Source organism: Caloenas nicobarica, chromosome 5 (genome assembly GCF_036013445.1).
Source record: "Caloenas nicobarica isolate bCalNic1 chromosome 5, bCalNic1.hap1, whole genome shotgun sequence".
Lineage (NCBI taxonomy): Eukaryota > Metazoa > Chordata > Aves > Columbiformes > Columbidae > Caloenas > Caloenas nicobarica.
Window position 1 is genome coordinate 68,436,233 of NC_088249.1, and position 263,071 is coordinate 68,699,303.

Genomic DNA, 263,071 nt, shown 5'->3' on the forward strand with positions numbered 1-263,071 from the left:
TCAAGAATTCTTGTCACCTTTTGTTATTCTGATTCCTTTTCCTGCAGTTAGAAAAGTCTGGACAGTTCAAGCAAAGTCTAAATGTTGCTGTTCTTTTCTTTCCTAATGGAACGATGAAGCCCAGGCTCGGTTCTCAGTCCTGTTTTTAGGAGGTTTAGGGCACAGCCTGGTTTGGGCGGGAGGCAGATTTGTCTGGCAGTTGTGGCTTGGGAGGGGTGAGCAGTGAACTGATTTCCTCTGTGTTTGTGTCACCAGCTGTGCCCTCCCTGCCTGTGGTCCCTGCTGGTGGTGTGGGGACAGAAGCCCCTCACTCCCCTTGTCCATCCTTGTCCATCTCTGGTGTTGTCATCTCAGGACATCATTCTGCTGACCAATCTTTGCAAAGTGTCCAGGATGTCCTCCAAGCGGTTATAAAACTGTTATAAATCAGCTCAAAATGTGACCAGAGTTTGAGCTTCTCATCCTTGCAGCATCTTGTGTATTTCTTCGGTCGACTTGTTCTCAAGGCCTAAGAGAAACTTCACAGTTATCTCAAGTCTTAGCAGCTGCTCTGCACTTAGGATCAGAGTAGAGACAATTAGACAAACCATCTACAGGTGGAGGCATTTACAACACACACTGCCCCAGGTGTTACCAATTTGCCTGGCCAGGGGTGCAAGAGGCCACGCTGGGGGTCAGGGATGGTGTGGGGAACATGAACCAGGTGTCCTGCCGTGAACATGAGCCGTGTGTCCTGCTGTGAAGGGGACCGCGTGTCCTGCCGCCATCCCAGGCTGCACACAGAGCCGTGCCGGGGGGCGCCTGGTTGTGACCAGCAGCTCTGACCATCCCTCCGAAGAAGAGATGTGACCTCTCCTCTCCTCCTGCTCTCCAAACGCACACAGATTAAACAAAGGAGTTATCAGGTGCTGCCCTGGAACAGATAAGGCCCTGAGTCCAAGGCAGGTTTGGGGAGCAGGGGGAGCCGGGCTGGGGCTGGGGGGGGGGCTGCCTCACCGCGAACACCTCCCCGAAAAGGGGAGGGGGGAGAAAAATTGAAAAGCGTGTCTGGAAGGAGGCTCGAAGCAATCCTCCAAAAGCCAGCCCCTCCTGCCCATGCTTGTGTCCTAGCAACGCTGTTGGATGGGGCAGGGGGGCTTGGGGGTCCCCGCAGAGCGGGTGGCAGCTCCCACTGTGCATCTGTGTCCCCGTGGCTGTGACCAGGGGGCTGGCGAGGGGCCGCAACCCAGCCCTGCTTGCCGCTTGGCCCCCAGGGCCGTTGCAAACAAGCCCTGGTCAGGGAAATTTGCAAATTTATTTGCTGTCAATGTAGCCCAACAGGCTGGGAGGGCTGGAACACAACCCGCTGATAGCTGCTGGGAAGGATCCGCAGCCAGGCCCGGCGCTTATCTGTAATTACGTGTCTGTCTGAGTGCAGCTGGCTCCGCACGGCGGGTGAGCTCGGCTCCTGGAGCCCAGGGAGCAGCAAAATTAATCCCCGGCATCAGCAGCGCCAATTAATGCCCACCCGGGAGAGGAGCAGCAGCATCCGCCGGGACGGGGGAGCAAACAGCCCCGGGCTGCCGAGAGAGCAGGGTTTCAGCTGGGAAAAGGAGCAACTCCATGAAAACAGCAGGAGAAAAAACCAAGGAAACCCCCCCACCCCCAGTGTGGGCAGCTGGGTTTTCTAAGTGCCTCCTTTCCAAAGATTCCGTAGCTGTGATGTTACTGTGTTTCCAGAGCAAAACGTGGGCATCCTTCTGATCCAAAAAGGCCATTTTCATGGTAAAAAGCCTGCTGTGGGGAGGAGGGCAGCTCGCTAAACCCACTTCATCCTCTCCTCATCCAAAAGGAGAAGGGAAAGATAATTTTTCAGCTTGCACGGAGCAAAACAATCAGTGTCAACCTGAGGCGTTTTCCAGGTCTGCGAGCAGGGAAAAGAAAAACACCACACGTCTTGGCTGCGTCAGGCCGCAGGGCTCTCTGCCGCTCAGGCGGGCTCTTCGGTGGCCCCGTGGCTGTCCCGGCTGCCACCGCTGCCACCACCGCTGCCGCCCCGGGCGACGGCTCCCGGCGGCCGGGGTGCGCTGGGGTGCCAACGGCCGGGAACGTCACCCCCGCTTTGTGCCGGGCTGCTGCATTTTTCCCGCTCTGCCGATACGTAATTGGTTTCTGTTTTCAGAGGCCGGGAAAGCCTGATTCACCCCGTCCCACGGGGGGTGCTCCCGGGAGGGCCGGGGGCCAGCGGGGAGACACCCCCCGTCCCGCTCCAGCCCCCCGATACCTCGGCCATCTGGGTGCGGGTCCCCCCACCCTGGCCGGGGTGTCCCCGGGCGGGGGCATCTCCGCCCGCCGCCATCTCCACCGCATCCCGCTCTCCTGTTGCTCAGAGATGTGGAGGCAGTTGCTAAGAGACACCGACACGTCAGTATCTGGCCCTCAAGGAAAAAAAAAATATTAAAAAAAAAAAAGAGACAGAGAAAGAGAGAGACAAGGGAGGCCGAGGAGGAGGAGGGGAGGAAGGAGGTGGGGAAAGACCCGCTCCATCGCCAGGCTCGGCAGCACCGCGGCCGCTCGCCCAGCGCGGGGGTCCCGGGCGACCCGACCCCCCCGCGTCCCGCCGTGAGTCCGGGAGCGGCCCCGCCGGGGAGGGGGCGGCGGGGGGAGCTGCCGGGGGCGGTGTGAGCCCCGGGATGGGCGCTGGGGAGGGATGGGCCGGGGCGGGAGGAGGGAGCGGAGCGGCGGCGGGGGGAGCGGGCCGGGGGGGGATGCCGGGCGGGGGCCGGGCCGGGGTGTCCCCGCAGGCGGGGTGGGGAGCGGCACCCCCGGCTCCGGCCACAGCCGGCCGGGCTGCGCTGGCCAAGGTCAGCAGGGCTGGGGGCTCTTTTTTCGCCTGAAATGCCCGGGGGGCGCTCCCGGCCCGGGGGGCGCTCCCGGCCCGGGGGGGCGCTCCCGGCCCGGGGGGCACGGGGTGCGGGTGCCCCGCACGGCCACCGCGGGCCGCACAAGCCGTGCCCCCCCGCGGGGCGCGTGGCCAGCGTGGCTCTCCCGCTGCTCTTCCTCGCAGGCAGCTGAGAACGGCCCGGCGCCGCAGCCCCGGGGCTCGCAGAGCGCCGTGCCCCCGGGGGCGATGTAGCGCGGCCCCGGGCGCCGCCGGGATGCCGGGAGCACCGCAGTGACAGCTCGGAGCGCGGCCGCGCTCCCCACGGCTGCGGCGGCCGCCGGCGTGCGCGGGCAGCGGCCCCTTCCCGCGGCGGGATGGCCCCCGCCGCCCCGTGAGGGGCCGGGCCCGCCCCGGGCGGGGGCTCCCCGCCGCCCCGCCATGCTGCTGGGCCCCTGGCTGCTGGCGGCGGCGGCGGCGGTGGCGGCGGGCGGCGGGGCGGCCTGCCCGGTGCTGTGCTCGTGCCGCGGGCAGGCGGTGGACTGCAGCGGGCAGCGGCTGTTCTCCGTGCCCCCCGAGCTGCCGCTGGACACCGGCAACCTCAGCCTGGCCCACAACCGCATCGCCAGCATCCCGCCCGGCTACCTGGCCTGCTACGGGCAGCTGCGCGCCCTGGACCTGCGCAACAACTCGCTGGCGGCGCTGCCCGCCGGGCTGTTCCTGGGCGCTCCCCGCCTGGCGCAGCTGGACCTGAGCTACAACAACTTCAGCCTGGTGCCCGCAGACATGTTCCGCGAGGCGCGGGGGCTGCAGCGCCTGGACCTCAGCCACAACCCCGGGCTGCGGCGGGTGCACCCGCAGGCGTTCCGCGGGCTGGCGCAGCTGCGGGAGCTGGACCTCAGCTACGGGGGGCTGTCGGCCCTCAGCCTGGACGCGCTGGAGGGGCTGCCGGGGCTGGTGGGGCTGCGCCTGGGGGGCAACCCCTGGGTGTGCGGCTGCGCCATGGAGCCCTTCCTCAAGTGGCTGCGGGGACGCATCCAGCGCTGCGCCTCAGGTGGGTGCCGCCTGTCCCCGAGCCCCCCGCCCTGCGCCCCTTGGGGCCCTGACACCCCCCTCCCGTCAGATTCCCAGCTGGCCGAGTGCCGGGCCCCCCCCGAGGTGGCGGGAGCCCCCCTGCTGTCCCTGACGGAGGAGAGCTTCCAGGCCTGCCACCTCACCCTGACGCTGGACGACTATCTCTTCATCGCCTTCGTCGGCTTCGTCGTCTCCATCGCCTCGGTGGCCACCAACTTCCTGCTGGGCATCACCGCCAACTGCTGCCACCGCTGGAGCAAGGCCAGCGAGGACGAGGACGTTTAGGCACCGCCGCCACCGCCGACGTCCCCCCGCCCCGGACACCCCAGCTGGGACGCCTGACTGTGCCTTGTCCTCGTCCCCTCCCGCTGCCCCCGTGCCGGGGTGGCCCTCGAGGCACTGGCCGGGCTGTGGCAGGGGAGACTGGGGAATGGAGTCTCTTCCTTTTGCCCCCAAACAAGGAGCTTTTGTCCCAGCGAGCACCCTCCAGAATTGCCCCCCCCCAGCACCATGAGCTCTGGACCCCCCCATTCCCGCCACCCAGAGCCGGTGGAGGCAGCGGCACAGGGTTCTGTGGGGGTCCCGTGGGGGCTGCAGCTGCAGAGCAACCCCCTGCTTGCCAGAGAGACCCCCAAAAGCGGCGTGTGCCTTGGGGGACGCCAGCCACCCTCCCTGGGGAAAACCACGGAAATCCTCATGTTCAGCCCAAAAGCAGCGCTGGTGGAGGCCCCCGAATCCTGCCCACACTCTCCAGCCTCCCCAAAAAGCTGGGGGGGCCAAGCCCAGGACCCAGTGCCGACACCCAGCTCGGCACCGCCGCCCCCGTGAGAGGGACCCGGGGACACCTGCGCCTTGCCGGTGACACCAGGACAGCACCAGGGCCGCCGTGCCTGGCGGTGGCCGAGCTGCCAGCACCTCCCGGCCACGTCCCGGTCCCCACCTGTCCCTTCCAAATTCTCACGCAGGTTTGGGACCAAACCGGGCTCTGAGCGGCTGCAGGACATCCCTGCTTGCTGGTGTGGGAAGGCTGGGAAGTGAAAAGAACACCAAAAAAAAGAGAAAAAAGAAAAAAAAGAAAAAAAAGAGCCAGTGACCCATCTGTCCAGCCGCCGTCCCCTGTGCGTGTTTTCTAGTGGCTTCGTGGCCGGTTGTGTGGCCCGTGGCGAGGGGCAGGGGAGCGGGGCTGGGGCGCTCGGTGCCTCCCGGGAAGGCTCTGCCTGTCAGGTTTTTTATTTCCTCACCGCGTCCCCCTGCGTGGAGGTGGAGCGTAGGTGTGCAGTTTAAAACCACAAAAAACGGTGAACTCGTCCCCACGCGGAGGCTGCGCCCCGAGCCCTGTGCCCACAGGAGGGCAGCAGCCCCCGGCACTGCGTCCGGGAAGGGGCACCTGGGCTCTTTCTTCTTTATTTTCTTTTATTTTTTCCTTTTTGGTAAGTCTGAGACACCCCTCTGGACACAGCGGACACACCATGTCCCTGCACCGGCAGCTCCTGGTTCTGGGCACTGCAGGAAGAGCCAACTCTCCTCCCCGCCAGACCCGTTTTCTGTGTTTCCGAGGCAGAACGGCGCCGGCACTGCGCTCTGCCCCGGAGGGACGGGGACCCCTTGGGTGCTGGATGCTGCCAGCGGCGCTGGCACAGGGGACACGACGCAGGGTGCAGGACACGGGGTGCCGGGCCCCGTCAGGGGTATCCCTGTGGCACGGCCACCTCCTGTCTGCTATGTCACTTTGCCTCACCCTCATCTTTTTGCTCTTTTTGTTTCTTTTTCCTTTTCTTCTTTTATTGTTTCTCCAATTCTTTATCCCTCCCTTTCCTTTCCTTTCCTTTCCTTTCCTTTCCTTTCCTTTCCTTTCCTTTCCTTTCCTTTCCTTTCCTTTCCTTCCTTCCCTTTCCTTCCCTTTCCATTTCCTTTCTCTCCTTTCCTCTCCTCTCCTCTCCTCTCCTCTCCTCTCCTCTCCTCTCCTCTCCTCTCCTCTCCTTTCCTCCTCTCCCCACTGCACCCAGCCGTGGGTGGTTGGGGAAAAGCTGACTTTGTACAGAGCACACTTTATAACCACGGACTTTTGTAAAACTGTGAGCGCTTTCTCAGAGCTGAACCTCAACAACAAGAGCATCGGCGCAGCCCGGCTCAGGGCCAGGGACACGCGTGTGCGGCGGGGACACATGTGTCCAGCGGGGACACGCGTGTGCGGCGGGGACACGTGTCCGGCGGGGACACGCGTGTGCGGCGGGGACACGTGTCCAGCGGGGGCACGCGTGTGCGGTGGGGACACATGTGTCCAGCGGGGGCACGCGTGTGCGGCCGGGGCCCCGCACTGCCCCACACCCGCTGAAGGCATCAGCCGTGTTTTTCCTCCCGGCTCTTCCTGTTATTCCTCCGGCAGCATCTCCAGTCCCAGCTGCCGGCAGCCGGGTCACCTCCGTGTCACCTCGCTCCCCGGGACCCGGGGCAGGGGGGACGCGGGGACTATCCCGACTCTCCGGAGCCGAGGGGCCGGGCGGCAGCTGGGCTGTGTCACTTCACCGTCTCGATGTCCACCCACTCTCCCTCCAGCCGCCCAACCACCTGGAGCCTTTTCTTCTCCCGAAGAGGGAGAATCAGCCCCACGAGGTGGCAGGGACCAAATTTTGGATGAGTGTCCAGGGCCTGGTGTGGTGGGGGACACACTGGAACAGGGACCCCCCAGAACACCCCCCCAATCGCCTTCTCTCTCACCCCACGGTTACGTTCTCGGCTATTTCTGAGCCACCAGGTCTCTCCAAAGCTCCTCTGCGCAGCTTTGGCACGGCGGCTTCGGCACCACCACGTTATCCCGGCACAAATCTGAGCCAGACCCCCCTCCAGCACAGCACGGGGGTGCGGGTCCCCGCTCTGGCCCCCTCCCAGCACGGTGCAGGGGTGCTGGTCCCCCCGCTTGCTTTGGGGTAGGATGTGTGAAGGCAGTGCAGAGCTGGGTGTAAACCAGGAGGTCACTTCAAAGGGGACACCTGGGGACATCACCTGGCTTAGCACAACACCAAATTACTTCGGCACCCCCGGGGCGGAATGGGGGCGTTGAACCTCCTGCTCGGCCGTTTGGCAACTTGAAAGAGCAGCTCGGGGCTGGGGGAGCTGGCTGCTGTCCCTGTCCCCATCCTTGTCCCCGTGCCCACCAGCCGTGTCTCCCCGTCAGAGCCCACAGACACTGTTAGCTGCAACCAAAGGTCCCTGCGCAGAGTAACCCCTTTTTTTTCCAGCACCTCGTCCCCGGGGCACACGATTTGGGGACATCTGGCTGTGCTCTGCAGACCCCAGCTGAGCTCAAACCTGCATCGGGCTGCAGCGTCACTTTTTTGGGATTCAGGGTCCCCAAACTTGCCAGGTCCCCCCCAGCTCCCCGGCCCTCCCAGGGTTTTCTGAGGATGCTCCGGGTCTCGGCAGCGTCCCCATCCCCCCGTCCCGGTCCCCAGCTGTCCCCCCTCTATCTTCGCTCCTCATCTGCGCTGCTGCAGGAAGGCAACACCTTCCTTATCTCCTTCCGACGGGTGGTCCGGGCCCCGCTTCCCCCGCTGCCCCCCGGCCCTGGCGTCCCTGCATGTCCCCCCAGAGACTCCTCGGCCAAACATTTCCCTCCTGGAAGGGAAAGGGAAATCTCCAAGAGGCGGATAGAAAGTCGGCGGCTCCGTCTCCGCTGGCAGGGAGCCCTGCAGTCATTTCCGTGCCCGGACACCCATCGGGAGGAAATCGCCCTCACCGGCTCCCCCCTGAAAAACGGGGTCCCCGCCACCCGCTTTAGCGCCAGGGTATTTGAGGTGGAGGGAGGGATAAAGGGGATAAGGGATGGAGGGATGGAAGGATAGATGGATAGAGGGAGGCATGGACTGATGGATGGACAGGCGGACTGACAGACAGACCGACAGATGAGCGGTATCAGGGGGCCTCTCCAGGGCAAGCGAGCCTGGAAGGCACCTTGAATATAAACATGTTTCTCTCTCAAATGTCCCTTTGGGCCATGGCCCCGGATGCAGCCTTTCCACTCCCTGAGCTCCCCCGGCTCTTACACCAAACCAGAGCCACGGGGAACCCCCAAAACCCCCAGCTGGGGTGCCAAGAGCCCCTTCTGCCAGGGGTGGTTTATCCAAACCACAGCCCCCCCCCGGCCACCCCCTCGATTTACGTGGTGAAGACAAAGGACACAAAGGACCGTCCGGGGAGGGACGGCTCTGGCCGGGCTGGCTCCCAAAACTCGGTGGTGGCAACCGGGAGGGTGAAGCGGCCCCCCCGACGGGAAGCGGCCCGAGGAACCCAGTAATGATCCCGCATCCTTTCAAAGCAGGAACAAAGGCCGAGGAGACAGGACAGTTCATCACCAGTAAATGAAGGATGTAAATAACTAATAGGGGCAAGATTTATTTAGAGCAAAGCCTCAGGAAGCAGCGGGGGCCAGGGAGGAAAGCGGCAGAGGAGCCATTTGGTGGCTCATCAAAATCCCAGGTCGGCGTGGGCCGCTGTCCTGCGGCGCCCAAAATCCCCCCGTCCAAAATCCAGCGGTCCCTTGTCCCCGTCCCTCGGGTTCGGGTGTTTACCAGCATCACTGTTCGGTTTTCACGCTGCGGGGCGAGTCACCCAGGGCTGCTCTGGCCACAGATAAGGAGGAGAAAAGCCCGAAAATGGGATTTGGTGGGACAGGGCGGCTGCCTGATGCAATCAGGGCTGCGGGGGGGCTGGGGCAGGCGGGACACTCAGCGGGGGCTTTTTTGGTGTTAAAACATCCACATCCAGGCGCATTTCAATGGATGCGTTGGGATGGGAATTTTTGTGTTTCCCGAAGTCTGTGCTGGGGCAGAGACCGCGGAGAGTTTGCCCTGGCTGGGGGAGTCGGGGGGTGCCCAGGAGGGGACACGGGGACACCCCATCGTACACACCCCCCGACCCTGCTCACACACCCCTAAACCCAGCCATACCCCCCCCCACAGTGTACCCCCCAACCCTTCCCGTCTCCCCAGACAGAGCTGCACACTCCTTTTCTAACCAAAATTCCTTTATTTGTCACGAAATACAAAGCCCTGCGGGTGCCGGGGCACCCACCTCTGCCCAAGCCCCCCAGGGGCTCCTCCCAGGGTCTGCCCAGCCCCTGCCTCAGTTTCCCCTTCCCGCGAGCAGGGGCTCCCAAAGCAAGCCAGGCTCTGGGGTGCGGAGGAGGCGGCGGGGTCCCCCCAAGGAGACCAGCTCGGGGGGCAGCCGGGGCGGGCGGTCAGGCGCGGAACAGCGTCTCCTGGGTGGCGGGGTCCAGCTTGCCCGCCGGGAGCGGCCCCCCCTTGCCGCCGGGGGGGTGGCTGTGCCCCGAGGAGTAGCTGGCCGAGCGCTCGGTGCCCGCGCCGGGGGCCCGGCAGCACAGCAGGGTGGCACAGGCGTGGCGGAACCGTGGGTCGAAGAAGGCGTAGAGGAAGGGGTTGAGGCAGCTGTTGACGTAGGCGATGGCCGTGCAGTAGGGGTGCAGGTTGTTGAGGAAGGCGTGGAGGCCGCAGGACCAGGGCAGCACATCCAGGTCCATCAGGACGTAGAGGGTCTTGACCAGGTGGAAGGGCAGCCAGCAGCCCCCGAAGGCGGCCACCAGCACCGTGATGATGGTCAGGAGCCGCTTGCGCTTGCGGGGCCCCTCGGGCCGCTCCCGGCGGAAGTGGGTGGCCACGGTGCGGGCGATGAAGAAGTAGCAGGTCAGCATGACGGCGAACGGGGCCACGAAGCCCAGGGCGGTGGACGAGAGCCCCAGCCCCACCTCCCAGGTGACCTCCGTGCCCGGTGCCGCCAGGCCCCCGTAGTCCATGTAGCAGGTGACCTTGGTGTCCCCCCCCAGCGCGGCCGCCCGCCGCAGCACCAGGGCCGGCAGCGCCAGCAGAGCCGCCAGCGCCCACAGGGCCACCGTGGCCACCAGCCCGCTGACCCGCGAGCGCAGCTTGGCGGTGGCCAGCGGCCGCACGATGGCCAGGTAGCGGTCGAAGCTCAGCCCCGTCAGGCAGAAGACACTGGCGTACATGTTGACAAAGACCAGGTAGCTGCTGACCTTGCAGGCGGCCGTGCCGAAGGGCCAGTGGTAGCCCAGCCAGGCGTAGGCAGCCCACAGCGGCAGGGTGGCCACGAAGGTGAGGTCGGCAGCAGCCAGGTTGGCGATGAAGGTGTCGGCCGAGCGCCGGCGGTCCCGGCCGCCCTTGAAGACGGTCCAGAGGACCAGCCCGTTGCCTGCCGTGCCCAGCAGGAACACCAGCAGGTAGAGGGCGGGCAGCAGCGCCAGCGACGGGCCCCACTCCGCGTACTCGCACTCCGTCTCGTTGTCCCCGTAGGCGTAGGCGTCCGTCACCTCCTCCATGGCGCTGGGCTCAGCTCAGCTCATCCCGGGCTCACCGAGCTCCTCCGGCCCTCTGAGCCCAGCCCCACGAATCCCACCGGTTACCTCCCCTTCCTCCTCCTCCTCCTCCTCCGCCCTCCTCCTGGACGGGGCGGGATGGGTGGACGGGAAGGCCCCGTGGGAAATTTCACAGCTCCCCCCCCACCCTCCATCTGGCTCCTTCCTGGGGGGTTTGCCGAGCTCTCACCCAAGTGTCAAAGCGTCAACCCCTGAGATAACCCCCCGCGCAGGGCGCTGCCCCCGGGGACTGCGCTCGCCCCCCAGCACCGGCTCGGTGCCGCGGCTCCAGGAGCAGCCCTGGCAGGTCCCCCCGTCAGTCAAATTGGCGCTTGGGGGTCTCGCCTTTGGGGTGCTGTGTCCGGCATTCGCATCGGGGTGTTACACTTTGGGTTTTGCATTTCGCGTTTGGCGGGCTGTGTTGGGCGTTCTGCAGCAGGGTGTTGGCGGAGGGGGCTGCATGTGGCATTTTACATTTGAGACTCTGCATTTGCCATTTGGGATGTTCCACCTGGAATTTTACATTTCGCTTCCAGGGTTTTGCATTTCTCAAACGGTTGTGGCACCAGGAGGGTCCTGAACTGCTGCGGCCCTGTTTCGAGCATGACAAGCTGGGGAGACCTTTATGCATTTACCAAAAATCTGGGGAGCAGGAGCTCCGGGATTCCCCCAGCTCACAAAAAGACCATTTTAAGGCATCGGCTGCTGAGGGACCGGACGGCGATGGGAGCCCTCACTGCATCCTGTGCAGGCTGCGCTGTCCATGAAGGAGCTGGATGCTGCAACGCCTTCAGCTGAGCCAGGAGAGAAGGAAAATCACTCCCACCCCAAAAATAACACACGCGGAGGCAGCAGGAAGAGGGAAGCTCCTCAGCGCAGCAGGGCACGGACGGGGCTGTCCCAGCGGGGCCGAGCTCTCACGGTTACAGCTTTGTGGAAAAGCACCGGAGAAGCCAAGCGGGACTTTGCAAAAAGCCTGAAAAGCCCTGAGTCCCCCAGGAGGGGGGAAGCGCGGGGGGAGTGGGGGTGCCCAGGCAGAGCGGAGGTGCCTTTGGCTACCGGAGCAGGTAAATGTGAGAGGAACGGGTGGCTGAACAGCAGAGCTGGAACCCACGGGATGGAGATGGGGGGACGCAGCCACCATGAGAGCAGGTCCCTTGTCCCGGCAAAGCGCTGTGAGGAAGGGGGTGGTGGGTCATTCAGTGGCTGAAATGGGGGCAGCTCGATAGGGGTCTCCAAGATTAAAACAAATGAAGGGAGAGGGGCTGGGCTGTGAGTCGGGGGCAGCAGAGCTGGGGGAGGCACTGTGGCCACCAAACCTGCCGCCCAAAGGGACCCAAAGCCATGGCCTGGGAGAGCAAACCCAGCTGGAGATAATGAATAATGAAATATTGTAATGACCCGGGACAGTCCCCTTGGGAAGGCACACGCCAACCCAGGCTGCAGTGCTGAGGCCAGGGGGGCTTCAGAGAATCAAAATAAAAAGCTGCTAAAAATTGACGCATAAATGTGGGGGCTGCTGATTCCAGTTAAAAGGCAAAGTTGTTTAAAGAAGGGACAGACCCCCACACAGACCGAGCCTAAGGTATTACTTAACCGTATTAGCTAATAAATGGAACAAAACAGAGAAATAAAGGAAATGCTAATGAGCCTCTCGGCATTGCCGGGAGCTGCTGCACAGGAGCTGTTCGATCACTATTAATAACACTCGGGGTTATTTCTGTCTCCCGTGGGCAGCGCAGGAGCACAGGTAACCCCGGCCAGCCCTGCCGCGGTGACACCAAACAGCCATCAGCACTGCCCGAGGGCCAAGGGTGCCCGGTCACCCCGCGTCCCCACAGCAGGGACAGCTCTGCTCCTGCACAGGCCCCAGTATCCCCCGGGGTCCCGGTGTGGCCCCCAGCTCCAGGCTGGTGAAGGCCCCGCAGGCACTGGGAGGGGGTGGTATCCGCGGGGGGCTGATAACCAACACCTTACCCATACCACCAGCATGGGACAGGCAGCGTTTGGCTGTGCCACAGGCTGGGATTGGGTCGCTTCCTGGGGGCGGCTGGAGTCACCCACATCCTCCTCCTTGGCCATGTCTCCCATGAGTCCCCCCCAGGTGCCCCCCAGCCCAGCTGTGGGGACACAGGTGTCCCTCCCAACACCCAGCCTGCGGTTGTGCCACGGCCACAGTCATCCCTGGGGGGGTCAGGGCACTCCTCTGCTTTGGGAAGAGAGAGTGGGGCTCAGCGCCCCATGGTCTGGGGACAGCTGGGACCTGTCCCTGCTCCTCCCGGTGACACCGGCCCCGGCAGGCAGGGCTCCGGGCAGAGAGCTCCTCCTGGTGGCTGTCCCCACCCCATGGGGACACCCCATCCAGGGGACATACAGGAGGCTGAGGGAAGAGCCAGGGCCACCACAAACGAACCAACGAAGTTTTATTGTCCTGTCAAAGTGACACCAAAATCCTGACCTGTTGCTCTTTGAATGTGATACAAGATGGGGGGAAGGAGGGCGGGGGTCACTGCCCACCGCCAGCCCCTGGGGACACAGGGACTGCGGGGCAGAGGAGTGCTGGCGGGGGGAAATGGGCTGAGGAGGGGGAGGAAGTGTCAGGGGGGACGGGGACCCTGCGAGCATCATACAAAGTGCATAGATGTGTGTGTGTCCCACCACGGGCAGGGGACAGGCCTGGTCCTGGCGACAGCAGCAGTCAGCCCTGGGGATGCGCAGGCAGGAGAGTGACCCTGGAAGAGACACAGCAGAGGGGGTGAGGTCCAGCCCCATATCCCCCCAGGTCCAGCCCCACGCCCCCCCAGGTCTGTCCCCACTCACCCCGCTCAAGGTTTCTTCTTCTTCAGCTTCAGTGCCTGCAGCCAGTGGGGTGGGGAGGCGTCAGACCTGGGAGGGGTTGGCACCATGTCAGCCCCCCCAAAAGCCCCCAGGACCCAGCGGAACCCTGGGGCACGGCCAAGGGGTCCCGGCTGCTGGGGCAGAAGGGCAGGCAGGCAGGGCAGGGACAGGCAGCTGCCGCTGGAGCTTTAAGGGCTCGGTCCCAAGGACTGTTTAGGGTGGAGCAGCCCTGCTCTCCAGGCAACCGGGCCTGGGAAAGCCAGGCCCAGGAAAGCCTCCTCCCACGCCCAGCTCCGGCCGGGGAGGGCCCAGCCCAGTGCCTGCAAACACCAGGGGGACCAGCCCAGAGACCCCCACTCCCACACCCCTCAGTGTCCTTCTGCACCTCTGAAGCACCGCAGAACCCTCCGCCTCTGGAACTCCTCCTCAGTGCTGGTTCCATGGGGCACAGGACAGTGACAGCCCCGCAGCACCTCCCCAAGGTCCCCCGGGGGTCCCGCGCCCCCCCACTCACCCTGAGGACTTGTCCGGCTTGGGGGGCAGCGCCAGGGGCTTCCCGCTCAGGCCGGGGATCTTGCAGGACTTGGAGCGCTGGACGTGGGGGTCCCTGGGCGGGGTGGCCTTGCCATCCCCCGGCACAGCCCCCTCCTCGGCTGAGCGATTCCGGCCCCTCAGCTTGGCCTGGGCACAGGGAGTGTGGTCAGGATGGCACACGGGGCCATGTCCCCTCCCCTGCCTCAGCCAACGCCCTCCAGCCTTCCTCAGTTTCCACTCCCCTGGTTAAACCCCCCCCTGCCTGGCCAGGAGGTGCCCCCCCAGCCCTGGGGGTCCCACCTTGAGTGCGGAGGCACTGAGGCTGGGGAACAGCGGCACCTTCACCCCCCTGCCCAGCGGGGACGCGCGCACCCGCCGGCTCCGGGGTTCTTCCACCGCCTCCTCGTCAGAGGACGCGTCCGGCCGGGCTGGACGGGGCTCTGCAGGAGGACACGGGGACAGAGTCACCGTCAGACCCCCCTGCCGAGGACAGACACCCCCGCACAGCCCCTGTGCTGCTCTCACCGGTGGAGTCGCGGAAGATCCAGCTGTCCCCCTCGGCGGTGGCGGCGGGGCGCAGGGCGGGCGCACGGTGCGGGCGCTTGCGGCCCAGGCTGGCCTTGCTGCGGTACACGCTGCTGTCCAGCACCGCCGTGTCCTGCGGGACAGGCACCGTCACAGACAACACTGGGAGCCCCAGAACCCTCCCAGCCAGCACACCCACAGACTCCACAGCAGCACTGGGGTCCCTGAACCCACAGGCTGCCCCTCCAGGGAGGGCCAGTGTGACACCCCCGTCCCCAGAGCAGGACACAACAGGGTCCTCAGATGAGTCTCCGACAGCCGGATGCCCCAGGGCCACACTGGGGGGCTGGACACCGCCCCCTCCCTGCTCACCTCCAGGAAAGAGAAATCCTGCCCAGCGCAGTCCAGCGGTCCCTCAGGGCAGAGCTGCTTCTCCTGCCTGCTTGGGGGGCTCCCCCCATCCGGGTGCTCTGTGGGGGAACCCTCGCTCTCAGTGTTGGGTAGGGTTCCCCCGGCAGCCCCCAGCGAGGCTGAAGGGCTGTGCCGGGGATCAGCTGGTGCAGGGATGTCCTGTTCCTCCTCAGTGGGGCTGGGTGGCCCGCTGCGGGGACACTCCTCAGCAGGGGGGACAGCCAGAGTGTCACCCACCGGCGGGCTGGAGGCCGAGAGACGGAGGGTCCTGTTCGGGGAGACAAGACGAGAGCCAGAGTTCCTCCAGCTCCAGCCAACACAGCCCTTCCCCTGCCCTGATTTGGGAATCCCCAGCTCAGTAAATTTGGCTGAAATCAGGGTTCTCACATCCTGGGGAAACGATAAGGGCACAGGAGCAATTCTGCCACTTTTTGGGAGGCCAGGGGAAGACCAGCACCCTCAAACTGTGTACACAGCTCCCCATGTCAGTGGGAGACTGGCACGAGAAGCCCTGGAGGCATCATCCCCTCCTGGATCAGCTCAAGATGGCTGGTCCCGCCGGGACAAGCTGAAACACCATCCCTCGAACAGTTCCAGCTGCGGGGCCAGGGGCTGCAGGGAGATGTGGGGCTGGGAAGGGGCAGCCTTGGCAGGGCAGGACCCCAGCAGTGACTGGGCCTGGCAGGACACGAGGCCATGGCGTTGCAAGTCCCCACCGTGGGCACCCAAGGGGGACAGTTCCCTCCCAGGGCCGCAATGCCATCGCCACCATCCTCCTTACCCGTCCACAGAGCTGGTGCCCCCTCTCGGGCTCTGCTCCCTGGCGCCGAAGTCCCGGCTCCGCATGGCACAGCGGGCGCCGAACGCGCTGGCCCACTCCTGGCGCATGGCCTCGGTGTCATGCAGCCCCCCAGTCCAGCCCGGCTCCTCCAGCCCCGCGCTGCCCGGTGTGGGCAGGGTGCTTGGTGCAGGCAGGGTATTTGGCACAGCCAGGCTGCCCAGCCCCGCGCCCCAGGCCTGCTGGCCCAGTCCCACTGCGCTGGCATCACCAGTGCCGGAGCTGCCGAAGTCGAGAGCCCCGTGCCAGGCTCCCAGGGGCTCCCCCAGCCCCCCGGCCCAGGACATGGAGCCATCCGATGGCACTCCGGCACTGCAGGGCTCCGGCACCCGCTCTGTGCCAATGACACCAAACTGGTTGTGGCGCTCGGCCCCTCCAAGCTCTCCAGCCCAGTCCCTGCTGCCGGTGACACCGTGCTCCTGCCGCCTGGTGCTGCCCCAGCCGGGCTCTGGTGCTCCAGGGCCACTGCAGCCAGATGCATTGTCCTTCCCAACGCCAAAGGCATTGACCAGCTCGGTTTGGCCAAGGCTGCACTCACCAGCCCAGCTCAGCCGCTCAGGACTAAACTCTCCTTCCTTTGTGGTGTTCGCAGAGCCACGCTCTCTGACCCAGGCCGATTGGCTGGGACTGAACTCTCTGTCCTGGCTCCCCACATCCCCGGTGCTGTATCCACCATCCCAGGTAGGTCTGCCGGGTTTGCACCCACTGTCCCTGCTCTCCATCTCTCTGCTGCCACCCTCGCTGGCCCAGGACACTCTGCTGGGGCTGAACTCTTCATCCTGCATCTCCATATCCCTGGTGCGGTACTCATCATCCCACGCCGGTTGGCTGGGGCTGAACTCCCGGTCCTGGCTCTCCATGTCCCTGGTGCTGGTGTCACCAGTCCATGCTGGTCGGCTGGGGCTGAACTCCCGGTCCTGGCTCTCCATGTCCCTGGTGCTGGTGTCACCAGTCCACGCTGGTCGGCTGGGGCTGAACTCCCGGTCCTGGCTCTCCATGTCCCTGGTGCTGGTGTCACCAGTCCACGCTGGTCGGCTGGGGCTGAACTCCCTGTCCTGGCTCTCCATGTCCCTGGTGCTGGTGTCACCAGTCCATGCTGGTCGGTTGGGGCTGAACTCCCGGTCCTGGCTCTCCATGTCCCTGGTGCTGGTGTCACCAGTCCACGCTGGTCGGCTGGGGCTGAACTCCCGGTCCTGGCTCTCCATGTCCCTGGTGCTGGTGTCACCAGTCCATGCTGGTCGGTTGGGGCTGAACTCCTGGTCCTGGCTCTCCATGTCCCTGGTGCTGGTGTCACCAGTCCACACTGGTCGGTTGGGGCTGAACTCCTGGTCCTGGCTCTCCATGTCCCTGGTGCTGCTGTCACCAGTCCATGCTGGTCGGCTGGGGCTGAACTCCCGGTCCTGGCTCTCCATGTCCTGGGCACCGTACTTGCTGTCCCAAGCTGCTCGGCTGGGGCTGAACTCTTTCTCTGGGGTCCCAGTGTCACCAGTGCTGGATCTACCAGCCCAGCCCAGTGTCAAATCCTGATCCTTGGTCTCAGTATCCCTGCTGCTGTATTTCCTGGTCCAGCCCAGGGTGAGATCTCTGTCCTTCATCTCCACATTGCCAGTGCCATATTCACCAGCCCAGGCAGATGTGATGTCCCCATCCTGGCTCTCCGGGTCCCCAGAGCCGTACATGCCAGCCCAGCTGCGCTGCTGGGAGCTGGGCTGCCTGTCCCGCTGCTGCCCATGTCCCAGGCTGTGTTCCAGGCCGCAGCCGCTGCTCCAGTCAGCTCTCCCAGAGCCGTTCTCCTCCCCACTGCCCCACTGGGGTTTGCCAGCACCAAAGTCCTGGTCCTGCTGGCAGCCTTCACCTGTGCCATGGGACTCGGGCCAGTCACTGCAGCCCTGGCTTGTTTCCCCCGTCAGCTCCGTCCCTTGGTAAGCACTGCCCCAGCTCCTGCTGGTGGAGCCAAAGGGCCCATCCTGCCGGTCCCTGTCCCCAGTGCTGCGGGTGCTGTCCCAGTCTGATTTGGTCTCAGGGTCCCGGTCCCGTTTGGTCTCACCAGGCCAGTCTCTCTCCCTGACCACAGCCTCACAGCTCCAGTTGAAGGTGCTGTGGTGAGGGCTGCCAGCACCAAATTCACTGCACAGGTCCTCTGGTGACCAGCTGAGCGGGTCCTGGGGGGAGAGAGGATTAAAGCAGTCATACTCCTGGCTCACACGCCTGCCGAGCCCCCGCATCCTGCAGCTTCAGGCTGGTCGGCAGCGCCAAAGAGTGGCTGCTGTCCCCAACATGCTGGTCATGGCTCCCCAGCGGGCCCCACACATGGCCATACCCCGGCTCTCCCTGCCGGCATGGCACAATCCGCTCACCTCCCCTCAACCCAGCATGATCCGCTCACGTCCTCCCAACCCATCCCACCACCCTACACACACCCAGTGATGCCTGGCCGTGCCAAGGAGCACAGTGCCACACCGACACCCGCACCACCGCCCGCACCGCGGCCCAGCACCAACCCCTGCTGCTGCGGAGCTGCCCGGCCCCCCACACCCCCTTACCTCCAGCCCCTCAGCGTCCGGAGAGCTGAGCCCCGTCCTGTGGGCCCTGGGCGATGCCAACAGCTCCGTCAGCCAGCCTGGGTCAGCGTGGGGGTCAGCACCCTTCGAGGGTCCTTCGGCCCGGTCCGGCCCACCGGGGCCCTGCAGGCTCACAGGGCAGTCACCTGCTGGTGCCCAGGCCAACTCGGCTGTGGGGGAGGGATCTGTCGGGTCCAGATCTGGTGGGGCTGGATCTGGATCCATGGGAGCAGCCGTGATGGGGCAGCTGGGCTGGGCAGGGGGCTCGGCGGGATCCCGGCCAGGTTCTGTCACGCAGAGCGGGGAGCAGGGCACAGCGGCATCCTGCTCTGCCTCCCCTTCCTCCTCCTCCTCCGTCGAGCCCTCAGCCTCTCGCCAGGCCACGGGGCCCCCCGGGCACGAAGCCCCCTCCACTGCCTGGCTGCTGGCCATGGCAGGGCCGGGCCCCTCAGACCTGCTGTTCCCCCGGGAGCACGAGGGGCAGGGGCCTTGGTCCCCCTCATCCAACTCATCCTCTACAGACAGCCTCAAGTCAGGGGTCTCCCGGATGGGGGAGCAGGGGGGTGACATTGGCTGCTGTGACCCCCGCCCAGGGAACGTCCACTTGAAGGATTGAGACAGGCTCCAGCCGCCCAGGGACAGCTCCGGTGGAGGATCCCCGGGACAGGGCAGGGTACTCAGTGAGCCCCCCAGCTCCCCCGGGCCCTGCCCCACCGGCGGGGGCTGCAACACCCCCTCTGAGGAGCGTTGGAGCCCTGAGTCCCTGGAAGGGGGAGGGAAGCTGGAATCAGGACCCTTGGGGGACTGCGGGGACACTGAGGAGTCATCAGGTCCCTCCGGGGAGCCTGGAGGACAAGAGACTTCACCAGGGGGTTCAGGGGTGGGGCTGGGGGGGGCCCAGCACTCGGCAGCAGCCTCGGGAGAGCCAGGGGGACAGGTGACTCTGGGGGGCAGCTCGGGAGTACTGGGGGGGCTGTCAGTATCAGGGGATTCCTCTCCAGGAGTGTGGGGGGAGCCAGGGGAGCGGGAGGCACCAGGCCGGGGTTTGGCTGTGGAGCAGGGAGCGCCCGGGGCCTGGCTGGAGGTGGCCGGGACCTCGGCTGGAGACCAAGCAGGGGATTCGTGAGAGCTGGGGGCTGGTGTGGGGGAGCCAGGGGCTGGGAGCTCAGGGGGAACATCAGGAGAGCCGGGAACCGAGACAGGGGACTGGGTGGGCTGGAAAGGGGCCCCCGGGGCCAGGCTGGCGGGGGGTCTTGGGGAGCCGGGGGCTCCGAGGGCACCTGGCTGCTGAGAAGAGAGCTGTGGAAAGAGTCGTGGGGTCACATCACTCAAGAGGAACTTCCCAAGAGTCACCCACCCCCAAATCACAGCCCTTCCAAATTGCAGCCCCAATCTCCAGCGGGGGTCCCTCCTGCCAGCACCCCCTCCCCAGAACCAAGAAGGAGGTGCCCCCATGTCCCCGCAGCGCAGGGCTGCTCCCGTGCGACCTGGATCCCTGCTGCTGCCCCCGTCGCCCCCCGAGCGCCCACCCTGCAGCAGCGCAGAGCGAGGTGGGGAAGCAGAACTGCAGCAAGAGGGAGTACAAACACGCCTGGCCCAGACTCCCACCCACCGTGAGGCTGGGCACCCCCTGCCAGTGCCCTCGGGGTCTGTCCCCTCACCAGGCTGACCCAGTGCCGCCCAGCGTCCCGGTCACCGCCCCGAGAACCGGGAGCAGAGAGGGGTTGGCGGGGAGCCCGGAAGGGCCTGCCCTGCCACATACCTGCTGGGTCACCAGCGGTGACTCACGGCTGCTCCCTGCCCACACCTCGGCAGCGGGGGCACACACTCCCCCCGAAAGCCTGGCCCCGCGCCCAGCACCCCGAGGAGAAAGGAGAGACACGCACCCCGCAGAGAGGGAGCCCCGGAGGAGACAGGAGAGCCCCGAAGGAGAGAGCCCAGGAGCGGAGCCGCCGCGGCGCGGGAGGGCGAGGCGAGAACTCACGTCAGGGGGGGACAGCAGCCTCTGGCATCCGCGGGGGTCCCCGGCACAGCTCGGGCCGGCGGGGGGGGAGCTGCTGCTGGAGAGAAACGGGGACAGAGGATGAATTCCCCCGACGCACCTCTGCTCTCCCACCAGCTGCCCAGGCACCTCCTGGCCCCAAACCACCCGCTCTGCCCGCAGGATGGGGTTGGGGGAACCACGAGAGGCCCCTCAACCACCACATGCCATACCCAAACCGGCACCAAACCGCCTGCGAGGGTTTGGCTGCGGAGGAGAGAGCGGCAAATCAGCCGCAATCCATCTTCCGGAAAGTTTTCAGTCCTTTGGAGAATAAGTTTCTCACACTCGGGTTTAAAATAGCCCCCATCTCACTGTCCCGGAGGTGCCCAGCTCCCGGAGCGCGGCCAAGTGCTGGCTCTCACCCAGGATGTCCTGCAGTCAGGAGTCCCGCGGGTCCCTGGCTCCCCCCACCTCGGCACGGCCCGCAGGAACGAACAGCCAGAGTAGGGAAAAAGAGAGCATTTCCCAGGGGAACGACCCCCTCCCTGTTGTTCCTGGCCCTGGGGCGCCTGGCCGGGTAGCAGGACAGCAGCTGGCTCGTTTCCCAGCCCCGGGGCTGCCAGTGGAGTGGCTTCTCAGCCGAGACAGCCCGTTCCTGCGGTCTGAGCAAACCGCCGCTGCTGTGGCTGCCCCGGCCTTCCCACAGCAGCAGCTCCAGGCGCTGCCGGCTCGGCAGGAACACCAGCGGCCTGGCCTCAGTGCCGTTACTCCTGTCCCCAGGATGGCTCCAAGTTATGGCCCCTGTCCCTGCAGCCTCTGGCCCCTGGGCATCAGACCCGGCCCCTCACCTTGTCTCGGCAACCGGGTGTCTGTCGTGCTCCCTCCCCAGCTCGCCCGCCGCGGGTTGGGATGTCTGGTGGGGTTCAGCGGGGGGGGCTCCATCCACCACCCCGCTGGGGCGTCTCCGGAAGGCAGAGAAGGTCTTGGAGCCGAAGCGAGGGGAGGGATCGGGGCAAAAGGGGGAGAGCCGGGCTCGGTCTGGGCTGCCCAGGCCCTCCCTGCTGTCCATCTTGGCCAGGATCTCCTCCACTGTGGTGCCAGGGAATCGCTCCAGTTTGGTCGCCACGGGCACTGGCGTCACCTTGAAAGGAGGCGGGCTTTTGCGAGGAGGGGTCAGCAGGGTGGGGGGCACCTCCTCACCGGGGATTGAACCTGGGTCCTCAGCGGCTGCAGCTGGAGGGGACAGGAGCCCCTTCCCGTTGGGGGTCTCCGGTGACTTGATGGTGAAGGAGGGGCGCCGGAGGGGCCCCCCCACGCCGCCCGCGCTGTAGGGCTGTGGCCCTGCCAGGCGGTTCAGTTTCTCGGCCGATGGCAGCTCCGGGCGCAGGTGACGTGGGCCCGGCGGGGGCTGCAGCAGGGAGGGCTTGGCGGGCACGGCCGGCTTGGGCAGCACCCGGGGCTTGGGCCGCACCGGCGGCTTGGAGCGAGCGGTGCCTGCAGGAGATGCAAGGAGAGGAGAGATGCACGTTGGCGAGCGCCAGCGGGGCGCACTGGGCCCAGGACAGACCTCGGGCACCGGCCTGGAATCCTCAGGGGGGCTTTCCCAGCACAGACCACACCAGCACCCCCACTCCTGATTCCTCCCCCGCCATGGGCACAGACCTTTCTCGGGGCTGCCGGCTGCCAGCCCAGCCCCCCCGGCCCCTGTCGGGGAGGCGCAGGGCAAGGTGGGGGGCAGGGGCTGTGGCTGGGAGGCCATGGCGAATCCGGGGCTCAGCAGATGCGGTGCAGGGTCAGCCCCTGGGGAGAGAGAAAGAAGGAAGAAGCGTTTTGGGGAGCGTCCCTTCATCCCAGCCACGGTGGGACCCGGCGGCAGGAAGCCATGCTGCGCTGTGAGACCAGCCCCCAGCGCTGTGCCAAACCCGCATGTCCACCTGTGCCAGCAGCCGGCCAGCGTGCCAAACCACTATCGCACCACCAGCACCACCCTTTGTACACCGGCCCCGGCTCACATGTGCCAACCGGGTACAGCACACGCACCTCGAACAGCGCCTCAGCTCCCCCTGCCTGAAACCCCCGTACACATGGTCACCATGTGCACCCCGAGTGGGCTCCCGCACACTGCGAACCCCCAAACACTGTGCAGTTCTCCATTTACCTGTCCCAGCCCTGTGCTGGCCTGTCCCCACACCCCAACACACACACATCAGCCCCACCAACCTGAATCAACCCCACAAACCCCAGGCCGGTGCCCAGTTCGCCCCAGTACCCACCCCAGCCCCCGTTCACCCGTGCCAGCCTCCGGTACCGCCCGGAGCCCCGCGGGGGTGCAGCCCCGGCAGCCACAGAGGGGCCGGACCGCCCCGCACACCCCCGCATGGGCCCCAGGCTGCCCCGCTCACCTTCCCCACGGCCGCCGCATGTCCGGGTGGGCCGGGGACACGAGTAGGGGCGCAGAGCGGGCGGGGAGAGGGCTCCGTCCCCGCGGGTCTCACGCTGCCGCCGCTCCCGTGACTCACCGGGGCTGCGGGGACAGGAAAAACCCGCTCGGTGCCTCCTCCCGGCCCTGCCCTCTCCTCCTCTCCCCGCCTCGCTCCCTCCTGCCCCGCCGGGGTCCACCCACCCCTGGAGCCCCCTCCTCCTCCCACAGGGAACCGGCGTCACGGCTGCCCCAGCCCACATCTGGAAGTCATCGGGCCCGTTTCCCAACCCCTTGGCAGCCCCGGGACGGTGACGAGGCCCCGGGATGCGGGTCCATCCCGTCCCCCACTCCGCCCCAAGTCCTCCTCCGGCGGGGCCTACTCCCGTTGCCGCGGCAACGAAGCCCCCGCTCGAGTAGCTGGGTAGGCCGCAGCCAGCGGGCCCAGGCCCGTCGCCGTGGTAACGGAGCCCCCCACTCGCTTTTGGGGGAAGGGGGAGGTACGGGCCCAGTGTGCCCGCCGGAGCCGCGAGGCCCTCTGTCTTGGGCCCCGACGGACACAAGGCGCCCGGGAAGATCCCGGTTCCCCGCAGGCCCGGCCCGGCCCGGCGAAGCGACCCCCGCTCACCCGCCGCTGCCGCCGCCGCTGCTGCTGCTGCATATTCATGAGCGCGCGGCCGCCCCCCGCTGGCCACGCCCACTCTGCCCCACCCCTCCACCAACCAGAGAGAGCGCCGGTCCCGGCGCCGCGTGGCCGGGCGGACCGCGGAGAGGAGGGGCTAGAGAGGCGCCGTGCCCCGCCCCTGCCACCCCTATGTTTACCATTGAGAGGGCGCTAGAGAGGCTCCCACCACTGCTCGCCTCCTGGGATGCTGGCGGTGCACCGCCCCCAGGACGGGGGGACCCGCCGCTGCAACGGGGCCCTGCCCGCCCCACAGCAGAGCCCGGGACCCCCGCAGCCCGCCGCGGCCCCCGGGACCCCCGCAGCCCGCCGCAGCCCCCGCAGCCCCCCAGCACCCCCCGAGACCCCGCAGCCCCCGGCAGTGCCGGTAAGCGGGGCGGCACCGCGGCCTCGCCCCGTCCCGCGGGGCCGGTCCCGCACCCGGCCGGGAAGCGCCGCTGACCGGACCCGGCCCCTCCCGCCGCCCGCTCCCTCCGGGAGGTGAGAAAACCCCGATCGCATCAGCATCGACCCGGGGCCGCCATTAGCAGCCGGCGGCGCCTGGGCGGGAGGGGGAGCCGGTAATGGAGGCGGGGGAGCCGGTAATGGCCGGGGGGAGCTGGGGCCGGTAATGGCCGGGGGGGCGCAGGCACTGCTGCAGCAGGGAGGGAGGGGGGAGCCGGCCCCGCACCCACTCACACCCTCGGGGGGGGCGCTTTTTATTCAATTCGAGTTGCCACGTGAACGGACGCAAAATACAAAAATAAAGAAAACAACAAACAAGGAAGGAAAAAAGGAAAGAAACCCGAGTATTTAAAAAAAATAAATTGATGCGAAAGAGGGCTGAGGTGGGAGCAAGGCCCCCCTGGGGTCTCACCCCCACAGGCACTGGGGGCCGGGCACGGGGGGCCCCCACCCCACCCCGAACCCCGGGGTCCCGCGGGGACCGTCTGGTCCTTCCCCGGCCGGAACCAGCCTGGGACGGGGACAGGCTAATCCGAGCCGGACGCTGAGTCCTCTGAGCTGGGGGGCGCGCTGGCTGCCCCCTCCTCCTCCGAGTCCTGCGGGAGGGAATGAGGTCAGGGCAGCAGGGGACAAGGTCACAGGGACAGGGGACGAGGTCAGGGTGGCAGCTCCCATTCCCCCACGCCCCACAGCAGGGATGGGGCGACAGTGGTGACGTGTAGGACACAGACCGGCCACCCACACCCAGAGGTACCAGACCGTCGGTACAGGGACAGCAGGAGGAGGTCGCATGGCAGAGCCCCCCAGGATGGGCCGGGACCCCCAGCCCCCCAGGCCCCACCTCCTTCTTGCTCTCTGCAGAGGAGCTCTCGTCGCTGGACACGAACTCCTTGCTCTTGAAGCTCTCGTTGGTGCTCTTGGCGGGGGACTTGCTGGAGGACGAGGACTTGGTGGCCCCTTTCTTCTCTGCCTTCCCCTTCGGCTGCTTCTCCTGCTTCTTCTTCTTCTTTTTCAACCTCTCCCTGCGTGTGTTGGAGGGAAGGGAGAGGAGACGTGTCACCCTGGGGCTGGCCCCGCAGAGCCAGGACACCCTGCCCGCTGCAGAGGCCCAGGCACCGCCGCAGCTGGGTATCCCCCTCGATTTTCGGCCAGCCCCTGCCCCCTCTCTGCCCAGCACACTCACCGGGAGCTCTCAGCCCTGCTGCCCGCGCTGTACTCCTTCATGGCCTTCTCGTAGTCCCGCCGGGCATCCTCCGCCTTGCGGTCCCACTCCTGCAGCCAGAGCAGGGTTAGCAGGACCTTCCCGCCTCCCCATCCACCCCTGCAGCCCAGTCCAGCCCCCCCAGACCAGGCTCTGCTCCCCCTGCAGCGCAGGGACCACGCCACCCCCTCCCTCACCTCCTTCTTCTCCTTGGACATGGCTTTCCAGAGCTCCCCCGCCTTCTTGGACAGGTCGGTGATGCTGATGCCAGGGTGGTCTGACTTGATCCTCTCGCGGCTGGCGTTGAGCCACAGCATGTACGCAGACATGGGCCGCTTGGGCGCGTTGGGGTCCTTCCCCTTTTTGCTCTGGAGCGGAGAGAACAGGGTGGGAGCCAAGGGGCAGCACTGGCTGCAGACCCCAGAGCTGGGGCTCAGCGTGTCCCCCACCCATGATCCAGCCACTCCAAGAGCTGAACGGGCAGGTTGTTGGGGACAAGTCCCTCAGCACCCAAAGGGACTGGCTCTGCACAGGGACAACGCGCCCTTTGTACAGACCCCACCACGACTCAGCCTCTGGCGGCAGCAGGGTCAGGACACCTGCCCCGGTTGGGCAGTGCACAGCAAGGTGGTGGCACCTGAGGGGACGTGGCAGGAGCCGCAGGGCTGTGACCTGCACCTCCCTGGTGTCACTGCCACCAGGAACAGTGGCCCAGCAGCAGGAGCAGGTCCTGCTTCCACAGCCCCAGCAGCCTCTCACCTCCGGCTGCCTCTTGCGGGGCTTGCGGTCTTTGACGAGCTTGGCCTTCTTGGCTGGCTTCTTCTCGTCCCGGTCGCTGTCCCCGTCACCGCTGGAGGAGCTGGCTGAGGCGTTGCTGTCAAACCTATTCACACGTACCGGGCTTCAGCAACAGCTCGAGACCCCCACCCCAAACAAAGCAGGAGGTGGGGGAGACGCAGCAGCATGACCTGCCCCGAACCCTCCCAGCCCCCCAGCCCACAGCCCCGAGACTTCCTGAGCTGGAGATGTTGTGTTTGTGCTTAATAGCTCTCGGAGGATTTGCCTTCCACGAACACAGCTCATCATTTGCTGACTTCCTGTAAGTTTTAGGCACTCACAGCACCACACGGCTCAGCCGCACTGAGACCCAGCTCCCGCTGTTGGGCCCAATGCAGCTGCAGCAGCACAGACCATGCAGACCATGGGCCTTTGGGCTGGTGCGGGCACCACGGTTCCCCCCGCCTGCTCCCGCCTGGGGAGTTCACAGAGCTGCGTCCCCCCCTTCCAGCCGCTCCCCACTCCAGCCCAGCAGCCACGGCCCCATCCCGGAGCCGTCTGGTCCCAAGTGCCCATCTCAGCACTTGAGATGCATAATGTCATTACGATAGATCCAGCCCTGAACTGCACCTGCTTCTCCAGATCCCTGAGTCCAGGGGTTACAAAGCAATCCTGGCTGTGCCTGGGGCGTTCCCCAGTGCTCACCCAGCCCCACGCAACACCCCACCACTCACCCAGCCCCACGTGACACCCCAAACTGCACCTCCCAAAAGCCCCCCAGACAGACCCAGCCCAGCCTCACTCACTCTTCGGCCACGTCATCATCCTCCTCTCCAGGGTTGAAGGACTCGTCTGGCAGGAGAGAGCGTGGGGTCAGCTAACAGCCAGATGAGGGGGGACGGGAAGTCCAAAAACCAGCCCAAAACAGACCCCGGGCCACAGCCCTCACCCGTCTCCTCCCCGGAGCCGTCGCTGCTGTCGTTGGCGTTCTCCTCCCGGATCTTGCCTTCCTCCTTCATCCTCTCCAGGTAGGCGTCGTGCTGGTCCTCGTCCGAGTCGGCGTACTCATCGTAGCTCTGCTTCATGCCCTGCGGGAGAGCCGGCGTGAGAGCCGCTCCCTGCGCCCCGCTTCTGCGCACCCCCCGACTCTGCCACCCTGGCACACTGCTGGGGGGCACGGCCACGATACACGTGCAGGGCAGGGGGACAGGATGGCCACCACGTCCCCTCTTTGTCCCCATCAGGGCTCCAGAGAGCGGGGCAGAGCAGTTAACCCAGTTAGGGGAGGCCCCTCTCGCACACCATGCTGAGGTTACTGGGGTTAGTCAGGGGCCACCACAGCCATGCAGAGGAAACCTGCACCAGGAGGAGGAAGAGGAGTAAGAGGAAGGGATATCGCACGGACCTTTTTTCTCTACAAGGGCAAGGAGAGAAAAGAGAGGTGAAAAAAAAGGGAAAAGCGGCAAAATTCTGGAGAGCAGACAGCCCCCAGCCCTCTCCCCCAGCCGGCGGAGCAGCGCTTCCAGCGGGAACCCCCAACGCAGCAGGTACCTCCTTGAGGCCGCGGTTCTTGATATTCAGCTTCTTGGCATTGACGAAGTCAAAGAGCTTTCCGTACTCCTCCCTAGGGAAGGGGGACAGTCAAGGCTGGGCAGCCATCAGGGAGCCCCCCTGCAGCGTGGAGCCCCGCGCCCACCTCTCGATGCTGCTGAAGGTGTACTGCGTGCCCTGCTTCGTCTCAATCTCGAAGTCAAAGGAGCGGGTGGTGGTGGTGCCACGGGCGAAGTTGACGAAGGAGATCTCATCGAAGCGGATGTGCACGGGCGGCTTGTGCACGTAGATGAAGCCGCGCTCCAGCGGGTACAGCAGCCCCGAGCTGGCCTTGTAGGAGCAGGTGATGCACTGGGCTCCCGAGTGCCTGCGGGAACACGCAGCGTCGGACACCGCGGAGGCCAACACCGGCCCCACGGCCTCGGCTACCGAACCAGGCAGCTCCTCCTGCCCTGGGGAACCCAGCTTTGCCTCTCCCATCCCCATGTCCCTTCCCACAGCAGGGATCCCCCATTCCGCCGCAGCCTCCTTACCCCTGGAAGTTGCCAGGCACAGTGATCTTGCGATTCACCAGCGCCTTCATCACCCGGCTGACCATCTCATAGAGGGAGCCCGACATGTTCTTCGTGAGCCGCCCCTCGAAGCGCTTCTCCACCTCCTCCCTGCGCAGCCAAAGAGTGGGCAGCAGTGAGAATGAGAACCGGGGGGGTCGTCACCTCCCACCTGGTTCCCCGCAGCCCCCTGAGCCAGGGAGCAGGTCAGGGACACAGCCTGGCAGGAGAGGAACTCACTCGTTCATGTTGAGGGTCAGTGAGATGTCCTCGTCCTTGGAGAAGAGCAGAATCAGGAAGTGGTAGCGGGTCTGGCCCTGCTTTATCGGGGGGTCCAGGCTGATCTGAAAATAAAAGAGCATGTGAGGACCTGAGACGCCCCGAACCCATCACGTGTGACCCTTCCCTGGGGGAGGGCAGGTGCCGTGTCCCCCTCACCACAAAGAACATCTGCCGCTGGTCCTTGTGCGGGAGCAGGAAGAGGCGCAGCACGGTGGTGTAGGGGATCTTGTAGTCGAAGGTCTTGCCGTGCAGGTGCAGGAAGGTGGGGTAGATGCGGATGTCGTAGCGCCCACGCGGCGTCAGGCACTGCAGCTCCCGGAAGATGCAGATGGCGTCTCCGGTGGCCTGGATCACGTCCGCCTTAGAGAGGACGTTCTGGGCGAAGGCCTGAAAGGGAAGGGAGTCACGGCAGGCAGGGGCTCCCTGCCGCCCCCCTGCCCAACCTGCCGGCCCCGCTCACCTCCACAGGGTCCACGCCGTCCTCCTGGGTGGGCGGCACATAGAATCGGACCTCCATGAGCGAGACCTCAGCGTCGTCGTTCTGGTGGAACTCCAGCGTCACCTCGTTCTTGCCCGTCGTGCACTGTGAGACGTTGCTGAGGGGGATCTCAAACACCGGCTGCTCCCCAATGTCAAAGGAAAGGAGCTGCCCTGTGGGAGGGGATGCGGCTGGTCACAGCGGGACCAGAGGCACCACGCTACACGGAGGGGACACGTCCACCCTGTGGTGCAGAGCCACAGTGTCCCCCCAGCCCCACTGCTCTCCCGAAGCCCAGCAACGCCTCTGCTCCTCCTGCACTCCTGAGCCCCCTCCCACATCTCCGGGATTTCTCCTCCTGGCCACAGCCCCAGAGACCGACCCTGAGCAAAAACAAGCAGGAGGGAACCGTCTGTTCCCTGGGCCTCAGACCAGGGAGCAGCGTCCACCCACTCCCTGGAAATGGGCAGCTCTGCCAGACGCTCGCAGCTCCCGCAGCAACCTCTGTTTTACACTGAGATTCCTTGCCTGAAAAACCCTCCCCGGATCTGGGGCCTGCAGGTATCTCCTGCTCTCCTGGGGTGGCCGATGTCCCCAAGGACACTGCAGGAAATGGGGCTGATGCTGCGGAACAGCCACACCGTGGGAAGCTGTCCCAGCAGCCAGAGCAGCTCCTGGCACCAGGATTCCCTGTCCCCAGTGACGGTGTCACCACAACTCACCTCCGAACCGCACCGTGCCCCAGTTCCAGCCCTTCACGCACAGGTCCTTCTCCGCCAGCTCCAGGCGATAGTGCGCCTTAAAGAAATCCGAGAGCTTATCGAACTCCTGGGCGGGGTGAGAGGGAGGGAATGGCCGTTAGAAACCACTGCCCAGAGCCCGTAACTGGGACACAGCCCCCGGCACACTGGAAGCAGCAACAAAAACCGGGGTCGGAGCTGTGACACTCACAGCAAGTGCAGCTGGACACAGGACAAGCACAGGGCAGTGACAGCAAAGTCACCAGCAGGGACAAGGCAGGTGGGGGACTCACCGACTCCCGGAATCCATCGTACTTGTAGACATGGCCGTTCTTGGTGAGCAGCTTGAGGCCGTGGCCCAGTGCCACACGCCGCCACACGCCCTCAGCCAGCTCCGAGGCCTGGATGTTGTCCACCTTCCCTGTCTTGCTGTTCTTGAAGATGACGCCTTGGCGGCTCAGCCGCAGCCGCCCGTCGTTCTGCAGGAGAGGGGACGTGAGGGGACACGGCCCAGTGACACCTGGGCCCCGGCACGGGGAACCGCCGCTGCAATGGGCGGCTGCACAACCCCCGCAGGAGAAACGGGGCAACTTCCCCAAATCCCCGCCAGCCTCCATCCTCACCACTTCTCAGCACCCGAACTGGGGGGGGCTGAAACAGCAGAATCCGTGGGGCTTTGGGGATAATCTCCCAAAACCCAGAGGGCAAAAGGTGACCCAGAAACACTCAGCACCACGGCAAGATCCCCTCCCCCCGCCCGGCCGAGGGGGCAGGAGGAACATCGGCTGTGGGGGGAAGCACCCTGTGGTGTTTTGGCTGGCAGAGCGGGGCTCATCACCACGTGCCACCCGCTGGGTGTCCCTGGGGACCGTCCCCCACTCACCATGGAGCCCTTCACCTCCTGGTAGATCTCGTTGAACTCCAGCGTGTCGGCCATGGCGGCGGGGGGAGGCACCGGGGCTTTGGGAGGGGCGGGAGGCCGAGTGCAGCGAGTGGTTCAGTGCCCCCCCCGGCCCCACATGTCCCAGACCCGACACAGCAGCTGCGGGGGGAGTGCGGGGGGAGCAGCTCCAGGGGAAGGTGGCGCCTGGCCCTGCACCGAGGGGGATCTGTCAGCACAGCCATGCTGACCCCGAACCCCTGTGCCCCCGAACCCCTGTGCCCCGAACCAAACCCCTGATGCCCCCACCCAAATCCCCGCCCGCAGGGGGTGACCCAGACACCCCGGCCCCTCGCTCCTCCTTCCCCAAACGTGCCGCGGCCCCAGGGCCTCCCCTGCGCGCCCCCCGCCGGTGCCCCCCCCGCCGCCGGTGCCCCCGCACCCCGAGCCGCCCCCGCCCCCGGCCCAGCCCCCGCCCGCTCCCCCCCCGCACCGCCGACACTTTTCCCGCCTGCGCAACACGAACCTCGCGCGGAGCCTCCCCCGCGCCGCCGCTGCCGCCGCCGGAACTCGCCCCCACTTCCGCCATAGAGACGAGCCGCTCTGGGCGGTGCCATGGGAGGACCGCACGGCCGCGACGCGGAGGGACCATAGAGCGCCCGGAGGACCACGGCTAGAGTGGAGGCGGCGACCCGCCCCGCCATAGAGCTGAGGTGGCGTCTAGAGCGGCCGCTCGCCGGCCGCGCTGCCTCGCCTGGCACCATAGAGCGACGGGAGACCTCCAGCCCGAGGGGCGCCGTGGCGCGGCCCCCGTTGGTCAGTGGCGGGCGGCCCCTGTGATGTCGCCGCAACGACAGGGGGTCCCGACCCGGGGTGGGGGCCCCCCAAAACCCGGCACCCCCATACAGAGCACCCAGAGAGCGCGAGCACCGCAAAAACGGGAAACCCCCGAAATGGGGGCGCCCCGGAGAGGCGGCACCCCCGGGATGGGGCACCCGAAAACGGGGCACCCAAACAGGGGGGACCCCGAACCTGGGGCCGCGCACAGGAGCACCCCCGAAACCGGGACCCTGCGCACGGGGCACCCAAAAATGCCCGCTCGTGCCCCCGCCCCCCGTGCGCACAGCGCGGGCTCCGGGACTCCCGGGGAAACCCCCCGCAGGGCACCGGGAGCGGGACCCGCCACGGCCCCGCCCGCCCCTGCACCCCCAGAACGGGCTGCGACCCCCGCCCCGCCCGGCCCCGCCCCGCGCTGCCCGCCCCTGCCCGTCCCTGCCCGCTCCTGCCCGCCCCGCCCCGCGCTGCCCGCTCCTGCCCGTCCCTGCCCGTCCCTGCCCGTCCCTGCCCGCTCCTGCCCGTCCCTGCCCGCCCCTGCCCGCGCTGCCGGTGCTGCCGGTGCTGCCGGTCCCTGCCTGTCCCTGCCGGTCCCTGCCGGCCCCTGCCCGCCCATGTCCCCCCCGCGCTGGGTGACCGGATTCCTCTCGTACGAGACGGCCAAGGCGGTGGTGGTGCGGAGCTGGGCGGTGGGCGCGGTGAACCGCGCCGTGCAGCTCCTCATCCTCGCCTACTTCATCGGGTGAGACCCCCCGGGACCCCCCGCCGCCCTCCTCCCCGGGGCTGCTGCGAGTGACACCGGGAGTGACAGCGAGGGGACAGCGGGACGGCCGTGCGGGGAGGGGGGGTCGCTGACCCGGCAGCGGCGGGTGACGGCGGGTGACGGTGGGGTGACAGGGCAGAGGAGGGACAGGCGAGAGGGGGACACGTGTGTCAGCGCCGGGAACATCAAGTGTGCGGGTGACACGATGGCGACAGGCAGGAGAGGGTGCGGGTGACCGGAGGGAACAGCGACGAGAGCATCCTCGTGCGGGCGACACGCGGGGGACAGTGTCAGTGCGGGTGACACGATGGGGACAGCGAGGAGAGCATCCTCGTGCGGGGGACAGTGTCAGTGCGGGTGACACGATGGGGACAGCGAGGAGAGCATCCTCGTGCGGGGGACAGTGTCAGTGCGGGTGACAAGGCGGGCGGGAGCCGCAGCACGGCCCGAGCGGGTGACAGAGGCGGGTGTGTGGCCCCGGGTGCTCCCCGGGGGTGACAGCGGCCACCGGCGGCGCGCGGGCGGGTGACAAGCGCCTGTCGCAGGTACAGCAGCCACTCGGGTGGCGGGGGGGGCGGGCAGGTCCCGCGGGTGGCGGGGGCGGCTGTCCCCCCTGTCACCCCGCGGGTGCTGTCCCAGCTGGGTGTTCCTCCATGAGAAAGCCTACCAGGTGCGGGACACGGTCATCGAGTCCTCGGTGGTCACCAAGGTCAAGGGCATCGGGCGCTATGCCGGCCGCGTGCTGGACACGGCCGACTACGTCACCCCCCCCCAGGTGAGGGGGCGCCGGGCCCCGCCCTGCCTCAGTTTCCCCTCTCGGCGGGGGTCAGGGTGACGGTGGCGTCCCCTCCAGGGCACCTCGGTGTTCGTGGTGGTCACCAAGCAGATCCTGACGGAGAACCAGGCGCAGGGCGTCTGCCCCGAGGTACGGGGTGGGGACACGGCGGGGGCACAGGGGGTGTCCCCGCGTCCCCGCGCCGGCTCATGCCCCCCTCGCCCCCGCGCAGAGCGAAGCGGAGTACCGCTGCGCGGCCGACCGGGACTGCCGCGGGAGGGGCCCCGCCACCGGCAGCGGTGAGGGACCCCGGGCGGGCTGAGGGACCCCGGGCGGGCTGAGGGACCCCGGGCCGGGCTGAGGGACCCCGGGCGGGCTGAGGGACCCCGGGCCGGGCTGAGGGACCCCGGGCCGGGCTGTGGGACCCCCGGGCCGGGCTGAGGGACCCCGGGCCGGGCTGAGGGACCCCCGGGCCGGGCTGTGGGACCCCGGGCGGGCTGAGGGACCCCGGGCCGGGCTGAGGGACCCCGGGCGGGCTGAGGGACCCCGGGCCGGGCTGAGGGACCCCGGGCCGGGCTGAGGGAACCCCGGGGCGGTGTAGGGGCTGAGGGACCCCGGGCCGGGCTGAGGGACCCCGGGGCGGTGTAGGGGCTGAGGGACCCCGGGCCGGGCTGAGGGACCCCGGGCCGGGCTGTGGGACCCCCGGGCCGGGCTGAGGGAACCCCGGGGCGGTGTAGGGGCTGAGGGACCCCGTGCCGGGCTGAGGGACCCCCGGGCCGGGCTGAGGCCGGCCGGCTCAGCGCACCGGTGGGCTCGCAGGGGTGCTGACCGGGCGCTGCGTTCCCTACAACCGGACCCTGCGCACCTGCGAGATCCGCGGCTGGTGCCCCCCCGAGGTGGACACGGTAGACGTGTGAGTGCGGCCGGGGGGACACGGGGGATGGGGCAGCGGGGTCCTTGTCCCCCGTGTCCCCAGGGACACCGCTGTCCCCGCAGCCCCGTCATGCTGGAGGCGGAAAACTTCACCCTCTTCATCAAGAACAGCATCCGCTTCCCGCTCTTCGGCTTCGAGAAGTGAGCGGCACCGGGGACAGGGGGACACGGGGAGGGGGGGGGCCGGGTCCCCTCAGCCCGGCTGGCTGATGGCCGTGTCCCCGCGTGGCCCTCGTGTCCCCAGGGCCAACCTGCCGCCCCCCGGCAGCGGCGCGGAGCTGGGCCGGTGCCGGTTCCACCCCGAGCTGCAGCCGCTCTGCCCCATCCTGCGCCTGGGGGACGTGGTGCGCCTGGCCGGGCAGGACTTCCCCGCGCTGGCCGCCACCGTGAGCGGGGACAGGGGACACGGCGGGGGGCAGGGGGACACGGGACGTGAGGTGGAACGTGGGGGCACAGGGACGTGGGATGTGGGGACACAGGGACCTGGGAGAGTGCACTTGGGGAATGGGGATATGGGACATGGGGACACAGGGATGTGGGATATGGGGCCATGAGGACACAGGGACACCGAGACATGGGACAGGGGACATGGGGACATAAGGCTGTGGGTGCACAGAGACATGGAGCTTGGGGACACAGGGATATGGGACATGGGGACGTGGGGGCATGAGACGTGGGATGTGACGATATGTGGGATGTGGTGACACGGGGACAGGAGGATGCAGGTGATGGGGACAGGGATGTGGGAACACAGGAGGGTGGATGTGATGGCAGGGGCTTCGAATGTACAGACAGGAGGACGTGGGACATGGGGTGTGGGGACATGGGGCCGTGGGGACAGGGGCCGTGTCCCCCCTGACGGCCAGGGCAGGGGGGGGTGCTGGGCATCAAGATCGGGTGGGTGTGTGACCTGGACCGCGCCTGGGAGCGCTGCCTGCCCCGCTACTCCTTCACCCGCCTGGACGGCCGCGCGCCCGCCGCGGGCTACAACTTCAGGTATGGCACAGCCACGGCGGGGACACGCGTGTCACTCATGTGGGCACGGCCCAGCACGGCCCCGCTGTCCCCGTGTCCCCACGCAGGCACGCCCAGTACTACCGCTGGCAGGACGGCACCGAGCGCCGCACCCTCACCAAGGCGTTCGGCATCCGCTTCGACGTCCTGGTGTACGGCAACGTACGTGGGGGGCTCGGGGGACCCTGTGGGGGGCCACAGCGGGGGGAACCCCCCACCAACGGGGGTCTCTGCAACCCCAGGCTGGGAAGTTTGGGATCGTCCCCACCCTCATCAACACCGTGGCAGCTTTCACCTCCATCGGCGTGGTGAGTTGTGGCCGTTCTCAGCCCCTGGGTGGTGGCATCTCCCAGAGGGTCTCTGTGCCCCCCACCCCAATGCTCCGCCCCCAGGGCACGGTGCTGTGCGACATCATCCTGCTCAACTTCCTGAAGGGAGCCGAGCACTACAAGGCCCGCAAGTTCGAGGAGGTCAGCTACGGGGCTGGGGCTGCCGTGGGGCTGGGACCGCTGTGGGGCTGGGGCCATGCCAGAGTCACCTCCGGGGGGGCTGGACCGGGCCCCTCTGGGGTTGTGTGGGGCTGGCTGGTGGGGGGATGTGCAGGCAGCACCCCTGAGCCCCCTTGAGTGCCCTGGCTATGAGGCAGAGACTAACCCAGCGCCCGTCCCGTCCCTGCCCCACAGGTGCCGGAGGCCACTGTGCCCGTGCCCTCCACCAGCCCCACGTTGTGTCCCCCCGGTGCGCTGGGGGGCTGCAGCCGGGACAAGCAGTCCACCGACTCGGGCACCTTCTCCCTCGGCCTCTAGCCCTGGGCGCCGTGGGGCAGCCCCCGCGTGTCCCCCACACCCTGCCCCCAGTCCCCCCCATGGCTGCCACCCCCTTGCCGTCGGTGGGACAGAACACAGGGGACATACAGGGCGGTGGGGGTGACACCCCCTCAGTGCCCCCACCTCTGCCGCCCCCCAGCACCTCCCTGCTCCCAGCACCCCCACCGCAATAAACCTTGGGCTCACAGCATCCACCTGTCCCAGCCTGTGTGGGGGGGTGAGGGCTGGTTATGGGGAGTCTGATGGAAGGGCTGGGGTGCAGGGGCAGGGGAGGTCATGGCGGTGCCACCGATTTGGGGGTGGCCATGGGCTCCGGTGTTGGGGTGTCACCACAGTCCCTGGGGAGGGGACCCTATGCCTCCCATTGCCCGTGCAGGGGCCGTGCAGGACACAAGGGACACCCCTGTCCCCAAACCTTCCCTCTGTGTACCCCAGGGTGTCCCAGCACCCCTGTTACAGCCCCAGCACCCTCGCTGGGGCTCCCCAGGACCCCCCACCTGCCCAGCACCCGAGCACAGAGATGGGTGCTGACAGCTGAGACTTTATTGAGGTCCGGGGGTGTAGGGGGTGCCCGAGGGGGCCGCAGGGCACTGCAGGGGCTGAGCCCCTCAGTACTGGCAGATGAAGGGCAGCTTCACCCGGCAGCGCACACTCCTCCAGCGCCCGTCTGTGGAGGAGAAAGGGGTCAGCCCTGGCACCCAACAGCACCCGCTACCCCAGACCAGCCCCGAACCCCGGGGTGCCAGACCCAGACCCCAGCCTCCAGGACCACCCCCGCTAGGACCCGACCCCAGCCCCTGGCACCACCTCCCCGTCCCCAGGCTCCCCAGCATCCCCCCAGCATCGCCCCACACCCTCCCCTCTCCACCACGGGCACAGGTTCCCAGCACAGCCCCCCAGGCCCTGAGTGGCCCCCGCACGCCCCTGTGCCCTCCACTGACTGTTGGTGCAGAGGGCGGTGCAGAAGCGGCCGGAGCACAGCGGGTACCCCCGCGACCAGCACGAGTAGTTCCAGCGGCTCCCGTCGGCCCAGCGGCACCTCACAGTCCGTCCCTGCACAAGGGGACAAGGGCATGGGGACACCCCGGCACCGCGTGTGGGGGGCCCGGGGCATGGCGCGGTGGGGGACAGGGCTGGAACACCCAGGGTGCGCACTGGGACAGGGCTGGGACACCCAGGGTAGGCACTGGAACAAGGCTGGGGCACCCAGGATGGGCACTGGGGACACGGGACAGGGCTGGGGCACCCAGGGTGGGCACTGGGGACACGGGACAGGGCTGGGGCAGCCAGGGTGGGCACTGGGGACACGGGACAGGGCTGGGGCACCCAGGATGGGCACTGGAACAGGGCTGGGGCACCCAGGGTGGGCACTGGGGACACGGGACAGGGCTGGGACACCCAGGGGGGCACTGGGGGCACTGGGACAGGGCTGGGACACCCAGGGGGGCACTGGGGACAGGTGACAGGGCAGGTGAGCGGGCCGGGCAGGGCGCGGCGGGGCCGGGGCGGTGTCGCGGGTCCCCTCCCGCGGGTCCCTTACCGCAGGACGGGTGACGGCCCCGATCCAGACCTGGCCGCGGTTGGTGCAGAGCCGCGCTCGGCGGCGCAGGAGCGCGTTGGCGCGGAGGCTGTGGATGGACGCCAGCTGCCCGCGGTAGCACCGGCGGCACACCCGCTGCGAGACACGCCGGTTACCGGGACACGGGCTGGCACACCCGACCCCCCGCCCGTCCCCTGCCCACCTGGGCGCCGCGGAAGGTGCGGCAGCGGGTGACAATGATGTAGCGGTAGGTGGTGGCAGCCAGCGGGTCCGGGACGCTGAGCGCCTGCGTCTCACTCGCCAGCGGGCACCGGGCGTCGTCCCCGTCGTCCCCGTCGTCCCCATCGTCCTCCGGCAGCGCCAGCGCCGCCGCCGCCGCCTCGGGGCTGGCAGGGGCTGGGGACAGCGGCGCGTCACCCCGGGCACACGGGGTGCGGGGAGCAGGGGTGTCCCCGGGGCGTCCCCGGGGCGTCCCAGGGGTGTCCCCACGGGGCGGGCACTCACCGGGGGGACTGGCGGAGGCCGCGCTCAGCAGGGCCAGGACGAGGAGCAGGCAGGGCTGCATGGCGGGGCTGGGGACAGCGGCGCGCTCGGGAGATGCCATGTCCCCAGTCACCCTCTGCCACCCTGGGGGCCACCCTCACCTGCCTTGTGCCCCTCTGCCACCCCCAGTGCCACCCCGCCCCCCCCAACCTGTGCCACCGCTGTGCCCCAGTGTCCCTCTGCCACCCCCAGTGCCACCCCCACGGCCCCCCGCCTGCCTGTGCCCCCCACATCCCTGGTTCCCTACTGCCATCCCCACGGCCACCCCTTCCCCTGAACACCCTGTGCCACCCTGTACCCCCATGTCCCTCTGCCACCGCAGAGCCACTGGTGCCAGCCTCAGGGACACCCACCCTGGTCCTCAGCCCCAGCAGCTTTGGGCTGAGCCCGCCCTGCTGTCCCCGCCATCCCCGTCCCTGCTCCTCACCTGGCACTTGCGGGGCTCTTCCCGCTGCGGGCTGGGGGCTCTGCCCGCTGTCACTCTTATAGTGGTGACAGGGCCACGTGTCCCCAACCGCAGTCTTGCACCACACCACCCCCAGCCCCCCTGTGGCCCACACACGCCAACTGCTGGGTACAGGGGGGCCGTCCGGGGGGGCCCTGACTGCACCCTGCCTGGGGAGGGGGCTGCGGGGCTTTGGGGTGCAGGGGGCACCGTGTGGGGGCTGCTGGCATGTGGAGAGTGCATGGGGGTGGGAGATGCTGGGTTGTTGGGAGCACATGGCCCCGGAGAGGGGGCTGCTGGGGTGGGGGGTGCACAGGCCATGGGATGGGGACTTTGGGGTTGCCCAGGGGAGAGGCTGTGGGGTGCTGAGTCGTGAGTCCCTGCGTGGCCAGGGGTCTGGGACAGGGGAAGGGTGCACCCCTGGAGAACAGGCCAGGAGGGGACAGGCCGAGGGGGACAGGCTGGGGGGAGAGAGGCCGGGGGGGCTGTGGGCCAACGGCCGAGCCAGACCCTGGGGGCCACAGCCGTTGAGGAGGAAACGGCCCTTGGGCAAGTGCTGCCCGGCGGGAGATGGTATCAGCACCCAACCCCCCCGCGCCCCAGCACCCCAACCCCTCCGCACCCCCACACTCCCACATCCCCCACCCCTGTGCAAGGTCCCCCTACCCACAGCCCCCTGTCCCCATCCTCCCGGTGTCCGGTGGGTGCCCTCTGTCCCGAGCAGGGCCAGGCAGGACCCCCAGGGTGTCCCCCGGTGTCCGCAGCAGGGGGGCCACAGTGGGGGTGGCTCAAGGCTGCAGTGGGGACATATGGCCCCATCATCTCTATAAGGGTGACAGTGGGCAGAGCCCCCCAGCTCCCAGGTGAGGAGTGGTGATGAGGACAGCAGGGCGGGCTCATCCCCCAGCTGCCGGGGCTGGGGACGGGAGTGGGTGTCCCTGATGCTGGCACGGGTGGCTCTGGGGCAGCAGGGGGACATGAGGGGAATGGGGTGACACAGGGTATTCGGGGAAGGAGTGGCCGTGGGAAACCAGGGACATGGGGTACACAGGTGCCACGGTACCGTGGGAGTGGCAGCAGGGGCAGAGGGCATGGGGCACTGTGTGGCACTGGGGATGGCAGAGGGACAGCGGGAACATGGGGGGCATAGGAGGAGAATGATGGTCACCAGGGTGGCCCCAGGGTCGCAGAGGGTGACTGGGGACATGGCACCTCCCAAGGGTGGCCGAGCGTGCCGGTGTCCCCAGCCTCGCCGTGCAGCCCCGGCTGCTCCTCGCCCTGGCGCGACCCCGCGGGGACTCCCTGGGGACACCCCTGCTCCCCCGTGTCTCCCGGGCACCGAGGGGAGGTGCCGTGTCCCCCGCCGGGCCGGTGCCCCGGGGCTGGCAGAGGGACCCCGGTGCCAGCCCTCGCCCTGTCCCCCGCGCCAGCCCCCCGCCGCCCCCCGGAGGTCCCCGCGGGCCCGGCCCAGGGCGGGCACAAGTTCCGCCACGCGGTGGTGATCGCGCTCCGCACCGGCGCGGGCGCCCAGGTGAGGGGGCGTGGGGGCGGTGGGTGCGCAGGTGCCGGTCGGTGCGGTGGGAGCGGTGGGTGTAGTTCGGAGCCGTGTCCCCCCGCAGCGGCACGGCCGGGGTGCCGGGGGGGCAGCTGGCCTCTCTGCACAGCGCCGCCCGCAACCGGGAGCTGCTGCGCCTGGCCCGGACCTGCACCCGCCCCCCGCTCTGGATCGGCGCCGTCACCGAGCCCGCGGTGAGGGGGGGCTGGAAGCGGGGCTGGGCTCGGGGGGTGCTGGGGCTGGTTTTTGGGGGCAATGGGCTGGACGCGGGGTGCTGAGTGCTGAGTGTGGGGCGCTGGGGCTGGTATTTGGGCTGGCAAATGGGGGGGGCTGTGTGCTTGGGTGTGGGGACTGGTAAGGGGAATGGGTGTTGGGGTTGGGTCTGAACTGGGTCGGGGCTGCTGGGGATGGCATTTGGGGGTGAGGGACTGGGCATGGGGTGCTGGGGCTGGTTTTTGGGTGTGAGGGGTTGGGTATGGGGTACTGGGGCTGGCTTTCGGGGAGGAGGGTCTGGGCTGCTGGGGCTGGTTTTGGGGGTGAGGGTCTGGGGTGCTGGGGCTGGTTTGAGGGTGAGAGGCTGGGTGCTGAGCCGGTCCTGTGGCAGGGAGCATCGCAGTGAGTGGATGGCAGCCCCTGGAAGTACAGCAACTGGGCGCCCACCCACCCGCACTATGTCTTCGCCACCTGCACCACCCTCAGCACCTTTGGTGAGACACCTGCACCCCCACCCACCACACTGGGGTCCGTGGGTGCTGGGAGGGTACTGGGAGGGGGCACAGGAGACTGGGGACAATGGCAGGGGCACATGGCACTGGGGACAAAGGGAGGGGGCACAGGGCTATGGGGATAATGGCACTGGGCTCTGGGATGGGTCACAGGGCACTGGGGGCACCCCAGCTGCACCCCTTCATCTGCCAGTACTGAGGCGCCCGGGCGCTGCTGCAGCCCCCCCGCTCCCCACGGCCCCGTGGTGGCCCCTGCCCCTGACCCGGTAAAGCAGAAGTGTCCCGAGGCCGTGTCCGTGTGTGCTAGGAGTGTCTGTGCCCCCCAGCTCTGGGAGGCATTGGGGTGCCCGCCCCACAGCAGACCCTGGGGAAGCCCCTTGAGAGGGCACAGGGAGGGGGCAGCACAGTGAGGTCACCAATATTTATTCCCTGCACACACCCCCCATCCCACCAGCACAGCACTCCCACCCAGTCCAACAGAAAATGGGGTGCTGGGTGCTGGGTGCTGGGCTGGCAGCTGGGGGGTGCGGGACTCAATGGGGCGGCTCGGTGGGGGTCTCGGTGCCAGGGGGGGCTGTGAGGGGGGTGCCAGCCGCCCCCAGATCCTTGGCTCGCCGCCGGCACTCGCGGGCCACCACCACGGGACTGACGAAGGCCACCAGCACCACGGCAATCAGGCCCACGTTCACCTGGGGGGGTGTCAGGGTGTGAGGCTGGGGGCTGGCCCCCCCAATGGGGTGCCCTGGGTCAGCCCCCCGGCTCCCTGGGCTGCGTGCAGGACCCCCATTCCCCGTGGGGCAGGACCCCCGCCCTCCCGGGGCCCAGCACCCTGATCCCACCACGGGGCAGGAACCCCATCCCTCCCCAGAGCGGGACCCCGTTCCCCCGTGGGGCAGGACCCCGTCCCTCCCGGGGGCAGCCGTGGGGCAGACACTCACGTAGAAGGGGTCCCTGCCGAGTGGCCCGCTCACCAGCGTGACACACGGGTACTGCAGCAGGGCCACCAGTGCCGACAGCGCCATGGCCAGCCCGTACAGCTTCCCAAAGTGCTGTGGGGGGAACCTGCCCGGCCCCCTGGTGTCACCACCGTGCCCCGCACCCCCCTGACATCCCCTCAACCCTGCCACCCTGTCCCCTGTCACCCCCCAATCCTGTTCCGTGACTCCCCTCCCAAACTTGCCACCATCCCCTGCCCAGCCACCCCACGTCACCAGCGTGCCCTGCCACCCCGCTAAGAACCTGTCCCCTGACACCCCCCAACCCTGCCACCATCCTCTGCCCCTCACCCCACCACCGTCTCCCCAGCACCCTGACCCCCAGCACCCTGTCCCAACACCACCATGATGACCCTGCCACCATCCCCTGCAACCACCACCTCATCCTCCGCTGCCCTGTCCCCTGCCACCCTGTCCACCGCCACCCTGCCACCAGCACCCTGTCCCCGCACGCGGTGGCCGCAGGACTCACGCGATGGCCAGGAAGGCGGCGTTGCCCCCGTAGAGGAAGGAGCGGCTCAGCACCTGCAGCACGAAGGTGCCGAACTGGATGGGCAGCACCGGCACGGCCGCGCAGACCGAGAACAGCACACACTGCGTCACTGTCACCACCAGCGACAGCACGGACGCGCGCAGGTCAGCCAGCGTCCCCAGGGCTCCTGCGGGCACGGCGGGGTCAGGGCAGGCGGTGGCACCAGCCACAAGCCCCGCTGTGGGCCCGGGGGGGACGGTGGCAGCACGGCTGCTGCCGGGGGACCTGTGGGGTGGGGGGGCCGGTGGGTTACCCTCGGGGCGGGCGGTCTTGCCGCGCTTGTGCCGGTCGAGGATGAGGCCGTTCCATGGGGCGCAGAGCACCCCGCAGAGCTGGGTGACAGCGAAGGCGTTGGTGTAGGTGCTGACTGTGGGGAGAGGGCGTCAGGGCATCCCCCCGGGTGTCCCTGCCATGTCCCCCAGCCCCTGGCTGTCTCCCCCCGAGCCGTGTGTACCCAGATGGGTGTTCCCATGGCCATGTCCCCCACCACCTGACCATATTCCCCCCCACCGTGTGTACCCAGGCGGGTGTCCCCGCAGCCATGTCCCACCCCCCTGCTCTGTCTTCCCAGGGTCACGAATACCCAGGCAGGTGTCCCCATGGCCGTGTCCCCCATGCGCGTACCCAGGCGGGTGTCCCCGCGCGCCAGGTGCTGCAGCAGCGGGTTCAGGGTGCCGATGAAGAGGTAGTGCCGCAGCTGCATGACCGAGAGCCAGACCACGTGCCAGGCGAACAGCGCCGAGCACACACAGGCCCTGAAGGTCACCCTGGGGACGTCCCCAGCACCTGTGCGGGGGTCAGTGGTGGCACCGCCCTGGACACGCCTGCCCAGGCCCCGCCCACTGCCACGCCCCAGCCCCACCCACTGCTGCCCTGGTCACTCCCACCCACTGGGGGCCCCCCATGTCCACCTGCATGGCCACGCCCGTTCATCTGCATAGCCACACCCATCACCTGACCACACCCGTGCGTAGCCACGCCCACCCCCTTCACACCCCCTTTACCTGCATAGCCACACCCATCACCTGACCACACCCCTGTATGGCCACGCCCAGCCCCGGGTCACACCCCCTTCATCTGCATAACCCGGCCCACAGCCCCCCCTGCAGCCACGCCCACCTCTTCCACGTGCCAGTCACCATGGCCACGCCCACTCAAGATGAGCCCCGCCCCCAGATGAGCCCCGCCCCCAGGCGAGCCCCGCCCCGGGGGAAGCCCCGCCCCCAGGCGAGCCCCGCCCTGGCACCTGTGGGGGCACTGGGCTCCAGGGGGGTCTCCTCAGGGCCGGTTTCCTCCGATGGATGCTTCTCCTCGTAGGTGCGGTACACCTGGGACCACCCTGGGCACCGCAGCCTGCAGCACCGCCCGCCCCGTCAGCCCACACCCCATGGGACGGGACCCACAACCACCACAGGGTGGAATCCACCAATCACCGCAGGATGGAGCCCACCGCCACAGGACAGGACCCACCAATCACCATGGGATGGAACCAACCATTGCTGGACGGGACCCACCAGCCACTGCTGGATAGGACCCACCAACCACCGCAGGATGGGACCCACCAACCACCACTGGACAGGACCCACCAATCACCATGGGATGGAACCAACCATTGCTGGACGAGACCCACCAACCACCGCAGGATGGGACCCACCAACCACCGCAGGATGGGACCCACCAACCACCACAGGATGGGACCCACCAACCACCACTGGACGGGACCCACCAACCACCGCAGGATGGGACCCACCAACCACCACAGGATGGGACCCACCAACCACCACTGGACGGGACCCACCAACCACTGCTGGATAGGACCCACCAACCACCGCAGGATGGGACCCACCAACCACCACAGGATGGGACCCACCAACCACCACTGGACGGGACCCACCAACCACTGCTGGATAGGACCCACCAACCACTGCAGGATGGGACCCACCAACCACCACTGGACGGGACCCACCAACCACCGCAGGATGGGACCCACCAACCACCACTGGACAGGACCCACCAACCACCACAGGACGGGACCCACCAACCACTGCTGGATAGGACCCACCAACCACTGCAGGATGGGACCCACCAACCACCACAGGATGGGACCCACCAACCACCACTGGACGGGACCCACCAACCACCACAGGATGGGACCCACCAACCACCGCTGGACGGGACCCACCAACCACCACAGGATGGGACCCACCAACCACCGCTGGACGGGACCCACCAACCACCACAGGATGGGACCCACCAACCACTGCTGGATGGGACCCACCAACCACCACTGGACGGGACCCACCAACCACTGCTGGATGGGACCCACCACCCATGGGAGCGGACCCACCACCACCCATGGCATGGGACCACCAGCCACCACAGGATGGGCACCACTGCCACCCCATGGGACAGACCCCACCCCATGGGACAGACGCCACCCCCTGGGGTGCAGGCAGTGCCCCCTACCCGTAGTCATAGGCGGGGGGCAGCGGGTTGGGGATGCGGGTGCGGGGCATGAGGAACAGGGTGCGCAGCAGGTGCCAGGCACTGCAGGCTGCCATGAAGAAGAACATGGTCCGCAGGGACAGCCCGCGCTCGTACAGCACCTGGGGACGGGGACAGGGACCGACTGCCACCGCGCCACACCGGCCACCCGCCACCACCCCAGACGGGGACACAGCCCTGCCCAGGCCTGGCTGTGTCCCCACGTGTGCCACAGCAGTAACCTAGCTGTGTCCCCAGATGTGCCCCTGCTGTGACCCATCTGTGTCTTCTGGCTGTGTCCCCCACTGTCCCCAGCTCTGTCCCCAGCCCTGCCGGTGGTGCCTGTGCTGGGACAAGGGACACCCAGGACCCTCTCACACACCCACCTTGATGATGAGGAAGACGGCGGACGAGGAGTCGAAGGCCCCGTTGTAGAGGGTGATGATGATGGAGCGGTACTTCCCAAAGAGGTTTCCCACCTGGCACAGAGAGACCCCCCCATGCGCTCAGGGACCCCCAGCAGCGGGCAGGGTGCCCCGGCCACCGGGGGCTCAGGGTGCGGGAAACCCACCTGCGTGTTGGTGAGGATGAGGAGCATGCCGCCCACCGACAGCATGGACATGGCCGGGAAGAGCAGCACCGCCAGCGCTGGGGACACGGGGTTGAGTAGGGACAAGGGTGTCCCCACTGGGTCCCCACAGGGCCGGGGCAGCCGGTGCCCCTGGGGTCTCACCTGGGGTGGAGAAGGCGACGAGCAGGGTCCCACCAGTGTAGAGAGAGCTGGGGACAGTGGTGACACATGGGGATGGGATCCTGGGGTCCGTGGGCACCCCTGCACCCCAGCACTGATGTGGCATCGGCACCCAGCACCCCAATATCTCATGGGTGTCTCACTACCGCCTGGCACCCCTGGGGCCAAGGAACACGGGGACATGGGGGGCCTCTGCGGTGATGGGGTGTCCTGGGGACACTGGGGAGACCTGAGGGCGTAAGAGGGCTGTGGGGGGCTGGATGGGGACACTTGGTGGCACTGGGGGACAGGTGCCAGGGTGGGCTGTGTCCCCCAGTGCCCACAGCCAGCACCCTGGGCTCCATGGGTGCCCCCCTGGCGCAGGCCCTGCCTGCCCCACCCTGCCTCGCTGCCCCGATAACCCCCCTGCTCTCGATGACGTCCCACCCTGTCCCAGCACCCTGACGAACAGCCCTCACCCCCTGCACCCATGGGTGCCCCAGCCCCCTGCCAGCACCGGCCCCCACTTACATGGCGACGAGGCGGGCAACGGTGGTGCCGAAGCGGTCGAAGATGAAGCCGGTGGGGAAGGTCATGAAGTTGTTCATGAAGGAGCCGATGGTGAAGACCAGAGAGAACTCCTCATCCTGCCTGCCGCAGCCTGCAGACACATGGGGACAGCGGGGACACGGGGCAGCACAGGGCGTCAGCACAGTGGGGACACAGGCACAGGGACAGCAGGGACACGGGGCACCGCATGGTATCAGGACAGTGGAGACAGAGGGTGCTGCAGGGGATGGGGAAAAATCGTGACCTGGAGCACTGGGACAGCAGGAACGTGGGGCACCGCAAAAGCTGGGACTGGGGGCACCACAGGTCACCAGGACTGTGGGACATGGGGCACTTCAGGGCATGGGGACGGCAGGGACGCAGGGACTAGGACAGTGGGAATCTGGGCCACGAGAGGCCACCAGCACCATAGGGATACGGGGCACCTCAGGCCACCAGCACCAATCGACACAAGCATGCAGGGGACACAAGGCAGGGTGACGGTGCTGCCAGGGCCACCGCAGGGCTGGGGACAGCAGAGGACGGTGGCCGGGGACAGGGACCGTACTGGGCAGCTGGGTGAGGTTGGAGCCGGGGTTGGTGCGGGTCTGGCACAGCTCTTGGAAGTAGCCCAGGTCCTTGAGGACGAAGACGAGGGAGGCCCAGCCGAAGATGATGCCGCAGAAGCCGCCGCACTCCAGCAGCCCTGAGAGGAGCGTCCCCAGGCGCTTGGCCAACCCCGCGCCCCCCTGTGCCATGTCACCGGCCAGGGGCATCCCTGCCGCGCCTGCAGGGTGACAAATGCCAGGACGTCACACTCCACTTGGCACCCACATGGTGACACCCCCTGCACCCACCTGGCACCCAGAGCGAGGGGTCTGGGGGCACGTGGGTGCACGTGGCTACCCGGGCAAAGGCCACCAAGGTCCCAGCTCTGCCCCTTGTCCCCATCTGCCAGCAGCTGGCACCAGTCCCCTGCGTGCATGGGGGCACAGCAAGGACCCTGCTCGCAGCTGAGCCTGTGCACACGTGAGCATGTGTGCTCACACACGTACACACGTGCACACGTGCTGGCACCCCCCTGCACCCCGACCCCCCCACCCACCTGCACGAGGCCAGGCTCTCCCTGTCACTGTCACTGTCACTGCTGCTGCTGCCGCCGAGTTGGGGCCCTGGCACGGGGTGCACGGGGCGCACACCTGCACTGCACACAGCCGTAGCCCCCGGCACGGCCCCCTCGTTCTCCCCCACCTCCTGGGAGCACCTGTGCCCCCCCAGGGCTGCCGGCAGCTGACAGTGGCTCGGTCCCCCCCGCAACCTCCCTACCTCCCCACGCCAGCCTGTCCCAGGGACCTGCCACCGCCCCCGGCGCCCAGCACGTCCTCCGGGGACCTGGCACGGTCCCTGGAAATGTGGTGTGTCCCGCCGGGGGCCCTGGCACACCCCTTGGGAACCTGGCACGCTCCCTGGGGACACTGGCGGGCTGCCGGACACGCTGACACACCCCCTGGGGACGCTGACACACCCCCTGGGGACACTGATAAGTCTCTCGGGGACCCTTGCATGACTCCTGGGGACGCTGTCACATCTTTGGGACCCTGCACACCCCCCAGGGACCTCATCATGTGCCAGGGGCCCTGTCACACTGCTGGGGACCGTGACATGTCCCCTCGCAACACTCACTCCCTGGGGATCCCACCACTACACTGGGGACTCTGCCACCCTGTTGGGCAGCTGCTGCATCCAGGGGACATCTGGGCACCCCCTCTGTCCCTGTGAACCCCTGACCCACGTGGCTGGGCCCTCCTGTCCCTCAGTGTCACCAGCGCAGCCTGCAGCTGGGCGCCACACATGCCAAGGCCATGTCCCCTGTCACCATCACCCGTGTCCCCCCGTCCCACTCACCCGCAGGCTCTCTGTGCCTGCCCGAGGTCCCCTGTCCCTGTGTCACCGTCCCAGGGCTGTCCCTCTCAGGCTGGTGTAATGGCCGCTAATGAGACCTCATTATAGCAGCAGGCGGGTGAAGATTAACCCGGACGGACCGGGGCCAGGGTGGGGGCTGCGTTATCTTTAGCCGCCCCACGGCGGGGGCACCGGGTCCGCTGGGCAGCCAGGGGACAGCCCTGCCCGGTGCTGCCGGTGACAGCCCACTGCAGTACCCAGGGCACCTCGAGACACCCCACCATGGGTGTCACTGCCCGGGGCACCCGCTGTGGGTGACATTTGCCACCAACCACACTGGTGCGCCCCAGCCACTGCTGGTCTCTCCTGGCCGGACTGGTGACCCCCATGGGGCACAGGAGGGTCCAGGGTGACTCCAGCCCCTCCGGCCGCGCTGGCCCTGCCGTGTCCCCCAGCTCACACAAGCCAGGACCCGGGGGGCAAGTGGGGACAGGAGATGACACCCCGGCCCCGGCAGTGTCCAGCAGGCGTGGGCTGGCTCGGGCCTCGCTCCAGCTCCTCCGGCCTCGTTTGTTTTAATAATTAATGGTCACGAAGGCCAGCTCGATCCTGCCCGGGCTGCCCGGTTCCCAGCCCGGCTGCATGTGGCTTCTCCAGCGGGGCTGGGCGGGGCTGCGGGTCCCTTCCTGTCCCCGTGTCCCCCACGTGGGGTGTGGGTGCCCCACGGGTTCCTTCCTGTCCCCGTGTTCCCGCGTGGGGCGGGGGCGTCCCGTGGGGCAGGGCTGCGGGGCAGGCGGGCAGCGGTGGCACGGGGACTTTGCCCGCGCACGTGTGGCGGGGGACACGTGTGGGGCGGACACACGTGCCCCTGGGGGTGGGCAGCCGTGGGGCGCGGGCGTGGGGGCACCGGGGCACCCTGCAAGGCCCTGGGGTGCTCGGGGGGTGCGGGGAGGAGCCCGCCAGGCAGAGCCCTGCCCCACAGCCCCGGGGCTGACACAGCCCCACGGCCCACCCGCGCCCCCCCCCCCCCATCAGCCCCACGGCCCCGCAGCCCCCGCCCTGCCCGGGACCGCCCGCTGCGCCCCCGGGGCAGCCGGAAGCAGCCGGGCCGCTCCGCGCCGCTCCCGCTCGCTCCTCCCGCCGCATCCCGCCGCATCCCGCCGCATCCCGCCGCCGCTCACCCGCGGCCCCGCCCGGTGCAGCGGGGAGGGACCGGCGTGGCTCCGCGGCCCCGGCTGGGCCCGGCCCGGTGCTGCCGGTGGTCCCGGTGCGGCCGGTGGTCCCGATGCCGCCGGTGCTGCCGTTGCTGCCCGCCCGTCCTCGCGGCGGGCGGGGCGGAGCGGAGCGGCCCGGCTCCGCCTCCCGTGGCGGCGTGGGGGGACGCGGGAGGCGGCTCCGGTGGAGCGGTCCCGGGGGTCACCCCGAGGGTCCGCCCCGGGGGGGCTGTCCCGACTGACGCGCTTCCCCTGGCGTGCCACGGCACTGCCCCCCGTGTGCCCCCCTGTGCCATCCCTGTGCCACCCGTGGGTGTGTCACCCCGCTGCCACCCCGTCCCTGTGGCCCCGTGCGTGTGCCCCCGTGTCACCCCTGTGCCCCCCACGCCTTCTCAAGGTGTTCCAGCTTCTTACCTGATGCCCCAAGAGGTTCTCCAGCTGTGGCCACCCTTGTGCCACCTTTGGGTCAACCTTGGGCCACCCACCGCTGTGTCACCCCAGAGTCATCCCCTGGCCAGGCCTCCCCCTGCCACCCCACGTTGCCCATCTGCCTGTGCTCTGCCAGGCCCTGCCCACATCTCTGCCCGCTCATGCCGGGCCCTGGGCACGTTGTCACCTGCCTGTCCCTGGCACCCGCCTCCCAGCCTGCCCGGCCCGGTGCCCCCCTGCCTCCACCCCACCCGGGGCAACCCCGTCCCTCCCATCGTCCTGCCCTCAGCCGCTCACGTCATGTCCGCTCCTCCATCCTGTCTGTCCTCCCACCACCCCATCCGCCCGTCTGCCTGTCCATCCGTTGGTGCTCGCAGCCACCAATCCCGTCCCCACCCCTCCAGCCAGCTGCTCATCTGCTCAGCCAGCCACCCATCTGTCTGTCCATCACCCATCCATCTGTCCATCATCCATCCATCTGTCCATCACCCATCCACCCCATCTGTCCATCACCCATCCATCTGTCCATCACCCATCTGTCTGTCCGTCATCCATCCATCTGGCCCCCTCCAACCACAACTCCATCCATCCTCGCACTTGTTCAGCCATCTGTCTGTCCCACCACCTATCCAGCTGCCCATCACCTGCACTGCCTGTGTCCTGCCAGCCCTCCTACCCTCACTTGCCCTGCCCTCTGCCCAGCTGTCCATCTGTCCTTCTCTCCAGTTGTCCTTCACCCAGCCATCTGTCCGTCTGTCCTTCTCTCCAGTTGTCACCCACCTGGCCTTCCTTCCACCCATCCCTTCACAGACCCCTCCACCTGTGCCTGCCCACCCTGGGCCCAGCTGGTGGCATCAGGGCCCGTCCCACTGCCTCCCTCCATCCCTGGGTCCCCCCAGGGCAGGTGAGCACAGGCACCCACTGGTGGGTGCATCCCCCCAGGACCCCCAGCAGACCCTACACCCCCCTCCCTCCCCTGGCACAGCTCCCAGGGGGTCCCTGGCCAGGGTAGCCGTGGACCCGGGCTGGGGACGCTTGGGGCACCGGTGCGGGGGGAGCGGATGGCAGCCCCTGAGTCAGCCCCGCGCCACCCACGTCCCCACCCACGACTGCCCGCCGCACCAGCTTGTGGTATTTCGCTTGCCGGGAGCTGCGCCGGAGACGGCGCCGCAAACATGCTGCCGGTGCCAGCTTGTGCCGCCGCAGCCTGGCGCAGCCACGCGTGTCCCCCTCCCCACCTGGGCACCCGCATGGGGCTGCTGCCAGGCTTGTACACCTCCCGTCCCGGCAGCACGGCCCCACGCGAGGGACTTGCTGCTGTCCCGGGTGGGAGCAGCGCAAACGGCACCATGGACAGCGCCGGCGGCCGGAGCACGGACCGCGCTGCGGTCCCGCGTGGGTGTGGGGGCATCCGCTGCGTCCCGCGCCACCGCCTCCCCCCGCGGCCCCAGCCCCGCGGCACCCACCCGTGGGCAGCCCCCGTCGGGGTCCGTGCGGGCCCCACAGCCCCGGCGAGTACCGAGACCGTGGCGGGGAGGGGGAGGTCACAGGTCACCTCCCGCGTGTCCCGCGCTCACGGCAGCCGCCACCGAGCCCCTCGTCCTCAGTGCGGGTCCCCCCGTGGGTCCCGCAGCGCGTCCCCAGCCGGCATCTGCAGCGCATCCCCCTCGCCCCGCCGAGGGTCCTCCGTGGACCCCCCCCCGCGTGGAGCGGGGCGGGCCGGCCCGGGAAGGGTTAAGCGGCGGGGCCGGCGGCGGGGGGCGGAGCGCGGCCGCCCCGGGATAAGGCGCGGCGCGGGGCAGGGCTCAGCCCCACCGGAGCCGCGGGCAGAGCCGTGCCGAGCCCACCCGTGCCCGCAGCCCACCCGTGCCATGCCCCGGGGCGGCTGCTGCTCCCGGCGGCGCGGCGGGGGGGAAGGGGGTGAGCAGCCCCCCCGACACCGGCCATGAGCCCCCGTGCAGCGGGCAGCGCCTGAGCGGCGGCCCCGCCATGCGGCCCCCCACGGCTCGGGACCTGCCCCAAGGTAGGCGTGGGGACGGGCGGGGGCCGGCTGAACCCCGGGGGGCGGAGGGACCCAGGGTGCCAGCCTGGAGAGCACGGTCCCGGCGCGGGGTGCCCCGGGGCTCTCGGGGTGCCCGCGGCAGCGCGGGGTGTGGGTGCCCGCGGGTGCGTGGGTCGCCGGTGCCGCCCCACGGCGCACAGCCCGTCGTGTGAGTGCAGCCCCGGGGCGCCCCAGAGTGCATCCCCCGCGACCAACGGGCTGCCCGGTGCAGCTCAGGGGCGCGCAGCCCGGTGTGGGGGCGCCCCGGGCCCCGCGGGGTGCCTGGTGCCAGCCCAGCCCGACGTGGGGGTGCCCCGCGACCCGTGGGGTGCTCGTTTCAGCTCAGGGACTTGCCGCCCGGCGTGAGGGTGCCCCGGGACGCACAGAGTGCCCGATGCCCCCCTGGGGCGCAGGGCCCGGGGTGTGGGTGCAGCGCCGGCGGACCCAGCGGTGGCCACGGCGTCCTCAGTGCCACCCCAGGACGCACCGCCCGCCGTGGGGGTGCCCCGGGACCGACGGGCTGCCCGGTGCCACCCCAGGCCACACAGCGCGGGGTGTGGGTGCCCCACGACCCACGGGGTACCCGGTGCCACCTCAGGACCCCAGCCCGGCGTGGGGGTGCCCCACGCCACACCCGGTGCACAGTGCGGGCACCGCCGGGCTGCAGCGAGTGCCCGGGTCACCCCGCGGGTGGATGCCGCGTCTTCCGTGGGGTACCCACGAGCAGCGCGCCCGTTCCGTACCAGGACTTTGGGGGGGGGGGAAGGAGAGATGGGTGGGGGGGATGCTGGCATAGGAGGAAAAAAAAAAAGATGCCCGGGAACCGGTGACTTCAGCTCCCAACTGAGTCAGCCCGCGGCGAGGGGGAGTGACAGATGGGACGCGGGTGGAGGGCGCACGCCGGCACGGGGCGCCGGGGGAGGGGGGCGGCGCTGAGCAGCTGCGCCGGACGCCTTCGTGGGTGGGTGGGGGTGTGTCCCCCCCTTCCGTGGCGAACCAGGGGAGGGGAGGGGGCGGAGGCCCCCCCGGTGCACGTCCGGGGGGGCGTACCCCCCCCCTCCCCTCCCCCGGTACCGGCGGCTGGGAGCATCCACGCATCCCCGGGCGTGGGGCCAGGCCGCCGGGCTGAATTATGGATGAAGCTCTCGGGTTGCAGCCGGGGTGGGGGGAGCGGATTGGACACGGCGGGGTGGGGGATGGGTGAAGTAGCGGCGCTGAAACACCCGGAGCGGCGGCGGCGCGTGCCACCGGGAGAGCGTCAGCCCGCGCCCACGCGTGCCCCGCCCCGCACGTGGCCGCGGCACGCGCGCACGTGGCACCGCCCCGAACGGGGGGGGTACGGCACCCCCCGGGTGTGGGAAGGGGTCCCGGGGGAGCGTGGCCCCGTGGGGTGGCCAAGGGACTTGTGGGGGTCCCAGGGGACCGTGACCCCAGGGGCTGAGCACAGATCCGGAACAGCACAGTCCCACGGGGCAGGTACTTTTTGGGGTACCCAGCCCTGTGAGGTGGGCATGGTGCTGTGGGGCAGCATGGCCCTGGGGGGGTCTTTAGGGAGCAAAGCCCTGTGGGGCTGCTATGGGCCTGGGGGGCTCCCAGGGGACCGTGGCCACATGGTGGGTCATCGTCCTGAGGGGCTCCTGAGGAACCATGGCCCCTTGGGTGCTCATGGCCTTGGGGTTCTCCTGAGGCGCTGTGGCCACGTGGGTGGGCACAGCCCTGGGGGCTCCTTGGGGTGCAGTTCCCAGGGCTCCCCGGGAGCTGCCGGGGAGGACCCTGTGGGCGGTGGGCGCGCAGGGCGGGCCGGGGCGGCGCCCCAGATGACGCCCCACGCTGACGCCCCACTGTGCCCGCAGGCGGGCGCCTGGCGGCCCTGCTGCTGGCGGCGCTGGTGTGGGTGCCCGGCGGGACGCCTGCCTGCCCCGCACTCTGCACCTGCTACGTCTCGCCGCCCACCGTCAGCTGCCAGGCCAACAACTTCTCCTCGGTGCCCGCGGGGCTCCCGCCCGGCGCCCGCCGCCTCTTCCTGCAGAACAACGTCATCGGGGCGCTGCGGGCGGGCACCTTCGGGCCCAGTACCGTCACCCTCTGGCTCTACTCCAACAACATCTCCTCCATCCAGCCGGGCACCTTCCGACACCTGCCCGCCCTGGAGGAGCTCGACCTGGGTGACAACCCCCACCTGCGCGTCCTGGCCCCCGACACCTTCCACGGCCTCCGGCGCCTCCAGGCCCTGCACCTGTACCGGTGCCAGCTGGCCAGCCTGCCCAGCGCCATCTTCCGCGGCCTCCACAGCCTCCAGTACCTCTACCTGCAGGAGAACGGGCTGCTCTACCTACAGGTCTGCCATGGCCAGGGGCTGCCCTGGCCCTGTGGGACGTGGGACAGAGTGATGGCCATGGGGCAGGGACATGGGTGCCACCAGCAGGGCAGGGGCACAGGACGGGGCTCTTGGTGATAGGCATGGGACAGGGTGTCGGGTGATGTCCGTGGAGCAGGGACATGGGTGATTCCTGTGGGACAGGGTGGTGGGTGACACCCAAGGAGCACAGGCACAGGACAGGGGGGTGGTGGTGACACCCAGGGAGCACGGACACAGGACAGGGCGATGCTCGCAGAACAGGGTCCCAGGGAAGGGTGACGTGTGGCGCCTGCAATACAAGGACGCGGGGCAGAGCTCCAGGTGACATCCACCGTGCAGGGACACAGGGCAGGGCTGGGGGCTCCCCAGGGGGCTGCACACCCCATACCCACTCCCTTCTCCCCCGCGCTGCAGGACGATCTCTTTGCCGACCTGGCCAACCTGAGCCACCTCTTCCTGCACGGGAACCGCGTGCGGGCGCTGTCGGAGGGCGTCTTCCGCGGGCTGCCCAGCCTGGACCGCCTGCTGCTGCACGCCAACCGCCTGGTTGCCATCCACCGCCGCGCCTTCCGCGGGCTGGCGCGCCTCACCATCCTCTACCTGTTCAACAACAGCCTGGTGGCCCTGCCCGGGGACCCGCTGGCCGCGCTGCCCGCGCTGCAGTTCCTGCGCCTCAACGCCAACCCCTGGGCCTGCGACTGCCGCGCGCGCCCGCTCTGGGGCTGGTTCCGCCGCACCCGTGTCTCCAGCTCCCCCGTGCCCTGCGCCAGCCCCCCGCACCGCCGCGGCACCGACCTGCGCCACCTGCGCCCCCGCGACTTCGATGCCTGCCCTGAGGAGGATGAAGAGGAGGAGGAGGGTGGCGATGGCGGGGTGGTGGCGGTGATGGGCACCCCTGGGCGAGCGCTGGGCCGCCCCGGCACCCTCCCGGCCGCGCCGCCCTCCGCCTTCTACCGCGACGGGCTCCCCCCCCACGACCTGCGGGGACCCCAGCCCCGGCCGCCCCCCCCGTCCCGCGACTCCCGCGGCCCGCCTGGGGATGCCCGCTGCCCCCGGGCACCCTGCGCCCCCACGGCTGCTGCCGCCCCCCACCGGCCCCACATCCTCCTGCCCCTCCTGGGTCTGCTCCTGCCCCAGCTCTGAGCCCTCCCGGCACCCCAGGGGGGTCCGGGCTCCTGGGGTGCCTCTGCCCCCTTCTCCCCAGGGGGAGCCCCTGGAACTGTGGGGGGCGGCTGGGGTGCAGCAGCAGGATGCAGAGGGGTCCCCCCCATCCTAAGCAGGAAAAACCCCCAACAGGAACTGAACGGTGGGAAATTATTTATTAAAAATTGTCTTATTTTGGGAGAGCGGGGCCTGGCTACTGCAGGTGGGGGTGGGGAGGGCAGCCGCCTTTCCAGGTCAGCGCCTACTCCTGCTGAAATATTGATGGCGCCGGCACGGCCGCTGCACCAGCAGCTGGAGGGCAGTGATGCGTGCACAGCCGCTGCAGGACGGACGGATGGGGGATGGACAGACAACCCCACGGCACTGCGCCCTGAGCCTTCGTGGGGTGCTGGCCCCGCGGGCGGATGGTGGATGTCATGGGAGCCGTGGGACCACAGAGCCACCACTCACACTGTCACCCGCACCCTGCGCAGCCTGACCCACTTCCCAGCAGGCGCAGATGCACACACAGAGCCTGCACTGCCGGCTGCAGACAGACGGATGCTGCCAACCCATGGCCTGGGTCCCTTTGGGTGGGTGTCACCCCAGGGGTGTCCTTCACCCCTCCTGTGCTGGTGCAGCTCTCTGGGTGTCCCCAGCCCTCCACTGTCCCTCCCCAGGTGTCTCAGGGTGTCCCTGCATGGTCCTTGTCCAGGCGTGGGTGTCCATCCCCAGGAGTTCCTCCCCAGCTGTCCCTCTGTGAGTGTCCCTGTCTGTGTGTCCCCAACCAGGGCTGGGTGTCTCAGAGTGTCCCTGTCCCTCTCTGTCTGCTCCAGGGCTATGTCCCTGTGCGGGGTCTCCCCCGGCTGCCCCCCTGGCTGGCAGACAGGGAGGGGCAGAGCCCCGTCCCCACCCTGCAGGGGATTACGAGGGGCTCAGCCCAGCTCTGCCTAATCCGGGGATTACAAGGGCTGGGCCTGGCCAGAGGACAGGGGGGCCACCCAGGGGTGCCCCCCTCAAGGACACAGCATGTGGCAGGTGGGGACATCAAGGGGGGGGCTCCCCAACAGCATCCACCAGCACCGCTGGGTTCGATGTGTCCCCCAACATGTCACCACGGGGTGGCTTTGGGGGTCGAGGGAAGCAAACCAGCTAGCCCAAGGGCTCCAGTTTATTGGGGTGACGGGAGGGGGGCCGGGGGCTCAGGCAGTGCCCGTGCCCTGCTGCATGCGCTTGAGCAGCTCCTCGTCCTGCAGCGACAGCTCCGTCAGCTTCTTGCCCATCCTCTCGTGCACCTCCAGGTACTTGGCCACGCAGCGGTCCAGGCACACGCTCTCCCCCTTCGACAGCTCCGCGTCCTTGTAGTGGGGGGGGACGCACTTTCGGTGACACGCCTGCGTCATCCTGCATGGCACCCGCACCGTCAGCCCCTCGCTGGCCCTGGCGCACAACTCCAGCACCCCAACGCCGCCTGGACCCCGGTGTCACCAGCACGCCCAGAACCCCCCAATGTCCCCCACCCTCAGGCACCCCCAGTGGCCCCCATTTTCCAGGCACCTCCTGGAAACCCCAAGCACCCCCCAACACCCCTCCAGCCCCAGCACCCCCGGGTCCTCCCGCGCCCCAGACACCCCCAGTGCCCCCCCAGCCACGGGCACCCCCAGTGCCTGCAGCACCCCAACACTCCGCCATCCCCGGGCACTCCCAGCGTCACCCCAGTGCCCCCAGCACCCCCAGGTCCGAGCACCTCCCCAGTGCCCCCAGCACCCCCGTGTCCCCACTCCCCCCGCCACCCCCCGCGCCGCCGCCCCCGCTGCTCCCCGGCCGGCCGCACCGGTTGTACATGTCGGCCATCATGTCAACCTCCAGCTCGGCCGCCAGCTGCTGTGCCCGCAGCGGGTCCATGGCTGCCGGGCCCGGCCCGGCCCGGCCCCGTTCGGTTCGGCTCGGCCCGGGACCCCGCGGCGGCTCCCGGCAGGAAGCACGTGGGCGCCGCGCTTCCGCCCACCCGCAGAACCGCCCCACCCCGCCGTCGGCTTCGGCCAATAGAAGCCAGGAGAGTGAGCGAGCAGGAGAGCGTCCCCAAAGCTGATAGGGCGTTGCGGGAGGGGGCGTGGCAACGCCAGCAGCCAAAGAGAAGAGAGGCGGCGGTGAGGGGGAAAGGCGCGCGCTTTGCCAGTCCTTTGCCAGGTAGGGGGCGGGGCCAATGCCGGTCACCGCTCCCGGGCCGGTTCGGGGGCACCGCGGGCTCCGTGTCCCCCCGTCCCCGCCCGGCCTGTCACCGTGTGACCCACGTCCCCGTGTGTCTGTGCTCCCATGTCCCCTGATGTCCCCTGATGTCCCTTGATGTCCCTTGATGTCCCCCGTGTGTCGGTGTCCCCCATGTGACTGTGACCCCCTGTATCACCCCGATGTCCCCCGCGTGTCTGTGTTCCCCACACCCCCCGTGTGTCTGTGACCCCTCCATGTCCCCTAATGTTCCCAGTGTGTCTGTGTCCCCCACGTGTCTGTGCCCCCAAGTGTCCCTCTCCGGGATACTCGCGTCCCCGTGTGGCCCTGTGGGCTGCTTTGGGGTGTCCCCGCTGTCCGGGTGGGAGTGTCGGTGTGCCCCCCTCCCCAACTGTGTCCGTGTGTCCGTTCCCGACCGGCCCCGTGTCCCCCCCGCCTGCCCGCCCCGGCCCCTCCCCGTGCCCCACGCGTGCCCCCGGCCCCGCGGGTGGGCGGTGAGTGAAGGCGGCACCTGCCCCCCGGTAAAAATAGCCCCGGGGCGGGCGGGGCCGGTGAGCTCAGCGGGCGGCGGGAGCGGGAGCGGCCCGGAGGGTACGGGGCGAGGGGAACCGGGGGATCGGGGACAGGAGGGGGAATGTGGGGGGGTGGGGAGGGGGGCTTGGAGGGCCGGGAGGGGACAAGGGGGGCGGGAGGCGGTATGGGAGGCGGTGTGCGGGTGGGGGGGTGTGGAGGGAGTATGGGAGGGTCGGGAGGGGAGTGGGGGCGTTGGGATAGGACACGTGGGGTCGGGAGGGGGAATGGGGGGGTCGGGAGGAGGAATTGGAGGGGTAGGAATGGGGAATAAGGGATCGGGATGGGACACGGGGGTTGGAAGGGGGACATGGCGGGGCCGGAGTGGGACAAGGTGGGTTGAGAGGCAGAATGGAGGGTGGAATGGGGTAAGGGGAGGACTGGGACTGGGGTTGGGCATGAGGCACCGGGGGCAGGAATGGGGGTGCAGAGATGGGACACGGGGGGTTGGGATGGGGCATGGGGGTACTGGGAATGGGGGAGCAAGAGGGGAATGAGGGGACTGGTATGAGGCATGGGAAGGCTGGAGGACGTGGCGGGGGGGTGGGCTGAGTTATCGGGGTGTCGGGATGTCGCATGGGGGAGTCCGGATGTGGAATGGGGCCTGAGCAGGGTCAACGAGGCTGCCCAGGGTGGGGGAATGGGGGGGGCAGTGCTCGGGGGGCATGGGGACAGGGGCGGAGTGGGGGAAGCCGGGCTGGGGAGCTATGGGGGGCACAGGCATGCGGAGGGGGCACGAGGGGGCGCCCAGTGACAGCCCTGACACCCTGCAGCAGTGACCGCAGCAGCATGGAGCCCCAGGGAGAGGCTGACACCCCCACCCTGGAGACCCCCACCCCTGACAGCCCGAGCTCGGAGACCCCCACCCTGGACACCCCCACTCCGGACATCCCCAGCTCGGAGACCCACACCCCCGACACCCCCACCCCGGACACCGCCACCTCGGAGACCCCTACCCCGGGCAGCCCGACCCCCGGCACCCCCACCTCGGACACCCCTCCTCCCTCCGCCGCGGGGCCAGGGGCCGGAGGGCCGGGGGGGCGCAGCCAGGAGGCGGCAGCTCCACATGGCGGGAGGGACCCCCGGGCAGCGGGGGATGATGGGGGTGACGGGCAGGGGACAGGGGCAGCAGAGGACACAGGGGGTGACACTGGGGCAGCAGGGGACTTGAGGGGTGACAGCAGGGAAGCAGGGGACGTGGGGGGTGACAGTGGAGTAGCAGGGGACACAAGGGGTGACACTGAGGGAGTGGGGGACGTGGGGGGTGACACTGGGGCAGCAGGAGATAAAGGGGGTGACACTGGGGGAGCGGAGGATGTGGGGGGTGACACTGGGGCAGCAGGAGATAAAGGGGGTGACACTGGGGGAGCGGAGGATGTGGGGGGTGACACTGGGGCAGCAGGAGATAAAGGGGGTGACACTGGGGGAGCGGAGGATGGGGGTGACACTGGGGCAGCAGGAGATAAAGGGGGTGACTCTGGGGGAGCGGGGGAGGCAAAGGATGACACCGGCGAAGGGGCTGCAGGGGATGCCAGGCACGATGCAGGGGCAGAAGCACCGAAGGGGGCCGGGGATGACACCGGCGGCACAGGTGGTGACACCGGCGGCACAGGTGGTGCCGGGCGTGCTGCCGGGGGCGATGCCGGGGCAGAGGCAGCCGGGGGGGTCGGGGGGCCGGCGGCGGGGGGGGCGCGGGAGGCGGCTGGGCCGGGGCCGGCAGCAGCGGGAACAACCCGGGGCCGGCAGGTGAGAGGGGGCACGGGGGGGACAGGGAGCGGCAGGGTGGGGGACAGGTGTGGTAGGGTTGGGGACAGGGGTGACAGCGCCAGGGGCCGGGTGACAGTGCCAGGGATAGGGTGACAGTACAAGGGACAGGGGTGCCATTGCCCATGCGGGCAGTGCCAGGGAGCAGGTGACAGTGCCAGGGACAGGGGTGACATTGTCAGGGCCTGTGGCGGCACCCGTGCCGGCCGTGCCACCCCGGCTGTGCCCGCAGGAGCCCGCCTGGCTGCAGGACGAGGAGGATGAGCTGTGGCCCGAGTTCCCCTCCTGCTCGTCCCCCGGGGAGGCCACCAGCCCCACGTCTCCGCTGTCTCCCACGTCCCCCGTGTCCCCCACATCCCCGGCGTCCCCCACGTCCCCCACAGGTAAGGGCTGTGCTGGGCAGGGTGGGCAAGTGGGGCCCTGGGATGGTGCCCCAGGGATGCCTCCCATTTGGGATCCCATGGGTGCCCGGAGAGGACGTGGGTGGCCCCACCCCGGGGCTGCCCTTCCCACCCTGCTGACCCCTCCTCTCCCTTGCAGCCGACACCACCGAGGGGCCGGGGGGCGGTGAGAGGTGAGTATGAGCAGGGAGGCACAGCCCCCCGGCTGCCCCACGGCCACCGGCACCGGGGCTGCCCCATAGCTCTGCTCCACTGCGGGCACCCACGGCCCCCTGTCCCAGGCTGGCACCCCACAGCCCCCTGCCCCAGCCTGGCACCCCACAGCCTGTGTCCCCCCGCGGGCACCCCCGTACCCCACAGCCCCAAGCCCCACGGGTGGCCACAGCACTGCCCTCACCCCTACCCACGGGGCCACCCCTGTGCCCGCAGGGGTGCACCGCCGGGGGGGGCGCGGGGCCGGGCGCCCCCCGGGACGGCAGGGCCGAGGCCGAGGCTGGAGGGGGCCAGGGAGCGGCCACGGGTGAGCGCCCGGGCACAGGGGCGCAGCGCCATCCTGGAGAAGTTCGGAGGGTGAGAGGGGCCGGGGCCGGTGGGGTACGGGGCGGCAATGGGGGTATTGGGGGGACTGGGGGCACGGGGGGACTGAGGGGCCATGGGACAGTAGGGTATCGGGGGGCAGTGGGGGGCACTGGGGGACTCGGGGGCAGTGGGGGGGCACTGGGGTGCTGTGGGGTACACGGGGCAGTGGGGGTGTTGGGGGGACTCAGGGCAGTGGGGTCACTGCGGGGCTGTGGGGCCACTGCGGGGCTGTGGGGCACTGGGGACCCCGGGGCGGCCGCCACGGGTAAATGGGCTAACGGGGGACACCTGGGCAAGGATGAGCCAATGGGGCGGTGCCTGGGGGCACAGATGGACCAATGGGGATGGTCCCGGCGCAGGGACTGGCTAATGGGAAGTCGTCTTGGGGAGGGTGGGGCCGAGGGGGAGCCACCTGGCGGGTAGTGAGGGCCGGGGGTGCGGGGTGTCCCACGGCACCCGGCACCGCCCGCAGCGCAGCCACGGGCCCGGCCCCGCACCTGAAGCGGGCGGGGGGCACGGCCGCGGTGAAGGCGATGCTGCTGGAGTGGTGCCGCGCCCGGACCCGCGGGTACCAGGTGAGAGCCGGGCTGGGGGCCGTGGGGCGGCCGGGGGCGCCGTGGGGCAGCCTGACCCCGTCCCTCGTCCCCCACGGCAGCACGTGGACGTGCAGAACTTCTCGGGGAGCTGGGGCAGCGGCCTGGCCTTCTGCGCGCTGCTGCACAGCTTCTTCCCCGACGCCTTCGAGTACAGCAGCCTGGAGCCTGGCGCCCGCCGGCACAACTTCGCCCTGGCCTTCGCCACTGCCGAGTGAGAGCAGCCCCGGCCCCCGCCCCTGGCCCCGGCCGGGTGGCCCCGGGTGACATCGCTGTCCCTGCAGGGAGCGGGCGGGCTGCGCCCCGCTGCTGGAGGTGGAGGACATGGTGCGGCTGCCGGTGCCCGATGCCAAGTGCGTGTACACGTACCTGCAGGAGCTGTACCGCTGCCTGGTGGCCAAGGGGCTGGTGAAGACCAAGAAGCGCTGAGGGGGGTCGCCCATGGCCCCCACCTGTGCCACCCCCCCTTTCACTCCCCAGCAGTAAAGGCTTGTGGTGCCAGGCTGCAGTGGCCACATCTGTCATGGGAGACACGTGGGCAGGGGGATGTTTGCACCAAACAAGTGTTGGGGGGGTCGCACAAGCTGGCACTGGGGTGGGCACAGCCCCGCTGCCACCGCAGAGGGGACAAGCAGGCAGGGCAGCCCCCCCCAGGGCCGGCACACAGCGGGCAGCACCTCCCCAGTGCCCCCACCATCCCAATGAGGCATCATGGTACCAAAGCAAGAGTAGATTTTTTTAATTTATGTACAGGGTGGGGTGGCCCCTGTAGGGTGCCAGGACCCCCGCACTGTGCCAGGCTGAGCCCCCATGCCCCAGCGCCAACGTGGGGGTGATGCCAGGGCCAGCCCAGCTGGCGCAGAGAGGGAGGGTGAAGCCAGGGTGCCCCTGGGCACCCTCAGGTTTGGGGGGCTCAGGGGTCCGGTCGCTGCTCAGCATGGCGGCGGGTGTGTTCCTCTGCCCGGCGCCGGAAAACCTCGGGCTGCTCCTGGAGCTCACGGGCCAGATCCGGCCGCAGCACCCGCTGGGGGTCCGGGCTGTCCAGCAGCAGCAGCAGGTCCTGCAGCACTGCGGGCATGGGGGGGTCAGGGCGGGCAGCCCCTCCTGCCGTGCCCCTTCCCCATCCCCCAGGTGCCACCTTGGACGGCGCGGGTGGAGGGCACCCAGTGCTGGCTGGAGGTGAGGGGCTGGCAGACGTGGCCGTTGGTATCCACGCTGGGATGGTAGATGCGGGTGCAGAGGGTGGTGTGGGGAGGCTCCAGCGGATGGTGGGGGGAAAAGGTCAGCTCGAAGCGGAAGGCGCCTGCGTTGTACGGGGGGTTGTTCTGCCGCGGGAAGGGGGACATCTCAGTCCCCCCTGCTGCAGCGTCCATGGGTGGACCCTGTCCCAGCCCTGATACCCAGTGCCCCCCATGGAGACTCCCCCGCAGCCTGAGCCCCCAGGAGGGGAATCCCCACCCAGTGCTCCCAGCAGAGGATTCCAGGTTCCCCACGCAGTGTCCCAAGGGGGACCCTCCCCAATGTTGCTCTGATAGCGACACTCACTCAATGCCCCCAGGAAACCCCCTTAGTCCCCCACTGCTCTTAGCGGACGCCCTGTGCCCCAAGGGGCCCATCTTCCCTCCAGGTCCCCCGTGCCCCATAGTGCTCCCAAGCCCTCAAAGGACGGGCCCGCCCCGGGTCCCCCGTGTTCCCCCACGGGAACCCCGCACCCCGGCCCCTCGCCCGCCGGAGGAGCCCCACCCCATACCCCCAGCCCAGGGACGCCCCGTGCCCCGGGTGCCCCGGTCCCCACGCACGGGCAGCAGGAGCCCCGTCCAGCGCAGCACGTCCCCGTCCCGCCGCCGCAGGTCGCGGGCCCCGCCCCAGCGCCGCACCTCGTCCAGCTCCTGCAGGGGGCGGCGAGTGGGCGGGGGCGCCCGGGACACGCCCTCGTGGGCGGGGTTACCCACCCGAAGACACGCCTCCGTGGGCGGAGCCCCGCCGGGAACACGCCCCTGGGCGGGCCCATCGCCAAGCCACGCCCCATCACGGCGCCATCCGCGCCGGGGAAACGAAACCGGAGCGAGGCGACCGGCGGGGGCGGCGGCACCCCGCGCACCGGCGCACCCGCACCGGCACCCCGCGCACCGGCACCCCCTGCACCGGCACCCCCGCACCCGCAGCGGCACCCCGCGCACCGGCACCGGCACCCCCTGCACCGGCACCCCCTGCACCGGCACCCCGCGCACCGGCATCCCCACACCCGCACCGGCACCCCCTGCACCGGCACCCCGCGCACCGGCACCCCCGCACCCGCACCGGCACCCCCTGCACCGGCACCCCCTGCACCCGCACCCCGCGCACCGGCATCCCCACACCGATAGCCCCGCACCGGTACCCCCCATGCCCCAGCACACCGGTACCGGCACTACTCGCACTCGCAACCCCAGCACCCCTGCACCGGTACCATGCGCACCTCGGTACCGGCTCCCCCGCCACCCCGATACCAACGCCTCCCGCACGCCGGTAGCGGGACCCCGGACCCTGTGACCGCCGCCCCTCGGCCACCCCCCGCCCCGGTGCTGGCACTTCTCGGCGCTGACACCAGGATCTCCCGGCACCGCCACGGCCCCGCACCCCCGGTCCGGCCCCCGGGTGCCGATACGGGGGTACGGCCGCTGCCGGCCCCGGTACCCCCCGGTGTCCCCCGGTGCCACTGCCCACCTTGACGATCCTCGCGGCCATGGCTGTCGGTGCCCAGTGCCGCTGGGCGGGGCAAGATGCTGGAGCCCCGCCCCGAGCACGGAGTGGGCAGCGGGGGCAGGCGGAGCCCCCCCGGCTGATTTACGGGAAGCGCTGGCAGCCGCCCGCCGCTGTCCTTAATCGTTAACCAGGCAGGGCCGGGTCCCGCCAGCTCCCTCTGCCCGCCCGGACACACGGGGACCCGACCCGCCGGCACCCAGGTGGGCCTGGGCTGCTGCCCCCCAGCCCACCCCGGGGTGTCAGACCGGCGGTGCGGGGTGCCGGGAGTGGGGCGGGTGGTGGGCGCCTGTCAAGCCCTTGACCCGCTTGCCCACCAGGATGCCCACTGTGACGCACTGGCTGCCCCTGGTGTGGCTGGTGGCCACAGCCACGGCCACCGTCACCCTGGTAAGTGTGTCCCAGAGACCTGGGCTCCCTACACCCGGCTGCCCCCATGTCCACTCTCCCCTGGGTCCCCCGCCTGGGTGCCTCTGTCCCTGCTCACCCTGGTCCCGTGCTCAGGTGCCCACTCCAGAGGCCCCTCGCCGTGAGGTGAAGCTGCTCAGACAGCACCCGACGCTGCCGGTGCCTCCCCATCCTGCCCCAGAGCCGGCATGGGATGCAGGGGCACCTGTCCTGCCTCTGCCCAGCCCCCCTGCCCACCCCGAGGACCTGCCTGCCTTGGACGCCCCTCTGAACACCACGGACCCCCCCGGCCCCACGGCACCTGAGGAAGCAGCTGAGGAGTCGGGCACCAGGGTCAACGGGACCATGGCAGCACCTGCACCCCCCACCACCCAGGGCCCCCCAGGCACCAGCGTCCCGCCGTGCCCCGAGGATGAGGAGCCGGACGAGGCCTGTGGGACACCCACGGGGGAGCAGCGGGCGGCCGTGGCTGAGGCGCTGGGCACCTTCGCCCTCCGCTTCTACCAGCACATGGCAGAGGCTGCTCAGCCCGATGCCAACCTGCTCTTCTCCCCCATCAATGTGGCCATGGGGCTCTCACACCTGCTGCTGGGTGAGGGGCTGCCGGTGGCACCAGCACCGCCATGGGCTCTGCCATGGGCTCTGCCCTCACCCCTGGCCCCTTGGCCGTGCCAGCCGGAGCAGCGGCTGCACCACAGGACTCGCTGAACTCCCCTGTGCCCACAGGCACCCGTGGTGAGACCCGTGAGCGCCTGGCTGCCGTGCTGGCGTACCCACCGGGGCTGTCCTGCGTGCACGGCGCCCTGCGGCAGCTTGCCAACGCGCCCGGCTTCTTCTCTGCTGCGCAGATCTTCCACAACCCAGGTGAGGCAGCGGCCCAGGTATGGCGGGGCTGGCAGTGCCAGTGGGGCTGATGCCGGCTGTGCCACCGGGCAGAGCTGCACCTCCGGCCCCGCTTCCTCAACGCTTCGTGGCACCTGTACGGCGCCCGCCCGAGTGCCCTGAGTGGCAACGAGAGCCTGGACCTGCTGCACGTCAACGAGTGGGTGCGAAGGGCCAGCCGGGGGCTGCTGCCCGGACTCCTGCCCGTGCTGCCCCCCCAGCCCCAGCTGCTGCTGCTCAGCGCCGTCCACCTGCACGGTACGGCCCCGCCGTGGGACCTGCCCCGGGACCCGCTCGGGGGACATGGCTCAGGGATCTGTTCTCGAGCTTGGCCTCAAGATCTGCCCCAGGATCCATCATGGGGCCGAGCCCACAGCCCCTCGTCCCCCGTGTCCCCCTGTCCCCCGCAGCCGGTGTTGTGTCCCCGCAGCCACCTGGCGCACGCCGCTGGAGGCCAAGCAGACGGTGCCGCTGCCCTTCCTGCGCCCCGGGCACCCGCCCCGCCTGGTGCCCACCATGACCAGCAAGAAGTACCCAGTGGGCTCCTTCACTGACCCCCGCCTGCAGGTCCAGGTACCCAGTGGGACCCGCTGCTGGCGCAGGGGACAGGCTGTGATGTCACTGCGGTGGCACTGGGGGGGGTGCTGGGCTGTGACATCATTCCTCTGGCCCTGAGGGGGCTGTGGGTCTGTGAGGTCACTGCGGCGGCGCTGAGGAGGTGTTGGGCTGTGATGTCACTCCCATGGAACTCGGGAAGGATGCCAGGCTGTGACCTCACCGGGGGATGCCAAGGCTGTGATGTCACTCTCCTGGCACTGAAGGGGATGCCAGGCTGTGACGTGATTCCCCTGGCGCTGGGGGGGATGCCAGGCTGTGGGGTCACCGCGGTGGTACTGGGGAGTGCCAGGCTGTGGGGTCACCGCGGTGGCACTAAGGGTCCATCTGGTAGGTGGGGCGGCTGGAGCTGAGTGGGGGGCTGAGCCTGGTGGTGCTGGTGCCGCGGGGGCCCCTGGGGACGCTGGGGACCCTGGAGCAGGCGCTGGACCCCACCACCTTCCTGGGGCTGCTGCGGCGGGCAGCCCAGACCCCACCCCGGGCCACCGCCCTGGCCCTGCCCCGCCTGCGCCTTGACCTGGCCCTGGACGTGGTGGCCCTGGTCCATGACATGGGTAAGGCCACCGACCCCCCGTGTCACTCCTGGGGCTGGGTGGGCTGAGTCATGTCACATCCCGTGCAAGTGACGTGCAATGATGTCACTCCCTGCGGGATGTCACTGTCCCCTCCCCAGTCCCTGTGCAGGTCCCTTTCCCCAGTGTCCCCTATGTCGCCGGTGTTCACTGGTGTCCTCGTGCCTTTGTTGTCCCCAGGGTCCCCCAGTGCCCCCGTGTCCCTGGTGTCCCCCATGTCCCCAGTGCCCCTGACATACCCCACTGCCCTCAGTGCCCATAATGTCCCCAGTGTCTCCTAGGGTCCCCACATTACCCTGCTGTCTCTGGTGCCCCCAGTGGCCCCGATATCCCCCATCTCCCCGGTGTCCCCCATGTCCCTTTGTGTCCCCCAGTGCCCCACATTGCCCCCTTGTTCCTGTTGTCCCCAGTGTCCCTGGTGTGCCCCTACTGCCCTCCATGTCCCCAGTGTCCCCAAAGCCCCTCGTGCCTCCTCTGCACTCATATCCCTGTTGTCCCTCTGTCCATCCCCGTGTCCCTGTGTCCTGGGTGCCGCAGACTTTGGGCTATTTCTGGACGCGGAGCTGTGCGGGCTGGTGCGGGGACCGGCGGTGGTGGTGGATGCCGCGCGGCACCGCGCGGTGCTGTCGCTGGACGAGGCCGGCGTGGAGGCGGCAGGTGCCATGGCCACCTCGGTGGCCCGCACGGTGTTGCTGCTGGAGGCCCTGCGCCCCTTCCTCTTCGTCCTCTGGCACGACGCCAGTGACGTCCCCCTCTTCATGGGCCGCCTGAGCGACCCTCAGCCCTGAGCCTGAGCCCCAAACCCTGCCTGTGCCCCAAACCCTGCCTGTGCCCCAAACTCTGCCTGCCCTCCCCCCTCTTCCCCTCTCCCTCCTTCCCTCCCTGTCTCTCCCTGCCTTGTCCCTTCTTCCCTTCCTCTCTCCCTCCCTCCCTCTTCCCATCCCTCCTCTCTCCTGCCCTCATCCATCCTTCGTTTCCCTCCCTCCATCCCTTGTCCCTCTCTCCTTCCTCTCCTCCCTCCCTCCCTCTCTCCTTTCCCTCCGTCCCACTCTCCTTCCACCCCCCTCCAGCCCCCACCCTTCCCTCTCTCCACACTCCCTCACCCATCCTTCCCCTCTTCCTCTTCTCCCTCCTTCTTTCCTTCCCTCCTCCCATCCCTCCCTGTCCCTCCTTCCCTCCCTCCACTTCTCCATCTCTCCCTCCCTCCTTCCCCACCTCCCCCATCTCTCCACCCCTCCCTTCACCACCCACCTCCATTCCCTCCCCATCTCCCGCCCGTCACTCCCCCCGCCCCACAGGTCCCCGCCTCCCCACTCCCCCCGTGCCTCAGTTTCCCTCTCAGCTAAGGCCTCAATAAATGCCCTGACCACTGCGCGGCTCTGGCGTGTGGGGAGGGGACAGCCCGGGTGCTGGGGACACGTTGGGGCCCCGGCTGTGTGCCAGGCGTCACCCCAGGGTGCCAGGGCTGAGCCGGGGAGGTGGCGGCGTCGCAGGCAGGTGACACTCAGCACCTTCCTAAAAAGAAGCCTTTATTGCCCTGGAAAACCACCGCAGCCCCCACATGCTGGTGACGGGCACCGCACTCCTAGGGGGGCACCGCGCAGGTGCGCGGGGGGGGGTCCCCACTGCCAGCACCCCGGGGCGGTGCCGCCGGGGCGGGGGCGCTGCCGGGGGGTGTCCCCGCTGTGCCCCTCAGTCCCAGCCGTTCTCCTTCACCATGTGCGACATCTCGATGATGAACTTCCCCTCCTTGTACTTCTGGCTGCTCTCGAACGCCTGTTCCTGGGGAGACGGATCAGACCCCCCCCGGGCACCATGGGCTTGGGGTGCCCAGGGGCTGCTTCACCGCGGCTTTGGGGTGCCTCAGCAAAGGGGTGCCCGGGGCAAGGGTTTAGGGTGCCCGGGAGTGCTCATGTTACAGGTTTGGGGTGGCCGGCGCGGTGTCCGCAGGGTGGGCTCGGGGTGCCCTCGGCAGGGTCGGGGTGCGGGTAGAGGTGGGGGTACCCTCGGCAGGGCTGGGGTGCGGGGGGGTTGCGGACGCGGGGGCACTCACGTATTTCCAGCCCAGGGTGGTCTTGCAGCTCTGGCAGAAGATGTCAGCCACCGAGTGCAGCCCCGTCAGCAGCAGCCGCTGCTCCGCCGGGCCGCAGCCCACGTTCACCCTGCGTCGGGACGGGGTCTGAGCCGGCACCGGCACCGCGGGACAGCGGCACCGCACAGCCCGGCACCGCACAGCCTGGCACCGCACAGCCCGGCACGGCACAGCCGGCACCGCACAGCCGGCACGGCACAGCCGGCACCGCACAGCCCGGCACCGCACAGCCCGGCACCGCACAGCCGGCACCGCGCAGCCGGCACCGCGCAGCCCGGCACCGCACAGCCGGTACCGCACAGCCCGGCACCGCACAGCCCGGCACGGCACAGCCCGGCACCGCGGGACAGCGGCACCGCACAGCCGGCACCGCACAGCCCGGCACCGCACAGCCCGGCACGGCACAGCCCGGCACCGCGGGACAGCGGCACCGCACAGCCGGCACCGCACAGCCCGGCACCGCACAGCCCGGCACCGCACAGCCCGGCACGGCACAGCCGGCACCGCACAGCCCGGCACCGCACAGCCCGGCACGGCACAGCCCGGCACGGCACAGCCCGGCACGGCCGGCACCGGCGGGACAGCAGCCCGGGGTGACTCCCCGGTGCCCACAGGGCAGCCCACCCCGCCCGCGGCCGCCGCCCCCGGGTACTCACACGGAGTTGAACAGGTAGGCACGGCCATGGCTGCCCTGGAAGGACTGTGGGGACACGGCACGAGTCACCGGCCGGGCCCCGCGTCCCCTGGGCCACTCGTGTCCCCTGCCCCGCTGCATCACCCCCATGGGCTGCAACACGCGAGCCCGGGGACACCGTGAGGGGACACTCACCACCCTGGGGACACCGAGGGGGAGATGGTCACCTCCACGGGAGCACCACGGGGGACACCTGCCACCCCCAGGACATCGCGGGGGGACACTCACCGCCCTGGGGACACTGTGGCAATGTTTACCATCGTGGGGAGTGTCCTCACCCCGGGGACTACACGGAGGGAACACTCACCACCCTGGGGACACCACGGGGGGACACTTGCCACACCAGAGGCACCACGGGGGTCCCCGGCTGTCCCAGCCCCCCCACGGGCAGAAGCTCACCCCCCGGGGACACCGCGGGTACCCGGCTGTCGCAGCCCCCACCTTCGAGATGAGCTCGTCGTGCCGGGCCAGGTGCGCCCGGCAGTGCACGCAGCTGTAGGTGCGGTGGCAGCGCGGCAGGTAGCTGCGGAACGTGCGGGGGGGCAGGCGGCGGCGGGGGGGCGGCGCGGCGGGCGGCAGGGCCCCGGGGGGGCGCGGGGGCACCGGGGGCACCGCGCAGCCCCCGCAGAGCCGCTCGCAGGGGAAGCAGCGCAGCAGAGCGCCCAGCGCCGTCGTTCCTCCCGCGGGGAGGTGGGGGGGGCACGGCCGCCCCGGGCCCCCCCAGGAGAGCAGGAGGCGGAAAAGGGGGGCGGCCTGCGAGGGGGTAACGGGAGGCGGTGGGGGGGTCACTGCCTCGGCCCCCTCTCCCCAACACCCCCACGTCTCAGCCGCCCCCCAACCCCGCTGCCAGCCGAGAGCGGGCCAGCTTGTCGCAGCAATGAGGGACAGCGCGGGGGGACACCGCCCCGTCCCTGCTGTCCCCAGGGAGACCCGGGTGGGGCTGAGAGAGGGGGGAGCAGAGCGGGTCAGCGGGAGGCGATGGGGGGGTCCCCTAAGAGGGGTCTGGGGCTCCTGCTGAAACAGTCTGGGGATCCTGGGCGGACGATGGGGGTCCTGAGGTGGGAGGATGGGGGTGCCGGATGGGACAATGTTTGCGGGCCCGGAGGGGGCTCGGGGAGGGCAGCCGGGGGGGGGTTGATGGGGGTCCCAGGGGTGACAGGATGGGGGTCCCGAGGGGGAGACGAGGGTCCCCGGGGCTGCCGGGAGTGCGGGAGCCGCTCACCGCCTGCCGCTGTCCCCGCTGTCCCCGCTGCCGCCGCTGTCCCCGCTGCCGCCGCTGCCGCCGCTGTCTCCGCTGCCGCCGCTGCCGCCGCTGTCCCCGGGGCAGTCGCGGGGGGGGCGGGGGGGACGCTGCGTGCCCGGGGCTGCATCACGGCACCGTGACTCATCCCCCGCCGCCGTGACGTCACCGCCCGCATCTCCGACGTCAGCCCCGCCGCCGGGATGCGCTGCGGGCGCCGCCGGCCCCTCGGTGCCCCCCATGTCCCCCTTTTCCCCCGTGTCCCCCGGTCGCCCGTGTCCCCCGCGTCCCCAGCGCTCTCCCCGCGCCGGGAAGCACGCAGATGGCCGCGGGGGTGCTGCGTGCAGACGGGATGCGGCCGGGATGCGGCCGGGATGCGGCCGGGATGCGGCCGGGATGCGGACGGGATGCGGCCGGGATGCAGCCGGGATGCGGCCGGGATGCGGACGGGATGCAGCCGGGATGCGGCCGGGATGCGGCCGGGATGCGGCCGGGATGCGGACGGGATGCGGCCGGGATGCAGCCGGGATGCGGCCGGGATGCGGACGGGATGCAGCCGGGATGCGGCCGGGATGCGGCCGGGATGCGGCCGGGATGCGGCCGGGATGCAGCCGGGATGCGGACGGGATGCGGCCGGGATGCGGCCGGGATGCGGCCGGGATGCGGACGGGATGCAGCCGGGATGCAGCCGGGATGCGGACGGGATGCGGCCGGGATGCGGCCGGGATGCAGCCGGGATGCAGCCGGGATGCGGACGGGATGCGGCCGGGATGCGGACGGGATGCGGCCGGGATGCGGCCGGGATGCAGCCGGGATGCAGCCGCCCCGGGGCCGCGGTCCAGCGGGACACAAACGCGCGGCCGGGGCGCGGCGCGCGCTGTATGCAAATGATATGCAAATGACCCAGCGGGGCCGCGGACTCCGCTTCCCGGGATGCACCGCGCGGCGCCCCCTGCGTCATTACGTCACCCGGCGGCCCCGCGCGGCTGCCATGGCAATTCCCGCGCGGCTCCCCCCGCCCGGCGGCCCGGGCGCGCCTCTCTGATGTCACTTCCGGCACAGCCCCGCTGGCCCGGAAGCGCAGCCGTCCCGGTAAGTAGGGGCGGCGGGGGCACCGGCGGGCGCTGTGACCGTGGCCCGGGGGGCGGGGGCGAGCGGGGGCGAGCGGGGGCGAGCGGGGGCGAGCGGGGGCGAGCGGGGGCGGCTTCGGCGGCCTCGGGGCGGCGGCCCGGGGCCTAGGCCCGGCCCCGCCGCCCACCCGCCGCCCCCGCAGGGCAGCCCGGGCCCGCCATGGCGGACGACGGCGGCGAGGAGAAGAAGCAGGTGGCCAAGTTCGAGCTGGAGCGGGAGACGGAGCTGCGCTTCGAGGTGGAGGCGTCGCAGACGGTGCAGCTGGAGCTGCTGAGCGGCATGGCCGAGGTGTTCGGCACCGAGCTCACGCGCAACAAGAAGTTCAGCTTCGACGCGGGCGCCAAGGTGGCCGTGTTCACCTGGCACGGCTGCACCGTGCAGCTCAGCGGCCGCACCGAGGTGGCCTACGTGTCCAAGGACACCCCCATGCTGCTGTACCTCAACACGCACACGGCCCTGGAGCAGATGCGGCGGCAGGCAGAGCGGGAGGACGAGCGCGGGCCCCGGGTCATGGTGGTGGGACCCACCGACGTGGGCAAGTCGACCGTGTGCCGCCTGCTGCTGAACTATGCGGTGCGGCTGGGGCGCCGGCCCACGTTCGTGGAGCTGGACGTGGGCCAGGGCTCCGTGTCCATCCCCGGCACCATGGGTGCGCTCTACATCGAGCGCCCGGCCGACGTGGAGGAGGGATTCTCGCTCCAGGCCCCGCTCGTCTACCACTTCGGCTCCACCACGCCTGGCACTAACATCAAGCTGTACAACAAGGTGGGTACAGGGCCTTGGGGGTTCTCGCTGGGGCAGGGCCGGGTTTGGAGCCGGCTCCAGAGCTCCCTGCCCAGGCAGGATTGTCCTGTTTCTTTTGCCACTGTATGAGGCTGCGGCCCCGAGCACTGTCCCTGTTCCATGGCACTGCAGCTCCACAGGGACTTGGGGAGGGTCGGGGCAGTGAGGGGGGAGGCATAACAGGGATGGTGGAGGAGCTGCAGGAACCCCAGGGGAAGCTCTTCAGCCCTGAACAGAGGAGCTGAGGGGCCACGACTGAGCCCTCACTGCCCACCAGCCCCTAGGCGGGCCCTTCGCAGACTGTGAGTCGTGGTTGCCGCGGGGACGGAGCCAGAGCCGCAGCTCACAGCAAGCAGCCCGGCCCGCAGGCTCCTCGGGCGAGAGCGGAGCAGAGCGCGGCTGCAGGCACGTCCGATCTCTCTCACACGGAAACAGTGTCAGCTAGAGCGTAGTGACCGTCACCATACAGCATCCCCCCCACAGGGACCTCCTGCACCCTGTTCTTGGAAACCCAGGTGGAAAGATGTCCAAGAAAAACCTGAAGATGCCCAAAAAGCTGATTGCGGCTGTTTGGTGGCAGAGGCCCCTGCCTGGCTGGAGGCCACCACAGCCCTCTGGACAGAACAGCACTGGCCACAGTCTGTCACTCTTGTAACGTTTGGGGAACAGCTTCAGCCTCCTGCTCGGCACATCCCTCTTTGTGGCTAGGGGTGGGGAGGATCTCACCCCCGTGGCTGCTCAGGGGCTGGGCGTTGTGCTGGGGCCTCAGTGGTAAATAACCGAGTGTGTTGGGACAGCGCAGGGGTCACTATGTCCCTGAGGGGAAGACCAGGCTGTCACCTTGGGACCGCCCGCTCCTCCCTGAGCTCCTTGCCCGGTCGCAGCCAGCTCAGTTCTGCCACAGGGATTGAGCTCTGGGGTGTTGAAGGAGGCAGGGATGGTGCTGGAGAGAGCAGCCGCAGTTTGGGGACGCAAGTGCCCCCGAAAGGTCTCTCCGTCCTGACGCCTGCGCCCGCTCTCCCCGTAGATCACATCCCGCCTGGCTGATGTCTTCAACCAGCGCTGCGAGGTGAACCGCCGTGCCTCGGTCAGCGGCTGCGTCATCAACACCTGCGGCTGGGTGAAGGGCTCGGGCTACCAGGCACTGGTGCATGCCGCCTCCGCCTTCGAGGTGGACGTGGTGGTGGTGCTGGACCAGGAGCGGCTCTACAATGAGCTGAAGCGGGACCTGCCGCACTTTGTGCGCACCGTCCTGCTGCCCAAGTCTGGCGGCGTGGTGGAGCGCTCCAAGGACTTCCGCCGCGAGTGCCGCGATGACCGCATCCGCGAGTACTTCTATGGTTTCCGCGGCTGCTTCTACCCGCACGCCTTCGACGTCAAGTTCTCCGACGTCAAGATCTACAAGGTGGGGGCTCCCACGATCCCGGACTCGTGCCTGCCGCTGGGCATGTCGCAGGAGGACAACCAGCTGAAGCTGGTGCCGGTGACGCCGGGGCGGGACATGGTACACCACCTGCTCAGCGTCAGCACGGCCGACAGCCCCGACGACAACATCTCGGAGACCAGCGTGGCCGGGTTCATCGTGGTGACCGGCGTGGACGTGGAGCGGCAGGTGTTCACCGTGCTGTCCCCTGCCCCGCGCCCGCTGCCCAAGAGCTTCCTGCTCATCATGGACATCCGCTTCATGGACCTCAAGTAGCGTGGGCGGCTCCCCCCTGCTCCGGTGGGCTCCTGGCTCCCCGCTGCTCCGGTGGGCTCCCGGGGCCCCCTGGCTCCCCCTGCTCCTGTGGGCTCCCAGGATCCCTCCCTGCGCCTGCCCCGTGGTTTCAGATCCTTTTGTAACGTTTCTTATTAACGTTTGTTATTAAACCTCGAAACCTTTTGCTCTGGGGAGTGTCTGCCCGGGCACAGCCGGGCGTGGGTGCCCGGGGGCGCTGAGGGAGCAGCCGGGTCCCGAGCCGGGTCCCGAGCCGGGTCCCGAGCCGGGTCCCGAACCGGGTCCCGAACCGGGCTCCCGCGGGCACACGGGCGTCCCGCCCCGCGCAGTGCGCAGCGCCGGCTCCCCCCGCCCCACGTGGTACGTTCCGCGCACGCGCCGTCCGCGGCCTCTGCCCCGGCCCCCATGACGTGCTCGCGCCCCGGGCAGCCCCGCCCCTGTCCCGCTCACGCGCCCCGCCCCTTCCGGGCTGCTCACCGCGCGGCGGCCAATGAGGAGCGGCGGCGGGGGCGCGCGAGGGCGGTGCGCCGTGCGCAGGCGCGGCCGTGACGTCGTGCCCGGCCGCCCAGCGCGGCGCCGGATCGTGCCCGGGAGCGTCCGTCGCGCGCTCGCGGCCTCCCGCCGCCGTCGGTGAGTCACGTGGCCGCGGGCCCTCCCCGCTCGCCGCCCCGCGCCTCCCGCGCGGCACCGGCTCCGCCGCGCAGGCCCGGCTGTTCCCCCGCTCCACCGGCCGGGCTCCCGCGCCCCTCCCCGGGCCCGGCTCCCGGCCGCCCCCTCCCGCCGCAGTCCCGCCGGCCTGGGCCGCCCCTGCGGCTCCTCCCGGCTGCCGCCGCCCCGGGCGCGGCTCGGGCCGGGCCCCGCTTCCCCGCGCCGTGCTCACCTGGAGACCCCGGCGGCGAACGTCCTGCTCGGCCCCGCCTCACGGAGCGGGGCCCGGCCCCGAGCAGCCCCGCCGGCCCGGCCCTCGGGCGTTCCCGGTGCCCGCGCCCCGCGGCGCCGTTCCGCCCTGGCGCCATCGCCCGGGCCGGGCCCTGCTCCGGGTTACCGCCCGGCCGGGCGGGACGTTGCCCCGGACCGGGCCGGGGGGCGCCGAACGCGACCTTGGGCAGCGGCGGGAGCGCCGGTGCGGGGCCGGGAGGGGACGTGTCCGGGGCCGCCGTGCGGCGGGGGATGATCACCGGGACACGTCAGCTGCCGGTGCCCGGGGCTGCCCCGGTGCCCCTGAGAAATAACTCCCGTTTACAAGGCCCCGTGCCGCGGTGGCCGCGCGCCCGCCTGCCCGGGCGGCGGAGGCAGAACCTCCCGCGCGCGGTCCAGCGCGCCTAGAGCTCGTTTAGCGCCGTGTTCGCGGCTTTGGCGCTGGGCTGGGTTGTGTTGGCAGCTGTTCAGCCGCCCTTCCCGGAGTCCCAAATTCTGGACACGAGGTGTGCGAATCCCAAACGATTGTGTCTGTCCTGGTCCCCTCTCCCCGAGATGAGAAAAAACCCAGCTCTGGTTCGGGAGGGGATCGGCTGCTGCCGCGTCCCCTGTGCCGCAGTTTTCCGGGGATCTGAATTGGGGTACACAGGAAAACGGGCTGTTCCATGAGGGGTGTTGCTGAGTTTTTTGGGGCATATAAAGAACAAGTCAAACTTTGTCTAGATCAAAATGAGGAGAGCTGATCTTGGGTCGTCTTAGTGGGCTTAATGTAATTACCACTTTGGTGCCCATGGTTGAGGCAGCGATTGTTCTGCAGCAGAGCGTTTGTTCCTGTTGACTTCTGGGGTATGAGCCCCAACTGGAGATGGAGAAACTGATGATGAGGTGGAGCTGAGGGGTCCAACAGGGCCACTGTGACCCCTGTTTGGGGACAGTCACATCTCGCCATGCCCATTGTTTCCATCACTGACTGTTGTCTCATAATGCAGTGGAGAGGCCGGGTTGTCCCTTACCGCGGTGCACAGTGAGAGGCGGCTGTGGTGGATGAGACGTTCTCCTGCCCCCTCTGCCCGTAAAACGGGGCTAATCCCGTGTAAAGCAGCGGGGAGGCGGAGGAAGGAGGGTGGGATGCTGTAAGCCCGGCCAGGAGATCAGCACGGAGTGGGTGCTGGCCTTTGAGCAGCTGTCTGCAACAGAATATTTGTCTGTTTTCTGTATCTTATTCTGCTGTGAACCCCGTACGTCTCCCTGCGGAGAGGCGCGGTTCTGTGAGGCACAGGCCATTCGCCCAGAGCCACAACAGCTGGAACCCGTCTTTTGAATTAAAGCAGGAAAGTGTCACCAAATCGTCTCTTTGAGGCAGGGACTCCCATTCACGTACAGTGCTCAGCACAATACGCCTGAGTTCCGTGTCACCGCTGCGCGGGTGATCAGAAAACCGTGTCCACGGGGAGAGCCCGCGGGTTCCAGCGGCGCTGGGGCTCTCGGTGGCAGTCTCGGTGTTTGCCCACCCGACCTCTGGCGCCAAGGGCTTTGCCTTCGATTGTGCAGCCCGTGGCTCCACAGCCCGTGTCCAGCCCTGTTGTCTGGGCTCAATAAACCCCACGTTGGCTCTCGCTGCTGGGTTCTGTGATCACGGCAAGCCCCTGCGGCAGTGGGTGCCAGCTGGAGCCCCTGGCCCATCTCGTGGGGGTGGTGGCAGAGAGGCGATGTTCCCGTGTCCTGCGGCCTGGGACGTTTGCTCCGGTCCAGTTGTGTCACTGGCCAGCAGGTCTGAGAACACTTTTGCTCTCTCTGCTTATTTTGAGTGTTAAACCTCAGTGGCAGATGGGAGCTGATTGCGCAACACTGGAATGAGCAAGGGGAGCCTTGCGGGGGGGAACAGGGTCCCCGCTCTCGGGCTGCCCGTCTGCCTTGGGCTGGGGTACCGAGCTGAGCACAGCAGCGAGCTCGGAACGGGCTTCCCCGCCTAACCCCCGCTGCAGCTGATCAAAACAAGGTGGGAGCAGGTAGAGCACATCGTGTCTGTGCCAGGCCGGGTCTGCCCTGGCTGGGCGCAGCCTCACGTGGCAGGAGCTGTTTGTCTGGCCTGTGCCGTGGGAACGCGCTGCGATCGCGGGGACGTGACGCACGGTGAGGAACCAGCAGCTGAGAGTGAACTCTTTCCTCCCTGGGCGCTGCGGAACGCGGCGTGTCCAGGGAATCTTGCAGTGACGGGTGACGATGGCGTGTTCCTCCTGCCAGGACAGGAGCGCCGAGCAGCTGCGGTGGTTATCAACAGCGACTGAAATAAGGAAGGGAATGTCGTGAGCTGGTTACACGTGTTTTTCCTCACCCAGCAGAGGTGGGGAGGGCCCGGTGCAGCGTGTTTTCCTGTCCTGTCTGATGCTGCAGGAAGATTAAGCCACAAAGCACCAACTCTCCAGGCTACGTCTGGGTAGTTCGCTGGAGAAGCCGGTGAGCGGAGGGTTTGCAGCAGCGCGGGAGGCGCAGGAGGGGTGCGGGGCTTCGAGAAATGGGTGCTGGAACAATTGGAGATTGGAGTGAGACTTTACAGGACCTCAACCAAAGGAAAGGAGGCTGGGACTGAAGGAAATGGAAGGTGGCAGCAGTTGCGCTCGCAGATGTCCTGAGGGAAGGAATTGAAAGTTTGGTGAAGTCCCCAGGAATGGAGATGAGGGGAGATGGCAGCAGCCCCTCTGCTGGGGAGCTCTGGAGGCGGCTGAGATGAGCAGGGCCGGGAAAGTGCCCTGGATAGGGGGTGCTAGGGTTGGAAAAACGGGTGGAGAGAGAAAGGGAAGTCGCCGGTGACATGTGCCCGGCAGAGTCGGGCTGGGGAGGCAGGAGCGGGGCTGCGCTGAGGACAGGTCAGGGGCTGGAAGGGGCAGAGGGAGAGGGACCGGGGCAGAGCCCGTGTGCCGCTGGGGACAGTCTGAGTGGCTTTTGTGGATGGGGACAAAGGGTTTGGAAAGAAGGGAGAGGGAGTGGTAGACTGGGGGTAGGTAGGTTGCAGGGCTGCAGGGGGAAGGAAGTGCCTGTTTGGAGAATCAGTGTGAACACGGTATGAATTGGCACCATCGGTGGGAAGTCAGGTGGGTTTTGCTGGTGTTTCTCCTGGATATCGGAGTGAATGACGAGGATGGTCAGGGTGACGTGGTTTAGCCCAAAGAGAAGAAGGTACGTTGAAGGTTGCCCAGCAGAGAACCCGCCGTGCTGCACCGCGGTGGCTTCAGCAGCCGGACGTTCCAACCATGGGGGGTCGGGACCTGCTCCCCCCGGTCAGGGCCGGTGTCTCGGCCTTGGCTCCGGGTGCAGGCGGTGCCGGGGCTCAGGGGGCTCAGCAGCCCTGCGCAGGTTTGGCGAACTGTGGAGTCGTTCTCGGGTGAAGGCGGCGGGGAGCTGGGGGTTATATTTGTGTCACGTCTCGCTGGGTGTCACCAGTGACAGTGCTTGGGGCTCCCCCAACATGTGGTGCTTGCTCAGGCAGACTGTCCCGTCAGCAATTATCTCGACTCGCACGTTGTTTCTTTGGTGAGGGGCTGGCTCCTCGCTCCTGGCGTTCCTGCTGCGCTGTGCCGGGTGCACAGACCTCGGGAGGTCAGGGCGCTGGAGTTCCTGCCCCATTGCCACGGGGAGCAGCTGGGGCAGGACCCGCTCTGGGGCCGCCGGGACTCAGGGGACAAGGTTTGGGAGCCCCTGGACGCTGGAGCACAGTGTGCTGTATGGGGAGGGCTGGGGACCGCGCTGCGGAGAAGGCTCCACCTGGGCAGGATCTGTTTGAGTTCCAGGTGTGGTTGGTGTTCACGCTGGAGCCTTTCAAAGGGCCGGGGCGTTCTGTTGCAGCAGACGAGCGCGTTAGCAGATTGCTGCTGCTAAAGTAATTAGCAGTGATGTCATGTTTAACTTCCCGGTAACCCATCCCTGGGATGGCTGCCCACCCGTGCCATGGACACCGGGTGCTTGGCTGGGTGCTGTGGGCGTCGGGCTGTTCCCCCCGTGTGCCGGGTCCGTGCTGTGGGCATCGGGCTGTTCCCCCCGTGTGCCGGGTCCGTGCTGTGGGCGTCGGGCTGTTCCCCCCGTGTGCCGGGTCCCGCTCGCCTCTCGTCCCAGCCCAGCTCCGTGTTGCGCTGCTGCAGAAAGCGACTGTTCTCTGCTGGTAAACTTGTCGCGGTTGAGAGCTGCTGCCAGGTGACACCGGAGCTTTCCCGGCGGCTCGTGAGCGTCACCCCATGTTGTGCCGGGTGTCCCTTTGGTCACACGGGCCAGAAAAAGGGGTTTGAGAAGTTGAGCTTCGTTCCTGCAAAGGAAGAGCAGCTCGGCAGGAGCGGGTTCTTTGTTAGTCAGCCCAGGTGACTGACGCCCTGATTGTGACTGAACCGATCTAATTGTAATATGTTCCTGTCATTAAATGCGCCTTTAATTTTGTGCTGCAGTTCTCTCAACCTTCACCAGTGTTTAGTCAGCACCAGATACTTTCCCGTCCACCCTGAAGAAAAACACTTTGAGAGGCAGGAGAGGAGAACGCGGGGAGGAGAGAGCAGTGGTGGATCCAGGCGGGTTGTCGTACAGTTACAGTCGGTGGTGGATCCAGGCGGGTTGTCGTACAGTTACAGTCGGTGGTGGATCCAGGCGGGTTGTCGTACAGTTACAGTCGGTGGTGGATCCAGGCGGGTTGTTGTACAGTTACAGTCGGTGGTGGATCCAGGCGGGTTGCTGTACAGTTACAATCAGTGCAGTACAGTCCGTGTCTGGCTCGTCCCCGAGCTGTGACGGGCTCTCGGTGTCTGGGCTTTGGGGCAGGCTGGTGCCTCCTGTGTCCATTTCCAAGCAGTTTTTCTGTATTTTCTGTTGTGCTCCCTCCTGTGTCCTCAGGCTCGGCCCAGGCTGGCACGTTCCCCAGGGCTCCCTGGGAGACCCCGGCTCTCTCAGTCCGCAGCTGCGGGTCCCCGTGTCCGAGTGGCCGGTGTCCCCGCTCCCTGCGCCCCAGGGAGGGACTGGATTCCTGCCTGTCCCTCCTGCCACCCCCACCCCCGTGGAGCCTCCAGCCCTCTGACCAGGCCCTTGCCCCCGTATCGGCCGTTCTCTGGCGCTGAACCTGCAGGAGGGCGCTGGGCAAGAGGCCGTCGGGTCCCTGGTCTCAGCTGGGGCTCAGCCGGGATGTGTCGGGCCATGGCAGCCCCCGGGTTGTCCCCGCTCGGTGCTGCAGCCGCGGGCAGGGCCAGCCGTGCCGGGTGACAGGCCCAGGGCTGCGGTGTCGCTGTCAGAGCCGGGATCGGCGTCTTGCGGGCTGGGACTTGCCATCGGGGTTTTACATCTACCAGATGCTGTTTCCATCTCCCAGAAAGCGCCTATTCTGTGTCCTGGGGAGCTCGGCGTTATTTTGTTGACTGTTTTTACATGGCTGTATCTCTTCTTTTGCCTTATTAATTTTTTTTTTTTTCCCTAGGTGAGGTGTGGCGTACCAGATGTCAAGTTTTAATGATTTTATGTAGTTGGTTTTTTTAAAAGACTAATGGATTAATGAAGAAGAATTTTACTGGCGGAGAAAACAAAGCAGTTTGGAACAGAGATCTTCCCCCACACCGCTCAGACCATGGGTGAGCCAGACCTGCTCAGCACCGTTTCCACTGCCAGTCGTCTCCTGGGGCTGTAAGAAGCGCTCCCCCCAGATCTCCCCGCCAACCTGCCCTGCGCTGCTTGGAAATGGTTGTAGCAGAAAAGATTTAATGAAATTCCTGCCGATTCCCACCCACCGAGTGGATACTGAGCCCGCAGAAGGGCCGGGGGGGTCAGGAGAAAGCAACGAGTAGGAAGAGGAACAAACGCACAATCAGCTGGACCTTCCCCTCCCGCCCCCCTGGCAAGGAAAGGATTTACAGCTCAACCTTGCACCAGCTGTTCCTCAGCTTTAACAGTCAAGAGAGAATAAATAAAATTAAACGGCCACCACCAGCCAGCCCCGGATCCTGGGGAGATCAGGGAGAGTGTTTCTGTGCCCCCAGCGAGGAGGAGGAGCAGCGGTGAGGAAGCCAGGCGGATCGCTTGCCAGACACCCTCTCTGTGTGGCAGCCGAGGGGCTGTGGGTGTTCGAGCAGATTAGAAAGGAGAAGTGGCTTCCCGGAGACTCACGGAGTGGCTTTTTTGCCAGAAGTGACCGATATCGTGCTGTCTCCTGGGTGCTGGCTGGGCAGGACCGTGGCCCATCCCGCACATCGCTGGTCTCGTCCCGGTGAGCCCAGCGGCCACCTCGGCCCCTGGGACCGGCGTCAGCGGGCTGGTGCGCAGCTGAGGGCAGCTCCAGGGACTCTGGGTGTTCCTGCCCCAACGGTTTTAAATCCAAATTCAGTTTTCTGCTCTGAGTTTTTAATGTTTTTAACCCTCCTTCCCCGTGCCCGCGAGCTCCGGCGGGGCAGCGCGTAGCCGGGCTCCTCTGCGGGGACTGGGCTGTCGGCCCTGGGTGCAGGGCCGGGTGCGTCCCCCTGCCCTCCCCTTCTCGCCCGGCTCTGGCTCCGCGGGCCTGGGCTATGCTGCGGGGCGGACCCCCCGCCACAGCTCCAACATGCCAGCAGCGTCGGGAAAGAGGTTCAAACCCAGCAAGTATGTCCCGGTCTCGGCTGCCGCCATCTTCCTAGTGGGAGCCACCACCCTCTTCTTTGCCTTCACGTGAGTCCCGGCGGCTGCACCCAAGTGGGGGCGGGCGGGGGGGACGCGGGGACCGGCACCCTGTGCGTGGGGCGGGGACCGCTGAGGTAGCGGGGGGAGAGCTGGGGCTTCTCGATGGGCTAAAGGGGACGTGGTGCTCAGGGTGCAGGAGGAGGGTTGGTGCAGGAGCTCTGGGTGTGGGAGAAGGGTGGGTGCGGGAGCCCTGCAGCCCGTGGAGCGGCTGGACCCATCTCACCGGGTTTCCCATGGGGTGAGCCCGAGGAAGGGCACGCAGTGGGTCCTGGCGAGGCACCGTGCTCAGCTTAGCTCCTGGCAGCTGCTCCTCCTGTCGCCGAGTGTTCACACAACTCTGGCAGCCCTCACACCGTCCGCGCTGGGCATCGGTGCGTGACCCGCAGCTGGATAATGGTGTAGGGAACGGTCACCTTTGGAGCTCCACGAAGGGGTTCGGTGGACTGCAGCGGGCTCCTGGTTATTTTTAGTGTTTCATAACTGATTTGTGAGCCACAAAGGAAAGTTCAAGGAGAAGGACTCTGACCCCTGTGTGGATCTCCTGCTGCTGCTGTGGATGTTGGCCATGCCTCAAGGAAACGAGGGTTTGGTGTCTCTGGAGGGGGCCCGGAGGAGGTGACCTGCCCGGGGCAGGTGCCTGTGTGGCCTCGGAGCCAGTGGGGAAGAGCAGCGTGTAAACTGGTGCTAGTTGCTGGAGAGGGCCAGGCGGTACCACAGGGACCTCCCTGCTGGGGAGAGGACAGGGCTGCTGCTCACGTTGGCGATTTCCCTTTCCAGCTGACAAACAGCTCATTAACGGGTCTGGGCTGGTGGTGGGTGGGAGGCAGGACCACAGGGCTGCGGTTGGAGAGGTGCTGGGGGCACGGCACGGAGCTGCCTGCAGCAGCCGCGGCCACGCTGCTGTGTGCCGGGCAGGAGCGACGGGACACGGTCACCGGGATGGGGCACGGACACCGGGACAGTGGCCACCGGGACAGTGGCCACCAGGATGAGCTGCCACATCCTGAGCGTAACCCTGGGTCAGGGTCTGAGGGGAGGGGTGTTCCGGGGGCACAGCAGAGAGAAATGGAGCCAAGACAGGAGTTTCTGTGTGCTCACACCTCGGATGGCTTGCGTCGGCTCTGCGCGAAGGGTTTGGGTGGTTCCGGCAGCCAGAGATGTGCCGCTGCTGTCCGGGGTGCCGGCTCTGTTTCCCTCCCTGCCCGATTGTTTCCTTGGCGGGAGGGCCCTGGCTGGCGCAGAGTGGGGTGACCCCCGCCCTGTCCCTTGCTCTTGTGGGGCACCTTTCCCTGCACCCCAGCCGGAGCTGTCCCTGCCGAGGGGTTTTGCCATGGGAGGCAGCTCCTCCTCGGCTGCGGTGGCTGCTGTGCTGCAAGGTCACCGCGGCTGTAATGCCTGGCAACAGCCGGGCAGCACCACGGTAACCTGAGGACCGGGGCCGGGCGGTTCCGCTCGCCCTGTGAGGACGGAGCAGCTGGCGGTGTCACTCAGCAGCGCGGCTGTCCCGTCCCGCCGGGACACGGTGTCTGTGGCAGCGCTGGCAGCACCGGTGGGGGTTTGGCTGCTCCGGTGGGGGTTTGGCTGCTCCGGGCTGTCAGACGCTCACAGGGAGTCTCTGGGTCTGTGTGGCCACTCCAGGGGCTGCAGCGGGCAGTGTCTGAGCAGCTGTGTCACAGCTCAGGGACTCTGCGTTGTCACACGGGCTGTGTGTTGGGGACAGCCCTGTCCCCGGAGCCCTGTCCTCACTGCGGCCGAACTGGTGGCACCAGCTCTGAGCTGCCGCGGTGGCCGATGGCAGCCGCGTGTCAGTGCCGTGGCGCAGCATCGCCAGGGCCGGTGCTGCCGAGCAGGTTTGTTCAGAGCAGGGACACCTGGGCAGGGTCGTGTTAATTGTAGGTCAGTGGATGTTATTTAACCTACTTTAAAACATCAAATTAACTCTCAAGCAGAGCAGCAAGGCGCTGTGCACTTTCACACGGGCTGTTTGGCCGGGGGATTGCGTTACTCCCAGCGTTACGGTGCTTGGGACACTTTCCCCCGGCTGCTGGGATGTGGGGACACAGAACGAGGTTTCCTCCCGCGCCAGAGCCAGCCCTCAGTCAGCCTGCGGGAGTTCTGGGGCTGTGCAAGAGTAGAAACTCTTCATTGCAATTAGGTGAATCTGTAAAACCTCTGAGCCCAGCTATTCCTGCCGACCCGCGGCTGGGATAGCTCAGGGGATCGGCGCCCGTTTGGGGCAGGAGCTCCGGCCTCTCCCAGCACTGGGACCAGGAGGGGACACCGCAGCAGGACGTGGCTGTCCCCGGATCCGGCGGTGGCTCCGGTGCACAGTGGCACAGATGCCCCTGGTGGAACCTGGCCTGGTGTGACCGTGGCGTGAGCAGGGCTGTGTGTGCAGCCAGGCCGTCAGCACCGCGGCGAGGGCAGAGTCCGCGCTCCGGCCATGGGGCAGCACGGGGAGCCCGGCACAGTGGGGTGGGGTCCATGGGGCAGGTGGGGGACAGCTCCCCTGGGGACAGCTCCCCTGGGGACAGTCCCTGGGGACGGGGCAGGGGCCAAGGGGCCGCTCGGCCTGCGGAGGAGAGGGGGCGCCGGGCTGGCGGTGACGGGCTCTCCTGGCGTGGCTGGTGGCAAAAAGCCCGTCTCGGATCCAGATATGACTCAGTTTGCCCGAGATCCCTGGGTTCTCTTATGTGCTGCCAGAGACAAGTCTGGACAGCTCTCCCAGCAATGGGTGTGCTGCACGTCCCCATCTGCAGAGGGATCTGGGTGAGTTCTGTGAGACCTGTGGCCGCGATGGCGGGCTCCTTCTCCTCCTCCTCCTCCTCCTCCTCCTCCTCCCTGGGCCCGGGCAGGGTCTGCAGCCCCTGTGCTTCCCGGGGAGCGAGAGACAGGAGCAGCCGATGCTGATAACGACAATCCCCGGGGATCGGCAGCACCTTTGCTCCCTGCGCTGCAGGAACCATGTTCCCTCCCATGGGTGGGGTGCATGGAGTCACCGAAGGGTTTGGGTTGGGAGGGGCCTTAGAGCTCCCCCCGTGCCCCCCCTGCCATGAGCATCTTCACCAGCTCAGGTTGCTCAGAGCCCCGTCCAGCCTGGCCTGGGATGTCCCCAGGGTTGGGGCAAATGGTGAGACCCCCCTGCAGTGCTGGTCCTGCTCGGGGTCCTCAGCACAGACACACATGGAGCTGCTGGAGAGGGGCCAGAGGAGCCCCAGAAATGACCCGAGGCTGGAACAGCTCTGCTGGGAGGACAGGCTGAGAGAGCTGGGGGGTTCAGCTGGAGAAGAGAAGCTCCGGGGAGGCCTTGGAGCAGCCTCCAGTACCCAAAGGAGGCTCATAGGGAAGATGGGGACAGACTTTTTAGAAGGGTGTGTAGTGACAGGATGAGGGGTGATGGATTTAAACTGAAAGAGGGGAGATTTAGATGAGAGAGAAGGAAGACATTCTTCCCCATGGGGGTGGTGAGACCCTGGCACAGGCTGCCCAGAGAGGTGTTGGATGCGCAGCCCGTGGGGGCACAGGGGCTGGGCTGGGTGCGAGCCCCTCGCTGCTGGTGCGGCTCCCAGTCCTGCAGCTCCCAGCGATGCTGGTTGTACTGGGTGAGCTGGGCTGGGCACGGCTGGCGTGTTCATCCCTCGCTCAGGTCCCGGCCCCGCAGTGTCGTTCCCCGCGGTGTCGTTCCCCTGTGGTTCCACGGAGCCCTCTCTGAGGGTTTGGGGTGCAGGCTGGAGCTGCTGCCCTCACCAGCCCATTCCACGGTGCAGCTGGAGTCCCTGACGGGCTCCGAGGGACGCGGGGAGGGGACACAGGCGGCTGAGCTGGCTGGGCCAGTGCCCTGGGCTGTGCTGGAGCCTTCCCTGCCCTGGGGCACAGCTCCGGGGAGGCCCCGCAGACATGTCCCAGGTACATGGGGCTGGTGGCACCACCCAAGGTGCCCCAGGGGATGAGGCTCCTGCCCCACAAGGTGCCCGGGGAGGGACGGGGTGCAGGGTTTGGAGAGGTGAGCTGCGGGTGCAGCCCTGCTCCGGGGTGCTGGAGGCAGAGCAGGGCTCGGTCCTGGTGCGGTGTCACTGCCCGGTGTCCCCTAAAGCCCAGCGGGTTTGCCCTCCCGCTGTCCCTGGCGCTGCCTTGTCCCTGTCCCGCTGCCGCTCACACCCTCTGGGGCCGGGGCTGGTGCCACGCGTGGTGCCCGGTACCCGGTGTGCCTGTCCCACTCTGTCTCCTGCCCAGGCAGGTGCAGGGCAGCTCTGCTCACTCCTCCAGCCCCCTCACTTGGGCTCCCAGCTCTGCGGTGACAAGGACAGGAGCTGCCTGGCGGGTGGTGGCACCGTCCCCGGCTGAGTCACAGTGGGTGGCGGTGGAGGAGGGGACGGGAGCGGCGCTTGCCCCTTCACCCCTGCCCACTCGGGGCTGCAGGATTACAGCGCTGGCACCATATGTCCCCTGCCCGCCGGGCCCCGTAGTCCCGCTGCCCAAATCCACCTGCGCTTATCGCTGCGGGGGGACGGAGGGACAGATGCTGCCCTAGATCTGCCGGATTAAACTCCCGTGGCAAAGCAGATTAGGGAATTACGGTGGCGCCTCGCGGGGAAGCCCACTGTCCCCAGCCGAGCAGGGGGACGGTGACAATTCCCTTGCTGTGCTCCCTGCAGCAGCGGGGCCAAGGGTGATGATGGTGATGGGTGATGATGATGATGTGTGATGGTTTCCCGGAGCATGTCCCACCTCAGGCTTCGCTGTGAGGGTGGCTGAGCACAGCCGGGGTCAGGCTGGTGCAGGTGCAGCTCAGGTTTGGGTCTGGAGGGCACTGGCTGAGGGCGAGGGGACGATTTGGTGGCAGGGAATGGCCACAGCCCCTGGGCAGGAGCCTGTACTGTCCAGGAGTGGGGGCTCCCCGGCCAGGCCACCCCGGTGTGCTGGGCTGGCTCAGGGAGACACTGCGGGGCTCAGTGACACTGCCCGGGCTGTGCGGGAGCAGGGACCGTGCCAGGGTGTCCCATGGGACCGGTGTCCCACTGCCCCTGTGCCCGCAGGTGCCCCGGGCTCAGCCTGTACGTCTCCCCGGTCATTCCCGCCTACAATGCCATCGTCTTCCTCTTCGTGCTGGCCAACTTCAGCATGGCCACCTTCATGGACCCCGGCATATTCCCGCGAGGTGAGTGCGGCTCTGCTTGGGACACGACTTGGGTGGAGCCACCTCCTTCCTCCGGGGCACAGGGGATCCCCAGGGCTGGAGGACCCTCCCTGCCCTGCCCAGGGGATCGGGTGGGGACACGGTGTGGGGACAGTCGCTCTGGGTCAGCACCCAGCCCATGGGACCGGTGGGTGGAAGCAGTGTAAGTCCTGGCACCCAAATCAGGTCCCTGGGGCTCAGGTGGTTGTTGGTTTGGGGGCAGGGCCTGGCAGAGCCTCCCCTCCTCTGCCTGTGTTTGGGGGTCCCTGGCTGGTCGCTGGGCCTGGTGACAGAAGTGGACGGGAGGGCAGGAGGTGGCGGGGCCCCGTGTCTGACACGTGGCTGCGCTGGCGTTTCCCGTCAGCCGAGGAGGACGAGGACAAGGAGGACGACTTCCGAGCCCCGCTCTACAAGACGGTGGAGATCAAGGGCATCCAGGTGCGCATGAAGTGGTGCGCGACCTGCCGCTTCTACCGGCCGCCGCGCTGCTCCCACTGCAGCGTCTGCGACAACTGCGTGGAGGTGAGGACCCGCCGGCGCCCGCGGAGCCGCGCGTGGCAGAGCCCAGCAGAGCCCGGCAGAGCCCGGCAGCCCCTCACCGTGTCCTCTCACCGCAGGAGTTCGATCATCACTGCCCCTGGGTCAACAACTGCATTGGGCGGCGCAACTACCGCTACTTCTTCCTCTTCTTGCTGTCACTCACCACGCACATCATGGGCGTCTTCGGCTTTGGGCTGCTCTACGTGCTGTACCAGGTGGAGGAGCTCTCCGGTGTCCGCATGGCCGTCACGTATCCTCTGCGAGCGGGCGAGGGTTTGGGGCCGGGGGGTTTGGGGACAGTGTGCATACCGCGGGGCTGCGGCTCATCCTTAGCTGGCGCTGGCAGTATGGTGGTGATGTGCGTGGCTGGGCTGTTCTTCATTCCTGTCGCTGGCCTTACGGGGTTCCACGTGGTGCTGGTGGCGAGGGGCCGCACCACCAACGAGCAGGTACAGCTGCGGGGCGGCTGGGGCTCCCCGGGGCCGGGCAACTGTGGGTGGGTGGGATCAGGGCAGGGGATGGTCACTGAGCTGGTTGGGGACCAGAGCAGGAGGTGTCTGCGGGAGGCTGAGTGCAGCTTGGGCATGGGGGTCCCTGCTGCTGCTCCCAGGGGGGCCTGTGGGGACACAGAGCCGGGCGGGCACTTCTGAGGGGACGAGCGGCAACGGGCGCAGCGTGGGACAAGGCAACGTCCAGTCAGACATCGGGGAAGGACTTGTGCCCATTGCTGAACCTTGGGACAGGGACCTGGAAAGGGGAGGGGGTATCTCTGGGTGTCTCCATCCTTGGAGACTGTCCTGAGAGAGCTGAGCAAACCTGGCCTGGCAGCAGGACCAGAGCCCCCCAGGTCCCCATCCCCCCCGGGGTCCCTATCCCCCCGTGTGCTGCGATGCTCCTTGTCCTGCAGGTGACGGGCAAGTTCCGCGGTGGCGTCAACCCCTTCACCAACGGTTGCTGTAAGAACGTCAGCCGGGTGCTCTGCAGCTCCCCGGCCCCCAGGTGAGCTGTCCCCGTGCGGCCGTGCCCCCCACAGCCCCGGGAACTGCCTGTCCCCAGCGGCAGCTCCTGACTGCCTCCCCCAGGTACCTCAGGCGCCCCAAGGCTGAGCAGACGGTGCTGGTGAGACCCCCCTTCCTGCGGCCAGACGTGTCGGACGGTCAGGTCACTGTCAAGGTCATGGACAACGGTATCCAGACTGAGCTGAAGAGGACGAAGGTGAGAACGGGGAGGATCGGTGCTCCCCACCTTGGGACCCTCCACGGAGCCCAGGGTTGCAAGTCTGCATCCGTGAGTAAAGAACCGAGTGAGCCTTGTCACCTTCCTGTCCCTCTGTGTCATCTCGTTCTGTGACCCCATGGGACGGAAACCACGTCCCCCACGTGGCAGCAGCCACATGAGGCTTTGCCCCCTCCGTCCCCTTCCCCGTCGGTCCTTCGCCCTCGCAGCGTCCTGTGGGTGTCCCCTCCCCAGCATGTCCCAGCACTGGAGGCACGTGCCGCCTGCAAGCGCTCAGAGTGGTGGATGCCGGGGGGCAGCGAGAGCCCCTGCAGCGCCGCTGCCGCTCCCTGCCCGTGGGGGCGAGACCCCGGCACCCCCTGATTTCCTCTGCGCTTTGTCTCCGCAGTCCAAGGGGAGCCTGGAGGTGACGGAGAGCCAGTCTGCCGACGCCGAGCCGCCACCCCCACCTAAGCCAGACCTCAGCCGCTACACCGGCCTGAGGACACACTTAACCCTGGCCACCACCGAGGGTAAGGAGGGCACGCAGGGCCAGGCAGCGCTGGGAGGGGAGCCCAGGGCTGCACCAGGCGGAGCAGGAGCCAGGGCTGCAGGAACAGGCTGCAGGGCAGACCCGGAGCACATCGGCACCGCCGCGGTGCGGAGCACCACATGCTGCCTTTCTGGGCTGGTACACGTGGCCCCTTGCGTTGGGGCTGTGCACAGACAGTGCGGCTCCCTGCAAGAGGGCAAGAGGCCGTGCCAAGCTGGCATAGGCCGCGGTGGCTGCGACGGGCAGGCTGCCATGCCGCGGTGGCTGCGACGGGCAGGCTGCCGTGCCGCAGCGGGCAGAGGAGCATCACCTTGGTGAAGGGGGCGAAGTGGTGGCGGGCTGTGCTCAGCGGCAGAGCATGTTTGTGGCAGCTGCGGACTCGCGTTCCCACTTCCCTGAGCACCGGCGAAGCAGTGCTGGGAGCTCCTGCGTGGGCTTGGCGAGAGGTGGGATGCAAAGGGCTGAGCTGGAAGCAGCCGGGGTCTCTGCAGCTCTCCCGTCCCCCTGGAAAGGGGCTGCGGCACCTGCGGCTGAGCAGCCAGTGGCTCTGGAGTACCCGGGCACCCACCGGCACCTCCAGGCAGTGCCCACCCCGCGAGGCTGTGGCACAGAACAGCAGTGCCAGCCCCACACTGCGCCATGGGGACACGTTTTCCATCCCACTGTGTTTCACCCACCCTGCTGCACCTCCCCTCCTGCCATCCCGTATCCGTTCCCCATGTGTGCACCCCAGGCTCAGAGCCGGTTCTTGGGCAGGGAGAGGGCTCTGCACGGCGTTCCCAGGGAGCCGCCGCAGTCTGAGTGTCTCTCTCCCCCCACAGACAGCAGCTTGCTAGGGAAGGACAGCCCCCCCACGCCCACCATGTACAGGTACCGGCCCGGCTACAGCAGCAGCAGCAGCTCAGCGGCCCTGCCCCACTCCACCAGCGCCAAGGTACGGCTGCGCTGCGGCGGGGCCAGGGAACCAGCACATTCCTGACTGGGGGAGGGTTTGGGTGGGTGTTGGGGCTTCGCAGGGACCCCGTCTTTCTGCGGGTGACCCCTGTGCCTCTGCCCCTCAGCTGAGCCGAGTGAACAGCCTGAAGGAGCCCAACTCCATGTGCGAGAGCGGCCACAAGCCCAGCTACCGCTCAGAGCCCAGCCTGGAGCCCGAGAGCTTCCGCTCGCCCACCTTTGGCAAGAGCTTCCCCTTCGACCCGCTCTCCAGCGGCTCCCGATCCTCCAGCCTCAAGTCGGCGCAGGGCACGGGCTTTGAGCTGGGGCAGCTGCAGTCCATCCGCTCCGAGGGCACCACCTCCACCTCCTACAAGAGCCTGGTGAACCAGACGCGCAATGGCAGCCTGTCCTACGACAGCCTGCTCACGCCCTCCGACAGCCCCGACTTCGAGTCGGTGCAGGCGGCACCGGAGCCCGAGGCGCCCGTGGGCTACACCTCGCCCTTCCTCTCGGCGCGCATTGCCCAGCAGCGAGAGACCGACCTGCACGGCCGCTTCGCTGGCCCCCCCAAGCCTGTGCCGCCGCGTGAGCCCTCGCCCGTACGCTATGACAATCTCTCCCGCCACATCGTGGCCTCCATCCAGGAGCGGGAGAAGCTGCTGCAGCAGCCGCCGGCCACGGGCAGGGACGAGGAGGCAGCGCAGCCGGATTCGGGCATCCAGTCGACGCCGGGCTCCAGCAACGCGCCGCGCACCAGCTCCTCCTCGGACGATTCCAAGCGCTCGCCCCTGGGCAAGAACCCGCTGACGCGCCCGGCCCCACCGCGCTTCGGGAAGCCTGAGACCCCCGCGGCGCTGCGGGTGCGGTCCCTGGGCTCCCCCGACCCGCCCGCCGCCCCCCACCTCGGAAAGTCCCTGTCCTACGGCAGCCAAAAACCCGCAGCCCAGCCCGGCGGCCCCGAGCCAGAGGAGGTGGCCTTGCAGCCCTTGCTGCCACCAAAGTAAGTACCGGCACCAGCTGCCGCACGTGCGGGGGTCTGCAGTGGCATGGAGGGGGGATCCTCACGCTGAGACACCCCGGGACTGCCCCCCTGCCCAGCAGCCCCTCCAGCCCCCCTTCCCTGCACCAGCACCCGTGGCAGTGACCCCCCCCTCACCGGGGAGCGGTGCTGCTGGGAGAGGGGAAAGTAAAACCCTCCTCTTGTTCCTTTTTCTCCTCCCTCTTGTCCCAGAACAGAGCTGGTGTCCCCCGGGGAGCTGGAGGGTCCCGGGGGGGCACGGCTGTGGCCATGCGGGGGTCCCTTGGGGTGTGACAGCAGCCCCCAGTCCCTCCTGACCCTGTGTCCATCTGTCCTTCCCCGCAGGGATGAGCTGCAGCTGCGAGCCGCCTACAGCAAGTCCAATGGGCAGCCCAAGAGCCTGGGGGCTGCCCCAGGCACAGGGCAGGCGCCTCTGGGCAGCCCCACCCGCGGAGGGGTCAAGAAGGTCTCTGGAGTGGGGGGCACCACCTACGAGATCTCGGTATGAGGCAGAGCCCCCCGCGCCCCCAGGGACGTTCTGCGCCGGACTGTGGCTCCAGCAGCCAGACGGGGGGCTGTGGCTGTTCCCGCCCCCCCAAAACCGGGGGTGATGCCCGAGCGGGGCCGCTCGTCCCCCCACCAAGGACTCCGGGGGGGCTGCGTCCTGCAGCCCCCGCCCTGCGGCTGGGCCACCGCCCGTGGGCCTCGTGCAATCGCTCGCTCGCCTGGCGGGGTAGGAATGGATTGTTTTTAAACCAGAATACTTTTTTTTATTATTATTGTTACGGATTCTATTTTTTTTCTCTTTCTGAGTTACCAGGTGTGTGTATATATAAATATCTATATATATAAATATAAATATTAAAAAAAAAAAACAAACCACCAGAAATTATATATCTTGCCCAGAGAGAGGAAGAAATTACCCGTCCCCTGCCCCCGCCTCGTCCCTGTCCCTACGGGGGCTACGGGGCGGGGGCCGCGTTGGTGGGATGTGCCGGGCGCTGCTGTCCCGGCTCCCCCGAGGTGCTTTTGGCTGAGGAGGCTCCTCCCGGTTCTTTACTTGTGAAGCTACATCCCCCCCGGGGCCACCCCCTCCCCGCGCACCCCCGGCAACAGGCGTGGGCTCTGGTCCCTCCTCACCCGTGGTTTTTGGGCTTTTAACGTTTCCCCAGGGTTTGTGTTGGTTGGGATCTTTTTCCTCGGTTTTGTTCCTTTTTTTGTTGTTTAAGTGGGGCTGATAGGTTTTCTCACTGTCACGTGGTTGTTTTTATTTCCGTTGGGGAAGAGGAAGGCCAGTGGGGCACATCCCCGTAAAGCAATATTTTTCTCATCACATGCCAAAAAAGGAGCCCAGCGCTCCCTGTCCCCCCAGGCACCCTGCACAGGGGCCTGCAAAACACCTGGCACTACACGACTCCTTGTGGCAATATCTCTCCGGTGGCCTCCGCAATGCCACGCCATTGGTTTTTTTTATTCCTTATTAGCCATTTTAAAAGCGAGGAATAAAAGGATATTTAATGAGCCACGCCGGCAGGCATGTGTGTGCTTTGTTTGGTGTCCAGGAAGGAGCAGCCCCTGATCGTCGGGAGGAGGCACCTTCTGGGCACACTCTGCTCCCACACAAGGTGAGTTTTCCTCAGGGCGAGTGAAGGGCAGGATCTGGCGCGGCTCAGCAGGACCCTGGCGCTGGGCTGCAGCTGCTGTGTCCTGGGTGCTCTGCCAGCAGCCACCGCCGCCCGGGGACATGGTCCCTCTCCTGGGTACCCTTGTCCTCGCCAGAGGACGAGGAACACAGAACCCCTCGCCCCAGCCCAGCAGCCGAAGCCAAGGCAGGAGCCTCTGCCCCAGGCTCTGCCCGCTTGGGCAGGAGCTTGGCCGTGGTCCCTGTCCCTGGGCACAGCGTGTCGGGGCAGCACTGGTCCCATGGCCCGTGGACTCGCCCAGTTGCGGCTCCTCGCCGTGATGGCCGCGGTTGCAGCAGCCACTGCCACCAGCCCCTCCTCAAAGCAGAGACTTTAATTAAAAGGTGACTAAAAAAGAGAGGCCCCGATGCACCGGGTTGTTCTGGTATAAAAGGCCAAGGTCGGCAGCTCTAGTGCCAGCAGAGTCCATGTTCCCTGGTCCCGCTGGCTGCACGTGGGGGCTGCAGGGGTGTCCGCTCTGCTGGAGGGGACACAGGCCAGCCCAAGCCCCCCACCGAGCGCCGCAGGAGAGCCGAGTCCCTCCCGGGTCAGTCGGGGCCGTTCCCAGGGGCTGGAGGATCCCCGGGCGGCCTCACCGCAGGCTGCTGCTGCTGCTGGCCTGGGAGCCGCCCACCCCCGGGTGCTCGGGGCTGTGCCGGTTCTGTGGAGGAAGGACAGACACGGATCCCGTGAGACCTGCTCAACAGCAGCGCCCAGGGAACGGCTGCTCACCCGACAGACCTGAGGGCGGGCACAGGCTGGGAATCGAACCGTGGCTTTCCCCACCCACCTTCTTCTTTTTCTTCTCCTTCTTTTTCCTCTTTCGTTCTGGATCCTCCTCTTTTTTCTTCTTCTTCTTCTTGTGGTCAGAGTCTGAAGGGGTTTCTGGAGAAAGGAGAGCGCTGGAGGAGCCGGGCGTCCCCTGGGGCTGGATGGGAGAGGGGGTGGCTGCGGCAGCGAGGCACAGCCCCTTACCTGGGGGGACAGGATCCTGCGTGCGGCTCTGCTTGTGCTTGTGCTTATTCTTCTTCTTAGGCGGCTGGATGTGCATCAGCCGGCACTGCTCGGGCAGCTGGGGAGAGGGGACGGGGCTGCTCAGACCAGGCCGGGCACCTCCCGTCCCGCTGCCCCTGGCCCCAGCAGCCGCCTTCCCACTCCCTGCCCGCGCTCACCGGGCCGGCGTGCAGGCGGAAGCCGGTCAGCATGGTGCCCGTGAGGGGGGTGAAGGAGCTGCTGCAGATCGGGGGCTTCTCGATGAGGGAGCGCAGGCTGCTGTTGTCGTGGGAGCCGGGCAGGTCAATCATGCCGGGCAGGTCAGGGAGGAAATTGCTGAGCTTCTCCTTCACCTTCTTGCCGCAGAACTTGTTGTAGGCGTGCTCCAGGTTGTAGTGCGTGATCAGGTTGGTGCTGCCCGTCAGCTCCGTGGTGCCTGCGCGGGACGGGATGGGGGAGCTGCCGCCGCGCCGGGCCCAGGACCCGGGCCCAGGACCCCGGCCCCGCTCCCTCCCCACCCGGCCGGCCCCGGCCCCGGCCCCGGCCCCGCTCCCGGCCACCCCCGGCCCCGCTCCCTCCCCACCCGGCCGGCCCCGGCCCCGGCCCCGGCCCCGGCCCCGCTCCCTCCCCACCCGCCCCGGCCCGAGCCCCGCAGGCCCCATTTCCCCGCTCCCCCGCGAGCCGCTTGGCCCCGCCCCCTGCATGCTCATTGGCCTGGCGCGCTGTCAGTTCACGCCTCCCCGCCCACCACCCTCCCTCCTCATTGGCCCGTCGCGCCGCCAGTTTCAGCCGCGCCACGGCTCCGCCGCGCCGATTGGCCGAGCGCGCCCCCCGCCCCCCGCCCCGCACCTGGCAGCTCCCGCAGCAGGTAGAACGGGCCGGCGGCGGCCTTGCGGGCCGCGTCCTCGCCCGGCGGCGGCGCGGCGGCGATGGGGGGCGGTGCGGCCCCGGCGGCAGGCGGCTTAGCGGGCCCGAAGCCCAGGGCAGCGGCGGCGGCAGCGGGCGGCGGCTCGGCCCCGCCGAACAGCGCCGAGAAGTTCTCCATCTTCCCGGCGTGCCCCGCGCGGGGCCAGCGCCCCGCCCCGCCCCGCCGCGATTGGCCGAGCACCGCCCGGGCCCCGCCCGCTGCCCCGGTTGCTGCGGGAGGCTCAGTCCTAGCCTTCTGATTGGCCGCTTTTCTCTTTCACCCTCATTGGTCTGCCGGGGTGTGAGGCGTGCTTGACAGCGACGCTCGCCATTGGCCAGCGTGAGAAAAGCCCCGCCTCCCGCAGACGAGCAGGTGGGCGGCCCAATAGGAGGGGGGCGGTGGTGCGCGCGGAGGCCAAGATGGCGGTGCTGGCGCCGCTGCTGGCGCTGCTGTACTCGGTGCCCGGGCTGTGCCGCTGGCTGGCGCGGCCCTACTACCCGCTGTCCGCGCTGCTGGCCACCGCCTTCCTGCTCGTGCGCAAGGTCCCGCCGCTCTGCCAGGGGCTGCCCTCGCAGCGGGAGGATGGCAACCCCTGCGACTTCGACTGGGTGAGCCGGCCCGGCCTGCCGCTGCCGCGGCCCCTCCCCGGCCCGCCCCCGCCTCCCAGGCCTGGCTCCCTCTGGGCCTGCACTGTCCGGGCCTGGTGTCCCTCTCGCCCCCACCTGCCGGGCCTGGCCCCCTGGGCCTGGCCCCAGTCCCCGAGCCCCTGGCTGGACCCTCCTCCGGGCCCACGTCCCCGGCCCGGCTGGGGGAAGCCCGGTGGCCCCTGGCACTGCTCTGTCACTGCTGTCCCACTGCTGAGGGGTTGGGAGGCCGTGCCCCTCATTGCAGGGCAGTCCCCTCTCCTTGCTGTCTTCCCCTCAGGGCTCGGGAGGGAAAGTAGCTCCAGGAGGAGGCACGGAACCGGCAGGATTTGGGGCCAGCAGGGCCTGGCACGGCCACTCGTCCCGGTGCCAGGCTGGGCCAGGAGCAGCCTGGCTGTGGGAGGGCGGTACGGCTGCAGTTGGCGCTGGCGGCCGGTCCCAGTTCTGCAGGTCCCGCAGTGCCTCCTGCTCACGCTGTCTTTCCTGTCCCAGCGGGAGGTGGAGATCCTCATGTTCCTCAGTGCCATCGTGATGATGAAGAACCGACGCTCCAGTGAGTTGGGGCCTGTGCTGGGGGTGGGAGAGGCTGTGGGGCTGCTTACGGGTCCTCCCACAAGGAGCTGGATGGGTTGGGATCTGGAGGACCAGCTCTGGCCCACCCTCAGGATCGTCCCTGGTCTTCTGTGAGGATCTGGCACTGTCTTCTCTCCCTCTCTCCCTACTCCAGTCACCGTGGAGCAGCACATTGGGAACATCTTCATGTTCAGCAAAGTGGCAAATGCCATCCTCTTCTTCCGCCTGGACGTCCGCATGGGCTTGCTCTACCTCACGCTCTGCATAGGTGAGACCTGCTGGGGGGAGCCCACGGCACCAGGGCACCCCTGGGCACGGCTCGGTGTGCCCCCAGCACCTGCTGCCCTGGCCCATCCTCCCCCCGCCCGGCTGCAGGGCCAGAGCTCCCTCTCAGCGGGGGTTGACCTGTGTCCTTCACTGCCAAGGAGGCTGCAGCTGTGAGGAGCCTCCATGGGTGAGGGGCAGCTCAGGGAGCGCCTCGAGGGGAAGGAAGCCTGTCCGTCTCAGGGCTCGCTCTGCCGTGGCTCCCCGGGGAAGGGGGAGCCTCATCCCAAACCCATCCTGGGCGTGCTGGGGGGGCTCAGGGGCGCTGTTGTTGCAGTGTTCCTGATGACCTGCAAGCCCCCCCTCTACATGGGCCCTGAGTACATCAAGTATTTCAGCGACAAGACCATAGACGTGAGTATCCCCTCCCAGGGGGCTGGGACTCTGCTGGCTGCCCCCGCTGAGCCCCGTGCCCCCGCGGCAGGAGGAGCTGGAGCGGGACAAGCGGGTGACCTGGATCGTGGAGTTCTTTGCCAACTGGTCCAGCGAGTGCCAGTCCTTCGCCCCCATCTTCGCCGACCTCTCACTCAAGTGAGTGGTGACCATAGAGGCCTGGGCAAGGCACGGGGCTCCCAGTTCACCCATGGCACTCACAGCCCCTCCCTGTCCCACCCAGGTACAACTGCTCGGGGCTGCACTTCGGGAAGGTGGATGTTGGCCGGTACACGGACGTCAGCACTAGGTCTGGGGGGACAGGCTTGGCAGTGGGGCCTGGGCTGGGGTCTCTGGGAGCCCCCGGCCCCCTCAGCTGCCCGGGGTTCCCGCCAGCCTCTGCCGTCCTGCCGCAGGTACAAGGTCAGCACTTCCCCCCTCACCAAGCAGCTGCCCACCCTCATCCTCTTCCAGGGCGGGACGGAGACCATGCGCCGGCCGCAGATCGACAAGAAGGGCCGGGCCGTGTCCTGGACCTTCTCTGAGGTGGGTGGGACGGGGCCGGGAGGGCCCGTGGGGGTCCCGGGGCGCTGAGGCTGCCTCTGTGCCGCAGGAGAACGTGATCCGGGAGTTCAACCTCAACGAGCTCTACCAGAGGGCCAAGAAGCAGCCGAAGCCGCGGGAGGAGGGGCCTGAGGAGCCTCCTGCAGCACAGGCACCATTGCCGGGGGAGACCAAGAAGGACAAGTAGAAGCTGCCCCGTGCTCTCACCCATCACATGTCACCGTCACCGGTGGCACCAGCCCCCGGGGCCCCCCTGACCAGGGCTCTCTGCGGGGGCAGGTCCGGGCTGAGCCCCGGGGGTGCCATGTGTGCCAGGCCCCCGTGTAGGCGGGGCCATAGCACAGAGCCGCCCTCGGTTAACGCTCATCCTCATCGCTGACAATAAACGATGCGTGTCCGTGTTCCCGTGTCCGCGTGTCTGTGTCCAGTGGGGGGGCCGGGGACCCCCCGGGACCGTGGTGGGCGTGGCTTGCTGCCGGGGGCGGGGCCCCGCGGAGGCCCCGCGCTCTGATTGGCTGTCGCCGCAGCGCCGGTTGTACGGCGCCGAGGGGGAGCGGCGGGCGCGCGGGCGGCACCACTGAGCCCGCCCGGAGGGGTGTCCGGTATGTGCGCGTGTTACCGCGGCCCGGTTCGCCCGCCGCCGCTGACCGGGAAGGGCGAGGCATCTCCGCGGAGGCGTCTGGCAGCGAGGAGCGGGGGCGGCCCCGTTCCCCGGCACGCGGGCTCCGGAGCGCCGTTCGGCCCCGCCCCCTGCCCACCCCGGAGGCTCGCCCGAGTGGCGGAGGCCGGCGCGGTGCGCCGCGGTCCCGGCACGTGGTCAGCGCGGCGCTGCAGGTAGGAGGCGGCGCGGCCGCTCCGGGCCCCCGCGTACCGGCCCTTCCCGTGCCCGCTCCCCGCAGCAGCGTCCCCGGGACCCCCTTCACACCCACGGCCCCAAAGCAGCGTCCTCGGACCCCCTCTCCCCCCACACACCGCGGCGGCATCTCCGCCGCCTCCCCTCCCCCATGGTAGGATCCCCGTGGGGACCCCCCTTTCACCCCCCAGGGTGGATCCCCGGGGATCCCCCCTTCCTGACCCCTCCTAAAGCGGTCCTTCTGCTCCCCCCCACGCGGGATCCCTGGGGTCCCACCCTTCCCGGCCCACGGCGGGATCCCTGTCCCCGCACCGCGAGACCCCGGGGTAGCCCCGCCGGGGTCGCCCCGGCCCCACCACCCGGCGCTCTCCCCAGGATGGCTCCCCGCGGGAGGAAGCGCGGGGCCCGGCCGGCGGCGCCCGAGGCAGCGGAGCAGGCGGATGCCCCGCAGAAGCGGCCGCGCACCCAGGGCCAGGACAGCGCGGAGGGCACCGGCCCCCGCGTCGTCATCGAGCACTGGTGAGCGGACCTCTCTTGCCCCAGCGCCCCTCGGGTGTCAATGGGGGTCCTTGGGGTGCCCCCCAGGCGCTGACCCCCCCGTGTCCCCCCAGCAAGAGCTGACGGGTGTTCGGGCGTAACGCGGCGGCGGTGAGCGAGGCCCTGCGCGGGGCCGTGGCCCATCTCCCCGTGGACATCAACCCCCAGCAGCCGCGCAGGAACAGCTTCGAGGTGTCCTTGGTGAAGGAGGACGGCAGCAGTGAGTGCAGGGGCCGGGGGGGTGGGGGGGCTCCCTGGCACCCCTGACCCGTCCCGCCTTGTTCTCCGCAGCCGTGGAGCTGTGGAGTGGCATTGGGAAGGGGCCCCCTCGCAAACTGAAGTTCCCCCAGCCAGAGGCCATGGTGGAAGCGCTGAAGAGCAACTTGGCATAGAGGTGGCGGCCAGGTGAGTGGGGATGGGGATGGGGTGGCATGGAGACAGGGCCACACACCAACCACCCTCTCCCCACAGCCAAGCTGGGACCAGCACCCGCGGCATGAGCACCCATGAAGAGGCGAGACGAAGTGGGGGGCACTGCCAGCCCCAGTCCCGTCTCCGATGCTGCAGCTCCGCTGTGGGCAGCCCCCCCGGCTCCCCCCCCATCCTCCTTGTCCCCCTACTGTTCCCCAATAAAGCTCAGCAGCCCCACAAGCTCAGCTCTAATGCTTTATTTCCAGGTCCAGCAGCCTGGGGCTGGTACAGCCCTTTGGCCGGGGGCGAGGGCAGCCCTGCCGGCATTGCCCGGGGGGCAGAGCCGCCCCTCTAGGTGAGCACATCCACATCCTCGTCCTCCTCAGACGAGGGGCAGGGCCAGACACAGACAGTGCCGGGGGGCAGGCACGGTTCCAGCATCCCCACATCCACCTCCTCCTCCTCAGGGTCACCCAGGGGGTCCCCCAGTGCCACCACCTGCCCGTGGCCCTGTGGGAGTGCGGGAGGCACCTGCTCCTGCTTCCTCCAGGCTGCCGGTGGGGGCCGCCGGTGGGGGGAGCGCCTGCCCGCCTGCCCCAGTGCATCCACGTCTGACAGGGGCTGAGGTTCTGTCACCCCACCATCGCCTGCTGCCACCGCATGGGGCTGCCACTCCTGCACCACCTCCCAGCACCCCCCGCTCTCCACCTTCCGCAGCTTCACCCGCCCCACGGGGCCGGGGCTGGGGTGCGCGGTCACTGGAGAGCACGGCCGCTCCCGTGGGGGGACAGCAGTGCTCCCCGGGGGGACAGCGGCACCGCCGGGCTCAGCCCTGCCACCCGCTGCGGGGCAGCCGTGCCGGGCCGGGCGCAGGCAGGAGCGGTCGAGCTGCCGCTGGGGTCCCGGCCGCACCAGGCGTCCCCCCCGCAGCTGCAGCGACTCGAGCTCGGTGACGCGGAGGCGGCGGGCGGCTGCCAGCACCTCCTGCGCCTCCTCCCACGTGGCCTCCAGCTCGGCCGTGTAGAGGAAACGCACCAGCTTGCGCAGCGCCCCGATGCTCAGCCCCCCCAGCTCCAGCACCACCCTGCGACCCTGGGGGGGCAGCTCCCGACCCAGCTGCTCCATGAAGAAGGGGCTGCAGACAGAGAGGACGCAGCAGTGGGCCACCACCGCCTCGCCTGCAATGCAACAGCTGCTGTCACTGCTCTGCAGTCCTCCCCGCTCTCCCCCACCCTCCCTGGGGGCTGTGGGGACCCTGCCCACACGTCCTCCCCAGCACCAGCAGCCCCATGGCCGTGCTGCCCACTCACCTTCAGCCTGCAGCACCACATCGCAGAAGACGTCCGCTCGCTGCTGCTGCTGGTGGAGGTGCTGGAAGGCCGTGCGGAGCAGGCGGGTGCTGCGGTACAGCAGCCTCGGGGTGGCTGACGGAGAGCCCATGGACACCCTGTGGAGACAGCACGGCCCTGGGGACACGGGGGCCGGCCCTGGGGACACGGGGATTAGCACCTGCCTCCCTTGCTTCGGACTGGCCTGAATGGTTTGGGATGGGGATGTCGCGGGGCCTGCAGGGGTGCAGGTGCGTTTTGCATCACCCGCACAGCCGTGCCGCGGTCTGCACAGCTGCGCAGACGCTGCTGAGCCCCGTGTGCCTGTGCGGTGCCCACGCAGGGCCTCGCCCCCCCGAGCGGTGCCCACGCAGGGCCTCGCCCGCCCGTGCGGTGCCCACGCGGCCCAGCCGTCCCCTGAGGCTCCGCTCGGCCAGCAGAGGGCGCCGGCCCCCGCGATTTTGGGGGAAAACAGGCCGGTTCGGAGCCTGCCGCCCGGGCGGGCAGCCCCGCGCTCCCCGCGTACCTGCCGGCGGGGAGGGGGCCGCGCCTCGCGCCCGCCGCCTCGCGTGGCCAGGGGCTCGTCCCGCCCGGCAGCTGCCCCGCCATTGGCCCGCCCAGCCAGCCAATCGCACCCTGCCAGCCAATGGCGGCGCGGCAGGGGCTGTGGCGGGGAAGGGCGCGAGGGCGGGGGGTGGCCGAGGCGCTGCCGGTCTCGATGAGCGCTGCCGGTCTAGGTAAGTGCTGCAGGTCCGGCTGAGCGCTGCCGCAGGCCCCGCCATGGCCGTCCCGGGCGACGCTGGCGTCCCGCAGGCGGTGGGGCCGCTGCACCGGCCCCGGAGGCCAAAGCTGGTGGTTCGTTGCAGGGCAGCGTTCCTCCCGGGGTTCTGGGGAGCACAGCGCCGGGGTGTGGGTCGTGCAAGGGACGGGCTGCGGGACCAGACCCGCTGTGCTGGCCGGTGTCCTGCAGGGACGGGGAGCAGGGATGGGGAGCAGGGACGGGGAGCAGGTACAAGGAGCAGGGATGGGGAGCAGGGATGGGGAGCAGGGACGGGGAGCAGGGATGGGGAGCAGGGATGGGGAGCAGGGATGGGGAGCAGGGACGGGGAGCAGGTACAAGGAGCAGGGATGGGGAGCAGGGGACAGCCACCCTGTCCTCGGACAAGACGGCCAAGCCATAACTTGAGAGAGCTCTGTGCTGCTCGCGGTCACCGTCGCCATGGCAGTGAAGCACAAGATGAATAACCGGGGCAGTGTCTGCAGAGCAGCTCCTGCAGGCTGGCACTGGAGCTCCACGGTTCACAGCCCTGTGCTGGGCCTTGTTTTGGATTTTCAAGATCTGTTGTGGCCTGGTGTGTGAGAAATGGCGTTTTGGCGGCTCGCTGATGCCTCTTGGGAGGAGCGGGCACGCACAGACAGTGGCAGAAAGGGAGGATTGATGGTGGGTATTTTGGAAGCTGTCCTTCATGCAGACGATGCTGCCTACTTAGTTTGGAAGTATTCTGTCATTTTATAAAGCATCCATTGTAAAAACATCTGCACCAGTCGCTCCACACACATGAACAACAATTATAACAATCCCAGCCCAACTGCCTGGAGATATTAGCTGTTCTTACAAACAACCAAAGTGGGTGGAAATTTCAAGAGCTGCAGAAGAGCAGGAGTCTGAATGACGCCGTAGATTTTAAGCCTACAAAGTTTTCAGATGCGGTATCATCCCTTGATATTTCCCGTGGCTTTGCAGATGGATTTTCATCTGGTTGGACATGTGAGGGTGTTTTTTTACCCGTTTTTGCTGCATGCAAAATGGACACACACCAAGAAGGAAAGCGCCTGGCGATGGGTCTGGGCGGTGGAGCTGCGGTCGGTGGCAGCTTTTGCGCTGACCTCGGGCGGCTTGGACCCTGGCCCTAAATACCGAGGGATACAGCAAAACACATAATTTTGTATCAAAGTGCTATCATATGCTTCTAAAAAGAGAAGAAAAATAGCGATGTTTCCTCCCCCACCCCTTGCAATCTTTTGGAATTACAATGATCAGAGCCATCACTTGGAAAGCTTGGATTCCCTGGCAGTGGATGGATCCAGATGCTGACTGAGGGGCCAGCTCGCTGGTTTCAGAGCCCAACTGCCGCTGCTTCGTGTTTTAAATCTCTCCCCAGCCTGGTTATCTATCCCTGGGTCCACATCAGCCCCACACCCTCGGTCCCAGCCCTGGAAATGTCCCTGTGGGCAGCACCTTCAGCTCCAGAGACCCTGCAGCCCCACAGGGGAGACATAACTGGCATAACCTGGGGGTTGGGGTGAGCCCTGGGGGTTGGGGTGAGCCTGCACCTGGCACAGAGCACAGGGGGCTGGAGGCCCCGTGGGCTCTTGAGCTGGCAGGTGACAGGAGAAGCAAAGTCCCTCAGCTCCAGAGGCGTTAGTGGCGCTCAGGCCGCGCGGAACGGTGCCCACGCACCCCATGAAAGGGCAGACCCCGCGCCAGCCTCCCCGGTCCACAGAAATTGTTTTTTGGGTGGGACGAGGCACAGAGAGTCCTGACAATGGGCCCTTGTGTCCTGCAGAGACGGCCCCGCAGCCTGACCAGGGCTGTCCGTGTGTCCAGCGGCAGCGAGTGGGACGGGGCCGCGGGACAGGGGGATGGTGACAGTCACGTCTGTGGCCGGGGCAGAGCAGGCAGCGGGGACGAGCCCGTGGCGGGACGGCGGCCCGGCCAGGCCCAGCACTGCAGGGACACAGCCGGGAGGCAGTTCAGTGGTTCAGTGTCTGACAGAGGGGACAGCACTGGTCCCGTCTCACAAAGCCCACTGCCCGTGGTGCTGCCTGCCCTGCTGGCCAACAGCCTTGGCTGCCCGTAAATTTACTGGTGCATGATCTGGCAATACCAGTGAACACTCCCACTGTTGATACACAGAAGAGGCCTTTTATAACTTTTACTAGCACCCAAAGCCAAATGATCTATGCTGGAAAAAGCACCGGCAGCCTTTTGTCCCCTTGACTGCTCTCTGAACACCAACACCCATGTTTGCTGCTGGAATTTGCTGGCTAAAAATGCGCGAGTGCAGCTCTCACTGCTGTGCCAGCACAGGGTGTGAGGCCGCGAATCCCTGTGCACGTTCAGGTCTTGGCAGGTGGGGGACCCGAGGAACAGCCCCAGCTCTGCTGAGCTGGGACACTGTGCCTGGAGGGAAAGGAAGGGAAGGGAAGGGAAGGGAAGGGAAGGGAAGGGAAGGGAAGGGAAGGGAAGGGAAGGGAAGGGAAGGGAAGGGAAGGGAAGGGAAGGGAAGGGAAGGGAAGGGAAGGGTGCTTGGTCTGGAGGTGGCCTCAGCACGTGCTGGGTGTCCAGGCTCTGCAGCTGGCAGCAGAGCCCTCCCCACAGCACAGGTCAAGGCTTCTCCGTGGCTCCCAAGCTCTCAGATCAGCAGATTCTGAGCTGGTTTCTTTAAGAGAAAGGAAAGTCTCATCTTGAGTCTCACAGCCGTGTTTCTTTTCCAGGAACATCCCTTTTTGCTTTTTTTGCTAGACTGCGGTACAGGAGCTGCCTGTTTGCCCATTCTCAGGAGGTACCTTGTACTTTGCTGGCACTGCCACAGAGGGGACGGACGAGGGCAGGATCCATGGCTGGGGAAAGAGCTGGAGAGAGCAAGAACAGACTGTAAGCAGTGACAGATCATGGTGGGGCTGGGAGGGAGATTTCCATGCACGCTTCTGTCACTTGCACATTTGAGCAAAAGATGTAACAGGAATTTGACAGTCCAAGCACAGCTGGGTCAGACACCAAAGGTTAATACTGGCCGGGTGTGCGGGACGGGAGAGCCCAGGCACAGCAGGAGGTGGGTACCGCGCTCCGTTCCGACTCAGTGCCGCACCAAGCGTGTGGAGCCGCCAGACGCCGCTCCAGGAAACGCTGGGGTGGACTGTGAACTTGCTTTATTGCTTGGCATCACTGAATTAGGGCTGAAAGGCTCCAGCAGCCCCAGCTGCCCTCCTCCTGTTTAGCGCTGGCATCCAACAGATGAGTTGTTCCCCCTGGTGCCACACTTCCCCTGCACACGGGGAGACAACAACCTGTTGGGATTCCCATAGGAAAGGGGCTGTGGAAGCGCCTTGTTATCCTGATGGAGAACAATGCAGGACATCTCTGACCCGCCCGCGCAGCCTCCCCTTCCTCCAGCCCTGCACCGCCAAGCAGTGCTGCTCTGTCTTGTAAACAAGTTGTCGTGCTCCGTTCCGGCAGTAGCTGTGTTTTCTGGGTGTCTCATCTGGACAAGGCATCAGCAGCACTGCAGGATGAAAGGGGACATGCAGGATCCACGGCTGGATCGGGAGCTGGAGTTGGCAACGCACTGATAGACCCCGCGCAGCTCCATCCCGCAGCCCTCAGGACAAGAGGCGATCGCCGGCTTCAGAGACCTGACTCCAGCTCCTGCTCGGAGCCAGCAGAGGTGTGTTTGCAACAGTGCATTTAATCTTTGAAGGCACTAAGGACTTTAAAGGCTGTTAAATTTCTGGGCCAACGGAAGCAGCAACAAGGCGGGTGCGCACCAGGCACAGAAGAAGGCTCCTCAGATCTGCACCTGCAGCTGCTTCCCTGTGTCCTGTGTCGGGGCCACCCCCTGCCCTGCCGTGTTCCCGCTGTGCATTGGGATGTGCTGCCTGTCTGACACGCTTTTGTGCAGCCCTAGCACGACGTGCACACCCTGCTCGGGGTGGGGCAGGGGCGAGGGGGGCAACAGGCGCCGCACTTGGAACCCGCACGTGGGCTGGAGCGGTCTGTGAGCCACTGTGCTTGTCTGGTGATTCCCCGTACCAGTGCGCGGGGTTTCGTGCTGGTTTTGTGCTGCCAAGGCAGAGGCTGCGTGTGAGCACGCCAGGCCCACGCGTGTGCCCCCAACAGCCCGTTGTCCCAGTGTCCCTCAGGGACGTGGTGGCAGCTGGGGCTGGGACGGAGCAGCAAGGTGTCCCCGATACTTTCTCCCTGCGGGAAAGCTGTCCCTTCAGAGGTGTTGGGAGTCCCTGGGACAAGCAGGTGAGGACTCTGCTTCCCAGAATGAACTGCAAGAGCACCTCTTGTCCCCAGGGCGCAGGTACGCAGTCGCCTTCCTCCTTGTGTGGGCAAGAGGAGGGAAGGGCAGCCAAGGACTATTTGTGACCTCGGAGCAGCTCTCACTCAGGCACAGGGCAAGAGGGGCTGACTCGCTCGGTTTGGGTGACAGCGAGGGTGAGGGGGCGCAGGGAGAAGGTCTCGGTTCTCCGCTGTGGGATGGAGAAACCTCCCTGTCGCTGTCAGGGCGGAGATCAGCTCTCCCTGCCCTTTACAGCCTGCATGTCGGGTGATTTTACAAATCAAACATCAGGGAGGGTTTGGGGGTCCCATGCCCCGATAAACTCCCAAAAAATGCCCTTCACATGCGCGAATCCCATTTCTCCTCGTCATACCTTTTTGCCCCACCCTTAGCAAACCCCACCCTCGGCTGGGGGATTACCTTCTTCAAACATTTGCAGGCTGTTATCGCATCTCCCTCACCTCCTCCTTGCCTCATGGAGCAATGCATATTTACCCCAAGAATCAGCTGTCCCCACCCAAAACCTTCCTCAACTCTTTTCCTCTTGTCATTGTCTTACTAATAGTTTGGCAATCAGGAGCCCACAGGATTCTCCCCAGCGCCTGGATCCCACCAGCCCAGGGCCAGAGACGAGGCAGAAAACTGTCACCTTCAGGGGACCCGGACTTCTCCCAGGTGAGCGGCACTGAACGCGGGACGGGGCAGGTTCAGCATCGCTTCCTCACCCGCCGAAGGGGAAATCCTCCAGCACCGAGCTGCGGGTGCACGGGCGCTCGCAGCCGCCTCCCGCCCGACTCGGCTCCGTCCTGGCCATGGAGCGGCTGGGCCAGGCCCTGGGATGTGACGCTGCTCCCGTGTAGAGTACTGCTCATTCTGGAGTTGCAGTTCTCTGGCTGGATTAGTTGCCACTATTAAACCTCACGTTTAAATTTCCTGTCCCAGGCCACTGTACCTCCCCAGGTCCCCTTCTGCTATTTCTCGGTGCCAGCGGGGACGGCAGCACCGTTTGGTTTGGTGCCGTGGTAGCTGGGCAGAGCGGGATGGTTTTGGCTGGGTGGTGCTGGCGTCTTTCCCCATCTGCTGCAAAAGGCACCACTAACACGGTGCCGAGCCCCCCGTCCTCCCCACCACCCGTCTCCCCCAGCTTATTGGATCTGTGCTTTCGTGCCGCTTGCGCCAGCCTTCCCGTTCGCACTGTCCCTGCAGCCTTGGCCACATGAGGGGCCCCCCAAAACCGGCCATGCTGCCCTCGGCGGGGCCTTTGCGTCCCCCCCAGCTAGACTCGCTGGCAGAGCGTTTGTCCGCAGCCACTGGCTCTGTCCCTCCGCCCGCAGTCTCAGGTGAAGGAGCCCGTGGGACATTGGAGGGGACAGGGGGACAGAATCCACTGGGGATGAGCTCCTGGATTCAAGGGCTGGCTGGGGGGCTCCAGCCAGCAGCGCCTCCCTGGAGCCAGGCTGACCCCCGGGTGGTCTGCAGCCCGTCCCCCCCGAGTTCTGCTTCTGGGCAGATTCCACCCCGGATGGGGTCACACGTCTCCCCCTGCTCTGGCAGGCCAGGCTGGGGGGGGGCTCTACTGTGCAGGGGCTGCGAGGGGCTGGGCTGTCCCCGAGGAGACCCTCACCCACCCCAGGGCCACAGCCCGCGCCCCGGAGATCCACTGCCTGGAGGTGGATCCCGCTTGGGGAACATGCACCGCCGGGACAGATCCCTCGGGGACAGACCCCACGGGGACAGATCCCTCGGGGACTGACCCCACCGGCACGGAACGCTCCCGGGACTGACCCCACCGGACACGCCGCTCCGCCGCTGCCCCTCCCGCCCAATAGGCGGCGCGGGCGCGCTGACGCCAGGGGGCGGAGCCCGCCCCGGCCCCGCCCCGGCCCCGCCCCGGCCCCGCCCCGGCCCCGCCCCGGCCCCGCCCCGGCCCGCCGGAGCAACTTCCATTTTAGGTGCGGGAGCGGCGCGGGGAGCACGGCGCGGCCAGGCCCGGCCCGACCCTCCGCTCCGACCGCACCGCTCCGCCCGCCGGGGACCCGGCCGCCGCCCGCAGCTGCCGCCCGTTTCCGGGCGCCTCGCCTCCCGCCTCGGATCCCCGCGAAGCGGGCCGGGCGGCCGAGCCGCCGCGGGGCGGAACCGCCACCCCCGCCCGTCGCCGAGGAGCCCGGCCACGGTGAGTCCCGCTCTCGGCGTTCCCGCCGCCGCCTGCCCGGGGCAGGGGGGCCGGTGCCTGCCGGGCGCCGCGTGCCCCCGCGGCGGGAGCGGGGCGGGGGGGCGGCCCTCGTCCTCCCCTTCCCCGGCCCCCCCCCACCCCCGCCCCGGGCCGTGCTCTCCTGCCGGGGCCGGTGGGTGCAGGGCCCCCGGAGGCCCCTCGCTGCCGGGTGCCAGGCGGGGCCGCGCCCCGCGGGACCGGCCGGGTGGCGGGGCCCGGCCCTGGCGGGGGCGCTGGCGGGGCCCGGCCCGGCGCAGCCCGCGGGGAGCGACACAAAGGCGGCTGGGCCGGTGGCCGCCCCGCTCCCCGCCCGGTGCCGCCTCCGCCGTTCTCCCTGCCCGGAACAAAGGCCGCCCGTGTGCCAGCTTCCCGCGGCCGGCACCGGCACGGCCCCCCCGCCCCCCGCCGCCTTTGTGCGGGCTCTGGCGCCCGGTCCCTCCGCGGGGCTCGGCCCGGCTCTGCCTCGCGCCGCGGCCCCGGCCCGGCCGCGTCTGCCTGGGGACGCGCGTACCCCCGGGATCTCGGTCCCTGCGCCTTTGTTCGGCGGGGCAGGGGCTGGCGTGCCCGGGGATGGTCAAGAGTGTGGGGGGAGCGGGCAGGTCCCCCCTCCATGGAACAGCTCTGGGTTTAAAAACAACCCGACGGACCCGTCTGCCGGAGTCGCAGCTGCCAGGTGACATGGAAACGCTTCCAGGGGAGGCATGACCCCGCTGTGCTCACTGCGCTCAGCCGGCTGCTTTTTCTGTATTTCCCCTTGTCCGCACTGTCATTGAGCAGCAGCTCAGCTGCCCAGCACCTTTTGTGCAAGGAGCTGGTGGCCTTCTGTGGCATCACCTTCTCCTGCAACGTGGGTGCTCCCGTTCCTGGGAGCACTGCACAGGAGAGACTTAGCTTGGGGAAAGCACGCAGAAGTTTGGACGGCTCTGTGTCAGGAGGGCTCCTGGCCTCTGAGAGGCACAGGTAGGCCCGCCTGCCTTGCAGAGGGACGTGGGGCACCTCCACTGTGCCCCTGGGCTTTGAGTGCGTGAGCATGGACAGCAAAGCTTCCTCTGATGGTTAGAGAGGAGGCTGGACCTGCTGGAGGTGCCTCCCTCCCCAGCAAGGGCTTGGTGCCCAGGCTCTTCCACGGAGCTCGTGGTGATGGGGGTAACAGGGTGTTACTTGGGAGACCTGGGCTGTCCTTCCCCTGCGGGGAACGCTTGGCAGGGCTCAAGGCTCCTGTCCTGGACTGTAGCACCCGGCCTTGTGCAGGCTGCTGGTGGGCTGGACGGGAGCGCCTGGGGCTGCCTGGGTGTGGGATCTGTCACGGTATCAACTACAGCTGCTGGCAGTTCCACCCTGTGTCCCCCTGCGCTGTGCGGGTGCTTTTGGACTCAGCTGCCCAGGTCTTGGTGTGGAATTTAGAAGAGGCTTGTGCTTTGCGGGGAGCAGGGAAAGCTCAGCACCTCCAGGACCCAGGTAGGCTGAGAGTCCTGTGGTTGGTGGTCGCAGGTTGTGGTTGGTGGTCGCAGGTTGCGTTTGGAGCCTCCCTTCCCGCACCTCACCTTTCCTCTGAGGAGCTCTCCTGGGCGCGGTGGATGGGGCCAAGCGGCTGGCTGGTGGCTCGGGGGCTCCTGTCTGTGGTGCCCGCAGCACGTTCCGAGTGTGCCGATCCGCAAAGCGGCTGGGGCTGTGGGAAGAGCCCGAGCAGGGACAAACTCAGTCCTCCCTGCGGTTCCCTCACCTGCTCCGTCCTGCTTCCAGGGCTTTCTCGAGACAGATTATCTTACCTGCTGGTGTTCACTTGTGCACTTCAAAGCAAAAAAAAAGGTGGTTTTTAAAATCTGTTCTCTTTCCACTTGAGCGAACTTGGCTGGGGCTCTGTTGCATGCAAACGACTGTCCTTCGTGATGTGCAGCATTTGTTGGAATCTCGCGCGGAGCCTTCCTGGAAGGCGTGGGAGGATGAAAGCGCTCGCTCTGTGGAGCATGCTGGGCTTGCCTGGGCTGCCACGGAGGGGGAACCTCCTCCCTTCCCACTCGGAGGTCAGGCCCCATCGCTGTGGCTGAGGAGCCCTCAGTGCCATCCCTTCCTAAGGCTGGGCTGGGAGTCAGAGCAGTGGTCCAGCCCAGATCACGAGCCAGCAGTCCCTGTCCCTGGGTTGCCTCTCATCTCCTCCCTCCTCCAGCCTCTGGCATGGAGATAAGACCTTGGTCCATTGTGTCTGTGCTGGGAATGGCTTCAGGACAACCAGAAAATAATAGGATAGCTTGGACCGTGCCTGGAAGGCTCCGCATCTCAAAATAGCTTACCAGTGTCTGTGACCTTGGTAGGGGAGAGTACTGGTTAAGTCTCTTGGTTTCTCTTCCCAACAACCCCTTGTAACCATGTCTCATTTACTGCTGGCGAGGACGGATCCCTTTCCCAAGACTGTGGCCGTACTGTGTTTGGGGAAGTACAGAGTTCTCCTGGCTCTGACAGCCCAGGTCTCCGCAGCGTGGGTGTTTTCCGCTGTCCCTGCCTCGCTGACAACAGGCAGAACCGTGGGGCTGGTTTGGTCCATAAAAGGCAACAGGTGTTGCCTGGATGCGGTGACAAAACCCAAACCTGTTGGTGATTCAGACGGCTCCTCTGCCGTGACACAGGGCTTGGCTGCCAGAGGAGGCTGTCCTCTGGCACGGAGGGCAGGAAGGCATCTCGGTCTGAGCCTGTCGGAAAGGGGCTGGATTTACGGGCTCTTGACCGAAGTCCTCGACTTCCCCAAGGTGACTACAACCTTCTTTTTGCTTCTTACCATCCCAGGAGGCTGTCTCGGGGGGAAACTGTTTCTTAGAGCCAGTTCTTGTACTGGAAACTCCCAGCAGCAGGGCAGTGAGTCTGTCCGGCTTCTGCCTGTCTTGTGCTTTTTACTAATCTGCCTTCCTCCCCACACGGGAGCCGCTGCTGCCGCTGGCTCAGCGTCGCTGTGCGCAGTCACTGCTGCACGCGGGGCTGACCTGGTTCATCTGCTCTGTCACGTTCCTGTGCGACCTCAGCCCGTTGAGTGAGCTTTGGGGTGGCAGCGGTGCCGTCTGACCCCACTGCCATGCTGCCCCCGTCCCCATTTGTTTCCCCGGGGGCAAGCTGGAGTTGTCCCCACAGGTGACGCTGCTTCTCTTGTGGCCCACGTGGAACCCGCGGTGCAGGGGGTTGGGATGAGGTGGCTTCTGAGTGTGGGGCAAACCAGTGACTAAGGAGCACAAGCTGCTGGGCATGGTGCCAGGATGGGTGAACCCGTACCTGGGGTGCCTGTCACCCCCGCCTCATCTGCTTTGTCCAGCCCAGAGCAGCTGCAGGTCGGAGGTTGGCAGTGGGATGCCCGGTGTGCCCGAGCCTCAGACCAAGGTGGCAGTGAACAGTCCCAGCTGCCGCGCAGGGGAGACGAGCTTCCCCGCAAGGGGACAGCGACTGAGGAGCAGCGGCTGCCCGGGAGCTTGTCCCCATGTCCCTAACCTTGTGCTGCAGAGCTCTTACCTGCTGCGAAAACGCTTGTGCCAGCATGGGCCTGGGCACGTGATCCAGGCTGAGCGTGTCTCCTGTAAGTTTAGTTTGAACGGCTCATTGCTCTGATGTTGTGCTGATGGGAGAGCAGAGTTTCCTTTGTGAAACCGCAGCCCTGGCCTTTCAGTGTGGCAGAAGGTGGGGGTGGCTCTGAGATGTGGGATGTGCGGGCAGCCCGGCTGGATGCAGCGCTCGGCCAGCACCTTGCTGGGCCGGGAGCCGCTGGCTTTCCAGCACGAGCAGGGGGCTCTGGGCAAGTTCGGGTGCGGGGCTGAGCCCTGGGAGCAACCCTCCTGCAGCCTGGCTGGGGTAGGCCTGCAGTCCTGGGAGCACTTTTTGAACATGTGCAGCTCTGGGGCTGGTTCGAGGGTGTCCCCGGGCTGGCAGCAGCGCTGGGCTCAGGTGCGTGAGGCAGAGCTGCCGTGGCTCCAGCCCCGGTGCTCCCGCTCCCCTGGGCGTTGGCCCCGCTCGCACGAACGCTGCTCAAAGTTCAGCAGCTTCCTGCTGCGGCCCCGGGCGCCGGACCCGGCGTGGCCTCACCTGCCTCTGCCGCGGCCCTGGGGACAGCAGGGCGAGGGGACAGCGGCGGGACAAGGCGGGGGCGGGCAGCAAGAGGAGTTCTCTCCCCTCGTCTCACCAGGCTGGTGCAGCAGCACCTCCTGGGCAGGAGGGCGATTACCTGGGGCCAGGTGGCCCAGCCTGGGAGCTGTGTGGCCTTGGAGCAGGTGAACGTGAAGAACCGATCCCCACCCTGGCCAGGAGGAGGAAGGCCTCTTGCCGTCCTCAGCTGACACTTGTTCCTCTCGCCCCCATCTCGTGAGACGGTCAGGCTTGTCTTTCCCGACAAGAGCTCCCAGATCCCGGCTGCTTCCCCGTGGTGCTCCTGGCGCAGGGGAGCTGGGGGTGCTGGGCAGCGCGTGGGCAGCTGCGACGGGTGGGAGAGAGGGAGGGTGTCGAACTGCAAAGACGAGTTTTTCCGACCTGGAAGGGTGGGTCACCGGTCGTGTTTGCATGCCGCTGGCAGGCCCCTTGCCCAGTGGAGTAACACATTCTTTAGCGTGTTGCTGCACGCAGCGCTGGCTGCCATGCCGGGCTCAGGCTGCCTCGCACCGGGGAGGGGGCTGTCAGCCCCGGCCAGGGGGAGCGGGGGCAGCCTGGGGGTGCTTCTGGGAGAAATCTGCTCTGATGTGGGGAGGCTGCCTGCTCCAGGCTGACTTTGGAGCCCTCTTTCCCCTCTGCTTTTTTTTACCCCCCGCCCCCCCCACTCTGCTTTTACCTGCAGGAGGGAGCTCCCAGGGCCCTGCAGCTCCCCACTGGAGCACACCGGTGTGGCAAATGGGGAAACCTGCTCTCCCTTGATCTCTGCCCAGTGTCTGTCTGCAGGCAGCAGCTTGGGTGGAAAACCGCTTCCCTTCCACTTCCCTTCTCTGTTCCCCTTCCCTGGGTGGCGAGAGGAGCCGCCCTGGGCAGGTGGACGGTCGGGAGCGCAGCCGTGGCGGCAGCCACACTGTGAGGGGGGCTCAGCTTCCCAGGGCTGTCCCCGTCCTGCCTCCGGGAGCCTTGGGGACTCCACAGAGCGTCAGGTGGCCCTGCGTGTGTGTGCTGTTGGCTGGGGGAGCTGTGCAAACAAGCAGACGAGGTGTGCGAGGGGAGGCTGGAGAGCGGCAGTGCACGCTCGCTGTGGTCTCGGGGAGCAGATGTGCTGGAGTGATGATGTGCAGATATCAAACCCATGTGTAGGGCACGGATGTGTGCTCGTGGCTTCAGAAAATAGCATCTTCCCCTCTCCGCTTGTAGGATGATCCAGGCCAGACAGGAATGTGATACCACCATAGACAAGGAGCAATAATGTGTTCCCAGGGGCAGGAGGCCTCCAGGAAGCCAGTCGGTGCCTGGTCTTCTGGGGACCATGGTGACCCCTTGCTGGGCTGCCGGTGCCCGTGCCCGGCATCCCCGGTTGGTTCCAGGGTGTCTGCAGGCAGGCTGGGGGCAGTGGGGAGCGGCCCTTGGCAGGACGTTGTGTTTAGAAGCTGACGGGAAAGGGAAGTCACGATGTCATCTCCCGTCTGACCAGGAAACACAGGTTTCCTTCCCCTCGGCTCGCGCACGAGCCTGGGCCGCTCCTCAGTGAGCAGGCTGGGGAGCAGCAGCCAGATGTGGCACCAGGAAACAATTTGGGCTGGGGCAGATCGAAGTCCTGCTGCCTTGTTTGTCCCCTGCTGCGGTGTGTGAGCCCTGGCTCGTGCCAGCCCCTGTGCGCGCCTCGCCCGGCCGTGGGACCCGCTGTTCCCACAGCCCATCCGCAGCCAGCAGCCCCTTCGCCACCCCCAGCGCGGTTCAGTCCCTGGCCCTTGCTGGTGCTTCTCCGGTGGCTTTCCTTCACCCGTTCGCTACTGTTTGGCGGGACCCTCGGAGCTGTGTCTGCATGTGGCCGCACGCTATTAGAGAGCAGAGCACCTGATGAGGTCATGCGGGATGGAGCTTTCAGCCTGGCCCCGGTGATCATGCGGTGACTCAGGCTGCTGGCTGCCCTACCTGAGCCTGGGCTGGCGAGGGGGGGCCGGGGTCCCGCTGCTCCTGCCAGGGTGGCTGGGCTTAATCTCAGCAGTTCCCTCCTGGCCGCTCTTGCACCGAACATGACTTCACCGGCCGCCTGTTTACTCAGCCTGGGGAGGGGACAGGCGTGTGGCCCGTCTGGCAGAGGGAAGGGCGCCCTGTCTGCTCTGGGCTCCCCTGGGCAGGGAGACCCCGCGGGGGGTTGCTGGGGTGGGGGGCCCCTGGGCTCCTGCCCTTCTCCAGATTCCTGGTAATGGTTCCTTGGTGGCTCGGGTGCTCCCCGTAGGGACAGTGGATGAGGCAGGCTGGCCTGTGCTGGCCATGCTCTGGCCGAGCCCAGTGCTGTGGATCCCACCGCTTCCAGGCCCCGTGCCCTCCTGTGCTGGTCGGAGCAGGGTACCCGGAGCTGAGTGGGGCCGGGCCCTGGGCCAGCCTGGTGCAGGTGTTGGGAGAGGAAATTATCTCAAATGGCTTCCCTGGGAAAAGGGATGTGGGGCTGCACTGAGGGCTCCATGTTTGGGAAGGGGGTCCAAACCCGTGTCTTGGTGCTGGGCTGGCACCGCATCGTCCTGCTGCGCTGCACCCTGTGCTGGCAGGGCTGTCCAGGGCAGCGGGTGCTTGTGCCCATGGCCCAGTGGAGGGAGGGTCCCTTCATCCTCCCGGGACGCTGCCCACCGGGCTGCAGCCCCTGTGCTGGGGCAGCCAGCAGCAACGTAAGCCCTTGAGGAGGTGAATCTGCCCTGGGACGGGGTGCTAGAGCACCTTCACCCCATCTCCATGTCCTCCTCACCCGGGCTGGCGGGGGGGCAGCTCCCGTGGTGCTGCAGCCTTGGGTTTAATTGAGGGGGACTTTGCTCCCTGGGCTCTGCCAGCACAGTCCTTATCTCTGCAGAGCCGGGCTGGTGTTTGTTTTAGCTGTGGGAGAGAGGCAGCTGAATGGGCGGTGGGTGGGGGCAGAGACGGGGTGAAGGGCGGGGGTGTAGTGCCTGGGGCCGGGGGGCAGCCCTGACCTTCAGCGCAACACCAGCGCTCCAGCGAGCCCTGTGTGCACAGGGACATCTCGCGTCCCCTATCAAGGTGGTTGCCCTTCCTGGGGCGCAGAGAGGAGGCAGGGAGCTGCCCTACAATCCCCCCAGCTCACCTGCTGCTCCTGGGGCCGGAGGGCTGAAGCCGGGGGCTGCAGGGGTGAAGCCGGAGCCCGCTGGCTGTCGGAGCGCGGCCAGCCCCGGGAATGCTCTGGCCCCATTCCCGGAATCCGGCGCTGGGTGTTTGTTTGCTGCTGCGCCCCGAGGTCTGGTGCTACTGTGACAGGAAGCGGGAACGCCGGGGGGGGCGGCCGGGATGTGCCTGTGAAATCCCTTTGTCCCCGCCGAGCGCTCAGCTGCACATTCCCACCGAGAGGAGAGAGCCGCCTTTGTGCTGCTGGCGGGCTCCCGACATGTGAACCTCCCGGGGCCTGGGGCTGCGAACGCGGGGCTGGTGCCCGCTGGGTGCGGAGGGGTGGCAGGCACCCCGCCTCGCTGCCGCCCCTGGGCTGGGGGACGCACACCCGGTACCTGGGCGAGCGTTGGGGCATCCCGGGGAGGCTGGACGCGGTGGGATGTTGCTGGCAGGAAGGCTCCGGGCCCGTGGCTCTGTTGCTCTGGGACTGTGGGTGGATGGTGTCTGCCTGGAGCCTGGTGGCTTGGCTGCTGTCTTGCTGGGAGGGATGCTTGTCCTCCCCAAAAGCACTGAGGGAAACTGTGTCTCCCGCTCGCTGTGCTCTTGCTGTGGTGCTGGCTGTTCCCTGCAGCCAGCGCGGAGGGTCGGCACCTCCGCCGGCCTGCCGGGAGGTCTCAGCCCAGGCGGGAGGGAAGGAGCCTCTCCGTGCGTGTCCTGGCCCTGCTCAGACGGGTGGCCCCCTCGCGTGCCGGGGACAGCTGCCCCGCGGCCGGATTGCTGGCATACCAGCAGAACCAGCCCTGCTCTGCGGCCGACCCCGCGCTGCTCCTCACTGGCTGCTCCGCTGCCTCCCTCTCCATCCCGCTGGGGCGGCCGTGGACCCATCTGGTGACCTCAGCTGGGCCGGGGCAGATCCCTTCCCCAGGGAATCGCCCACCGTGTTTCACAACCCCAGCTCTGTCCAGACCCCTCCTGTAGACGTGGACCTGGTGGGCGTTGTGCATTCTCAGCCCCCTGCCCTTGCTGGGGGCTGACCAGCAGCCTCCTGCTTCCCCCCCGCAGGGCACTGCGGCCCCGCCCTGCACCTTATCTCCCTCCTTATCTCCTGCTCGATGCTGTCCCACTCCCTTATAAGGTGCTGTGTGCGTCCCTGCTTGCACCTCCAGGTAACTCCCCTCTGGGCGGGGGGGGGGCGGCTTTCCCAACTCGCCTACGTGCCCTGTCCCTGGCCACTGGGGTAGACCAGGCGGCCGTCCCACTGCCGGTCTGACCAGTTGGGTGTGACGGGTGGCGAGTGGCTCCTTCCCGCTGCCACCCGTGGCGGCCGCCCCGGTGCTTCACCCACCTCCTTGCTGGGGCCGGGTGCCCTGGGCACGGCTCCCGGGGAGGAGGGGACAGGTAGGCACCCGAGGCGGTGTCTGACCCGCCTGCGGGAGCAGCCCGTTCCTGCCCGGGGAGTCCAAAGTCCGGTGTGCCCGTGCTCTGTAACCTGCCCTGGGAGAGCCCTTCCCGGCAGGGCTGGGCTGATGAGGCAGCCGAAGGCCCGGGCAGGAGGCGGGAGAGCCGCTCCCAGAGCAGGGTCTGGCAGGGCCGGGCAGCATCAGCGAGATGTCTTGCACAACCCACGGGCAGGGACGTGTCTGCTCGGGCAGGCGGGTCCCTCGCGGTGTGCCGGGCTGTGGTGGGAGCTGGTAGCGCCGGGCACGGGCCTGTTCCTGCCGTGAGGCTGCCAGGAGAGAAACAGCCATGGCCAGACCTCCGTCACCCGCACAGGGACGTGGGAGCTGCTGCCCACCATCACCTGTCCTGCTTCCCCAGGGGCTGTTGTGCTCTCCTGGACTGCACACAGATGGGGATGAGCTTCATCTCATGGGCTCTGTGCCTGCTTGCTGTGCCTTGGCTAGCGTTAGTGCTTGCTGCTTCAGGCAGGCTGAGGGCTGGGGACTGATCTGTGAGCCTGGACCCTGTCCTCAGGGGGGTGGAAAGATGCCAAAGATGTTGGCTCATTTATTTTTTAGCTAATTGAGACTGACCAGAAGCCTGTGGTGAATTAGCAGGGCTGTGAACCTGTGCAGAGCAAGCAAGTGTAATGCACTGCAAGCGCTTGGACAATTGCAGGCTTGAATTATTGATGGGGTTTCTGTTTTTCCTAAGTGCATCATGATAGGCAACTGGAACCAGGAGAATTTGTTGCTTCCTCCCTCTGCCGAGGATGGGGGTCTGGTGCCGAGAGCTGTCGATGTTCGCTTTCGAAGGGCGGGCAGCCAGCTGGCTCTCCTCAGAGTCCCTCAAATTGATAGGGAAAGGCAAATTCTCTGAGCGATGTTGCCATTTTTCTTGTCTTGTCGGTGCTGGGAACTGTGGTGGGGCAGGAGCAAGCTCCTGGGGCAGCGCGTCCCTCCTGCCCACTGGGTGTGGGGGGCTGGTCCCCAGTGCTGGTCACGGCCAGCGGTGGCAGCCGGGGAAGGGCTGCTTCGCTGTGCCTCCCTGCAGCAGGGTGTCCGCTGTGGTGACAAACGTTGCCGCTTGCTTCACAGGTGCCCGGGGACACAAACAAGCAGCAGAGCTGTGGGACGGCTGGGGCTCGGCGGCCGGGCCCGTGTGGCTCTGCCCCCAGGGGCTGTGGCAGCGAGCGCCTGGTGTCTGTCAGCAGGGAGCTGCGGCAGGGCTGGCCTGGCCGAGGTGGTTTCTGGCTTTGTAGGTGCTTGGGTTGAACTCTGTCCAAAATCCTCTCTGCTGAGGGAGTGGCTGTGGCTCCTGGGATCCCAGGACCACGGGTGACAGGTCTCTGGGGACACGGAGCAGGGCTGGCGCGGGTGGGCTGTGTGCTGCCGCGGGCACTGGCTGTCGGTTCTCCTGCCCGCGCCGTGTCTGCCGCATCGTGCCCGCTGTCCTGGCCTGTGCTGTGCAGTTCCCCACCCGCGCTGGGCCCCGGGGTTGATCTTCCTGTGGCCCACAGGGAAGTGTTCCTGGTGGGGCGCCTGCGAGACCTGAACTCCATCCTTGGGCAGAGGAGGTGCGGGTGAACTCAAGGTGGATATGGCCGTGGTTCGGCCCTGGAAATTATTTTTCCAGGCAAAGGATTTGTTCTGGGAGAAAGCAATTCCCCCGAGAAGCAGGGTCAAGGGGTTTTGGAAAAATGTGCCCTGTCAAGGCTGCCCCCAGCAGCAGAGCTCTGGAGGGCTCGGCTGGGACGTAGGTGTCTGCCAAGCCTTCGTCCAGCCAGGAGGATGATAGTGGCACCCGTGGGGAAGCTCTGTGCGTGCGGGGGGCTCGTGGCTGCCCCCCCGCCAGCAAAGGGTCTGTTCTTCAGAGACCCCGCGTGCTGGACGTCCCTCTGGACCCGCGCTGGCTGCGGGACCTCGGCACAGCACAGGGTTGTGCTGCTGGGGCGCTGGGAGATGAGACATGGCCGGAGGGGTTGGACATGGAGCTCTCTGGGTGGCTGGTTCCTGGGTCCCCTTGTGCTGACAGACACCAAGGAAGTGGCTCTGGTGCTTCTGCCTGGGCTGTTTCATCTCTACGCTTTTTTGTTTTGCCCTGAACTGAGCCAACTGAAATATTTTTGGCTTGCTGGGGTTTTTAAGTAACGGGTGTGTCAGCAAGTGCCTCTCTCATGATGAAAAGGCTTTCATGCGGCTGTCCTCAAGGATGGCCGGGGTCTGGCTTTGGAAGAATGCTCTGTAGTTGTATCTTCAGAGGCTGGGGAGGAGGAGGGGGAACGGGTGCGAAGCAATCCCTGGAATTCCACCCTTGAGGGATCCAGTGTACTTGGATTCGAGCTGTCACGAGCAGCTCGCTGGCCGGCGTGACCCGGCTGCGGAGCCAGGCTGTCCCCGTCCCTCCCTGTCACCTTGCAGGTGACCATGCCTGGGCTGGTGTCAGGCAGTGGCGAGGGGCTGTGCTGTGCCCAGGCAGCCCCTCTCCCCAAAACACTGGTGTGTGAGCCGCCACCGGATGGATTTGGGGCAGATTCTGCACAGCTGGAGGGTGCGAGGCTGAGCGGCTGTTTGGGGTTTGTGTGTCAGCTGCACGGGAGCACGGTGCCCAGGATGGCGCTGGCCGTGTCTGCGGGGAGCGCCGGGGACCGCGCTCGCTGGCACCGCTGCTCGGCAATTATGTCTTTAACCCTGGATCCCCGAAGACTCTGGTTGGAACAAGGGCGGAGGGTGGTGGCGTGTCCTGACGGCAGGAGGGGAGCCCCTCAGCAGCGGGACCTGCCCTGCTGCGCCTCCTGCCTGCGATGGAGCCGTGCCCGCGGTGTGGGGCAGGGTGGTCGTGCGTGCAGGATGGGCCCTGGGCACTCGGTCACTGCCCCACTGCTCAGCATGGCCAGATCCTGTGGAGAGACCCTCGGGGAGCAGCAGCTGGTGGGGGCGATGGGGCTGCAGGGCCAGGGGCTGCCCCAGCCAGACCCACCGCCCGGCCCTTCCCCTGGGACCCACCGCCCTTCCTCGACTGCCACCTGTCCCTGAGTCTGTCTGCTCCGACCTGGTGGCCCAGAGGGAAGGGGGAGCTGTGTGTCCCCCTCACCTTCTGCCTGGGCCAGAGGGACACTTGTGAGTGCGCGGTGACGAGGGGAGCTGCCCGGCAGGGACCCGCGCTGTTCCTTCCCCTGCTGTTGTGTTTACTCCCCACGGAAGGGACGGGAAGGAAACCGCCTCGCAGCTGCTCTGCCCTTATCTGGGGCCCTTAGCCCTGGAACTCTCATTGTTAGGCTGCACTCCCCGGGGATGTGCGGAGGTGGGACGGGGCGGCGCAGGAATCTGCTGGGGTTGCTGTCTGCGCTGCCGCCCTCCTGGGCACGCCGGCTGCTCCGTGTGCTGCTGGGGTGCTGGCGGGCGAGCCCGTTCACAAGAGCAGCGGCTCAGCTGGATCTCTCCCTGAATCCAGCATGTGTCTTCTGGCACCCCAGGAATCTGCTACCTCTGTGTAGGGACAGTCGAGGGCATGCCAAGGAGCCGTCACGGATGCTTGGGCACCGTCATGTCATGGAGATCCCTTCTCTGCAGGGGGATTTTGTGTCTGTGAAAGGGCTCAGTGAAATACCGCTCTGGGGACAAATCATAACAAGCCGGTGGGGCTCCTGGCTGACTTTGGGTGCTGAAGTTCTGCAGGGTGTCTGGGTGGTGGGACCGTGCCCTGGGCTGTGGTGAGGAGATGCTCCCCGGTTGATTCCCTGGGGAGTCCCAGGCTGCAGCAGGACCGCATGGCCCCCAGAGCTGCTCCGCGTGCGCTGGCCGGGACCTGCTGTGGGTCCCGGGGCAGAGGGTCGAGGACCCTGCTTGAAGTGGGTGGACGCCCACCAGAGACAGGCAACGTTTGACTCAAGGGTGAGAGCTGGGACGTGTCAGCGCTGTTCCGGGAGGCACAGCCTCTGCTGCAGAGGATCGCTAGCACATCCATGGGGCAGCCGAGACCTCAGAGCAGCGAGGGTCAGAGTCATCCCTGCATTTCCATACAGGGCTCCAGGAGTCAATCTGTTGAAAAACCACCGCAGGGCAAACCTGTTGCGAGGTGGGAGGAGTGGAAAGCTGCGTGCATGAGCCAGGAGTCATGTCCAGAGCCTCCGAAAGGAGCGTGGGCTCCCGAGCCGGGAGCGGTGGGCTGCGGGCTGGCGGGCGAGCGCCCCAGTGTCCCAGCTGCACAGGGAGCTGCTGCGCTCTGGAGCGGGGGCTATGCTGTGGCTTTGGCTGTTGCTGGGCATACACGGGCACGAGTAGAAGAATGGGATTTCTTATTGATGAAGGCAGATCACAGGGTGACAGCAACCAGATGTTCAAGTGTGCTGCAGGCAGCCTCCAAAGCACTTGGAAAAAATCCGCCCTGCTTCGCCGGGCTCATCGTGGTGGTGCCACAGCAGCTGATAAGCGCCAGCGCTGCCCGTGTCCCCGGGAAGTTGGGGGACAGCCACAGGGAGGAGTGGGGGAGGCATTTCAGGAGGGGTTTGGTCTGGGTACGCTTGAGATACTGTGGGAAACATAAAAAGCCAACCGAACAAAAAAACCCAACAACAACAAGCCCTGCTCTGGGCTCCTCTGAACCAGCATCTGAGCAGGCTGGGACAGGAGGGTCGGGGCTCTGTGCTGGAGTTTGGGGCTCCGCGGGGCTGTACCAGGGCGGCGGCACTGGGGGTGGGCAGAGCTGGAGCTGGAGACCGTGGGAAAGCGGTTTCTGTGCCGGCTGCGTGGCGCGAGCGAGTCCCCACACGCCTGCGTGACTGCTCGGGTTTGGGAACTCCTTGGGCTTGTCGGGGCCCGGCCAGGGGGTGGAGGGCTGAGCCCTTGCCACTCCCCTCGCTGCCGTTCCCCCGTTGGTGGGGAGCAGGCGGAGATGCTGGGGGGCTGCTGGGGGAACAGCGGTGTTTGCCCCCCGCCAACACACTGCTCCGTCCCGCAGAGAGAGAGGCTGGGAGAGTGGAGCCAGGTTCCCCAGTCTGTTGCCTGCCCTGCCGTCTGTTTTGAGATCCCTGGTGTGATTTGTTGTTTGACCTCCTCTCCTGCCGTCCCTGCAGCTCTCTCCCCTCCTGCTTCCTCACTGTGGTGGCTGGGCTATTTCTTCCATGACTCTCTGCATCTAGACCTGGCTGTCCTGTGCCTTTGCCAATCAAACACGAACTTCCTCCTCTAACAGGTCTGTATGGAAGAATATTGCCTTTCTCTGTTGAAATATGTTGATTGTGGTGTGCTCATTCGCTGTTCTCCTTGGGGAGGGGATGTTGGAAAGATCCAAGCCCGTACCCAGCCCTAGATCTGTGGGCTGAGGACCTGGGGGGCTGCGGCATTGAGAGCCCTGGTGAGTTTTGGCAGCAAAGGGGCTCGTGGGTTCCCCTTCAAGGGGATCCTGTCCCACTTCATTCCCTTTCCTGGGTCGGAAGGAGCTGTGGGGCCCGGGCTGTCTCCCCATGGGATGCGGGTCACTGCTCATTCTGCCAGAGCGTGTCCCCATTCTGCCCAGGGATGTGCCCCCCCCGCTGCTGGCTGCAAGCAGCTTTTCCTTGGAGGGGAAGTCTTCCTGCAGCCCAGAGGGCCCTTGTGGGAAAGGGAACCTCTTGAGCACATAGCAGCGCTCCTGAACCTGGCTCAGCTGTTTGGTGTGATGGGGGGACCTTCTTACCCCAAAGTGACGCTTCTCCAAGCTTAAATGCTGGAGCAAAGAGCATCTGACCCTCACCTGGGCTGTGCTGTGCTGAGACGCCCTTGTCAGCTCTCTGGTGGTGGGTGGGAACAGGTGTTAATACCATAAGAGAATTTTTTTTTCTTGTTTTGAGTATCTGTTTTAACAAAAATCAGTCTCTTCTGACTGCTCTTCTCTCCTCCTTTCCTCCCCCAAATCATGTGCGGTGAAGAGAGGGGCTCCTGCCCTTCTGGGTCACTTTTCTTCCCCTCACCTTGACACCAAGCCGCCTCCGCTCGTGCCTTCCCGCGCCCTCCGCCCCCGCCCTGCCTGTCCCGGGCACCCGTCACCCATGGACGACTCGGAAGTGGAGTCGACCGCCAGCATCCTTGCCTCTGTCAAGGAGCAGGAGGCTCAGTTCGAGAAGCTGACACGGGCGCTCGAGGAGGAGCGGCGCCATGTCTCGGCCCAGCTGGAACGAGTCCGGGTCTCCCCGCAGGACGCCAGCCCGAGCTTGGCCAACGGCACGCTCACCCGGCGGCACCAGGTAAAAAACCCCCTTGGCAGAGGGGGGTGTGGGGGCTCCCGGAGCCCCCGTCTGTCAGTCCTGCCTCAGGGCAGCCCTGGCTCCCTTCCCGGCCCCCCTCGGCTGTGCGAGGTGCGGGCGGTGAGGCCGGTCCCTGACACGGTGCTGTACGTGCCCTGTGCTGGGGGGTTCTGGGGTGTGCAAACCCCCCTCAGCTGCGGAGTCTGCCCGGAGGAGCGGCCGGCCTGGAGGGTCCCGCTCCCAGCTCCGCTTTGGTTTGGGCAGGCCGGAGGCTGCCTGGTCAGTACTCGGGCATCTCTGCTCCCCATCCCGCTCAGCTGCTTGGAAGGTGCTGAAATGCAGGGCTGGTGTGTTGCTGTGGGGAGCGTGTGTCTCCCTCTCGTCTGACGATGGGCCAGTGCTTGGGGTCTTGGTCTGTCCCCAAACCAGGGTTGTGAAAGATCTCTCTTCTCTGCAGGGCTGGAAGTGTGTTCTCATCTACCTTGGCTTGAGGTGTCTCCTGTTCTCCCTTTCCCGGGCTCTGCTCTGGGGAGGGGTGCTCGGGGTCTCTGGGCTGTGGAAGGTGGTGGTAGCAGAGACAGGGGCTCAGGGGTGGGCAGAGGGGGAGCACAGGAGTCGAACGGTGGCACAAACTCTGCAACCAGCCGCCAAGCACCCACGCTGTCCCCTTGCCATGCGGGGACCTGTGGGGTGTCACTTGTGGCTGCTGTGTCAGGGATGTGCGAGCTCTGCAGGGCCGTGCTGGGAAGCGGGGAAGGGTCTGGGCTGTTCCGTCGGGAGCATGTGGGCACCACGGGAGAGCCGGGATGTCCAGAGGGGCCGGCGGTGCGACCTCCAGCTCCTGCCCAGGCTGGAACGGGGGCTGGCTTGCTGCACGTCACGCAGAGCCGCAGGCAGCGCGCTCCGCTCTGGCAGCGACCCGTGGGGTCACCCGGGGTGTCTGTCAGAGGCAGGAGGTGGCCCGGCAGGGAAAGGGAGGTGGACACGCAGGGTCCTGGCGGGGGGAGCTCAGTCGAGTAACCGGCCTGCTGTGGTGCTGTGTGTTTCAGAACGGCCGTTTCTTGGGCGATGCTGACCTGGAAAGGCAGAAATACCCAGATCTGAAGCTCAACGGACCGCAGGTAAGGGGAGCTGAGCCCTCTGGCTGTGGGCAGCCTGCTTGCCAGGGGATGCAGGGCTCCAGTGTCCCTGCCTGAGCTGGGACAGGGGGACTTGGCATGAAGGGACCTGGGGTGTGGGGTTGTTGGTCACCTCTCCCATGCAGGAGGGTATTGGGGCTTCCTGAGAGATGAGATCGGTGCTGGTGGCGGGGGCTGACTGCCTGTCCCTTGCCCCCCAGGACCACAGCCACCTCTTGTACAGCACAATCCCCAGGATGCAGGACCCAGGCCAGATTGTGGAGGAGACGTACACCATGGAGGAAGACCCAGAAGGGGCCATGTCAGTTGTGTCTGTGGAGACATCAGACGATGGGACAACCCGGCGTACGGAGACCACGGTACAGGCCTGGGGAGAGCGTGGAGGGGACAGGGCTCTGGGCAGGGGCCCTGATGGCCGGGGTGTCTGTCAGCTTGCTGAGCTACGAGCTGAAACGGGTGCGAATCTGCCTGGAGCAAGTGCTGGGCCCGAGGGGGACTCTGGGGACGCAGGAGTGCAGTGGGTTTCCTGATGGGAGCATGTCCTGCATCCATCCCTCTAGGTGAAGAAGGTGGTGAAGACAGTGACCACCCGGACGGTGCAGCAGGTGCCGATGGGGCCTGATGGGTTACCTTTGGAAACCTCCCCCGTCACCAGCAACTACGTCCAGACGATGGACAGGAACTTCCGCAAAAACGGCAACGGGGGCCCCGGCGGGTACCTGGGCCAGCCGGGCACAGCCACCCTCCCTCGCAACTACCACTACCCCGACGGCTACGGCCGCCCCTACGAGGACGGCTACCCGGGCAGCGATCACAGCTACGGCAGCCTGTCCCGTGTCACCCGCATTGATGAGCGCTACCGACCCTCCATGGACACCTACCGGGCCCCCAGCCGGCAGGACACCTACGGCCCCCAGCCTCAAGTGCGCGTCGGGGGCAGCAGCATGGACCTCAACCACTTCCACCCCGAGCCCTACGGCCTGGAGGACGACCAGCGCAGCATGGGCTTTGAAGATGTGGACTACGGGCTCATGTCTGACTACGGCACGGCCAGGCGGGCAGGGACCCCGTCTGATCCTCGGCGGCGGCTCAGGTACGGGGCGGGAGGCACTGGAGCAGGGGTGCTGTGGGGTCCCTCTGACTTCACCCACTTTGGAGGAAGGAGGATTGTGGAGACAGCACCATGAGCTGAATCACACGTGGTTCATGCGGGAGAAAAACTTGCATCCGGTTCTAATTGTCTGCTTAATTGGTGGTTAAAACTCAGTGCTAATTGAGCCAGTTGTCCTGCAGCGAGGAGTTCCGCTGGGCGGCTGGATGTAGCTCCAGGCCTTGCCCTCTCCGTGCCACCCATTCCACTGGCGGGACAGTGGGATCGTCTGCTCCCCGGCCTGGCGTGGCCCGCGGAGCCGTGCGGGTGTGCGAGACAGCCCGGCACCGGAGGCAGCAGCTCCGGCATCGCGCTCCCGCTGAGCTGATTGCGGCCGGGGAGCCGTGCTGAGCCCCGCCATGCCCAGGGGGCGTTCTGCAGCACCATCGTTCAGGGTAGGGCAGGAGAAGCTGCCCAACCTGTTTGGCAGTAGTGGCTTCTCCCCCCTGGCTCGTCTGTTTGTCCGTGGGCGATCAGCAGCTCCCCCAGCCTGAGCACCAGCCCCCGGGGCAGCCAGAGCAGGGCTTGGTGGTCCCTTAACCGCCCTGCTGAGGTGCGGCTGGGTGTCCTGGGGTGTCACAAGCCTGAGGCTGTGACTCTGCAGGTTGGTGCCTTGTGCCCGCCGTGTCTCTTGCGGAAACGCTGCTGCTGCCAGCTCGAGCCTCTTGTTGTGCTCTGCTTGCTGCCCAGGCAGCGAGCGGAGTCTGGGGGGTGCTGAGGTAGGAGTGAGGGTCTGAGCCTGGGTCCCAGGGCTGGGGAGGGGGCTGTGTCAGCAGGTGAGGGTGGATGCACATCTCCCCGGGGTAAGAAGCAGACAGGTGAGGCTGAGGACAGGCTGCTTAAGCTCCCAGGGCATAAAACAGAGGTAGGAGAGGGAGACCCGAGGGAAAGGGGGCTCCTGCCAGCCCTGCCCAAGATGCGCCCAGCTCCAGGCACGCACTGGAAATCCATGGTGTCTCCTGGTGTGGAAGGGACTGAGGGAGGAGCTTTGTCCTTTCGGCGGGTGCCAGCACAAGTGTGACGGTTGCTGCGCTGAACCAGTTCGGGCGGTTGTTCACCCGGATTGATTTCCTGGCCCACCCTGCCGTGTGAGGCTGGAGGAGGGCAGGCGGGGCTCCAGCAGCCGCCGTGTCAGTTCTGAGCGCTTGGCCAGCACCGCTGTCCCCTTGGTGGGCAGCAGGGTGACACAGTCGTGTCTGACTCGGGGCTGCAGAGGGAGCGAGTGCCAGCCCAGACGAGGCTCTGGCTTGCGAACCTTCCTGGGTCTGCGTCCTGCCCGGCACACGGGGACAGGAGCCCTCCCTGGGTGGCCCAGTCTGAACTGCTCGGCCTTTGGGACCACGAGTCCTCTCTGCTGGGCTGGGTGGTGCCTGTATCCTTCAGCCTCTCCAGATCCTGGAGGAAGGAGCTGCAGGAGCCGGGCGTGGAACCAGGAGCTGCAGCTGGGTGGGAGACCAGGGGACTTGGGCCACAACAGGGGGAGAAGGCCCCGCTTCCCAGCGCAGCCGAGGAGCAGTCCTGGTGGAGACGCCGCCTTGTCCCGCAGGGATGGTGCGGGTGGGTTGGTGCGGGGTATGGAGCGTGGGTCGGTGCAGCCGTGAGCAGGCTCTCTGTCCCCAGGCAGACTGATAAAAATCGCAGCAATCTGTGGAATCCAGGCACTGTTGAGCTTGGCTTGTCCCCTGCCTTCTCAGTTACCATCCATGCTCAGCTGCCCGGCTTGCAGGAAAGGGAACAGGCAAGATCAATGTCCCCCTTGCCTCAGAGATGTTTGTCTTGAGCAGGGCCTGGCTGTTGATGGTTTCCTTCGGGGAGGCCACTCGCCAGCACGGGGAGATGCGGGAGCGCGCTGGGCCAGACATGCAGCGTGTGCCGGCTGCCCCGGAGCACACAGTCCCCGCTCGCGGCTCCTCCTGGAGCTGCGTCTGCAGGGGAAGGGCAGAGGGGGCTCAGTGGCAGCACAGGATGTGCTCCCCAGCCCTGCCAGCCCATCTCACCTGGAGGGGTGGGGGGGATCCAGCACCGAGTGGCCCCCACAGCTGGGCAGGGCCTCCCTTTCGGGGTGCGCGAGTTGTGACACGGAGCAGGGTCACTGCTGCTGGCTGTGTGGCACCAGGTGCCTTGTCTGCCGCACTGGTGTCAGCCACATCGTGCTCCTGCTGTGTCCTGCTGCGGGGTGGTGCTGGTGCTTGGTGCGGTGCTCTGAGTGCTGTGGGGAGCAACTGCGCAGCAGCCGGGCTCCTCAGCACCTCTCAGGAGCCAGACTGTGCCGCGAGCAGCGAGTTTCCCCATCGGGACTTGCTGTGCAGCAGTGCCCAGGGATGTGGCTGTGAACGTGACTGCCAGCTGGAGCCGGTGGGTTTGGTGAGTCCCATGCCAGAGGCTGCAGGTAGAGCAGCGGCGTGAGGAGCAGCACTTGCTATTTTCCTTGCACCTTCCCCTGCCTGCCCCTGATCTGGGAGCTCTGAAGGTGGGTGAGCACCCCAGAGCAGACATGAGCCAGGGGATGCTCCCTCATCTTGGCCTGGTTGTGTGTCCCCATACCTGGGCACAGCGGGGGTGACAGCAGCGCTCAGGCCCCTCCGTTTAAGTGCCAAGTCCCCTCCCATCCTCTTCCGTGAAATCGCCGGATTCCTCTGCATGGGTGGGGAGGGGATTATATTGCCTGTGACTACAAAAATAGGATGAGAATCCAGGATTTTGTGTAGTGTATGTTCTGGGGGTGCTAAATATCACCTTGGTGCATGAAGGACTAGTCGCACTGCTGCAGCTTACACGTGCTGCCCGGGGCTCGTTCCCAGTGCCACCAGGTGTGTGGGTGGCCTGGTCCTGCCTGGCGCTGTGGGACGCCTGCTCTTCCCGTGCCTGAGCCCGGGGGGCTGGCCCTGCAGCCGCTGCCTCTCGGTCCGCCTCAGCCTGTCCCCTGGGCAGCCGTGCAGCGTCACAGGGCATCTGCAGGCAAAGGGGTTCAGCCCTGTCCTGGGTAAAACCTTTATTCTGGCCACGATGCTCTGAAATAACAGCAGTTGCTTGGTCTGGCAGCAGCTCATGTGTCCTGTGCTGCTGTGCGGTGATGGGATGTGGCGTTGGTACAGCCGGACGGTGCAGCAGAGGCCTGGAACTGGGCTCTGAGCACCCGGTGCTGCCGTGCCCGGTACCGCTGTGCCGCCCGTGTGGGGGCTGCTTTGCTCCCCAGACACCCGTGCTGGTGTGGACTTGCCCTCTAGCGGCTGCAGGCCCGGGCGGTGCTTTGTGCCTCGGGCTGGCTCCTGCTGCGCAGAGGTGACACAGACCAGGATCAGCCTCTGACCCACGGGAACCCCGGTGGGTGGGAGGGGGCTGGAGCAGCTGCGGAGTTGCCTTCTTCTGGGGACCAGCCCCGCTTCTGCGCAGGCTGGGGGCACGCCGGGGCGGCCTCTGCCGCCAGCCCTGCGCGGGGCAGGATGGGCGCCGGTGTCGCGCTGCTGCCCGGCCCGGCGCGTGCGCTGCGGTGGGACCGGACGCTGTGTCTGCTTCAGCCGTCTCGTGGTGGGCTGGAGGGGAGCAGCATCCCCGGGCCCAGGGCTCGTGCCGACACCGCCGTCTCTCTCCTAGGAGTTACGAGGACATGCTGGTAGACGAAGTGGCCCCTGACCGGTACTACTGGGCGCCCCTGGCTCAGCACGAGCGGGGCAGCCTGGCCAGTCTGGACAGCCTGCGGAAGGGCGGCCCGGCCCCCGGCAACTGGCGGCAGCCGGAGCTGCCCGAGGTGATCGCCATGCTGAGCTTCCGCCTGGACACCGTCAAGTCCAACGCGGCCGCCTACCTGCAGCACCTCTGCTACCGGAACGACAAGGTGAAGACGGAGGTGCGCAAGCTGAAAGGCATTCCCGTGCTGGTGGGGCTGCTCGACCACCCCAAGAAAGAGGTGCACTATGGTGCCTGTGGAGCCCTCAAGAACATCTCCTACGGCAAGGACCAAGACAATAAGATTGCCATCAAGAACTGCGATGGGGTACCTGCTCTGGTGCGCCTGCTGCGGAAGGCCCATGACATGGACCTCACAGAGGTCATCACAGGTAACGGCTCCAGGGAGGAGAGGGGCTCATCTGTTGGGTGAGGGGGCACCGTGCAGGTTTTTAAGCCCACGTGCTCTGATTGATCACCTCCCACTTGTGGCACTGCAGGAACCCTGTGGAACCTGTCCTCGCATGACTCCATCAAGATGGCCATTGTGGATCACGCGCTGCACGCCCTGACCGATGAGGTGGTCATTCCCCGCTCGGGCTGGGAGCGAGAGCCCAACGAGGACTCCAAACCGCGCCATATTGAGTGGGAGTCGGTGCTCACCAACACCGCTGGTTGCCTTCGGTACGGGGGGGCTGCTGGCAGAGCCGGGGTGGGCTGAGGCTGCTCTATCACTCTTCTGGCCTCTCTTGGGGCTGCTGGGGCTGCAGAGGAGCTGCCCTCCCATTTCAGCAGCTGGCGGTGCAGTCGTTGGTCTCTGGAGGTGCTTCTCTCGGTGGCGGGGAGCTGCAGGAGTCTGTCTGTGGTGTGAGTTCCTCGCCTGCACTCAGCTGTCTCTCCCATGACGGTTCTCTCTGCCCTGCCAGGAATGTGAGCTCGGAGCGGAGCGAGGCCCGTCGGAAGCTGCGGGAATGTGACGGGCTGGTGGACGCCCTGATCTACATCGTCCAGTCTGAGGTCGGCCAGAAGGACTCGGACAGCAAGGTACCGCGGTGGGGCTGTTCCGGGGCACACACAGAGCTCTGCCCTTGTCACCAGCTCCAGCAGCGCTCTGCTCTTCATCCCAAGACGGATGCCCTCACTTGGAGACATGGGCACGTGCTTTGCCGAGTCAAACTGTCCGCTTTCTCCCCAGCTGGTGGAGAACTGCGTGTGCCTGCTGAGAAACTTGTCCTACCAAGTCCACCGTGAGATCCCCCATGCCGAGCGCTACCAGGAGACCCCGCTGGCCCCCGCCAACACTGCCGGGCCCCCCGCAGCCAGCTGCTTTGGCACCAAGAAGGGCAAAGGTGTGTTGGGTGGCGGCAGCACGGAGGGAGGTGGCATAGAGACGGATCTACTGTGGTGAAGCTGGAGGGTGGTGCGGGGTTTCTGTGCTCCTGTTCTGGCATCTCTCGTGTGAAGGCTAAGCTGCAGCTTTCTCCAGAGGCACAGTGCTCCGTGTCTCCCCAGCTTTGGGAGCTACTGCTTGGCTTACCCAAGTGTTTGACAGGCTAATGGTGGGTGCCTGTGGTGGTGGGACGGTGATGGAGAGATGTCCACTAACTGCACACCTTCCCTTTTCTCCTGTGTTGTCACCTCCCCTTCCCTTTGCTTTCTTGCGAAACGATCTGCCCCACGATGCTGTCGGCACTTCTCTCCTCCTGCCTCCCCTCTCTCCTGTCCTTCTCTCCGCTTCGCCAATAGATGAGTGGTTCTCCAGAGGTGAGTGTGCTCTTGGTTTTAATTTTTCTGTAGTTGGATTGGGTGCTTTCTCTAGCTCTCTGTGTGCCCCCTACCAGCTGGGCACGTGCTGCCTGCAGCGTGGCTAATGTCCTTGATGTCCCTCCTGGGACATGCTGCTGGCTTAGCTTCAGCTCACCTATGGGCTTGTTCTTGCAGCAAGTGGTAAAGAGCTGTTGGGCTGATATGGGTGGGGAGAGGAGGTGTCTTACACCTCTCTGCTTGTCGTTTGAAGGTAAAAAGCCGCCAGAAGACCCTGGTGCTGATACAGTGGATTTTCCCAAAAGAACAACTCCAGCCAAAGGTATGATGCTCCGTGTGTGTGTGCAGGGCTGCTTCTCCACAGCAGTCCAGGAGATAAGACAGTAGAGTTGATTTGAATTGAGAGCAGCCCTGAGGAGAAGGACTTGGGGTGTTGGCGGCTGAGAAGCTCAACACGACCCACAACGTGCACCCGCAGCCCAGAGACCACCCGTGGCCTGGGCTGTGTCACCCGCAGCGTGGGCAGCAGGTTTGGGGGGATCCTGCCCCTCTGCTCCGCTCTGGTGAGACCCCCCTGCAGTGCTGGTCCCGCTCGGGGTCCTCAGCACAGGACACACATGGAGCTGCTGGAGAGGGGCCAGAGGAGCCCCAGAAATGACCCGAGGCTGGGAGGACAGGCTGAGAGAGCTGGGGGGTTCAGCTGGAGAAGAGGAGCTCCGGGGAGGCCTTGGAGCAGCCTCCAGTACCCAAAGGAGGCTCATAGGGAAGATGGGGACAGACTTTTTAGAAGGGTGTGTAGTGACAGGATGAGGGATGATGGCTTTAAACTGGAAGAGGGGAGATTTAGATGAGAGAGAAGGAAGAAATTCTTCCCCATGGGGGTGGTGAGACCCTGGCACAGGCTGCCCAGAGCAGCTGTGGATGCCCCATCCCCGGGTAGAAGTTTCCAGCCTTGTCTGCCCATCCTGCTCCTCTGGATGAGCTGGGTGCTGGCGGAGGCTGTCAGTAAGTCCTTCCTGCCCGTGTTCTCTGGCAGGCTATGAGCTCCTGTTCCAGCCAGAAGTGGTGCGGATATACATCTCCCTTCTGAAGGAGAGCAAGACCCCAGCCATCCTGGAGGCTTCGGCAGGAGCCATCCAGAACCTGTGCGCTGGCAGCTGGACGGTGAGTGTCCAGGCAGGGGCGCGGGGAGCGTCCCCCGTGGGGTGCGGCCAAGGCGCTGCCGAGTCGGGCTGTTGACTTTGTGCACGGTTGCTGCCCAAGGAGATGCTGTTCAGCAGTGCAGCTCAGCTCAGGTGTGGGCTCTCCCGTGCTCTGAAGGGCTCCATGCTGCTTGCAGTTCCTTCCCTCAGTAGGCTGGGGCAAGGATGAAGGCTTGGGGCCGCTCTGCAGCTCCTTGACCTGCATTTTCTTGGTGTACCTGGGAAATCTTGCTGACCTGGCCTGCTGGGGGGCATTGGGACAGGGACAGGACCTTTGCAGTCTGTCCTGCCATGGATGCAGCCAGGGCCCTCAGTTCCCGAGATGAGGGTGGGTGACAAGGCTGCCACGGTGTCCCCGGGGGACTGTGCCTGCCCAGGCTACACCGTGGTCCCTGTCTCTCCCCCCAGTACGGCCGGTACATCCGCTCGGCGCTGCGCCAGGAGAAGGGACTCTCTGCCATCGCCGACCTCCTCACCCACGACAGCGAGCGTGTGGTGAAAGCGGCATCCGGAGCTCTGCGGAACCTGGCTGTCGACTTGCGTAACAAAGAGCTGATAGGTGAGGACATCGTGCTCTGTGTCCATCTGAGTTGGGCAGGAACGTCCTCCTGACCTGGGCACTGAGGAGTGTGGATGTGGGCGCAGCACCAGCCCAGTGTGTGTCTGCTGTTCCTCTCCCAGAGCAGCATGTGCTGAGCTCCCCTGAGAGGGACATCCAAGTTGGTCACCTGTCCCCGAGCTTTCTGCAGTGATTTTTCATTTTGATTGTTTGGTTTAGCTTGGATTTAGTTCTTTGGTTGGTTTTATGGCGGGGGGGGGTGTTTGGTGTTTTGTTGGTGGTTTTTTTTCCCCTACTTTCAGTCCTCTTCCTTACTCACGCCCAACTCTTTCCCCTTCCCAGGTAAACACGCGATCCCCAACCTAGTGAAGAACTTGCCTGGAGGCCAGCAGACCCCAGCCAAAAACCTCTCTGAAGACACAGTTGTGTCAATCCTCAACACCATTAATGAAGTAATTGTAGACAACCTCGAGGCTGCCAAGAAGCTGCGGGAAACGCAGGGGATTGAGAAGTTGGTGCTGATCAACAAATCTGGGTAGGTTCTGCACTGAGGATAACGCAAGGGGCAGAGAAGGGCTTCTCCAGGACCTACCTTGAGGCCACGGGTATTTCCAAACATATCTTCCTTCACCTCTTTCTAGGAACCGCTCCGAGAGAGAAGTCCGAGCAGCCGCCCTCGTCTTGCAGACAGTCTGGGGTTATAAAGAGCTGCGGAAACCCCTGGAGAAGGAAGGCTGGAAGAAGTCTGATTTCCAGGTATAGGGGAGTGGGATGCCCTGTGATGGCTGGGGCAGCAGGTGGGGTCCTGCAGCAGGGAGAAGGGTGTTCCTGGAGCTCAGCAGTACTGGATTTCAGCTCTGATCTCGCTAGTGTCCTTTGCCATTTCCCAGTGGATGACTGGCAGGGGGTCTCTGTTAAGGAAGAATCACTCTGCAAAGCTTTGAGCCCTGTGTCCCACACAAGCATGCAGATCTGCAGGCAGAAGGGTTTGTGGCACTAAAGGCCACCGTGGCTGTGCTGAAGAACAAGGTTCTCCAGGGCTCAGTTTTGTTCCCAAAAGCTGGGCCTGTCCTGGCTGCAGGAGTGGGATGTGCTGGTGGGGAGTGTCTGTGCCAGGGTGTGAGTGGTCACTGTCTGCTCCAGGTGAACCTGAGCAATGCCTCTCGGACCCAGGGAGGCAACTCGTTTGATGACAGCACCTTGCCTCTCATCGACAGGAACCAAAAAACAGGTACATGCCTTCCCTTAGCACCTGTTCCCACTGTCCTCCTTCCACCGTGTGGGTACCCAGAACAGCTGACCTTTGTCCATTTGTCCCCTCCCTGCTCTTCAGCCCTTCTTTGGCAGCCATAGCTGCTTACACAAGGCATCAGTTTGGGCTCTAGATGCCGCCTCAGAGCTAGAAATGATGCACGCGGGTCCTGTTGTGTCCTTGGGTCAGCTGGGTCTGGGCTCTTCTGGCTGGGTGGGCAGCAGCTCCTGCACTGCGTGCGGCTGCCGGGGCCGTGTCTGACCTGCTGCTCTCCCACGCTTGCAGACAAGAAATCCTCCCGGGAGGAGATCCAGATGAGCAGCATGGGACCAGGTAGGAGAGGGACCGGGGCCTCTCACCTGGGAGGGGGCAGAGCTCACACCTGCGGGGATGGCGCAGCTGACATGACTGTCCCCTCTCCTCCTCAGACAACTATTCCACGCTCAACGAGAGGGACCACAGCAGGACACTGGACCGGTCTGGGGACCTCGGAGACATGGAGCCGGTGAAGGCAGCGCCACTGGTGGTGAGCAGCTCTGGCTGACGAGGGAGGGCTGAGCGGGACTGGGGCGCAGGAGATGACACGTCACCGTCCCGGCTGGCAGGAGGGGAGAACTGGGCTCCCACAACTAACACCCCCACCCCGCTCCATCCCCACTAACCCCGTGTGTCTGCAGCAGGAGGAGGGGCAGGAACCGCAGCCTGAGGTAGAGGAGGCACAGGAGGATGCCGCCGTGTTTTCCCCCGTGTCGGTATGTCCCACAGCGTCCTGCCCAATCTGAACAGCGGTGACAGATCTTGCTGTGCTGTTAGGGGTGCTTTGGCCAGCCAAATCCCGCTCTGATCGCTGCTGCCTGACCCGCCGGGGCCGTGATCACCCTCCGCTGCTCGCTCTGCTCTGGGCGTGCTAACGTCTCTCCCTCTCTCTCCACAGCAGAAGATCTAGCTGCCGTCCCCACCTCCACTCAGTTTGGGTTGATAATATATTATATATATAAATATATATATAACTCTTCGTGGTGGAATGGACCGACTTTTACCTTGTCCTTATTTTTGCATTTTTTGCTGGACTGTTTGTGCCAACTAGCCAGCCAAATGACTGGGCCCGGTCCCCCAGGGGCAGCCCGGGCCACTCTGCCTCCTGTAGACCGCTGCACCTCCCCGTTCGGGGACACCTTGACCGATCACTCTTCAGCCCTGTCCTCCACCACCTCCTTCCTCTGGAGGGTCAGCCCTCCTGCCTGACTGCCGGACCGACCGGCGTGGATGCTGCAAAAGGACTTGGATCTCTGCCTTCACCAGGAACTGCCTTCTCTCCCACGCCTCCCCTCTGCTCAGAGACATCTGCAGGGACAGAGACTGGGACGTCACTCGCCGCCTTTTTTCATTCGTTTTGTTGCCTATAGGATATATTTTTGTGCAGGATGATTCTTCAACCAGGGCCGTGGGGACAATGGGCACATCCCTTTCTAGTGGCGGCGGGACCAGGGATGGGGGGCTGGAGCATGGGAGGGGTAAGGGGAAGGAAAAACAGCATTAACTTCTCTTGCTTTGCTCTAGATGAGGCTTCGGGGGCAGGGGACGGGGGATCTGGCTCTGGATCCTGTGGAGGGTTCTGGATGGGGCCGCCAGCCCCTGCCCGGTGACTGTGCGAGGACAGATGTGTATGTGGGAAGATGGTCAGTGCTGGGGTGCGGGATGGGGGTCCCTGCGGAGGGAGGAGCTGTGGCAGGACCTGGGCGCGCCACGCCGTGCAGAGCCGGGATCCCTGCCCCGCGCACCGGCTGCCCGCGGTGCTGCCCCGCAGACTTCTCTTGACACGTGCCTTTCTTTTGCCACTGTGAAATAGCTCTTTGAATCGTACTGTCTGGTTCTGCGCTGGGGAAGGGCTGTCCCGGGCTCCTGGCCGGGCTGAGCTTCCCTTCCCCATCAGGAGCCCTCACTGTCTGTGCTGGGGCTGGACGCCTGTTTGGGGGGTCCCAGCCCCCTCACTGGGGTGCGGGAGCTGGGACACACACACCTCCCCCCCCTTCCTCCCTGCTGGGGGGCACATTTCAGTGCTGTGATCTCTCGGGGAACCCTTAGGCTCCCCTGCAACTGGAAGCCTCTGCAGGAGGCTGCAAACTGGAGCGGGAGCCTCCCAGCCTGGGGCTCCCCCAAAACAGCTCACGGGAGCGGGGAGGCTGCAGCGGGCAGCACCGGAGCCGGGCTCCCGCCTGCACCCCTGCCTGAACACCCCCCAGCTCTGGCTGAGCCCTTCCTGGCTCCAGCCCCACCTCAGCTCAGTTTGGTTTTGTTCTGGGGTCTAACTCTTTTCTTTTCCTTTAAATATGTAAAACACTAATTCCTTTTTCAATTTTTAATTCCAAATGAACCAAAAAGAAAGCTTCCTCCTTCTCTCCTGCCCTGGCTCTGCTGGGCCAGCCCTGCCCTGGGGAGGAGGGGAGCGGGGAACAACGAGCTGTTCTTGTCTGATTCCTGTGCACACACTTGTAACGCTTTTAAAACAAAATGATTTTTTTATATAAATAAAGTTTTTAAAGTGTGCCTCTGTGCTTTACACCTGGTGTTTTCTGCTTTGCTCTTGGGACTTAGTGTCTTCTCCAGAGGCAGGGCTGTGCTCCTGAGCATTGCTGGCTGCCCCGGCTCTGAAAGGCACCACTGTGTGACAAACTTTCCTGGGCTGGAGTATCATTTCCTCCTCTTTCTGGCAAAAGATTGGAGGAAAAATAAAAAGCACGAGGTTTTTGTACTGAGCTCCTCCCCCTTTTGCAGGGTGCTTGGGGCTGCTCAGAGGTGGCTGGAGCCCCCGCTTGCCCAGGTGTCGGGCTGTCCTGCTGGGAAGCCTTTCCTTGAGTTCTTTTGTGGCTGGTGGAAGTGAAGAAATACCATAATTTCTCTAGTGCTGTGTCCTTAAAAAACCTGCCTGGAGGAGCCCTCTGGAGCGAGGGCTGCCCCTGCAGAGCAGGCTGGGCTGCACTGAGCCGCTCACTCCTCCTGGGGAATAGCAGAGCCAGGCTGAAACAGCTTGGCTTACTTTGCTTTTACCTGTGTGTGTGAAAGAAATCCTGTAAATCTGTGGAAATACCTTTTCGGAAGCCGTTTGGTGCTGGAGCAGAGACAGGGCCAGGTGTTTTATTGCTTCAGATGGAGGGGACAATGCCAGGAATGTTTGGGGGAAGGGGGACAAGGATGGTGTCTGGCTTAGCAGAAACACTGCTGGGGACATTGGGCTGTGCAGGACTAATGACAGGGACATGGATGGTGGGACAACACGGGGTGTTTGGCTTAGCAGGGATGATGCGTGGCCTGGTGGGGACAACAGCAGAACCAGCCCAAAGTGGGGCTACGAGCCACGGGCTGGTGGTCAGAGGAACAGCTTGTCATGGCAGGGCTGGCAGTACATCTTGTCACCGCGCTCGCGGAAGGTGCCTTTCTGCAGCTGGCCCAGGCAGTAGGAACAGACGAAGTGCTCGGGGTGGTACCTGCGCCCGGCAGCCGTGACGCAGCGGCCGGTGACGGGGCGGCTGCAGCCGTGGCAGATGCTGCCCTGCCGCTGGTGGAAGTGCAGCTCACAGTACGGACGACCCTCCAGCTCGAAGAAGGAGCCACTGTCGAAGCCAGTCAGGCACTCCTGGGGAGACGACGGGGAGGCTGGCTCGGCCTTGGGACACGCTCACCCCATGTCCCCGCCAGCATCCAGCCGGCCGCACTCACCGCACACACGAAGCACTCGGGGTGCCAGACGCCCTGCAGCGCTGACAGGTAATTGTCTGTCACGGCGCGTTCGCAGCCCTGGCATTTCGGGGCAAACATGGCCAGGAAGTCCTGGCGGCAGTATGGCTTCCCGCCCCGCTCGTGGAAACCTGCGGGCATGGCATCGAGATGGGCACCCCCGCGTGCAGCGGGGCCCAGCCATGGGCTGCCCAGGGAAACACTGGGGGGGGTGCAGGACAACCCGGGCAACGGATGCGAGGGCATTGCGGGGAGTACCCGGGGTGGGGGCAGGACCCCCACGCCTGTCCCCTGGACTCACCGTCATCTCCAAACACCTTCCCGCAGTGGGCACAGAAGAAGTGCTCTGGGTGCCAGGTCTGGTCCAGGGCCGTGAGGACTTTCTGCAGGAAGAGGTGAGGTGAGGCGGCTGCAGTGGCGGGGGCTGGCGCAGGGGGGCGGGGGGCCATACCTCACGGATGGGGCTGGCGCAGTAGGCGCAGAGCGGGGAGAAGGCTCGGTGATAATCCTCCTCACAGTACGCCCGCCCGCCCCGCTCGAAGAAGGGCTGGCCGCCCAGCTCCTGCCCGCAGCGGGCACAGGTGAAGTGCTCGGGGTGCCAGGTTGCGCCCAGGGCTGTGAGCACCTGCGAGGAGAGGGATGCTGTGAACGGGGGGCACTGGCAGGGAGGTGTGGGGGCTCGCCCAGGGCTCACCTTGCCAGCGACGGGCTTGCGGCAGGCGGCGCAGACGCCCGCGGGGGCAGCGGAGATACCCAACTCCTGCAGGTCCTGGGTGAGGCTGCCCAGCATCTTGTCCAGCGAGGGCTCAGGCTCTGCTGGCCCCCCGGCCCCCTGCCCCGCGGCCACCAGCTGCGGGAAGGAGGACGGTGAGGACGGGGTGAGGACCAGGACCCATCTGTCCCCCGGACAGGGCTCACCTGGCTCTGCATGTGTCCCAGGTCGGCCAGGAGCTCGTCCAGCTGCCGGGCAGCTGCCCTGGGTGGGGGCGAGGGGAGCGGTGGCTGCGGGGCCGGCATGGGGCTGCTGAGCACGGCAGAGAGCGGGGATGAGCAGGGAGGCTGTGGCTTCCAGGCTGAAGGTGCCTGGGACTAAGAACCCTCCCCCGCGAGACGCTGCCCTTTCCCCACAGGCCCCAGCAGGGGACGGGGCCCTCCCTGGGGACACGCTGGTGGGAAGGGGGCTGCTGGCAGCCCAGCCCTCACGCAGCAGCGCTGCCGGGATGCAACTCCCACCCCAGCTCGCAGAAGGACCTTTTGTCTGGGGGACACACAGGAGGCCGGGTGACCCTGCAGGACATGTCTAAGTGATGTAAAGGGCAGCCCAGGGTAGCTCTGGTCGCATTTTACCTGTACAGTGTTGTCAAAGCCTGTCCTGGCGGCTGCACCTGGAAGGACAAACCCCTGCAGCAGAGCCAGCAGGATCCCCCGGCACCCTGCACCGCCCAACACCACCGCCCTGCCCCGAGTTGAGCAGGGTCTCAGCCCCCAGCGTTACCTTCAGGGCCACCGAGGCGAGCGGCTCACGGCTGGGGAAGGCGGGGGGCCCAGCTGTGCCTGGCTCTGGTTTGCAGGAGCTCGGCACCTTCCGCCCGCCGTTCTTAGCATCCAGACAAGAGCTCTGCTCCAGTTCTGCCAGCAACGCATCTGCACGGAGAGACCTGGGTCAGGCAGCCCAGCCACTGGCTGCCCTCCCTCCCTGTGCACTGCCCCGAAATCACAGGAGCAAAAGTAGTGTCACAGCGGCTCCCGCCAGGCACAGGCCAGGGCCCTGAGGGGCTGCGCGGCCCTGAGCACCCTCCCCCAGAGCCCCGTCCCCAACACGAGACGGGCCACTGCACCGCACAGCCCTCCTGAGCACGGGGACTGCCGGCAGCAGGGTCCTGCTTCCCTCGCACACCAGCTCTGGCTCATGAAAAAACATCCATCAGCCCTTAAATTAAACCCAGCACAAGCCCTGGCATGGGAGAGCTAAACCTTGGTGCCTTCTGCGCACCCAGAGCAGTGCTTCCCATGGGAGGGCAAAGCGCTTTCGCCTTCAACACCTCGGCCGTCCCTCGGCACCTCGCTGCCCTTGCATCAGGAAACGGGGAGGAAGCCCCAGCGCAGCTGCTCCCGAACCCCATCTCTGCCGCCCTGGGACGGGCGCTGCCCCGCGGGCTGCTCAGCGCTGCTGCGCGGCCAGGGCCGTGTCGCTGCCGCAGCTCGTTTCCTGCCCGTGAGCACTCTCCATTTTTGACCAAGCGCTCGCTTGGGCCCCGTGTGTCCCTGAGATGGGGCAGGCAGGGCAGGAAATGTGGCTCCATCACTGTCCCCTCTGCAGCATCCCCGACCCACCGAAGGCACAACCCCGTGCCAGGCCTGGGTGTGGGACTGGCTCTGTAAGGCCCAGCTTACCTAAATCCTCCATCGCGCCCAGCAGGGTCCTGGCGCCGTGAGCTGCTGGGCTGCACTGCGCAGACTTTCGGTTCCGCTCCCCAGAGCCGCCTCCCCCCAGGGCCGGGTTTGTCGCTCGGGGTTTTCCCTTTGTGGTTGTGCAGTCGCACCACGTGCGATGGGCAGCGCAGAATGCGGCGGCAGGGGCTGGTGGCAACGCTGGGTTGGGGCTGGAAAGGGAAGGAACTGGGCAGCAGGTTGTCCACGGAGCTCCTGGCTCATAGGAACATCTAAGTTCCATGGGTGTCTCATCTGGACGCCAGAGCACACGTCTTGCAGACCCAGGCCCTTTCCAGAGCCACTGGCCGCATGATGAGGGACCGTGTCCCCGTGCTGGGTGGAAACGCGTTCACGCTGCTGTGACAGCAGCAGCCGCAGGATCCGCAGCAGGACCCTCCAACAGCCTCACCTTCCAAGGGGCTGATCTTGGAGCCTCAACTTGGATTTCCAGGTAATGGTTAATCCTGTTGTGCCACTTCGACCCAGCTGCCGACTGGTGACCCCTGTGGCTCAGGGACTCCCGGTGTTGCGGGGCTGGGTTTGGGGCGCAGAGCGCTCCCGACCTGCCTTCCCCACCCCACTGCTGCCCCCGCGCCCCAGGGAGGACGGGTTTTCTCCCCGTGTCCTGCGCCGCCGGAGGAGCAGAGCGTGTGTGTGTCTGTCTGTCTGTCTGTCCGGACCAGCTTGTCCAAGGCAGGACACAGGGGCTGGGCAGCTCCATTGTGGGAGGGCTTTTGATCCAGATACCCGTCAGTGAGACTCCCTGTTCACTCCTGGAATGGAATTAAATAAAATCCAGCCAGTTTAGCCAGTCTTTTCAAGAACGGAGGGAAAGGTGGATTTTCCGATGTTGCCAACCTAAAATGGTCTAAAACGGTAAGCGAGATCAGCCAGGAGAACCACAGCAACAACCCGCATCCCGGAGGGGCCCGGCGGGTCACGGCCCGCGGCCGCTGCGGGGGGACGGCGCTGGGGGCTCCCGCGAGGGGCCGTGCGAGCCCGGCGCCCCGGCCGGCCCCGCGGCAGCGCCGGCAGCGGGAGGCGCCGGGGGGGCCTGGGGGTCCGCCACTCCGAGCTGCTCCGGCCGGCACCGCCAGCAGCCGGGGCCGGAGGTTCCGGGCTCCCTTCGGTTCCTACACGCGGCGCTCTCCGCGCGGGGTGCGGCACCGCGGGAGGTGTGCCTGGGGAGGCAGCTCGGTGCTCGGGGACACCGGCGGGGCTGCTGCCCGGCCCGGCGGGCTGCGGTGAGCTGCTGCCGGGGCCCCACGGTCACCCGCTCGGCAGAGCGCGGGGCGGCTCCCGGGGGGGCAGCGCAGCGGCCGCGGCCACCGGGCCCCCGCGCACCGGGCCCCCGCGCACCGGGCCCGGCCGCCGCTCCCAGCGTGCCCCGCGGCGACCCCGTCCCGCCGCCCGCGGAACTACAGCTCCCGGCAGGCAGCGCGCATGCGCAGCGGCCGGGCGGAAGTGGGCGGGGCGCCCGCCGCAAGCCCCGCCCCCTCTGCGCCGGCCGCCATTTTGTCACCGACTTTCACCCGCCGCCCGACGGGGCGTTTTTTTTTTTTCTTAAAGGCGAAGCGACAGCCAAAAGCCGGCCCTGCCGCCGGACCCGCCGGGCCCGCGAGCGGCGCCGCACGCCGCGGCAGGGAGCGGCCGCGTGGGGCGGGAGGCGAGCGGCTTCCCCGGCCAGGCCGCGCCCGCGGGGCGAAGGGACGCGGGGGCAGCCGGAGGGGCGCAGGCGGCGGCGGTAGGCAGCTCGGCGCTGTCGCGGGCCGCGCGGCGGCCGTGCGGCGGCCGGGCGAGCCGGTGCGGCGGGCCGGCGGCCGCAGGGGCCGCAGTCGGGCGGGCGGCGCGGCGGGGCCGGCCGGGGGGGGAGCGGCAGCGCGAGCGCGGCGGCCCCAGCGGCGCGTGCGCGGCGGGGCGCACGCGCGGGGCGCGCGGGGAGCGGCCCGCCGGTTGGCCGCGCGGCAGCAGGGGGCGGGCCCCGGCGCGGCCGGGCCGCTCATTGGCCGGGCGGCGCGCGAGCGGCGGAGAAAGGCGGGAGGGCCGCGGGCTGGGGAGGCGGGGCTTGGGGCGGAACCGCCGCCTCTTCCGCGCTCGCGGGTTGGCTGGTGCGCGTGGGGGTGGGCGGTGATTGGGCGCGGCCGAGGCGGGCCGGGGAGGTCTGGCGGGCCGGAGGGAGGGGCGCCCAGCAGCTGCGGCCCCGCCGCTCGCCGCCCTGATGCCGGCGGGCGCGGAGCAGCCGGGGGGCGCCGAGGAGCAGCCGCCCGCCCGGGGCCCGCCCGCGGTGGCAGAGAGGCCGCCGTCCTCGGGCCGCCGCCGTCCGCCGCTGCCCGCCGCCGAGCAGGGGGAGGAGTCCGGCGGTAGCCGGGTGCTGAGGGGCGGCCGGGAGCGGGGCCGGGCCGCGGCCGCCGCCGTCTCGGCCGCGGGGGGAGCCGCGGCCGCCGCCTCCCGTCGCCGTAAGGCTGAGTATCCCCGGCGCCGGCGGAGCAGCCCCGGGGCCAGACCCGCCGCCGAGCAGCCCGCCGCCGAGACGCCGCCCGCTGCCAGGAAGGCTCCCCGGGCCGGGTGAGTGCCCCGCGGGGCCGGGGGGGGCGCGGTGGTGCTGGCGGAGGCCCCGGCCGGGCGGCCTCTCCGCGTCCCGCTGGAGCGGCGCCTGCGCCCCGGGGCCGCCGCCGCCGCCTCTTTGTTCCGGGCCGAGCTGGGGCCCCGGCCGGCCCCTGCCCGGGCAGGCAGCGGCCCGCGGCCCCGGCCGTGCAGCCCACGGGCTGCGAGCAGAACCGGCGCGCCCGTGTCAGCCCCCCGGGCAGCGTCCCGGGGCAGCTGCTGCCTTCCGCGGCCCGCGTTGGCTCCGCTGCCGGGTCCGGGTGCGGGAGGCGGCCCTGGCTGCGTCTCGCTGCTGCGGGTCTGGGACGGGGAGTCCGGCCACGTGCACACGTGTGCTCGGGTGCTCGGTACCGGAGCTGCTCTGCTTCGGTCTGACGGCAGAGTCCCTCTGACTTACCCGCAGCTGCTGCGGGTGAGACCGGGCTTCGTCTGATTTGTTATTATAGTTCGTGTAAACTTTCTCCAGATCAAATAATCCATGTTGGTATAAGGGGTTGGAACCAGTGATTTGTGAACAGGACAATGGGTCTGTCCACAGCGGGGAATTAGGACTTATTCTCTACATTGTTCCGTTTCTTGCTTTTGCCGCCAAATCACGGAAGCTGTCTCTTATGCTTGCCTTTTGTATTTTTTTCAGGTGCACAGATAAAGCAGCTGGTAAAGGTAAGAGCTGAATTACTCAGTCCTACTCTTACATTCCATCCAGAAAGTCAGGGCTTTCCCACGAAGGCAGCCAAGCATCTGTTGGATCTTCCTTTTAAAGAACGTTCTGTTGCTTGATGACATGCAGCTTCTTTCCAAGGTCTCTCTCAACACTGTGGAACTGCAATAAGCTGCTGCTGGTGTTTGCACGTGCAAAAACTTATTCTTCCCAATAACCACTAGGGCTTTGCTTTGCAGTCAGAAGTGGAGGCCACGCCACAGGGTGACAGCTCTTGTTTCGCTGGTCCTGACTGGCCAGCAAAACCTGCGCTCGCATCTGTGCTGTGGCTGTGGCAGCATGCGGGGGGTCCTCAAGAGGCAGGCGAAAGAAATGTGGAATAAAGAGTATTCAAATATTTATGCTTGTCCTTTTCTAGCTTTAGTGGATGGTGATTTTTTTTTTTTAATGATTATGTCTTCAGAGATGAAAGATTAAAGTTTTGAAGGGGAGAGTAGCTTAATGGGTGTAATCAAGAAAGCCCCAGCTGTGGAGAACTGCGACCAGGAGCAGAAATTTTGTTCTTCCACTGCAAACTCTGTGAACTCTGTGCATCCACCTAACAGCTTCTTGTGGGGAGAAAAAAAAAAAAAAAAAAAGTTAGAGGGCTTTGCTCCCTACCTGGTGCTGACTTCTGAAACAGTTCCTAGTGAAAGGCTTTGTGTAGTGTTGGTTTTAATCTGGTACTAGAGGACTGTCACAGAATGAAATGGTGAGGAATGGTCATACACCTGTGCAAATGAATTCTCCTTTCTGCTGGAGCTGTTCTTGTTTGCAGGCATTTGTGTCTTAAAGGCTGCCTTTATCCTTGTAATTCTGTAACTTCATTTCTACAACTCTATAGCTTTATTCCCTCTGGGTGTTGAAGTCCATCACAGTTCTGCCTGGCAAGGTGGATTTTTGCAGACCCAAGCAGCATTAACCGATGTATATTTAGCACCGACCCCACTTGTATGCATTCACCTCTTGCTGCTTAAAGGGTTGGCGGAGTATTGTGAGAGCTTTAGCCTTTGAGGTCAAAGCAAAGCTGCTGAAATAAGTGAAAAGGCATGACATTGACACTTAACAGGCGTATAGTGTTAACCTCATGTGTTAGTGGTGATTCTCAGTGTTTTGGATACCCTTAAGCAGAAACGTTGATGTGGTAGTGGTGGAAAACAGGCAGAATAGTCCTATTTTTACCGTAGTTTATTGGAATATGCTTGGAAATGGCAAAGGTCAGTCTGAAATTTCCCAAATTGGATGACTCTCTGCACTCTAGCTGCTTTAGACTTTAACTTTGGGCTCTGAGAGATTCAGCTGTCCTTGAATGCGAGGGCGGAAAAAGTATTTATTAAATTTTTTGGGCTCTTTTTTGTGATTAGACCCGCAGCCAAAATGGATGGCATGAACACCTGCATGAAAATTGGCCATGAGAACTGGTGACTACTTCTAGTCCAAAAGAAATCTGCCTTGGTGGTTTTGTTTCTTTGTTTTTCAGTCTTTAAAAACGCAAAAGTGGGAAAGCTGCACTTGTGTGTGCTGGCTGTGCCCGGGATGCCATCCTGGCTGCGCACTTGTGCGTGTTGGGGAAGACACAGACTGAATAAAGTGTCTTGAGTCATGCAGGAGAGAACCTTCCCTCCCGCTCCCTGCCTTTTGCTGTCAGCATAAAGTGTTTGAAGTCACCTCGTCAGGTGTTGGCGAGCTGCAGCTTTCCTGGCACAGCAGGGTTTTCGGTAGCCACGCGTTCTCTGTAATTCTGGAAGGTAAAACACCATTCGGCGCTTCACCCCTGGGTGGAGCTGGGTTGAGGAAGAAATCCAGTAAAACCGCGGAGTGGTTCTTAGTGCTGGTGTTTACTGGCATCAGTTCTGACGTGGAATTTAATTCTGCGTGGTGATTTGCATTATACTACTATCCTTTACTATGAAATAACCAAATCCGGTTCAGAACACTGAGTTTTCGTGAGCTCAGCTGTAGCTGTTACTCTGTGCGCAGGGCGAATGGCCCGTGGAGCGACGTGTTCCTGCGACACGGCCGTGTGTCTGTCGAGCAGGCGAAAAACTTGCTGCACCCAAGTTTGTTCAGTAAGTTTTGTTGCTTTATGTTTGATGTTCTATCTTGAAGTAAAATCACCAGCGTTGCTGTTGGTAGAGAAGGCCGAGAGGCGATAAGTGCGATCACGGGTGAGTTTATGCTGTGGGTTGTGAGATGTGCTGTAACAGGAGGAGTGTCTGGCCGCGTTTTGTGTGCTCCTGCGCGGTGCCGCGGGGTTGGACTCGGGAGTGGGCACAAAGGTCTGGCTGTGCGGGGCTGGCGGAGGATCACGGGAGGATGAAGTCGAAGGTGTGTGTTATATCAGAATCACCAGGGCAGCTGCACAGTCAGCGGTACTGATTGCATTTCCTATCTCGTCTGCTTAGTCATGCAATTGCAATATTTCCCTAATGTGTTTCTGTAGAAATATTAGTTACATAAGTAGAACATTTAATCTGGGCTTATAAATGAATCAATATAGCTAGAGCCAAACTGTGTCGTATAATTCACGTTTGACTTGGCACGACGCTGTATATTCTTGTGGAAATAATTTTCATTTTAGTTAGGCCAGAATAATTTTAATTACTGGAATACAGATTGAGTGAATACGCTTCATGTTCTTCCATCACTGAATTGAAAACTCGGTGCTTACTGTGACTCCTGAAGTCAGGTCAGCAGTCAAACAAAACCTGCTGCTCCGATTTAATTTTACACCCAAACCAGTTTCTGACTGTATCTGCCTCTGGTAAGGTTGTACCCCTGCTGTTTAGTAACCTCTTTATGGGTCCAGATGACGTCTTTCCATCAGTCACAGCGGGCAGCGCGGGCTGTTGGCTCTGGGCAGCGCTGAATGCGGACGCCGGGTTTGTGCCGTGGTCCGGCCCCACCGCGCTGTTCCCAGACACGGCGCCTGGTCTCCGAGGTTTCGAGCTGAGTTGCGAGGAGCTGACTCTGGTGAGAAGACGAGGGTGGAGTTGGAAGCATTTGCACAAGCACCACGTGCTGTGGATGAACACTTGGATTAATGAACCCCTGTCTCTAATGTTGCTCTTCTGTGTCACGTGGCTGAAATGTGCTCCATGTGGACCCTTGTTTATGCAAATTATTTTTCTTGCCTGTTTTAGTCTTGCAACTTTACACTGGTATTGATCCTTTTTTTGTGATGATAAGAACGAGATCCGATGTAATTCTTTAAGTGCACGTAGGTACACAGTGGTGCAGTAGAAGAGTTTGTTGGAGAGGTAAAACGGGGCTGCATAAAGCCTGTATTTAAAGCTGGGATCGAAGGCGACGTGGTGCCATGTGCGTGGAGCCACCTCCTTGGGAGTCCGGTCTCAAGCCAGTGGTTTTTGCACAGCGGGTGATGCCAGCGGGATTCTCATGTTTCTCCAGCACACAGCCGCAGGAACCGTGCGTTGGGCAGGGACTCGGGTGGAACACCTGTGTTAGATGCTCAGAAGTGTCTCGGCGCTGTGCTGTGCCGTGTTTCCCCGGTCTCTCCGCGCTCGGTGCTGCTCGCGCGGCCGCTCTCCCACCCTGCCGGTGCAGGAAGCCCAGCGCCCGCTCCTCAGGACTGGGAAATACAAATTTGCTCCGTGGCAGCCCGCTGTGAACCGCTAGGAAAACTGTAAGGCTCCACAGATTAAAAACGTGGAAAACTTTAAGGCTCTAGTTGTACAAAATGGTTTTGTAGCATAGATAATTCGCTTTATACCTCATTATTTGTATTCGTAAAGCTTCGTGCTTCTTTGGTAATGACTACTTTCCCTTAAGACATTGTCGGTGTTTTGAGAGAGAAATGTCATTACTTAAAGTCAGACCCTAGAAAAACGTGCCGAATTTAAATAACTTGAATTTCCCAAACCTACTTTGACTCCTAGGAGGATTTTGCTGTGTCCCGTACGCACAATTTCACAGCTCTTTAGGGTGGGGAGCCATTTGGACAGAGGTTTACACTAGGATTTTTCTTCTCAAGTTTCATTTTTGTCTGTTCCATTATAAGATTATATGTTCACTGCCTTATCTCTTGTACGTTAAATCGAAGTTGCAGTCTGAGATGCATATGTGTTGTGGTGCATTTATTTTCATAATAGTTTTGTAACTTAACTTGTAGTCTATTTTTCCTTACATGGATATTTTCCAAAAGTGTCTACTTTGCAGGGTTAGTGAGATGCTTGCAAATGCTTTATAAACCAAAGCTTAGGAAATGTGTTGTTAGCAATCAACAAACTGTTAATTTGTAACAGTTGAAAGTTTCATTTTTCTGTACATGGAGGATAAAGTGGCACAGGTGTTTGTTACTGTTGTATGTCAGAAAGAGGGGAACCTGTTATTGCAACGAGCTGCAGGCTGGAGGCGGGTTGGCCAATAAAAGCGTGAACGTCCGAACAAGTGCAGCTGGTACAAGTAGGTGTGGAGCAGCAAACAGCTCCCAGGTCTGAGTACCCGGGCGGGTTTCAGCTGCGGTGCAGCAGGACGGGGACAAAGGGACGCGTTGTGCCAGATTAAAGCTGTGCCCCAATGGGACCCCCCGGCAGCTGCTGCCTTGCAGGACGACACCCGCGCTGGCGAAGCTTCCGCGCACCCCTTGGCAGCGACGGCGGCTGGGTCTGTGCTCTGGAAACCTGCTTCTCTTTCCCAAAGTACAGAGCAGTGTGGCCGCTGCACCTGTGAGTTCCCAGGGATCGGGGCAGGAGAGCGGCGAACAGTGTGAGACCTGCAGGTCCTGTGATGAAGGAACTGCTGCTGCTTCAGGAAGTAAACGCAGTGGTTTGGACTTTCCCTCTCTGCTTTTTGCAGTGAGTAATTGGTGTGTTCCCTCAGTGCTCGGGAAGGTCGGGGAGTCTGCTGGGATTCACTGCTCGGGCCCTTGTCACTCTTCACACTTGCTGCGTCCAGTGATGTAAAAAGGCAGCAGTAAGCGCCTGGTGCCTGGAACGATCTCCTGTAAGGAAAATGCGGTGGGCCTGGAGAGCAATGTGTCTGTAGATGAAGCGAGAAACAAAGCACGAGCAAGTGCCAGTCGCTGTCTTCATGTGCAGATCCTGCCTGCAAAGTGGATTTATGGTGTAGGGAGGAACCGAGAACCGTGAGGGTGAGTTTATCTCCTGGTCTGGGAGACAGTGGGCAAACCTGGGTATTTCTCCCTTTTGCTTCAGTTTGTGGCAATGCTGGTATATGTAGAAAAACACGATACAGGTTCTAAGATAGAGAAGCTTTTGCTGGTTCAATAACCCTGCATGCTGTGCTCCCGGGACAGAATTAGTGTGAACGGGAACACGTTTTTGCTGCACATTGAGGTGGGAACCCGTGCTGGCTGGCGTGCTGTGCAGGTGGGGTGTTACTGGGGCGAGTGGTGCCCGGAGTCTTGTCTTCTGGCTGCCTAAACAGCTAAAACAGAGTAAAACATTATAGTCCTTTCCTCCCAGCCTTCCTTTTCTCGTCCCTTCTCCGAGTGACAGGTGTTTTCTTCAAGATTTAAAGGATGTTTGATACCTCTTGGGCACCATCACTCAGATCTGTAAGTGTTTCTGCCCTAGACACTGTTCAGTTTAAAGGCTGTTGGGAAGAATTAGCGGAATGGTGAAAGTTCCTCAGAGTGAAAGCTGTTTATCATTAGGTGACTTAAGGGCAAGTTCAATGTAGGAGGAACCCCAGGAGCCAAAACTCCAAAAGGATTGGTAGGAGTTCAGAGAGCAGGTTTTCCCGTCTCTCTGGAGCGGCTCCTGTGCTGACCGCGGAGCCGCGGGGACGGTAATTAGTGCTGGCGCTGGAGGGTCGCAGGGGTGTCACCCACGGTGTTCCTTGTCACACTCGCTTTGCCAAGTTACAGCCTCTGTTGCCCCGTCCATGGAACGTGGCTCGGACCGAGGGCAGCGGTGCCGGGTGTGGGACCTGTTTGCAGCAGCTGATCGGAAAAGCAAACGCTCGGCGCTGCTTCTTGCGTTGTACTGCGGTACCTCGGTAGCTGTTGTCTCGTGTTTTGTCCTTCTCGAGCCTGAGTCCTTGTGACCTGGTGTCCATCACCACTGCTGACATTCGCAGTGAACTAACAGGACGATGGCCGATAATGCAGTTGCCGTGCGTCTTCTGAGAGGACAGGAACCTTCCAGAGAAACTGTGGGTAGCCAGAACTAGTGGTGTTGACAAGTTCAGAGTTTTAAATTCAGGAATGATTACAGCCTTTCTAAGTTAAAATTTTCCTATGTTTGGTCTCAAGAGATTCAAGCAGCACCTTTTTTTGTTGGTAGAGCAGAGCCCGATTGTCTGTAATAGCAATATTTATTCCCTCTGTCTTGTTTCTTTTGCTGCTTTGTGCCATTAGCCAAACCTTGGTAACCCAGGAGTGTGGCTTTCTATGCGAGTGTTTGTGAGAGGAGGGGGTGATAGCGTTCAACCACAGGGCCGGGGTTTAACCAGACCAAGTGTGGTACGCAGGGCAAGACCAAAAATAACTGTGAGGTCCTGCTGTCATCATCCTGGCTCCTTCCACTGGCGGTACGGAGACAGGGCAGACGTGTTCCTGTCCAGGGACAGCCGTGTTCCTCACCTAAATGCAGATGTGACTCCTGGTACTTACTGCCGAACGTCAGGAGTTTGGGGAGGAATCCTCAAGTACAATTAAAATTGCAACAGCTCCAGTGAGGAGCCGGTGGTCCCCTCAGATGCCAGGTCGGGCGACAGGAGGGGAAATGCTGCTTTGCTGCTTCTCTTTCTGAGCCAGTTGCTGTCTCTGTATTTACTGGGTGGTTTGTAGCTGGTTTGTGGGGGGTTTTTTGTTTTTATTTATTTATTTTGGTTTGGTTCTTGGTTTTTTGTTTGTTTTTTTGAGAGGCTGTCTGGATTCACCAAAAGGCTGGGTTTGTGAAGGAAAAAGGAAATTTAGGTGTGGGAAGGAGACACAAAATTTTATTTAAAAATCTTTGATTTTTCTTTTGCAGCTTCAGATTCAGGCAGAGCCTTGGTGAATGCTGACTGCAGCTGCCAAGGCAGCGAATACTTTGCAGATACAAGTTTCCTCCTTGCGTAGGGATCTTTGTCCACTGTTGAGAGGGTCTAGAATTATAAGAATTTTCAACTAATAGCCCTATATTGCTTTACAAGTTCTACTATAAAGTAAATATTTGATGCTTCTCTTAACTATGGGCCTTTTCGGAGATGCATAGGTATTCACGGCATGTGAAAATGCCATGAATGTGTTAAAAGAGCATGCTGAAGCAGAGGAAGAAGTAAAAAGGAAAAATCATCGGGAAAGGCTTATTAAGCACCTTCACTTCAGAGAAGTGAAGCAAAATTGCTGGGTGAGTGGTGCGCTTTGTAGAAATGTGTTCTGAGGGAGGTCTGTTTCAGTTCCGTAAGTCTAGTCTTTAAAATACTGGCTCTTGCTAAGAAATCAGCTGAATGCCTGATCCTCCCAGGGAATAAAGCTCTTTGAGGAGCAGCAGCGTGTGCTGACACTGGTGGCGTTTGAGGGGGAACTTCTGGAGAATGGCTTCAAGTGTCTGGGTTCAATTTAACATGCAAAATTACTGAGGGTGTTCACAATTAGGATTAAAAACATAAAGCAGTCAGAGTTCGCCTTGAGATCTGCTGAACCAGGAAGCCAGAAAAGGCGTAATTCCCGCTCTGGTAGAGGGGGATTTATACGTGGGAGACATGAGACTTGGTTACTGTTGGACACCAGAATTGTGGTGCCTCGTGTCCTGTATTCAAGTTGGATTTTTTTCACTCAAGTGTTGATTGTTCCCACCCTGTTAATCAAGGATTGGGGAATGAGACCTGCAAAGCAAACTACATGCTAGAAGTAAAATGATCATTTGGTTCAAAAGACTTGAGGCAAAATCAAAGATTTCAGGTTGGGAGGGACCTCAGGATGTCTCTGGTCCCACCCGCTGCGTAGCACGAGTTCAACACGGAGTTCCCATCGTGCTGCTCAGGCTGGACAGGCTGGAGAAGTGGGGCCATGTGAACCACCTGAGGTTCAACAGGGCCAAGTGTAGGACCCTGCACTCGGGTTGGGGCAGCCCTGGTGTCAATGCAGGTTGGGGATGGAGGGGTGGAGAGCAGCCCCAGGAGAAGGACTTGGGGTGTTGGCTGATGAGAAGCTCAACATGACCCACAACGTGCACCCGCAGCCCAGAGACCACCCGTGGCCTGGGCTGTGTCACCCGCAGCGTGGGCAGCAGGTTTGGGGGGATCCTGCCCCTCTGCTCCGCTCTGGTGAGACCCCCCTGCAGTGCTGGTCCCGCTTGGGGTCCTCAGCACAGGACACACATGGAGCTGCTGGAGAGGGGCCAGAGGAGCCCCAGAAATGACCCGAGGCTGGGAGGACAGGCTGAGAGAGCTGGGGGGTTCAGCTGGAGAAGAGGAGCTCCGGGGAGGCCTTGGAGCAGCCTCCAGTACCCAAAGGAGGCTCATAGGGAAGATGGGGACAGACTTTTTAGAAGGGTGTGTAGTGACAGGATGAGGGGTGATGGCTTTAAACTGAGAGGAGATTTAGATGAACTGTACTTGGGAATTTCAGTTTTCAAAGGATGAACTTGTTCACATAGACATTTTAGCCAGTGCTGTTATCGTGCCAAAACATATCTGGAGATCAGCCAAAAATAAACCACCTGTGGAAGCTGTAAATGGGTGCGAAGACCTCAGGCTGACAGTGCTTGTGATGCTTTTTGCTCTAGCATGAGAACAGAAACATCCAGCTCAGGTTCCTCAAGGTTATTACCAGGTGTACAGTTCTGATTAAATAGCTGTTTGGGGGGTTCTCCACACGTGACTTTTAATGGGGTTCGGTTTTGAAGCTAGTCTGTTGTAAAGCAGCTGCTGAGGTTTGTGAGTGTCTGTCTCAGTGCTTAGGGGACATCAGAGCCAGCAAATACTCATCTTATACGCCTTTATCAGAGGGAAATGTAAGCTGGTTTTAGATATTTGTGTCTTGGAGGCAGTAGGGAATGTGCTGAGAGTTTCAAGCGAAGGTTTGCAGAGGTAGAGCCGGGCTGCGTCCTGTCGGGCCTGGCAGAGCGACGCTCCAGATCTGAGAGGTTGTGGTTCCCCGTCAGCAGGCAGGGCAGCTGTGCTGTTCAACGTCACACAACAGAGAGGAGTCTGAATTGATTTATGCTTTTTATTGTTATTATTAACGCGGTTGCAATGGGTGTTTCAGATCCCAAAGAAGAGAAGGAGGAGGAGGAGATCTGCAGTGTCCTGGGCCGCGGCTCCCCCGTGGGCACGGGCCGGCCGGGCCGGGGCTGGCGCAGCAGCAGGGCCGCCCGCCCGCGCGACGCCGAGGGCCCGCGCGCCTCCCGCTCCAGGGCCGGCTCCCTGCAGCTCGTCTGCAAGTCAGAGCCCAACACGGACCAGCTTGAGTACGGTACGTGGGCAGTGCTGGCGTGGCCGCGCCTGCAGGCGCTCGGCCGAGCGCGGGGGACTGGCCGAGCGCGGTGCCCCCCGGTCAGGAGCAGCTGCTGCTGCTGGCGCCCCGAGACACGAGCTCACTGCGGCCAACGCACATTGAAACCTAACGGCAACTTTTCCTTTCAGAGGTCACAGAACAGCATCAGTCTCCAGCTGGAATCAGGTAGGAAACTCCTTACTTTGTGGTACTTCTTCCTATTTAGTGTCTCAAGAAGGGAAGATAAGGGCCTGAGTTTTTTCAAAATAAATGCTTCTATGAAAGGATCTGTGGGATAGATACCTTTGATTTCATTCAGTCCTGAGCCTTTGCGTTTTCAGTCTGGATGGCAAATGGACTGCAGATGTGAGGAGATATTTTGGAGAAATGGATAGTAAGATTTGATCTGGGCATTTCAGCTGGTGGCTTTATTCCTTCAGGAGCAGATGCTGCAATTTGGTGGGTTCACAAGAGGAGAGGGCTCTGTTTGGTCTGTCATCGTGCTCCTCAGTCGGTGCAAGCTGAGCTTTCCCCAGTCGTGCCGGAGCAGAAAGTGCTCAGTAATAGCATCTTTCCCATCCTGGGGGCTGATGCGTGGATGTTCTTGCAGTAGCGTTTAAGCTGTTGCTGCTGCAGTCCTCTGTTCTCTGTTTCTCCCAGCAGCGATGATGAGGAGATGCTCATCAGCGAGGAAGAAGTTCCCTTCAAAGATGATCCAAGAGATGAAACCTACAAGCCCCATCTAGAGAAGTATATTGGATTACATACTTATCGTGGTTTTAGACCAAACAAACTGTGATATCTTAGTTGAATGAGATTAATACATCCCAGAGAATTTGTGCTATTTGCTGTGAGGGATGCACACAGCTGCTAAGATGGAATGGCTCCTGTTGGACACTGTATTTTCTAAATATTGCCTGCAGCTATCAGGACTTGTCTTCTCTAACGAACTAAAGCCTTTAGAACCCTGCTGGCTGCCAGATTCTTCCTTAATTCTTGGTCATACTTCTGCTTAGAAATGGAAATTGATAAATAGACCTGAACTTCAGTTTTTGCTTAAATCTTTGTAAAAAGCAGACAATGGAAAGAATATTGGAGTAATATGTTGTATTGTGTGTCTTTGCAGGGAGGCACCAAAGCAAAGGAGAAAAGCTAGCAAGGGAAAGGAGGAAAAAGTGAAACAGAAAGAGATTAAAGTGGAAGTGAAAGAAGAGAGTGAGTTTCGGGAAGATGAAGAACCGCCAAGGAAGTGAGTAAAACTCTGCAGTTGTATGTGGCAGTGTGCATTGTATATTTTGCATTCTTGCTAGTGTGCAAGAGGGTTTCATTGCTGTTAGCTTCCCTGCTCCTCCTCTGGGCCGGAAGGATAACAGGGCAGAACCTTTTGTTCCGACAGAATCTTGCTTTCTAGGATCTTGCGCGTGTTCAGCAAGGAAAAATAAGAGTTGGTGTTTTCATTTAGTTCAAGTTGAGGAGTTATTCTCCATTCTGTGGTTAGTCACCCTACCTGGATTCGGCCACACAGTGTGAAATACTTCAGAGCATTCTTAAAACTGGTTTCTGTTGTGATGTCTGAGGTGGATTAGGCTGCATTAGAAAGCCGGTCTGAGAGGCAACATCTCTGTGTGCCTGGAGGCAGACATGGGAATACTTTGTAAGTGTTCTCTTTGTAAGTTTGGGACTAACATACCAGAGCTCAGGAAAAACAGCCGAGTTCTCCCTTGTTTTGGACGAAAAAGAACAAATTTTTGCTACCTAGTCAGAGACTAGTGCTTTGGCTGGAGACTCAGAAGCTTTGGGTTTGCTGTCACTGGAACTTCACAGGCAACTGAGGCAATTGGATTAATGTGTCTCTGTCAAAACTGTTCTCTGGGACAGTGGATGGTGGGGGAGAAGTGGGTTTGTGCTTCAGCTCCTCTGTGAGCAATGGGAACAAATGGGGCTCCCTCTGCTGGGCTGCAGCGTGGGCTCTGCACACCTTTGGTTTAATTTCTCTTGCTGTTCCTGAGCTGCTGCAGAGCTGATTTATGTTGGAGTAAGGATGCTGATATTTTGAGAACTTTTCTTTTTCTGAGGCTTGTGGTTGTTTGGATCAGACACTATTTTTGTGCACGATAAAACCTGTGCCTCTTCTGAAGCCTTGGCTTGAATGCTGAGTGTGTCTGTTCAGCATGGGACAGGCATGGTTTCGCTATCAATAAAGACGTCTCAGTACAGGCTGGCAAATGCTTCCAGCAATAAGTGTCTCTGCAGCAATACGATCAAGCAGGCACAATGTTTGAGGCAGAGCTGTTGCTTGGGACGATGAACTCTACATGTAAGCACATAGATATGCTCAGACAGAGCATAGATTTTTTTTTTTTTTGTCTCGACAGGTGTATAAGCTGCTATAGTTAATTCAGAGGACTGTAAAATAGCTGCTAGATCATTAATCCCATTATTCCTAGTCATGCAGATGGATGTTTTTCACATGGTATGAAATGTTACCTAACAGAGCAGAGGAAATAAGGTGAAGCATCAATTCTGGACTGTGGCAAAATTACATGTTTATAAAAAGTGCATTAGGAAATGGGAGGGGTGGTGAGAGCAAACCACACAAAGCATGTGTTTCTCAAGAATGTTGCCGGCCTCTGACTCTGCCTCCAACTTGCACTAGGTTGATTTTTTTTTTTTTTTGTAGAGCTTGCAGTTAATGAGGCAATACCTTGCGAACTGTCTGCAGCAGAAACCTATGAGAGCACAATCTCGTGTGCTGATATGCAGCCTGGAAATGGATAAATTTAATTATAAGATTGCAAGTTGTTTGGACAGTTGCAGGTATAAAAGAAAAAAGGGTTTTTTAAAGTAGCCCTTCCTCACTCGGTTGTGGCAGAAAAGTTGGTAATTCCTGACCGTGACCCGCTGGGCTGTGGCTGACGCTTGTTTACTGGTGCCTGTGCAGCTGTGAACAGCGGGCTGAGACACCTGGGCTGGGAGCCGTGTTCAGAAACCCGACGTACACGAGATCTAGCAGAGGTGCTGGCAGAGGCAGGGTGAGGTGAAGTCTGCCACACGCCACCCAATGTCATGCAGAAAAACATGTCACCCAGGTGTCAGGAACATGGGGACCGCAGCTCTGGAGGGAGCTGTCTGTGTGATGTGGCAGGTCTGCAGAACGCAGGGACAGCTTGCGTGGAGACTTGGTTACTAAACTTTTTCAGGGGACCTGCCCAGCCATCACAGGAGCGTTTCCTTAGAAACTCATTGGGTGTTTTGATGGGGAGCAGGTGGCTGACTTATGGAGCAGCGGACTTGCTCGGCACAGTGTTACTCTTCAGCCTGAAAGCGCAGAAGAGTTCTGTAGTATTTCTTGTAGTGTGCTCCAGCTTTATACCATGCCCTTTGAAAACTCTGCCTGCTACCAGTGTAAAGAAGCCCCTTTCAGTTCTGTTTCTGTAACCATGTTACAGGAGGGGAAGGAGGAGAAAGGACGACAAGAGCCCAAGGCTGCCCAAGAGAAGGTGAGTGATTCCCTCAGGTCTGTTCTGACCTGCTCCCCTTGTGTCCTGCACAGAGATGTCAATTGTCTCAAAGCCACCTACCTGTCTTCACTGTATAGGAGTCTGCCTTAAGGGGAAACAAAAAAAAAAAAAAAAAAATAGCAGCATGCCTTGACTTCCTCCTTTCCTTCCCCCTTCTCCCCATAGATGTGGGTTTGATTTCTTCCAGCTGAACCAGCCCCCCTTTCCCCCATTTCTGAGTTGGTCCCTTGCCTGGCATTGCCTTGCAAGCAGGTTCTGGGAACTCTGTGTCTCTGGGGAGACCCCCAGGCAGCGCTGGGAGCGGAGGCAGCTTATGGGCAGTGTCTGTCAGCACAGCCCAAGCTGGCACGTTGGAGCAGTAATTCCTCTGCTCTGGCCTCGCCAAGCTGCACTCGCGCTCGTTCGTCTCGCTGCTGCCCTGGCTGCAGGCACACCAGCCAACTCTGCCTGTTTCCTCACTGGCTCAGGAAGAAGCCCCCGATACAGTACGTGCGCTGTGAGATGGAAGGCTGTGGTACAGTCCTGGCTCACCCGCGTTACCTGCAGGTTGGTGGGGATTTTTTACTTCTGTATGGCACATGTGAGGGCAGGGAACGGCAGCTAATAATCCTCTGCTAGCACTGAAGCTCTCCTTTCTAACTATGTCTTCCTGGTAGACTTAATCAGTTGTGGCCACATGTGTCTCTGTATTTGTCCTGTTGCTAGATGTCCACTTTTGTTTGGCTTCCTTCTCTCAATGGAGACCAAAGCCTTTGTGTTCATGGTATAGCCATGAAAAGAGTCTACAACTTCTCACTCACTCTTCCTTTATAGCATCACATAAAGTACCAGCACTTGCTGAAGAAGAAATACGTGTGTCCTCACCCCTCCTGCGGTCGACTCTTCCGACTCCAGAAGCAGCTCCTGCGGCATGCCAAACACCACACAGGTACAGGGAGGTGGGAAAGAGTTACAAACTCCTCAGGGCAGTGAGCAGAGGAGTTAAAAAACGGAACAGCCTCCAGAGCTTCTGGGAGAGTGAAGCCAAGCCAGGTGGCATAGATTTGCAGCAGCAGCAGGGTATGGTTTCCTTCTGGTTTACCATCTTTTAAGGAAATAAAAGAAATAGGCTATAGAGTATGTAATTCGCCCCCTGGCAAGTATCACTCAGGGGTTCTGTAAAGGAATAAACAAAGCCGGTCTTCGGTATTGGTCAGAATGGATAATTAGCTCTTAGGAGAGTCTTAATCATTCCTTAACTCTCCAGATCAGCTGCTGCGGTGTGTTGTCGGACAGCCCCCTCCTTGCTGCGCCTGCTGGCCTCTCCACACTTCCAGTTCTGCTGCTTCTTGGGCAGCTTTACCGGTGACATATGAGAGCTGGGGAAGGGAGCAGGTCTGCGGGAGAGTGATGCTCAACTGGTGTTGCTTTTTAGATCAGAGGGATTACATCTGTGAGTACTGCGCCCGGGCCTTCAAGAGTTCTCATAACTTGGCGGTGCACCGCATGATCCACACGGGCGAGAAGCCCTTGCAGTGAGTACCCGTGCCTGCCTCTCACTCTCTGCTTTGGGGGACCCCGCAGACCACCCGCCCTTGGGCCGCACCAAGAGCGAGAGCAGCTCTGGAGTCAGGGCTGGAACCTGCTTGTGGTGTCCCAGCTCTGTTCAAACGCACACCTGGAGGAGTGTTTGAGCTGCCCCTTGTCTCACCTGCTCCTCGAGGCCGTGTCTCAGTAGGGATCTGAGGAGCATAAGCCCTCTGCCAGTAAAACTGGAAGAGCTGGAGCTGTGGTGCCATCCCATTTTAGTGAGCCCCTGCTGTTCTCTTGTGTTCTTCGCTGCTGCTGTCCCCACAAGTGTGTGGGAGTGTCCCTTAGTTGTGACTTCCTCGTTCTCCCGCGCAGGTGCGAGATCTGTGGATTCACCTGCCGGCAGAAGGCTTCTCTCAACTGGCACATGAAGAAACACGATGCAGACTCCTTCTACCAGTTCTCCTGCAACATTTGTGGCAAGAAATTTGAGAAGAAGGACAGCGTTGTGGCCCACAAAGCCAAGAGTCACCCCGAAGTGCTCATTGCTGAAGCACTGGCAGCCAACGCAGGCGCCCTGATCACCAGCACTGACATCCTGGGCACGAACCCCGAGGCCATCGCGCCGCCCACTGACGGGCAGGGCCTCCCGCTCCTTCCCGACGCGCTGGGGAGCGCAGCCCCAGCAGACTGCCTGCTGCTGGGCCCCGACGCCGTGCCCAAGCCGTTCTGTGGCGGGGCCGAGCGCGTCAGCCTGGTGGCGGATGGGAAGCTGTTTGTGGGCAGTGGCAGCAGCGCGAACCCGGAGGGGCTGGTGATGAACACGGAGATCCTGGGCACCGCCACTGAGGTGCTCATCGAAGATTCGGGCTCTGCTGGACCCTAGTGGGCGGGGAGCTCGCGGGTGCTGGGACAGTTTGGACTCTGTATTTAAAAGGAAAAACAAAACAAAAAACCACACTTACGGAAAGAGAGCAAAGAAAACTTACAATACTAGTAAATAACCGAAGGGTCTGCTCCCCCAGCCTGGATCACAGCACATCTTCTTTCTCCCAACCACTTCTCTCTCTCACTGCTCCTTTGTAGAAAGGGGCACGTGCTGCCATTACCAGAGCAAGCTGGATGGAGCGGCGGATTTCTCCAAGGGAGGGGGCACTACTGAAATCCTTCACTCTACCCCAAAGCAGATGCCTTTCTGGCTCCTTGGCGTGGCCCCGCTCGCAGACTAGAAAGCCTTTGGTGTGCTCTGGACGAGTTTCTTAGGACTCCCTCTCGCCCCTGGTCCCAACATCTATGCATCGCTGCACTCCGGTCCTTGCAGTCTCACTCTTCCTCCCCAGGGCTGGGAGCTCGGTCGGCACTTTAGGCCCCTCAGCAGGGTGAGCTGTGGAGCAGCGCGCGTCCCTGTCCCCAGCGCGCTCCCCCGCGCCAGCCCTGGCAAGGAGTCCAGGGAACGCCCTGGCTCAGAGATCGTGTTTGCTCGGAGAGGCCCAGGGGCTACAGGAGCCCTGCGTGGGAGAGGCAAGGAGGAGCATCCCAGTCTGACGACAGTAATTTGCACTTTGAACATATGTTTCGTTTTTGTGTTGTGGTAACAAGATTCCTTATTTATTGATTTAAAAAGGGTCGGTATTTTTTAGTTATGTTCTTAGGGGGTGGGGGTGGAAAGGGCTCAGGCTGTTTCCCAGTAGGCTCCTTCGCGCTCATGAGCTGCAGGGAGCGTGTCGTGCCATCGGAACAGTGGTTGGGACAGCCAGGGTGAAGGTTCTGCAGTCAAATGTGTGTTGCAGCTTTTCCAGAGTAGGGGGAGAGCCCCTGGAGAAGGGCCCGTGTGCAGGGAGAGTCTCTGCAGCAGTGTTCTAGCAGGAGGATGAGGTGAGTGACGGGACAGCGGGCTGTTGTCTCTTTCCCTTACAGCTTGGGGTGAGCTCCTCGCATTAAATGCTTTTTTTTTTTTTTTTTTTTCCCCCCCCCCCGTTTGCCCCTTGGCCTTTCAGGGAAGAGCGTCATTAGCCAGGGACTTGTTTTTGTGACTTAGGATGGCTGTGAGCTGCTTGCTGCTGGGGGATGTTGTGCTTCTCGTCCAGCCGTGCCTCTCCAGGTCTAGACAAAGATACAGAAGCAGGGACTGGATGTGGTCGTCTCAGGCTTGTTTCTCCAAGGCAATAGACTGACGTGGGACTAAGGGGCTGTCAGCCTCTCTCCCTGACTGTGTTGAGGGGGTTGTCGTGCAGCCGTGTTCTCAAAGCTGCTCTCTTCTGTGCAAGCAGCCCTGCTTTCCATGAGACGTGGCGGCTTGAGCGTTGCCTGCTGGTGTAGTTAGGACAGCCCTTGGAAAAGTTTACATAGGATACGATGCGTCTGCTATGGAGACTTGGATCTTTTTGCTCTTATCTGAAACTGTGTGTAAAGATTCAGTGGCCTTGAACTGGTAGTGTTTTTGGAAAAGGTGAAGAATAACCTGGGCTTTTTGTTTGTTTGCTTGTTTTTTCAGTTGGGTTTATGTGGTTGGGGGCAGAGCGGAAGGATCTTGTCTGAGCACAAGGTCAGCTACGTTGGTGTGTGGCACACAGCAGCTGGGCTAAATCAGGTACCTGGGGACTGAGAATGGCAATAAAACATGGAATTCAATTGGAAACTGACCCTGAACACCCACTCTGTCCCCTGTGCTGCCTGGAAATCCAGCTGTGGCCCCAGCCTGACAGCATTTGTTGGGCTGTTTGTCCTGATTTGCCCCCTCCCTTCCCCTGTTACGCTGATCTCTGTCAGAGCAAGTTAAAACATTTCTGGTGCTGGGGTGGTTCGCGGTGGAACAGTTTGCAGCCCTGGTGTCTCACGCCCTGGGTGTGGGCACCCCACGTTCTTGCCCATGGCAGCAGCGCGGCTCCGGTGCCACAGGAGACGTGTCCGGCCACGAGCTGCTCTGGGGACAAGGATGGGGGCCCCGTGTCCCTGAACGTGCGTCTCCTGGGACCCTGCATGTCAGGTCCAGGATGGTACCGTGTGAAATTAAACCACGTTCTTCAGTTGAGGTGATCCAGTTTCTTACTTGGATCAAATCACACTGATTTCTAGCAGGAAGCTTTCGGGTGGTCAGCCGGTCCCCTCCCCTTGCAAATGAAAGAGAAGCAGCACAATGAGACATTCAGACCCGTGCTGGTGGTTTCTCCCCAGCAGTGCGGATCTGCTGTCCAGGGGGTGGCCGAGCTCGCTGTGTGGTGGCATGTCCCTGACGCGGCCCCCGGACCGCGCTGCCGGAGCTGCTCCTCATGCCCTGGGAGCTGTGGAGTGGGCAGAGCATGGCACAGAACACTAAACGGAGAGTTTGGGGTTTGTTTTCTGAGGGATGGCACTCAAATGCTTTTGGGTCAGGGGCTTGCACACCTGGTGGCACAAGGTGAGGGGGGCTGCCTGGTCCGCTCTGCCCGAGCGAGCGCAGCCGTCTCCATCGCCCGCGTTGCTGGGATGTGGCTCCTCTGCCTCCCAGCCTGAGCCCCCCTGATCCTGCCGTGTCCCACATGCACACTCCTCGTGGCTCTTTTCCTGGTCTCAGCCAGTTGCCTGTCTGTCCTCTAACCACAGCCTGCTAACCCCGGTGCAGGAGAGACTGGTGCAGCTCCCTCCCTGCTCCGTTTGACGCCTCCCCGCTGACACAGCCCTCCTGCAGCTCCTCCTCCCCTCGATGTCTCCTTCACTCGCATGCAGTTTGCTTCAATAAATTATTGTAGTAGTTTGCAATAAACTTTTTTGTATTTTTTTTCCCTGTATTTATTTTTTTTTCTTCTCCCGGGGAGGGGGTGCAGGGCCCTTCACCTGCCCAGGGGTGCAGGTTTGAGCCGGGGCCCCAGCCCGGGGCTCTGGGCGACCAGCGGCCCTTTCTGCAGTAGCCACCAGGTGGCAACGGCGCTGCTGGGTTGGCCACTGGCCCGGGAGGCCCCAGCCAGGCTGGGGCAAGGCTTGGGTATGGTTTGAGTACTGTGATACCCAAGGGAAACTGCTTTTCAGCTCCTGTTTTTTCTCTTAATCTGGGTAATACATAACCAAAATAAACATGCTGAGGAAAAAACAAACCAAAAGGGCTGGTTTTTGTCTGGGTGCATGCAGCTCACCCACGGTGAGTGGTGGGACCTGCTCCCTTGTCTGCAGCCCCTTTGGGGCAGGACCCCTCTGGGGAAGGGGGTCAGAGCTGGGAGATCCAGCCCTGTGCAGCTGTGGGGGATGAGAGGGCTGGAGGCGGCTGGGCCAGGCCCCTGAAGCTTTCTGCCAGGGTTTGGGCTGCAGCCGGTGCTGGATCTGATCTGCAGCCAGTGCTGGATCTGCAGCCCGAGGGCTCCGTCCGTCCATCCCTCACCGGTGAACCCGCGGCGCTCGGCACGGCTCAGGCCCAGACCGGGCTGAGGTGTTGAGCAATGTCCGGGTCTGCTTGCCTCTTCCTGGCAGCAGCTTCCCGCGCTCTGGCATGAGCCAGGGATTACCGTCCTGCTAATCGCTGTGCATCTGGCAGGGAGGAATGGGTCAGAGCGGGGTTGGGAGCCTGTGGCCTCCGGGCAAGACTGTTCTGGGCAAGGCGCTTGGAGCAGTGAAGCACAGGGGAATTAGGGAAATAATCTGTTGCTGTTGATCCCAGAGGCGGGAATTTGCAGCATCGTGCCAGGCCCCAGGCGCGGAAGAGGGGGAGAGCCCGGCCAGCGGACGCGTGAGCAGAGCTCCCGGCTGGAATGCACCAGCTCAGCAGGGGATTGTCCTCCCGGGGCCGGGCAGGCGCTGTGCCCTGAGCCCGGTGCCTTTGACGGCCGCCCAGGCCATGGCGGCCCCAGACAGCCCCTCAGCCGCCCTCCAGCGCCGCGACCTGTGCAGCCGAGGCATCCGCCTGGCTGGGAAGATGCGCTCGGACGTTGTTGACCTCCTGGACGCCTACGTGAGTTTGCCCATGGGGCTGGGAGCGCTCGTGGGGTGGCCACTGCTACCAGGGTCTGGGGGGCTCCCGGCAGCTGTGCCGGAGCACAAGGGCTCTGGCCCACAGTGGAGGTGAGGGATGAAACTCTGCCGGTATCCGGGCCCTGGCGCTCTGAGCCGATGCTTGGACAAACCCTGAGCACCTGTCCTTGCGCTGCCCCGAGTGCCTCCTGGCCAGCGTTGAATCTGAACTGGGGTCCCCTGGAGCCGGTGCTGGCGGTGTGGGGCGTCCCCCCGTTTCTCCCGCCAGTGCTGACCCCGGCTGCTCTCACCCGCAGGTGGAATGCCAGGGCTTGGACGCCTCGACCAGCGTGGCGGCGGTGGAGGGGGTGCCGGCGGCAGCGGCGGAGCGCTGGGACGAGCAGTCGGGGACGCAGCGGCTGCTGGAGAATCTGGCGGCGTACCGGGCCTTCCGCGCACTGCTGGCCCAGATGCTGGAGGAGCAGCGGGAGCAGCTGGGCGAGGCAGACGCCGCGCTGGGCCGGGCGCTGGCAGCCGTTCTGCTGCAGGTCTCAGCCTTCACCTACCACCTCGAGGAGCTGCTGCGGCTGGAGAGCCGCGGGCCTCCCAGCGAGGAGGCGGCCGGGCCCCCCCCGGCCTCTCACCTCAGCCTCTTCGAGAGGAAGCTGCGGGGCCTGGGGGTGCTGCGGGAGCTGGCCCAGTGGGCTGTCAGGTCCACGCGGGACCTGCGGCAGCTTGCCAAGCCCAGCCCAGGCGGCAGCTCGGCCCCCAGCCCAGCTGAGAGCCCTTGAAGGTGGGCGCGGGGCGGGGGGCTGGGGTTTGCTGGGCTGCGGGGGGCTCCTTGCCCATCCCTGCAGAGGGCTGCTGACAGTGACGGGGGTTGTTCAGGGAATGGGGCGGCCGGGAGGGACAGTGTCATTGATCCCTGGGACTCCCATGCTTTTGGTGCCACTCTCGCGAGCCCCTTTCCCTGTGGGGAGGCGGAGGCGTGGGCTGCGCTGTGCCGGGGGAGCGGGGATCCCCAGCGGGCTGGGCCCGGGGATTGTCCCCGGGAAGCAGCTTTGCCGCTCGCTCGCGGGTCTGGAGGCCGTGACCCTCAGCAGGCTGTGGTGATGTGGCCTTTTCTTTGGAATTTGGTCGCTGCCCGACTCGCCATGGCCAGGCGCTGCCTCCGGCGCACAGAAGATGCTTCGGGACTCTTGTGGTTGCAAGGCAGGAGCGAAGGGATAGAAGAACATCGCCCGACAAAAGGAGGCTTGGGACCTGTCCCCTGGCTGCAAGATGGGTCTCTTTTCTCCCACCTAGCTCACATTTTCTGTGCTTTGAATTTCTGCTCTAACTGCCTGGGGCTTTTTTGAGAGGGAAGGGTGTGGGGTTACAACCAGCAGGGGATACATCAACCACCTGTGCAAGGTAACAGAGAGGAGCTTGTAACTGAAGGCTGTGATTCAGAAGACCCTCTGCAAGGAGGTTTGTGTCTCCAGGTGTTGTTTTGGGACTGAAAATAGCGCAGAGGGTTAAACAGCCCGAACCACATCGCTCGCTCTGTGAAGCGGAATGCTTTGAGGTTGCGCAGCTGCCTGGGCTGTGTTTTCTTGCTGAATGGATGTGATGGCTTCTAGCTGCTGAGTGAATAAAAGGGCTGGGAGGTCTACTGAGGTGATGTGACTTCTTGGGGGAGGTGGGACAGTGGGGCTCGGCCTCACCAGAGAGCCTGGGCTGCCCCTTCCCACCCCAGGGAAGGGTTGGTCTCAGTGGGGTGAGAGGTTTGCAGGGGCTGGGACCCGCTGGGAGGCCACGGCAAAGGTGAAGGAGCTGGGGATGGAGGAGACTGAGGTGGCAGGAGGATCAGGAGGAGGTGGGGGGGTCGCTGGAGTTGCACCCCATCCTGGTGTGGCCCTGCAGGAGAGAAGGCAGCATGGAGGGACGCCGGGGGCATGGGGTGGGGAGGAGGCTGGGGACGTGCCCGGCCGGCCCTGCACAAAGCGGCTTTGTCACGGCGGGTGGTGGTGGCACCAGGCGCAGTGCCCGTCCCAACGCCGATGTCTCTGTGGGCATGGGGGGCCCTGGGCGCTGCGGGAGGATGAAGGGCAATGGTGAAGCAGGGACCCCCCGTGCCCATTCTGCCCGCCCCTCTGGCTGCATCAGGGCAAGCGGGGCCACAGGGCTGGGGCTGCCCCCTGGGGTCGGGGCGAGGGGGGTTTGATGGTGCCTGTTGCTTTGTGGGTGACGCCCAAGAGGAAGAACGTGCACCTTCTTCAGTCACTGCTTGCTGCCTAGCCTCAGCTTTGCAGGTTCGACTGGTTTATTTGAAATGTTTCTGTGTCCCTGCACTTGGGAATGACAATGTATGGCCTTTTTTTTTTTCCAGGATTAGTCAAAGTGAGTCCCTTTCCCAGCAAGTATTTCTCTCTCCCAGTCTTGTCTGCTTTGTGCACTTGAAGCCATTTGCTTTTCCCCCCTTGCACCCCGGTGCCCAGCAGTGGCTGGGTGTTCGCAGACACGTCCATCTCTAAACCCCGCGACCCGAGCAGGCAGGAGCAGACCCGTTTTCTCTCACCGCAGTACCCGAGCTGACCTTCGCCTCCTGGGGAGCCGGCCCCAGCGCTGGAACCAGCCCCGGACACTCGGTCCCTCCAGATCAGCTGCGGCCATGCTGCCAGCTGAGCTTGGCCGCTGCAGTCGCGCTCCCGGAGCCGAAGCAGCACAGGGGATTGAAGGTGGAGGATGATCTTGCTCCAGGGGCTTCCACAGGCTGTGCCCAGCAGCACGAATCACCATTTTTGCGACCTTCCTTGCCACCGTGCCAGCAGTGCTGGGCATATCTGTGTTTGCAAAGCACCCGCAATGCTTTGGGCACCGTCGCCAACGTAAAACAGCAAACCAGAACCCAAACCTCCACAGTCTGGCTGAGTGAGAGGCACCAGGTCTTGAGCTTTTCCTGCCAGCAAGTGCCCACCGTGCAGTAGAGATGTGGCGAGGTCCAAGCCTGCTGGGTTTTAATGCTATTTTTCAGCTGCAACCCCAAAGGGAAGCACTTGTAAACTGATTTGGCGAGAACAGGGCATCGGACGGCAGAATTCCCCTGCTGCTGGCAGGCCCTTTGCACTTGCATAGCCACAAGCCGAAGGTCAGTTAATCTGGGTGGCTGGAGGTGACTGAAGCTTTTGATTTTAGAGACAGAAAAGAAGGGTTTGAGGGGAGGACAGTTGTACCTACATGGCTAACACCACTGAGGATCCCGAATAGTGTCCTGCAAACTAAAAACCCACCAAAAAGCCATCCGAGATTGTGCTTTCCGAAGACAGAAAGGATTCGCAGTGCTGGCAAATGGGGAAATGGAGGAAAAGGTCTGCGTTTCCGAATTGCAGCAGGGAAGGAGCCACCAAAACCAACTTATTGATGTGTTTAATGTTAAAAAATGAATGTTTGGGCTAATGCATGGTTGGGTTGGGCACTCTTTGTGGGTTTGGAAAGGTTTTACGCTGGCCAAGGCTGTTGCCTGACCTCGGGCATGCCCATACTCGGGTGCTGGCACAAATGAACTTGCCCCTTGCCCACTGTGTGCTGGAGGCAGGTGAGCTCAGGTGAGCTCAGCCCAGCGGTGCCGCCGGCTCCCCTGGCCCCTCGCGCTGTCCTGCACCAGCATCGCAGCACTGGCTCCTGGCTTCTTCATCCTGAGCCGGGCCGGAGGGCAGACGTTCACCAATGCTTCCCTTTTTAACAGCAGGAAAACCTTTTCCTCCCGCCTGAGTCAGCAGAAAGGATATCCCCAGGTTTCCCGTGTTGGCTGCACCTGCCTGCCCCCAGCGGAGCGGCTCTGCTGTTCTGGGAAGGGCCGGGAGCGCTCCGTCGGTGCAGGAGAACAGGCTCTGAGCGTGGCCCTGTGTGTCCTCGAGGGCAAGCTGGAAGAAGGAGAGATTAGCTTGAACTTCTGCAGTTGGCCTCCTCTCTCACCACAGTGCTAGCCAGCTGGCATCACTGCAGTTAGTTCCCACCTGCTTCTTCGCCCCTTGTTTTTTCTTCCCTTCTTTCCTCTATAAAGATCTTGCTAAAGGTTTCTCACTGCAAGCGCTGCTGATGGCTGCTCCGCGGGCTTGGCAGTGCTGGGGACACACGTTTGCCAGGACAGGGGCTGCACTGGCTGCCGGGAGCTGGGCAGCGTCGAGCGGCAGCACCGTGGGGCCCCGTGTCCTGGGGACGAGTCGCCCTTCGAGCTCACATGGACCATGGATCAGGGCACTTGCTGGTGCTGGTAAACCCGTGCGCATGGGACACAGATGCAATTTGTACAGTTCTCCCCAAAACAGGCAATGATGGGTGTTTTGTTTAATATCCAAGAAAACTGCTGTTTTTTTGAGGTGAGACCTGATGGCAGCACCTGCCTGTTGGTGACATCCTGCTGTGCAGGGTGTTCCTGTGGCACTGTTCATGGGGCTCAGCAGAAGAGTAAGCTCAGGATGAACTTTTTCTTGGGCCGCAGGGAAGGGCCAGCGCTGTCTGCTCAGGTCCCAGGTGGCCACTGTAAAGCAGAGGTGCCAGGGTCGCACTGCCAGCAGGGCCCCGCGGGTTTCGGTGGCACCACTTTCGGGTTGCACAGCAAAGCCAAGGGACGTGCAAGTTGGAGGAGCTTCCTGAAGGATTTGCAGTCTCATGCCAGGCTGAAGCTGCGTGAAATCTCCCCAGAAAGCACTTCCCAGGGAGACTGAACTGCAGCAGGGACGGCTGGGGTTACAGCCCAGTGCCCCTCAGGACACGTGGCGATTTTGGGCGTTGGACCCACGTGTGCGCGCCAGGGCCCAGGGCTGGGGACAGCTGCAGACCAGGGACGGGGACGCCCCGCGCTCTCAGCCCGCGTGCCGCTGTCACGGCCCATGGGGCGGGGTCCTGCCCCGGGGGCTCGGGGCGTGACCCCCGGGCTGGTTGCCATTGCTGGCGGCTGGGGCCGAGGGCACCGTGGGGTGACCCTGCGGCGCCGGGGCTGCTGTCCCGGTTGGGGGTGTGGGGAGCGCCGGGGGTCCTTGGCTGCGGGGTGAGCAGAGTGCACTGGGAGGGGTCCCGGGGTGCCGGGCGCGGGGACGCCGGGATGCGCGCAGTCGCGCCCCCCGCCCCGGGAATGGTTTGTCCTGACCGCGCCCCCCCCCCCCTCCGCCCCGCTGAGGGAGGGGCGGGGCCGCCGGGCCGGGCGCGGTGACGTCAGGGGCGGGGCGCCCCTCGCGCGCGGTGTGGGCGGGCCGCCTCCTGGCGGCGGCGCGGCGCGGAGGAGCGGCCTCGGCCGGCGCCGCGGGCGGGCGGGCGGGCGGACCCAGCGCTGCGCCGAGCATGCGAGAGCCGGCGGGGCGGGCTGCAGCGGCCGGCCGGAGCCGGGGGAGGCGGCGGCGGAGCCATGCTGCTGGCCTCGGCCGTGGTGGTGTGGGAATGGCTGAACGAGCACGGGCGCTGGCGGCCCTACAGCCCGGCCGTCAGCCACCACATCGAGGCGGTGGCCCGCGGCGGGCCACGGGCGGGCGGCAGCGTCGTGCTGGGCCAGGCCGACAGCCGCCTGGCGCCCTACATCATCGACCTGCAGTCCATGCACCAGTTCCGCCAGGACACCGGTGAGTCAGCTCCACCCCTGCCCCGCCGCGTCCAGCCCGGCCGGGTCCTGCCCCGGGCTCCCCGCTCTGGCCCTGCGCCGCACGGCGCTGCCCGCTGCCGGGGCTCCCGGCCTGGCTTGCACGGCGCTCCGTGCTCTGGAGCCGCACCGTGCCGTGCGTCCCAGCACCGCCCGCTCTCGCTCCAGTTCGTGCTCCCCGCTCCGCAGCTGCGCCGCCCCGCCCCGAGCCGCCGGCTCCCGCCGGCGCTGCCCCGTCCCGGCCGCCGCCGGGCTGTGCTGCCGGGCCCCGCGCTGCCTCGCACGGTCAGGTGCTTTCGTGCCTGACAGGGCTCAGCTGGATTTGCTCTGTGAGGTCCCTCGTTGCGTTGCGCTGGTTGGTGTGGAGTTCACTGTGCAGCGCTTTGCTGCCAGGTCTGGTATTGTGCAGCGCTGCCTGACCTGAAATTGCATTGCACGCTGTTGCACAACGCTGTGCTGCTGGGTCCCATGCTGCATTGCACTGCTGATCTGGAGCTGGCTTGTGCTGCGCTGCTTTTCCCAGTCCCGTATTGCATTGTGCTGCTTTGCCCTGTGTTTTGTCCCATCGCCCGCTCTGCCGTTGCGTTGCTGGCTGTACTGCGCTGTGCTGGGTGCTGTGCTGCATTACGCTACCTGATCCTGGATTGCATTGCCCTGTCCCATACTGTATCTGGATTTACCCTGCGCTGCCCGGCTCCGCCCGCCCGCAGCTCTGCTCCTCGCTGCCCCGTCCCATGCCGCTGCCCAGCCCTGCTTGCTGCGGCCCCAGATGTGCTGCACAGGGCTGCCAGCCTGCGTTAGGTCGTCCCACCTGCTCCCCAGGTGCTCGCTATACCCCGTGCTGCCCGGCCCTGCCCGTGCATTCCTGGTCCCTTATGGGGTTGTGCTGCCCACCCTGCTCCCTGCTGCGCCTCCCTGGGCCCTGTTGCCTGCTACAGCCTTTTCCTTTCCCGCCCCACAGTCCCTTCGTGCGTGGAGCCAGTCCCCTGCAGACCCTTCCCAGTGCCCTGCCCCACCGTGCCCAGCTCCCTCTGTGCCGCCTCTGAGCTACCATCAGCCCCAAAGGCCTGAGGCTGTACGGTGCCTGGGGGCCAAATCCTGCCCTGGCTCACAGCAGCCCACAGATGTGCCCAGGGTGGGGGCACAAGCAGGTGGGGAGATGCTCAGGGAGGGCACAGGCAGGTGGGGGATCCCCATGGTGGTGGCTTTGACAGGTAAAGTGGGAGTATTTGTGGATGGGGGGGACAATGAGCAGGCATGGGGGTCCCCATGGTGGTGGAGCACATGTCGTCCTGGGGGTGCTGGGCTGTGGGGCACAGGTACACGTGGGGGGACAGGTTGGCACAGGGGATTTGTGCCCCCCAGCGGCGGCCATGGGAAGGGGACCAGTCAATGTCTGTTGTCCGTGGGACAGGGGGTGCTGGGGGCAGTGGGGTGCCCAACACCCCCCATTGTCCTCTGTCCCCCCACGGCCCCGGGGGCTGGCAGTGACCCTCCGCTGCCCTGGCTGTGGGGAGGAGAGACCTCGGTGGGCTGGGGCCAGCCTCTCAGGGCTATTGTCGCCTGGGGAGGAGGAGGCCTGAAAGGGGGATTGTTCTGTCTCTCCCTGGGTTGCTGGGGATGTTGGTATTTTGGGTCATTAAACAGCTCTGATTTGGGGAGGGTCGTGACCCTGGCAGGCCCTGAATAGCTATTGTCCCTTTTCTTCCCCTGCTGAATGGGAGGCCGGCTGGCTGCGCAGGGCTGGGGGGACGGCTGCATTCCCACACCACCGCCCCGGGGACTGCCAGATGCTGCTGTGTGCCGCCGCTGCCCTCCCTGCCTCGCACCGGATTAGGATAAATCACCACCCCGCTCCCCTCCGGCCCCGCTTTGTGCTGCTGACGCCAGCGACTCTTCTCCCCCCGGTGCCCCTGCGCAGGACGGGGACGGGTGGCCTGGCTTGCCTGGGGTGCAGCTGCACCCCTTTCCCATAGCGGGGTGCTCGATGTGTGCCTGTCGTTAGTGATAATAAGCAGCTTTTCCTTTTTAACCCAGTTTTTTCGTGAGAAGTGGTCCTGTGTGGGGACTGATGGTGGCGGCTGCTCCCAGTGGAGGAGGGGGGTGAAAAGGGACTGAAATTCTTGCAGACTTTGCAAGACACGTGGTGAAAAGCTGAAGAAGCAGGCTCATTATTTCTTCTCTTTGAGCTTTCTTATTCCTGCCACTGGCAGAGGGGCTGAGCCATGGTGTTTTGCAGAAGAGTGTGGAGGCAGTGGTGCTCATCAGCCCATCCCACCTATTAACCAAAGAACTCTGGGCACTAGTAGCATGCTCAGGATGGGACCCCTTGGCTGAGCCTGGCTGTGTTCAGCCTGCCCTGCTGTGCTGTGAAACATCCCAAAGAGGAGGACTTTCTCCTCGTTCTAGGAGTTTCCAAAATTTGCATCTATGCTTTGAATGTGTCCTAGTCAACTGGGAGCGGTGGCAAAGGAAACACCTAGGAAAAATAAGGATGCAAGCCACAAAGCCTTCGTGCTTTGTGCTCTCATCCCACTCCTAATGCTCACTGATGGGGGAGCAGGAGCCGGGCACAGGGCACTACTCCCACCCCTGTGCTCAGCCTCGTGGGGATTTTGCCTGTGCGACAGGCTGGGTTTTTGTCGCAGCTGCGGACAGTGGGGCTGGCACAAGCCACGCTCCCCTGCGCATGTGGGTGCGTGCACGTCGCTGCTGCGGAGCTCAAAGCTGCCTCCTTAAATCTTTTATTGCACCATCCCAGTCCGTAGCTGAGAGGGAGACAGGGCCATGGTGGGCACTGCAGGAGACTGGTCCTGCCTACACGTCTGATTTCATCAGGCTCCCGTGGCAGGTCCCGGGAGCAGGTTGGAGCAGCCAAGTTTGTGGTTCTGTGTTTCCCCATCAGGGCTGAGTGGCTGCACGGTAGGGCTGGGAGAGCGGCCACCACCATAAACTGATGGGGGTGAAACTGGCCCTTCCCTCATCCAGGTCACACTGGGGGTACACGTACAGCCCAGTGGTTCCCTGCCCCTTGGGTGTGCTGGTGGTGGGGTGGCCTGCAGGCAGTGAGTGGCCTGGGGGACCACGGTACACGGTACACCAGTCCCCTGGCAGGGCGGGGACAACAGCTGAGCCAGAGAGCCATCCTGTTCAGCGTCGTGTCCCCGTGCCGAACGGCACTGGTGGGGCAGGTTGGGGTGGTTTCGCTCCCTACCTGCGGGTGGGTGCCGGGTGCCGGTGCCAGGGTCTGACAGCATCTCTCGCCCTCCCCCAGGCACTATCCGTCCTGTCCGGCGCAGCTACTACGACCCATCGTCAGCGCCAGGCAAGGGTGTCGTGTGGGAGTGGGAGAATGACAGCGGGTCCTGGACGCCGTACGACATGGACGTGGGCATCACCATCCAGCGCGCCTATGAGAAGCAGCACCCCTGGGTGGACCTGAGTGCCATTGGCTTCTGCTACGTCATTGACTTTGCCACCATGGGCCAGATCAACCGACAGACCCAGCGCAAGCGCCGTGTCCGCCGCCGCCTCGACATGGTCTACCCGCTGGTGTCGGGCACCCTGCCCAAGTCGCAGTCCTGGCCAGCGAGCCCTGGGGCGGCGGCAGCCCCCCCGGCCCCCACCTGCGCCTGTCCCCAGTGCCTCCTGGTCATGAGTGTCAAAGCCACCGTGTCAGCCACCGGCCCTGGCACCGCCACCCTGCATCCCCGCAAAGCCCCCCCTGTGCCACCCGCCGCTCCCAAAGCCCCAGCACTGGCCCCGGGGGCCAAGGCGCCCGACGGCGTGGCTGTGGCGCGTGGCTCGCTGAAGCCGCCCGCAGTCCAGGGGGCCCGGCGGCAGGCGGCCAGCACGCCGGCCCTGAGCTCCGCCAGCTCCGCTGCCAGCCCCCCCAGCGCAGGCAGCAGCAAGGCGTCACACCCCGGCCTCGGCACCCTGAACCGCAGCCACCTCCAGCGCCTGGCCATCGCCCAGTCACGGGTGCTCATCGCCTCTGGGTGAGTCCCACCGCATGGGAGCGAGAGGGCAGCTGGGGGGAGAACAGGGGCAGTGTGATTTTTTTTTTTTTTTTTTTTTAAAATATATATATATTTTTTTTTTAAAAAAATTAATTATTAATTTTATTTTCCCTTCCCCAGGGCACAGGGACCGCAGCCCTGCGGACCCTCCCCACTGCAAGGGTGCTGTCACCCCTGAGCCTGGTGGGAGATGGACCTCAGTGGTCCCCAGCCTCCCGCAGGCGGAGGTCTCTGCGGGGCCCCTCGCGTTCCCCGCGAGTTCCCCAGGATGGGAGTGGGGACCGGGTGCCTTGTGCATCTCAATGAGCAGGCTGAGGCTGCTCTTTCTCTTGGTGGCAGGGGATGGGTGGGGGACTGTGAAAGGCCCGAAGAAAAGCCATTCAGGCCCCTTGAAAAGGGGTCCCTCCAGACCCCCACCCTCCCAAGACACATTTTTTGAAAGGGGTGGGCATTTAATGAGCCTGTTTCTCCCCTTTGTCTCGCTCTGCCATCAGCCTTCTGTCGCAGCCTGGCCCCTTTCCTCTCCCTCTCCATCCTCCCCCTTCGCTGTGCTCCTGACCTGCTGGGAAACTTTCCCATGGAAGAGAGCCTCAAGGGGCGGGGGGGAAAGAGCTGCGGCAGCAGCGATGTGGCCCTAGGAGAAAAGAGGAAAATAAACAACAGACAGGCCCAGGGAGTGGTGACAAAAAGGGACCATGAATGGATACACAGGCAGGGTTTCTAAAGAGAGAGAAAAGGCAGCAGCGGGGCAGGGGGGGCAGGTTGCCCGGTCGGGGGAGTCTCTGTTTCCAGCCAGGGCCCTTGCGGTTGCTCAGGCAACTATTGTCCAGCCCCCACTGGCTCCGGGGGCTGCAGGGACGTGGGTGCCTGTTGCTGGCCCTGACGTGGTCTCTGCTGGCTCCTTGCAGGGTCCCCACTGTGCCCGTGAAGAACCTCACTGGCTCCAGCCCCGTCAACCCAGCACTGGCAGGTGAGGATGGGGCTGCAGCGGGGCGCCCGGTGCCCGCAGGTGCTGGCCTCTTGGAGGGAACCCGCCTCAGCGGGGTGGTTTCCAGGGGAACATCTAGAGTTTGGGGTGATGCTGGTTCCTCAGTGTCATTTCTAACCCCCTCACCCAGGGATCACCGGGATCCTGATGAGTGCGGCCGGGCTGCCAGTCTGCCTGACGCGTCCCCCCAAGCTGGTGCTGCATCCCCCGCCCGTCAGCAAAAGCGAGATCCAGTCCATCCCTGGCATCTCCCACACCTGCCGCAAGACCACCAAGAAACAGGCCAAGAAGGGTGAGAGACACTTGGCCCCTGTTCCTGTCTACCCTTCCCTACCTGGTTCCCCTGTCGCCTGTGTCCCCTCCCATTGCCCCCAGCAGTGCGTGTCCCCCATGCTGCCCTCCAGCCCCTCTGACTCTTGCTCTCCCTCAGGTAAAACCCCGGAGGAGGTACTCAAAAAATACCTGCAGAAGGTGCGGCATCCACCGGATGAGGTGAGAGCAGCGGGGGTTGTGCTGGGGCGTCTCTGGGGTGCTTTGCTCTGGGAGGAGGGACTGGGGACATGGGCGATGCCCCTGTGCCGCACGGGGGTCTCCCACCACCCCCATGGCTCTGCCCTATCGCTGTCCCCCTCCAAAGAGGGGCTGCATGCTGCATGTGTGTGTTGGCCAGGCCCTGTGGTGGCCCAGGATGACAGCACAGCACCAGGGATGGGTGCTGGTCCCTGGGCAGGAGCAGGGCAGCTCATCAGCCCTGTGTCCTTGGCAAGGCTTCGGCTGCGTCCACCCATCTGACCCTCTCCTTCCTCCTGTGCAGGACTGCACCATCTGCATGGAGCGCCTCTCTGCCCCCTCCGGCTACAAGGGACCCCAGCCAGCCATCAAGCCTGACCTGGTGGGGAAGCTGGTGAAATGTGGCCACATCTTCCACCTCCACTGCCTGGTCGCCATGTACAACAACGGCAACAAGGTGCAAGGCCGCAGCCCGGAGGGTGCCCAAGCTCCCAGCCCAGTGACCTGTGCTGAGCCCTACCTGTCCTCAGTGGGATGGTGCTCGAGTCCTGCTGCCCACAGGGCTCTGACCACCCCATCCTGACGGGGAGTTCAGTTTTTAGCAGCAGCAAGCACTTTGGGACTGCTAAATCAGAAAGCAGGATTGTGTGCGTGTTTTCTTTCCCCCACTATGCCCAGCTTTATGTCCTTGTTTTCTTCCCCAGTGCCAGTGGCGCTGAACTTTGATCCCTGCCTGTCTGAGCAGAGCTCCCTGGTGTCTGGTGCCAGGCAGAGCTTTTCCAGCCCCAGGTGGGCTTTCCTGAGCCCCCTGCAAATGGCCCTTGTGTACGACATTCCCAGGAAAATGCGTTTCACATGGTTTGGGGCTTTTTAATATGTATTATCTCTTCCTCTTTGAAAAAAACAAACAAAACCTAACCAAACAAACCCAAAACAAAGGTAGGGAAAGTAGAAAGGACTGTAAAATGATGAGGAAGAGAAGGCAGACCTCAGGCTTTTGATTGAAGTGGGGTCGCTGTAGCAAATTCTCCCAGCCCTATTCCCTGAGTGTGTTTGAAATCACTGTTTTCAGGATGAAAATGTCACTTGGTGCTGCTCAGGGACAAAGCGCCCGGTCTGGCTTGGTGTTGGGGGATACCAGTTTCATTATGTTCCCCTCTTTTCCTGCTCAGGATGGGAGCCTGCAGTGTCCCACTTGCAAAACCATCTATGGGGTGAAGACGGGGACACAGCCGCCGGGGAAGATGGAGTATCACATCATCCCTCACGCGCTGCCAGGCCACTCTGACTGCAAAACCATCCGCATCATCTACAACATCCCGCCGGGAGTGCAGGTGCGGCCTGGCCCTATGCACAGGGGGGTACATGGGTGGTCCCTTGTGGGGCTGGTGGCCCTTGTCACTGCTCTGTCACCCCTGGGTCATGCTGCAGCTCATGCCTTGCCTCACGGCTCTGGGTTCAGCAGTGTCTCAGGAGCTGTGTGACCATGACCATAAGGATGTTGTGGGAAGTCCCAGCTACATCTGCGTTAAAGTGCTGACCCAGTCTGCCTGGTGGCCAGGGGACCGTGGTGTTCAGGGCCACCGTGCCAGAGGGCAGCTGCCCAGCACAGCAGCAAGCAGCTCTGCATCTGTTGAGGCTGGGGGGTTACCTTGTGCCCAGAGCGTCATTCTGAGCTCTGAAAGGGTTTTGTTCCTCTCCCGCTCCACACGCTGCAGGGACCAGAGCATCCAAACCCCGGGAAGAGCTTCACTGCCCGCGGCTTCCCCCGGCACTGCTACCTGCCAGACAGCGAGAAGGGCAGAAAGGTGAGGGGCTCACCCAGGCAGCTTGAGCTGGCCAAGGCATGCTCAAAGGCATAGTGAGGTGGGGAGGGAGCGAGCAGCTATTTGGAGCATGGGGAAAAGCAGATGGGGCTTATGCAGGCAGATGCTGGGTGGAGGTTTTGCCTGTAGCCCATCCGGCGTACTCTGTAGATGCCCAGCGACGTTCCCATGTGCTGGGGGAGCTTTGCAGCGTGGTCCCGCTGTTTGGTGAGGGTTGGGCTGGGATCCCGAGCTCCCTGGTAGGGCTTGGCTGTGGGTTGCCCATGTTGCTGGGGCACACCAGGATGCTCAGGTGTGCCCTGAGCAGAAATGGCTGTGTCACCTGCGCATTTACCTTGTTGCCTGTCCCACCTCTCCCCTCTACAGGTATTGAAGTTGCTGCTGGTAGCCTGGGACCGGCGCTTGATCTTTGCAGTCGGGACCTCCAGCACCACAGGTGAGTCAGACACAGTGATCTGGAACGAGATCCACCACAAGACAGAGTTTGGCTCCAACCTCACTGGCCACGGCTACCCTGACATCAATTACCTGGACAATGTCCTGGCTGAGCTGGCAGCCCAGGGCATCACAGAGGAGAGCCTGGCGCAGGAGAAGGACTGAGACCACGGCAGGGAGGGAAGGGGTGCCCATGTGGCGCCCCCCGCCCCGAAGATGAAGCTGCTGGAGAAACCCGTCTCGGGGCTTTGCAGGGGCCAGCTGGAGCACCCTGCTCCTGGTGGCACCCACCCAGGGGGAGCAACCCCAGGCTGGCCGGGAATGTGGGAGAAGGTCCTTTTGGCCGTCCCCTTCCCTCCCACAAGGAGGGAGCTGAGCCGCACCGAGCTGCAGGGCTTTGTGCTGGCCTGGCTGTCTGGTCCCCACTGCTGCCGTGCCAAGGGCTTTGGAGTGCCAGGCTTCCCCCCTTCCTCATCCATTGGACATCTCTGACATCCACCTGGTGCTGGGACCTGGCCTGGGTGGAAGGGGGGCCATGGGAGTCCCCCTCGCTCTGCCTCGTCCCTCAGCCGTCTGTCTGTTCGTTTGTTTGTCCTGTCCTGTACCTCCCTGCTGGTCTCGTGTGCCCACGGAGGCTGAGGGGGCCCACTCTGCCTCAGCTGGCCCCCAGACCCATGCCCCCTTCTCCTCTTGGCTGTGTCTGAGCTGTGCCCTGCAGGGTCCCCTTGTCTGGGCTGCCCCCGCAGCCGTGCGCCGGGGGAGGCTGGTGAGTGGTGGGGGAGCGGGGGAAGGCACATTTCCCGGCCTGTCTCCCACCCCCCATTAGTGAGTTCCTTGAACTGTTCGTATGGGGGCGTCCCCGTGTTGAATTTTTATATACCTCGTGTTTTGGGGTTTGTCGTATATATGTACTTATAGTTGGTGGTGTTTTGGGAGGGGCGCTGGGGGAACATGATGCTGTGGCCAGCCTGGGGGCTGAGCCCAGTGGCACTTGGGGGGGATGGGGCGGGGTAGCACCACTCCCCCGCGTCAGGGACCCCCGCCCCGAAGGGGGTTAGTGCCCCACAGTGGGGCTGTCCCCAGTGGGTCCCGGTGGGACCAGGCACAGTGTGTGTGGGAACTGCTCCCCTTCCCGCTGGGTCGCAGCACCACCCCACAGGACCCGGGGGGGCAGCTGGCTGGCAGTGGGTTGGCACAGCAGTTTTGGGCTGCAGCTGGGGGGTTGGCGTGGGGAGTGTGGGTGATGGGGGTGGGGGGGTTGCATGGGGGTTGCACTGCCAACCCCCAGGGACTGTATAGGGCCTCTCAGAGCCACCTGTGATGCAGTGCTGGGGGGTACCATGGCTTTGGGGACTGTCCTGGGGGCACTCTCCCCATTCATGGGGGGCTGGCTGTGCTCATGCCCCTGACCTGCAACACCCGCAGGGTTGGGGAGCAGAGTGGGGGCAGCACCCACCACTGCCCAGGCTGTCCCCAGCCCTGCACTGTTGTTACCAAGGTGTTGGGGCCTCCCAGCCTGTTTTGTTGCATTCCCCTCCTGGTTTTCCTGCGCCCCAGGGGACTCTGGTATGGGAGGGGTACCCGTACCCATCCTGCTGTGCGTGGTTCTGTTGTCATCACTGTTTTTCCTGTCCGTGGCCGGGGGAATGCGTCACCCTCAGCCGGCCACCACATGGGGCTGGGGGGGGCGGTCAATAAAGCGGATGGCAAGGGACACTTGCTGTCCCTGCACGGCCTGGCCTCTCTGTTGTCTTCTGTTCGTCGTCTGTGTGGCCAGGTGAGCGAGGGGGCACCGTGGGGAGGGCCAGGCACCCTTCATCTCCCCGATGCCCCTTTGCCTGGGTCTGGCCCCAGCTGTCCTTAGCATGGGATGTTATTTTCTACCTCAAGGGAGAAAACCTCTTTCCCCAGGAAAACCCCTTTTTGGGCAGCTCTGCAGCCAGGGGAGCTGCAGCAGTGCGATTTCTCTTCCACCCAAGCCCCAGCTTTTCCCCACCACAGAAAAGCCCTGGCTGGAGCTATGCAAAACCCTCCCATGATCTAGGGGAAGAAACAGAGGGTTCCCCATCCGCCCTGGGTGCCGGCCCGATGGCTCTTAACATGACTCAGTCTTTTCACCACATGACTTGGTTTTCTGTTTTAATGCCACGTTGCCTGCGCAGTTAGTTGCTGGCTGAAATAAAGCTGATCGGTGCCTCTCTGCATGCGTGTGTATATCTATCCTGATAGATATACATGAAGACAGGTTGCCCCCTGTTTGCGGTGGGCAGGAATTGGTGGGTGACTTGTTCTCCCCTGTCCCACGAGGCGAAGCGTTGCCAATGGCGTATGTGCCGGCCCTGGGTGCTGGCAGCAACTGGGGGGGCGTCTGCACCTGGGGGTGCGGGCTGTTCCCAGAGCTGGCTGCAGTGGGCACCCTGGCCCAAGGTTTTTACAAGTAGCAAGTCGCCACCGTGGACACACCGGAGTGCTGCTGGTGTTCTTGTGTGCCTGGGGAAGGTAGGGGGTTGCACAGCTTCCCCTTGTGTTTTGGAGCCAGCCTGGGCCAATGAAGATGGCTGTGCTCAGGGTTTCCTTCCTGTATGGCCCAGTGTCCCCAGCGACTTGCTGAAGGGCCCGGGGTCCCCTTTTTTGGTTTTGGGATGTGGTCACACCTGGGACATGGCTTGCAGTGGAAACTCGGTTATTTCTGAAGGGGCAGAGCCCTGGGACTGGTTTCAGCGGGGAATGCAGCTACAGAGGTGCAGGGGTCACGATGACAGGCTGGCCCTGGGAGGTGGCCCCCACGGTCAGTGGGGAGGGATGTCTGAAGAGCCCTGGAGCCTCCCAGGAGCTCAAGGCTGGAGCCTGGGGGTCTGGTGGAGGGGGAGAGCTTGTGTCGCTCTGTGGAGGGGTGAGCCTGGGACCTCTGTGCGGACAGGGACCCTTGGCCCAAGGTGGCTGGTGGCATGGCACAGCTTTGACCCTGGGAAGGAGGGTGGGCAGGGGGCTCTGCTGGGGTTTGGGGCACAAGGAAGGAGGGTGGGCAGCGAGCTTTGCCTGGGTTTGGGGCACAAGGCGTCACCTGGGAGCTGCGGGGCAGGATGATGCTTACGCCATCAGCCCCTCTGTCTCTTGCTGGTACCCCTCACCCACGCTCAGCACAGTGCTGTCCTCGGGGCTCGCGGATGCCTGGCTGTCCCCTTTGCCCATTGCACGGTACCCCCTGGCCCTGTACCTGCGGCGGCTGTACCAGACTGCTGCCAGGATGGTGGCCAGCCCTGCCAGAGCTGCCACGGTCACGCCAGCCACCTCGCCCCCCGTCAGCCCCTGGCCCCTCGCCATCTCCGCCGCGTGATGGATCTCCTCTGGCTGGGCCAGCCGCCACGCCTGGCTCTGCCCATCCCTGACCCAGGCGCTGTCCCCATCCCCGCTGCTCACCAGCACCGTGTCAATGGCCGGCAGGTTGCTGGGGGGCCGGGTGAAGGGTGGCAGGCGCGCGGGTGGCAGCGAGCCCCCTGTGAAGATGCCAGCCTGGACGCAGTACTGCACTTGGCAGCTATCGCTGATGAGCGCCAAGTGCTGGCTGAAGCCTGGCGGGCAGCTCTTGGCCTGGGGGTCTTTGGCAGGGCCCTGGTGCCGTCCCACCAAAGGGTTCCCTGCCTGGCAGCTGAAGAAGCCCCCGAAGGGCACCGCATACTGGCCACCGACCTCATAGTCCTGGCTCACGCACACCCTGAGCTCGTCAAAGAGCTTCAGTGGGAGGTACCCTGAGGGGCAGGACTGGGCACCGGTGATGGCGTTGGCACTGTGGGTGCTGAACAGCCCCCCAAAGAGGTATCCTGAGTCTGGGGCCACCGGCCCGCTCGTAGCGCACCAGTAGGCACTGAATTGCACCCGGGAGAGCCAGAAGACATCCCGGCACTCACGGTGGCAGAAGATGCCTAGGATGCACTTGTTGTGGCACTCCAGGTGGCTGTGGCCTTCCTCCCGCTCCTGCATGCCCAGCAGCACTGGCGTGTAGGCGGTGGGGCAAGAGAAAGCCCCAGTGAGGGGGTTCCTCTGCTCTAGTGCCTGGCACAACGTGCTGGTGTCGGGGCCGGCCAGCCCAGCACACTCCTGGAAGACTCCCCCAAAGGTGAAGTTGGTCATGGTGCCCTTGCAGGAGCCGTCATCAGTGTTGGCGTGGAAGTTGAAGTTGGGCGAAGTGGTGTCTGTGCAGCCCGGGTAGGTGTTGAAGGTGTAGTAGCGGCGGATAGCCATCTCCACTCGCCTGGCCAGCTTCTTCACCGTGGGGGTGGGCAGCTCTGGCAGGGTGCCAGAGTTGATGAAGAAGTAAAGGGGCAGCCCTGAGCGGTCAAGGGCCACCAGCTGGTTTCTGATCCCCTCCTGCCAGGTCTTGAGGGTAATGCCTGGGTAGAAGGGGGCCCCGCCAATGCTCTCTACCCTGGAGTTGGTACGATTATCCAGATACTGCTTGGTGAAGCTGGAGCTGCTGTTCAGGGACTCCTGGTTTTTCACGCTGATGATGCTGTGGAAGACCATGCCAGCTGAGGTAGTGACAGCATTCCGTGTGGCCCAGCTGTCCTTCAGGAAGGTTGCCTTGATCTGATCCTCTTGCACCAAACTGGCTCCGGCATCCACGGAGGTGATGGTGTGAGTGCCATAGTTAAGCACCAGCACCTCCGCCAGAAAATCAGCCATCCGCGTCTGGTTGTTCTCCAGGTGGCTGGCAATAGTCAGCAGCTGCTTCTTGAAGCCTTTGTCCAGGACGGCTGCTGGGTTGAGCTTGGCGGTGTAAACCACGTTCCTGACTTGCACTCGGGTGGTGACAGCACGGTCTTTCACTTGGTGGGTCTTGGTCCGGTGGAAGTCATAGGAGAACTTGCCATTGATGGAGGAGAAGAGGGACAGCTCCAGGTTGATGGAGGCGGAGGTGAGGCTTTGGTAATCTTTCCAGGACTCGATGATCTCAGAGTTCATGTCCAGGTTGCTCTGCTTGCGAGGGATAGTGAAGACCTCATCTGGGATGATGTAAGATCCATCTTCTGTGGTCTTGCACAGTGAGTAGCCCAGGTTGATGACTCTGCCCATGTCCACATTCCTGAGGTTATCCCAGCCCCCCCCCGGCAGGACTTCCAGAGTTGGGAGGTTCAGGGCCTTCTTGCAGTCCGGACACCCTGCAGAGGAGGGCAGCTCAGCCCCTCTCACCCAAGCCCCTGACACCCAGGTGAGCAGGACCCCCCACAGCACCCAGCCCATGGTGACCCAGCGCAGGGACCTCACCAGACGTCCGAGCTGTGAGGCTGGAGCTGGGAAATGAGCTGGCTGGGGTGCAGCTGCCGGGTGGTTCCTCCTGTTGGGGGCTGAATTAACAAAAGGGAAAGGAGAAGTGAGAACTGATGAATGTGAGAAAACAGAGTGTAGCGGAGACAAGAGGGTAGGGAGCAGAAAGCAGAGGTTTCTGCTTGTTGCCTCCCTGTTGCAAGAGTTCCTTCTCCCCATGAAAGCTGCTCTGCTGGGGATGGGACAGAGAGAAATCTCCTCTTCAGCTCTTCACTGTGCCCAGGGAATGTCACTGTGTGAATCCCCCTCAGCCAGTGCATGGGTGGCTCCCCAGATGAATCCGCCGTGCCCCTGTGTGACTCTGGCTCCTTCATGCCACACAAGGGACTTGTCCCCAGCCCCACAACCTTGGGGTTCCACTTACATGATGGAGTGAGATCTGGCCATGGTCCCACAGGCTTTGCTGCTGGCTCTAAGGCTTTCCTTTGTGGCGGAGGTGAGGAGGGGAAGCGGTGCCCTGCGGTTTCAGTGTGGGGGACAGTGCGATGCTTGTATCCCTTCTCTCTTGGGGAAGAGGCTGCCCGAGATGCTTGGGCAGGCACTAGTGGGGTTGGAGGTTCCCCCATGGGGGGCAGCCCACGGCACAGGTGTCCCCCATGCAGCACCATCTGCATTAGGGACCTCCGCAGCCTCCTCTACCCCATCACTGTCTTTTCCCCCAGCCGAGAAAGCGCCTCCTGCTCAGGTTCGCTGGTTCCAGTGGCACCGAGCCAGCTCTGCGCAGGGATGCTGGCGTGTGGCTGGGCCCCGGGCTCAGTGGCACAGGGCAGCCGCTGCGTGTTTTGGGAAATAAACCATTAAAGCAGGTTCTGCTGTGAAAGCTGTGTCTCTTTCCATGTGGACAGGATCACTTCCCCTATTTCTGCTGGTTAGTTCCTCTTCCCAGGACAGTTCTGGCACAGGACAAGGCTGAAGTGAGAGCCGTGGTGGAGGGGGGACAGCTGTAGACATGTGTGTGATTTTGCCAGGGTAATGCTGGGGGGGAAGTATGACAAGCACACCATCAAGGATGACCTGAAATTTTTAGGGCTCTGTAAACCATCTCGACAGGGCCAGCTCATTCCCCAGCCCAGCGAGGAGCCCAGGGGGCCCCTGGGGACGGTTACACTGCACCACTGGGACCGGCGACAGCACCACACACTCAGAGAGGGCAAGGCCGGATGGGAGGAGTGCAGCTTGCCTGCCCTCTGCACACCTGAAGCCAGCTTTGGTTATTTCTGTTCCCTGCCCCATCTGACGCCGGCCAGTGCTTTGAGTTGCTCTTCAACTAATACAATTTAAACCCACTGTTTTTTTCCTCTTTCTGTCCCATGTTGCTTGCGCAACCTCTGTCACCGAAGACGTAGAAAACAGTCTTTAATGTGGTTCTCCTTCCGCCCATCCCGCTCTCCAACCTGCAGAAGTCCATTTCCTTCCACAGAGCCCAGCACAGCAGGTCGCTTTTTTGCTTTGCAAGCCCTGGGGTGCAGACTGGAGCGACCTGACCCCAGCCCAGGGAAGGCGAGCAGGGTTCAACTCCACGTGTTTCCTCCTGCAGTAAATAACAGGGTGCACGTGCCCCCGAACGCTGTTCAGCTGCTTTTCTGTGGGTGATTAAACGTTGTTGTGTGGGAGGCAGAGCCCTAAATCACTCATCGGCAACAACAACTCTCTCTCAAAAGAAAAGAGAGTTACAGAAGCGCTTTCAAAAGCTGCCTCTTCCCCGTTCTCCTTTTCCCTACATGGATTTGGGGCTGATTCCCCCAAATGGGGACTTCCTGCTGCGGGGCCACGCACACAGAATGGGAGCCGCCGCCACGGCACAAAAAATACCCCAATCACCCTGAATCTGGGTCTGCAAGGAAAGGCAGGGAGTAAATAAATAAAAAGAACAATTTTTGGGAAAAACCCACCGAAGTGCCTCTGCTGGGTGCTCGCGGCTGCCTCCTGCTGGCGGTTCCGGGGGACCGCGCCCGGAGCGCCGCGCATGCGCGATGTCGGTCTGGAAACGTGCTCTGTGCTGCCGCCGTGTGGCAAAAGTGCGGTACTGCAGCTCAGAACCGGCGCGTGCGCAGTGGTGCCCTTCTGCCTTACTCTGTGCTGCCACCTCGTGACCACAGTTCGGCATTGCAGGTGGAAAACAGCGCATGCGCAGTGGCGCTCCGTGACTATCGGCGCTGCCACTAAGGGCGGGGACATGCAAATCAGAAGAGCAGTGCTCGAACGGGCCGCCGGGAAAAAGAAACAGAAAACAGGAAGAGAATTAATAGAAATAGAAATAGATGGGGTCGAATAGAAATAGACTAGAACAGAGCGTCGTGCCGAATATGCAAATCTCTTCGAGGTTTGGGCAGGGAGGCGAGTGGGCGGAGAGAATGCAAATTGAGATTCGAAGCCTGCCAATCAGATCGCGAGAGACAAGAGGAGGGGCGGGGCGCACGGGAACGAGGGGCGGGGCGAGGATGGGGCGGGGAGAACGCAAATCAGAGGCGTGACTACGCAAATAGCGCACTAGGGAGCTCGAACGGGCCGCCGGGAGGTTCCGCTGAGGAGGGTTCTCTGGCGTTGGCCGGTTCTCCAGAATGGATTCTCTGTTGCGGGTTGTCTCGGGCGACTCGTCTGCTGCGGGCGGTCCCGGGTAGTCGCCCCGCTGCAGGTCACCCCCGCACACGCCCCCCGTGCAGCTCCGGCTCCGCGCATGCGCGGTGGCGCCCCGGTGCGCCCCCGTGCGCCGTCCGCCGGGTGTCGCTGGTGCTGCCGCCCGGTGGCCGCGGCGCGGTACTGCAGCCCGGCGCCGGGGCTGCGGGCTCAGAGCCGGGGCTCCAGCTCCGCGCTTGTGGGGCTGCCTGGTAGGGCTGGGCTTCGGTCTGGAGGGGCTTTTGATGCACGTGTTAAATTCCAGAGGAAAACTTTGTCTAGTCAGTTAATTGAAACAGTTTTGGTGGCGTATGTTACATGTTAATATACAAAGCAGGGTTACAGTGTTCTATAACGTGCACAGAAGGACGTATATTTAAGACAATTCTAGATGTAAATGAGCATTATTATTTTTATTGGGATCTTTTGGTATCTAAATTCTTGAGCAGGGGCAAAACGTGTGAAACGTCTGCTAAAACAGCCGCAGAGTGCTGAGGAATGAATGTGGGACAGGTCATGTTCAGATGCTTCACTCGTGTTTCAGAGACCACAGCAGAGCGTTTCTCTGCATTTTACTGTCTGCAATCGCGTATTTGCGCAGCCCTCGCTGCTGCCCGCCCCGTGTCCCGCTGTTCGGTCACGGCCGCTCCCGCCCCGCGTCCCGCCTCCGCCCCGCGTCCCGCCGTTCCGCTCCCGCCCCGCGTCCCGCCGTTCCGCCTCCGCCCCGCGTCCCGCCGTTCCGCTCCCGCCCCGCGTCCCGCCGTTCCGCCTCCGCCCCGTGTCCGGGTTTTCTCTCCAGACCCCTCGCGGGGGGCGGGGCCTCGGCCGCGCGCGGAGCAGCCGCCGTTCCCGCGCTCAGGTCACGCGGCGGCCGGCGCGCGGGGCCGGGGGCGGAGCTGTCGCGGCGCGGGTGCGGCACTGCGCGTGCGCGGGGCCGCCACGTGGCGTGGGCGGGGCCGGGGCGGCCGTTGGGCGGGGCCGCGCGCGGGGCCCGCGCCGGGCGGGGCGGCCATGGCGGTTCGGGGCCGGGCACGGTTCGGGGGCCGGGCACGGTTCGGGGTCCGGCACGGTTCGGGGGCCGGCGCGGTTCGGGGGCCGGGCGCGGTTCGGGGGCCGGGCACGGTTCGGGGGCCGGCACGGTTCGGGGGCCGGCGCGGTTCGGGGGCCGGGCGCGGTTCGGGGGCCGGGCGCGGTTCGGGGGCCGGGCACGGTTCGGGGGCCGGCGCGGTTCGGGGGCCGGCGCGGTTCGGGGGCCGGGCGCGGTTCGGGGGCCGGCGCGGTTCGGGGCTCGGCACGGTTCGGGGGCCGGCGCGGTTCGGGGCCACTCCAGCGGCGGGGCCGGGCCGGGCGGCTCCTGCGGGGGAGGCCTCGTGCCGGCGGGGCTGCCGCGGCGCAGCCGCCGGTTCCCGGCAGAGGAGGGGGGGCGGCGGGGGCTCTGCCCCTCTTTTACCCACCTGCCCTCTCTGCCGGGCGGTTCCAAGCGCCGGCACGGGCGGGGCCGCAGCGGCTCTGCGGCCAGAGGCGCTTTTCTTCAGCCGTGTGACAGTGGGAGTCGTTGCTCGCACTCGTTTCCTCAACCTTTATTATTTTCCCTACTAAAGCTTTTAGATCGCAGTATCCGAGTTCCCTGCTGGGGTCAATAAACTGGTTTCAGTTGCAGCACGGTATTTGCTTTGGTAGAGATGTGAACCACGTTCGGCTGGTTATGGATTTTGGTTTTGTGTTTGTTGGCTGGTTGGTGTTGGTGGCGTTTGGTTTTCTTGCCCTTTGCGGTAGCTTTAAGGGCCGTTACCCGGGACGTGTTGAGATGTCGCGGCCCCGCAGCTGCTGGTGCCGCCCTGTGCGTGCAGCTGCTCCCCGAGTTCGAGACCCCGCAGCGGCTCCTGTGCCCCGAGCTGGGGCTGCAGCCCGCTCAGCCAACCCGGGCCGGCTTGCACAGCCTGCGTCCCGTCAGGCAGGAAAAAATTGTTCAAATTGTATTTTTTTTCAGTGGAGCAACTATAAAAAATTAGAAATTCTTCTAACACTTGTTGAAATGCATTCTGAGGTACCTACATCTCCATTAGGCATAAGCTGGGAACAGGTAACATGTTCTCAGGTAATGTGTGTGATCAGTCATGAATCCTACAAAAAAACCAAACAAAACAAGGCAAAAACCCCCCCTTAGATGGCTAATTTGAGTAGGGCATAATTTATGCATTAAATGTTGGTTTTAAAAAATACCTGCAGATGGGTTGCTTCAGCTGGTCTTTAAGTTATGTTTTTCCCCGTGTTAAACCAGATTCAGTACATTCTAAGATAACGGCAGAGTCTCTGTGGCCAAACTTTGAATGAACTCGTTCCAAAACCTACATGAATGCATGAAGACAACGGTGGGGGGAGCGCCCCAATGGGTCAAGAGGTGCCATGAGAAAAATGAAGAGGACGGCGGGGGGAGTGCTCCGGTTGGTCACAAGACTCCCCAAAAAGGCAAGAGGACAGTGGGCGGCGGTGCTCTGGCGGGTCAAGAAGTCTCAATACATGCGGCAAGAGCACGGTGAGGGGGAGCGCCCTGATGGGCCAAGGGGTCCCCAAAAATCCAGCAAGAGGACGGTGAGGGGGAACACTCCGGCAGGTCAAGAGGTGTCAATAAATTCGGCAGGAGGACGGTGAGGGGGAGGAGCGCTGCGGCAAGTCAAGATTGCGCTGAAGAAAGGCAAGAGCACAGCAGGGGCGAGCGCTCTGGCAGGTCAAGATCGCCCTGAGAAAAGGCAGGAGGACGGTGTGGGGGAACTCGCCGGCGGTGCAAGAGGCACCCGGAAAAAGGTAAGAGGATGGCAGGGGGGGGCGCCTCAACCGGTGAAGAGGAGCCCCGAAAAAAAGGCAAGAGGATGGCAGGGGGTCAGGGGTGGAGCGCTCCAGCGGTTCGAGAGGCTCCCCGAAATCCGCTTAGATGGCAGCAGGTAACGCGGCAGGTCAAGGTCAATCAAGGAAGAACAGGAAGGCGGTTGACCTGCAATTCAAGAGTGAGGGGGAAGATTGGGAACCCGAACGAGGAGGAGCAGAACTTGCTGTGGCCTCTGCAGCCTCTCTTTAATCTGGGCTCAGGTAAGCTGGGAGCGGGGGCTGTAGGCTGGGGTTTGGGAGGTGGGTGGGTGAGGAATGATCCGGGTTTTTGATCTTCTGCATGACTGAAGTTGCTGCCTTACTCAGTTTTGCACTGACTTTCGTGTTATCTTTTCATTATGTAGTATTTTCTGTTCTGACATCGAAACTTAAACTTCTTTGGAAATTCATCCTCTGTCCCTTCAGTCTCAGCTCGTGGCCCGCATTTCAATGTACATTAGATCGCTCCCTGGGCCTTGCATTTTAAGTAACTTTCCGTCACTTTCTGCATGACATACACTATGTTTTTATCAACTACCATATTTTCTGTGAATATTCTCCTTGGTTCCTCTCTAAGTTTGTTTTTCTTTTCCTTAACAGGCAGCCTTTGAGAGCTCTCTAAGTAAAAGTGATATCTTTTCACCTTTTTTTTGCTCTTTTCACCTTACGAGCAGCAACCCTCTTTATGCTCAGTCTCATGCTTTTCTTCCTTTCTTGCCCAGGTTCAGAATACCAGAAGTTCTGCATCCAAGCTTCAAGTTTCCTGTTCAACATTGCAGGAGATCTTGGTAACGTGGCAATGAGGGAGGTGATGAAGAGAAACATTACCTGTTCCTTTTCCATTTCAAGACATTATTTTTTACCTTCCTGGTAGCTGTGAGATTATTTGCAATATTGCGCTAGCATCTGCCTGAAAGGGAACATGGACCCTTTGGGTGCCTCCTCAAGAAATATTTGCTCTATGGTTCTGGTGATGTCCAGGCTTTGAGGGTGGGGGATAGAGGAGCGTAAATCTCATGGGGCCTCCAGGGATGTCTGCAGGCTTGGGTGACCTGTGGTTGGGACAGGGATGCCGAGGTTGTCAGTCTTGCCCTGAATCTCTCTCTCCCCCTCTTGCAGCACCTGACAATGGAGAAGAAAGTGGACGGGAAGTTCCTGCGCCACAACACGGATCACATGTGTTACTCTCGGCCTCAGAGACCTGGAGAACCAAACCATTCCTGTCTTGCCTTGAAGCAGCCTCTGCTCATGGGCTTCTCGCAGGGAGAAGGCAGAACGGCAATAACCCGCCACGTTAAACCACAGGGTGCACACTCTGCAGCTTTCAAGCCCAGCTCTGCGTTAGCCCACACCTGCGATTTTGTGCCACGCATGCAAATTTCAGTTGTCACTGGCTGTTGCAGTGTTTGGCTTTGGTAAGGACAGTGTGTGTTTGTCAGCAGTTGGTGTAGAGTGGAATCTTCAGGAGAAAGTGATATTTTCCGTGCCAGAACTGGTTGGTGTTTGCATGTTATTGTGGTAGTTTTTCACGCAGGTGATGAGTGCTGGAGTATTATTGTGGGATGAGGGGATTTTGAAGGCTTGTCTGTGAGGTGCATTAGCGGGAGCAGTTAAAAGCAAAAGGCTGAGATTTGGGGAGTTTGTCGGTGGATTTTGGATGGTTGTCAGTTGAAGAGTTGGTTGTTTGCAGGTGAGGTGTAGGGTGGAGGGTGAATCTGACTTCGCCTGGGCGGCGCAACTGGATGGGTGTGCAGAGCTGATGGGAGCGGGCTTCTGCGGGTGACCCCAAAGCTCAAGATCCAGCTGGCAGCTCCAGACACTCGCGCTGCCTGGCAGGGCCGTGCACAGCCAGCGCGCTGGAGCACAGCGAGCTTGACCCTCCGCAAGTACCAAACAACAGGTGAGGACCGTGGGGATTTGTGCTGAGCTATGACATCTCTAACCCGTGAAATTGGGGGCCAGCCTGAGCAGGGCATGTGGGGAAGCTGTGCTGCAGCGGAGGGGGCCGGGCCGTGCAGGGGCCGGGGCCAGGGCGAGGTGGGCTCGGCGTGGGGAGGTGTCGGCCCCCAGACTCAGCCCCGTCTGACTGTAGTGCCCTGGGGCTGGTGCAGCTCAGTCCTCCACGTGTTTCTCTTCAGGTGGAGCAGCATGCAATGGAAAAGCAAGGAAGGAGAGGAAGGTGGCAAACCTATGAGGAGGAGTGATCAAGAAAGAGGATTGGAGCACACCTGCGAGTCAAGAGGGATCAAGAAAGAAGACAACGGTGGTGGAACTGCAGGTACGGAAAGTTCAAGAAAGAAGAAAGGTGATTGTGGCAGTATTCTGACATTGGGCCTGTGAGAAACTGCAAGAGTCGACAGCGTGAGAACAAGCATTGGTGGAATAATGCAAGAAACAAGGCATGTATGCTAGGTGACACATCAAGGAGGGAGGGATTGATACATCGAGGATGGGGGTGGTGAGGGGGGGTAGCTTGTGATATAGACAAAGATGCTTTTATGGCAGTAACAATATATTGCTTATGTAATGGCTAACTTAGCAAATCAGCAAATGCTTGAGCAAGCATCATAGCGAGTATAAATGCAAACCTGAGTTTGTAACAAACGTCTCTCATTGCACCTTAAGAGTCCGTGCCTCATTCGCTACAAATGGCGCCTGAACGGGGACTTTCAGTGCGGCTGTAAAGGCAGCAGCCGTTCTGGTAGCGAAGCCCAGTCGAACCAGGACTGGGAAACGGAGCCAGGAAACAGAAACCACAGCGTGGCCCATCACCGAGAAAAGGTGAGCGATTGGAACTGTAGGAGGGAAGTTATCCCTTGAACAAAGACAAACCCTAGATGTCCTTCAACGTTTATTAAGAAAGCAAAATCACGATGTGCCAGTAGTCCAATTAGCGACTTTATAAGAATGGATTGCTAATCATGTGCCGGACTTTCCTACAAACGGTACATTTCAGTTGGAGGCATGGCACAAAGTTGAACGAGAATTATATGAACAGGCAGCGACGGGAGATCAAGCTGCTTGCGAACATTTATCTACTTGGGGAAAAATTATGACTACTTTAAAAGCGGCGCAGAAGGAAGTAGTTGCACAGGTCGTAACTGACTGTGAACCTTCTGCTCCTCCCTTGCCAGGGAAGGAGGGGGATCCTGTAGAGATATCAGGCAAAAGTGCACTAACCACAGCTGCAGTAGCAGAGAAAGGGTTGGCTGATAACAAAGCCCCTGCATGTACACTACAGTGAACGCTTTTGGCAAACGATGGTTTGTGGGAGTTGCCTGACAGCCCCCTTGATCCTGGCCTGACAGACCTGGAGTGAGAGCCTGATTTATTTCCCCTGGATGTTACTTTGCAGCCAAAACTGCACACTAATTTAACCATGTGGGATAAATGCAGAGAAGAGGCTTTGAAAGCAGGAGACTGGAAAGTGGTTTCAGCATGCCCTGTGGTCTATCGTGAACGGCGACCTCCAGGCTTTCAACAGCTACCGTATGATGTTGTAAAGGAATTACTGACATTAGCTAAAGAAAATGGGGTTACTTTATCATTTGTTGTACATTTTTTGAAGCATTAAGCTCCTCTTACGTATTTACTCTGCATGACTGGCGTTCTTTGTTGAAAATGATCTTAACTACTACTCAATATACTGTATCGTTATCTGATTTTCAGGAGAACTGTATTATAGAGACTATTGATAATGCATATCGGCAAAGAGGGATTGATTGCAGTCATTTAGCTGGGGAATGTGCCCATACTTTGCCAGAGAATCAAGAGATGCCAATAGGTCCTTTTCAAAAATCTTGCAAGGATCACAGGAACCTTATGCACAGTTTTTAGACCATTTGCAAACTGCTTTGGAGAGACAAACTGATAACGATGCAGTGCGTAAGTTGTTACTAAAACAATAGTTGTTTTACTTGTTGTTACTAAAACTCATTCTGCTTGGAAAAGACACGTGCAATTTTATAATCTCTCGACTGTTTCGAGAAACTGCCTGGAAGAGATCATTCCTTTTCTTGTTTTCTTTTCTTTTTTTTTTTTCTTTTCTGCTCGTTTGTTTGCAGCGAGGCAGCTCGCGAGGACAGGTGAGCTGCTGGACTCTTGAACAAAAACGTTGAGGGCGAGGAAGGGAATCCTGGCTACGCTTAGGCTTGGGGAAGTGTACGTGGGTATGCGTGTCTGTCATCCGCGCGGCTCTGGGAAAGCGCGTTCCAGGGCAGCTGAAGCTGCCCGCGGGTCAAGAAGGGCCGGGGGTCTGAAAAGAAGCGGGCGCGCTGCGGCGGCGCGGGGGGTGCGGCGCGCCCGCCCTCGGTGCTGCCGTCTGGTGGCCACAGGCCGGTACTGCAGCTGGGAAGCGGCGCCCTGTGCCCGTGCCGGGGCGGGGCCGAGGGGGGCGCTGCCGCTGCGGGCGGGGTCGTGGCCGTGGCCGTCAGAAAGCGGGGGGGCAGCGGTCGGACCGGCCGCCGGGAAAAAAAGAGAGGCCCCCGGCTGTCGTGGGGCAGCCCCGCTGCGAGGGGGCACGGGCGAGGAGGCGGCAGGAGGCGGCAGCGGTGGCGGCGTCTTCTCGGTCCCGGGCAGAGCGGGGAGAAACCTGCCGGCCGGCGCTCCTTAGGGTTGAGCGTTTCTCTTGTCTTTGTTGACAGTGAATTTATGGGCACACTGGAAATAGCCTTGAATGTTTAAACGTAGAACGGAATTTTTAGTGAGAAGTGGCATGGGTATAGTTAATTTTGGAGCACCTGGGTGCCAGTTGGAATGTAAGGAATGAAACGGGATGGAAAGTAGTAATCGAACCTGGGGTTTACTTGTGGGTTTTTTTCCTCGTTAATATGTCGATGGCATGTTGTCCTGCGGCTCGATCCCCGTTCTGTTTAGTGGAGTCTTCAATTGAGGACATTCAGGTAAAAAAATGTGTCCTTCCAGAAAAGGACTAATTGTTCGTAGGGCTGAGAGAGGCTTTTAAGTACGTGATCAGAATCGAAGCTGAATACTACTTTACGATGCTGCTGTTGGTCTTCGCTTTCGTTTGTTTCCCCGCCGCTCCCTAATGTTTGGGAGCTCCAAGTCGGATTTTATTTTTGTTCAATGACTAAGACGTGTTTTTCCCCCGGGAGGGGCTGTGCTTCAAAATGAATGTGTTTGCTCACAAATGTGCGAGTCCGTTGGTGTAAGACAAACAGAAACCCACCGTAGTCAAGTTCGAAGCGTGTGTCTGGGAGATGGATGGTTTAATTTTACGAGTTCACGCCTATGCAATTTTAGCGCCGGAGGAAAATGAAAGCTAAGGGCTTTTTGTGGTGTGGGTAGGCATCTGCACACCTTTTTAGGATAAGCGAATGACCGCGGTTTGTTCTTTACTTTTTAGTTTCCATCTTTGAAGCTGCACGGCCAAATGCGCTCGGGGTCCCCGCAGGGCGGCGAGCAGGCGAGTGAGGATGCAGAGCGGGCCAATCAGACGGCGCGAGCAAGGTTGAGGGGCGGAGCGCTGATAGGCGGCGAGAATGGCGATTGACGTGCGTAGGCAGCCAATGAGGTTGGCGGAGGGGCGGTGCTTGCGAAGTCCCTACTGCGCATGCCCAAGTGGGCGTAGTCCTCAGTCAGGTCCGGCGCAGGCGCGGGCTTGTGGGGGCGGAGCGCGGGAAGGAGCATCCAATAGGAGGGCAGCGCGGTGGGGTGGAAAGCAGCCAATGAGAGCGCGCCGACTCAATCCAGTTGGAATAGCTAGCTCCCTGGCAAGCGTGTCCGTGGTGTCTCGGGGGGGTACCGGGAATGAACGGGACGGGCGTCGGGGCGAGGGACGGGAGGCTGCGGAGCTCTCGCTGCGGCCGGCTCCCGGGGATCTGGAGGCAGGCGGTTCAGGGCAGGGCAGTCCTTGGTGAGGTCCCCGGAGCCGGCAGAGGGGCATGAGGTGACGGGCGGGAACCTCCCGCCGGGTGTCGGTGCCCGCTGAGCGCGGCGGGACGGTGGGAGGGAGCGAGGGGAACGGAGCGGCGAAATAGGCGGCAGGTGAGTGCGGGCGTGGCGAGGGTGACCGTGACGTTGGAACAGGAGGAACGGGATGGGCCAGTGCGGTGGGGAGGTGTTTAGTTAGGTTTTCCCCTCCTGCCCTCATGGCCGAGCTCGCGAAGCTGGTGAGAGGCGTGTGACTCTTAGGGCAGGTGGGCTAACGGTCTGTGGCCTGGAGCCGTGTCTCCCGTGCAGCGCCCGTTCCCGGTATTGCAGTCTCTCCGGGAGCGGCGCAGCCCCCTTTTGTCAGGGGGATGTTTAAAAACAGAGCTAAGGTGCGGTTGCAGGCTCGGCGGCGTGGCGAGTGGGGTGCCGCTTTGGCGGAAGTGCGGAAGCTCAGGGCGAGGCCCGGCGGGTTCTGTGTCCGTACGTGCGATTGGGTGTGTCCACCCACGCCAGGCTCAGGGTCCTTCCCGGCCCGAGCGCCCTCCCCGTGGAGAGGAGCCCCGTGGAGCCGTGGCACCCACGCGCTCAGCTTCCCCTTTCTGGACAACGTGGCACAAGAGAAGGAAAAAGAAAAGGCACACACAAAAAGACAGCGCAAGGCCTCGCGCCCAATATGCACGTGGCTTTGCGCTTCGGGCGGGGAGGCGATGGGCGGAGGGAATGGCAATTCAAGTGCAGAGCGGGCCGATCGCGTGCTTGCATGCTGCCGCGGGCCGGGGACAGCCGGGGTCGGGACTCGGAGGCGCTGCCTCCGGGTGCCGTCGGCCAGCAGAGCAAGCCGGGCGCGTTAGCCTTCCGGCACCGGGCTGGCGGGCGGCGGTGTTCGTTTTCGGGACTTGCGGCCGTCCCTGCGACAGGGGCGCTTTCCTGCCGCGGCTCTCTGTTTTTTTTGTTTTGTTTTTGGTTTGGGTTTTTTTTGCGGGATTCCCGCGGAACGCGGCCCGCCTGCTGGCCCGGGGCTGCCTTTTTAGTATAAAGTGAATGACCGCGGTTGGTTCTTTGCTTTTTAGTGTCACTCTCTGGAGCTGCACGCTTTCAGCTTTACTGACTGAGCCAGATGCGTAGCAGCAGCAGCAGCAGCAGCAGCAGCGTCGCGAGGGCCGGAGCTGTGGCGGCGGATCCGTGAGCGCAGATCCCGCTGGCGGCGCGAGCCCGTCCCGCGGCCTCGCTGGGGTTGTCTCCTGCGGCGGTGCCGGAGGGAAGGGGCGAGACGCTTTCTAGCGTCAGCGAGAGCGTTTCCTTGTCCGCTGAGTGTGTCCCAAATGGTGTCAGTTTGTCTTAATGTTGTCTTGAATTGCTCAAATCGCTCTGGCTTTTAAAAGATGCCTTGTGTTTCAAGGTGGCCCATTTCCCCCAAATCCTCCGTTAGCTCAGCTGCTCTCCTCTCCCTTATTCCGACTGAATTCCTCTGCTTTCTTCTGCGCTCTTTTTTTTCAGACGCTGAACTCTAATTTGGAATTTTTGTTTTTCAGAGGGGGAGCTGTGAACGCCTGATGCCCCCTTCTGGGGCTGCGCACAGAGAGCGTGACCCGCCACAGCAGCTGAGAAACACGCCGAACACCCTGAGTCTGCATGTGCAATGGGGAAAATAATAAGAAAAAGAAGAATTTTAGGCCCTGGGGAAAGCGAACTCTCCCTGGATGCGCGCAGCTGGAAAGCAAAACGAACCGTATTTTCGTGCATTGAACCAAAAGCATGTTGTGAAAAAGTGCCAAAACCTCTCAAAATTAGGCATTTTGGAAGAGTTTAAGAAAAAAAAAAAAAACAAACTTGTCTTACGGACAGGCACACTGCCCCCCTTTTTGGGGCAAATACGGAGTGAAACGCCAGCAGTTGCAGGGGCATTGCTGGGGATGATCCGGTGTGGAGTCTCTGTCGTGGGTCGGTTCTTCAGAGCGAATTCTCCTTTGCGGGTTGTCCCAGGTGAGTCGTCTGCTGTGGGTGGTCCCGGGTGGACCCGCCAGGTGCAGGTCACCCCCACACACGTCCCGTGCCCCCCCCCCCCCCGCCCCGCGCACCTTTCTACTCGCACTGCCTCCCGCGTGTCTCTGCCCCTCCCCAAACGATTTCTCTCCAAACGTGCCCCGCGGGCATTTTTTCCCCCGTGAGACGTGTCCCCGCTCCCTCCTCTCTCCTCTCCGGCCCCCCCGTTCCACACTGCCCCCCCGTCGCCCCTTTGCTCGCGGACCCCCGGGGCACCTGCGCTGCCCCAAAGCGCCCGTTGTCTCCCCCCGTAGCTCTGTCCTCCCCACCCACTCGCTGCTCTGCAGCCCAGCCCCATGGCAGTTGTTTTCCCTGGGAAGCTATATTTCTATTTCTAGTCATATATATTTATGCATATATATATACACACATATGAAATTATTTTTAAGTTTCTATAGATGATATATAGAGAGATACCTACATGTATATTTTACATATGTGTGTATATATATATGTATGCAGATGGAGCATCCGAGGGCTCTAACGGACCGAGAAAGAACTAGAAATGGAAACAGAAGTTAAATAGAAGGGAAAGCCGCGCCGGCTGTGCAAATCGCCTGGAGGTTCCAGCGAGTGGGTGGAGAGAACGCGAAGGGCGGTGCAGAGCGGGCCAATCAGGACGCGCGAGAAAGCTGGAGGGGCGGAGCGGAGCGCCGCGCGGGGCAAACGGGGAGGGGTGATGATAGGCGGGGAGAATGGAAATTGACGTGCATAGGCAGCCAATCGGGTTGCGGGAAGGCAGGCGAAGGGGCGGGCAGGAAGGGGCGGGCAGGAGGGGGCGTGTCCCGCGGGCTTCCCGACGCGCATGCGCAAAGATGGCCGCTGGCAAGCGCGGGCGGCGCTCTCGGCGGCCGTGTGCGCGCCCCGGTCGAGCCCGGAGCGGTCCCGCCGCGCCGCCGTTCGTCGCCGTTTCTGCGCGGCCCCGGTGAGTGCCCGGCCCGGCCGGCTCCGCTGCGGCTCCGCCGCCCCGGAGAGTCGGCTCTGGGAGCCGTGCTTGTGGGGAAAACGGGCCCCAATGGCGCGGTCCTCGCGCGGCTGCGCCCCGAGGAGGGTTCGTGGGGGCGGAACACGGGGAGGAGCAGCCAATGGGACGGCGCGGTGGCGCGGAAAGCAGCCAATCCGAAAAAATGCCGAAAAAGAGCCCGCTAGGGTGTATTTTAGCTCACCGGGGAGACTGGGGAGCCACCTGGGGATAACGTGAATAGAGAAACCTCGATGAGATGTAATGGTCAGTGGCAGAAGTTGATTGACGGGAACCTGAGGAATCCAGCCTAGCAGATCCACCGGTCCCAGTAAAGCCAGGGAAACACAGAAAAGAAATGGAGTTTTTAATTGATACTGGAGTATCTTGTTCTATTTTGAACCAGGAAACGATACCCTCAGATAAAGATTTTGTAACTGTAGTGGGAGCTACTGGCCAACAAAAGAAAGCTTTATTTTTACGGCCAATCAAATATAAGTTAGGAAAACCAGTCGGAATGTATAAGTTCTTCTATATGCCTAGGTCTCCAAAACTGTTACTAAGACGAGACCTGTGAAAACAATTGAAAGCAATCATGACATTCAAACGGGGAAAGTGAGATTCAAGATAAAAGAGCCGGGATTTTAATTGGCAATGATTCAAACCGACAAGCAAAGCCAAATAGCTCGGGAAATACTGGATCAAGTATTTGCAGGGGTATGGGCTTCGGCAGTTCCTGGTAAATCAAAGAATGCAGAACCAGTGAAAATTAATTTGAAAGCTGGAGCCGGACCAGTCAGAACTAGACCATATCCTCTGAAATTAGAGCATAGAGAAGGGGTAAAAGAAATGACCGGTAACTTTTTGCAGTTTAGGCTGCTGATAGAAGGTGAGTCAGAAGCGAGCACTTCAATCCGGCCTGTAAAGAAACCAGACAGTAAAAGCTATAGGTTAGTGCAAGATTGGAGAGCAATAAACAAAATTACCGCAGATTGACACCCGGTAGTAGCTAACCCTTACACATTGTTAGATAAATGGCGAGATAATCACAAGTGGTCTACCGTGTTGGATTTCAAAGATGCCTTTTTCTGTCTTGCATTAGCCAAAGAGAGTCAGAAGCTTTTTGCTTTTGAGTGGGAAAATCCCTTTAGTGGGAGAAAGACCCAATTAACCTGGGTCGTGTCACCCCGGGGATTCAGGAGCAGCCCTGTGATTTTCGGAAACCAGTTAGCATGAGAACGTGACGCCTGGGAAGCTCTTCCGGGCAATGGGACTTTGTTGTCTCCTTATAGGCACGAAACCCGAAGAGGGTTGTGTGCAATGGACTGTAAGCTGACTGATTTTCTGCGATTAAGTGAGCATGGGGTTTCCCAACAGAAGGCCCGGCTGATGCGGCACCGAGTGACTTATCTGGGATTGGAGATCTCCGGAGGACGGCGAGAGCTGGGGACAGAGCGGAAAGAACCTGTTTGCCGGACGCCGGAACCGGCGACGGTGAAAGGGCTGCGGACGTTTCTTGAAAGGACAGGTTGGTGCGGGCTTTGGATTTGGAATGATGGACTCTCAGTAAAGCCTTTGTACGAACTGTTAAAAGAAAACAGCTCCGAGTTGAATTGGACGGGAGAAGCCGGGAGGGCTTTTTCGCAACTGAAAAAGGAACTGGCGAGGGCTCCGGCCCTGGGCCTCCCGGGTGTCACCAAACCATTTTGGTTGTACTCACACGAAAGGCAAAGTATTGCTTTGGGTGTTCCGGCACGGCGGTTAAGGTCTCCTAAGCGAGCCGCGGTCTGCTTCCCTAAGCAGCCAGACGAAGCGAGCAAAGGCCGGCCTGGCTGTCTTTGAGCCGTGGCAGCTGTCGCGCTCGACGTGCGGGAAGCTCGTAAGCTCACTGTGGGACAGCAAATGACTGTATTAGCGTCCCCTGAAATACCAGGCCGTGTGGGTGGAACAAGATGATGGAAATATTGCTACTACTGACATTGTCAATCCAGCTTCTCTCCTCAGTGGATCTGTTTCGGAGCCTGTGGTGTCCGATTGCTCGGAAACAACAGAAGCTGTTTACTCCAGCGGACCGGATCTAAAGGACCAGCCGGCCACTGGAGGATGCCGAAGGCTCCTGGTTCACCGTCGGAAGCAGCTCTGCGTAAAGCGAGGAGTACGTCAAGCCGGGTGTGCGGTGACAACTACCCACAAGGTAATCGAAACTAAACCTTTACCTGCAGAGACTTCTGCCCAGAAAGCTGCGCTCACACGAGCTTTAGAATTATCCAAAGAGAAGGAGGTTAATATTTGCACTGTTTCAAAGTATGTTTTTAGAATGGTGCGTGCCATTTGAAAAGAACAAAGTTTATTAACAGCAGAAGGAAGACAGATTAAATATGATGCTCCAATTGTTGGAAGCTGTGCCGTTGCTAGAAGAGTTGCCATCGTGCGTTGCAAAGGGCATCGAAAGGGAGCAGTGATCAGGAAACTGGAAATAAATTGGCAGATCGCAGATTATACTGCTAGACAAGCAGTGTCACGGCCCCCCTGCCCTGCCTGGCCTCGCTGGCTTTTCTGTTGTTCCGTGGCGGTCCTTCTCCCGCCCTTTCTAACTGCTTTCCCCTCCCTCCCCCAGCCAGCCATCCCCTCTTTCTTTTCTCTCTTCCTGGGTGTTTTTTTCTTTCTGCGTATCTCTCTCCAGCGGCCCAGCGCCGTTGGTTTGGTTCGTTTTTTTCCGCTCCGGCGCTGTCGCGCTCTCTGTGCCTCTTTCCCCTGGCTGTCGTTCTGTGGTACTCCTCGTGTCTGTGTTTTTGCAATTCCTCCGTCTCTGTCCTGCAGCCCATGCTATTGTCCTGCTCCCTGTCGTCGTTTCTCTCCCTGCATTCTGCCCCCGTCCTTTTTTCCCTTCCTCGCTCCATCTCTCGGTCCTGCTCCCTGCCCGCCCCCGTTCCTGTTTCTCTGCCCTTCTCCTTGTCTTTCCCCTCGTTTCTCTGTCCCGTTGCCTCTTTGTTTTTGTTTCCGTGACGGTCTGCCCTGCTCCCTGTCCCGCGGCCCGGCGCCCGTTTCTCCTTGGTCTGTCTCTCCCGCTGCCCATTCTAGGAGTTTTCCCCACCGTCTGTGTCCTGCTGCTGGTCTCTGATCTTGGCCTCTCCTTCCCTTTGCCCTGCCTCCCTGTCCCTTTTGCCTCTCTCTCTGTGTCGCTTTGTCTTGCTCCCTGTCCCTGTCTTTCTCTGACAAGCTGACCTGCTCCTTGCCCTCCTTTTTCGTGGAATCACAGGCTCATTCTGCTTGGAAAAGACACGTGCAATTTTATAATCTCTCGACTGTTTCGAGAAACTGCTTGGAAGAGATCATTCCTTTTCTTGTTTTCTTTTCTTTTTTTTTTTCTTTTCTGCTCGTTTGTTTGCAGCGAGGCAGCTCGCGAGGACAGGTGAGCTGCTGGACTCTTGAACAAAAACGTTGAGGGCGAGGAAGGGAATCCTGGCTACGCTTAGGCTTGGGGAAGTGTACGTGGGTATGCGTGTCTGTCATCCGCGCGGCTCTGGGAAAGCGCGTTCCAGGGCAGCTGAAGCTGCCCGCGGGTCAAGAAGAAGGGCCGGGGGTCTGAAAAGAAGCGGGCGCGCTGCGGCGGCGCGGGGGGCGCGGCGCGCCCGCGCTCGGTGCTGCCGTCTGGTGGCCACAGGCCGGTACTGCAGCTGGGAAGCGGCGCCCTGTGCCCGTGCCGGGGCGGGGCCGAGGGGGGCGCTGCCGCTGCGGGCGGGGTCGTGGCCGTGGCCGTCAGAAAGCGGGGGGGGCAGCGGTCGGACCGGCCGCCGGGAAAAAAAGAGCGGCCCCCGGCTGTCGTGGGGCAGCCCCGCTGCGAGGGGGCACGGGCGAGGAGGCGGCAGGAGGCGGCAGCGGTGGCGGCGTCTTCTCGGTCCCGGGCAGAGGGGGGAGAAACCTGCCGGCCGGCGCTCCTTAGGGTTGAGCGTTTCTCTTGTCTTTGTTGACAGTGAATTTATGGGCACACTGGAAATAGCCTTGAATGTTTAAACGTAGAACGGAATTTTTAGTGAGAAGTGGCATGGGTATAGTTAATTTTGGAGCACCTGGGTGCCAGTTGGAATGTACGGAATGAAACGGGATGGAAAGTAGTAATCGAACCTGGGGTTTACTTGTGGGTTTTTTTCCTCGTTAATATGTCGATGGCATGTTGTCCTGCGGCTCGATCCCCGTTCTGTTTAGTGGAGTCTTCAATTGAGGACATTCAGGTAAAAAAATGTGTCCTTCCAGAAAAGGACTAATTGTTCGTAGGGCTGAGAGACGCTTTTAAGTACGTGATCAGAATCGAAGCTGAATACTACTTTACGATGCTGCTGTTGGTCTTCGCTTTCGTTTGTTTCCCCGCCGCTCCCTAATGTTTGGGAGCTCCAAGTCGGATTTTATTTTTGTTCAATGACCAAGACGTGTTTTTTCCCCCGGGAGGGGCTGTGCTTCAAAATGAATGTGTTTGCTCACAAATGTGCAAGTCCGTTGGTGTAAGACAAACAGAAACCCACCGTAGTCGAGTTCGAAGCGTGTGTCTGGGAGATGGATGGTTTAATTTTACGAGTTCACGCCTATGCAATTTTAGCGCCGGAGGAAAATGAAAGCTAAGGGCTTTTTGTGGTGTGGGTAGGCATCCGCACACCTTTTTAGGATAAGCGAATGACCGCGGTTTGTTCTTTACTTTTTAGTTTCCATCTTTGAAGCTGCACGGCCAAATGCGCTCGGGGTCCCCGCAGGGCGGCGAGCAGGCGAGTGAGGATGCAGAGCGGGCCAATCAGACGGCGCGAGCAAGGTTGAGGGGCGGAGCGCTGATAGGCGGCGAGAATGGCGATTGACGTGCGTAGGCAGCCAATGAGGTTGGCGGAGGGGCGGTGCTTGCGAAGTCCCTACTGCGCATGCCCAAGTGGGCGCAGTCCTCAGTCAGGTCCGGCGCGGGCGCGGGCTTGTGGGGGCGGAGCGCGGGAAGGAGCATCCAATAGGAGGGCAGCGCGGTGGGGTGGAAAGCAGCCAATGAGAGCGCGCCGACTCAATCCAGTTGGAATAGCTAGCTCCCTGGCAAGCGTGTCCGTGGTGTCTCGGGGGGGTACCGGGAATGAACGGGACGGGCGTCGGGGCGAGGGACGGGAGGCTGCGGAGCTCTCGCTGCGGCCGGCTCCCGGGGATCTGGAGGCAGGCGGTTCAGGGCAGGGCAGTCCTTGGTGAGGTCCCCGGAGCCGGCAGAGGGGCATGAGGTGACGGGCGGGAACCTCCCGCCGGGTGTCGGTGCCCGCTGAGCGCGGCGGGACGGTGGGAGGGAGCGAGGGGAACGGAGCGGCGAAATAGGCGGCAGGTGAGTGCGGGCGTGGCGAGGGTGACCGTGACGTTGGAACAGGAGGAACGGGATGGGCCAGTGCGGTGGGGAGGTGTTTAGTTAGGTTTCCCCCTCCTGCCCTCATGGCCGAGCTCGCGAAGCTGGTGAGAGGCGTGTGACTCTTAGGGCAGGTGGGCTAACGGTCTGTGGCCTGGAGCCGTGTCTCCCGTGCAGCGCCCGTTCCCGGTATTGCAGTCTCTCCGGGAGCGGCGCAGCCCCCTTTTGTCAGGGGGATGTTTAAAAACAGAGCTAAGGTGCGGTTGCAGGCTCGGCGGCGTGGCGAGTGGGGTGCCGCTTTGGCGGAAGCGCGGAAGCTCAGGGCGAGGCCCGGCGGGTTCTGTGTCCGTACGTGCGATTGGGTGTGTCCACCCACGCCAGGCTCAGGGTCCTTCCCGGCCCGAGCGCCCTCCCCGTGGAGAGGAGCCCCGTGGAGCCGTGGCACCCACGCGCTCAGCTTCCCCTTTCTGGACAACGTGGCACAAGAGAAGGAAAAAGAAAACGCACACACAAAAAGACAGCGCAAGGCCTCGCGCCCAATATGCACGTGGCTTTGCGCTTCGGGCGGGGAGGCGATGGGCGGAGGGAATGGCAATTCAAGTGCAGAGCGGGCCGATCGCGTGCTTGCATGCTGCCGCGGGCCGGGGACAGCCGGGGTCGGGACTCGGAGGCGCTGCCTCTGGGTGCCGTCGGCCAGCAGAGCAAGCCGGGCGCGTTAGCCTTCCGGCACCGGGCTGGCGGGCGGCGGTGTTCGTTTTCGGGACTTGCGGCCGTCCCTGCGACAGGGGCGCTTTCCTGCCGCGGCTCTCTGGCAGAAGTTGATTGACGGGAACCTGAGGAATCCAGCCTAGCAGATCCACCGGTCCTAGTAAAGCCAGGGAAACACAGAAAAGAAATGGAGTTTTTAATTGATACTGGAGTATCTTGTTCTATTTTGAACCAGGAAACGATACCCTCAGATAAAGATTTTGTAACTGTAGTGGGAGCTACTGGCCAACAAAAGAAAGCTTTATTTTTACGGCCAATCAAATATAAGTTAGGAAAACCAGTCGGAATGTATAAGTTCTTCTATATGCCTAGGTCTCCAAAACTGTTACTAAGACGAGACCTGTGAAAACAATTGAAAGCAATCATGACATTCAAACGGGGGAAAGTGAGATTCAAGATAAAAGAGCCGGGATTTTAATTGGCAATGATTCAAACCGACAAGCAAAGCCAAATAGCTCGGGAAATATTGGATCAAGTATTTGCAGGGGTATGGGCTTCGGCAGTTCCTGGTAAATCAAAGAATGCAGAACCAGTGAAAATTAATTTGAAAGCTGGAGCCGGACCAGTCAGAACTAGACCATATCCTCTGAAATTAGAGCATAGAGAAGGGGTAAAAGAAATGACCGGTAACTTTTTGCAGTTTAGGCTGCTGATAGAAGGTGAGTCAGAAGCGAGCACTTCAATCCGGCCTGTAAAGAAACCAGACAGTAAAAGCTATAGGTTAGTGCAAGATTGGAGAGCAATAAACAAAATTACCGCAGATTGACACCCGGTAGTAGCTAACCCTTACACATTGTTAGATAAATGGCGAGATAATCACAAGTGGTCTACCGTGTTGGATTTCAAAGATGCCTTTTTCTGTCTTGCATTAGCCAAAGAGAGTCAGAAGCTTTTTGCTTTTGAGTGGGAAAATCCCTTTAGTGGGAGAAAGACCCAATTAACCTGGGTCGTGTCACCCCGGGGATTCAGGAGCAGCCCTGTGATTTTCGGAAACCAGTTAGCATGAGAACGTGACGCCTGGGAAGCTCTTCCGGGCAATGGGACTTTGTTGTCTCCTTATAGGCACGAAACCCGAAGAGGGTTGCGTGCAATGGACTGTAAGCTGACTGATTTTCTGCGATTAAGTGAGCATGGGGTTTCCCAACAGAAGGCCCGGCTGATGCGGCACCGAGTGACTTATCTGGGATTGGAGATCTCCGGAGGACGGCGAGAGCTGGGGACAGAGCGGAAAGAACCTGTTTGCCGGACGCCGGAACCGGCGACGGTGAAAGGGCTGCGGACGTTTCTTGAAAGGACAGGTTGGTGCGGGCTTTGGATTTGTAATGGTGGACTCTCAGTAAAGCCTTTGTACGAACTGTTAAAAGAAAACAGCTCCGAGTTGAATTGGACGGGAGGAGCCGGGAGGGCTTTTTCGCAACTGAAAAAGGAACTGGCGAGGGCTCCGGCCCTGGGCCTCCCAGGTGTCACCAAACCATTTTGGTTGTACTCACACGAAAGGCAAAGTATTGCTTTGGGTGTTCCGGCACGGCGGTTAAGGTCTCCTAAGCGAGCCGCGGTCTGCTTCCCTAAGCAACCAGACGAAGCGAGCAAAGGCCGGCCTGGCTGTCTTTGAGCCGTGGCAGCTGTCGCGCTCGACGTGCGGGAAGCTCGTAAGCTCACTGTGGGACAGCAAATGACTGTATTAGCGTCCCCTGAAATACCAGGCCGTGTGGGTGGAACAAGATGATGGAAATATTGCTACTACTGACATTGTCAATCCAGCTTCTCTCCTCAGTGGATCTGTTTCGGAGCCTGTGGTGTCCGATTGCTCGGAAACAACAGAAGCTGTTTACTCCAGCGGACCGGATCTAAAGGACCAGCCGGCCACTGGAGGATGCCGAAGGCTCCTGGTTCACCGTCGGAAGCAGCTCTGCGTAAAGCGAGAAGTACGTCAAGCCGGGTGTGCGGTGACAACTACCCACAAGGTAATCGAAACTAAACCTTTACCTGCAGAGACTTCTGCCCAGAAAGCTGCGCTCACACGAGCTTTAGAATTATCCAAAGAGAAGGAGGTTAATATTTGCACTGTTTCAAAGTATGTTTTTAGAATGGTGCGTGCCATTTGAAAAGAACAAAGTTTATTAACAGCAGAAGGAAGACAGATTAAATATGATGCTCCAATTGTTGGAAGCTGTGCCGTTGCTAGAAGAGTTGCCATCGTGCGTTGCAAAGGGCATCGAAAGGGAGCAGTGATCAGGAAACTGGAAATAAATTGGCAGATCGCAGATTATACTGCTAGACAAGCAGTGTCACGGCCCCCCTGCCCTGCCTGGCCTCGCTGGCTTTTCTGTTGTTCCGTGGCGGTCCTTCTCCCGCCCTTTCTAACTGCTTTCCCCTCGCTCCCCCAGCCAGCCATCCCCTCTTTCTTTTCTCTCTTCCTGGGTGTTTTTTTCTTTCTGCGTATCTCTCTCCAGCGGCCCAGCGCCGTTGGTTTGGTTCGTTTTTTTCCGCTCCGGCGCTGTCGCGCTCTCTGTGCCTCTTTCCCCTGGCTGTCGTTCTGTGGTACTCCTCGTGTCTGTGTTTTTGCAATTCCTCCGTCTCTGTCCTGCAGCCCATGCTATTGTCCTGCTCCCTGTCGTCGTTCCTCTCCCTGCATTCTGCCCCCGTCCTTTTTTCCCTTCCTCGCTCCATCTCTCGGTCCTGCTCCCTGCCCGCCCCCATTCCTGTTTCTCTGCCCTTCTCCTTGTCTTTCCCCTCGTTTCTCTGTCCCGTTGCCTCTTTGTTTTTGTTTCCGTGACGGTCTGCCCTGCTCCCTGTCCTGCGGCCCGGCGCCCGTTTCTCCTTGGTCTGTCTCTCCCGCTGCCCATTCTAGGAGTTTTCCCCACCGTCTGTGTCCTGCTGCTGGTCTCTGATCTTGGCCTCTCCTTCCCTTTGCCCTGCCTCCCTGTCCCTTTTGCCTCTCTCTCTGTGTCGCTTTGTCTTGCTCCCTGTCCCTGTCTTTCTCTGACAAGCTGACCTGCTCCTTGCCCTCCTTTTTCGTGGAATCACAGGCTCATTCTGCTTGGAAAAGACACGTGCAATTTTATAATCTCTCGACTGTTTCGAGAAACTGCTTGGAAGAGATCATTCCTTTTCTTGTTTTCTTTTCTTTTTTTTTTTCTTTTCTGCTCGTTTGTTTGCAGCGAGGCAGCTCGCGAGGACAGGTGAGCTGCTGGACTCTTGAACAAAAACGTTGAGGGCGAGGAAGGGAATCCTGGCTACGCTTAGGCTTGGGGAAGTGTACGTGGGTATGCGTGTCTGTCATCCGCGCGGCTCTGGGAAAGCGCGTTCCAGGGCAGCTGAAGCTGCCCGCGGGTCAAGAAGAAGGGCCGGGGGTCTGAAAAGAAGCGGGCGCGCTGCGGCGGCGCGCCCGCGCTCGGTGCTGCCGTCTGGTGGCCACAGGCCGGTACTGCAGCTGGGAAGCAGCGCCCTGTGCCCGTGCCGGGGCGGGGCCGAGGGGGGCGCTGCCGCTGCGGGCGGGGTCGTGGCCGTGGCCGTCAGAAAGCGGGGGGGGCAGCGGTCGGACCGGCCGCCGGGAAAAAAAGAGAGGCCCCTGGCTGTCGTGGGGCAGCCCCGCTGCGAGGGGGCACGGGCGAGGAGGCGGCAGGAGGCGGCAGCGGTGGCGGCGTCTTCTCGGTCCCGGGCAGAGGGGGGAGAAACCTGCCGGCCGGCGCTCCTTAGGGTTGAGCGTTTCTCTTGTCTTTGTTGACAGTGAATTTATGGGCACACTGGAAATAGCCTTGAATGTTTAAACGTAGAACGGAATTTTTAGTGAGAAGTGGCATGGGTATAGTTAATTTTGGAGCACCTGGGTGCCAGTTGGAATGTAAGGAATGAAACGGGATGGAAAGTAGTAATCGAACCTGGGGTTTACTTGTGGGTTTTTTTCCTCGTTAATATGTCGATGGCATGTTGTCCTGCGGCTTGATCCCCGTTCTGTTTAGTGGAGTCTTCAATTGAGGACATTCAGGTAAAAAAATGTGTCCTTCCAGAAAAGGACTAATTGTTCGTAGGGCTGAGAGAGGCTTTTAAGTACGTGATCAGAATCGAAGCTGAATACTACTTTACGATGCTGCTGTTGGTCTTCGCTTTCGTTTGTTTCCCCGCCGCTCCCTAATGTTTGGGAGCTCCAAGTCGGATTTTATTTTTGTTCAATGACTAAGACGTGTTTTTTCCCCCGGGAGGGGCTGTGCTTCAAAATGAATGTGTTTGCTCACAAATGTGCAAGTCCGTTGGTGTAAGACAAACAGAAACCCACCGTAGTCGAGTTCGAAGCGTGTGTCTGGGAGATGGATGGTTTAATTTTACGAGTTCACGCCTATGCAATTTTAGCGCCGGAGGAAAATGAAAGCTAAGGGCTTTTTGTGGTGTGGGTAGGCATCCGCACACCTTTTTAGGATAAGCGAATGACCGCGGTTTGTTCTTTACTTTTTAGTTTCCATCTTTGAAGCTGCACGGCCAAATGCGCTCGGGGTCCCCGCAGGGCGGCGAGCAGGCGAGTGAGGATGCAGAGCGGGCCAATCAGACGGCGCGAGCAAGGTTGAGGGGCGGAGCGCTGATAGGCGGCGAGAATGGCGATTGACGTGCGTAGGCAGCCAATGAGGTTGGCGGAGGGGCGGTGCTTGCGAAGTCCCTACTGCGCATGCCCAAGTGGGCGCAGTCCTCAGTCAGGTCCGGCGCAGGCGCGGGCTTGTGGGGGCGGAGCGCGGGAAGGAGCATCCAATAGGAGGGCAGCGCGGTGGGGTGGAAAGCAGCCAATGAGAGCGCGCCGACTCAATCCAGTTGGAATAGCTAGCTCCCTGGCAAGCGTGTCCGTGGTGTCTCGGGGGGGTACCGGGAATGAACGGGACGGGCGTCGGGGCGAGGGACGGGAGGCTGCGGAGCTCTCGCTGCGGCCGGCTCCCGGGGATCTGGAGGCAGGCGGTTCAGGGCAGGGCAGTCCTTGGTGAGGTCCCCGGAGCCGGCAGAGGGGCATGAGGTGACGGGCGGGAACCTCCCGCCGGGTGTCGGTGCCCGCTGAGCGCGGCGGGACGGTGGGAGGGAGCGAGGGGAACGGAGCGGCGAAATAGGCGGCAGGTGAGTGCGGGCGTGGCGAGGGTGACCGTGACGTTGGAACAGGAGGAACGGGATGGGCCAGTGCGGTGGGGAGGTGTTTAGTTAGGTTTCCCCCTCCTGCCCTCATGGCCGAGCTCGCGAAGCTGGTGAGAGGCGTGTGACTCTTAGGGCAGGTGGGCTAACGGTCTGTGGCCTGGAGCCGTGTCTCCCGTGCAGCGCCCGTTCCCGGTATTGCAGTCTCTCCGGGAGCGGCGCAGCCCCCTTTTGTCAGGGGGATGTTTAAAAACAGAGCTAAGGTGCGGTTGCAGGCTCGGCGGCGTGGCGAGTGGGGTGCCGCTTTGGCGGAAGCGCGGAAGCTCAGGGCGAGGCCCGGCGGGTTCTGTGTCCGTACGTGCGATTGGGTGTGTCCACCCACGCCAGGCTCAGGGTCCTTCCCGGCCCGAGCGCCCTCCCCGTGGAGAGGAGCCCCGTGGAGCCGTGGCACCCACGCGCTCAGCTTCCCCTTTCTGGACAACGTGGCACAAGAGAAGGAAAAAGAAAACGCACACACAAAAAGACAGCGCAAGGCCTCGCGCCCAATATGCACGTGGCTTTGCGCTTCGGGCGGGGAGGCGATGGGCGGAGGGAATGGCAATTCAAGTGCAGAGCGGGCCGATCGCGTGCTTGCATGCTGCCGCGGGCCGGGGACAGCCGGGGTCGGGACTCGGAGGCGCTGCCTCTGGGTGCCGTCGGCCAGCAGAGCAAGCCGGGCGCGTTAGCCTTCCGGCACCGGGCTGGCGGGCGGCGGTGTTCGTTTTCGGGACTTGCGGCCGTCCCTGCGACAGGGGCGCTTTCCTGCCGCGGCTCTCTGGCAGAAGTTGATTGACGGGAACCTGAGGAATCCAGCCTAGCAGATCCACCGGTCCTAGTAAAGCCAGGGAAACACAGAAAAGAAATGGAGTTTTTAATTGATACTGGAGTATCTTGTTCTATTTTGAACCAGGAAACGATACCCTCAGATAAAGATTTTGTAACTGTAGTGGGAGCTACTGGCCAACAAAAGAAAGCTTTATTTTTACGGCCAATCAAATATAAGTTAGGAAAACCAGTCGGAATGTATAAGTTCTTCTATATGCCTAGGTCTCCAAAACTGTTACTAAGACGAGACCTGTGAAAACAATTGAAAGCAATCATGACATTCAAACGGGGGAAAGTGAGATTCAAGATAAAAGAGCCGGGATTTTAATTGGCAATGATTCAAACCGACAAGCAAAGCCAAATAGCTCGGGAAATATTGGATCAAGTATTTGCAGGGGTATGGGCTTCGGCAGTTCCTGGTAAATCAAAGAATGCAGAACCAGTGAAAATTAATTTGAAAGCTGGAGCCGGACCAGTCAGAACTAGACCATATCCTCTGAAATTAGAGCATAGAGAAGGGGTAAAAGAAATGACCGGTAACTTTTTGCAGTTTAGGCTGCTGATAGAAGGTGAGTCAGAAGCGAGCACTTCAATCCGGCCTGTAAAGAAACCAGACAGTAAAAGCTATAGGTTAGCGCAAGATTGGAGAGCAATAAACAAAATTACCGCAGATTGACACCCGGTAGTAGCTAACCCTTACACATTGTTAGATAAATGGCGAGATAATCACAAGTGGTCTACCGTGTTGGATTTCAAAGATGCCTTTTTCTGTCTTGCATTAGCCAAAGAGAGTCAGAAGCTTTTTGCTTTTGAGTGGGAAAATCCCTTTAGTGGGAGAAAGACCCAATTAACCTGGGTCGTGTCACCCCGGGGATTCAGGAGCAGCCCTGTGATTTTCGGAAACCAGTTAGCATGAGAACGTGACGCCTGGGAAGCTCTTCCGGGCAATGGGACTTTGTTGTCTCCTTATAGGCACGAAACCCGAAGAGGGTTGCGTGCAATGGACTGTAAGCTGACTGATTTTCTGCGATTAAGTGAGCATGGGGTTTCCCAACAGAAGGCCCGGCTGATGCGGCACCGAGTGACTTATCTGGGATTGGAGATCTCCGGAGGACGGCGAGAGCTGGGGACAGAGCGGAAAGAACCTGTTTGCCGGACGCCGGAACCGGCGACGGTGAAAGGGCTGCGGACGTTTCTTGAAAGGACAGGTTGGTGCGGGCTTTGGATTTGTAATGGTGGACTCTCAGTAAAGCCTTTGTACGAACTGTTAAAAGAAAACAGCTCCGAGTTGAATTGGACGGGAGGAGCCGGGAGGGCTTTTTCGCAACTGAAAAAGGAACTGGCGAGGGCTCCGGCCCTGGGCCTCCCAGGTGTCACCAAACCATTTTGGTTGTACTCACACGAAAGGCAAAGTATTGCTTTGGGTGTTCCGGCACGGCGGTTAAGGTCTCCTAAGCGAGCCGCGGTCTGCTTCCCTAAGCAACCAGACGAAGCGAGCAAAGGCCGGCCTGGCTGTCTTTGAGCCGTGGCAGCTGTCGCGCTCGACGTGCGGGAAGCTCGTAAGCTCACTGTGGGACAGCAAATGACTGTATTAGCGTCCCCTGAAATACCAGGCCGTGTGGGTGGAACAAGATGATGGAAATATTGCTACTACTGACATTGTCAATCCAGCTTCTCTCCTCAGTGGATCTGTTTCGGAGCCTGTGGTGTCCGATTGCTCGGAAACAACAGAAGCTGTTTACTCCAGCGGACCGGATCTAAAGGACCAGCCGGCCACTGGAGGATGCCGAAGGCTCCTGGTTCACCGTCGGAAGCAGCTCTGCGTAAAGCGAGAAGTACGTCAAGCCGGGTGTGCGGTGACAACTACCCACAAGGTAATCGAAACTAAACCTTTACCTGCAGAGACTTCTGCCCAGAAAGCTGCGCTCACACGAGCTTTAGAATTATCCAAAGAGAAGGAGGTTAATATTTGCACTGTTTCAAAGTATGTTTTTAGAATGGTGCGTGCCATTTGAAAAGAACAAAGTTTATTAACAGCAGAAGGAAGACAGATTAAATATGATGCTCCAATTGTTGGAAGCTGTGCCGTTGCTAGAAGAGTTGCCATCGTGCGTTGCAAAGGGCATCGAAAGGGAGCAGTGATCAGGAAACTGGAAATAAATTGGCAGATCGCAGATTATACTGCTAGACAAGCAGTGTCACGGCCCCCCTGCCCTGCCTGGCCTCGCTGGCTTTTCTGTTGTTCCGTGGCGGTCCTTCTCCCGCCCTTTCTAACTGCTTTCCCCTCGCTCCCCCAGCCAGCCATCCCCTCTTTCTTTTCTCTCTTCCTGGGTGTTTTTTTCTTTCTGCGTATCTCTCTCCAGCGGCCCAGCGCCGTTGGTTTGGTTCGTTTTTTTCCGCTCCGGCGCTGTCGCGCTCTCTGTGCCTCTTTCCCCTGGCTGTCGTTCTGTGGTACTCCTCGTGTCTGTGTTTTTGCAATTCCTCCGTCTCTGTCCTGCAGCCCATGCTATTGTCCTGCTCCCTGTCGTCGTTCCTCTCCCTGCATTCTGCCCCCGTCCTTTTTTCCCTTCCTCGCTCCATCTCTCGGTCCTGCTCCCTGCCCGCCCCCGTTCCTGTTTCTCTGCCCTTCTCCTTGTCTTTCCCCTCGTTTCTCTGTCCCGTTGCCTCTTTGTTTTTGTTTCCGTGACGGTCTGCCCTGCTCCCTGTCCTGCGGCCCGGCGCCCGTTTCTCCTTGGTCTGTCTCTCCCGCTGCCCATTCTAGGAGTTTTCCCCACCGTCTGTGTCCTGCTGCTGGTCTCTGATCTTGGCCTCTCCTTCCCTTTGCCCTGCCTCCCTGTCCCTTTTGCCTCTCTCTCTGTGTCGCTTTGTCTTGCTCCCTGTCCCTGTCTTTCTCTGACAAGCTGACCTGCTCCTTGCCCTCCTTTTTCGTGGAATCACAGGCTCATTCTGCTTGGAAAAGACACGTGCAATTTTATAATCTCTCGACTGTTTCGAGAAACTGCTTGGAAGAGATCATTCCTTTTCTTGTTTTCTTTTCTTTTTTTTTTTCTTTTCTGCTCGTTTGTTTGCAGCGAGGCAGCTCGCGAGGACAGGTGAGCTGCTGGACTCTTGAACAAAAACGTTGAGGGCGAGGAAGGGAATCCTGGCTACGCTTAGGCTTGGGGAAGTGTACGTGGGTATGCGTGTCTGTCATCCGCGCGGCTCTGGGAAAGCGCGTTCCAGGGCAGCTGAAGCTGCCCGCGGGTCAAGAAGAAGGGCCGGGGGTCTGAAAAGAAGCGGGCGCGCTGCGGCGGCGCGCCCGCGCTCGGTGCTGCCGTCTGGTGGCCACAGGCCGGTACTGCAGCTGGGAAGCAGCGCCCTGTGCCCGTGCCGGGGCGGGGCCGAGGGGGGCGCTGCCGCTGCGGGCGGGGTCGTGGCCGTGGCCGTCAGAAAGCGGGGGGGGCAGCGGTCGGACCGGCCGCCGGGAAAAAAAGAGAGGCCCCTGGCTGTCGTGGGGCAGCCCCGCTGCGAGGGGGCACGGGCGAGGAGGCGGCAGGAGGCGGCAGCGGTGGCGGCGTCTTCTCGGTCCCGGGCAGAGGGGGGAGAAACCTGCCGGCCGGCGCTCCTTAGGGTTGAGCGTTTCTCTTGTCTTTGTTGACAGTGAATTTATGGGCACACTGGAAATAGCCTTGAATGTTTAAACGTAGAACGGAATTTTTAGTGAGAAGTGGCATGGGTATAGTTAATTTTGGAGCACCTGGGTGCCAGTTGGAATGTAAGGAATGAAACGGGATGGAAAGTAGTAATCGAACCTGGGGTTTACTTGTGGGTTTTTTTCCTCGTTAATATGTCGATGGCATGTTGTCCTGCGGCTCGATCCCCGTTCTGTTTAGTGGAGTCTTCAATTGAGGACATTCAGGTAAAAAAATGTGTCCTTCCAGAAAAGGACTAATTGTTCGTAGGGCTGAGAGAGGCTTTTAAGTACGTGATCAGAATCGAAGCTGAATACTACTTTACGATGCTGCTGTTGGTCTTCGCTTTCGTTTGTTTCCCCGCCGCTCCCTAATGTTTGGGAGCTCCAAGTCGGATTTTATTTTTGTTCAATGACTAAGACGTGTTTTTTCCCCCGGGAGGGGCTGTGCTTCAAAATGAATGTGTTTGCTCACAAATGTGCAAGTCCGTTGGTGTAAGACAAACAGAAACCCACCGTAGTCGAGTTCGAAGCGTGTGTCTGGGAGATGGATGGTTTAATTTTACGAGTTCACGCCTATGCAATTTTAGCGCCGGAGGAAAATGAAAGCTAAGGGCTTTTTGTGGTGTGGGTAGGCATCCGCACACCTTTTTAGGATAAGCGAATGACCGCGGTTTGTTCTTTACTTTTTAGTTTCCATCTTTGAAGCTGCACGGCCAAATGCGCTCGGGGTCCCCGCAGGGCGGCGAGCAGGCGAGTGAGGATGCAGAGCGGGCCAATCAGACGGCGCGAGCAAGGTTGAGGGGCGGAGCGCTGATAGGCGGCGAGAATGGCGATTGACGTGCGTAGGCAGCCAATGAGGTTGGCGGAGGGGCGGTGCTTGCGAAGTCCCTACTGCGCATGCCCAAGTGGGCGCAGTCCTCAGTCAGGTCCGGCGCAGGCGCGGGCTTGTGGGGGCGGAGCGCGGGAAGGAGCATCCAATAGGAGGGCAGCGCGGTGGGGTGGAAAGCAGCCAATGAGAGCGCGCCGACTCAATCCAGTTGGAATAGCTAGCTCCCTGGCAAGCGTGTCCGTGGTGTCTCGGGGGGGTACCGGGAATGAACGGGACGGGCGTCGGGGCGAGGGACGGGAGGCTGCGGAGCTCTCGCTGCGGCCGGCTCCCGGGGATCTGGAGGCAGGCGGTTCAGGGCAGGGCAGTCCTTGGTGAGGTCCCCGGAGCCGGCAGAGGGGCATGAGGTGACGGGCGGGAACCTCCCGCCGGGTGTCGGTGCCCGCTGAGCGCGGCGGGACGGTGGGAGGGAGCGAGGGGAACGGAGCGGCGAAATAGGCGGCAGGTGAGTGCGGGCGTGGCGAGGGTGACCGTGACGTTGGAACAGGAGGAACGGGATGGGCCAGTGCGGTGGGGAGGTGTTTAGTTAGGTTTCCCCCTCCTGCCCTCATGGCCGAGCTCGCGAAGCTGGTGAGAGGCGTGTGACTCTTAGGGCAGGTGGGCTAACGGTCTGTGGCCTGGAGCCGTGTCTCCCGTGCAGCGCCCGTTCCCGGTATTGCAGTCTCTCTGGGAGCGGCGCAGCCCCCTTTTGTCAGGGGGATGTTTAAAAACAGAGCTAAGGTGCGGTTGCAGGCTCGGCGGCGTGGCGAGTGGGGTGCCGCTTTGGCGGAAGCGCGGAAGCTCAGGGCGAGGCCCGGCGGGTTCTGTGTCCGTACGTGCGATTGGGTGTGTCCACCCACGCCAGGCTCAGGGTCCTTCCCGGCCCGAGCGCCCTCCCCGTGGAGAGGAGCCCCGTGGAGCCGTGGCACCCACGCGCTCAGCTTCCCCTTTCTGGACAACGTGGCACAAGAGAAGGAAAAAGAAAACGCACACACAAAAAGACAGCGCAAGGCCTCGCGCCCAATATGCACGTGGCTTTGCGCTTCGGGCGGGGAGGCGATGGGCGGAGGGAATGGCAATTCAAGTGCAGAGCGGGCCGATCGCGTGCTTGCATGCTGCCGCGGGCCGGGGACAGCCGGGGTCGGGACTCGGAGGCGCTGCCTCTGGGTGCCGTCGGCCAGCAGAGCAAGCCGGGCGCGTTAGCCTTCCGGCACCGGGCTGGCGGGCGGCGGTATTCGTTTTCGGGACTTGCGGCCGTCCCTGCGACAGGGGCGCTTTCCTGCCGCGGCTCTCTGGCAGAAGTTGATTGACGGGAACCTGAGGAATCCAGCCTAGCAGATCCACCGGTCCTAGTAAAGCCAGGGAAACACAGAAAAGAAATGGAGTTTTTAATTGATACTGGAGTATCTTGTTCTATTTTGAACCAGGAAACGATACCCTCAGATAAAGATTTTGTAACTGTAGTGGGAGCTACTGGCCAACAAAAGAAAGCTTTATTTTTACGGCCAATCAAATATAAGTTAGGAAAACCAGTCGGAATGTATAAGTTCTTCTATATGCCTAGGTCTCCAAAACTGTTACTAAGACGAGACCTGTGAAAACAATTGAAAGCAATCATGACATTCAAACGGGGGAAAGTGAGATTCAAGATAAAAGAGCCGGGATTTTAATTGGCAATGATTCAAACCGACAAGCAAAGCCAAATAGCTCGGGAAATATTGGATCAAGTATTTGCAGGGGTATGGGCTTCGGCAGTTCCTGGTAAATCAAAGAATGCAGAACCAGTGAAAATTAATTTGAAAGCTGGAGCCGGACCAGTCAGAACTAGACCATATCCTCTGAAATTAGAGCATAGAGAAGGGGTAAAAGAAATGACCGGTAACTTTTTGCAGTTTAGGCTGCTGATAGAAGGTGAGTCAGAAGCGAGCACTTCAATCCGGCCTGTAAAGAAACCAGACAGTAAAAGCTATAGGTTAGTGCAAGATTGGAGAGCAATAAACAAAATTACCGCAGATTGACACCCGGTAGTAGCTAACCCTTACACATTGTTAGATAAATGGCGAGATAATCACAAGTGGTCTACCGTGTTGGATTTCAAAGATGCCTTTTTCTGTCTTGCATTAGCCAAAGAGAGTCAGAAGCTTTTTGCTTTTGAGTGGGAAAATCCCTTTAGTGGGAGAAAGACCCAATTAACCTGGGTCGTGTCACCCCGGGGATTCAGGAGCAGCCCTGTGATTTTCGGAAACCAGTTAGCATGAGAACGTGACGCCTGGGAAGCTCTTCCGGGCAATGGGACTTTGTTGTCTCCTTATAGGCACGAAACCCGAAGAGGGTTGTGTGCAATGGACTGTAAGCTGACTGATTTTCTGCGATTAAGTGAGCATGGGGTTTCCCAACAGAAGGCCCGGCTGATGCGGCACCGAGTGACTTATCTGGGATTGGAGATCTCCGGAGGACGGCGAGAGCTGGGGACAGAGCGGAAAGAACCTGTTTGCCGGACGCCGGAACCGGCGACGGTGAAAGGGCTGCGGACGTTTCTTGAAAGGACAGGTTGGTGCGGGCTTTGGATTTGTAATGGTGGACTCTCAGTAAAGCCTTTGTACGAACTGTTAAAAGAAAACAGCTCCGAGTTGAATTGGACGGGAGGAGCCGGGAGGGCTTTTTCGCAACTGAAAAAGGAACTGGCGAGGGCTCCGGCCCTGGGCCTCCCAGGTGTCACCAAACCATTTTGGTTGTACTCACACGAAAGGCAAAGTATTGCTTTGGGTGTTCCGGCACGGCGGTTAAGGTCTCCTAAGCGAGCCGCGGTCTGCTTCCCTAAGCAACCAGACGAAGCGAGCAAAGGCCGGCCTGGCTGTCTTTGAGCCGTGGCAGCTGTCGCGCTCGACGTGCGGGAAGCTCGTAAGCTCACTGTGGGACAGCAAATGACTGTATTAGCGTCCCCTGAAATACCAGGCCGTGTGGGTGGAACAAGATGATGGAAATATTGCTACTACTGACATTGTCAATCCAGCTTCTCTCCTCAGTGGATCTGTTTCGGAGCCTGTGGTGTCCGATTGCTCGGAAACAACAGAAGCTGTTTACTCCAGCGGACCGGATCTAAAGGACCAGCCGGCCACTGGAGGATGCCGAAGGCTCCTGGTTCACCGTCGGAAGCAGCTCTGCGTAAAGCGAGAAGTACGTCAAGCCGGGTGTGCGGTGACAACTACCCACAAGGTAATCGAAACTAAACCTTTACCTGCAGAGACTTCTGCCCAGAAAGCTGCGCTCATACGAGCTTTAGAATTATCCAAAGAGAAGGAGGTTAATATTTGCACTGTTTCAAAGTATGTTTTTAGAATGGTGCGTGCCATTTGAAAAGAACAAAGTTTATTAACAGCAGAAGGAAGACAGATTAAATATGATGCTCCAATTGTTGGAAGCTGTGCCGTTGCTAGAAGAGTTGCCATCGTGCGTTGCAAAGGGCATCGAAAGGGAGCAGTGATCAGGAAACTGGAAATAAATTGGCAGATCGCAGATTATACTGCTAGACAAGCAGTGTCACGGCCCCCCTGCCCTGCCTGGCCTCGCTGGCTTTTCTGTTGTTCCGTGGCGGTCCTTCTCCCGCCCTTTCTAACTGCTTTCCCCTCCCTCCCCCAGCCAGCCATCCCCTCTTTCTTTTCTCTCTTCCTGGGTGTTTTTTTCTTTCTGCGTATCTCTCTCCAGCGGCCCAGCGCCGTTGGTTTGGTTCGTTTTTTTCCGCTCCGGCGCTGTCGCGCTCTCTGTGCCTCTTTCCCCTGGCTGTCGCTCTGTGGTGCTCCTCGTGTCTGTGTTTTTGCAATTCCTCCGTCTCTGTCCTGCAGCCCATGCTATTGTCCTGCTCCCTGTCGTCGTTTCTCTCCCTGCATTCTGCCCCCGTCCTTTTTTCCCTTCCTCGCTCCATCTCTCGGTCCTGCTCCCTGCCCGCCCCCGTTCCTGTTTCTCTGCCCTTCTCCTTGTCTTTCCCCTCGTTTCTCTGTCCCGTTGCCTCTTTGTTTTTGTTTCCGTGACGGTCTGCCCCGCTCCCTGTCCCGCGGCCCGGCGCCCGTTTCTCCTTGGTCTGTCTCTCCCGCTGCCCATTCTAGGAGTTTTCCCCACCGTCTGTGTCCTGCTGCTGGTCTCTGATCTTGGCCTCTCCTTCCCTTTGCCCTGCCTCCCTGTCCCTTTTGCCTCTCTCTCTGTGTCGCCTTGTCTTGCTCCCTGTCCCTGTCTTTCTCTGACAAGCTGACCTGCTCCTTGCCCTCCTTTTTCGTGGAATCACAGGCTCATTCTGCTTGGAAAAGACACGTGCAATTTTATAATCTCTCGACTGTTTCGAGAAACTGCTTGGAAGAGATCATTCCTTTTCTTGTTTTCTTTTCTTTTTTTTTTTCTTTTCTGCTCGTTTGTTTGCAGCGAGGCAGCTCGCGAGGACAGGTGAGCTGCTGGACTCTTGAACAAAAACGTTGAGGGCGAGGAAGGGAATCCTGGCTACGCTTAGGCTTGGGGAAGTGTACGTGGGTATGCGTGTCTGTCATCCGCGCGGCTCTGGGAAAGCGCGTTCCAGGGCAGCTGAAGCTGCCCGCGGGTCAAGAAGAAGGGCCGGGGGTCTGAAAAGAAGCGGGCGCGCTGCGGCGGCGCGGGGGGCGCGGCGCGCCCGCGCTCGGTGCTGCCGTCTGGTGGCCACAGGCCGGTACTGCAGCTGGGAAGCAGCGCCCTGTGCCCGTGCCGGGGCGGGGCCGAGGGGGGCGCTGCCGCTGCGGGCGGGGTCGTGGCCGTGGCCGTCAGAAAGCGGGGGGGGCAGCGGTCGGACCGGCCGCCGGGAAAAAAAGAGAGGCCCCTGGCTGTCGTGGGGCAGCCCCGCTGCGAGGGGGCACGGGCGAGGAGGCGGCAGGAGGCGGCAGCGGTGGCGGCGTCTTCTCGGTCCCGGGCAGAGGGGGGAGAAACCTGCCGGCCGGCGCTCCTTAGGGTTGAGCGTTTCTCTTGTCTTTGTTGACAGTGAATTTATGGGCACACTGGAAATAGCCTTGAATGTTTAAACGTAGAACGGAATTTTTAGTGAGAAGTGGCATGGGTATAGTTAATTTTGGAGCACCTGGGTGCCAGTTGGAATGTAAGGAATGAAACGGGATGGAAAGTAGTAATCGAACCTGGGGTTTACTTGTGGGTTTTTTTTCCTCGTTAATATGTCGATGGCATGTTGTCCTGCGGCTCGATCCCCGTTCTGTTTAGTGGAGTCTTCAATTGAGGACATTCAGGTAAAAAAATGTGTCCTTCCAGAAAAGGACTAATTGTTCGTAGGGCTGAGAGACGCTTTTAAGTACGTGATCAGAATCGAAGCTGAATACTACTTTACGATGCTGCTGTTGGTCTTCGCTTTCGTTTGTTTCCCCGCCGCTCCCTAATGTTTGGGAGCTCCAAGTCGGATTTTATTTTTGTTCAATGACCAAGACGTGTTTTTTCCCCCGGGAGGGGCTGTGCTTCAAAATGAATGTGTTTGCTCACAAATGTGCAAGTCCGTTGGTGTAAGACAAACAGAAACCCACCGTAGTCGAGTTCGAAGCGTGTGTCTGGGAGATGGATGGTTTAATTTTACGAGTTCACGCCTATGCAATTTTAGCGCCGGAGGAAAATGAAAGCTAAGGGCTTTTTGTGGTGTGGGTAGGCATCCGCACACCTTTTTAGGATAAGCGAATGACCGCGGTTTGTTCTTTACTTTTTAGTTTCCATCTTTGAAGCTGCACGGCCAAATGCGCTCGGGGTCCCCGCAGGGCGGCGAGCAGGCGAGTGAGGATGCAGAGCGGGCCAATCAGACGGCGCGAGCAAGGTTGAGGGGCGGAGCGCTGATAGGCGGTGAGAATGGCGATTGACGTGCGTAGGCAGCCAATGAGGTTGGCGGAGGGGCGGTGCTTGCGAAGTCCCTACTGCGCATGCCCAAGTGGGCGCAGTCCTCAGTCAGGTCCGGCGCGGGCGCGGGCTTGTGGGGGCGGAGCGCGGGAAGGAGCATCCAATAGGAGGGCAGCGCGGTGGGGTGGAAAGCAGCCAATGAGAGCGCGCCGACTCAATCCAGTTGGAATAGCTAGCTCCCTGGCAAGCGTGTCCGTGGTGTCTCGGGGGGGTACCGGGAATGAACGGGACGGGCGTCGGGGCGAGGGACGGGAGGCTGCGGAGCTCTCGCTGCGGCCGGCTCCCGGGGATCTGGAGGCAGGCGGTTCAGGGCAGGGCAGTCCTTGGTGAGGTCCCCGGAGCCGGCAGAGGGGCATGAGGTGACGGGCGGGAACCTCCCGCCGGGTGTCGGTGCCCGCTGAGCGCGGCGGGACGGTGGGAGGGAGCGAGGGGAACGGAGCGGCGAAATAGGCGGCAGGTGAGTGCGGGCGTGGCGAGGGTGACCGTGACGTTGGAACAGGAGGAACGGGATGGGCCAGTGCGGTGGGGAGGTGTTTAGTTAGGTTTCCCCCTCCTGCCCTCATGGCCGAGCTCGCGAAGCTGGTGAGAGGCGTGTGACTCTTAGGGCAGGTGGGCTAACGGTCTGTGGCCTGGAGCCGTGTCTCCCGTGCAGCGCCCGTTCCCGGTATCGCAGTCTCTCTGGGAGCGGCGCAGCCCCCTTTTGTCAGGAGGATGTTTAAAAACAGAGCTAAGGTGCGGTTGCAGGCTCGGCGGCGTGGCGAGTGGGGTGCCGCTTTGGCGGAAGCGCGGAAGCTCAGGGCGAGGCCCGGCGGGTTCTGTGTCCGTACGTGCGATTGGGTGTGTCCACCCACGCCAGGCTCAGGGTCCTTCCCGGCCCGAGCGCCCTCCCCGTGGAGAGGAGCCCCGTGGAGCCGTGGCACCCACGCGCTCAGCTTCCCCTTTCTGGACAACGTGGCACAAGAGAAGGAAAAAGAAAACGCACACACAAAAAGACAGCGCAAGGCCTCGCGCCCAATATGCACGTGGCTTTGCGCTTCGGGCGGGGAGGCGATGGGCGGAGGGAATGGCAATTCAAGTGCAGAGCGGGCCGATCGCGTGCTTGCATGCTGCCGCGGGCCGGGGACAGCCGGGGTCGGGACTCGGAGGCGCTGCCTCTGGGTGCCGTCGGCCAGCAGAGCAAGCCGGGCGCGTTAGCCTTCCGGCACCGGGCTGGCGGGCGGCGGTATTCGTTTTCGGGACTTGCGGCCGTCCCTGCGACAGGGGCGCTTTCCTGCCGCGGCTCTCTGGCAGAAGTTGATTGACGGGAACCTGAGGAATCCAGCCTAGCAGATCCACCGGTCCTAGTAAAGCCAGGGAAACACAGAAAAGAAATGGAGTTTTTAATTGATACTGGAGTATCTTGTTCTATTTTGAACCAGGAAACGATACCCTCAGATAAAGATTTTGTAACTGTAGTGGGAGCTACTGGCCAACAAAAGAAAGCTTTATTTTTACGGCCAATCAAATATAAGTTAGGAAAACCAGTCGGAATGTATAAGTTCTTCTATATGCCTAGGTCTCCAAAACTGTTACTAAGACGAGACCTGTGAAAACAATTGAAAGCAATCATGACATTCAAACGGGGGAAAGTGAGATTCAAGATAAAAGAGCCGGGATTTTAATTGGCAATGATTCAAACCGACAAGCAAAGCCAAATAGCTCGGGAAATATTGGATCAAGTATTTGCAGGGGTATGGGCTTCGGCAGTTCCTGGTAAATCAAAGAATGCAGAACCAGTGAAAATTAATTTGAAAGCTGGAGCCGGACCAGTCAGAACTAGACCATATCCTCTGAAATTAGAGCATAGAGAAGGGGTAAAAGAAATGACCGGTAACTTTTTGCAGTTTAGGCTGCTGATAGAAGGTGAGTCAGAAGCGAGCACTTCAATCCGGCCTGTAAAGAAACCAGACAGTAAAAGCTATAGGTTAGTGCAAGATTGGAGAGCAATAAACAAAATTACCGCAGATTGACACCCGGTAGTAGCTAACCCTTACACATTGTTAGATAAATGGCGAGATAATCACAAGTGGTCTACCGTGTTGGATTTCAAAGATGCCTTTTTCTGTCTTGCATTAGCCAAAGAGAGTCAGAAGCTTTTTGCTTTTGAGTGGGAAAATCCCTTTAGTGGGAGAAAGACCCAATTAACCTGGGTCGTGTCACCCCGGGGATTCAGGAGCAGCCCTGTGATTTTCGGAAACCAGTTAGCATGAGAACGTGACGCCTGGGAAGCTCTTCCGGGCAATGGGACTTTGTTGTCTCCTTATAGGCACGAAACCCGAAGAGGGTTGTGTGCAATGGACTGTAAGCTGACTGATTTTCTGCGATTAAGTGAGCATGGGGTTTCCCACAGAAGGCCCGGCTGATGCGGCACCGAGTGACTTATCTGGGATTGGAGATCTCCGGAGGACGGCGAGAGCTGGGGACAGAGCGGAAAGAACCTGTTTGCCGGACGCCGGAACCGGCGACGGTGAAAGGGCTGCGGACGTTTCTTGAAAGGACAGGTTGGTGCGGGCTTTGGATTTGTAATGGTGGACTCTCAGTAAAGCCTTTGTACGAACTGTTAAAAGAAAACAGCTCCGAGTTGAATTGGACGGGAGGAGCCGGGAGGGCTTTTTCGCAACTGAAAAAGGAACTGGCGAGGGCTCCGGCCCTGGGCCTCCCAGGTGTCACCAAACCATTTTGGTTGTACTCACACGAAAGGCAAAGTATTGCTTTGGGTGTTCCGGCACGGCGGTTAAGGTCTCCTAAGCGAGCCGCGGTCTGCTTCCCTAAGCAACCAGACGAAGTGAGCAAAGGCCGGCCTGGCTGTCTTTGAGCCGTGGCAGCTGTCGCGCTCGACGTGCGGGAAGCTCGTAAGCTCACTGTGGGACAGCAAATGACTGTATTAGCGTCCCCTGAAATACCAGGCCGTGTGGGTGGAACAAGATGATGGAAATATTGCTACTACTGACATTGTCAATCCAGCTTCTCTCCTCAGTGGATCTGTTTCGGAGCCTGTGGTGTCCGATTGCTCGGAAACAACAGAAGCTGTTTACTCCAGCGGACCGGATCTAAAGGACCAGCCGGCCACTGGAGGATGCCGAAGGCTCCTGGTTCACCGTCGGAAGCAGCTCTGCGTAAAGCGAGAAGTACGTCAAGCCGGGTGTGCGGTGACAACTACCCACAAGGTAATCGAAACTAAACCTTTACCTGCAGAGACTTCTGCCCAGAAAGCTGCGCTCATACGAGCTTTAGAATTATCCAAAGAGAAGGAGGTTAATATTTGCACTGTTTCAAAGTATGTTTTTAGAATGGTGCGTGCCATTTGAAAAGAACAAAGTTTATTAACAGCAGAAGGAAGACAGATTAAATATGATGCTCCAATTGTTGGAAGCTGTGCCGTTGCTAGAAGAGTTGCCATCGTGCGTTGCAAAGGGCATCGAAAGGGAGCAGTGATCAGGAAACTGGAAATAAATTGGCAGATCGCAGATTATACTGCTAGACAAGCAGTGTCACGGCCCCCCTGCCCTGCCTGGCCTCGCTGGCTTTTCTGTTGTTCCGTGGCGGTCCTTCTCCCGCCCTTTCTAACTGCTTTCCCCTCCCTCCCCCAGCCAGCCATCCCCTCTTTCTTTTCTCTCTTCCTGGGTGTTTTTTTCTTTCTGCGTATCTCTCTCCAGCGGCCCAGCGCCGTTGGTTTGGTTCGTTTTTTTCCGCTCCGGCGCTGTCGCGCTCTCTGTGCCTCTTTCCCCTGGCTGTCGCTCTGTGGTGCTCCTCGTGTCTGTGTTTTTGCAATTCCTCCGTCTCTGTCCTGCAGCCCATGCTATTGTCCTGCTCCCTGTCGTCGTTTCTCTCCCTGCATTCTGCCCCCGTCCTTTTTTCCCTTCCTCGCTCCATCTCTCGGTCCTGCTCCCTGCCCGCCCCCGTTCCTGTTTCTCTGCCCTTCTCCTTGTCTTTCCCCTCGTTTCTCTGTCCCGTTGCCTCTTTGTTTTTGTTTCCGTGACGGTCTGCCCCGCTCCCTGTCCCGCGGCCCGGCGCCCGTTTCTCCTTGGTCTGTCTCTCCCGCTGCCCATTCTAGGAGTTTTCCCCACCGTCTGTGTCCTGCTGCTGGTCTCTGATCTTGGCCTCTCCTTCCCTTTGCCCTGCCTCCCTGTCCCTTTTGCCTCTCTCTCTGTGTCGCCTTGTCTTGCTCCCTGTCCCTGTCTTTCTCTGACAAGCTGACCTGCTCCTTGCCCTCCTTTTTCGTGGAATCACAGGCTCATTCTGCTTGGAAAAGACACGTGCAATTTTATAATCTCTCGACTGTTTCGAGAAACTGCTTGGAAGAGATCATTCCTTTTCTTGTTTTCTTTTCTTTTTTTTTTTCTTTTCTGCTCGTTTGTTTGCAGCGAGGCAGCTCGCGAGGACAGGTGAGCTGCTGGACTCTTGAACAAAAACGTTGAGGGCGAGGAAGGGAATCCTGGCTACGCTTAGGCTTGGGGAAGTGTACGTGGGTATGCGTGTCTGTCATCCGCGCGGCTCTGGGAAAGCGCGTTCCAGGGCAGCTGAAGCTGCCCGCGGGTCAAGAAGAAGGGCCGGGGGTCTGAAAAGAAGCGGGCGCGCTGCGGCGGCGCGGGGGGCGCGGCGCGCCCGCGCTCGGTGCTGCCGTCTGGTGGCCACAGGCCGGTACTGCAGCTGGGAAGCAGCGCCCTGTGCCCGTGCCGGGGCGGGGCCGAGGGGGGCGCTGCCGCTGCGGGCGGGGTCGTGGCCGTGGCCGTCAGAAAGCGGGGGGGGCAGCGGTCGGACCGGCCGCCGGGAAAAAAAGAGAGGCCCCTGGCTGTCGTGGGGCAGCCCCGCTGCGAGGGGGCACGGGCGAGGAGGCGGCAGGAGGCGGCAGCGGTGGCGGCGTCTTCTCGGTCCCGGGCAGAGGGGGGAGAAACCTGCCGGCCGGCGCTCCTTAGGGTTGAGCGTTTCTCTTGTCTTTGTTGACAGTGAATTTATGGGCACACTGGAAATAGCCTTGAATGTTTAAACGTAGAACGGAATTTTTAGTGAGAAGTGGCATGGGTATAGTTAATTTTGGAGCACCTGGGTGCCAGTTGGAATGTAAGGAATGAAACGGGATGGAAAGTAGTAATCGAACCTGGGGTTTACTTGTGGGTTTTTTTTCCTCGTTAATATGTCGATGGCATGTTGTCCTGCGGCTCGATCCCCGTTCTGTTTAGTGGAGTCTTCAATTGAGGACATTCAGGTAAAAAAATGTGTCCTTCCAGAAAAGGACTAATTGTTCGTAGGGCTGAGAGACGCTTTTAAGTACGTGATCAGAATCGAAGCTGAATACTACTTTACGATGCTGCTGTTGGTCTTCGCTTTCGTTTGTTTCCCCGCCGCTCCCTAATGTTTGGGAGCTCCAAGTCGGATTTTATTTTTGTTCAATGACCAAGACGTGTTTTTTCCCCCGGGAGGGGCTGTGCTTCAAAATGAATGTGTTTGCTCACAAATGTGCAAGTCCGTTGGTGTAAGACAAACAGAAACCCACCGTAGTCGAGTTCGAAGCGTGTGTCTGGGAGATGGATGGTTTAATTTTACGAGTTCACGCCTATGCAATTTTAGCGCCGGAGGAAAATGAAAGCTAAGGGCTTTTTGTGGTGTGGGTAGGCATCCGCACACCTTTTTAGGATAAGCGAATGACCGCGGTTTGTTCTTTACTTTTTAGTTTCCATCTTTGAAGCTGCACGGCCAAATGCGCTCGGGGTCCCCGCAGGGCGGCGAGCAGGCGAGTGAGGATGCAGAGCGGGCCAATCAGACGGCGCGAGCAAGGTTGAGGGGCGGAGCGCTGATAGGCGGTGAGAATGGCGATTGACGTGCGTAGGCAGCCAATGAGGTTGGCGGAGGGGCGGTGCTTGCGAAGTCCCTACTGCGCATGCCCAAGTGGGCGCAGTCCTCAGTCAGGTCCGGCGCGGGCGCGGGCTTGTGGGGGCGGAGCGCGGGAAGGAGCATCCAATAGGAGGGCAGCGCGGTGGGGTGGAAAGCAGCCAATGAGAGCGCGCCGACTCAATCCAGTTGGAATAGCTAGCTCCCTGGCAAGCGTGTCCGTGGTGTCTCGGGGGGGTACCGGGAATGAACGGGACGGGCGTCGGGGCGAGGGACGGGAGGCTGCGGAGCTCTCGCTGCGGCCGGCTCCCGGGGATCTGGAGGCAGGCGGTTCAGGGCAGGGCAGTCCTTGGTGAGGTCCCCGGAGCCGGCAGAGGGGCATGAGGTGACGGGCGGGAACCTCCCGCCGGGTGTCGGTGCCCGCTGAGCGCGGCGGGACGGTGGGAGGGAGCGAGGGGAACGGAGCGGCGAAATAGGCGGCAGGTGAGTGCGGGCGTGGCGAGGGTGACCGTGACGTTGGAACAGGAGGAACGGGATGGGCCAGTGCGGTGGGGAGGTGTTTAGTTAGGTTTCCCCCTCCTGCCCTCATGGCCGAGCTCGCGAAGCTGGTGAGAGGCGTGTGACTCTTAGGGCAGGTGGGCTAACGGTCTGTGGCCTGGAGCCGTGTCTCCCGTGCAGCGCCCGTTCCCGGTATCGCAGTCTCTCTGGGAGCGGCGCAGCCCCCTTTTGTCAGGGGGATGTTTAAAAACAGAGCTAAGGTGCGGTTGCAGGCTCGGCGGCGTGGCGAGTGGGGTGCCGCTTTGGCGGAAGCGCGGAAGCTCAGGGCGAGGCCCGGCGGGTTCTGTGTCCGTACGTGCGATTGGGTGTGTCCACCCACGCCAGGCTCAGGGTCCTTCCCGGCCCGAGCGCCCTCCCCGTGGAGAGGAGCCCCGTGGAGCCGTGGCACCCACGCGCTCAGCTTCCCCTTTCTGGACAACGTGGCACAAGAGAAGGAAAAAGAAAACGCACACACAAAAAGACAGCGCAAGGCCTCGCGCCCAATATGCACGTGGCTTTGCGCTTCGGGCGGGGAGGCGATGGGCGGAGGGAATGGCAATTCAAGTGCAGAGCGGGCCGATCGCGTGCTTGCATGCTGCCGCGGGCCGGGGACAGCCGGGGTCGGGACTCGGAGGCGCTGCCTCTGGGTGCCGTCGGCCAGCAGAGCAAGCCGGGCGCGTTAGCCTTCCGGCACCGGGCTGGCGGGCGGCGGTATTCGTTTTCGGGACTTGCGGCCGTCCCTGCGACAGGGGCGCTTTCCTGCCGCGGCTCTCTGGCAGAAGTTGATTGACGGGAACCTGAGGAATCCAGCCTAGCAGATCCACCGGTCCTAGTAAAGCCAGGGAAACACAGAAAAGAAATGGAGTTTTTAATTGATACTGGAGTATCTTGTTCTATTTTGAACCAGGAAACGATACCCTCAGATAAAGATTTTGTAACTGTAGTGGGAGCTACTGGCCAACAAAAGAAAGCTTTATTTTTACGGCCAATCAAATATAAGTTAGGAAAACCAGTCGGAATGTATAAGTTCTTCTATATGCCTAGGTCTCCAAAACTGTTACTAAGACGAGACCTGTGAAAACAATTGAAAGCAATCATGACATTCAAACGGGGGAAAGTGAGATTCAAGATAAAAGAGCCGGGATTTTAATTGGCAATGATTCAAACCGACAAGCAAAGCCAAATAGCTCGGGAAATATTGGATCAAGTATTTGCAGGGGTATGGGCTTCGGCAGTTCCTGGTAAATCAAAGAATGCAGAACCAGTGAAAATTAATTTGAAAGCTGGAGCCGGACCAGTCAGAACTAGACCATATCCTCTGAAATTAGAGCATAGAGAAGGGGTAAAAGAAATGACCGGTAACTTTTTGCAGTTTAGGCTGCTGATAGAAGGTGAGTCAGAAGCGAGCACTTCAATCCGGCCTGTAAAGAAACCAGACAGTAAAAGCTATAGGTTAGTGCAAGATTGGAGAGCAATAAACAAAATTACCGCAGATTGACACCCGGTAGTAGCTAACCCTTACACATTGTTAGATAAATGGCGAGATAATCACAAGTGGTCTACCGTGTTGGATTTCAAAGATGCCTTTTTCTGTCTTGCATTAGCCAAAGAGAGTCAGAAGCTTTTTGCTTTTGAGTGGGAAAATCCCTTTAGTGGGAGAAAGACCCAATTAACCTGGGTCGTGTCACCCCGGGGATTCAGGAGCAGCCCTGTGATTTTCGGAAACCAGTTAGCATGAGAACGTGACGCCTGGGAAGCTCTTCCGGGCAATGGGACTTTGTTGTCTCCTTATAGGCACGAAACCCGAAGAGGGTTGTGTGCAATGGACTGTAAGCTGACTGATTTTCTGCGATTAAGTGAGCATGGGGTTTCCCACAGAAGGCCCGGCTGATGCGGCACCGAGTGACTTATCTGGGATTGGAGATCTCCGGAGGACGGCGAGAGCTGGGGACAGAGCGGAAAGAACCTGTTTGCCGGACGCCGGAACCGGCGACGGTGAAAGGGCTGCGGACGTTTCTTGAAAGGACAGGTTGGTGCGGGCTTTGGATTTGTAATGGTGGACTCTCAGTAAAGCCTTTGTACGAACTGTTAAAAGAAAACAGCTCCGAGTTGAATTGGACGGGAGGAGCCGGGAGGGCTTTTTCGCAACTGAAAAAGGAACTGGCGAGGGCTCCGGCCCTGGGCCTCCCAGGTGTCACCAAACCATTTTGGTTGTACTCACACGAAAGGCAAAGTATTGCTTTGGGTGTTCCGGCACGGCGGTTAAGGTCTCCTAAGCGAGCCGCGGTCTGCTTCCCTAAGCAACCAGACGAAGTGAGCAAAGGCCGGCCTGGCTGTCTTTGAGCCGTGGCAGCTGTCGCGCTCGACGTGCGGGAAGCTCGTAAGCTCACTGTGGGACAGCAAATGACTGTATTAGCGTCCCCTGAAATACCAGGCCGTGTGGGTGGAACAAGATGATGGAAATATTGCTACTACTGACATTGTCAATCCAGCTTCTCTCCTCAGTGGATCTGTTTCGGAGCCTGTGGTGTCCGATTGCTCGGAAACAACAGAAGCTGTTTACTCCAGCGGACCGGATCTAAAGGACCAGCCGGCCACTGGAGGATGCCGAAGGCTCCTGGTTCACCGTCGGAAGCAGCTCTGCGTAAAGCGAGAAGTACGTCAAGCCGGGTGTGCGGTGACAACTACCCACAAGGTAATCGAAACTAAACCTTTACCTGCAGAGACTTCTGCCCAGAAAGCTGCGCTCATACGAGCTTTAGAATTATCCAAAGAGAAGGAGGTTAATATTTGCACTGTTTCAAAGTATGTTTTTAGAATGGTGCGTGCCATTTGAAAAGAACAAAGTTTATTAACAGCAGAAGGAAGACAGATTAAATATGATGCTCCAATTGTTGGAAGCTGTGCCGTTGCTAGAAGAGTTGCCATCGTGCGTTGCAAAGGGCATCGAAAGGGAGCAGTGATCAGGAAACTGGAAATAAATTGGCAGATCGCAGATTATACTGCTAGACAAGCAGTGTCACGGCCCCCCTGCCCTGCCTGGCCTCGCTGGCTTTTCTGTTGTTCCGTGGCGGTCCTTCTCCCGCCCTTTCTAACTGCTTTCCCCTCCCTCCCCCAGCCAGCCATCCCCTCTTTCTTTTCTCTCTTCCTGGGTGTTTTTTTCTTTCTGCGTATCTCTCTCCAGCGGCCCAGCGCCGTTGGTTTGGTTCGTTTTTTTCCGCTCCGGCGCTGTCGCGCTCTCTGTGCCTCTTTCCCCTGGCTGTCGCTCTGTGGTGCTCCTCGTGTCTGTGTTTTTGCAATTCCTCCGTCTCTGTCCTGCAGCCCATGCTATTGTCCTGCTCCCTGTCGTCGTTTCTCTCCCTGCATTCTGCCCCCGTCCTTTTTTCCCTTCCTCGCTCCATCTCTCGGTCCTGCTCCCTGCCCGCCCCCGTTCCTGTTTCTCTGCCCTTCTCCTTGTCTTTCCCCTCGTTTCTCTGTCCCGTTGCCTCTTTGTTTTTGTTTCCGTGACGGTCTGCCCCGCTCCCTGTCCCGCGGCCCGGCGCCCGTTTCTCCTTGGTCTGTCTCTCCCGCTGCCCATTCTAGGAGTTTTCCCCACCGTCTGTGTCCTGCTGCTGGTCTCTGATCTTGGCCTCTCCTTCCCTTTGCCCTGCCTCCCTGTCCCTTTTGCCTCTCTCTCTGTGTCGCCTTGTCTTGCTCCCTGTCCCTGTCTTTCTCTGACAAGCTGACCTGCTCCTTGCCCTCCTTTTTCGTGGAATCACAGGCTCATTCTGCTTGGAAAAGACACGTGCAATTTTATAATCTCTCGACTGTTTCGAGAAACTGCTTGGAAGAGATCATTCCTTTTCTTGTTTTCTTTTCTTTTTTTTTTTCTTTTCTGCTCGTTTGTTTGCAGCGAGGCAGCTCGCGAGGACAGGTGAGCTGCTGGACTCTTGAACAAAAACGTTGAGGGCGAGGAAGGGAATCCTGGCTACGCTTAGGCTTGGGGAAGTGTACGTGGGTATGCGTGTCTGTCATCCGCGCGGCTCTGGGAAAGCGCGTTCCAGGGCAGCTGAAGCTGCCCGCGGGTCAAGAAGAAGGGCCGGGGGTCTGAAAAGAAGCGGGCGCGCTGCGGCGGCGCGGGGGGCGCGGCGCGCCCGCGCTCGGTGCTGCCGTCTGGTGGCCACAGGCCGGTACTGCAGCTGGGAAGCAGCGCCCTGTGCCCGTGCCGGGGCGGGGCCGAGGGGGGCGCTGCCGCTGCGGGCGGGGTCGTGGCCGTGGCCGTCAGAAAGCGGGGGGGGCAGCGGTCGGACCGGCCGCCGGGAAAAAAAGAGAGGCCCCTGGCTGTCGTGGGGCAGCCCCGCTGCGAGGGGGCACGGGCGAGGAGGCGGCAGGAGGCGGCAGCGGTGGCGGCGTCTTCTCGGTCCCGGGCAGAGGGGGGAGAAACCTGCCGGCCGGCGCTCCTTAGGGTTGAGCGTTTCTCTTGTCTTTGTTGACAGTGAATTTATGGGCACACTGGAAATAGCCTTGAATGTTTAAACGTAGAACGGAATTTTTAGTGAGAAGTGGCATGGGTATAGTTAATTTTGGAGCACCTGGGTGCCAGTTGGAATGTAAGGAATGAAACGGGATGGAAAGTAGTAATCGAACCTGGGGTTTACTTGTGGGTTTTTTTTCCTCGTTAATATGTCGATGGCATGTTGTCCTGCGGCTCGATCCCCGTTCTGTTTAGTGGAGTCTTCAATTGAGGACATTCAGGTAAAAAAATGTGTCCTTCCAGAAAAGGACTAATTGTTCGTAGGGCTGAGAGACGCTTTTAAGTACGTGATCAGAATCGAAGCTGAATACTACTTTACGATGCTGCTGTTGGTCTTCGCTTTCGTTTGTTTCCCCGCCGCTCCCTAATGTTTGGGAGCTCCAAGTCGGATTTTATTTTTGTTCAATGACTAAGACGTGTTTTTCCCCCGGGAGGGGCTGTGCTTCAAAATGAATGTGTTTGCTCACAAATGTGCAAGTCCGTTGGTGTAAGACAAACAGAAACCCACCGTAGTCGAGTTCGAAGCGTGTGTCTGGGAGATGGATGGTTTAATTTTACGAGTTCACGCCTATGCAATTTTAGCGCCGGAGGAAAATGAAAGCTAAGGGCTTTTTGTGGTGTGGGTAGGCATCCGCACACCTTTTTAGGATAAGCGAATGACCGCGGTTTGTTCTTTACTTTTTAGTTTCCATCTTTGAAGCTGCACGGCCAAATGCGCTCGGGGTCCCCGCAGGGCGGCGAGCAGGCGAGTGAGGATGCAGAGCGGGCCAATCAGACGGCGCGAGCAAGGTTGAGGGGCGGAGCGCTGATAGGCGGTGAGAATGGCGATTGACGTGCGTAGGCAGCCAATGAGGTTGGCGGAGGGGCGGTGCTTGCGAAGTCCCTACTGCGCATGCCCAAGTGGGCGCAGTCCTCAGTCAGGTCCGGCGCAGGCGCGGGCTTGTGGGGGCGGAGCGCGGGAAGGAGCATCCAATAGGAGGGCAGCGCGGTGGGGTGGAAAGCAGCCAATGAGAGCGCGCCGACTCAATCCAGTTGGAATAGCTAGCTCCCTGGCAAGCGTGTCCGTGGTGTCTCGGGGGGGTACCGGGAATGAACGGGACGGGCGTCGGGGCGAGGGACGGGAGGCTGCGGAGCTCTCGCTGCGGCCGGCTCCCGGGGATCTGGAGGCAGGCGGTTCAGGGCAGGGCAGTCCTTGGTGAGGTCCCCGGAGCCGGCAGAGGGGCATGAGGTGACGGGCGGGAACCTCCCGCCGGGTGTCGGTGCCCGCTGAGCGCGGCGGGACGGTGGGAGGGAGCGAGGGGAACGGAGCGGCGAAATAGGCGGCAGGTGAGTGCGGGCGTGGCGAGGGTGACCGTGACGTTGGAACAGGAGGAACGGGATGGGCCAGTGCGGTGGGGAGGTGTTTAGTTAGGTTTCCCCCTCCTGCCCTCATGGCCGAGCTCGCGAAGCTGGTGAGAGGCGTGTGACTCTTAGGGCAGGTGGGCTAACGGTCTGTGGCCTGGAGCCGTGTCTCCCGTGCAGCGCCCGTTCCCGGTATTGCAGTCTCTCCGGGAACGGCGCAGCCCCCTTTTGTCAGGGGGATGTTTAAAAACAGAGCTAAGGTGCGGTTGCAGCCTCGGCGGCGTGGCGAGTGGGGTGCCGCTTTGGCGGAAGCGCGGAAGCTCAGGGCGAGGCCCGGCGGGTTCTGTGTCCGTACGTGCGATTGGGTGTGTCCACCCACGCCAGGCTCAGGGTCCTTCCCGGCCCGAGCGCCCTCCCCGTGGAGAGGAGCCCCGTGGAGCCGTGGCACCCACGCGCTCAGCTTCCCCTTTCTGGACAACGTGGCACAAGAGAAGGAAAAAGAAAACGCACACACAAAAAGACAGCGCAAGGCCTCGCGCCCAATATGCACGTGGCTTTGCGCTTCGGGCGGGGAGGCGATGGGCGGAGGGAATGGCAATTCAAGTGCAGAGCGGGCCGATCGCGTGCTTGCATGCTGCCGCGGGCCGGGGACAGCCGGGGTCGGGACTCGGAGGCGCTGCCTCTGGGTGCCGTCGGCCAGCAGAGCAAGCCGGGCGCGTTAGCCTTCCGGCACCGGGCTGGCGGGCGGCGGTATTCGTTTTCGGGACTTGCGGCCGTCCCTGCGACAGGGGCGCTTTCCTGCCGCGGCTCTCTGGCAGAAGTTGATTGACGGGAACCTGAGGAATCCAGCCTAGCAGATCCACCGGTCCTAGTAAAGCCAGGGAAACACAGAAAAGAAATGGAGTTTTTAATTGATACTGGAGTATCTTGTTCTATTTTGAACCAGGAAACGATACCCTCAGATAAAGATTTTGTAACTGTAGTGGGAGCTACTGGCCAACAAAAGAAAGCTTTATTTTTACGGCCAATCAAATATAAGTTAGGAAAACCAGTCGGAATGTATAAGTTCTTCTATATGCCTAGGTCTCCAAAACTGTTACTAAGACGAGACCTGTGAAAACAATTGAAAGCAATCATGACATTCAAACGGGGGAAAGTGAGATTCAAGATAAAAGAGCCGGGATTTTAATTGGCAATGATTCAAACCGACAAGCAAAGCCAAATAGCTCGGGAAATATTGGATCAAGTATTTGCAGGGGTATGGGCTTCGGCAGTTCCTGGTAAATCAAAGAATGCAGAACCAGTGAAAATTAATTTGAAAGCTGGAGCCGGACCAGTCAGAACTAGACCATATCCTCTGAAATTAGAGCATAGAGAAGGGGTAAAAGAAATGACCGGTAACTTTTTGCAGTTTAGGCTGCTGATAGAAGGTGAGTCAGAAGCGAGCACTTCAATCCGGCCTGTAAAGAAACCAGACAGTAAAAGCTATAGGTTAGTGCAAGATTGGAGAGCAATAAACAAAATTACCGCAGATTGACACCCGGTAGTAGCTAACCCTTACACATTGTTAGATAAATGGCGAGATAATCACAAGTGGTCTACCGTGTTGGATTTCAAAGATGCCTTTTTCTGTCTTGCATTAGCCAAAGAGAGTCAGAAGCTTTTTGCTTTTGAGTGGGAAAATCCCTTTAGTGGGAGAAAGACCCAATTAACCTGGGTCGTGTCACCCCGGGGATTCAGGAGCAGCCCTGTGATTTTCGGAAACCAGTTAGCATGAGAATGTGACGCCTGGGAAGCTCTTCCGGGCAATGGGACTTTGTTGTCTCCTTATAGGCACGAAACCCGAAGAGGGTTGTGTGCAATGGACTGTAAGCTGACTGATTTTCTGCGATTAAGTGAGCATGGGGTTTCCCAACAGAAGGCCCGGCTGATGCGGCACCGAGTGACTTATCTGGGATTGGAGATCTCCGGAGGACGGCGAGAGCTGGGGACAGAGCGGAAAGAACCTGTTTGCCGGACGCCGGAACCGGCGACGGTGAAAGGGCTGCGGACGTTTCTTGAAAGGACAGGTTGGTGCGGGCTTTGGATTTGTAATGGTGGACTCTCAGTAAAGCCTTTGTACGAACTGTTAAAAGAAAACAGCTCCGAGTTGAATTGGACGGGAGAAGCCGGGAGGGCTTTTTCGCAACTGAAAAAGGAACTGGCGAGGGCTCCGGCCCTGGGCCTCCCGGGTGTCACCAAACCATTTTGGTTGTACTCACACGAAAGGCAAAGTATTGCTTTGGGTGTTCCGGCACAGCGGTTAAGGTCTCCTAAGCGAGCCGTGGTCTGCTTCCCTAAGCAGCCAGACGAAGCGAGCAAAGGCTGGCCTGGCTGTCTTTGAGCCGTGGCAGCTGTCGCGCTCGACGTGCGGGAAGCTCGTAAGCTCACTGTGGGACAGCAAATGACTGTATTAGCGTCCCCTGAAATACCAGGCCGTGTGGGTGGAACAAGATGATGGAAATATTGCTACTACTGACATTGTCAATCCAGCTTCTCTCCTCAGTGGATCTGTTTCGGAGCCTGTGGTGTCCGATTGCTCGGAAACAACAGAAGCTGTTTACTCCAGCGGACCGGATCTAAAGGACCAGCCGGCCACTGGAGGATGCCGAAGGCTCCTGGTTCACCGTCGGAAGCAGCTCTGCGTAAAGCGAGGAGTACGTCAAGCCGGGTGTGCGGTGACAACTACCCACAAGGTAATCGAAACTAAACCTTTACCTGCAGAGACTTCTGCCCAGAAAGCTGCGCTCCCACGAGCTTTAGAATTATCCAAAGAGAAGGAGGTTAATATTTGCACTGTTTCAAAGTATGTTTTTAGAATGGTGCGTGCCATTTGAAAAGAACAAAGTTTATTAACAGCAGAAGGAAGACAGATTAAATATGATGCTCCAATTGTTGGAAGCTGTGCCGTTGCTAGAAGAGTTGCCATCGTGCGTTGCAAAGGGCATCGAAAGGGAGCAGTGATCAGGAAACTGGAAATAAATTGGCAGATCGCAGATTATACTGCTAGACAAGCAGTGTCACGGCCCCCCTGCCCTGCCTGGCCTCGCTGGCTTTTCTGTTGTTCCGTGGCGGTCCTTCTCCCGCCCTTTCTAACTGCTTTCCCCTCGCTCCCCCAGCCAGCCATCCCCTCTTTCTTTTCTCTCTTCCTGGGTGTTTTTTTCTTTCTGCGTATCTCTCTCCAGCGGCCCAGCGCCGTTGGTTTGGTTCGTTTTTTTCCGCTCCGGCGCTGTCGCGCTCTCTGTGCCTCTTTCCCCTGGCTGTCGTTCTGTGGTACTCCTCGTGTCTGTGTTTTTGCAATTCCTCCGTCTCTGTCCTGCAGCCCATGCTATTGTCCTGCTCCCTGTCGTCGTTCCTCTCCCTGCATTCTGCCCCCGTCCTTTTTTCCCTTCCTCGCTCCATCTCTCGGTCCTGCTCCCTGCCCGCCCCCGTTCCTGTTTCTCTGCCCTTCTCCTTGTCTTTCCCCTCGTTTCTCTGTCCCGTTGCCTCTTTGTTTTTGTTTCCGTGACGGTCTGCCCTGCTCCCTGTCCCGCGGCCCGGCGCCCGTTTCTCCTTGGTCTGTCTCTCCCGCTGCCCATTCTAGGAGTTTTCCCCACCGTCTGTGTCCTGCTGCTGGTCTCTGATCTTGGCCTCTCCTTCCCTTTGCCCTGCCTCCCTGTCCCTTTTGCCTCTCTCTCTGTGTCGCTTTGTCTTGCTCCCTGTCCCTGTCTTTCTCTGACAAGCTGACCTGCTCCTTGCCCTCCTTTTTCGTGGAATCACAGGCTCATTCTGCTTGGAAAAGACACGTGCAATTTTATAATCTCTCGACTGTTTCGAGAAACTGCTTGGAAGAGATCATTCCTTTTCTTGTTTTCTTTTCTTTTTTTTTTTCTTTTCTGCTCGTTTGTTTGCAGCGAGGCAGCTCGCGAGGACAGGTGAGCTGCTGGACTCTTGAACAAAAACATTGAGGGCGAGGAAGGGAATCCTGGCTACGCTTAGGCTTGGGGAAGTGTACGTGGGTATGCGTGTCTGTCATCCGCGCGGCTCTGGGAAAGCGCGTTCCAGGGCAGCTGAAGCTGCCCGCGGGTCAAGAAGAAGGGCCGGGGGTCTGAAAAGAAGCGGGCGCGCTGCGGCGGCGCGGGGGGCGCGGCGCGCCCGCGCTCGGTGCTGCCGTCTGGTGGCCACAGGCCGGTACTGCAGCTGGGAAGCAGCGCCCTGTGCCTGTGCCGGGGCGGGGCCGAGGGGGGCGCTGCCGCTGCGGGCGGGGTCGTGGCCGTGGCCGTCAGAAAGCGGGGGGGGCAGCGGTCGGACCGGCCGCCGGGAAAAAAAGAGAGGCCCCTGGCTGTCGTGGGGCAGCCCCGCTGCGAGGGGGCACGGGCGAGGAGGCGGCAGGAGGCGGCAGCGGTGGCGGCGTCTTCTCGGTCCCGGGCAGAGGGGGGAGAAACCTGCCGGCCGGCGCTCCTTAGGGTTGAGCGTTTCTCTTGTCTTTGTTGACAGTGAATTTATGGGCACACTGGAAATAGCCTTGAATGTTTAAACGTAGAACGGAATTTTTAGTGAGAAGTGGCATGGGTATAGTTAATTTTGGAGCACCTGGGTGCCAGTTGGAATGTAAGGAATGAAACGGGATGGAAAGTAGTAATCGAACCTGGGGTTTACTTGTGGGTTTTTTACCTCGTTAATATGTCGATGGCATGTTGTCCTGCGGCTCGATCCCCGTTCTGTTTAGTGGAGTCTTCAATTGAGGACATTCAGGTAAAAAAATGTGTCCTTCCAGAAAAGGACTAATTGTTCGTAGGGCTGAGAGAGGCTTTTAAGTACGTGATCAGAATCGAAGCTGAATACTACTTTACGATGCTGCTGTTGGTCTTCGCTTTCGTTTGTTTCCCCGCCGCTCCCTAATGTTTGGGAGCTCCAAGTCGGATTTTATTTTTGTTCAATGACTAAGACGTGTTTTTTCCCCCGGGAGGGGCTGTGCTTCAAAATGAATGTGTTTGCTCACAAATGTGCAAGTCCGTTGGTGTAAGACAAACAGAAACCCACCGTAGTCAAGTTCGAAGCGTGTGTCTGGGAGATGGATGGTTTAATTTTACGAGTTCACGCCTATGCAATTTTAGCGCCGGAGGAAAATGAAAGCTAAGGGCTTTTTGTGGTGTGGGTAGGCATCCGCACACCTTTTTAGGATAAGCGAATGACCGCGGTTTGTTCTTTACTTTTTAGTTTCCATCTTTGAAGCTGCACGGCCAAATGCGCTCGGGGTCCCCGCAGGGCGGCGAGCAGGCGAGTGAGGATGCAGAGCGGGCCAATCAGACGGCGCGAGCAAGGTTGAGGGGCGGAGCGCTGATAGGCGGCGAGAATGGCGATTGACGTGCGTAGGCAGCCAATGAGGTTGGCGGAGGGGCGGTGCTTGCGAAGTCCCTACTGCGCATGCCCAAGTGGGCGCAGTCCTCAGTCAGGTCCGGCGCAGGCGCGGGCTTGTGGGGGCGGAGCGCGGGAAGGAGCATCCAATAGGAGGGCAGCGCGGTGGGGTGGAAAGCAGCCAATGAGAGCGCGCCGACTCAATCCAGTTGGAATAGCTAGCTCCCTGGCAAGCGTGTCCGTGGTGTCTCGGGGGGGTACCGGGAATGAACGGGACGGGCGTCGGGGCGAGGGACGGGAGGCTGCGGAGCTCTCGCTGCGGCCGGCTCCCGGGGATCTGGAGGCAGGCGGTTCAGGGCAGGGCAGTCCTTGGTGAGGTCCCCGGAGCCGGCAGAGGGGCATGAGGTGACGGGCGGGAACCTCCCGCCGGGTGTCGGTGCCCGCTGAGCGCGGCGGGACGGTAGGAGGGAGCGAGGGGAACGGAGCGGCGAAATAGGCGGCAGGTGAGTGCGGGCGTGGCGAGGGTGACCGTGACGTTGGAACAGGAGGAACGGGATGGGCCAGTGCGGTGGGGAGGTGTTTAGTTAGGTTTCCCCCTCCTGCCCTCATGGCCGAGCTCGCGAAGCTGGTGAGAGGCGTGTGACTCTTAGGGCAGGTGGGCTAACGGTCTGTGGCCTGGAGCCGTGTCTCCCGTGCAGCGCCCGTTCCCGGTATTGCAGTCTCTCCGGGAGCGGCGCAGCCCCCTTTTGTCAGGGGGATGTTTAAAAACAGAGCTAAGGTGCGGTTGCAGCCTCGGCGGCGTGGCGAGTGGGGTGCCGCTTTGGCGGAAGCGCGGAAGCTCAGGGCGAGGCCCGGCGGGTTCTGTGTCCGTACGTGCGATTGGGTGTGTCCACCCACGCCAGGCTCAGGGTCCTTCCCGGCCCGAGCGCCCTCCCCGTGGAGAGGAGCCCCGTGGAGCCGTGGCACCCACGCGCTCAGCTTCCCCTTTCTGGACAACGTGGCACAAGAGAAGGAAAAAGAAAACGCACACACAAAAAGACAGCGCAAGGCCTCGCGCCCAATATGCACGTGGCTTTGCGCTTCGGGCGGGGAGGCGATGGGCGGAGGGAATGGCAATTCAAGTGCAGAGCGGGCCGATCGCGTGCTTGCATGCTGCCGCGGGCCGGGGACAGCCGGGGTCGGGACTCGGAGGCGCTGCCTCTGGGTGCCGTCGGCCAGCAGAGCAAGCCGGGCGCGTTAGCCTTCCGGCACCGGGCTGGCGGGCGGCGGTATTCGTTTTCGGGACTTGCGGCCGTCCCTGCGACAGGGGCGCTTTCCTGCCGCGGCTCTCTGGCAGAAGTTGATTGACGGGAACCTGAGGAATCCAGCCTAGCAGATCCACCGGTCCTAGTAAAGCCAGGGAAACACAGAAAAGAAATGGAGTTTTTAATTGATACTGGAGTATCTTGTTCTATTTTGAACCAGGAAACGATACCCTCAGATAAAGATTTTGTAACTGTAGTGGGAGCTACTGGCCAACAAAAGAAAGCTTTATTTTTACGGCCAATCAAATATAAGTTAGGAAAACCAGTCGGAATGTATAAGTTCTTCTATATGCCTAGGTCTCCAAAACTGTTACTAAGACGAGACCTGTGAAAACAATTGAAAGCAATCATGACATTCAAACGGGGGAAAGTGAGATTCAAGATAAAAGAGCCGGGATTTTAATTGGCAATGATTCAAACCGACAAGCAAAGCCAAATAGCTCGGGAAATATTGGATCAAGTATTTGCAGGGGTATGGGCTTCGGCAGTTCCTGGTAAATCAAAGAATGCAGAACCAGTGAAAATTAATTTGAAAGCTGGAGCCGGACCAGTCAGAACTAGACCATATCCTCTGAAATTAGAGCATAGAGAAGGGGTAAAAGAAATGACCGGTAACTTTTTGCAGTTTAGGCTGCTGATAGAAGGTGAGTCAGAAGCGAGCACTTCAATCCGGCCTGTAAAGAAACCAGACAGTAAAAGCTATAGGTTAGTGCAAGATTGGAGAGCAATAAACAAAATTACCGCAGATTGACACCCGGTAGTAGCTAACCCTTACACATTGTTAGATAAATGGCGAGATAATCACAAGTGGTCTACCGTGTTGGATTTCAAAGATGCCTTTTTCTGTCTTGCATTAGCCAAAGAGAGTCAGAAGCTTTTTGCTTTTGAGTGGGAAAATCCCTTTAGTGGGAGAAAGACCCAATTAACCTGGGTCGTGTCACCCCGGGGATTCAGGAGCAGCCCTGTGATTTTCGGAAACCAGTTAGCATGAGAACGTGACGCCTGGGAAGCTCTTCCGGGCAATGGGACTTTGTTGTCTCCTTATAGGCACGAAACCCGAAGAGGGTTGTGTGCAATGGACTGTAAGCTGACTGATTTTCTGCGATTAAGTGAGCATGGGGTTTCCCAACAGAAGGCCCGGCTGATGCGGCACCGAGTGACTTATCTGGGATTGGAGATCTCCGGAGGACGGCGAGAGCTGGGGACAGAGCGGAAAGAACCTGTTTGCCGGACGCCGGAACCGGCGACGGTGAAAGGGCTGCGGACGTTTCTTGAAAGGACAGGTTGGTGCGGGCTTTGGATTTGTAATGGTGGACTCTCAGTAAAGCCTTTGTACGAACTGTTAAAAGAAAACAGCTCCGAGTTGAATTGGACGGGAGGAGCCGGGAGGGCTTTTTCGCAACTGAAAAAGGAACTGGCGAGGGCTCCGGCCCTGGGCCTCCCAGGTGTCACCAAACCATTTTGGTTGTACTCACACGAAAGGCAAAGTATTGCTTTGGGTGTTCCGGCACGGCGGTTAAGGTCTCCTAAGCGAGCCGCGGTCTGCTTCCCTAAGCAACCAGACGAAGCGAGCAAAGGCCGGCCTGGCTGTCTTTGAGCCGTGGCAGCTGTCGCGCTCGACGTGCGGGAAGCTCGTAAGCTCACTGTGGGACAGCAAATGACTGTATTAGCGTCCCCTGAAATACCAGGCCGTGTGGGTGGAACAAGATGATGGAAATATTGCTACTACTGACATTGTCAATCCAGCTTCTCTCCTCAGTGGATCTGTTTCGGAGCCTGTGGTGTCCGATTGCTCGGAAACAACAGAAGCTGTTTTCTCCAGCGGACCGGATCTAAAGGACCAGCCGGCCACTGGAGGATGCCGAAGGCTCCTGGTTCACCGTCGGAAGCAGCTCTGCGTAAAGCGAGAAGTACGTCAAGCCGGGTGTGCGGTGACAACTACCCACAAGGTAATCGAAACTAAACCTTTACCTGCAGAGACTTCTGCCCAGAAAGCTGCGCTCATACGAGCTTTAGAATTATCCAAAGAGAAGGAGGTTAATATTTGCACTGTTTCAAAGTATGTTTTTAGAATGGTGCGTGCCATTTGAAAAGAACAAAGTTTATTAACAGCAGAAGGAAGACAGATTAAATATGATGCTCCAATTGTTGGAAGCTGTGCCGTTGCTAGAAGAGTTGCCATCGTGCGTTGCAAAGGGCATCGAAAGGGAGCAGTGATCAGGAAACTGGAAATAAATTGGCAGATCGCAGATTATACTGCTAGACAAGCAGTGTCACGGCCCCCCTGCCCTGCCTGGCCTCGCTGGCTTTTCTGTTGTTCCGTGGCGGTCCTTCTCCCGCCCTTTCTAACTGCTTTCCCCTCGCTCCCCCAGCCAGCCATCCCCTCTTTCTTTTCTCTCTTCCTGGGTGTTTTTTTCTTTCTGCGTATCTCTCTCCAGCGGCCCAGCGCCGTTGGTTTGGTTCGTTTTTTTCCGCTCCGGCGCTGTCGCGCTCTCTGTGCCTCTTTCCCCTGGCTGTCGTTCTGTGGTACTCCTCGTGTCTGTGTTTTTGCAATTCCTCCGTCTCTGTCCTGCAGCCCATGCTATTGTCCTGCTCCCTGTCGTCGTTCCTCTCCCTGCATTCTGCCCCCGTCCTTTTTTCCCTTCCTCGCTCCATCTCTCGGTCCTGCTCCCTGCCCGCCCCCGTTCCTGTTTCTCTGCCCTTCTCCTTGTCTTTCCCCTCGTTTCTCTGTCCCGTTGCCTCTTTGTTTTTGTTTCCGTGACGGTCTGCCCTGCTCCCTGTCCCGCGGCCCGGCGCCCGTTTCTCCTTGGTCTGTCTCTCCCGCTGCCCATTCTAGGAGTTTTCCCCACCGTCTGTGTCCTGCTGCTGGTCTCTGATCTTGGCCTCTCCTTCCCTTTGCCCTGCCTCCCTGTCCCTTTTGCCTCTCTCTCTGTGTCGCTTTGTCTTGCTCCCTGTCCCTGTCTTTCTCTGACAAGCTGACCTGCTCCTTGCCCTCCTTTTTCGTGGAATCACAGGCTCATTCTGCTTGGAAAAGACACGTGCAATTTTATAATCTCTCGACTGTTTCGAGAAACTGCTTGGAAGAGATCATTCCTTTTCTTGTTTTCTTTTCTTTTTTTTTTTCTTTTCTGCTCGTTTGTTTGCAGCGAGGCAGCTCGCGAGGACAGGTGAGCTGCTGGACTCTTGAACAAAAACGTTGAGGGCGAGGAAGGGAATCCTGGCTACGCTTAGGCTTGGGGAAGTGTACGTGGGTATGCGTGTCTGTCATCCGCGCGGCTCTGGGAAAGCGCGTTCCAGGGCAGCTGAAGCTGCCCGCGGGTCAAGAAGAAGGGCCGGGGGTCTGAAAAGAAGCGGGCGCGCTGCGGCGGCGCGGGGGGCGCGGCGCGCCCGCGCTCGGTGCTGCCGTCTGGTGGCCACAGGCCGGTACTGCAGCTGGGAAGCAGCGCCCTGTGCCCGTGCCGGGGCGGGGCCGAGGGGGGCGCTGCCGCTGCGGGCGGGGTCGTGGCCGTGGCCGTCAGAAAGCGGGGGGGGCAGCGGTCGGACCGGCCGCCGGGAAAAAAAGAGAGGCCCCTGGCTGTCGTGGGGCAGCCCCGCTGCGAGGGGGCACGGGCGAGGAGGCGGCAGGAGGCGGCAGCGGTGGCGGCGTCTTCTCGGTCCCGGGCAGAGGGGGGAGAAACCTGCCGGCCGGCGCTCCTTAGGGTTGAGCGTTTCTCTTGTCTTTGTTGACAGTGAATTTATGGGCACACTGGAAATAGCCTTGAATGTTTAAACGTAGAACGGAATTTTTAGTGAGAAGTGGCATGGGTATAGTTAATTTTGGAGCACCTGGGTGCCAGTTGGAATGTAAGGAATGAAACGGGATGGAAAGTAGTAATCGAACCTGGGGTTTACTTGTGGGTTTTTTTCCTCGTTAATATGTCGATGGCATGTTGTCCTGCGGCTCGATCCCCGTTCTGTTTAGTGGAGTCTTCAATTGAGGACATTCAGGTAAAAAAATGTGTCCTTCCAGAAAAGGACTAATTGTTCGTAGGGCTGAGAGAGGCTTTTAAGTACGTGATCAGAATCGAAGCTGAATACTACTTTACGATGCTGCTGTTGGTCTTCGCTTTCGTTTGTTTCCCCGCCGCTCCCTAATGTTTGGGAGCTCCAAGTCGGATTTTATTTTTGTTCAATGACTAAGACGTGTTTTTTCCCCCGGGAGGGGCTGTGCTTCAAAATGAATGTGTTTGCTCACAAATGTGCAAGTCCGTTGGTGTAAGACAAACAGAAACCCACCGTAGTCGAGTTCGAAGCGTGTGTCTGGGAGATGGATGGTTTAATTTTACGAGTTCACGCCTATGCAATTTTAGCGCCGGAGGAAAATGAAAGCTAAGGGCTTTTTGTGGTGTGGGTAGGCATCCGCACACCTTTTTAGGATAAGCGAATGACCGCGGTTTGTTCTTTACTTTTTAGTTTCCATCTTTGAAGCTGCACGGCCAAATGCGCTCGGGGTCCCCGCAGGGCGGCGAGCAGGCGAGTGAGGATGCAGAGCGGGCCAATCAGACGGCGCGAGCAAGGTTGAGGGGCGGAGCGCTGATAGGCGGCGAGAATGGCGATTGACGTGCGTAGGCAGCCAATGAGGTTGGCGGAGGGGCGGTGCTTGCGAAGTCCCTACTGCGCATGCCCAAGTGGGCGCAGTCCTCAGTCAGGTCCGGCGCAGGCGCGGGCTTGTGGGGGCGGAGCGCGGGAAGGAGCATCCAATAGGAGGGCAGCGCGGTGGGGTGGAAAGCAGCCAATGAGAGCGCGCCGACTCAATCCAGTTGGAATAGCTAGCTCCCTGGCAAGCGTGTCCGTGGTGTCTCGGGGGGGTACCGGGAATGAACGGGACGGGCGTCGGGGCGAGGGACGGGAGGCTGCGGAGCTCTCGCTGCGGCCGGCTCCCGGGGATCTGGAGGCAGGCGGTTCAGGGCAGGGCAGTCCTTGGTGAGGTCCCCGGAGCCGGCAGAGGGGCATGAGGTGACGGGCGGGAACCTCCCGCCGGGTGTCGGTGCCCGCTGAGCGCGGCGGGACGGTGGGAGGGAGCGAGGGGAACGGAGCGGCGAAATAGGCGGCAGGTGAGTGCGGGCGTGGTGAGGGTGACCGTGACGTTGGAACAGGAGGAACGGGATGGGCCAGTGCGGTGGGGAGGTGTTTAGTTAGGTTTCCCCCTCCTGCCCTCATGGCCGAGCTCGCGAAGCTGGTGAGAGGCGTGTGACTCTTAGGGCAGGTGGGCTAACGGTCTGTGGCCTGGAGCCGTGTCTCCCGTGCAGCGCCCGTTCCCGGTATTGCAGTCTCTCCGGGAGCGGCGCAGCCCCCTTTTGTCAGGGGGATGTTTAAAAACAGAGCTAAGGTGCGGTTGCAGGCTCGGCGGCGTGGCGAGTGGGGTGCCGCTTTGGCGGAAGCGCGGAAGCTCAGGGCGAGGCCCGGCGGGTTCTGTGTCCGTACGTGCGATTGGGTGTGTCCACCCACGCCAGGCTCAGGGTCCTTCCCGGCCCGAGCGCCCTCCCCGTGGAGAGGAGCCCCGTGGAGCCGTGGCACCCACGCGCTCAGCTTCCCCTTTCTGGACAACGTGGCACAAGAGAAGGAAAAAGAAAACGCACACACAAAAAGACAGCGCAAGGCCTCGCGCCCAATATGCACGTGGCTTTGCGCTTCGGGCGGGGAGGCGATGGGCGGAGGGAATGGCAATTCAAGTGCAGAGCGGGCCGATCGCGTGCTTGCATGCTGCCGCGGGCCGGGGACAGCCGGGGTCGGGACTCGGAGGCGCTGCCTCTGGGTGCCGTCGGCCAGCAGAGCAAGCCGGGCGCGTTAGCCTTCCGGCACCGGGCTGGCGGGCGGCGGTATTCGTTTTCGGGACTTGCGGCCGTCCCTGCGACAGGGGCGCTTTCCTGCCGCGGCTCTCTGGCAGAAGTTGATTGACGGGAACCTGAGGAATCCAGCCTAGCAGATCCACCGGTCCTAGTAAAGCCAGGGAAACACAGAAAAGAAATGGAGTTTTTAATTGATACTGGAGTATCTTGTTCTATTTTGAACCAGGAAACGATACCCTCAGATAAAGATTTTGTAACTGTAGTGGGAGCTACTGGCCAACAAAAGAAAGCTTTATTTTTACGGCCAATCAAATATAAGTTAGGAAAACCAGTCGGAATGTATAAGTTCTTCTATATGCCTAGGTCTCCAAAACTGTTACTAAGACGAGACCTGTGAAAACAATTGAAAGCAATCATGACATTCAAACGGGGGAAAGTGAGATTCAAGATAAAAGAGCCGGGATTTTAATTGGCAATGATTCAAACCGACAAGCAAAGCCAAATAGCTCGGGAAATATTGGATCAAGTATTTGCAGGGGTATGGGCTTCGGCAGTTCCTGGTAAATCAAAGAATGCAGAACCAGTGAAAATTAATTTGAAAGCTGGAGCCGGACCAGTCAGAACTAGACCATATCCTCTGAAATTAGAGCATAGAGAAGGGGTAAAAGAAATGACCGGTAACTTTTTGCAGTTTAGGCTGCTGATAGAAGGTGAGTCAGAAGCGAGCACTTCAATCCGGCCTGTAAAGAAACCAGACAGTAAAAGCTATAGGTTAGTGCAAGATTGGAGAGCAATAAACAAAATTACCGCAGATTGACACCCGGTAGTAGCTAACCCTTACACATTGTTAGATAAATGGCGAGATAATCACAAGTGGTCTACCGTGTTGGATTTCAAAGATGCCTTTTTCTGTCTTGCATTAGCCAAAGAGAGTCAGAAGCTTTTTGCTTTTGAGTGGGAAAATCCCTTTAGTGGGAGAAAGACCCAATTAACCTGGGTCGTGTCACCCCGGGGATTCAGGAGCAGCCCTGTGATTTTCGGAAACCAGTTAGCATGAGAACGTGACGCCTGGGAAGCTCTTCCGGGCAATGGGACTTTGTTGTCTCCTTATAGGCACGAAACCCGAAGAGGGTTGTGTGCAATGGACTGTAAGCTGACTGATTTTCTGCGATTAAGTGAGCATGGGGTTTCCCAACAGAAGGCCCGGCTGATGCGGCACCGAGTGACTTATCTGGGATTGGAGATCTCCGGAGGACGGCGAGAGCTGGGGACAGAGCGGAAAGAACCTGTTTGCCGGACGCCGGAACCGGCGACGGTGAAAGGGCTGCGGACGTTTCTTGAAAGGACAGGTTGGTGCGGGCTTTGGATTTGTAATGGTGGACTCTCAGTAAAGCCTTTGTACGAACTGTTAAAAGAAAACAGCTCCGAGTTGAATTGGACGGGAGGAGCCGGGAGGGCTTTTTCGCAACTGAAAAAGGAACTGGCGAGGGCTCCGGCCCTGGGCCTCCCAGGTGTCACCAAACCATTTTGGTTGTACTCACACGAAAGGCAAAGTATTGCTTTGGGTGTTCCGGCACGGCGGTTAAGGTCTCCTAAGCGAGCCGCGGTCTGCTTCCCTAAGCAACCAGACGAAGCGAGCAAAGGCCGGCCTGGCTGTCTTTGAGCCGTGGCAGCTGTCGCGCTCGACGTGCGGGAAGCTCGTAAGCTCACTGTGGGACAGCAAATGACTGTATTAGCGTCCCCTGAAATACCAGGCCGTGTGGGTGGAACAAGATGATGGAAATATTGCTACTACTGACATTGTCAATCCAGCTTCTCTCCTCAGTGGATCTGTTTCGGAGCCTGTGGTGTCCGATTGCTCGGAAACAACAGAAGCTGTTTTCTCCAGCGGACCGGATCTAAAGGACCAGCCGGCCACTGGAGGATGCCGAAGGCTCCTGGTTCACCGTCGGAAGCAGCTCTGCGTAAAGCGAGAAGTACGTCAAGCCGGGTGTGCGGTGACAACTACCCACAAGGTAATCGAAACTAAACCTTTACCTGCAGAGACTTCTGCCCAGAAAGCTGCGCTCATACGAGCTTTAGAATTATCCAAAGAGAAGGAGGTTAATATTTGCACTGTTTCAAAGTATGTTTTTAGAATGGTGCGTGCCATTTGAAAAGAACAAAGTTTATTAACAGCAGAAGGAAGACAGATTAAATATGATGCTCCAATTGTTGGAAGCTGTGCCGTTGCTAGAAGAGTTGCCATCGTGCGTTGCAAAGGGCATCGAAAGGGAGCAGTGATCAGGAAACTGGAAATAAATTGGCAGATCGCAGATTATACTGCTAGACAAGCAGTGTCACGGCCCCCCTGCCCTGCCTGGCCTCGCTGGCTTTTCTGTTGTTCCGTGGCGGTCCTTCTCCCGCCCTTTCTAACTGCTTTCCCCTCGCTCCCCCAGCCAGCCATCCCCTCTTTCTTTTCTCTCTTCCTGGGTGTTTTTTTCTTTCTGCGTATCTCTCTCCAGCGGCCCAGCGCCGTTGGTTTGGTTCGTTTTTTTCCGCTCCGGCGCTGTCGCGCTCTCTGTGCCTCTTTCCCCTGGCTGTCGTTCTGTGGTACTCCTCGTGTCTGTGTTTTTGCAATTCCTCCGTCTCTGTCCTGCAGCCCATGCTATTGTCCTGCTCCCTGTCGTCGTTCCTCTCCCTGCATTCTGCCCCCGTCCTTTTTTCCCTTCCTCGCTCCATCTCTCGGTCCTGCTCCCTGCCCGCCCCCGTTCCTGTTTCTCTGCCCTTCTCCTTGTCTTTCCCCTCGTTTCTCTGTCCCGTTGCCTCTTTGTTTTTGTTTCCGTGACGGTCTGCCCTGCTCCCTGTCCCGCGGCCCGGCGCCCGTTTCTCCTTGGTCTGTCTCTCCCGCTGCCCATTCTAGGAGTTTTCCCCACCGTCTGTGTCCTGCTGCTGGTCTCTGATCTTGGCCTCTCCTTCCCTTTGCCCTGCCTCCCTGTCCCTTTTGCCTCTCTCTCTGTGTCGCTTTGTCTTGCTCCCTGTCCCTGTCTTTCTCTGACAAGCTGACCTGCTCCTTGCCCTCCTTTTTCGTGGAATCACAGGCTCATTCTGCTTGGAAAAGACACGTGCAATTTTATAATCTCTCGACTGTTTCGAGAAACTGCTTGGAAGAGATCATTCCTTTTCTTGTTTTCTTTTCTTTTTTTTTTTCTTTTCTGCTCGTTTGTTTGCAGCGAGGCAGCTCGCGAGGACAGGTGAGCTGCTGGACTCTTGAACAAAAACGTTGAGGGCGAGGAAGGGAATCCTGGCTACGCTTAGGCTTGGGGAAGTGTACGTGGGTATGCGTGTCTGTCATCCGCGCGGCTCTGGGAAAGCGCGTTCCAGGGCAGCTGAAGCTGCCCGCGGGTCAAGAAGAAGGGCCGGGGGTCTGAAAAGAAGCGGGCGCGCTGCGGCGGCGCGGGGGGCGCGGCGCGCCCGCGCTCGGTGCTGCCGTCTGGTGGCCACAGGCCGGTACTGCAGCTGGGAAGCAGCGCCCTGTGCCCGTGCCGGGGCGGGGCCGAGGGGGGCGCTGCCGCTGCGGGCGGGGTCGTGGCCGTGGCCGTCAGAAAGCGGGGGGGGCAGCGGTCGGACCGGCCGCCGGGAAAAAAAGAGAGGCCCCTGGCTGTCGTGGGGCAGCCCCGCTGCGAGGGGGCACGGGCGAGGAGGCGGCAGGAGGCGGCAGCGGTGGCGGCGTCTTCTCGGTCCCGGGCAGAGGGGGGAGAAACCTGCCGGCCGGCGCTCCTTAGGGTTGAGCGTTTCTCTTGTCTTTGTTGACAGTGAATTTATGGGCACACTGGAAATAGCCTTGAATGTTTAAACGTAGAACGGAATTTTTAGTGAGAAGTGGCATGGGTATAGTTAATTTTGGAGCACCTGGGTGCCAGTTGGAATGTAAGGAATGAAACGGGATGGAAAGTAGTAATCGAACCTGGGGTTTACTTGTGGGTTTTTTTCCTCGTTAATATGTCGATGGCATGTTGTCCTGCGGCTCGATCCCCGTTCTGTTTAGTGGAGTCTTCAATTGAGGACATTCAGGTAAAAAAATGTGTCCTTCCAGAAAAGGACTAATTGTTCGTAGGGCTGAGAGAGGCTTTTAAGTACGTGATCAGAATCGAAGCTGAATACTACTTTACGATGCTGCTGTTGGTCTTCGCTTTCGTTTGTTTCCCCGCCGCTCCCTAATGTTTGGGAGCTCCAAGTCGGATTTTATTTTTGTTCAATGACTAAGACGTGTTTTTTCCCCCGGGAGGGGCTGTGCTTCAAAATGAATGTGTTTGCTCACAAATGTGCAAGTCCGTTGGTGTAAGACAAACAGAAACCCACCGTAGTCGAGTTCGAAGCGTGTGTCTGGGAGATGGATGGTTTAATTTTACGAGTTCACGCCTATGCAATTTTAGCGCCGGAGGAAAATGAAAGCTAAGGGCTTTTTGTGGTGTGGGTAGGCATCCGCACACCTTTTTAGGATAAGCGAATGACCGCGGTTTGTTCTTTACTTTTTAGTTTCCATCTTTGAAGCTGCACGGCCAAATGCGCTCGGGGTCCCCGCAGGGCGGCGAGCAGGCGAGTGAGGATGCAGAGCGGGCCAATCAGACGGCGCGAGCAAGGTTGAGGGGCGGAGCGCTGATAGGCGGCGAGAATGGCGATTGACGTGCGTAGGCAGCCAATGAGGTTGGCGGAGGGGCGGTGCTTGCGAAGTCCCTACTGCGCATGCCCAAGTGGGCGCAGTCCTCAGTCAGGTCCGGCGCAGGCGCGGGCTTGTGGGGGCGGAGCGCGGGAAGGAGCATCCAATAGGAGGGCAGCGCGGTGGGGTGGAAAGCAGCCAATGAGAGCGCGCCGACTCAATCCAGTTGGAATAGCTAGCTCCCTGGCAAGCGTGTCCGTGGTGTCTCGGGGGGGTACCGGGAATGAACGGGACGGGCGTCGGGGCGAGGGACGGGAGGCTGCGGAGCTCTCGCTGCGGCCGGCTCCCGGGGATCTGGAGGCAGGCGGTTCAGGGCAGGGCAGTCCTTGGTGAGGTCCCCGGAGCCGGCAGAGGGGCATGAGGTGACGGGCGGGAACCTCCCGCCGGGTGTCGGTGCCCGCTGAGCGCGGCGGGACGGTGGGAGGGAGCGAGGGGAACGGAGCGGCGAAATAGGCGGCAGGTGAGTGCGGGCGTGGTGAGGGTGACCGTGACGTTGGAACAGGAGGAACGGGATGGGCCAGTGCGGTGGGGAGGTGTTTAGTTAGGTTTCCCCCTCCTGCCCTCATGGCCGAGCTCGCGAAGCTGGTGAGAGGCGTGTGACTCTTAGGGCAGGTGGGCTAACGGTCTGTGGCCTGGAGCCGTGTCTCCCGTGCAGCGCCCGTTCCCGGTATTGCAGTCTCTCCGGGAGCGGCGCAGCCCCCTTTTGTCAGGGGGATGTTTAAAAACAGAGCTAAGGTGCGGTTGCAGGCTCGGCGGCGTGGCGAGTGGGGTGCCGCTTTGGCGGAAGCGCGGAAGCTCAGGGCGAGGCCCGGCGGGTTCTGTGTCCGTACGTGCGATTGGGTGTGTCCACCCACGCCAGGCTCAGGGTCCTTCCCGGCCCGAGCGCCCTCCCCGTGGAGAGGAGCCCCGTGGAGCCGTGGCACCCACGCGCTCAGCTTCCCCTTTCTGGACAACGTGGCACAAGAGAAGGAAAAAGAAAACGCACACACAAAAAGACAGCGCAAGGCCTCGCGCCCAATATGCACGTGGCTTTGCGCTTCGGGCGGGGAGGCGATGGGCGGAGGGAATGGCAATTCAAGTGCAGAGCGGGCCGATCGCGTGCTTGCATGCTGCCGCGGGCCGGGGACAGCCGGGGTCGGGACTCGGAGGCGCTGCCTCTGGGTGCCGTCGGCCAGCAGAGCAAGCCGGGCGCGTTAGCCTTCCGGCACCGGGCTGGCGGGCGGCGGTATTCGTTTTCGGGACTTGCGGCCGTCCCTGCGACAGGGGCGCTTTCCTGCCGCGGCTCTCTGGCAGAAGTTGATTGACGGGAACCTGAGGAATCCAGCCTAGCAGATCCACCGGTCCTAGTAAAGCCAGGGAAACACAGAAAAGAAATGGAGTTTTTAATTGATACTGGAGTATCTTGTTCTATTTTGAACCAGGAAACGATACCCTCAGATAAAGATTTTGTAACTGTAGTGGGAGCTACTGGCCAACAAAAGAAAGCTTTATTTTTACGGCCAATCAAATATAAGTTAGGAAAACCAGTCGGAATGTATAAGTTCTTCTATATGCCTAGGTCTCCAAAACTGTTACTAAGACGAGACCTGTGAAAACAATTGAAAGCAATCATGACATTCAAACGGGGGAAAGTGAGATTCAAGATAAAAGAGCCGGGATTTTAATTGGCAATGATTCAAACCGACAAGCAAAGCCAAATAGCTCGGGAAATATTGGATCAAGTATTTGCAGGGGTATGGGCTTCGGCAGTTCCTGGTAAATCAAAGAATGCAGAACCAGTGAAAATTAATTTGAAAGCTGGAGCCGGACCAGTCAGAACTAGACCATATCCTCTGAAATTAGAGCATAGAGAAGGGGTAAAAGAAATGACCGGTAACTTTTTGCAGTTTAGGCTGCTGATAGAAGGTGAGTCAGAAGCGAGCACTTCAATCCGGCCTGTAAAGAAACCAGACAGTAAAAGCTATAGGTTAGTGCAAGATTGGAGAGCAATAAACAAAATTACCGCAGATTGACACCCGGTAGTAGCTAACCCTTACACATTGTTAGATAAATGGCGAGATAATCACAAGTGGTCTACCGTGTTGGATTTCAAAGATGCCTTTTTCTGTCTTGCATTAGCCAAAGAGAGTCAGAAGCTTTTTGCTTTTGAGTGGGAAAATCCCTTTAGTGGGAGAAAGACCCAATTAACCTGGGTCGTGTCACCCCGGGGATTCAGGAGCAGCCCTGTGATTTTCGGAAACCAGTTAGCATGAGAACGTGACGCCTGGGAAGCTCTTCCGGGCAATGGGACTTTGTTGTCTCCTTATAGGCACGAAACCCGAAGAGGGTTGTGTGCAATGGACTGTAAGCTGACTGATTTTCTGCGATTAAGTGAGCATGGGGTTTCCCACAGAAGGCCCGGCTGATGCGGCACCGAGTGACTTATCTGGGATTGGAGATCTCCGGAGGACGGCGAGAGCTGGGGACAGAGCGGAAAGAACCTGTTTGCCGGACGCCGGAACCGGCGACGGTGAAAGGGCTGCGGACGTTTCTTGAAAGGACAGGTTGGTGCGGGCTTTGGATTTGTAATGGTGGACTCTCAGTAAAGCCTTTGTACGAACTGTTAAAAGAAAACAGCTCCGAGTTGAATTGGACGGGAGGAGCCGGGAGGGCTTTTTCGCAACTGAAAAAGGAACTGGCGAGGGCTCCGGCCCTGGGCCTCCCAGGTGTCACCAAACCATTTTGGTTGTACTCACACGAAAGGCAAAGTATTGCTTTGGGTGTTCCGGCACGGCGGTTAAGGTCTCCTAAGCGAGCCGCGGTCTGCTTCCCTAAGCAACCAGACGAAGTGAGCAAAGGCCGGCCTGGCTGTCTTTGAGCCGTGGCAGCTGTCGCGCTCGACGTGCGGGAAGCTCGTAAGCTCACTGTGGGACAGCAAATGACTGTATTAGCGTCCCCTGAAATACCAGGCCGTGTGGGTGGAACAAGATGATGGAAATATTGCTACTACTGACATTGTCAATCCAGCTTCTCTCCTCAGTGGATCTGTTTCGGAGCCTGTGGTGTCCGATTGCTCGGAAACAACAGAAGCTGTTTACTCCAGCGGACCGGATCTAAAGGACCAGCCGGCCACTGGAGGATGCCGAAGGCTCCTGGTTCACCGTCGGAAGCAGCTCTGCGTAAAGCGAGAAGTACGTCAAGCCGGGTGTGCGGTGACAACTACCCACAAGGTAATCGAAACTAAACCTTTACCTGCAGAGACTTCTGCCCAGAAAGCTGCGCTCATACGAGCTTTAGAATTATCCAAAGAGAAGGAGGTTAATATTTGCACTGTTTCAAAGTATGTTTTTAGAATGGTGCGTGCCATTTGAAAAGAACAAAGTTTATTAACAGCAGAAGGAAGACAGATTAAATATGATGCTCCAATTGTTGGAAGCTGTGCCGTTGCTAGAAGAGTTGCCATCGTGCGTTGCAAAGGGCATCGAAAGGGAGCAGTGATCAGGAAACTGGAAATAAATTGGCAGATCGCAGATTATACTGCTAGACAAGCAGTGTCACGGCCCCCCTGCCCTGCCTGGCCTCGCTGGCTTTTCTGTTGTTCCGTGGCGGTCCTTCTCCCGCCCTTTCTAACTGCTTTCCCCTCCCTCCCCCAGCCAGCCATCCCCTCTTTCTTTTCTCTCTTCCTGGGTGTTTTTTTCTTTCTGCGTATCTCTCTCCAGCGGCCCAGCGCCGTTGGTTTGGTTCGTTTTTTTCCGCTCCGGCGCTGTCGCGCTCTCTGTGCCTCTTTCCCCTGGCTGTCGCTCTGTGGTGCTCCTCGTGTCTGTGTTTTTGCAATTCCTCCGTCTCTGTCCTGCAGCCCATGCTATTGTCCTGCTCCCTGTCGTCGTTTCTCTCCCTGCATTCTGCCCCCGTCCTTTTTTCCCTTCCTCGCTCCATCTCTCGGTCCTGCTCCCTGCCCGCCCCCGTTCCTGTTTCTCTGCCCTTCTCCTTGTCTTTCCCCTCGTTTCTCTGTCCCGTTGCCTCTTTGTTTTTGTTTCCGTGACGGTCTGCCCCGCTCCCTGTCCCGCGGCCCGGCGCCCGTTTCTCCTTGGTCTGTCTCTCCCGCTGCCCATTCTAGGAGTTTTCCCCACCGTCTGTGTCCTGCTGCTGGTCTCTGATCTTGGCCTCTCCTTCCCTTTGCCCTGCCTCCCTGTCCCTTTTGCCTCTCTCTCTGTGTCGCCTTGTCTTGCTCCCTGTCCCTGTCTTTCTCTGACAAGCTGACCTGCTCCTTGCCCTCCTTTTTCGTGGAATCACAGGCTCATTCTGCTTGGAAAAGACACGTGCAATTTTATAATCTCTCGACTGTTTCGAGAAACTGCTTGGAAGAGATCATTCCTTTTCTTGTTTTCTTTTCTTTTTTTTTTTCTTTTCTGCTCGTTTGTTTGCAGCGAGGCAGCTCGCGAGGACAGGTGAGCTGCTGGACTCTTGAACAAAAACGTTGAGGGCGAGGAAGGGAATCCTGGCTACGCTTAGGCTTGGGGAAGTGTACGTGGGTATGCGTGTCTGTCATCCGCGCGGCTCTGGGAAAGCGCTTTCCAGGGCAGCTGAAGCTGCCCGCGGGTCAAGAAGAAGGGCCGGGGGTCTGAAAAGAAGCGGGCGCGCTGCGGCGGCGCGGGGGGCGCGGCGCGCCCGCGCTCGGTGCTGCCGTCTGGTGGCCACAGGCCGGTACTGCAGCTGGGAAGCAGCGCCCTGTGCCCGTGCCGGGGCGGGGCCGAGGGGGGCGCTGCCGCTGCGGGCGGGGTCGTGGCCGTGGCCGTCAGAAAGCGGGGGGGGCAGCGGTCGGACCGGCCGCCGGGAAAAAAAGAGAGGCCCCTGGCTGTCGTGGGGCAGCCCCGCTGCGAGGGGGCACGGGCGAGGAGGCGGCAGGAGGCGGCAGCGGTGGCGGCGTCTTCTCGGTCCCGGGCAGAGGGGGGAGAAACCTGCCGGCCGGCGCTCCTTAGGGTTGAGCGTTTCTCTTGTCTTTGTTGACAGTGAATTTATGGGCACACTGGAAATAGCCTTGAATGTTTAAACGTAGAACGGAATTTTTAGTGAGAAGTGGCATGGGTATAGTTAATTTTGGAGCACCTGGGTGCCAGTTGGAATGTAAGGAATGAAACGGGATGGAAAGTAGTAATCGAACCTGGGGTTTACTTGTGGGTTTTTTTTCCTCGTTAATATGTCGATGGCATGTTGTCCTGCGGCTCGATCCCCGTTCTGTTTAGTGGAGTCTTCAATTGAGGACATTCAGGTAAAAAAATGTGTCCTTCCAGAAAAGGACTAATTGTTCGTAGGGCTGAGAGACGCTTTTAAGTACGTGATCAGAATCGAAGCTGAATACTACTTTACGATGCTGCTGTTGGTCTTCGCTTTCGTTTGTTTCCCCGCCGCTCCCTAATGTTTGGGAGCTCCAAGTCGGATTTTATTTTTGTTCAATGACTAAGACGTGTTTTTCCCCCGGGAGGGGCTGTGCTTCAAAATGAATGTGTTTGCTCACAAATGTGCAAGTCCGTTGGTGTAAGACAAACAGAAACCCACCGTAGTCGAGTTCGAAGCGTGTGTCTGGGAGATGGATGGTTTAATTTTACGAGTTCACGCCTATGCAATTTTAGCGCCGGAGGAAAATGAAAGCTAAGGGCTTTTTGTGGTGTGGGTAGGCATCCGCACACCTTTTTAGGATAAGCGAATGACCGCGGTTTGTTCTTTACTTTTTAGTTTCCATCTTTGAAGCTGCACGGCCAAATGCGCTCGGGGTCCCCGCAGGGCGGCGAGCAGGCGAGTGAGGATGCAGAGCGGGCCAATCAGACGGCGCGAGCAAGGTTGAGGGGCGGAGCGCTGATAGGCGGTGAGAATGGCGATTGACGTGCGTAGGCAGCCAATGAGGTTGGCGGAGGGGCGGTGCTTGCGAAGTCCCTACTGCGCATGCCCAAGTGGGCGCAGTCCTCAGTCAGGTCCGGCGCAGGCGCGGGCTTGTGGGGGCGGAGCGCGGGAAGGAGCATCCAATAGGAGGGCAGCGCGGTGGGGTGGAAAGCAGCCAATGAGAGCGCGCCGACTCAATCCAGTTGGAATAGCTAGCTCCCTGGCAAGCGTGTCCGTGGTGTCTCGGGGGGGTACCGGGAATGAACGGGACGGGCGTCGGGGCGAGGGACGGGAGGCTGCGGAGCTCTCGCTGCGGCCGGCTCCCGGGGATCTGGAGGCAGGCGGTTCAGGGCAGGGCAGTCCTTGGTGAGGTCCCCGGAGCCGGCAGAGGGGCATGAGGTGACGGGCGGGAACCTCCCGCCGGGTGTCGGTGCCCGCTGAGCGCGGCGGGACGGTGGGAGGGAGCGAGGGGAACGGAGCGGCGAAATAGGCGGCAGGTGAGTGCGGGCGTGGCGAGGGTGACCGTGACGTTGGAACAGGAGGAACGGGATGGGCCAGTGCGGTGGGGAGGTGTTTAGTTAGGTTTCCCCCTCCTGCCCTCATGGCCGAGCTCGCGAAGCTGGTGAGAGGCGTGTGACTCTTAGGGCAGGTGGGCTAACGGTCTGTGGCCTGGAGCCGTGTCTCCCGTGCAGCGCCCGTTCCCGGTATTGCAGTCTCTCCGGGAACGGCGCAGCCCCCTTTTGTCAGGGGGATGTTTAAAAACAGAGCTAAGGTGCGGTTGCAGGCTCGGCGGCGTGGCGAGTGGGGTGCCGCTTTGGCGGAAGCGCGGAAGCTCAGGGCGAGGCCCGGCGGGTTCTGTGTCCGTACGTGCGATTGGGTGTGTCCACCCACGCCAGGCTCAGGGTCCTTCCCGGCCCGAGCGCCCTCCCCGTGGAGAGGAGCCCCGTGGAGCCGTGGCACCCACGCGCTCAGCTTCCCCTTTCTGGACAACGTGGCACAAGAGAAGGAAAAAGAAAACGCACACACAAAAAGACAGCGCAAGGCCTCGCGCCCAATATGCACGTGGCTTTGCGCTTCGGGCGGGGAGGCGATGGGCGGAGGGAATGGCAATTCAAGTGCAGAGCGGGCCGATCGCATGCTTGCATGCTGCCGCGGGCCGGGGACAGCCGGGGTCGGGACTCGGAGGCGCTGCCTCTGGGTGCCGTCGGCCAGCAGAGCAAGCCGGGCGCGTTAGCCTTCCGGCACCGGGCTGGCGGGCGGCGGTATTCGTTTTCGGGACTTGCGGCCGTCCCTGCGACAGGGGCGCTTTCCTGCCGCGGCTCTCTGGCAGAAGTTGATTGACGGGAACCTGAGGAATCCAGCCTAGCAGATCCACCGGTCCTAGTAAAGCCAGGGAAACACAGAAAAGAAATGGAGTTTTTAATTGATACTGGAGTATCTTGTTCTATTTTGAACCAGGAAACGATACCCTCAGATAAAGATTTTGTAACTGTAGTGGGAGCTACTGGCCAACAAAAGAAAGCTTTATTTTTACGGCCAATCAAATATAAGTTAGGAAAACCAGTCGGAATGTATAAGTTCTTCTATATGCCTAGGTCTCCAAAACTGTTACTAAGACGAGACCTGTGAAAACAATTGAAAGCAATCATGACATTCAAACGGGGGAAAGTGAGATTCAAGATAAAAGAGCCGGGATTTTAATTGGCAATGATTCAAACCGACAAGCAAAGCCAAATAGCTCGGGAAATATTGGATCAAGTATTTGCAGGGGTATGGGCTTCGGCAGTTCCTGGTAAATCAAAGAATGCAGAACCAGTGAAAATTAATTTGAAAGCTGGAGCCGGACCAGTCAGAACTAGACCATATCCTCTGAAATTAGAGCATAGAGAAGGGGTAAAAGAAATGACCGGTAACTTTTTGCAGTTTAGGCTGCTGATAGAAGGTGAGTCAGAAGCGAGCACTTCAATCCGGCCTGTAAAGAAACCAGACAGTAAAAGCTATAGGTTAGTGCAAGATTGGAGAGCAATAAACAAAATTACCGCAGATTGACACCCGGTAGTAGCTAACCCTTACACATTGTTAGATAAATGGCGAGATAATCACAAGTGGTCTACCGTGTTGGATTTCAAAGATGCCTTTTTCTGTCTTGCATTAGCCAAAGAGAGTCAGAAGCTTTTTGCTTTTGAGTGGGAAAATCCCTTTAGTGGGAGAAAGACCCAATTAACCTGGGTCGTGTCACCCCGGGGATTCAGGAGCAGCCCTGTGATTTTCGGAAACCAGTTAGCATGAGAATGTGACGCCTGGGAAGCTCTTCCGGGCAATGGGACTTTGTTGTCTCCTTATAGGCACGAAACCCGAAGAGGGTTGTGTGCAATGGACTGTAAGCTGACTGATTTTCTGCGATTAAGTGAGCATGGGGTTTCCCAACAGAAGGCCCGGCTGATGCGGCACCGAGTGACTTATCTGGGATTGGAGATCTCCGGAGGACGGCGAGAGCTGGGGACAGAGCGGAAAGAACCTGTTTGCCGGACGCCGGAACCGGCGACGGTGAAAGGGCTGCGGACGTTTCTTGAAAGGACAGGTTGGTGCGGGCTTTGGATTTGTAATGGTGGACTCTCAGTAAAGCCTTTGTACGAACTGTTAAAAGAAAACAGCTCCGAGTTGAATTGGACGGGAGAAGCCGGGAGGGCTTTTTCGCAACTGAAAAAGGAACTGGCGAGGGCTCCGGCCCTGGGCCTCCCGGGTGTCACCAAACCATTTTGGTTGTACTCACACGAAAGGCAAAGTATTGCTTTGGGTGTTCCGGCACAGCGGTTAAGGTCTCCTAAGCGAGCCGTGGTCTGCTTCCCTAAGCAGCCAGACGAAGCGAGCAAAGGCTGGCCTGGCTGTCTTTGAGCCGTGGCAGCTGTCGCGCTCGACGTGCGGGAAGCTCGTAAGCTCACTGTGGGACAGCAAATGACTGTATTAGCGTCCCCTGAAATACCAGGCCGTGTGGGTGGAACAAGATGATGGAAATATTGCTACTACTGACATTGTCAATCCAGCTTCTCTCCTCAGTGGATCTGTTTCGGAGCCTGTGGTGTCCGATTGCTCGGAAACAACAGAAGCTGTTTACTCCAGCGGACCGGATCTAAAGGACCAGCCGGCCACTGGAGGATGCCGAAGGCTCCTGGTTCACCGTCGGAAGCAGCTCTGCGTAAAGCGAGGAGTACGTCAAGCCGGGTGTGCGGTGACAACTACCCACAAGGTAATCGAAACTAAACCTTTACCTGCAGAGACTTCTGCCCAGAAAGCTGCGCTCCCACGAGCTTTAGAATTATCCAAAGAGAAGGAGGTTAATATTTGCACTGTTTCAAAGTATGTTTTTAGAATGGTGCGTGCCATTTGAAAAGAACAAAGTTTATTAACAGCAGAAGGAAGACAGATTAAATATGATGCTCCAATTGTTGGAAGCTGTGCCGTTGCTAGAAGAGTTGCCATCGTGCGTTGCAAAGGGCATCGAAAGGGAGCAGTGATCAGGAAACTGGAAATAAATTGGCAGATCGCAGATTATACTGCTAGACAAGCAGTGTCACGGCCCCCCTGCCCTGCCTGGCCTCGCTGGCTTTTCTGTTGTTCCGTGGCGGTCCTTCTCCCGCCCTTTCTAACTGCTTTCCCCTCCCTCCCCCAGCCAGCCATCCCCTCTTTCTTTTCTCTCTTCCTGGGTGTTTTTTTCTTTCTGCGTATCTCTCTCCAGCGGCCCAGCGCCGTTGGTTTGGTTCGTTTTTTTCCGCTCCGGCGCTGTCGCGCTCTCTGTGCCTCTTTCCCCTGGCTGTCGCTCTGTGGTGCTCCTCGTGTCTGTGTTTTTGCAATTCCTCCGTCTCTGTCCTGCAGCCCATGCTATTGTCCTGCTCCCTGTCGTCGTTTCTCTCCCTGCATTCTGCCCCCGTCCTTTTTTCCCTTCCTCGCTCCATCTCTCGGTCCTGCTCCCTGCCCGCCCCCGTTCCTGTTTCTCTGCCCTTCTCCTTGTCTTTCCCCTCGTTTCTCTGTCCCGTTGCCTCTTTGTTTTTGTTTCCGTGACGGTCTGCCCCGCTCCCTGTCCCGCGGCCCGGCGCCCGTTTCTCCTTGGTCTGTCTCTCCCGCTGCCCATTCTAGGAGTTTTCCCCACCGTCTGTGTCCTGCTGCTGGTCTCTGATCTTGGCCTCTCCTTCCCTTTGCCCTGCCTCCCTGTCCCTTTTGCCTCTCTCTCTGTGTCGCCTTGTCTTGCTCCCTGTCCCTGTCTTTCTCTGACAAGCTGACCTGCTCCTTGCCCTCCTTTTTCGTGGAATCACAGGCTCATTCTGCTTGGAAAAGACACGTGCAATTTTATAATCTCTCGACTGTTTCGAGAAACTGCTTGGAAGAGATCATTCCTTTTCTTGTTTTCTTTTCTTTTTTTTTTTCTTTTCTGCTCGTTTGTTTGCAGCGAGGCAGCTCGCGAGGACAGGTGAGCTGCTGGACTCTTGAACAAAAACGTTGAGGGCGAGGAAGGGAATCCTGGCTACGCTTAGGCTTGGGGAAGTGTACGTGGGTATGCGTGTCTGTCATCCGCGCGGCTCTGGGAAAGCGCGTTCCAGGGCAGCTGAAGCTGCCCGCGGGTCAAGAAGAAGGGCCGGGGGTCTGAAAAGAAGCGGGCGCGCTGCGGCGGCGCGGGGGGTGCGGCGCGCCCGCGCTCGGTGCTGCCGTCTGGTGGCCACAGGCCGGTACTGCAGCTGGGAAGCAGCGCCCTGTGCCCGTGCCGGGGCGGGGCCGAGGGGGGCGCTGCCGCTGCGGGCGGGGTCGTGGCCGTGGCCGTCAGAAAGCGGGGGGGGCAGCGGTCGGACCGGCCGCCGGGAAAAAAAGAGCGGCCCCCGGCTGTCGTGGGGCAGCCCCGCTGCGAGGGGGCACGGGCGAGGAGGCGGCAGGAGGCGGCAGCGGTGGCGGCGTCTTCTCGGTCCCGGGCAGAGGGGGGAGAAACCTGCCGGCCGGCGCTCCTTAGGGTTGAGCGTTTCTCTTGTCTTTGTTGACAGTGAATTTATGGGCACACTGGAAATAGCCTTGAATGTTTAAACGTAGAACGGAATTTTTAGTGAGAAGTGGCATGGGTATAGTTAATTTTGGAGCACCTGGGTGCCAGTTGGAATGTAAGGAATGAAACGGGATGGAAAGTAGTAATCGAACCTGGGGTTTACTTGTGGGTTTTTTTTCCTCGTTAATATGTCGATGGCATGTTGTCCTGCGGCTCGATCCCTGTTCTGTTTAGTGGAGTCTTCAATTGAGGACATTCAGGTAAAAAAATGTGTCCTTCCAGAAAAGGACTAATTGTTCGTAGGGCTGAGAGACGCTTTTAAGTACGTGATCAGAATCGAAGCTGAATACTACTTTACGATGCTGCTGTTGGTCTTCGCTTTCGTTTGTTTCCCCGCCGCTCCCTAATGTTTGGGAGCTCCAAGTCGGATTTTATTTTTGTTCAATGACTAAGACGTGTTTTTTCCCCCGGGAGGGGCTGTGCTTCAAAATGAATGTGTTTGCTCACAAATGTGCAAGTCCGTTGGTGTAAGACAAACAGAAACCCACCGTAGTCGAGTTCGAAGCGTGTGTCTGGGAGATGGATGGTTTAATTTTACGAGTTCACGCCTATGCAATTTTAGCGCCGGAGGAAAATGAAAGCTAAGGGCTTTTTGTGGTGTGGGTAGGCATCCGCACACCTTTTTAGGATAAGCGAATGACCGCGGTTTGTTCTTTACTTTTTAGTTTCCATCTTTGAAGCTGCACGGCCAAATGCGCTCGGGGTCCCCGCAGGGCGGCGAGCAGGCGAGTGAGGATGCAGAGCGGGCCAATCAGACGGCGCGAGCAAGGTTGAGGGGCGGAGCGCTGATAGGCGGTGAGAATGGCGATTGACGTGCGTAGGCAGCCAATGAGGTTGGCGGAGGGGCGGTGCTTGCGAAGTCCCTACTGCGCATGCCCAAGTGGGCGCAGTCCTCAGTCAGGTCCGGCGCAGGCGCGGGCTTGTGGGGGCGGAGCGCGGGAAGGAGCATCCAATAGGAGGGCAGCGCGGTGGGGTGGAAAGCAGCCAATGAGAGCGCGCCGACTCAATCCAGTTGGAATAGCTAGCTCCCTGGCAAGCGTGTCCGTGGTGTCTCGGGGGGGTACCGGGAATGAACGGGACGGGCGTCGGGGCGAGGGACGGGAGGCTGCGGAGCTCTCGCTGCGGCCGGCTCCCGGGGATCTGGAGGCAGGCGGTTCAGGGCAGGGCAGTCCTTGGTGAGGTCCCCGGAGCCGGCAGAGGGGCATGAGGTGACGGGCGGGAACCTCCCGCCGGGTGTCGGTGCCCGCTGAGCGCGGCGGGACGGTGGGAGGGAGCGAGGGGAACGGAGCGGCGAAATAGGCGGCAGGTGAGTGCGGGCGTGGCGAGGGTGACCGTGACGTTGGAACAGGAGGAACGGGATGGGCCAGTGCGGTGGGGAGGTGTTTAGTTAGGTTTCCCCCTCCTGCCCTCATGGCCGAGCTCGCGAAGCTGGTGAGAGGCGTGTGACTCTTAGGGCAGGTGGGCTAACGGTCTGTGGCCTGGAGCCGTGTCTCCCGTGCAGCGCCCGTTCCCGGTATTGCAGTCTCTCCGGGAACGGCGCAGCCCCCTTTTGTCAGGGGGATGTTTAAAAACAGAGCTAAGGTGCGGTTGCAGCCTCGGCGGCGTGGCGAGTGGGGTGCCGCTTTGGCGGAAGCGCGGAAGCTCAGGGCGAGGCCCGGCGGGTTCTGTGTCCGTACGTGCGATTGGGTGTGTCCACCCACGCCAGGCTCAGGGTCCTTCCCGGCCCGAGCGCCCTCCCCGTGGAGAGGAGCCCCGTGGAGCCGTGGCACCCACGCGCTCAGCTTCCCCTTTCTGGACAACGTGGCACAAGAGAAGGAAAAAGAAAACGCACACACAAAAAGACAGCGCAAGGCCTCGCGCCCAATATGCACGTGGCTTTGCGCTTCGGGCGGGGAGGCGATGGGCGGAGGGAATGGCAATTCAAGTGCAGAGCGGGCCGATCGCGTGCTTGCATGCTGCCGCGGGCCGGGGACAGCCGGGGTCGGGACTCGGAGGCGCTGCCTCTGGGTGCCGTCGGCCAGCAGAGCAAGCCGGGCGCGTTAGCCTTCCGGCACCGGGCTGGCGGGCGGCGGTATTCGTTTTCGGGACTTGCGGCCGTCCCTGCGACAGGGGCGCTTTCCTGCCGCGGCTCTCTGGCAGAAGTTGATTGACGGGAACCTGAGGAATCCAGCCTAGCAGATCCACCGGTCCTAGTAAAGCCAGGGAAACACAGAAAAGAAATGGAGTTTTTAATTGATACTGGAGTATCTTGTTCTATTTTGAACCAGGAAACGATACCCTCAGATAAAGATTTTGTAACTGTAGTGGGAGCTACTGGCCAACAAAAGAAAGCTTTATTTTTACGGCCAATCAAATATAAGTTAGGAAAACCAGTCGGAATGTATAAGTTCTTCTATATGCCTAGGTCTCCAAAACTGTTACTAAGACGAGACCTGTGAAAACAATTGAAAGCAATCATGACATTCAAACGGGGGAAAGTGAGATTCAAGATAAAAGAGCCGGGATTTTAATTGGCAATGATTCAAACCGACAAGCAAAGCCAAATAGCTCGGGAAATATTGGATCAAGTATTTGCAGGGGTATGGGCTTCGGCAGTTCCTGGTAAATCAAAGAATGCAGAACCAGTGAAAATTAATTTGAAAGCTGGAGCCGGACCAGTCAGAACTAGACCATATCCTCTGAAATTAGAGCATAGAGAAGGGGTAAAAGAAATGACCGGTAACTTTTTGCAGTTTAGGCTGCTGATAGAAGGTGAGTCAGAAGCGAGCACTTCAATCCGGCCTGTAAAGAAACCAGACAGTAAAAGCTATAGGTTAGTGCAAGATTGGAGAGCAATAAACAAAATTACCGCAGATTGACACCCGGTAGTAGCTAACCCTTACACATTGTTAGATAAATGGCGAGATAATCACAAGTGGTCTACCGTGTTGGATTTCAAAGATGCCTTTTTCTGTCTTGCATTAGCCAAAGAGAGTCAGAAGCTTTTTGCTTTTGAGTGGGAAAATCCCTTTAGTGGGAGAAAGACCCAATTAACCTGGGTCGTGTCACCCCGGGGATTCAGGAGCAGCCCTGTGATTTTCGGAAACCAGTTAGCATGAGAACGTGACGCCTGGGAAGCTCTTCCGGGCAATGGGACTTTGTTGTCTCCTTATAGGCACGAAACCCGAAGAGGGTTGCGTGCAATGGACTGTAAGCTGACTGATTTTCTGCGATTAAGTGAGCATGGGGTTTCCCAACAGAAGGCCCGGCTGATGCGGCACCGAGTGACTTATCTGGGATTGGAGATCTCCGGAGGACGGCGAGAGCTGGGGACAGAGCGGAAAGAACCTGTTTGCCGGACGCCGGAACCGGCGACGGTGAAAGGGCTGCGGACGTTTCTTGAAAGGACAGGTTGGTGCGGGCTTTGGATTTGTAATGGTGGACTCTCAGTAAAGCCTTTGTACGAACTGTTAAAAGAAAACAGCTCCGAGTTGAATTGGACGGGAGAAGCCGGGAGGGCTTTTTCGCAACTGAAAAAGGAACTGGCGAGGGCTCCGGCCCTGGGCCTCCCAGGTGTCACCAAACCATTTTGGTTGTACTCACACGAAAGGCAAAGTATTGCTTTGGGTGTTCCGGCACGGCGGTTAAGGTCTCCTAAGCGAGCCGCGGTCTGCTTCCCTAAGCAACCAGACGAAGCGAGCAAAGGCCGGCCTGGCTGTCTTTGAGCCGTGGCAGCTGTCGCGCTCGACGTGCGGGAAGCTCGTAAGCTCACTGTGGGACAGCAAATGACTGTATTAGCGTCCCCTGAAATACCAGGCCGTGTGGGTGGAACAAGATGATGGAAATATTGCTACTACTGACATTGTCAATCCAGCTTCTCTCCTCAGTGGATCTGTTTCGGAGCCTGTGGTGTCCGATTGCTCGGAAACAACAGAAGCTGTTTACTCCAGCGGACCGGATCTAAAGGACCAGCCGGCCACTGGAGGATGCCGAAGGCTCCTGGTTCACCGTCGGAAGCAGCTCTGCGTAAAGCGAGAAGTACGTCAAGCCGGGTGTGCGGTGACAACTACCCACAAGGTAATCGAAACTAAACCTTTACCTGCAGAGACTTCTGCCCAGAAAGCTGCGCTCATACGAGCTTTAGAATTATCCAAAGAGAAGGAGGTTAATATTTGCACTGTTTCAAAGTATGTTTTTAGAATGGTGCGTGCCATTTGAAAAGAACAAAGTTTATTAACAGCAGAAGGAAGACAGATTAAATATGATGCTCCAATTGTTGGAAGCTGTGCCGTTGCTAGAAGAGTTGCCATCGTGCGTTGCAAAGGGCATCGAAAGGGAGCAGTGATCAGGAAACTGGAAATAAATTGGCAGATCGCAGATTATACTGCTAGACAAGCAGTGTCACGGCCCCCCTGCCCTGCCTGGCCTCGCTGGCTTTTCTGTTGTTCCGTGGCGGTCCTTCTCCCGCCCTTTCTAACTGCTTTCCCCTCGCTCCCCCAGCCAGCCATCCCCTCTTTCTTTTCTCTCTTCCTGGGTGTTTTTTTCTTTCTGCGTATCTCTCTCCAGCGGCCCAGCGCCGTTGGTTTGGTTCGCTTTTTTCCGCTCCGGCGCCGTCCCGCTCTCTGTGCCTCTTTCCCCTGGCTGTCGTTCTGTGGTACTCCTCGTGTCTGTGTTTTTGCAATTCCTCCGTCTCTGTCCTGCAGCCCATGCTATTGTCCTGCTCCCTGTCGTCGTTCCTCTCCCTGCATTCTGCCCCCGTCCTTTTTTCCCTTCCTCGCTCCATCTCTCGGTCCTGCTCCCTGCCCGCCCCCGTTCCTGTTTCTCTGCCCTTCTCCTTGTCTTTCCCCTCGTTTCTCTGTCCCGTTGCCTCTTTGTTTTTGTTTCCGTGACGGTCTGCCCCGCTCCCTGTCCCGCGGCCCGGCGCCCGTTTCTCCTTGGTCTGTCTCTCCCGCTGCCCATTCTAGGAGTTTTCCCCACCGTCTGTGTCCTGCTGCTGGTCTCTGATCTTGGCCTCTCCTTCCCTTTGCCCTGCCTCCCTGTCCCTTTTGCCTCCTTCTCTGTGTCGCCTTGTCTTGCTCCCTGTCCCTGTCTTTCTCTGACAAGCTGACCTGCTCCTTGCCCTCCTTTTTCGTGGAATCACAGGCTCATTCTGCTTGGAAAAGACACGTGCAATTTTATAATCTCTCGACTGTTTCGAGAAACTGCCTGGAAGAGATCATTCCTTTTCTTGTTTTCTTTTCTTTTTTTTTTTCTTTTCTGCTCGTTTGTTTGCAGCGAGGCAGCTCGCGAGGACAGGTGAGCTGCTGGACTCTTGAACAAAAACGTTGAGGGCGAGGAAGGGAATCCTGGCTACGCTTAGGCTTGGGGAAGTGTACGTGGGTATGCGTGTCTGTCATCCGCCCGGCTCTGGGAAAGCGCGTTCCAGGGCAGCTGAAGCTGCCCGCGGGTCAAGAAGAAGGGCCGGGGGTCTGAAAAGAAGCGGGCGCGCTGCGGCGGCGCGGGGGGCGCGGCGCGCCCGCGCTCGGTGCTGCCGTCTGGTGGCCACAGGCCGGTACTGCAGCTGGGAAGCGGCGCCCTGTGCCCGTGCCGGGGCGGGGCCGAGGGGGGCGCTGCTGCTGCGGGCGGGGTCGTGGCCGTGGCCGTCAGAAAGCGGGGGGGGCAGCGGTCGGACCGGCCGCCGGGAAAAAAAGAGAGGCCCCTGGCTGTCGTGGGGCAGCCCCGCTGCGAGGGGGCACG

General features: G+C 62.0%; 24 protein-coding genes across 37 annotated transcripts; 13 read left to right on the plus strand and 11 right to left on the minus strand.

Moving 5' to 3' along the window:
- Positions 1 to 3,271: 3,271 nt before the first annotated feature.
- LRRC55 (leucine rich repeat containing 55) lies at positions 3,272 to 4,973 on the plus strand. Of its 2 annotated transcripts, none has more exons than XM_065636494.1 (2): positions 3,272 to 3,914; positions 4,064 to 4,973. In XM_065636494.1, exons 1-2 carry the CDS (start codon positions 3,302 to 3,304, stop codon positions 4,921 to 4,923), a joined length of 1,473 nt encoding a protein of 490 aa, XP_065492566.1. In that variant the 5' UTR covers positions 3,272 to 3,301; the 3' UTR covers positions 4,924 to 4,973. The 2 variants fall into 2 exon arrangements, with proteins under 2 accessions (XP_065492566.1, XP_065492567.1); XM_065636495.1 differs by having other exon boundaries at positions 3,984 to 4,314.
- A 3,966-nt stretch (positions 4,974 to 8,939) lies between these two features.
- APLNR (apelin receptor) lies at positions 8,940 to 10,324 on the minus strand. The gene has a single exon (XM_065636352.1). The coding sequence runs from the start codon at positions 10,281 to 10,283 to the stop codon at positions 9,171 to 9,173; it is 1,113 nt and encodes a 370-aa protein (XP_065492424.1). The 5' UTR covers positions 10,284 to 10,324; the 3' UTR covers positions 8,940 to 9,170.
- A 2,414-nt stretch (positions 10,325 to 12,738) lies between these two features.
- TNKS1BP1 (tankyrase 1 binding protein 1) lies at positions 12,739 to 23,118 on the minus strand. 3 transcript variants are annotated; one of them, XM_065636064.1, is made up of 13 exons: positions 23,058 to 23,118; positions 22,413 to 22,534; positions 21,673 to 21,810; positions 20,859 to 21,504; positions 20,011 to 20,083; positions 18,009 to 19,325; positions 15,409 to 17,627; positions 14,589 to 14,895; positions 14,217 to 14,349; positions 13,992 to 14,131; positions 13,672 to 13,838; positions 13,140 to 13,205; positions 12,739 to 13,051 (listed from the first exon to the last, which is right to left on the minus strand). In XM_065636064.1, the coding sequence occupies exons 3-12, from the start codon at positions 21,767 to 21,769 to the stop codon at positions 13,145 to 13,147; spliced, it is 5,160 nt and encodes a 1,719-aa protein (XP_065492136.1). In that variant the 5' UTR covers positions 21,770 to 21,810; positions 22,413 to 22,534; positions 23,058 to 23,118; the 3' UTR covers positions 12,739 to 13,051; positions 13,140 to 13,144. The 3 variants fall into 3 exon arrangements, with proteins under 3 accessions (XP_065492136.1, XP_065492135.1, XP_065492137.1); XM_065636063.1 differs by having other exon boundaries at positions 20,011 to 20,086; XM_065636065.1 differs by lacking the exon at positions 12,739 to 13,051 and having other exon boundaries at positions 13,139 to 13,174; positions 20,011 to 20,086.
- A 756-nt stretch (positions 23,119 to 23,874) lies between these two features.
- On the minus strand, positions 23,875 to 30,612 carry SSRP1 (structure specific recognition protein 1). Its single transcript, XM_065635797.1, has 17 exons — positions 30,542 to 30,612; positions 30,019 to 30,228; positions 29,429 to 29,614; positions 29,118 to 29,223; positions 28,378 to 28,568; positions 28,074 to 28,304; positions 27,876 to 27,979; positions 27,618 to 27,746; positions 27,230 to 27,451; positions 27,085 to 27,157; positions 26,483 to 26,621; positions 26,340 to 26,385; positions 25,516 to 25,639; positions 24,954 to 25,124; positions 24,739 to 24,827; positions 24,397 to 24,577; positions 23,875 to 24,151 (listed from the first exon to the last, which is right to left on the minus strand). The coding sequence occupies exons 2-17, from the start codon at positions 30,070 to 30,072 to the stop codon at positions 24,083 to 24,085; spliced, it is 2,115 nt and encodes a 704-aa protein (XP_065491869.1). The 5' UTR covers positions 30,073 to 30,228; positions 30,542 to 30,612; the 3' UTR covers positions 23,875 to 24,082.
- Positions 30,613 to 31,435: 823 nt separating this feature from the next.
- On the plus strand, positions 31,436 to 35,225 carry P2RX3 (purinergic receptor P2X 3). The gene is made up of 12 exons (XM_065635798.1): positions 31,436 to 31,591; positions 32,252 to 32,387; positions 32,466 to 32,537; positions 32,620 to 32,686; positions 33,207 to 33,300; positions 33,384 to 33,461; positions 33,565 to 33,706; positions 34,192 to 34,316; positions 34,403 to 34,496; positions 34,577 to 34,642; positions 34,727 to 34,804; positions 35,018 to 35,225. The coding sequence occupies exons 1-12, from the start codon at positions 31,464 to 31,466 to the stop codon at positions 35,138 to 35,140; spliced, it is 1,203 nt and encodes a 400-aa protein (XP_065491870.1). The 5' UTR covers positions 31,436 to 31,463; the 3' UTR covers positions 35,141 to 35,225.
- Positions 35,226 to 35,769: 544 nt separating this feature from the next.
- PRG2 (proteoglycan 2, pro eosinophil major basic protein) lies at positions 35,770 to 37,266 on the minus strand. The gene is made up of 5 exons (XM_065636916.1): positions 37,206 to 37,266; positions 36,904 to 37,097; positions 36,702 to 36,836; positions 36,103 to 36,214; positions 35,770 to 35,828 (listed from the first exon to the last, which is right to left on the minus strand). The coding sequence occupies exons 1-5, from the start codon at positions 37,264 to 37,266 to the stop codon at positions 35,770 to 35,772; spliced, it is 561 nt and encodes a 186-aa protein (XP_065492988.1).
- Positions 37,267 to 40,376: 3,110 nt separating this feature from the next.
- SLC43A3 (solute carrier family 43 member 3) lies at positions 40,377 to 48,482 on the minus strand. 3 transcript variants are annotated; one of them, XM_065635863.1, is made up of 13 exons: positions 48,343 to 48,482; positions 45,828 to 46,046; positions 45,242 to 45,371; positions 44,714 to 44,760; positions 44,552 to 44,628; positions 44,367 to 44,459; positions 43,963 to 44,102; positions 42,743 to 42,849; positions 42,121 to 42,282; positions 41,750 to 41,863; positions 41,437 to 41,623; positions 40,941 to 41,031; positions 40,377 to 40,658 (listed from the first exon to the last, which is right to left on the minus strand). In XM_065635863.1, exons 2-13 carry the CDS (start codon positions 46,033 to 46,035, stop codon positions 40,503 to 40,505), a joined length of 1,512 nt encoding a protein of 503 aa, XP_065491935.1. In that variant the 5' UTR covers positions 46,036 to 46,046; positions 48,343 to 48,482; the 3' UTR covers positions 40,377 to 40,502. The 3 variants fall into 3 exon arrangements, with proteins under 3 accessions (XP_065491935.1, XP_065491933.1, XP_065491934.1); XM_065635861.1 differs by having other exon boundaries at positions 40,908 to 41,031; XM_065635862.1 differs by lacking the exon at positions 48,343 to 48,482 and adding an exon at positions 47,165 to 47,257 and having other exon boundaries at positions 40,908 to 41,031.
- Positions 48,483 to 50,586: 2,104 nt separating this feature from the next.
- Positions 50,587 to 54,548, plus strand: RTN4RL2 (reticulon 4 receptor like 2). Its single transcript, XM_065636720.1, has 3 exons — positions 50,587 to 50,827; positions 52,699 to 53,183; positions 53,619 to 54,548. Exons 1-3 carry the CDS (start codon positions 50,794 to 50,796, stop codon positions 54,345 to 54,347), a joined length of 1,248 nt encoding a protein of 415 aa, XP_065492792.1. The 5' UTR covers positions 50,587 to 50,793; the 3' UTR covers positions 54,348 to 54,548.
- A 956-nt stretch (positions 54,549 to 55,504) lies between these two features.
- On the minus strand, positions 55,505 to 56,345 carry TIMM10 (translocase of inner mitochondrial membrane 10). Its single transcript, XM_065636722.1, has 2 exons — positions 56,182 to 56,345; positions 55,505 to 55,751 (listed from the first exon to the last, which is right to left on the minus strand). The coding sequence occupies exons 1-2, from the start codon at positions 56,250 to 56,252 to the stop codon at positions 55,550 to 55,552; spliced, it is 273 nt and encodes a 90-aa protein (XP_065492794.1). The 5' UTR covers positions 56,253 to 56,345; the 3' UTR covers positions 55,505 to 55,549.
- Positions 56,346 to 58,461: 2,116 nt separating this feature from the next.
- Positions 58,462 to 60,987, plus strand: SMTNL1 (smoothelin like 1). Its single transcript, XM_065636917.1, has 8 exons — positions 58,462 to 58,560; positions 58,647 to 58,892; positions 59,143 to 59,293; positions 59,451 to 59,484; positions 59,741 to 59,881; positions 60,363 to 60,465; positions 60,546 to 60,697; positions 60,768 to 60,987. The coding sequence occupies exons 1-8, from the start codon at positions 58,462 to 58,464 to the stop codon at positions 60,910 to 60,912; spliced, it is 1,071 nt and encodes a 356-aa protein (XP_065492989.1). The 3' UTR covers positions 60,913 to 60,987.
- A 218-nt stretch (positions 60,988 to 61,205) lies between these two features.
- On the minus strand, positions 61,206 to 63,250 carry UBE2L6 (ubiquitin conjugating enzyme E2 L6). The gene is made up of 4 exons (XM_065636378.1): positions 63,190 to 63,250; positions 62,283 to 62,372; positions 61,622 to 61,808; positions 61,206 to 61,551 (listed from the first exon to the last, which is right to left on the minus strand). The coding sequence occupies exons 1-4, from the start codon at positions 63,208 to 63,210 to the stop codon at positions 61,397 to 61,399; spliced, it is 453 nt and encodes a 150-aa protein (XP_065492450.1). The 5' UTR covers positions 63,211 to 63,250; the 3' UTR covers positions 61,206 to 61,396.
- Positions 63,251 to 63,383: 133 nt separating this feature from the next.
- SERPING1 (serpin family G member 1) lies at positions 63,384 to 66,909 on the plus strand. Its single transcript, XM_065636377.1, has 8 exons — positions 63,384 to 63,428; positions 63,546 to 63,615; positions 63,730 to 64,225; positions 64,360 to 64,497; positions 64,570 to 64,773; positions 64,946 to 65,088; positions 65,465 to 65,684; positions 66,240 to 66,909. Exons 2-8 carry the CDS (start codon positions 63,547 to 63,549, stop codon positions 66,488 to 66,490), a joined length of 1,521 nt encoding a protein of 506 aa, XP_065492449.1. The 5' UTR covers positions 63,384 to 63,428; position 63,546; the 3' UTR covers positions 66,491 to 66,909.
- Positions 66,910 to 70,785: 3,876 nt separating this feature from the next.
- CLP1 (cleavage factor polyribonucleotide kinase subunit 1) lies at positions 70,786 to 73,537 on the plus strand. Its single transcript, XM_065636344.1, has 3 exons — positions 70,786 to 70,820; positions 71,002 to 71,624; positions 72,670 to 73,537. Exons 2-3 carry the CDS (start codon positions 71,019 to 71,021, stop codon positions 73,339 to 73,341), a joined length of 1,278 nt encoding a protein of 425 aa, XP_065492416.1. The 5' UTR covers positions 70,786 to 70,820; positions 71,002 to 71,018; the 3' UTR covers positions 73,342 to 73,537.
- Positions 73,538 to 73,903: 366 nt separating this feature from the next.
- Positions 73,904 to 91,911, plus strand: ZDHHC5 (zinc finger DHHC-type palmitoyltransferase 5). Its single transcript, XM_065635506.1, has 12 exons — positions 73,904 to 73,989; positions 79,724 to 80,940; positions 85,989 to 86,110; positions 86,493 to 86,650; positions 86,746 to 86,918; positions 87,015 to 87,117; positions 87,576 to 87,667; positions 87,751 to 87,883; positions 88,293 to 88,416; positions 89,258 to 89,370; positions 89,498 to 90,372; positions 90,736 to 91,911. The coding sequence occupies exons 2-12, from the start codon at positions 80,837 to 80,839 to the stop codon at positions 90,896 to 90,898; spliced, it is 2,160 nt and encodes a 719-aa protein (XP_065491578.1). The 5' UTR covers positions 73,904 to 73,989; positions 79,724 to 80,836; the 3' UTR covers positions 90,899 to 91,911.
- A 477-nt stretch (positions 91,912 to 92,388) lies between these two features.
- MED19 (mediator complex subunit 19) lies at positions 92,389 to 94,138 on the minus strand. Of its 2 annotated transcripts, none has more exons than XM_065635507.1 (5): positions 93,915 to 94,138; positions 93,245 to 93,501; positions 93,048 to 93,144; positions 92,863 to 92,974; positions 92,389 to 92,733 (listed from the first exon to the last, which is right to left on the minus strand). In XM_065635507.1, exons 1-5 carry the CDS (start codon positions 94,108 to 94,110, stop codon positions 92,421 to 92,423), a joined length of 975 nt encoding a protein of 324 aa, XP_065491579.1. In that variant the 5' UTR covers positions 94,111 to 94,138; the 3' UTR covers positions 92,389 to 92,420. The 2 variants fall into 2 exon arrangements, with proteins under 2 accessions (XP_065491579.1, XP_065491580.1); XM_065635508.1 differs by having other exon boundaries at positions 92,580 to 92,733; positions 92,863 to 92,957.
- Positions 94,139 to 94,357: 219 nt separating this feature from the next.
- Positions 94,358 to 96,850, plus strand: TMX2 (thioredoxin related transmembrane protein 2). The gene is made up of 8 exons (XM_065635998.1): positions 94,358 to 94,580; positions 95,109 to 95,169; positions 95,344 to 95,457; positions 95,791 to 95,867; positions 95,938 to 96,044; positions 96,130 to 96,195; positions 96,302 to 96,431; positions 96,499 to 96,850. The coding sequence occupies exons 1-8, from the start codon at positions 94,392 to 94,394 to the stop codon at positions 96,634 to 96,636; spliced, it is 882 nt and encodes a 293-aa protein (XP_065492070.1). The 5' UTR covers positions 94,358 to 94,391; the 3' UTR covers positions 96,637 to 96,850.
- Positions 96,851 to 97,234: 384 nt separating this feature from the next.
- Positions 97,235 to 98,490, plus strand: SELENOH (selenoprotein H). 2 transcript variants are annotated; one of them, XM_065636520.1, is made up of 5 exons: positions 97,235 to 97,283; positions 97,678 to 97,821; positions 97,914 to 98,059; positions 98,131 to 98,244; positions 98,311 to 98,490. In XM_065636520.1, exons 2-4 carry the CDS (start codon positions 97,679 to 97,681, stop codon positions 98,229 to 98,231), a joined length of 390 nt encoding a protein of 129 aa, XP_065492592.1. In that variant the 5' UTR covers positions 97,235 to 97,283; position 97,678; the 3' UTR covers positions 98,232 to 98,244; positions 98,311 to 98,490. The 2 variants fall into 2 exon arrangements, with proteins under 2 accessions (XP_065492592.1, XP_065492593.1); XM_065636521.1 differs by lacking the exon at positions 97,235 to 97,283 and adding an exon at positions 97,389 to 97,456.
- Positions 98,491 to 106,594: 8,104 nt separating this feature from the next.
- Positions 106,595 to 134,993, plus strand: CTNND1 (catenin delta 1). Of its 6 annotated transcripts, none has more exons than XM_065637019.1 (20): positions 106,733 to 106,820; positions 120,610 to 120,728; positions 121,444 to 121,758; positions 122,808 to 122,879; positions 123,098 to 123,256; positions 123,458 to 123,990; positions 127,642 to 128,105; positions 128,214 to 128,397; positions 128,640 to 128,757; positions 128,909 to 129,062; positions 129,460 to 129,477; positions 129,731 to 129,799; positions 130,514 to 130,641; positions 131,088 to 131,238; positions 131,581 to 131,773; positions 131,880 to 131,994; positions 132,382 to 132,469; positions 132,776 to 132,823; positions 132,919 to 133,016; positions 133,425 to 134,993. In XM_065637019.1, the coding sequence occupies exons 3-20, from the start codon at positions 121,564 to 121,566 to the stop codon at positions 133,434 to 133,436; spliced, it is 2,799 nt and encodes a 932-aa protein (XP_065493091.1). In that variant the 5' UTR covers positions 106,733 to 106,820; positions 120,610 to 120,728; positions 121,444 to 121,563; the 3' UTR covers positions 133,437 to 134,993. The 6 variants fall into 6 exon arrangements, with proteins under 6 accessions (XP_065493093.1, XP_065493091.1, XP_065493092.1 ...); XM_065637020.1 differs by having other exon boundaries at positions 133,428 to 134,993; XM_065637016.1 differs by lacking the exon at positions 133,425 to 134,993 and adding an exon at positions 133,168 to 133,412.
- Positions 106,596 to 115,843, minus strand: LOC135989854 (basic proline-rich protein). Its single transcript, XM_065636918.1, has 9 exons — positions 115,441 to 115,843; positions 114,076 to 114,236; positions 113,725 to 113,849; positions 112,914 to 113,044; positions 111,157 to 111,359; positions 110,919 to 111,037; positions 108,404 to 108,528; positions 107,580 to 107,722; positions 106,596 to 107,414 (listed from the first exon to the last, which is right to left on the minus strand). The coding sequence occupies exons 1-9, from the start codon at positions 115,841 to 115,843 to the stop codon at positions 106,596 to 106,598; spliced, it is 2,229 nt and encodes a 742-aa protein (XP_065492990.1).
- Positions 134,994 to 135,637: 644 nt separating the features above from the next.
- Positions 135,638 to 138,868, minus strand: LPXN (leupaxin). The gene is made up of 9 exons (XM_065636397.1): positions 138,620 to 138,868; positions 137,721 to 137,869; positions 137,573 to 137,610; positions 137,144 to 137,249; positions 136,920 to 137,075; positions 136,677 to 136,850; positions 136,527 to 136,608; positions 136,208 to 136,356; positions 135,638 to 136,124 (listed from the first exon to the last, which is right to left on the minus strand). Exons 1-9 carry the CDS (start codon positions 138,630 to 138,632, stop codon positions 135,858 to 135,860), a joined length of 1,134 nt encoding a protein of 377 aa, XP_065492469.1. The 5' UTR covers positions 138,633 to 138,868; the 3' UTR covers positions 135,638 to 135,857.
- Positions 138,869 to 140,807: 1,939 nt separating this feature from the next.
- On the plus strand, positions 140,808 to 160,158 carry ZFP91 (ZFP91 zinc finger protein, atypical E3 ubiquitin ligase). 2 transcript variants are annotated; one of them, XM_065635518.1, is made up of 11 exons: positions 140,808 to 141,223; positions 141,900 to 141,925; positions 151,144 to 151,350; positions 151,521 to 151,557; positions 152,032 to 152,121; positions 152,498 to 152,620; positions 154,821 to 154,871; positions 155,360 to 155,438; positions 155,706 to 155,820; positions 156,307 to 156,406; positions 156,777 to 160,158. In XM_065635518.1, exons 1-11 carry the CDS (start codon positions 140,877 to 140,879, stop codon positions 157,285 to 157,287), a joined length of 1,686 nt encoding a protein of 561 aa, XP_065491590.1. In that variant the 5' UTR covers positions 140,808 to 140,876; the 3' UTR covers positions 157,288 to 160,158. The 2 variants fall into 2 exon arrangements, with proteins under 2 accessions (XP_065491590.1, XP_065491591.1); XM_065635519.1 differs by having other exon boundaries at positions 152,035 to 152,121.
- A 900-nt stretch (positions 160,159 to 161,058) lies between these two features.
- Positions 161,059 to 162,191, plus strand: CNTF (ciliary neurotrophic factor). Its single transcript, XM_065636779.1, has 2 exons — positions 161,059 to 161,319; positions 161,636 to 162,191. Exons 1-2 carry the CDS (start codon positions 161,206 to 161,208, stop codon positions 162,107 to 162,109), a joined length of 588 nt encoding a protein of 195 aa, XP_065492851.1. The 5' UTR covers positions 161,059 to 161,205; the 3' UTR covers positions 162,110 to 162,191.
- Positions 162,192 to 166,611: 4,420 nt separating this feature from the next.
- On the plus strand, positions 166,612 to 175,925 carry DTX4 (deltex E3 ubiquitin ligase 4). The gene is made up of 9 exons (XM_065635654.1): positions 166,612 to 166,915; positions 170,207 to 170,930; positions 171,860 to 171,921; positions 172,070 to 172,231; positions 172,370 to 172,431; positions 172,754 to 172,906; positions 173,622 to 173,783; positions 174,168 to 174,257; positions 174,642 to 175,925. Exons 1-9 carry the CDS (start codon positions 166,705 to 166,707, stop codon positions 174,873 to 174,875), a joined length of 1,860 nt encoding a protein of 619 aa, XP_065491726.1. The 5' UTR covers positions 166,612 to 166,704; the 3' UTR covers positions 174,876 to 175,925.
- A 920-nt stretch (positions 175,926 to 176,845) lies between these two features.
- MPEG1 (macrophage expressed 1) lies at positions 176,846 to 179,972 on the minus strand. Its single transcript, XM_065636109.1, has one exon. It carries the CDS (start codon positions 179,949 to 179,951, stop codon positions 177,801 to 177,803), a length of 2,151 nt encoding a protein of 716 aa, XP_065492181.1. The 5' UTR covers positions 179,952 to 179,972; the 3' UTR covers positions 176,846 to 177,800.
- Positions 179,973 to 263,071: the final 83,099 nt, after the last annotated feature.

Bases quoted from the DNA above. Each gene is read 5' to 3' on its own strand.
- LRRC55 (XM_065636494.1), top strand. From the start codon at position 3,302: ATGCTGCTGGGCCCCTGGCTGCTGGCGGCGGCGGCGGCGGTGGCGGCG. The intron at 3,915-4,063 runs GTGGGTGCCGCC...GAGAGCTTCCAG, and splicing joins CATCCAGCGCTGCGCCTCAG to GCCTGCCACCTCACCCTGAC.
- APLNR (XM_065636352.1), bottom strand. From the start codon at position 10,283: ATGGAGGAGGTGACGGACGCCTACGCCTACGGGGACAACGAGACGGAG.
- TNKS1BP1 (XM_065636063.1), bottom strand. From the start codon at position 21,769: ATGGCCTCCCAGCCACAGCCCCTGCCCCCCACCTTGCCCTGCGCCTCC. The intron at 14,896-15,408 runs GTAAGGAGGATG...CTCCCCGAACAG, and splicing joins GGCACCAGCTCTGTGGACGG to GACCCTCCGTCTCTCGGCCT. The intron at 14,132-14,216 runs GTGAGAGCAGCA...GTCCTCCTGCAG, and splicing joins GATCTTCCGCGACTCCACCG to AGCCCCGTCCAGCCCGGCCG.
- SSRP1 (XM_065635797.1), bottom strand. From the start codon at position 30,072: ATGGCCGACACGCTGGAGTTCAACGAGATCTACCAGGAGGTGAAGGGC. The intron at 28,305-28,377 runs GTGAGCGGGGCC...CTTCCCTTTCAG, and splicing joins ACGGCGTGGACCCTGTGGAG to GCCTTCGCCCAGAACGTCCT. The intron at 24,578-24,738 runs GTGAGTGTGCTG...CAACACACGCAG, and splicing joins AGCAGGGCTGAGAGCTCCCG to GGAGAGGTTGAAAAAGAAGA.
- P2RX3 (XM_065635798.1), top strand. From the start codon at position 31,464: ATGTCCCCCCCGCGCTGGGTGACCGGATTCCTCTCGTACGAGACGGCC. The intron at 32,538-32,619 runs GTACGGGGTGGG...GCCCCCGCGCAG, and splicing joins CGCAGGGCGTCTGCCCCGAG to AGCGAAGCGGAGTACCGCTG. The intron at 32,687-33,206 runs GTGAGGGACCCC...GTGGGCTCGCAG, and splicing joins GGGCCCCGCCACCGGCAGCG to GGGTGCTGACCGGGCGCTGC.
- PRG2 (XM_065636916.1), bottom strand. From the start codon at position 37,266: ATGCAGCCCTGCCTGCTCCTCGTCCTGGCCCTGCTGAGCGCGGCCTCC. The intron at 36,837-36,903 runs GTGGGCAGGGGA...CGTGTCTCGCAG, and splicing joins GCACCTTCCGCGGCGCCCAG to CGGGTGTGCCGCCGGTGCTA. The intron at 35,829-36,102 runs GTCAGTGGAGGG...TCTCCTCCACAG, and splicing joins CACCGCCCTCTGCACCAACA to ACGGGCGCTGGAGGAGTGTG.
- SLC43A3 (XM_065635861.1), bottom strand. From the start codon at position 46,035: ATGCCCCTGGCCGGTGACATGGCACAGGGGGGCGCGGGGTTGGCCAAG. The intron at 45,372-45,827 runs GTACGGTCCCTG...ATGTGTCTGCAG, and splicing joins CAACCTCACCCAGCTGCCCA to GCTGCGGCAGGCAGGATGAG. The intron at 41,032-41,436 runs GTGAGTCCTGCG...GGGGCCGGGCAG, and splicing joins GCCGCCTTCCTGGCCATCGC to GTTCCCCCCACAGCACTTTG.
- RTN4RL2 (XM_065636720.1), top strand. From the start codon at position 50,794: ATGCGGCCCCCCACGGCTCGGGACCTGCCCCAAG. The intron at 50,828-52,698 runs GTAGGCGTGGGG...CTGTGCCCGCAG, and splicing joins GGCTCGGGACCTGCCCCAAG to GCGGGCGCCTGGCGGCCCTG. The intron at 53,184-53,618 runs GTCTGCCATGGC...CCCGCGCTGCAG, and splicing joins ACGGGCTGCTCTACCTACAG to GACGATCTCTTTGCCGACCT.
- TIMM10 (XM_065636722.1), bottom strand. From the start codon at position 56,252: ATGGACCCGCTGCGGGCACAGCAGCTGGCGGCCGAGCTGGAGGTTGAC. The intron at 55,752-56,181 runs GTGCGGCCGGCC...GGTGCCATGCAG, and splicing joins ATGGCCGACATGTACAACCG to GATGACGCAGGCGTGTCACC.
- SMTNL1 (XM_065636917.1), top strand. From the start codon at position 58,462: ATGTGGGGGGTGACACTGGGGCAGCAGGAGATAAAGGGGGTGACACTG. The intron at 59,294-59,450 runs GTAAGGGCTGTG...TCTCCCTTGCAG, and splicing joins GTCCCCCACGTCCCCCACAG to CCGACACCACCGAGGGGCCG. The intron at 60,466-60,545 runs GTGAGAGCCGGG...CCCCCACGGCAG, and splicing joins CCCGGACCCGCGGGTACCAG to CACGTGGACGTGCAGAACTT.
- UBE2L6 (XM_065636378.1), bottom strand. From the start codon at position 63,210: ATGGCCGCGAGGATCGTCAAG. The intron at 61,809-62,282 runs GTGCGTGGGGAC...TTCCCGCGGCAG, and splicing joins GGACGGGGCTCCTGCTGCCC to AACAACCCCCCGTACAACGC. The intron at 61,552-61,621 runs GTGGCACCTGGG...CCATGCCCGCAG, and splicing joins CTCCACCCGCGCCGTCCAAG to TGCTGCAGGACCTGCTGCTG.
- SERPING1 (XM_065636377.1), top strand. From the start codon at position 63,547: ATGCCCACTGTGACGCACTGGCTGCCCCTGGTGTGGCTGGTGGCCACA. The intron at 63,616-63,729 runs GTAAGTGTGTCC...TCCCGTGCTCAG, and splicing joins CCACGGCCACCGTCACCCTG to GTGCCCACTCCAGAGGCCCC. The intron at 64,774-64,945 runs GTACGGCCCCGC...GTGTCCCCGCAG, and splicing joins CAGCGCCGTCCACCTGCACG to CCACCTGGCGCACGCCGCTG.
- CLP1 (XM_065636344.1), top strand. From the start codon at position 71,019: ATGGCGGACGACGGCGGCGAGGAGAAGAAGCAGGTGGCCAAGTTCGAG. The intron at 71,625-72,669 runs GTGGGTACAGGG...CTCTCCCCGTAG, and splicing joins ACATCAAGCTGTACAACAAG to ATCACATCCCGCCTGGCTGA.
- ZDHHC5 (XM_065635506.1), top strand. From the start codon at position 80,837: ATGCCAGCAGCGTCGGGAAAGAGGTTCAAACCCAGCAAGTATGTCCCG. The intron at 80,941-85,988 runs GTGAGTCCCGGC...CTGTGCCCGCAG, and splicing joins ACCCTCTTCTTTGCCTTCAC to GTGCCCCGGGCTCAGCCTGT. The intron at 86,919-87,014 runs GTATCCTCTGCG...TGGCGCTGGCAG, and splicing joins GGTGTCCGCATGGCCGTCAC to TATGGTGGTGATGTGCGTGG.
- MED19 (XM_065635507.1), bottom strand. From the start codon at position 94,110: ATGGAGAACTTCTCGGCGCTGTTCGGCGGGGCCGAGCCGCCGCCCGCT. The intron at 93,502-93,914 runs GTGCGGGGCGGG...CGTCCCGCGCAG, and splicing joins CCTGCTGCGGGAGCTGCCAG to GCACCACGGAGCTGACGGGC. The intron at 92,975-93,047 runs GTAAGGGGCTGT...CGGCTCCTCCAG, and splicing joins GCAGGATCCTGTCCCCCCAG to CGCTCTCCTTTCTCCAGAAA.
- TMX2 (XM_065635998.1), top strand. From the start codon at position 94,392: ATGGCGGTGCTGGCGCCGCTGCTGGCGCTGCTGTACTCGGTGCCCGGG. The intron at 96,045-96,129 runs GTGAGTGGTGAC...TGTCCCACCCAG, and splicing joins TTCGCCGACCTCTCACTCAA to GTACAACTGCTCGGGGCTGC. The intron at 96,196-96,301 runs GTCTGGGGGGAC...GTCCTGCCGCAG, and splicing joins TACACGGACGTCAGCACTAG to GTACAAGGTCAGCACTTCCC.
- LOC135989854 (XM_065636918.1), bottom strand. From the start codon at position 115,843: ATGGCTGTTTCTCTCCTGGCAGCCTCACGGCAGGAACAGGCCCGTGCC. The intron at 113,045-113,724 runs GTGAGGAGGACA...TCCCCTCCCCAG, and splicing joins CTGCCCCCCCGCCAGCCCGG to GCTGAGTAAACAGGCGGCCG. The intron at 107,723-108,403 runs GTGAGGTGCGGG...CAGTGCTCCCAG, and splicing joins GAGAGCTCCTCAGAGGAAAG to GAACGGGAGCACCCACGTTG.
- CTNND1 (XM_065637016.1), top strand. From the start codon at position 121,564: ATGGACGACTCGGAAGTGGAGTCGACCGCCAGCATCCTTGCCTCTGTC. The intron at 121,759-122,807 runs GTAAAAAACCCC...TGTGTGTTTCAG, and splicing joins CGCTCACCCGGCGGCACCAG to AACGGCCGTTTCTTGGGCGA. The intron at 133,017-133,167 runs GTGAGCAGCTCT...GTGTGTCTGCAG, and splicing joins TGAAGGCAGCGCCACTGGTG to CAGGAGGAGGGGCAGGAACC.
- LPXN (XM_065636397.1), bottom strand. The intron at 136,851-136,919 runs GTGAGCCCTGGG...CTCTCCTCGCAG, and splicing joins GCAAGCCCGTCGCTGGCAAG to GTGCTCACAGCCCTGGGCGC. The intron at 136,125-136,207 runs GTGAGTGCGGCC...TCGTCTCCCCAG, and splicing joins CCGAGTGCTTCGTGTGTGCG to GAGTGCCTGACTGGCTTCGA.
- ZFP91 (XM_065635518.1), top strand. From the start codon at position 140,877: ATGCCGGCGGGCGCGGAGCAGCCGGGGGGCGCCGAGGAGCAGCCGCCC. The intron at 141,926-151,143 runs GTAAGAGCTGAA...TGGGTGTTTCAG, and splicing joins AGATAAAGCAGCTGGTAAAG to ATCCCAAAGAAGAGAAGGAG. The intron at 155,439-155,705 runs GTTGGTGGGGAT...CTTCCTTTATAG, and splicing joins CTCACCCGCGTTACCTGCAG to CATCACATAAAGTACCAGCA.
- CNTF (XM_065636779.1), top strand. From the start codon at position 161,206: ATGGCGGCCCCAGACAGCCCCTCAGCCGCCCTCCAGCGCCGCGACCTG. The intron at 161,320-161,635 runs GTGAGTTTGCCC...TCTCACCCGCAG, and splicing joins TTGACCTCCTGGACGCCTAC to GTGGAATGCCAGGGCTTGGA.
- DTX4 (XM_065635654.1), top strand. From the start codon at position 166,705: ATGCTGCTGGCCTCGGCCGTGGTGGTGTGGGAATGGCTGAACGAGCAC. The intron at 171,922-172,069 runs GTGAGGATGGGG...CCCCTCACCCAG, and splicing joins CGTCAACCCAGCACTGGCAG to GGATCACCGGGATCCTGATG. The intron at 173,784-174,167 runs GTGCGGCCTGGC...CACACGCTGCAG, and splicing joins ACATCCCGCCGGGAGTGCAG to GGACCAGAGCATCCAAACCC.
- MPEG1 (XM_065636109.1), bottom strand. From the start codon at position 179,951: ATGGGCTGGGTGCTGTGGGGGGTCCTGCTCACCTGGGTGTCAGGGGCT.